The 223217-nt window shown below is 41.1% G+C and overlaps 5 protein-coding genes across 8 annotated transcripts; 3 read left to right on the top strand and 2 right to left on the bottom strand.

The window, feature by feature from the left end:
* Positions 1–8379: 8379 nt before the first annotated feature.
* LOC140132515 (cytochrome P450 2J4-like) lies at positions 8380–45363 on the bottom strand. Of its 3 annotated transcripts, none has more exons than XM_072151407.1 (9): positions 45004–45363; positions 34757–34919; positions 32694–32843; positions 31406–31566; positions 16978–17154; positions 16346–16487; positions 15605–15789; positions 15297–15438; positions 8380–9023 (listed from the first exon to the last, which is right to left on the bottom strand). In XM_072151407.1, exons 1-9 carry the CDS (start codon positions 45172–45174, stop codon positions 8842–8844), a joined length of 1473 nt encoding a protein of 490 aa, XP_072007508.1. In that variant the 5' UTR covers positions 45175–45363; the 3' UTR covers positions 8380–8841. The 3 variants fall into 3 exon arrangements, with proteins under 3 accessions (XP_072007508.1, XP_072007524.1, XP_072007517.1); XM_072151423.1 differs by lacking the exon at positions 45004–45363 and adding an exon at positions 33138–33368 and having other exon boundaries at positions 34757–34871; XM_072151416.1 differs by lacking the exon at positions 16978–17154.
* A 357-nt stretch (positions 45364–45720) lies between these two features.
* Positions 45721–200263, top strand: PGM5 (phosphoglucomutase 5). Of its 2 annotated transcripts, XM_072151397.1 has the most exons (12): positions 45721–45824; positions 50611–50751; positions 140995–141157; positions 143020–143166; positions 147986–148111; positions 148810–149000; positions 151961–152115; positions 163469–163584; positions 166096–166231; positions 170951–171134; positions 187532–187666; positions 200008–200263. In XM_072151397.1, the coding sequence occupies exons 2-12, from the start codon at positions 50725–50727 to the stop codon at positions 200095–200097; spliced, it is 1470 nt and encodes a 489-aa protein (XP_072007498.1). In that variant the 5' UTR covers positions 45721–45824; positions 50611–50724; the 3' UTR covers positions 200098–200263. The 2 variants fall into 2 exon arrangements, with proteins under 2 accessions (XP_072007498.1, XP_072007487.1); XM_072151386.1 differs by lacking the exons at positions 45721–45824; positions 50611–50751 and adding an exon at positions 117190–117844.
* Positions 53853–55466, top strand: LOC140084603 (uncharacterized). Its single transcript, XM_072126469.1, has 3 exons — positions 53853–54049; positions 54138–54291; positions 54409–55466. The coding sequence occupies exons 1-3, from the start codon at positions 53860–53862 to the stop codon at positions 54998–55000; spliced, it is 936 nt and encodes a 311-aa protein (XP_071982570.1). The 5' UTR covers positions 53853–53859; the 3' UTR covers positions 55001–55466.
* Positions 77196–78518, top strand: LOC140084445 (forkhead box protein D5-B-like). Its single transcript, XM_072126457.1, has one exon. The coding sequence runs from the start codon at positions 77332–77334 to the stop codon at positions 78349–78351; it is 1020 nt and encodes a 339-aa protein (XP_071982558.1). The 5' UTR covers positions 77196–77331; the 3' UTR covers positions 78352–78518.
* A 7542-nt stretch (positions 200264–207805) lies between the features above and the next one.
* Positions 207806–209497, bottom strand: TMEM252 (transmembrane protein 252). Its single transcript, XM_072126444.1, has 2 exons — positions 209217–209497; positions 207806–208616 (listed from the first exon to the last, which is right to left on the bottom strand). Exons 1-2 carry the CDS (start codon positions 209495–209497, stop codon positions 208340–208342), a joined length of 558 nt encoding a protein of 185 aa, XP_071982545.1. The 3' UTR covers positions 207806–208339.
* Positions 209498–223217: the final 13720 nt, after the last annotated feature.

The raw sequence follows: 223217 nt of genomic DNA, 5'->3' as shown, positions 1-223217 counted from the left end.
CACAGGTTTCAATTATGCCATGGAGCTCTTAAGTTACCTGCACATGAACATGTGTGGTCTGTGGAAACGGTCCCTTGTTCTGGTTAAATCCTATGGATGGAGCACAGTGCAGTAGACGACATTATGATGCAAGATGGGAATTATGATGCAAGGTCTCCCTGTCTGCTGCCAGAAAAGCAGTATAAAACTGTTAGTGTTGGTGCTGCTGCTCAGCCAACAGACATGGACTTTTTGCATTGTATTTCTGGAAGGACTCCCGTCCACTGCTCTGTTTGTGGGATCTGACTAGCACACTGGTCTGTTTCCATGGACCAAGCACTTCTTACGCAGGCAGCCTTAGGCTTGTTGCACTCAACACGTGTGCAGTATGTGCCGCACGGGCTGCACACAGTTCAGTGGATGAGAGTCCCTGCATTGTATAGAAATATAATGCAGGAGCTTCCACTCTGTAATAGTTAATACAGTTCCAGTGCGGGTGTTTATCCGGCAGAGGGAACGTCCTTGTATTATATTTCTATATAATGCAGGGACTCCAATCCACTGCACTGTGTGCAACCACACAGCACGTATACACAAGCTGCACACAATCATGTGTAACAGGCCTTACTCTTTATAAAAGTTAAATTATTATTTCCCTGATTTGCTTTATGTTTTATTTTGGTCTGTTTGTTTTAATTGTATTTTCAATGTTTTGTATATAGTTATTGGGAAAATGAAAAGAAAAGTTGACTATTAATTAAAATAAAGCTTCAGGCCTTTGATGGTATTGTGATTTACTGTGTTTTATTCTGTGTACTATGAGGTTCAAGCTCAGTTTACCAATATTTAAAAAGATAAATTCATGGACACACTACAATATAAAATCTCCATTATAACGTTCATGAGTACAAAAGTTCAATAGTTTAAAGGCCTACGCTATTTGGAATATAGAGATGAACTTTGTAGCGAGTGAGATTTTGTTGTAGATTTTAAGGTGTTTGTTGGACTTTAACCTTGACCCACTCCAGCTCAGTTCATTTGCAACAGTACTGGGCATTGCTGTTATTGCGGATGAAAACCAGATTCATTTTAGCCATTTCCTCTGTTCTATTTTTGTTCCCTTTTAAATTCATATAGACACATAACACTTCTCATTTTCTTTTCTACTTGAATGTAACACAAGGGCAGGAGGTAGATATTTGGATTCAAAAGTAGAGAATGTAATTTTTTTTTTTGGGGGGGGGGGATACTTTTTTTTTTTAAACAAATTTTTATTTTATTTTCTGACCAACTCTCCCTCAAAAAAAGCCACTACCCCTCAAAGAAAAAACTCACCCTGTCCCTTCCCCCTCCTACCATCGTTGTCTGCTTCAGATCATACCTGACAAATAAGATTTTTCATTCACAAAAAGTTCCTCTTCTCTCGTTTATTGATTACACTACTTCCTTAAATTTTATTAAACTTTATCAGTTTTATTAAACTTCTGAAAATTACTCACATTGCAGTGAATTTACAGTTTTTATCCAAATCCCCATAGTAAGAACTTCTTGGTTTTTTTTTTTTTTTTTTGTGATAACACAAAATATGTATCATCTGCTATACTTGGATCTCTGCTGATACATTTTTGCCAACCTATTAGAAGAGTAAAATCTCTATGTAATATCATAAATTGGATAGATGTGGGTTGGGATAGTTATTTATACACTTAATATCCGCCAAATATCTGGGACCGATCTTCCTCCTGCAAGGATCCAATTTCAGGGGACCATTTATCTTCATAGGTGCCAACCCTATTAAGCTTTAAAAAAGCTATACTTTTTTGTTGTAACAGTATAGATTTTTGACACTTTTTTTTTTTTTTTCTTCTTGATGCCAGTAACAATCTAAAGATTGGAAGTTCTTGATTTTCATGCCTGATTAAAGTTTTAATGGCATACGACAATTGTATATATCCACAATGATTATTGTTTAGGCCATATAGCTCTTTCAACTCAAACATTAATATTTTACCATTCCTGATAATGGAGTAATTTTCTATTACACATATGATCTATCCAAGGTTTATAATTGATGTTTGATATTTTACATGTGTAACCTATAAATGCTGTATTTCTGTCTGGAACAAACTACACTCTACAGTAACTTCTCATATACATTTATCTGTAGATTTGATTCATCTATTTTATGCAAACATGCTGTAATGGGAGTATTTCTCTTTTGCAGCAAGTAGTTAACTTGTGAAGCGATATAGTACAGCCTAATATCTGGTACAGACTACTCCCTCCCCCCTTATCACTAGGTAATTTCAGTATATCCATTTTTATCCTACCTAGGCCTGGCCAGACTAAATCACATAACAAACTCTCCACTATTCTGAAATATCTAACTGAGATACATAGGTGCTGCAGATAACACATAAATAAGCATTGGCAGCAGAAGCCTTTTACATAAGGGCAACATGTCCCATTATGTTGAGATTATTTGGAAAAAAATTCTTATTTTAGTAGTTAACTTCCCAATTAATGGAATAATATTTAACTTCACAAACTAACTTTCTTTGATAAATTATACACCTAAATAGCATCAGCGTAGAGTGAATTATTTTGAACTATTTCACCCTGACAAAATCCTTCTATTTCTACATCCTATCGAACCTGGCAGGAATGGGACCTATATAGATCCTCAATACCGTACAAAACACTCCATCATAGTATTTATGTAATGGGTTAAATTCCCTTCCCTTAATATTGATTGTATAATATTTTGTATTTTTAGCTGCATTTGCCATGGTTCTACTTCTGACACTAGCTTAACAAAATTTTAGGCCCAGCTTGTAATTTAACTAAATCTATATAGAAAAGTTTGTAATTTAACCATTCTTCTCTATTGATTAGTGATCACATGGATCACTAATATATTCCTGTTTATTTTGTCTGACATTGTTCTCAAACTGTACCAAATTTTTATTAGAATTTCTTTTGTAATGTATCATAGATTCCTTGTAAATGCCCCAAATGAAGTCCTTAGTGACTTCCCAACATGAAACCTGCATGTTGAATCGTTGTTGAACAAAAGGAATTTGTTATAAAAAAAAAATTATATATTGGTCCCAATAAAGCCAACCATGTAGGCCTTATTCTAAATGTTAAATTATTATAAGCGATCTAACCCACTTATATTAGATTCTCATATCAAACCTGGAAAACACCTTGTGCCTCAAAAATAAGAATATTATTTTACCTGACTATAAATGCTCCCAAACCTCATACAAATTAAATTCATGCAGCAAGTTAGCCAATGTATAATTCTTGTGTATTGTACCCTATTGTGTAAAAAATCTCTTTGCTCTTCTATACAGCGATACGCCGACATCGGCTCAGTGTCCCTGCGCTGTCCATCACAGGGATAGTGACGGCAGCCGCATGATGACATTCTACTATGTGTGCCGGTATCAGCACACACTATGATGTCGGCGTGCAGCAGAAGGAGAGTACAATTTCTTTTTTTCCCTATAGACATTATATTAGGGGCAGGGGCTGCAGGCTATATACTGGAAATGCTGTGACCAATGCATTCCCCACCCTCGGCTTTTACTGGAGTCAATAGGTTTTTCCAGTTTGTGTTAAAATTAGGATTCCCGGCTTATACTCGGGTCTGTTTATACTAGAGTATATATGGTATTTATAATTGAAGCACCTCTTGAGAATGATTTATGTATGTCCCTGACAGACAGACAGCCACCTTGCCTCCTGGACTAGAGGGGTTTCGTCCCATCCCCCGGTTCACGATTGGCTGGTGAATTCAGAAAAGTGTAAATCACGGCTATTACCGATCTCCGTAACCACAGACATGGTGATCCAGGCAAGATGGCGGCTGTCCCTGACGGCCGACATCTTGCCTTGTGGTACAGAGGGATTACGCCGCCCCCCTTCCCGTCCACGAACGCTGCTATTGTTGGCTGGACGATGCGACCAGCCAATAGCAGCAGTATACGTCACCAGGGGGCAGGCGGGGTTAACACAGGATGATGATCAGTGCTGTCTAGGACACCACCGATCATCATTGTTACGAGGCATGTCTGGTGGCATTTACCACCTCCCATAGACATCTGATTGACCAATCTGATTTCAAATGGGAAGTTCAAACTAGTGATAATTGTTCTGCATGTTCCATTCTAGTGTGAGACAGGGGGGGGTGATATACACCGTTTTGCATGCTGTGTTGCTGGATCCTCTAGAATTGCTGGCTGGCACCATTCTGGGCTTTACCAGTGTGATCCTCAATTGCTGCTGCGACTGCTAAAGTAAGAGCTCACTTCTGTGTGATCCCTAATTTCCCTATCCCTTCCTTCCACTCTTCCCTGTGTGCATCCTGCGACGTCAAGCACATGTGCTAATTTTCTTTGACTTTTTTTCCCCTGCACCACCTCAGTGGTTGCATCCTGTACACAGGACACTGATCAGTGACTTGCATCACAATTCTTACATTTTTGCATTACAACGATAATGCACAATGTCCACCTCAAAGCGACCCATCATTTCACAGTCTTTATAAAATTAGGCCAATCCTCGACTAGTTTGGCACAAAGTTTGTCGAGGCATACACCTCTTTACAAAACATCTTTGTAGACTAGGCAGGTTTGGAATCAAAATGTACAATTGGTGTGGGAGTACCACAGAGAACACCCACAGATTTAGGGTTTGAGGGGAAAAGACACCAGAATTAGCCCTCCAGAATGCCCCCTGTCCTAGGAGTAACTGGAAAGCTTGTGTGGGATCTGGTGCACCCACATCTGGATAAAGGTTATCACCTCTGCGTGGTCAACTTTCACACCAGCATTCCACTTTTCCAATCCCTAAGCTCTAGAGGTACTGTAGCGTGCGGCACTGTAAGCAAAAGCCAGAGAGGTCTCACTGGATCCCGTGTTAGGCAAATGGGGTTCATTTACTGAGGGCCCGAATTGCGTTTTTCCAACAGGTTATCAGAATATTTCTGATTTGCGCCGATTTTCCCTGAATTGCCCCGGGATTTTGGCGCACACGATCGGATTGTGGTGCATCGGCGCCGGCATGCACGTGACTGAAATCGGGGGGCGTGGCCGTAAAAAAAAAAACCGACGGATTTGGAAAAACTGCCGCATTAAAAAAAAAAAAAAAAAAGTGTCGCTTTACAAGCGCTTACCTGCACCCAGCGTAGGACGGTGAAGTTCAGTGCACTCCGACGGGCTTCAGCGCAGCAACAACACCTAGTGGACATCGGGGGAACTACCTTAGTGAATCCCGGCCGGAGCCGAATCCTCCGCAGAGTACACGCCGATGGATCGCGAATGGACCTGGTAAGTAAATCTGCCCCAATGTTGGTAAAGTATAAGGACAAAAGGGATGTCCTTGTTCTGACCACCATTCATGGGTACTCCAGCACCCTCACCCCTGTACAGGGTACCACCAACACTGCCCACAAGCTAGACTGCATACTGGCTTACAATAAATACATTGGTGGGGTTGATATGTCAGCTCAATTGCTGAAGCCATACACTGCCCTATGGAAAACACGGATATGGTATAAAAAGCTGGCATTTTACAGATGACACTGCACAACTCTTACATGCGGTTCCAATGTGCAGACCATGCTGTATCATTCCTTTATTTTCAAGAGGTGGTGATTAAAGGCAATATTTGAACAGGAAGGACAGAGCCCCAGTACCCCTGGATTACATGTACCCAGTATTGTGCCAGGGCAACATTTTCCCAGTGAAGTGCCCCAGACTGAATCTAAAGGAAAGATGCAGAGTCTGTCCCAAAAGAGGGGTTAGGAAGGACACTATATACCACTTTGAGACCTGGCCTCTGCATGAAGGAGTGTTTCAGGATATACCGTGCAACTCCCGAGTACTAAAATTTTAATAATTCCAAAATTTATTGCAATTTCTATCTTGGGCATCCATAGCACATATTTGGCACATTACCTGTAGGATCAAAATGCTCACTACACCACACCAAATATTACAACTTGCTAAATTCTTCAAGGGGTGTACTTTCCAAAATTGGGGTCACTTTTTAGGTTCTACTCTGTTTTCTAGCACTAGGGCTCTCCAAATGCATCCTGACACATGTAAAAGGATTTCTGGGTTCTAAAAGACAAACACCACTTTTTCAAATTTTCACCTTTTTCCTTTGTGGGGTCTAATTGGATCATACACCTTTAGGCGCACATAGTACACCTTGCTTCATTCTGCAACGTGTGTACTTTCCAAAATGGTGTCACTTGTTGGGGTTCCCCTTTCACTTATTTTTCTCTCATGAAACACTCAAAGTGTTAACAAAATTTTCAAAAGGTTGGTTTGAATATTTTGAGGGGTACAGTTTCAAAATGGCATAATTTGTGGGGGGAGTTCTATCGTAAAAGTCCATAAAAAGTTACTTCTAACCAACATGATCCCTCCAAAAAATAGGAGGCTAATGACGTTAGGTGCGATTTTTCAGATTTTCACAAAAATTGTCAAAACCTAACATCCTAAAAAAAAAAAAAAAAAATCTTTGAAATATGATGCCAAGTTAAAGCAGATATATGGAAAATGTTAGTTATTAAGTTATTTTGGGGATATGACCAACATTCCAAAAAGTGTAAAATTTTGAATTAAAAAAAAAACTTCATTTTTTTTCATAAATAAATACAAAACATATTGCCTACATTTCTCCACTAAGGCTACATGCACACTGCCGTGTGCCCGCCGCACCGTAGCATGGCAGCACGGGGAGAGGAGGAGGAGGTGAGCGCATCTCACCCCTGCCCCTCTCCATAGCGATATATGGCCGTGGCGCTGTAATACAGGAAAAGATATGACATGTCCTATCTTTTCCCGGGATACGGAGCGGTACGGTGCCGCACGTGTGAAGTGTATGGGGGGACGTATATCGTACTGTAGTGTGAATGTAGCCTAACATGCAGTACAATGTGTCCCCCCCCCAAAAAAAATAAATAAATCTCAAAATCAACTGGATATATTAAAGCGTTCCAAAGTTATTACCACATAAACGGACACGTCAGATTGTTTAAAAAAAGGGCTGTGTCAGCAAGGTTCAAAATGGCCAAGTCGTTAACGGGTTAAACTCCGCGTCCCAAGTACACAGAATTGGTTGCATTTGGTAGAGTCTAAAGCGATGGAAAGGGGGAGACCCTGGAGTCATGCCAGCAGTGCGTTAAATGGTCCACCATTGTGGGTAGTACGAGATGGCTTGCACCGAAGTCACAGAAGCAGCTGTAACCTTCTCCTCCTCAGCAGACCTTGAAAATCCCATATTTGCCATGTACTAGGTAGCTTAGCTGACACCGATGGCCGTGACACAGGTTGCAAAGTGCACCCCTGCAGGATGTTGTGGACATAGATCAACATTCATAGGTACAGGATGTAAATACCGATAATTCTTTACACCTAATGGTTGCAGGGACTATACTGTAGGTTCAGGTAGAAATTTTAACCAGTCAGTGCCAATTCACTTGGGACTTTACATTACATTTTTCTGCAAACTTTTTCCCAGATATCCACTTCTGGATTCTAAACATGTACCAGGCACAACACAGGAAGATTTTCATGGCAAACTGCCGAAATTGTGGAAAAAAGTTGAAAATAAGAACCCCCCCAAAAAAAATTAAATAAAATGATAAAAGGTCTCCTAATGTGTGATAGCAATAATGCTGTGTTCACATGTGTTGTTTTGGGATGTAATTTAAAGGCTTCAGCTGTTGAGTTCAGCGATTTGCTGCAGCTGCGCACGTAATTTTTTAAAATTTGTTGTTTCCCTGAGGGTCCGGTCACACGTCGCGTTTACTGCATGCGTTTAAAGACGCATTGGAATAGCTGAAGAGTCATATGCCTAATTAAACAGCTGTTTACACTTGCGTTAAAGCATGCGTTAACATTGCGATAACAAACGCATGTGTTTACTGCAATGTTAACAGTTGCGCTTTGTAAACACAAGTGTTAACAGCAGTTTAATTAGGAAAATCACTCTTCAGCTATTCCAATGCGTTTTTAAACGCATGCAGTAAACGTGACGTGTGTCAGCACCCTCAGCCCAAGATATGGGTTCTATTCAGTAAGCAGTCTAGGACAGGTTGATTAATTCATCCGGGGTTTCCTCAGAGTTGGCAGCCCCAAGAAACAAACAGTGCATAATTTCTAAGGGGGGTGCATTTAATGGCTGAAGGTCCAGTATAACTACTCTTTTGTTACATTCTAGAGCTTGAACACACACACACACATATTACATTCTTAAAGCTAGAGCGCATCTTTTCACTACATTCATAAAGGAAAAAAATGAAAAAAAATTGACTCCTTATTAAGAGGACACCAACATATTACATACATAAGGTAAAACAGACAACAAATCATAAAAATGAACTATTTGAAATGTTTATTGGGTAATGTATCAAAATAGATAAAATTAAGATCACAAAAATAAACCTCACTAGGCTTGTATAGCCTTTCTAGCTGCTACAAGTATAGTAGTATATTAAAGTGCTACAGAAAAAAAAACAAAAAAAAAAAACAACAAGAAACATTATTCCAAGAGGCCCTTAGAGGTCATATATACACATACATTTTTCTATGCTTTTATTCAAAATATATAATATAAGGTAGAATAGACAAATATTCTCAGAGTAAGTGCTTGTGAGCAGGGTGTTCATATGACTTTTGTAATGTCTTATTTTGTTTCTGCATATGCCCCATGGTCTGTAAAGGGGCTGCAGAATATGGTAGGGTTATGTAAAGATTTTTATTATATTACACAATATCCTCGGCCATAGCCAACAGTGGCATTTCAAGTAGAATATTTAAGTGTAAAGATTTCTACTGTAACCTATAATCGTGGTATGGCACAAATCTTAAAAGGGTGTGGCTGTAAGGTCAGTTTATATCTATATTGTGTGTTTACTTCAGTCTCTCCTTCTGGCAGACGAAAGCTGAAAGATTGCATCAGGGTGCTGAAGAAAATAAAGAGCTGAAAGCGAGCAAGTTGCTCTCCTAGACATACTCGGGAACCTGGATGAAGGAGAAATGAAAGGGAGTCCTTAATTACAATCTGACAAACTATTATATGGATCCAGTTGCTAAACTAGTTTACAACCTGAAAATTGGTGGCCTAAAAAGTCTAACTTTATAGAATATAAGTGACACAACTTACCCAAGCTGGATCGGTGTAGACACAAGTGGTTCACCTTTGCCTACATACATATACTACATATAAGCATATTTTATGTAATAGAATGAGACTTTGAAGAAGGTTAACACGATACAAAAAGTAGTAACTTGATATACTTCATATGACCATTTTTATGGTAGAGCATGTAAAACTCCCTCATCTACCTAAGGGTGATGCCACACATGGCGTTCTGAAACTGTTTTTTGGTCCGTTTTTAAGCACTCCGTTAAAAACGCATGCGTTTGACAGGTTTTCCGAATTTGTGCAATAAAAAAAACGGACAAAAACTGATGCGTTTTTAAAATATGGATGCGTTTTTTAATGAATGCGTTTAGCGGATTGCTTAAAAACGGACCAAAAACGGTGTCAAAACTCCAAGTGTGTCATCACCCTCACTCGCCTGCTTAGTAACTGAAGCATGTGATAAAATTTATGATTTACATCAAATGTTCAAAAGGAAAAGTGCTTCTGGAGTCTCAATATTTCCTCCAAACAGATTTTAAATTCACTTCAGAAGTCTATACAGGTGGTCCCCTACTTAAGAAAACCTGACCGCTAGTTACAAATGGACCTCTGGATGTTGGGAATTTAATGTACTTTAGCCCTAGGCTTCAATGATCAGCTGTAACAGTTGTAGAAGATGTCTGTAATGAAGATTTATTGGTAATCCTGGTTCTTATGACAACCCAACATTTTTAAAATCCAATTGTCACAAAGACCAAAAAAAAAATTCTGTCTGGTGTTACAAGACACTAGAGCTGCAGAGCAGGGACCAGGAGGTGGGATCAGCTCCTGCTGCCTCCAGACGTCTCCTGCTATATTCTGTAGCAGAGATGTGTGGAGGTAGCTCCACCATTGGCTCAGGGGAACTAGGCAAAGTTAAGTAGCAATGTTTTTGTTTTAACACCCCGGAACAGAGGGCTACAATATGAGGTGAGTGGATGGGGCCACTATATAAGAGGAATGAAGGAGAACACTATGGATATAATTTAAGTTGCATTTGGGGGCAATTGTATGGGTCCTTAGGGGAGTTGGTCACAGGAAGGAAACAGTATCATAGTATCATAGTATATAAGGCTGGAAGGAGACGCAAGTCCATCAAGTCCAACCTTCAAGAATTAAATAAATGTTTTATCCCCATAACCCGTGATATTTTTTCTCTCCAGAAAGTCATCCAGGCCTCTCTTGAACATGTACATAGAGTCGGCCATAACAACCTCCTGCGGCAGAGAGTTCCATAGTCTCACTGCTCTTACAGTAAAGAACCTTTGTCTATGGTGATGGTAGAATCGCCTCTCCTCTAGGCGTAGAGGATGCCCCCTTGTCCTGGTCACAGGCCTAGGTATAAAAAGATCTTTGGAGAGATCCTTGTACTGTCCGTTCAGGTATTTGTACATTGTAATGAGGTCTCCCCTCAGTCGTCTTTTTTCTAAACTGAATAATCCCAAATTTTGTAATCTGTCAGTGTATTCTAGTCCCCCCATTCCCCTAATAATCCTGGTTGCTCTCCTCTGCACCCGTTCCAGCTCTACTATATCCTTTTTATATACTGGTGCCCAAAACTGTACACAATATTCCATGTGTGGTCTGACCAGGGATTTGTATAAGGGCAGAACTATGTCTTTATCATGAGAATCTATTCCTCTCTTGATACATCCCATTATTTTATTTGCTTTAGCAGCAGCCGCCTGGCTCTGGTCACTAAAATTAAGTTTACCATCCACCAATACCCCCAAGTCCTTTTCAGCTTCAGTTTTACTAAGTAATTGACCGTTTAGAACATAATTATACTTTTTGTTTCCATGGCCCAAGTGCATAACTTTACATTTATCTACATTAAACCTCATCAACCATTTCTCTGCCCATCCCTCAAGCTTCCACAAATCCCTCTGTAATGCTAAACTATCGACCTCAGTATTTATTACTTTACACAGCTTAGTATCATCTGCAAATATTGAAACTTGACTGTGTAAACCCACTACAAGGTCATTAATAAAAATATTAAAAAGAAGTGGCCCCAATACTGACCCCTGTGGCACTCCACTGGTAACATCAACCCAATCTGAGAATGTGCCATTAATGACCACCCTCTGTTTTCTATCACTAAGCCAATTACTTACCCAGATACACAGATTTTCTCCTATTCCCAGCAGTCTCATTTTATATACCAACCTTTCATGTGGCACGGTGTCAAATGCCTTTGAAAAGTCCAGATATACAACATCCACAGCATCCCCCAGATCCAGTCTTGAACTTACCTCCTCGTAGAAACCAATCAGATTAGTCTGACAGGACCGATCTCTCATAAACCCATGCTGATGCTGGGTTATAAGGTTGTGCACAGTGAGATACTCCAGGATAGCATCTCTAATAAACCCCTCAAATATTTTCCCCACCACAGCAGTTAGACTCACGGGTCTGTAGTTTCCAGGATCGCTATTTGATCCTTTTTTGTATATTGGTACCACATTTGCTATGCGCCATTCCTGTGGAACATAACCAGTCCTCAGTGAATCTTCAAATATTAAAAATAACGGTCTGTCTATCACCGTACATAATTCATGCAGAACCCGGGGGTGTATGCCATCTGGCCCAGGTGATTTATCTATCTTAGTGGTTGCGAGGCGGCGCCGTACCTCTTCCTGGGTTAAACTGTTGACATTATAAAAAGAATTTACATTATTCCTCATTGTGTCTTCCACCAGGGGATTTTCCTGGGTAAAGACAGTTGAGAAGACGACATTCAGTAGATTGGCCCTTTCCTCATCTCCTTCCACCATGACCCCCATGTTATTTCTAAGGGGACCCACGCTCTCTGTTTTTAGTTTCTTATCATTTATATACTTGAAAAATAATTTGGGATTATTTTTGCTCTCCCTGGCAATATTTCTTTCAGTCTCTATTTTTGCGGCCTTTATCTGTTTTTTACAGGATTTATTTTTCTCTCTATAATCCTGTAATGCCTCATCGCTACCTTCACGTTTTAGCACCTTAAACGCCTTATCTTTCTCCCTTATTGCTTTCCTTACAAGACTAGTTAGCCACATAGGCTTTTTCTTGTTCCTTTTATGCTTTTTCCCATAAGGTATGTGTTTCTCACAGGACTTTTTCAGAATATATGAGAAAAAGTCCCATTTTTGGGGGGGGCTTTTGTCTTTGAGAGCATTATCCCAGTCTATGCCTTTAAGGTCTTCCCTTAGTTGATGAAAATTTGCCCTCCTGAAGTTTAGAGTGTTGGTTGCCCCTTCACTAACGTGCTTAGTAAAGCGTAATACAAAATCAATGATATTATGATCACTATTCCCCAGGTTCCCCCCAACCTGTAGTTTTGATACCCTATCAGGTCTGTTGGTAAGGATAAGGTCCAGCAGTGCCCCCCCTCTTGTTGGCTCCAGGACTAGTTGCGACAGGTAATTGTCTTTTGTTGTTGACAAGAACCTGCTACCTTTGAAGGACCTGCAGGTTTCTGCCCCCCAGTCAATATCTGGGTAATTGAAGTCCCCCATGATAAGTACTTCACCATGCTTTGAAGCCGCATCCATTTCACTTATCAGCATTTCCTCTGCTGCCTCCATTATATTTGGAGCCTTATAACAAACCCCTAGTAATATTTTATTTTTATTTTTCCCTCCTCTTATCTCCACCCATAGGGACTCCACATTTGCGTTACTGATGTCATCTTGCAAGACGGGCTTGAGGCAAGAGTTCACATATAAACAAACCCCTCCCCCTTTTTTATTTATACGATCCCTTCTAAAAAGACTATAACCATCTATAGTAACAGCCCAGTCGTAGCTACTGTCCAGCCATGTCTCGCTGATACCCACTATATCATATTTCCGTTCCAACATCAAGAGTTCCAGTTCCTCCATTTTGTTTGTGAGGCTTCTGGCATTTGTGTACATACACTTTATATGGTTTTCCCTGTCCGTATTCCTTTTGTCCTTATTCCCCAATCTCATTCCAGCCCCCCTTCCTCCCCCATGGACTATGGCTCTTCCCAGCTCTCTATGTACACCGTCTATTTGCCCTGCACAAGTGTAGTTGCCCTCCCCCCAGGTCTCTAGTTTAAACACTCCTCCAACCTTCTGGCCATTTTTTCCCCTAAAACAGCAGCCCCCTCCCCATTGAGGTGAAGCCCATCCCTACTGTAGAGCCTGTAGCCCACAGAAAAGTCAGCCCAGTTCTCCATGAACCCAAACCCCTCCTTCCTACACCAACTTTTGAGCCACTTATTTACCTCCTTGATCTCCCGCTGCCTTTCTGGTGTGGCACGTGGTACAGGCAGTATTTCGGAGAAAATTACCTTTGAGGTCCTTGCCCTGAGCTTATGGCCTAAATCTCTGAAATCATTTTTAAGGACCTTCCACCTACCTGTTACTTTGTCATTAGTGCCAATGTGGACCATGACCGCTGGTTCCTCACCAACCCCTCCCAGTAATCCATCAACCCGATCCGCAACATGCCGAACCCGAGCACCCGGCAAACAACACACTGTTCGGTATGCACGGTCTTTGTGACAGATTGCCCTGTGTGTTCCCCTAATAATCGAATCTCCCACTACCAGCACCTGTCTGACATTGCCTGTGCTCCCATTACCCTTCTTACTGGAGCAGACATTCCCCTGGTTGCTAGCGGCCACATCTTTCTGCAGCATTGCTACCCCAGAGCTGATATCCCCCTCATCCGCCAGCCTGGCAAACTTATTGGGGTGCACCAGATCAGGACTAGACTCTCTACAACTCTTCCCTCTACCCCGCCTTCTACATGTTACCCAACTAGCTGCCCCCTCACTCTGCACCTCCATACTTCCCTCCCCACAACCATCTTCCCCAGAGAGTTTGTGCTCCAGGAGCAGCAAACTTCGTTCCATATTATCAATTGCCCGTAGCCTTGAAACCTGCTCATTTAGATCCAGAATCTGGGCTTCCAGATGAGCAATTTTCACACACCCCACACAGCAGTATTCCCCCTCGAACGGCTGTTCAAGGAAAGCATACATGGCACAGGATGTACACCGTGTAGCAATTCCACTTATGGAGTCCATTATTCTAATGGGGATTACAATAGAAATATGCACAGAAAGAAGAATTTACAGTCAAAGTAACACAGAACACAGAAGTTACCTGCTAAAGCCCCTCAAACTTAAGTCCCTTAAACGTAAGTCACACTTAAGACACTGCACACACTTCGGATCAATGCACACTCGCCGCCAAGCTCATACACTCGCTTTGCTAATGCTTTTTTATAAAAGTTATCTGCCACAAAAATCTGCAGAGCTCACTGCACAAGATCTGGCTGCAAACCAAAACCCTCTGGCTGCAAACCCCCCTGCCCCTGCGTAGTAGAATATGTTTAGGGATGAGACAAGGGGCTGGAGAAAAGGGAAGGGCTTTTTATCCCCCTTTCCCCATCCTAAAAGTTGGGAGGAATGGCAATAAAGGTATAAAAAGGAGGCCAAAATGTAACTACTTATGACCTGGATAACATGTCACTTCATAATTCAGCTCTTTAATGATACTTGTTGTGCCATTTTAACTTTTTAGCCCAATAAATTCTAATTCACCCCAAACTCCAACACTTGTGCCAAAATGAACCCACATTTGCAAAGTGGAGCCACTAATAAATCTCATGAGCAAAGAGGCCTACCCAATGATAAATGCAGATGACACCTTTGACATTGGGGAAGAAATCACCAGCAGTAATCCAGACTATAAAATAGAAAGTCTGAGCTGCAAACTCTGGCTGGAATAGGGCTAGATTTGAATTTGGGACTGCCATAGGGGAGATTTATCATAAGGGTCTGAGCAGAAATGTTCCAGTCAATCAGTACTAAGCTTCCATTTTCCCACAGCTGTTTATAAGGTTAAAGCTGAGCTCTGGTTGGTTTCCATGGGGAACTAGAACAGTTTTAACTCTGATCCACAGGGGGAAATTTATCAGAAGTGTCAGTGTGCAAGCTGCCTGTCTAAGCACGCAGAAATTCATCTCTATGGGGTCACGCACACAGCCGAACTGAAATAACGGAGAGCACCCTGACATAAGTAACGCTTCTGTACAAGGACCCAAATTTGCTTGGAAACTACACACCGAATGTTAAGAACTAGTCTTACCCGCAGAGAAGGGCATGAAAGCTTCATTCATCAAGAAATTTCCCCCACGGTCTAAGAAATTCTGAGGGTTGAACTGTTTGGGAGTTTTCCAGTACTTTGGATCGTATAGCACGGAATGCAAATTGGCCAGAACCATTGTGTGCTTATGAGAGACATATACAAAACAAAAATGAGTAAAATTTATGAAACCTGTTTGAGAAATGACAGCATCAGCTGCAAGTACTATGCAATGCATGGTCTATATTAAACATACAGGCGCTGATGTGGCCCTTATTCCGTCCAGTCTCACTTTTTATCACACTCCTTACCTTCTGCAAGAAGTAGTTACGAACTTTAAGATCTTTTATGCAAGTTCTTGGTATTCCCACAGCGGATATGTTCCCAAAACGTAGAATCTCATGAATGACAGCATTAGTGTAAGGAAGACGCTTTCTGTCTTCATAATAGAGTGGATTTCCATCAAGTACAGTATCCAGTTCTTTCTGTACCTTTTCTACAGATAAACAAAATTAAAGCTGAAGAAGCTCCTCCAGTGGTGTAATACAGTTCATAATCAGACTCTTCAAGGAACACATTTACAAGACAATAAAAATTGGCAACCATTTTGTAAGGCAAACCGCCTCTTTCCGTGCCATGCTGCCATGTGGTCATTGTAGAGGAGTCACATGACTGTCACATATGCTTCAGCTTATCTGCTTTAATTCGGTTTCCTGGCTAAAAGGAGGGTTTTGACTGTTTTTTTTTTAAATTTCAGATAAAAAAAATAAATAAATATATATATATAATCACATTAAGTGAGTCTACTATTAGTTTACACCAAACATTCATATAGGTAGTCTTCAGTAGCAGCCAGTGATGTAAGTAAAGGCTGCAGTGTTCGTTTTCATTAGTAATTTATCTGTAAAATGCAACATGTTCCAGGGGTAGGGGCTTTATTATTTCGATACTGCAACACAGTATATAGTATAATTGAGGAGGCTATAAAGCCATTCAGCCAGAGGAGACTTCGCACAACTTCTGTGCTTGGTTAGTTAACTTGCTCTACTCACCTTGTATGTGAGGGTAAGCCACCATGTACAAAAGACCCCACAACATGGAGACACCTGTGGTTTCTATCCCAGCTCCAAAGAAGTCAATGATCACTGCCATCAGATTTTCCTCATCAAATGTGGAGTCAGTTTCATTTCTGCACTACAAACGATAGTTCCAATTTAGTACCATATACAATAGTATTATAATTCTACCCAACATTGATTTAGTTATTCAACAGCTGATAACTTGAGTGAGAAAAAGGATTTTTTTTTTTTTTATTCACCATCGTGGCTCCATTCTCCCCCTTCTTAATAAAATGAGTTTCACTGTAAATTTCCTGCTGAACTCCTTCTTGCTTTATGATCACGCACAAACAATATGCAGTGGAGAGTAGTGCATCATATAACCTAGGTCCCATTCAGCTTAGAGACAATTTTGCATTTAAAAAAAAAAAAAAAGTAACTTCTACTTGTAATTTCAGACTGCAAGTGACATAATAACCAAAAACAGTGCTATTGATGTGCTCACACTTGGACTGGAGGACTGCAAACTAAAACTTTTATCTGTGAATGATATATATTTGACTATATGTATATTCTATGTGCAAGTGGTCACGTCAAACAAGTATTTCTCATATAAAAATAATTACTTTTTTTATCTGAGCCAGGTAATGGTCAATGACATCTTGAGGTTCTCCTGAGGATATATTTTCCTTGTGAATTTTAATCTCATTTTTTGCATATTCATTCAAATAGTTCATGTGCCGAAAGGCAGTTTGATGTGGGCCAGGTATACGCTTCATTAGCCAAGGAAAAGCATCATATATCTAGGGAAATGGAATTCCAAAAGTGTTCAGGTTCATGAGAAACATTTTTCAATTTAAAGTGCTACCCTAAGACTAGGTACAGGACAACAGTGAAGGCCCATTTACAGTACATGGGTTGATCAGGAAAAATGTTTTTCAATTATAGCTTAAAGTAAGCTTTCTCCTAGTCAGTTAACAAGTGAGAAAGCCTGGTGCTTGTGGTTTGAAGCACATTTTCTTGTGTGCTAGATTAGGGTTAAAAAGACTGTAAAGTTTCTGAATTAAAATGCCAATAAAATGCTACAGAAACAACTTGTGTGGCCCCCAGCGTAAGGCCTTATGCACACGACTGCTATGGGAGCCTTGATCTGGCCAGTCTCAATGCAAATTATGGCACGTCCTATATTTTCCAATTATACAGTGACGGCCACTTGGCTTTCTATGGAGAGGGAAGGGGTGAGGCATTTGCAATGGGTCTAAGGGCAGTTTCTCACAGCTCTATTGAAACACACCATAGTCTAAAAGGTCAATCAAAAAACTTTGCATAAATAAATATAGCAAATCAGACGAATGTGTATCATTTTCTACTCTGTTACAGAATAGCTACACCTGCTAGTGGCATTGCTTTTCAACTAGCGTTGCGCTGGCTCTTTAAATCTGCGAGTGCCGGCGCACATGTCCCTGCTCCCTAGGGCCAGCTGGTACGGGAGCAGGAACAAGTCACTCGTAACAAGGCGCTGCCATGGAGAGGGGCACAGATGTACTACATGTGGCTATTGGGTGAGCTGAAAAAATTCTTTTTCCTTCTGTTTTGTCTTGCCGCATATTTTTTTCGTGCTCCCCGTTTATAACAAGAGTTTGACATTACTTCAACATAAGTTTAATTAAACATATTCCAATTTTAACTTTAGCCACCGAAAATATTGTGTTACAAATATATCATACTTACTTTACGGAGACTTACCTCATTGATTTAAAATGTCTCAAACCACCAATTCTGAAAATAGAACGTTAGCATATTTGGAAGCTTGCAATCAGGAACGTCTGAACAAGGCGAAACAATTATTTTCTACTAACAGAAGTCTAGAAACTATGGACAGACCCTTAAAAAATATTATGTATGATCTAGAAAAAAAAACTATGACTTCTCATTTAAAAGTGTGGTGGGACTGTCACTTTGACAAAATACTTAGAAAGTGAAATGATCCTAAGGGGGTTACGAATACTAAAATTAAATACAAACACCTATAATGATAATTTCACCACTGAATGGCACAGAATTTTGTCAGACTGTTCCCTAAAACTGATTGCGCTAATTATTAAAGAAGAGGAAACCAAACTCAGTGATTATAACACTGAAGAATCTGGAGGATTCCATTACCAAAACTAAAAAAAAAAAAAAAAAAACTAAATTTGACAGAGATCTAAGATTACCAACAAAATAAGGTATACACATGGAAATCTATTCTAAGAAATAAAACAACAAGAACTCAAACTGTCAGCAAGTTCAACAGATGTGTATACAGACATCTCAGATTCAGAAACTTCTGGACAACCTAAAAATGTGTCAATGTGACAATGGGAAATGCAAAAAAACGCAACTGAAGGTCAGGCAGAAAACACAAACAAAAACCATTTTAAAAAAGCCAAGAGGAACAAATAACTGCCTCAAATTTAGAAGAAAACACCCATCAGAATTACTTGGTCATCAATTTATCTGCATGCACGCTTACAACAGCGCAAATGGAAGTGTTATCTAAACGTCTTAACTTCATTCCTTCAACTGATATGAAATTGTATCGAACTATAAAGGATGTCAATAAGTTCGTCCGGCTCCAAACCATTAAGAAACATTTTTTCAACAGGACAAAGATAATTCTATTATTTTTTCCAAAATTTCTTTAATATACGTGGCACGACATCTTTTTCAGAGATATCGGATTTCAAAGATCAAGTTTCCACTATGCAGTTATTAGATGTACAAACTGTTCCCACGCAATTAGAAGAAAATAATGTCAACTTATCTGATATCATACGAGTACCAAATCCCAATTATTATCCCATTCACTCGAGGGCTCCCATCATGGATAAATTCCTGTTTACCCCCCTGCATGCTTCCCCACCAATAAAGGACGCTTTTCATGCTTTTGGAACCGGTGAGTGCCGTCATCTTTCTCTATGTTTATGTATGGATAAATTCCAAATGTTGGTCAAAAAAAGAGCTAGCAGAGCTACATGAAAATTCCACAACAATTATCAAAAACAACAATATATCGCCAAGGGAATCGAAAGCTATCAAAGATCTCAAAAACAATCCATACATTACCATCAGACAGTCGGACAAGGGCGGCTCTATCCTCGTTCTGGACAATGATTTATATGCCCAGGAATGTAAAAAGTTGTTGCATGACAAAGAAGTTTATATACCGTTGAAATCGCATCCAACATCTAATATTGCAGCCAGATTGTCAAATTTATTATCAGAAGGTAGCTCTCTAGGTATATTCAATGACAAAATTAAAGATACATTTGTCCCTAAATTTCCTAATACAGCTATTTTCTATGCCCTGCCCAAGTATCATAACGAAGTCTTTCCTCCACCTATGCGTCCCATCATATCGGGATCTGGTTCTCTTTTGGAATTCACATCCACGTGGCTAGACATCATACTTCAACCATTCGTCACCCGAACACCAGCTTTTATTAAAGATTCTTTTGAAGTTCTCAAAATTATGGATTCTGTTGTTTGGAAAACCAATTTTTACTGGGTAACATGCAATGTGGTTTCATTATATACTTGATATTCTATGGCTTGGCTAAGTGGTGAGGAATACATCTTGATAAGTACAGTTTTTTTTCCCCAAAAACACTAATCTCATATATTTTGGATGTGTTCTTATTTCTACTAACTAATAATTACTTTTCCTTTGATCGTGAATTTTTTTTTTTTTTTTTTTTTTTTTTTTTACAAAAACAGGGTTGCCCTATGGGTTCTAGGTTTTCACCTTCTTGAGCCAATTTATTTAGGTCATGGTTTGAAGGTCATGGTCCTCATCTGCTTTAATATCCCAATGATTGGCTGACAGGGGATACAATAAAACTCACATAAAACGCACGAAAGATCACTTACAACACAAAACCAGAGCTCAGTTATTATATACTGACCGTACCTCTGTCAAAACACATGAACAAAAACGATAACACAACTAATCAAGTCACTTTTTCTACAGACTTCACATGTCAATACAATCAAGTGGTACAAATCATAAAGAAACACCTTTCAATTCTGCACCAGGATCCTATCCTGTCTGACATACTTAAAACCGGCTGTCGTTTCTCAGCTAGAAACGCAGCCACACTAGGTGATTTGTTATCTCCTAAGCTATTCAACTCTACCCATTCAAAACATACCTGGCTTACCAATAGAGGTAGCTTCAAATGTGCCTCCACACGTTGCTCCACATGCAAATATACAAATAAACAATAAACAAATATAGTCTCTTCTTTGTCTACTAACACCAACTATAAAACTATGATTAAGAGCAGGGTCGGACTGGGGGGCCTAGTGCCCACCAGTAAAGTTGATTCTGGGGGCCCACCTACTGAGGAAATATTGCATGTACAATATAAGGCTGCGAAAATTCCCTTAACGACTTGTGATATACTAGTACGTCAACCAATCAGATATGGCGATTCGTTTTGTAAACAGCTATTTTCTGCTCTCAGACACTTTTGACAGATCTCCGCTGATGTGAACGCAGACTAAGGCCTCAGGCATGCGACAATTTTTACAATATAGGCCCCAAACAGAGAAACTTCCAAAGGAACTGAACGCTCACGCGTGTCTCATGGTTAGGTGAGACACGGTGCAAGCACTGCGTTCATGCAAAATAAACCTACGGTGCCACAACTAGCTTGTGGCTCACAAATATGTTTGTGTGCATGGGGTCTAATGTCAGGTTCACAAGCTACACTTGAATAGTGTATTGAAATGCATTTCAAAACACAATTCAAGTGCAACCTCCAAATATGGCATATAGCTAATAACGTAAACCTAAAAGTCAAAATCACCCCCCAATTCCTAGAATTGATATGCATATAATTAAACAGTAAAAATGAAACATGTTAGGTAATGCTGAGTTTGAAAATGTCTGATCTATCAAAATATAATGCCATTTTTTGCATTCATGAAATGTAAATTCAATAAAAAGTGATCAAAAGGCTGTACAGTGATAAAAATTGTAGCACTTAAAAAGTCCCCCCCAAAAAATGACACCACCCACAGCTACGACCCAAAGTATAAAGTAGACATGTTATTTGGGGCGCACAGTGAAAGCCGTAAAATCCAAGCCCACAAGAAAATGTTGCAAATGCATTTTTTCATTAAATACCGTCTAACTTACTACTAATTTTTTTCATATTAAATACAGTCATTATCACATGCAATTTGTTACACAGAAAACAAGCCCTCACTCAGCTCTGCACATGGAAAAAAAAAGGGCCTGAGTGGGAAGGGGTTAATTATACACTATACAGTGGCATAACAAGACACCAGTGAGCCCTGATGTGACCTTTGGATTGGGGCCCCCATACATCTAAAATTGCGCTGCCTCCCCCTCACGAACAACATGTCCAGCAGTGGCCTCCCCTCACTAATAACATGTCTAGTGGCAGTCTCCACTTAATAACATGTCCATTGACAGTCTCCTTGTGGTGTCCCATGCAGTAGCAGGGGTATAGACATGTCTGTGCGCTATCCCAGTGCATACTGTATAATGTCACACAGTGTGCGCGGCCAGAGCGCACACACATACATCTGCGCATGTATATACATATCATAGTCTATGTACTATAAATGCATACAGGACACACACTGGACACACTATATACACCCTATATATACATTAACATGCATAGTATACATAATACAGCACACAATACACCTATAGCAGTGATGGCAAACCTTTGAGTGTCCAAACTACAACCAAAACCCACTTGTATGTCGCAAAGTACCAACATGACAATTTAAGCATTAACTTATTGTTCCCTGCTGTATCTCAGGTTTCAATCGTATTGGTGTCCTGAGTTCACCAATACAATAGAAAGATGGAGAGACTTGGATTTTAGCTTCCCTACAGGGTGCCCTGAAGAGGAAAAATCAGGAGACCAAGAGCAGGAGCTCAAATGACAATCCATCTCTATCCATCTCTCGCTCCTCCTGTAGTCCTGGCAGCCAAGGATGTTGCTTTAAAATAGCGCTGAGCATGGCACATCCTGGTCTGTCTTGGACCGCAGGTGAAAGCCTTGAGTCGTATCTGGCAAACTATGTGCTGGTGTGAAAGCTTGGGGGCCCACAGAAAGGGCACTGAGTGCCACCTCTGGCACCTGTGCCATAGGTTCGCCACCACTGACCTATAGTATACACAGAGCAGACATAAATACATACAGTAGATCATACTATATACAGGACAGCAGCAGAAGAGGAGGAGAATCAAAGCAGCAGCAGGCACAGTCATTACGAGGTCATTACATATTCACTACTCACCTCCTCCTCCACAAGCTCTGTCCCCGCATCTCTATCACTTCCTGGTCTGGGAGCCTGGGAGGGGGAGGAGCAGGGGGGGAAACTCTGGCAGCTGCAGTACAAGTGCTGGGGAAAGTGACTGCGATCTTCAGGATGAAGATGCACATCACCAAACGGTCCACAGCAGCTGTAGGACGGGAGCAGAGTGACAGGTGCCAGGGCCCACCGGGGATTTCCCCGGTACCCCGGCAGGCCAGTCCGAGCCTGATTAAGAGCATGTTATTGCTTGAAACGCATCAGTTTTTTTCTGTTTTGGTACCTTTTTTTAAATGTTTTTACTAAAGATTAGAGATGAGCGAACATACTCGTCCAAGCTTGATGCTCGTTCGAGCATTAGCGTACTCGAAACTGCTCGTTGCTCGGACGAATACTACGCCCGCTCGAGAAAATGGCATCTCCCGCCATTTTGCTTTTTGGCGGCCAGAAACAGAGCCAATCACAAGCCAGGAGACTCTGCACTCCACCCAGCATGACGTGGTACCCTTACACGTCGATAGCAGTGGTTGGCTGGCCAGATCAGGTGACCCTGGAATAGACTAGCCCCTGCCCGCGCTGCTCGGATCATTCTGTGTCTGGATGCCGCTAGTCAGGGAAAGCGTTAGGGTGTTCTATTAGAATAGTGTTAGGCAGGAGTGATTCTACAAGAACCCAACAGCCCTTCTTAGGGCTACAATAACGTTATACATTTTTTTTTTAAATTTGCTTGTGGCTGGGCTTGCTGGCACTAGTAGTGCAGCTAGTACCATATTGTGAGGAATTTGCAGGGGGACTTGCTACCGTTGTGTTTAGCTCTTAGTGACACACATATCCACCTCAAACACCAAAGTGGGAAAATTTATTAGGGGTTTGATTAGAATTAGGCAGAGTCTGCTGATTTTTGTTTTTTTACCTTTATTTCATTTTATAGTTCAAACTCATCTTGAAAAGCAGTGTGCTTTCAGCGTAGGCTACAAAATAGCCATAGGAGAACCCCAACGGCTTACGTAGGCCTACAATAGCGTTATATTTTCCTTTTTTTTGTTTGCTTGTGGCTGGGCTTGCTGGCATTAGTAGTGCAGCTAGCACCATATTGTGAGGAATTTGCTGGGAGACCTGCGACAGTTGTGTTTAGCTCTTAGTGACACGCATATCCACCTCAAACACCGAAGTGGGACAATTTATTAGGGGTTTGATTAGAATTAGGCAGAGTCTGCTGATATTTTTTTTTTACCTTTATTTCATTTTATAGCTCAAAGTCATCAGGCACAGCACAAAATACAGTTGTGTGATGTCAGTGTAGGTTAGAAACTAGCCATAGCAATAGGATAGCATCGTTTTGTAAAAAAAAAAAAAATTAAAAGTTTAACTTTAATTTGGAAAATGTTTAACCCGAGGGCTAGGGGTAGAGGACGAGGGCGTGGACGTGGGCGTCCAACTACTGCAGGGGTCAGAGGCCGTGGTCCTGGGCGGGGTGAGACACCACCTGCTGATGAGGGAGCAGGGGAACGCCGAGGAGCTACACTCCCTAGGTTCATCATGTCTCAAGTTACTGGGACTCGTAGTAGAGCACTGTTTAGGCCAGAACAGTGCGAAGAGGTGATGTCGTGGATTGCGGACAATGCTTCTAGCCATTTGTCCACCAGTCAGTCTTCCACGCAGTCCACCCATGTCACCGAAATCAGCACTCCTCCACCTCAGCCTCCTTCCCCCCAGTCTGCCCCCTCCCAGCAAAATTTGGCATTTGAACCGGCATACTCTGAGGAACTGTTTTCTGGACCCTTCCCACAGTCACAAACCACTTGTCCGGTTGCTGATGAGCAATTTTCCGATGCCCAGGTTTTCCACCAGTCGCAGTCTGTGGGTGATGATGACATTATTGACGTAGTGGAAGAAGTGTGTAAAGAGGTGTTGGACGATGAGGAGACACGGTTGTCAGACAGTGGTGAAGTTGTTGTCAGGGCAGGAAGTCCGAGGGGGGAGCAGACTGAGGGATCGGAGGATGATGAGGTGACAGACCCAAGCTGGGTTGATAGGCCGGGTGAACACAGTGCTTCTGAGACGGAGGCGAGTCCTATAGCAAAACAGGTTGGAAGAGGCAGTGGTGGGGCCAGATGGAGAGGCAGGGCCAGAGCTGGTGCATCAGCGCCAAAATGTTGCCCGTAGTCAAGCTCCCGTGGCGAGGGCTAGATTTTCAGAAGTCTGGAGGTTCTTTAAAGAAACACCGGATGACCGACGGACTGTGGTGTGCCACATTTGCCAAACCAGGATCAGCAGGGGTTCCACCACTACTAGCTTAACTACCACCAGTATGCGCAGGCATATGAATGCTAAACACCCCACTCAGTGGCACCAAGCCCGTTCACCTCCGACCGTGCACACCACTGCTCCTTCCCCTGTGTCATCTGCTAGTCAGCCCCCTGCCCAGGACTACGGCCCAAACACCTCCCGTGCGAAAACCCCATCTTCGCCTCCACGATCCTCCACCAGCGTTCAGCTCTCCATACCCCAGACGCTGGAGCGCAAAAGGAAGTATAGCGCAACCCACCCACACGCCCAAGCCCTCAACGTCCACATCTCCAAGTTGCTCAGCCTGGACATGCTGCCCTATAGGCTGGTAGAGACCGAGGCCTTTCGAAACCTCATGGCGGCGGCTGCCCCTCGGTATTCGGTCCCCAGCCGCCACTACTTTTCCCGATGTGCCGTGCACAAGCACGTGTCAGAGAACATCATCCGTGCCCTGACCAACGCCGTTTCTGACAAGTTCCACCTGACCACGGACACGTGGACGAGTGCTGCCGGGCAGGGCCACTGTATATCGCTGATGGCACATTGGGTTAACTTGGTGGAGGCTGGGACCGAGTCTGACCCTGGGGCTGCTCATATACTGCCGACGCCGAGGATTGCGGGGCCTACCTCTGTCCAGGTCTCAAAGGCCTACTATGCCTCCTCCTCCTCCTCCCACCCCTCCTCCACCTCCGAATTACCATCCGTGGGCATGGCGCCATCAGTCGGCAGCTCTAGGCACAGCAGTAGTGCCATTGCTAAGCGACAGCAGGCGGTGCTCAAACTGCTGAGCCTAGGCGATAAAAGGCACACCGCCCAAGAGCTATTACAGGGCATCACGGCGCAGACTGATCTGTGGCTGGCACCGCTGAACCTCAAGCCAGGCATGGTTGTGTGTGACAACGGCCGTAACCTGGTGGCGGCTCTGCAACTCAGCAGACTGACACATGTGCCATGCCTGGCCCATGTGTTAAATCTCATAGTTCAGCGTTTCCTCAAGACATACCCCAATCTGTCTGATTTGCTCTCACGAAGGTGCGCTGCATCTGTGCGCATTTCAGGAAGTCCAGCACAGATGCTGCCACTCTCAGGGCAGCGCAGCGCCGCCTCCAACTGCCCGCTCACCGACTGTTGTGCGACGTGCCCACGAGGTGGAATTCAACATTAACCATGTTATCCAGAGTTTACCAGCAGCGCAGAGCGATTGTAGACTGCCACATGTCAACTTCCACTAGAACTGGTAGTCAGGTCAGTCAGCTTCCTCAAGTCTACAATGAGGAGTGGACGTGGATGTCTGATATCTGTCAGGTGCTGAGTAACTTTGAGGAGTCAACACAGATGGTCAGTGGCGATGCCGCCATCATCAGCCTCACCATCCCGCTGCTTGGCCTGTTGAAAAACTCTGGTCAGCATGAAGTCAGAAGCTTTGCGCTCGTCACAAGAGACGGGGGAAGAAGATTCCCTTGTTGATAGCCAAAGCACCCTCAGGTCTGTTTCTCAGCGCATATCGGAGGAGGTGGAGGAGGATGAGGAGGAAGAGGAGGAGAATGTTGGCGAGACAGAAGAGGGGACCATTGTTCAGTCCTTCACTGTTCAGCGTGTATGGGCAGAAGAGGAGGAGGAAATGGGCAGTCAGGCCAGTGAGGGGAGTGAATTCTTGCGCGTTGGGACTCTGGCACATATGGCAGATTTCATGCTAGGCTGCCTATCCCGTGACCCTCGCGTTCAAAGAATTTATTCCAGCACCGATTACTGGGTATTCACTCTCCTGGACCCACGGTACAAGCAAAATCTTTCCACTCATCCCTGGAGAGGAAACAGTATTTCTCTTCTGACAGCGCTAGCGGCAGAGGGCGTACTTCTGCGGGACAAGTAGCAAGGGAGAGTAGGCGAGCAGGCAGCTTTTCCAGCACTGGCAGGGGTACGCTTTACAAGGCCTTTGCCAGTTTTATGTCACCCCAGCAAGACACTGTCACCTGTCCCCAGTCTCGGCAGAGTAGGGCTGATCTTTACAGAAAGATGGTGAGGGAGTACGTAGCTGACCATACCATCGTCCTAAATGATCACACAGCTCCCTACAACTACTGGGTTTCAAAGCTTGACATGTGGCACGAACTGGCGCTGTACGCCTTGGAGGTTCTTGCCTGCCCTGCCGCTAGCGTGTTGTCCGAGCGGGTTTTCAGTGCAGCTGGTGGCATCACCGATAAGCGTACACGCCTGTCGACTGACAGCGCTGACAGGCTGACGCTTATCAAGATGAATAAAGCCTGGATTTCTCTGGATTTTCATTCTCCACCAGGTGAAAGAAGCTCAACCTGAATGATGTATGCACTCCTCCTCCTCCTCATTTTCCTCCTTCTCCTCCTCTTTGTACACTAAAGCATAGGAAACTGGCTATTTTTTGCCAGGGCCAACTGGCTCTAGCTATAGTACTCTATGTATTTCATTTTTCTGGAGGGCCACCTACCCGGTCCTCTGTTTTAAGCAATTTTTGGGAGTGCCACATACAGGCACTCAATCTATTCAATTTTTCTGGAGGGCCACCTACCTGCTCCTCTGGTTTGAAAACTTTTTTGGACTGCCACATACAGGCACTATCCAAATTAAATTGTCTCCATAGCAGCCTCCACATGTCGTCTTTTTAGCTGGCTCCACATGTCGTCTCCATTGCTACCTCCACACGTCGTCTCCATTGCTACCTCCACACGTCGTCTCCATTGCTACCTCCACACGTCGTCTCCATTGCTACCTCCATTGCAAACTTTTATCATTTACCAATATTATTTCAGCGCTTCTTGCGCATTTGTTTACATTCCCCTCACCCGCCATATCCTAAACTTATAAGAACGCTACTACACTTGATCTTATACAAAAGGTTCTTAGAAGTGCTGTTTGGGGAGTAGCCTAGAGACAGGGGCTTGGATTGGCGAAAGCTCGCCTGGCAGCGGAGCGCCAGCTCCATCTCAAGATCCAACTAACATAGTTTTAACTGCAGCACCTTTAATCTACTACTAGTTCACTGCCTCCATACATCGTCCCCTTATCAAACGAGCTGTGTCAGGCAGAATTTTCAGGTGTTTCACCACATACATAGTGGAACGCGGCCCATCTGTCGCCGCCATGCTGGAGACCTGAAGTTGCAATCATAGCAGCGCAATATGGATGCCCCATACTGTCGCTCTTAATCATGGAACCATTTCCGTAAAAACAATTAAAAATAGAACCACTATGCTATTCCATTATTCCTAGGTGAAATATTCAAACGACCCGCCCCGATTTGAAAATTATAATTTTTTCAAAGTAAACGCTTCTGGCCCCAGGCCCATTTTGGGTGGGGAGGAGCCGAGAGACAGGGGCTTGGACAGGCGAAAGCTCGCCTGGCAGTGGACCGCCAGCTCCATCCCAAGATTAGGCAGCCTCAGAGGCATCCATGCATGCTGCCCCTGCGGTTTCCTGTCCATTTTGCCTCCACCAATGTCTCATTTCAACTCTCTATACCCCAGACGCTGGAGTACGAGAGGATATACAGCACATCATCCCCTTATCAAACGAGCTGTGTCAGGCAGAATTTTCAGGTGTTTCACCAGATACATAGTGGAACTCGGCCCATCTGTCGCCGCCATGCTGGAGACCTGAAGTTGCAATCGTAGCAGCGCAATATGAATGCCCCATACTGTCGCTCTTAATCATGGAAGTTGTCTCCATGGCTGCCTCCACATGTCGTCCCCTTATCAAAAGAGCTGTGTCAGGCTCATTTTTCGGGTGTTTCACCAGATACGTTATGGATCTTGGTCACTATGTCGCCACCATGCTGTGTTATCGACTAAATATACCGTCAACCTTTTGTTCACATAGGAAATCATTTCACCTCCTTTGGTGAAACCGGAGTCCATTTAGGGTATGTCGCCATGAGACTCTCTAGCCTGCCACTGCTGCCGCTGCCTCTGCATGCCGTCCCCTATAGTGTCAGGGTCAATTATTGGATGCTTTAGATGCTATCTTGCCTCATTCGGTCACTATGTCATGGCCATTCTGTTGCCCATATTTTTGGCATAATGGTGCGATTAAGCAGCCTCAGAGGCATCCATGCATGCTGCCCCTGCTGTTTCCTGTCCATTTCCGTGGTGTTTCCATCCTTTTCTGAGGTTCCCAGGTGTTTGGCCAAGCTTCCCTGTGCAGAGCCTTGGTCCCCTTGAAAAATGCTCGAGTCTCCCATTGACTTCAATGGGGCTCGTTATTCGAGACGAGCACTCGAGCATCGGGAAAAGTTCGAATAACGAGTAACGAGTACCCGTGCATTTTAGTGCTCGCTCATCTTTACTAAAGATGAAATAAACGTGAAGTTTTACTCTACCTTCGCTTGAATTTATGCCTGCCTGGTTGCTGGATTCACAGTTTCCCTTGCCACAGATGTGCCTGTGTTCCGAGACATGGATCGCAGGGGCACCTGTGACATTAGCCCTGTATGTGAAGATCTTGAGGAATTTAAGCAGTACTGGTTATAAGCAGGGGCAGACTGGAAATTTAAAGTGGGGGGAAAAAAAACCCAAACAAACCCTGTAACAGTGGCCCCATTCTTCAGGCAGGGTCAAAACAAGTGGGTGTGATCACGTGTTGTGGGTGGAGTTACTAAACATAGTTACACAAACGTAAAAAAAAAAAAAAAAAAAAAACACACTACAATACCCTTTCCGATAACTACTATAGTACTGCCCCCTATGTACAAGAATACTTCTACGCCATATAACACCACCAGCCAGTCCCTTGTATATAGCCACCCAGTACAAACTCAGAGACCATCTGCATTCTTTAGTAAACAGAGTGGAGGGGCTAGAGGTGGCCCATGACACAGCAACCTACTTGGCCCAGTTGCAGATCAAACTTATGCTCTGCGAGACATGAATCGCCACATCGAAGACTTCGACAAACCGTGGCAGGCACAATAATATCAGAGTGATATGAGGACAATGCATTTCCCTAGCCACTGCCATAAAAGGCTGATAGAATACAACAAGAAACTCAGCTGACATCCAAACTTAGAATATTAGAGATTGAATTGGCAACCTCCCCCTCAACGAGTAGTGGAGACAAGGGCCAAACAAAAAAAAAAAAAAAAAAAAAAAAAAAAAAAAAAGAGTTAGTAGTTTTCCCATGCAAAACTGTGCTACTATACTCAAAACACTGGTGGAAAATAGAAAAAAAAAATTTAACTCACCTTCTGACGCTCCCCCCCACTGCTTGATCCAGTCCGGCCAGCGGTGTTTCTCATGAAACATGAGAGTTCATGTTTTTTTTATTTGTATTTTATCTGGAGTAGAGGGGTGGTATACAGGGGGGGGGGGGGGGGCTGGCAACTAGTTATAGTTGTAGTTCTATTCTTGTACATAGAGGGTAGTATTATAGTAGTTACATTCTTGTTTATCGGAGCAGCCATTGAATATATATATTATATATATATATATTAGTATTAAGTTGTGTTCTCAAAAAAAAAAAAAAAAAAAAAGAAAAATAATATATATATCTTTATTCCTGTACAAGGGGGGGGGGGCAGTATGAGTCTCTTTCTCTGTGATGTACATGTTGATTTAGACCATCTATAAACAGTTTGTATGGAGTTTAGTAACTCCACCCACATCACATGGCCACGCCTACTTGTTTTGACCCCCACCCACTACTTTAGCAGTTTTTTTCCAGGGCCACTTTAAATTCCCAGTCCACCCCTGGAACCCACCCGGGGTCAAGCAGTACCCCCTAGACCATAGCGTTTATCTTTTGAAGATTCTCCCCGATACCTTAAGCAAGCACCCAGCTAGGCTACTATTACACCTCCTTACAGCCGTAAAATGCCTAATTTCAACAAAGTGTAAACAAGCAGCCCCCCCTCCCCTGTCTCAAACAGATTACTGCACTAGGATACATGACGTTCACACAATGACTTGACAGGTTTATGTTTTTGGAAAACCAATAAAAATACAGTTAAAATAATAAACCATGTACTCACCTTTCCGACACTCCCCTGCAGCTCCGCTACTCGATGTAGTCTGGCCAGAAGTGACAGCTCCGTGCAAGCCAGTGGTTCAAAGACTATGATGTCAGCCGCTTGCCGATGTCTGTGTGACGGCGGTGTGCAGCGGTCACTGGCAGACGGACTGCATCAGCGGAGCTGCGGGGGAGTGTCAGAAAGAGGACTGCATGGGTTTTTAAAAATTTTTGACCGGCCCCAAATCGGCCCACCAGGATTTTCCCTGGTGGGTCCTATGGCCAGTCTGTCCCTGGTTATAAGAAATGAAATTATTGCAGTATTTATCAAGCTGTCTAAGCCACCATGATATATCACACATATGGTACTAAAAGCTCCCGCCTGCTGAATCCTCACAATTGTCACAGAAATAAAATCTGAACATCAACCACTCTACAAGGACTTACCCTAGCCCAGGGTGAACTTAGGTTTTCAGTGATATAGTGATTACTCCGGATCAGTTCTTGAAATGTATCATCATCAATAGGAAAACGATGTCCATAAACCACAGCAGAGATTATGTTTGACACAGCATGTTCAAGTATAAATATTGGATCAAATGCTTCTCCTAAATTATATATAAAACACACACACACACATTATAGAGATGATCAAAGATAAATGAATGATATTTTAAGTAAGTTATGTTCTCTGGTTCCTTACAGTATATACATTTATTACATTCCCTGTACACCAGGGATAATAGCAATATGCAGATCTGAAATTGAACACTGTAGATTTTGTGGAGGGTGGATCCATATCTTGGAGGGATATTCATGGTTTTCGGCCTATGTCCCACAGTCCTGGGTGGCTAGGAGAATGCCCTCTCCCCTGCATTGTTCCGTCTCTTCCTGGGGCTGTAAATTAGAGCTGCAGAGCAGTCAAATCATCAGGGCCAGGAGGAGCCCCTGTTACCTCCATACATGCAGCTTCTCCTCGGCATATGAGGAGGTACATCCTCCCCGCCCCCTCCCAGAGTCACAGTCAGAGCCTGGGAGAGAAAGTTGCAGGAGAATATGGGAAGGTAAGTAACAGAGGGTTATATTTGCTTATTGTCCACATGAAAAGGTGATCGGGAGTGCAACAGATGCCCTAGTCCACCCTCCTCCCTGCCTGCTGACATTTGATAGAGTGCCAGGAGGACCAATACGCTCTCACCCAATCCAACTTCTCTACATCGCAGGATTACACCAGTCTGACTATCGTTGCAATATCACATACGAGGGGCTGAAATGATGAGCAGGAGAGGACACATGACTGATCAGAAGAGAATAAACATTACTAGTGTGGCTTTCATGTTATGCCCATATCCGAATACTTTACTAGCCATCCTTGTTTGGCCCTAGGATAGTATAACAGACTTGGGGCCTCAAACACCCTTGTAAGACTATTTACTGCTCAATATTAATATCACCTATTAGGAAAGGTTACCCTCTTCATTGTCCTAGTACGCAATAAAACCATGGTTTCAAAACAAGTACCATATATACTCAAATATAAGTCGACCCAAGTATAAACCGAGGACCCTAATTTTACCACAAAAACTTGGGTTATACTCAAGTAAAAAAAATATAGGTTTTACCAAGTTTGGGTTTTCAGCACATTTTTTGTGCTAAAAAACTAGGCTTATACTCGAGTATAAATGGTAAGTAATGGTAAAACCTAAAAGAATTCAATCCATGTTAGTTGGCCAACCTCTCTCAGCTGTAAATTGTTCCACCATACACCTAGCTTCTTCTTGAATCTGTGATTCCAGTACACTTTTTCCCAATCCAAGCTTTCTTAAGGTCATCAGCCCAAAACGTCTCTGTTGCTTCCACGTGTGTCCGTTGGCCATAACGATACCTACATAGTAATGCAAAAGATATATTTTCACATAAAAGCAAATTTAATCATAAAATTAATATAAAATATTTCCAACGAGTCTTAAAGATGCTTAACATTTGCTCTCCTACACAATCTTACAGAATCACTACTAAGGTTCTTTAGCAAGCCAATCTCTCAAACTTAAAGGGAACCTGTCACCAGAGGGCTATTTTTCACAGGTGACAGGTTCACAATAGACACTAATGTAGACTGCAGACATTTTTTTTTAAGAACTGTTTCTTTGTTGAAGAAATATGCCATCTAAAACTTTACCTTGCTTCATGCCAGCATATACTGCCAAGTTCCAGGGGAAGAGGGTGCATTTCATAATCTTACGTGCGCTTCCTAGTTAGGATATGTCCTTTCCTCAGCGGCCCGCAAATCAATATTTCACCAACCTCCTCTCACATCCCCCCTCTTCATCCCTCCGCTCCTGATGTTAGCTCATCGCGCAAGCAAACCCTATGTTCCCTTCTCACAGTGCAAGTGTTACCTCCTCACTGCCTGGTAACAAAGCGTAGGGAGATATAGCATTTTCTGGAGCTATGGGGTTTGCATAATCCCTCCCCCCCCCCCTCAATTTCACCAAATTTGAAATCTTTTCTAGCTTCCCAGTTTGTTATAGAGAAATCTCCAAATAATGGAAAAATTATGGCTTTTTGGAAGGTGTGTAGTAAAATTAAAAAAGTACTAAGTCTAAGGGTTCATTTATTAAAGGAAACCTACCATCTCGGATCTACCAAGACCCTGCCTTTTGCATTGCATTTCTAAATGCAGTGCAGACGCCAAGTGTGAATGCAGCCTATTTTTTTTTTTTAAACTCACGATATTGATGACTTCTCCTTGCGTTGATTATCACTAGAGGTTTTAAAGGAAACCTACCATCCCTTAATATGTAGGTTCAGTGGCAGGTTCCTCTAATAAATGCCATCGCAGTCCTTTTAGGGCTAATCTTTCACTGCCCGATAAGTTTGGAAATGTTTGCCCCAATATGCAAATTAGTGAAAGAGGCCTCTTTAGCTGCACGCGCTCATCCGTGCTTGAGCTAGCGGCTACAAAAGCTGGTTTCTGAGGCCAGAGCTACTGCTAGCTCCACTTCAGAGCAGAGTATGCGCAGCTGCCGGCTCTGCATAGAGAGGGTACACAGCTACCAGGAGCGGTGCTCTGAAGATTTGTGTGGGAGGATCAAAAGAGGCTACTGGAACGTGTAGTAGCCGCTTTGTGTAGCTTCAGCTCCTGCTACTCCATGCCCCAGTAGCCTCTTTCACTAATTTGCATATTAGGGCAATAAACATTTCCAAACTTATCGGGCAGTGAAAGATTAGCCCTAAAAGGACTGCGATGGCATTTATTAGAGGAACCTGCCACTGAATCTACATATTAAGGGATGGTAGGTTTCCTTTAAAACCGCTAGTGATAATCAACGCAAGGAGAAGTAATCAATATCGTGAGTTTAAAAAAAAAAAAAAAATAGGCTGCATTCACACTTGGCGTCTGCACTGCATTTAGAAACGCAATGCAAAAGGCAGGGTCTTGGCTCAATTACATATACGTTTCCAGAGAGATGCATGCAACTGGTAGCAAGCAACACATGTTTTGCATGTTAACACAGCAAAACACTGGACGAATGGTAACAATCACTTGCTTTTCAGTTGAAACGCATATGTGTTTGGACCAAGCCCCTCAAAGTTATGGCTGTGTTACGGATTGTGTTTCTAAACTGGAATATGACAACCCAACATAAAAATGTATCAGATAGCTTTTCCACTGGATACTCAGGTCCATGTGTACTAAACAGTCTTAATTGAAGATGCATGGCACCTTAGAACAGACAAGCTCTGTAAAGTGTTTCTATGTTGCCCTTTTACTGGTTTTGAAGCGATTAACATTACCTTTTCCTCCAATAAGGTCCTTTAAAAAACTGGCCACTGGGCGGCCAGACAGCACCTCAGAATGAGAGATTATACCATCTTTTACAGCTTTATACCCATTCAGCACCACAAGGGGAGTCTCCCCAAGCCAAACTGTATAGATGTTCCCATAGGTTTCAGCCAACTGCAAGGAATAATGAAATTGTTACTTTCTAACAGAAAACAAAAGATATTTAACCATTTAATACCAGAGTCCTTTTCTGTTATTTGTTTTTGTTTTTTTTATTCCATTCCATTTTTTTATTAATTAAATTAACTTTAAATATAAATGACCCCCACTGACTAGTAAAAGTAGTCTTGGACTTTGCGCCTCTAATTTTTGGCTTGTTTCATCTTATTAGATTATATAATTTTGAATTTGTGTTTGTCCCTCCCAACTTTTGAGTCTTACACTACCCATACTATTCCACTGCCTACTCCAGGACTGGAGTTTATATGCACAAAAGATTGCACGCTTTCACTGCATTCGTGCATATGTTAATATCTGGATTTTAAGATTTAGGTATACTAGGCTCAACCCTGAAAGGAAAAAAAAGTTGGATGGGTGTGTGAAAAACTGGTAATTTTTTGTGCAAATATTCAAAATGTTACACCCGTTGTGGGTACTGCACCACAATATTCTACAGACGTGCTAACTGTAAAAGTACAGCTAGCACACACATTCCCACAATTTTCTACGGGCTAATGCACCAAGCAGATTGCGGGCCCAGGCCATCTTTTTGAAGGTGGTGTGCACTGCAAACAATGGACCCTGGGACAGTTTTTTTGCGTCCCATATAAAGCTATGTGCCCTGTGCATGTAGCCTTAGATGGTTCCCAAGTTATCACTATTTCCTTAAATTTTTCCTGGAAGCTTCAGTAGAACCTGCACCAGTTTTGTGCATTTTGTTTGCGTTTAATGCATGCTGTTTTAAACACCGCACAACAGCTGAAGATGATATTTGCCCAATTACATTGTTGTCAACATTGCATTTACAAAACGCATGTGTTAACGCGACCAAACGTTAACACATACACTACATATTTACAAAACATTACAGTTTTGTAAACACAATGTTGACAACAATGTAAATAGGAAAAATCTCTTCAGCTGTTGTGATGCATTTGTAAACAAAGACTGAGGGCACGTTCCGCTACCGTTGCGTTCAGAAATCGACACGAGCGCGCAGGGGACGGGGCTCGGGATGATCGCATATGTGTTTCCAGAGAAACGCATGCGATCGGGTTATCAATCACATGCTTTTCCTGGGAAACGCATATGCGATCGGCCTGAGCCCCGCCCCCTGTGCGCCCCAAGGTTGCTGTCACACAGTGCATTCTTGGACAGTTTGTGGCCCGTTTTTAACCCCTTAGTGACCACCCAAGGACGGCACGGGACCCCCATGCAGGGAAGAGCAGTGCAACAGCTGGGACCCTGCTCTAACAGTCTATCGCTGTTAACCCCTTCGATCCCATGGTCAGGGAGGGAGACAGTCCCTCTCCTCCTGGGACTGAGTGCAGTCTTCAGTGCCGAGCAGTCAGGGACCTAATGAAGGCATCTGCCTGCTCGACACTTTTTATGCACTGCAATACATGTTTATTTCAGTGCATTAGTATGAACTAGTGATCACATAAAAACAAAAAATGAAAATTCATAAAAATGTCCCCTAACTCATAAAACCATAATAATAAAAAAAAAAAAATTAGACCCCCCCCCCCCCAAAAAAAAAGCCCCCACACAACATGTTAGGCATCACCGCGTCCCAAAATGACCAACCTATATAGATAGAAAAACGGTTATTCGTGGTGGTGAACCGCATAACGGAAAAATGCGCTCAAATGTCAGAATCAAAACTTTTGTGCCATTTCGCAACACATAAAAATATAATAAAAAGTGATCTAAAAGTTGCACAGCCCCCAAAATGTTAACAACAAAAAAAAAGTCTGCTCATCCTGGAAAATAAAATGACACCTTAGCCAACTCCGTGCTCCTAAGTATGAAAAAGTTACTGGAGTCAGAATGTGGTAAAGGTAATAAATTATATTTTGGTACACAAGTTTAATTTTTGGTAAAATCTATTAACATCTAATAAAACCTATATAAAAATGGTATCCCTGTGATTTTCCGGAACCAAGGAATATATTAGAGATGCCATTTGGAATGTACAGTGCCAGATGTGAAAACAGAGCCCACAAGAAAATGGCGCAAATGAGGTTTCTTGCAACTTTTACCGCATTTTGAAATATAAAATACCGTCACTATGAAGTACAATTTTGAAGTACAGAAAATAAGATAAAATCATAAAGCTCTGTACATGGAAAAATAAACAAGTTATTGGGTTTTGAAAGTAGTTAAAATGGAAAAAGCCCATCAGTTGCAGGGGGTTAAACTGCCCCCGATAAGACATGATAAAAAATTCTCTGAGATAAGGGTTTGTGGTACCCGAGGTCACGTTCACACATGGCATTTTGGTAATGTTTGGAAGTGCAATCCAAAGGCTCCACTCGTGATCACCGCAACATGCGATCGCAGGTGGAGCCTATGAATTGCGTTTCAAAGTGCAACCAAAATGCCACGTGGTAACTATGCACCAGGGGCTCCACAAACACGTCTTGCCACCTGAAACTATTCTTTTTTTGAATCAAATCTTTTATTGGTTTTTTAAAACATTTTATACATAACCACAACTTCCCATTTCCCCCTCCCACCCTCTGACACATATACCCTCCCCCCAACCCTTACCCTTCCGGTGCACTTGCATAGTGGTAGTGGTATTACAGGAGTTCAATAAAATATGGATACATAGCTAATAAATACACAGCAAAATATCATATTTCCAACAGTACAAATGCTCTACATGAATGCTGATAGGGGATGACGCCTCAAGTGTATCGAGGGGAGTCCCGGCGAATCCAGCCAGGGGCCCCAAATGCGTTCGAATTTTGTATTTGCTTTACGTTTACAATAAACAGTCTTTTCCAACCTTATAATGTTGTTCAGTTTTTTAACATATGCCTCCAGTCTTGGTGCACAGGGACGAAGCCAGTACATAGCAATAAGCTTCCTTGCTTGATATAGCATTCTACTGATACCTACAGTTACTCCATCCTCCAAGTCATCCTGTCCCAACAGACCTAGCAGGCAAACTACCGGGGATGCCGTCAGTGTCACTCCATACACTTGTAATCAGCCTTAATACTTCTCCCCAAAATCTTTTGAGTTTTCTACAATCCCACAGCATATGAAGTATGTGTGCGCCCTCCATACCACATCTGGGACACGAGTCCACTTCACGCAAACCAACCCTACATAGCCAGTGAGGAGTACGGTATACCCTGTGCAATAAATATAATTGAGAGAGCCGGTGAGCCTCACATAGAGATAATGAGGGGACGATGGAAAGTGCCTCAGTCCACTGATCATCTGTCAAAGGTCCTACATCTTCTTCCCATTTTTCTCTAATGGTAAGGGGATTCTGTGTATGCTGGGCCTCCAACAGTATACTATACACCCTAGATATATATCCTTTCGTGCCATCTGTAGCCAGTATATCCTCAGTCAGTTCATGTGTTACTATATGTATGGTCTCAACCCTATTTTGAGTTTCTAAGGCATGCCTTAGCTGTAGGTACTGATAAAAGGAATCGTGTGTAAGATGAAATTCCTCCCTCAATTGATCAAAACTTTTGAGAGCACCCTCCAGATACAGCTGATGTATCCCGTGTATGCCTTTACTCTCCCACCTCTGAAAGCCCTCTAGTTGTATTACTTCTTGTAGATCAGGGTTTTGCCACAGTGGTGTGAACCGCGTAAAACCGTTCATTCTGAGTATACTCTTAATTTTCTGCCATAGTTTACGTATTAATGTCACAGTGTATATACGGTCAGGTGGTCTACCCTGTGCTCCCAGTTCTAGCAAGTATAACGGAGGTCTACCACCGCCATGGTATCTCAGTAGTTTTTCAGAAGAAGATCTAGCGTTTGTTAGACTCCAACCTTTCAGGTGTTGAAGTTGCGCCGCTAGGAAATATAACCACGGGTTTGGGACCGCTAGCCCCCCTTGGTCTTTAGCTCTTTGTAGGGTTTCTAAGCTAATCCTGGCCGATTTCTTACCCCAAATAAGTGTTCTGAATAATCTTTGTATTTTATTGAAGATTCCAGTTGGAATCCACACAGGGGAGTTGTGGAGAGCATATAAAAATTGAGGCATAAGCACCATTTTACAAAGATTAGTCCGTCCTATTGCAGATAGGGGGAGGCGACACCACGTGTCCACCTTGGATGTCGCTCTCACAAGCAGAGGGTCTATATTAAGTGTTACATATTCTAACACCCTAGGCGAGATCCAGATGCCTAGGTATTTAAAAGTAACGACCGATTGAATTTGGTGCAAGTCTAGGTTGGGTGGGATGGGGTCTAATGGCATCAGTACCGACTTGTGCCAATTTGTTAGACCAGAGTAGCGGCCAAAATCATTCAACAGAGCCATGATTGGGCCCAGAGAGCGCTCCACGTCTCCTACAAACAGCAGCATATCATCTGCGTAAAGGGCGATGCGTTCCTCCAATGTTCCATAGCTAAATTCCTGTATGTCTGGAGAAGACCTAACAAGGCAGGCCAAGGGCTCTATAGCCAGGGCAAATAGGAACGGGGACAATGGGCACCCCTGTCTAGTACCCCTGTGAAGTGCAAAAGACTCAGACAAAAGCCCATTCGCCCTTATTTGTGCTCTGGGTGAGCCATATAGCATCCGTACCCATTTAATATACTTGGGCCCAAATCCCATTTTCCTCATGATCGCCCACAAGAAAGGCCATTCACTGTCAAATGCCTTAGCGGCATCCAGCGATAAAATTGCTCTGCTCCCTTCTCCCTCTTGCTGTAGTTGCAGGTTCAAAAATAGTCTCCTAAGATTAATAGATGTTGACTTGCCTGGCATAAAACCAGTCTGATCTCCATGAATCAGTGTCAGTATTACCCTGACCAACCTGTTTGCCAGTACTTTAGCTATCAATTTCACATCATTGCACAACAGTGATATTGGTCTATATGCATCTGGTAACAGCAGGTCTTTGCCAGGTTTTGGTATAACCACGATAATGGCATCGCTCATGGAGCCAGGTAATTCACCCATTCTTTCGGCAATTTTAATTACCTCTAGAAATTCTGGTAGTAGTAAGGAGCTATAGGTTTTAAAGACCTCACCAGGTAAGCCATCCGCCCCTGGAGCTTTTTCATTCTGCACTGTTTTAAGGGCCTCCTCTAATTCTTCTAGATTAATCGGGGCCTCTAACATCTGTCTCTGTTCTCTGGAGAGTGCGGGCATATTGATTGGATCCAGAAAGTTCTCGATATCTTCTGGTGTATCCCTAAGTCTAGAGGAGTAGGTGTCCTCATAGAATCCCCGGAACACCTCTAGAATGTCTTGGTCTGAAGTAACTATTTCCCCATTTGCCGAGGTCAGTGAACGCACCCTGTTAGACTCTTTCTGTGCTCTTATTACCGAGGCTAATAGCTTGCCTGTACCCTCCCCTCCTTCAAAGTATTTCTGTTGGACGAAAAACTTCTTAGCCTCAGCTGTTGCCATTACATGAGACTTAAGAAGGTCTTGGGCTTCTATCCAGTTTGCCTTAGCTTCCTCCGTTCCAGTGTCTACAAAGCATCGTTCAGTGTCTTGTACCCTCGTTTGTAGCACCTGTGTATATGACTTCTGTTTGGAATTGTGAGCGATAATGCCTTTATTAAAGCAGTCTCTGATGAGTGATTTTAATGTGTCCCACACTATCAGTCTGGAGGTGGTGCCAATGTTAAATCTTAAAAATTCCTTTATTTCCCCAGGTATCCTATCTGTCGGTCGCAGAATCGGTATCCAGAAGGGGTTAAGCTTCCAGAGGCGCTGTCCCCCCCCAGTGTCTGCAGCCATTTTAAGCGTAACCAACACTGGGGAGTGGTCAGACACACTTCTAGGAGCATATTCCACCCCTGCCACCATGTTCAGCATTCTATCGTTCCCAATTGCCAGATCAATGCGGGACAGGGAGTTGTGGGAGCTCGAATAACATGAATATCTTCGTGTCGTGGGGAATTTATGCCTCCAAATATCCGTCAGTCCCACCTCAGCCAGAACCTTAGCCAAGGAAGTGTCAGGACTATTAGCAGGAATGTTACCTCTATGATGTCTGTCATAGTATGGGTTAATGTAGTTATTGAAATCCCCTACCAAAAGTACAGGGATAGCTGGGAATTCCATAGCCACGGATATAATTTTATTCAATATAGTTGAGGAGTAGGGCGGGGGTATATATACTGCTACTAGTAATATTTCCCTTGTATAATACATCTGAGAGCAATAAAGCGCTGTCTGGGTCAATACTACAGCTTAAATACTGGAAAGGTATCGCTCTGTGTACCAGTATGCTCACTCCTCTAGCATGTGAAGAGTAAGTAGAATGATACGCAGTTCCTATCCAGGATCGACCCAAGCTAGCTATATTAGTGTCTGCAAAGTGGGTTTCAGATAAGCAGTATCAGCCTGCAGTAATTTGCCTAGGGCTGTAACTACCGCATACCTTTTAACGGAATCGCCCAATCCCCTGACATTCCAGGCTACTATATTAATCTTAGTCGCCATTGTATGAGAGGTCTAAAAATAAAATTGCTATGCACCTGATAATACTCTGCAAATACCCGGTTAGGAACCAACATACAACAAACAAACATAAAACCACGCGCCGTAGGCGCAACCTTGGGGAAAAAAAGTAGCTGCGGCCTGCAGTTTGCCTGCTCGCAACATAATGCAGTAGTGAGAAAAATCATTACAATGTAAGATAAAGTCACTGGTAGAGTGTGACCCGCTATTCAACTTTAACTATGAACAGTTTGCACCCTGCAATTACTTTTTAGAACTCAAACATGTGTATACTTGCAGCTCCCGGGTCAGTGTCCAGTTTGGCAGACAGTCTATTCACGCTGAGGGCTACGCCGTCGCAGTTCGTTGTCGTGAGCATCCAGCCAGGATGTAGCTTCTTCCGGTGAAGTGAAAAAATGCGTAGCTTGCAGCGCCACCACTCTCAGCTTTGCTAGGTAAAACAGAATATGGTAGATTATATTGGCGCAAGCGCTGTTTCACCCCCATAAATGTGGCCCTTTGCTTTTGAACCTCAGCTGAGAAATCGGGGAAGATTGAGATCCGGTTTCCATCAATGCGCAGATTTTGCTTCTCTCTCGCCTTTCTCAGGATGATATCTCTATCCTTGTAATGTAGAATGCGTATGAGCACCGGTCTCGGGGCATTGCCTGGTGGCAGGGGTCTGGATGGGACCCTGTGAGCACGTTCCACAGCAAACAGCAGAGTCAGGGTTTCTTTGCCAAAAACAGATAAAAGCCACTGCTCAAAGAATTCACTCGGGTTTCTGCCTTCCACCTTCTCCGGTACCCCGATGAGGCGCACATTATTACGCCGTAGCCTGTTTTCCATATCATCTTGTTTAGCTAGCAGGGCAGGTATGGAAGTATGCATACGTGAAACATCCCTCTTGACTGGCGGGAACTGGTCTTCCACTTCTCCTACCCTGCCTTCTAGGGCCCCCATTCTCTCTGAGACCTTTTGCATGTCATGACGTATAATATTAAGGTCTTCCTTCACACCACCCACTAGCATTGTGAGTGAGGAAATAGCATTATTACAATTATGCACAGCAGACAGTACCTCATAGAGAGTTGGTTCAGAGCCTGTGGCAGCAGGATGTGGGGAGGCAGTTGCCTGCTCTTGCAGCACACGCTGTCCACGTGGTGGTCTTGGGGTGTCTGGTGCCCTGGACCTCGTTGCGGCCGCCATGTTGGATTGCGGGGTCGGCAGAGACGGCCAGTCCTCACTCCTCTGATCTCCCCCCGAGGATTCCGGCTGCGGATCGCAGGCAGCCCGTGGGCAAACTTCTGAAGACGGGCCGCCACCTCTGCAGGATCGATGGCCGCACGACCCGCATGCTGATCGCTGCCGGTCTGTTCTCCCGGCGCCTCCCACGCCTTCTTTTTGTTCCCCCCGCCGGCCATGGAGGATCGTGGGGCTCTCCGGGCGTGAGTTCCTCGCTACCGAGCACTATAATTAGCAGGGTGCCGGATAATGTAAGGATGTGTAGCGGGAGCTCAGCCAGCGTGCGACCGCTCACATCCTCCGCTAAGCCACGCCCCCACCTGAAACTATTCTACTCTACAAAAGCTCAATGGCTCCTTCCATTCCGCGCCCCGTCATGTGCCCAGACAGTGGGTTACATCCACATGTGGGGTGTCCTCTTACTTGGAAAAAAATCCCAATATATTCCTAGATACATTTTCTACTTATATTCAGTTTGTGGGAATAGTAGTGAATTCCAAATAAAACCTTCATTGTGTTTGAATGTCTGTAAATACACAAAGGATTAACAAGCTTTCTACCTGCTGTTTTGAATAGTTTGAGGGGTGAAGTTACTAGAATGTGGTGATATGTGTGTGTGTGGCGGGGGTTCTATTAACAGAACTTCCAAAACCCCTTTAGAAATAATATGGTCCTTAGAATCAATTCAATTATTTTAAAATTTTCTTGAAAAAGTGAGAGAATGCTGTTTTATTACGATTCTAGAAAGATCAGAAATCAAACAAAAGGACACTTATAAAATGACACCAACACAAAGCTGAGATATGGTAAACAGCTGGGACCCTGCTCTAACAGTCTGTATCGCTGTTAACCCCTTTCGATCCCGTGGTCAGGGAGGCAGACAGTCCCTCTCCTCCAGGGACTGACTGCCGTCTTCAGTGCCGATCAGCCAGGGACCTAATGAAGGCATCTGCCTGCTCAACACTTTTAATGCACTGCAATACATGTTTATTGCAGTGCATTAGTATGAACTAGTGATCACATAAAAACAAAAAAATTAAAAATAAAATTCATAAAAATGTCCCCTAAAACAAAAAAAAAATTAGAACCCCCCCCCCCAAAAAAAGCCTCCTCACAACATGTTAGGTATCACTGCGTCCCAAAGTGTCCAACCTATATATAGATAGAAAAACGGTTATTCCTGGTGGTGGACGTGTTTGTGGAGCCCCTGGGGCCTAGTTCCCACGTAGCATTTTGGTTGCACTTTGAAACGCAATTCAAAGGCTCCAACTGCGATCGCATGGTTGCGGTGATCACGAGTGGAGCCTTTGGGTGAAGACACATATGGCGTTTTTGGGCCGTTTTTACTAAGTGCGTTTTCAGATCGTTAAAAACGCATGCATTAAAAAACGCATCCATTTTTTAAAAACGCATGCGTTTTTTGATAATGCATTCGTTTTTGTCCATTTTTCATTGCGCAATTTCGGAAAAACCGACAAAAACGGATGCGTTTTCAAAAAACGCATGCGGTTTTTAAAAACGGATGCGTTTTTTAACGCATGCGTTTTTAAGTATCTGAAAACGCACTTAGTAAAAACGGCCCAAAAACGCCATGTGTGTCTTCACCCTTTGGTTTACACTTCCAAACATTACCAAAATGCCACGTATGAACGTGACCTCAGGTACCACAAACCCTTATCTCAAAGAATTTGTAAACTTTTTATCATGTTAGTTAGTAACCAATTTGGGTAGGAAGACTAGCAGTTTGAAAACATTTTGAAGTTTAAAAATAGCTAATTTTTTTCAGAAGGTTTTCCAAATTCACCTTTTTTTCATAAATTATTGGTCCGTTTTTTAAGCATTAGTTTTCAGTCAGTTTTTAAAATGCATCAGATTTTTACCGTTTACCATACACTTTAATATATAAACATGTTCAAAGCAGCCAAATGCATAGTAAACGGTAAAAACGCATTCAATGAAGAGTTATAGAATTTTCTAATATACTTCTTACTTTCAATTCCTCAGTTTTCCTAGATCTGCTTGCTGGCCTTCTATAAGAACCTTATTGTTTACTTCCAGTGGATAGAAATCTGTTCATGTGATGTGATGGACATGCAGGTGCACAAGCCGTTTGTATCACACAGCTCTGATTATGCTCTGTAATATAACAAGTCATGCACCTGCGTGTCCATCACAAGACCACGGAAAGATTTCTATCCACTGGAAGTTAAACATAGAAGGTCAGCAAGCAGAGATATAGAAAACTAAGGAATGGATACAGAAAGTATATTGGAAAATTGTACAACTTTTCATCACAAACAACAACATCAACCCACGAATACAGCATAAATGGACTTACTGAGAAAATGGACTTACTTTTGTAAGAGTGTCTGGATGAAGTTTGAAGCTCAGTGTCCAAAGGTTACCAATGAAAGGGAATGGAACAGGCCCTGGTGGAAGATTTCTCGTGGCCCATATTACTTTTAGATATTTAATGGTAATAAGGCAGCTGAGCAGCAGTAATAACAGCACAGAGAAACTTAACATGACCAGAATAAGCTTACAATTTGCTGAGTGATCCAATGATGTTTGTTTGGGTGTTGCATTATCAAAGTCAGCTCAAGCCATAATATATCTACTTTTAGTCCATCCCACATTTTCCTTCTTTGTTAATGAGTAACCCTTTCTAGACCCATCAACTTGTGCTTATTACTATGCAACTGAGACTACATTCACACATCTCATCTGTCCAGGCCAGGCCGCATTCACACATGGCATTGTGTCTCATATTTTGTTGCATTTGCCTCGTCAAAAATGCAACAAAAAATACAGCACAACGCTGCATGTGAATTCTGCATCTGCGTTTTGGCCAAACCCCCTCTCACTTGTGTTTTGGATGCCTGTTAAAAACGCAATGAAAACGGCACATGGGAAACTGCCCTCAGTTTCAAAATGCAATCGAAACAGGGAGGAGCTTGACCTGGGCGCATACGTGTTTCAACTGAAATGTATGCAATCTGTAATGAGTGCCAGATGTTTTACATTAAACAATGCAAAACAACAGTATCTCATTAGTAATTGCATGCATTCTGGCCAAGACCCTCCCCATTCTAAATGGATTGCAACGCAATCCAGACACAGCGCTTGAACACAGCCTGATGGTGTGGTCACACATGCTGTTAGCGCAAGCGTTTATGGTAAGCAGAAACCGGTGTCTTGCATTTAAACAATACAAGATAGCAATCGAATGCGATTTCGTGAAAACGGAAATGTGATCAGGCCATGTGCTAGCATTGGTTTTTCAGATGCAATTTTCAAGTCAATAGCGGATCATAATGGGTGAGAACATATCACTGAGGGCGCATTCCCACATGGCGTTTTTGAAAGTCGGAGGGGGTCTGCCTGAAACGCATGCGTTTCCACATTTCATTGCAAACGCATATGTGTTTTGGCCAAACCCCCTCACACTTTCATTTTGAATGCGTTTAAAAATGTAACGAAAATGGCACGTGGGAAGGCACCCTGAGGGTCTTAGAGTGATAACACACGTGGCGTTTTTAGGGCGTTTTTGGGTCGTTTTTAGTCAGTTTTCAGATCGTAAAAAATGCATGCGTTAAAAAATAGGTTTGACCAATTATCTTAATCCAAACTGGTCAGAAACGCATGCGTTTTTCAACGATCTGAAAACACACTAATTAAAAACGGCCTAAAAACGCCACGTGTGTCTTCACCCTTAGTGCATGCGCATTCACACAATGCGCTTTGTTTCCTTTTTCAATGTGTTAGGCCGCGGTCACATGTACCGCTAGACGTCCGTTCATAACGCGACGCTAGCGCACAGGGGGAGGTCCTCGGCCCCAACGCACATGCGTTTCCAGAGAAACGCATGCGATCGGCTTAACAATCGCATGCGTTTCCCTGGAAACGCATGTGCGTTCGGGCCGAGGACCTCCCCCTGTGCGCTAGCGTCGCGTTATGACGGACGCCTAGCGGTACGTGTGACCGCGGCCTTACACGCATGCGTTTATCTTTCATGTCATAGATTCAAGCAGGTTCTTTGTAATTATTTTATATGGGTTATCCGTGTCCTTGTACAATTGATGTGTTTTGTTGTTGTCGATGCGCCTCCAACGCAGCAGAAAGTCTAATTGTATTTGTGTTTAAGAATTAAAGACGGATGGATGCGTTTTGTATATTTCTTTTCAAAGTGTGTGTTTTGCTTTATTTCCAAGATGCTTACTTCTCATGGCTCGTGCGTCTAAACACCGCAAAGCTACTATGGACTGTGTTTATTATATTTTCTGCGATTTTACCTCACAACAATACATCATCTCTCTTGGTGACGGAGCAGTGAAGAGGAAACCTCTGAATTTGGATGCCTACCATTTAATATCTTTGGTTAGTATTTTTTTTTGGACTTTTGCCAAATTTGTAAATGATAAATAAGTTTTTTTATAGTATCCAAAGAAGAAGGCAACAGACAGACCTGAGAAAGCGCAAAATGGTCCGTCGTTTGTGGCGTGCCCGGCTCCTCTCTTGTGTATCCCGCTGGCTGCATTAAAGACTGTATATTTTTGGTGAGTGACCGGCCTTCTCTTGCCTTCTTCTTTGGATATTATATTCCTTGCTGCATTTCCATCAGAGTGCACCACCTAACAGCTATCTTCTGTCTTTTTCTAAGTTTTTTTTAATAGATTTAGTGTGTTACATGGAAGTTATTTATGAGGTGCTGAAAAATGTGTGATTTATGCTGGGGTGGATTTATCCAAATGTGGGCTTTAGGCTTTCCTGTCATTGAGACCATTAGTCCACCTTCATGTATTGCTACTTTGCACAATGTGTCAAATTTCTAAAAGGTGTTTTTTATTTTTTCCACTTTTTAGGTGGTTATGTTTTTTGGATATTTGTTAAGCTTCTTGTATTTTTGTCCTTTGTTTTAATTTATTAAAAAGTTTATAAACATGTACTATGTGCAATTTTAAAGGGGATTATACATTTTGTGTTTGATTTATTAATACTGCCACACATTCTCTATTGCGGTTATTGTAGACGAATTTATGGTGGACGTATATAAGGGTGTCAACTATCAGCCGGAAACACGTCCCCTATATTCGTCTATAGTTTCTGTGTTCAGTATGGTGAGCACAACGTGTTTTTTCCAAGTAACAGCATGCTCTGTTGCAAGAAAGGCTTTGCTACTTGATTTCATATTGACAGTGGATTGACTAAAAGTGCTTGTCTGATTCCCTCTCTTTTTTTTTCCCACTACAGGGGCTGGGCAGGCTGTATGCTACAGGGGCTGGGCAGGCTGTATGCTACAGGGGCTGGGCAGGCTATATGCTACAGGGGCTGGACAGGCTATATGCTACAGGGGCTGGGCAGGCTATACGGCACAGGGGCTGGGCAGGCTGTTTGCTACAGGGGCTGGGCATATTATATAGTACAGGGGGCTGGCAGACTATATACTGGGACCAATGCATTTCCCGTCCACGGCTTATACTCAAGTCAATAGGTTTTCCCAGTTTTTTGTGTTGAAATTAGGGGTCTCGGCTTATACTCGGGTCGGCTTATACTCGAGTATATATGGTAACTTGGGGGGTTGAAAGTGTTTCCAATAAAGTTAAATTCAAATTTTATGATAACATTTTTCCAAAATATAGCATGTAAAAACTTACATCAGAGGTATATCTGGAAGAATATTCCCCATGGTATGTTTCCCTGAATGGTAGTCAGTCACTCAGGACATGATTTTCTTGTAAATTTGTTTGCAGAAGTCCATTCCGCCTGCATTCAAAATCTACCTTTATGTCTTGCATGCATTCGTTTTTAACAAAAATTGTGGGGTTTTTTTGCGTAGCAAGCACCATGACGTATTACCTTTTAAAGACTATTTTTGGACCATGAATTCACATGATTTTTTTTTTTTTAAATGTGACTTTGATAGAAAGGATGGACAAGGGGGAACTGTACAGTTGTACAGGAGCACAAAGGTGGGGACTGAGAGCTCATGAATGAGAAGCACAAACAGGTTTGGTGCTGATTCAGATAAAGCATCCAAAATAATCAAAAGGAAAAGCAAAGCTGTGATATTAAACAGAGGATTACATCATGGTGCAAGACAAACAATAAGATTGTATTGCAAATGCTCCTTTAACCCCATAGCGCAATAAGACGTACCTGTACGTTTTATTGCGCATGGGGTAGTATGAAGAGGGTTCACGGGCTGAGCCCTCTTCATACACGCCGGGTGCTTGCTTCACAATGAAGCAAGCACCCGTCGCTAACACCCGTGATCGGTGCTTGTACCGATCGCGGGTGTTAGCAAAGCTGCCGGCGGCATTAACGAGCCGGCGGCACGTGGGCGCCGCCATCTTGGCTCCGATCGTCGCTCCCCGTGACGTCATCCGGGAGCGGCGATCCATTGCCGTGACAGCCTCGGATCACACAATGATCCGAGGCTATCATGTTTTAGGCCATCTATTACAATGTGCGATCTGCACATTGTAATAGATGGTGTGCAAAATCCCCATATACTGCTATACTGTAGTATGGCAGTATATGGTAGGATCAATCAGACAACCTAGGGTTAAAGTACCCTAGGGAGTCTGAAAAATAGTAAAAAATTTAAATAAAAAAAAATAAAAAATAAAAAATTATATTAAAAAAACCTAAAAATTCAAATCCCCCCCCTTCCCTAGAACTGATATAAATATAAATAAACAGTAAAAATCATAAACACATTAGGTATAGCCGCGTCCAAAAATGCCCGATCTATCAAAATATTAGATTTTGAAAAATATAAAAAATTCTATAAAAAGTGATCAAAAGGTCGTACAATTCTAAAAATAACAGCATTGAAAACGTCATCAAAAGTCGCAAAAAAAATGACAGCACCCACAGCTCCATACACCAAAGTATGAAAAAGTTATTAGCCCAAGAAGACAGCAAAATGAAGAATTTTTTTTTTTGTACAGGAGGTTTTAATTTTTGTAAATGTATGAAAACATTATAAAACCTATACAAATTTGGTGTCCATGTGATCGTATTGACCCAATGAATAAATTAGACATGTCATTTGGAGCGCACAGTGAAAGACGTAAAATCCACGCCCACAAGAAAACGGCGCAAATGCGTTTTTTCACCATTTTCACTGCATTCAGAATTTTTTTCCCGCTTCCCAGTATATGGCATAGACCAGTGGTGGCGAACCTATGGCATGGGTGCCAGAGGCGGCACTCAGAGCCCTTTCTGTGGGCACTCGGGCCATCGCCCCAGCACACCAGACAGAACTCAAAGAATCTTCCTGTAGTTGCAAGCCACTTAAAAAATGCTGCTTTCAGACATATTTTGATGCTTGCTTGTCTATTTAGAACTATAGGAAGAGGGAGAATGAGTAGACAAGGCCGAATTATATTTGGAGGACCTCCTGCTGGCCCCCTGATTCTCGGTGTACAGAGGGACACTGGAAAGAAGCTAAAATGATGAAAATTTTCCATCTTTCTACTGTGTTGCTGTCCTCAGGCCAATCTGATTGAAAGTTGTTGATGAACAGGGAGTAATAACTTACTGATTTAATTTTTGGTTGGCACCTCACAATAAATAAGGGGGGTTTGGGTTGCAGTTTGGGCACTCGGTCGCTAAAAAGTTTGCCATCACTGGCATAGACAATTAAATGCCATCACTATGAAGTGCAATTTGTTACGCAGAAAACAAGCCATCACACAGCTCTCTACATGGAAAAATAAAAAAGTTATAGATTTTTGAAGGTGGGGTGTGAAAAATAAAGACGCAAAAGCGAAAAAGGGCCTGGTCTTTAAGGGGTTAATAATTTTTTTTTTTTTTTTAAATGAAAGAAAGACCTACCGAAGAACCGAATTAAGTATTTGTATTTATTTAAAAAATGTACATACATATTGCATTTTAATATGCACTTTTGATGCCAAAATAAACTAACACAAAGTTTAACCTTTCAACATCCTACAGAACTCAAGGAAACATCTCTTCAGAACCGACACCAGAAATCCTGGACAGTGACAATAATGATGATAGAGAGTGAAGTTGTACACGTGATGCAAAGAGTTAGCGCACCTGATATGTATGATGGATTCGGAACAGTGGTTGCAGGTCAGGGTGCGTTCACACGTTGCAGTTAAAACTGCATCGCAATCAGCTTTGAGGTGGTTTTAGGTGCAGTTTTGTCAATTGAACAGGTGAAAGACATGAACTGAATGACGTTTGTGGAGCAGGTTTCCCCTTAAAAATCAAATTCACTCGTTCAGTTCATGTCTTTCACCTGTTCAATTGACAAAACTGCACCTAAAACCACCTCAAAGCTGATTGCGATGCAGTTTTAACTGCAACGTGTGAACGCACCCTAAGTGCCGAAAACTCCCCGAATCCAAAAGGGATACATTTAGGGTGCGGTCACACGTTGCGTCACGCTTGCGTTTACCGCAAGCGATATTTTGTTTTGCTAGGGACGCAGCCGAGACCTACTAATTGAAGTCTATGTGACTTCATATGCATGTGCAGTCGTTGCTTTCTTCAAATCTGTGTGCGGTTAATAAGTAGTGGTGGAGAGATATATCGGACAACGGATGCGTTTACCGCTTGCGTCCATGTCTGTGCGTAGCGAAAGTGTTGCGCAATGTGTCTGGATCGTGTGGAGCGTGTGTTCTCGCGACATTTGGGAAAGGCGCCAAAGTACCTCAGCAGTTCACCCGCCCTTTTGTGTGTTGCGCACTCCGGACAGCAGTTGCAGCCGCGCGGGAGTGGTGTAAGGAGACTGCGGCCTATCAGCGCCCGAACATGGATGTGTCGAAGCTTATTGGTCTTGTAAGTATTGTCAGTAATGTGATTTTTGGCCTTCATTATGTGTCTGTGTCTTTTCAGAATTAAAGTTTACTGTTATGATACAGTGTACAAATGTGTCTGCTAGTGTTATCTGCAAAGTAGCTGATGTTGTGTAATAGTTACAGTCATTTCTTTTTTTGTCCAGTAATATGAATGTATTTTTTTTTTAATTTTTATGAAAATGCTAGTGTGCTTAAATGATGTGTGAGATTAATTTTTTTTTTTTTTTTTTAACACCCCCCCCCCCTTTTAAAAAGGTGAAAAAAAATGTGGAATGCATGTTTGGGAATGAATTTTTTTCCCCATCTTTACTGATGACCGCAATAGCTGCCTCAACAGCAATATGTATATAGAGTTTACAATACATGCACAATAAATTTAAATATTGGGGCAGATTTATCAAGCAGTCTGGAAGTCGAAATATTTCCAATTGCCCATGGCAACCAATCACAGTGCAGCTTTAATTTTACCAGTGCTAATGATTATTTTAAAGGGGAGCTGTGATTGGTTACTATGGGTAGCTGGAAATATTCTGTCTTTCAGACTGCTTCATAAATCTGCCCCATTATTTTGGGTCGACAATCGGGCAGACCACATGATCCATTCACCCATTATGGACGCAGGTTGAAATTGCTATCAATTTCCACTGGGTCTGTGTATTTGAGTGTTTATTGCCTTTTCTAACAGTTCTTTTGATTTGGGGGGTGGGGGGAATTTTTGCTTTCTAGACATTTTCCGTTATAAAATTTTTTAATCAAATTTCTTCAACAATCTTGAGTTCAATAATCCTAGAAGGTGAGACGGTACGGACAATATACTGCAATACTACTGTATTACATTATATTAAATTTCGCAAAACTATACTGTACAATGACACACAGCCTCAATGTAATGAATATGCAAAAGTCATTCAGCCTCCGTTCACATGAAGACCCAAGGCTAGCATGGCAACTGATTGTCGCACCCCTTATGATTTTCGGGGGCCAGCGAGTGCGTGTAAGATTGTGGCTCAAAAGCGTCGACATGCTTTTAGTTCATCCAAAAAAATTGTAAACTCCAGAAAATGCTGCAACCATACAATGTGGGTATTAGGTGTGGATTTTTTCTGCAATATGCAGCGAAACCAATCTCTGTAGGAAGAGGGTGCAGCCAAGCATTGTCGAAAACATATCTAATGTCTATATTTTTAAAAATATATATATATAAAAAATGGGTATATTGGTCCGCAATTTTGCACATTATTGCGATATTTTTGGATGTGCCCCAAAAACACCCTGGATTATGGTGCTCGTGATTTCATTGTGGCGCATCACCACTGTCATGCATGCAACACCAATTGGGGGCTGTTGCCGACGGACAACCCCCCGGGTTGTGACAATACACAAACTGTTTTGAATTAAAAAAAAAAAAAAAAAAAAAATTAGAAGTACCAGGAAGAAGCTGTTGAACGGAGACAGAACTCAGCGCAGAATAAACAGGCATGACTGAATGTCGGCTGAACCAAACCCTCATAGGACTAGGCATCGCAGGATTGCGTCTGGATCGGGTAAGTATATCATCATCTGTCTCCGTTTCTTTTTAAAACTGTTTTCGGGACAACTCCTTTTTTAGTGTATAAATAATGTATTGGATGCATAATGTGGCAATGTTTTTACATGTGTTAATACATTTAATAAAGTTAAAAAATAAAAAAATTTATCAAACCATTAAAGGGAAACTACCACCTCCAATAGACCTATATAGGTAGATCGGGTGGTAGGTTGATCAATGGGACGTGAGGATTGCCCTTTTTAAGGGCTAATCCTCCCATCCCAACACTGTTTTGGGAACTTGTATCTTTTTTTTATTTTTTATTTTAATTATGCGGCTACTGGGGCGTTGGGTAGCCGCATTTGAGGTTGGACAAGGCGGCTACTCCACGCCCCGGTAGCCCATTTTTCACCTCCTACTCGCCATCTTCGGTGCACAGCAGCTCGTAGCTGCGCGCCCTCGTCCGACGATCCTGCAGTCTGCGCATGTGCACAACAAACTGCAGGATCGTCGGACAAGGGCGCGCAGGATTGAAGATGGTGAGTAGGAGGAGAAAATAACGGAGCAAGGAGTAGCCGCCTCGAGTAACCTCATATGCGGCTACTCCACGACCCAATAGCCGCTTAATAAAATTACCATAAACCTTTGGTAAAAGTTCCAAGCAAAAGTGCAGGGACGTGAGGATTAGCCCTTAAAAGGGCTATCCTTACTTCCCATTGATCCACCTACCACCCCATCTACCTATATAGGTAGATTTGTTGTCGTACGTTTCCTTTAACCATTAGGTATTCACTGCGTATTTTGGGGGGAATGCTGTTATTATTTTGTTTTCACATAAATTCGACAATTATGCACAGAAGCAATACGTACAATTTTGACGTTAAAAGTGCCTTGCAGGTCAAAGCCAGGCCCCAACTTTGGGACAAAACATATAAGGATTATTCTGACAATCAAAAGAGAGAAAATCTTTGGCATGAAATATGTCTGGAGATGGATAGTAGATGGGCTTCACTCCCATCGCGTGAAAAATGGAGGCAAGGTTTGTACATTTGCTAAATTTGTAAATTTACCTATGTGTGTTCATGAAATACATTAACTTCAACCTTTATACTTTTTTTAAATTTTAGAAGAGGAATTGCGCAAAAGATGGCGTTCTTGTAGAGACCGCTTCCGGAAAGATCTCGCAATTAAGGAAAAAAGTGGCTCTTCTCCCACCAACAGGAGGCCGTATCAACATTTCGACGAATTAATGTTCCTTGCACCAACACGGAGCCTGCGATCGTAAGCATATACTTTTCTGTTTCAACCAATATTTTACTTTCATGGATTGATACTGCATTTTACATTAATATTTGAAAATTTAAGGCTGTATATTAATAAGTTGCATATTTTTTCCAGCACGCAAGGCAATTTTGTGGACGAAGACTCCAACCAGACGCGTGAAGCTGACATGGAAGATGAGTCGTTGCCAATGTCCCAAGGAATGGATCAAGATAATGTCACATTTGAAGAGGAAATGTTGTCTCCAGTGGTTGCAGAATCTCCCCCGCCTGTGCCTGATGAAAGTCTCCCGATTGCGGGACGTACTCGCGCAGTTCGACGCAGAAATACTCAGCCGACAACTGCAAATGTGTCGGCAATTGAGATTGAAGCAGTAAACTTACTGCGCAAGGTGGGTTCTGAAGATCTATATGATGGTTTTGGCCATCTTGTGGCCGGCCAATGTCGTAATTTGCCAACTGAAAAGCAAAGCACCTTCATGACATTTGTCGTTGGCATAGCTGAAATATTTGCTAACACACCAATTTTGCCTGGTGCAGATATCATCTTAAAACGCTTACGCAATGCACTTGCTGCACCACCACCCCAACTGCTTCCCCAAATTCTGCAACAAGCTGCTCCTGGCCGTAGACCCACATTTAGTGCAACTGCTTTACAACAGCCTGTACACTTGCCACGACCACCTGTACCCGTCTACAACCCACCATAATTCCAGCCTGTCCAAAATCCATCTTACCTTGCATTACTTAATGCGGAGCTACCCCCTTGGGAGCCAAATGCACCCTTGCACGTGCGGCCAAATTTGGCCCAAGCACAGCAGTTGGAAGAAAATCTGCCCAGCGGTAGCCAGCTTGGACGAGATTTTCATGGTGGTAATTAAGTTTCATCACTTTTTTTTTGTTTTAAACAATAAACAATGTGTTCTTTCCACAACGATAGCAGCCTTGTTTTTGAAAGATTCAAATTGATCTTTCTAAGTTCAGAATTTTCATTTTACAAAGGAACATGCACTTGCGTTTTCCAAGTTTATGGCCAATGCACCAAAATTGCAACGTTTTTTTTCTAATATAGCAAAAAAGTTGCATGGTAAACATACTACATCATCTCCTTTAAAATAGTAATATTGCAGAAAACATGCAATATTCCTTTCTATTTGAAAGCAAATACAGGCTTGTTGAGTTATTTTAAATGAAAAATATGTGAGGTATGTAACTGGTTTGTTTACAATTAATTTTATGTAACAAATAAATAAATATTAAAAAAAAAAAAGGTTTTTTGAAAATGTTAAAATCTGTTCAATATGCCAAAGTAACAACGTCTTTTTGTTTGAAATGGGAGTAATGGACGTTTTTTTTTTTTTTAAAAGCTTTTGAGTAACTATTGCATACATTATTTTAAAGACATTTAAACAATTTAATTTAATAATATATAAGTAAAGGAACAATTGCCGCACACTGTAAGATTTGTCAAGATTTTTTTGCCTGTTATGCCACTATAATGCCATTCACAATTGCAATGCTCCGAACACATGAACGTTTTTATAAAACATTGTTACTTTGCTTTTTAAAAAGTTTCTGCAGCAACTTAGTGTGCTAAGGTACAACATTTATAGCTGATTATTAACTTTACAGTCCTGCAATATACAAATTTTTTTGCCTTTTCCATAACAAAGATGTGGCATTGTTTATCCTTCCACGTTGCAAATAGAGTCATGTCACATATTTGCATACAATAGTGGCCCTGGCTAGTAATTTTTTTCAAAAATGAAAAATATACCTACTGGAAAAACATTTAAAATGTCCACATATTAGAATGGGGAAAACTTAAACTTTACAAACTGTCAGTAGCATTCACCATTGGGAGTTCACAGCCAAGGTATTTGCATCAAAGTATAAAAGCACGCTGCCACAATTTCACATGTTAAGCGCAGCAAAACTGAAATGTAATTCTAAAGTAAATTTACGTTTGTTTGGCTGCGCTGCACACATGAAATGAAATCAGCAAGCGCTTTGAGAGTGATTTGACAAATGGCCAGAACATTTTTATGTTTGGATATCTTGTTTTTATGGTATAAATGAAACCCTTTTTGAAAAAATTTAAAAGATAACAAAAATTGATACATATACCTTGGCTACTGAACTACATTTCATTTCCATCTTCTTGACCCAAAGAAGAAAGATGGCAATGTGTAAAATAACATGCAACGAGTTTGTAAACCAAACAAAAAATGCTTCAATTTACATTTGTAAGTAATATGTCAAAACCATAAATGCTATAGGCAACCGCTTGCAAGCCAACAATTTTTTTTTGGTAACAATCCCTTTGCAATAGTTCACTCAATCGCTTTTAATCAAAAAACCACAGCACAAATGTCTTAATGAATACAGAGCGTTGCAAACAAATCACAGTCAATTTGTTGACAGTTTGGCTAAAATTATTTCAAATATTAAAAAAAAAAAAAAAGAGAAAATGTCATGGACAACATAATGTCTAAAAGACATCATTGAAAGCAAGAAAAATTTCAGAGGCTCAATGTTTGGTTGCACCTTTAGCTGAAGATAAGCCAAAGGATGCTTGCCATAAAATTAATAATTACGTTTTGTTGCAATCACAAATTTTTACAACAAACAACTTTAGCAAAACTGTGACAATAATTTTGTGATTGACGTCAAAACCCTAAAGCAAATGTATACTTTGTATCAGGAAATTTATGAAAAAATTTGAAAAAAATCTTGCTTGTTTATTGTGTTTTGATAGTATTAAAAAAAAATGCATAACCAATATCAGTGTCTTTCCTTTTTGAACAACAAACAAGTTAATGCTGAAATATTTTGTGATTTCAGGAATAAAGTTTTATTGCGAACATTTTTTAAAATATCAAAAATTTGTATTAAAAACAAATAATAGATATTTTAATTGTAATATCAAATTATAAATTTCAAAAAGGCGTGCAGGTAAGTCATATTCCAATCAAATTTCAAATACCGTATATACTCGAGTATATTCCGACCCGAGTATAAGCCGAAACCCCTATTTTAAACACAAAAAACTAGGAAAACCTATTGCCTCGAGGGTGAAGCCGAGGGTGGGAAATGCATTGGTGCAGCCTCCCAGTATATAGTCTGCCAGCCCCTGTAGCATACAGCCTGCTCAACCCCTGTAGCATACAGCCTGCCCGGCCCCTGTTGTACGAAAAAAAAAAAAAATGTACTCAACTTTCCGACGTCCACCATAGGTCCTCTTCTGTCTCAGACTGTCCCAGACAGAAGAGGACCTACAGGTGATGTCTTAAATTTTTTTTATTTTTTTTTAATAAAAAAAATACAATTTTGGAAAGTCTGTTAGATTCAAAACATATTGAACATGGGCATACAGATTATTTACACGTGACACATGACATGTGCAGGACTAATAAAACTATAATCCAATTAATTTCAAAAGAATTGCTAGCTGGTTAGGTTGGTCATGGCAGCGTTTGTTTTGCTGACCCTTTTTAAAATACTTGTCATATTTCAATGTCTACATGTTTGTGAAAAATCGGATACCTTTTTTTCAAGATTGTGAAAACTTTAGTAACAAATGAGGCAGACAGAAGGAATTAACCCAGCTACTAGGCTAGCATTGTTATTACGCAAGTCAAAAGGCATTTAACCATTTTTTTAGATTTCGACTTCCTATGGCTTGTGTTACTTATTTTGGTCAATGTTATAGTCCGAGAGGCTAAATTTTCAATAGGAGTGCATCACAATATGGAGATTATCTTCTTTACGGATTTTGCACTAACATGTCTCATTTTGTCTGGACAAGATGCAGTTATGTATAGCTCTACATGATTTTCATGAGGCACCAACATGTACAGTGATTTTTGTCTCATCCAAAATGCAGCCATTTTGGGCTCAAAAAAAATAACTACAACTTTTTTAATTCTGCGTTTCGAAACAGCATTAATATTTATGGTAAAAACAAAATAGTATTCACATAGTATTCATCAAGTAAAGTCATTGTTTGAGCTATAGAATATTGCCAACAATATGTTTTTTACCCCTGTTCCAAAAAAAACAAAAAATAGAAATGCAATGCGATTAATTATGGAGTAGATTTTATTTTCAAATGTCTATTTATTCCAAATTTTTTTACAAACATTTTGTCACTCATTTTTATTGTTCGAAAAATTATTGACTATCATGCATCTTTTGGAATAAAATAATTTTCTTACAAATAAAACAAAAACAAATTCAATGCTACATTCCTCGAACACTACACAGTTAAAAAGATGCAACCAAACTGATTAATTTTACTTTTCAATATAAGTAGTCAATGCATTTTGCATTAAATGCAAAAAAAAAAAAAGGAAATTTATAAGCATAAAGTAATGAGCTCAAGTTTTTTAAAAAAATTCATTGTATAACATATACATATTGTTTTTCACACCAGTGGCAATTTACATTAAAAATGATAAAAAAAAAAAAGAGCAAAGGCAAGTAGCAGCAATAGTGCTAATTTAGGACATGTGTACACAGTTCTGAATGTTTAATTCTTTAGAATTGTTATTTCCAAACTTAAATTTTTAAAATTTGCAAATTAATTTAGGGCATGACTGTATTGCCAGTTAACACCACCTTGGGGGCTATTAAAAAATTTAGCAAGCTCATCCCTCACTCTCCAACCAGAAATTGCTCGACAATTGCATAGTGCAATTGTATTTTGGCCAACATTCCCATCATAGTGCCGGAGTTGGTCGCGATGATTAATTTTGTGAGAAAAATTGTGTAGAACACAACATGTTTTTACAACCAAATCAACAGTTTCTACACTTAGACACATAGCTGTGCGAAGTACCCGCCACTGGCTGGTTAAGATGCCGAATGCACACTCAACTACTTTGCGGGCGCGTCCAAGTCTAGTATTATACAATCGTTTTTCCATTGTAAGTCCTCGTTGACAAAACGGTCTTTGCAAATGAGGATTTAGGGCAAATGCTTCATCCCCTACAAAAAAATGAGGAAGGCAGATGTTAGTTCCCGGAAGAGGTGCCGGGGCTGGCAGATTGGCATGTCTTTCAAAAATGTGTTTTGATAAAAAGCTGCTCTCGAGCACACGCGAGTCGTTAGTGCTCCCATAAGCACCAACCTCAATACAAATGAAGTTGCTATCACTATCTGCAATAGCCAAAAGCACTATTGAAAAATATTTCTTGTAATTGAAATATTGTGAGCCAGAATTTGGTGGTTGGATAACACGCACATGTTTGCCGTCCACTGCGCCCAGACAATTTGGGAAAGCCGTTTTTTCAAAGAATCCATGTGCTATTTCCTCCCATTGCACAAGGGAAGGTGCAGGCATGACGAAAGGTACCATCTTCCCCCAAATTGCCTTGCAGGTATCTTTCACAATTCCACATATGGTGCACCGACCAATCAAATATTGAAGGTGTAGCGATGAATATTTCTCGCCTGAAGCAAGGAATCTGTTAAAAAAGGTTTGATAAATTTTAAAACTACAATCACAATCAATAAGAGCACAATTGGGTGAAGTCGTTCAAAATTATAAAACCAATACATAGTGGAAGATTTTTTTACCCGTCGTATTTGCAATACAGCAGCGCATTCTCGGCGGTGGAGTTGGGTCCGTCCGGAATTCATTAAGGCAGTTCCTCCGACGTTCAACAGGTGGCGCAGCTGCCATGAATATCATCGGAACGCACTTGAAAACACCGAGCCGGGCTGAGTGAAGGTAAGTGCAAGCTCCCCGACTCAGCTTTGCTTTTTAAATGTGGTGGTTTATCCAAATCCAGGGGGTTTGTATTTGACCCCATCCCCCTTTTTTTGACACGTGCATGCCAGCAGCCATGCACCACAATCCTATTGCATTGGCAAAAAACATGGGGCAATGTAGGTAAAATGGCCCCAAATAGCAAAATTACTGGTAACACGTTGGGATAATACTAATTGGGTCCTTAGTAAATGACCCCCATTTAGTTTATTTATTTGTGGAAATAGAAAACCCAAAAACGCCGAAAAAATTGAAAAAAAGGCCATTTTACATACACAAATAATTGAGAGAGTCGGACTCATCGGACTATAAGGCGCAGGGTGGCGGGCGTGGTGGAGGCCTGGGGGCGGAGCGTAGACCCGACGGGACGCAGCGACGCGGGGAAGGTAAGTGGGGAAGGTAAGGGGGAGGTGGAGGAGGGCAGCGGACCATACTTACATAGGTCCCCGCTACCAGAGACAACAGATCTCCATCGAGAACTGCAGACCACGCGGCAGAAGTTTTTCGTGCCGCGTGGTCTGCAGTTCCCGCTGGAGATCTGCTGTCTCCAGGAGCGGCGACCTATGTAAGTATGGTGCGCTGCCCTCATATAGGGCGATCCGGACTATAAGGCGCACTTTGAATTTTCATGGAAATCCAAGGCTTTTAGGTGCGCCTTATAGTCCAGAAAATACTTGAAAAATGTTTATCTAAATGTAGCTATTAAAAAACATTATTAGGTTTGCCACCTTATTGGAAATTATGTCTTTATATTTAATAAATTGAAATGTAAATTTTAAAATTATTAAATTAATATATACTCACCGCAAACTTACAAGTAAACGCTCCTCTGGTGATATTGCGCGTCTCATTACAGTGTCAGAATATGTAATTTCAGTTCTGCAAATCTCCAGTAAAATATCAAATTGTTCAACAGTTAGGCGGCAGTAGGCTTTGAATTTTTCAGGATACCTGTATTTGTTAAATTTTGTTAAAATTGCACATTTGTTGAAAAATTATTTTTTTTATCTTTTAACTATACATCTCTATTCTTTAATTTTTATTCAAGCAACATTGATTGAATTGACAATGGAAAAGCAATTTCAGAAACCCAAATTGTCATTTTTGGATCATTTATTTTAACCACAAAGCAAAATATGGCCATTGGATCCTTTAACAACACAAATTGGCAAAAATCATTTTTGTGGATGTACTAAATGTATTTTTAAGAAAGTCAAGACATGCAAGACAATTGTAATTTTCATACATCCACAAAAAATTTTTAATCCAAAATCTTTAAAATTCCAACGTGACTCTTTAAAAAATGACCATAGTATAAGCAGCAATGAAAACCAAGGAAAGTTCAGGCTCGCTCACCATCAGGTGCTCAATCCAAAGAGAGTCTCCACTCTTGTAGCATATAGTACGAAAAAAAGGGTAGATCGGCACTCACTGGGAACATTCAAATTCATCAGCAATTTTATTCATCTGTAGTTAGGACAATATACACATCACGGCAAATACAAAGATAAGGTGCTCTACACAGGTTACATCTTACGCGTTTCAGACCATTAGGTCCCTAGTTATTGATCTACCATTTTTTTAAAACCATAGTCTAAGCTACACCAAATATGTTGAAACAACAACAAGTTGAAAGTTAAAAAAAAAAAAGGTAAAGAATTTCACAATACAATGCATTGTTCACAACTGAAAATTATATTGACAGGATATTGGCTAACAGGCCCCCCTAAATGCAGTCTGCTATCACCCTGTGGTATATTACATGCAATTCTCCTGTAGAATGCAGTCTGCCCGCCTCCATGTAGTATCCAGTTTGCCAAGCTTCCCAAATTATTGATGCAGCTGACCCCCTGTCCTAGTAGAATGTTTGGCTGCCCCTTTCTATGCATAATTCCACACCTTGTATAAAGTTTATTGCATTTTTTTTTTAATTTTTTTAATAAATGCTTACAACATTAACAATTGCCTGAAGGCGTCTAGGTCTAAAAACAATGTAATGTTAATGTGAAATTGGTGCAAGTGTCTTATTGTTGAAAATCGATAGTTTGTTGGATTTACTTAACTTTGGGTTTCAGATTTTAACATATTAAAGTTAATTGGCAACATTGAAAAAATTGATGTGGACAAAAATGCATCAAAATATCCATAAATTCAATTTAAAGGGTTAAACCCCCAGTTTTGAATTACGAGCTAAAGATTCGTATCAACCATCTCCTGTCGATATATCTTTCATTCACCTGTATATTTATCAGTTTCCTATAATCGGCACATTTTTTTATTTCAGAAGGTGTGTATCAAATTTAATTTAACTTTGTATCTCTCTGCTAGTGTTTATATTTCTCATATCCAACTCCTTTTTATTGACGTTGGTTGTTAGTTATAATTCTCTGATATTATTCAAATTTATCTTCTATCCTTAAAATTCCAAATCCTAATTCATTTCGATAGCTAACACATATTAAACCGGACTGTAATGTTATTTGAAGAACTGTCCATGTCTCCATGGGAATCACAACCTATTCTAAGCACCTCTATTTTTTGGCGTGTGATAGAAGATCGGAGGACCGGGAGGGGGGGGGGGAAACTATGCAAACACAGTGAGAACATTCAAAAAGTTTGTGGAATTTGCCAAGCGCGCCATGGATCTTTTGCAAACACATGATCCACCGTGCTGGCCATCATTTGCACCATAACCGTTGTATCTGCTTTAAAATTGTGCTATATGACATTTTGAATTAACACACTACAGTGAGATTACGGCAGACTGTCAATGGTCACAAAATACTTTATTTTTTGGACGCAAATAAGATTTTTATGCATGGCTCTTTGTATAGAACCAGCATAGGCTGGCATCATTGTGTGGGAAGAATGTCTGACCATCAAGATCCCTTTTAAGGACAGCACCATGCAACGGAGCCATTGTTGGAACCTCATAGTTTTGAAGAGGACCTTTCTTTCAGGAAGTTTATCAAAATATTGAATTTAACCCCTTATCACCGACACTAGTTTTCAGCTCAATGACCAGACTCGATTTTTCAAATCTGACATGTCTCACGATAATTGGTTATAACTTCGGAACGCTTTAACATATCCTGGTGATTTTGAGAATGTTTTCTCGTGACACATTGTACTTCATGTTAGTTATAAAATTTAAGTGATAAGTTTTGCGTTTCGTTCTGAAAAAAAGTGAAAATTTGGCAAAAGTTTGTAAAAATTCTTCATTTTCCAAGTTTGAAATGTTCTGGTTTCCAGACAGGAAGTAAAACTACCCAAAAAGTTTGATAATTAACATTTACAGAATATCTGCTTTATGTTGGGATGATATTTTATGCTTCCGGTCATTTTTCTAGGATGTTATGAGGTGCAGAACTTTAGGTGCGATTTTTCTTATTTTCATGAAAATTGCCATAACTCACATTTTGAGGGACAACTCGGCTTTCAGGTGACTTTGAGAGGCCTAAATAATAGTAAAACCTCATAAATTACCCCACTATAGAAACTTCACCCCTCAACGTATGTAAAACAACTTCTATTAAGTCCATTAACCCTTTAAGTGTTTCACATGGGTTAAAAAATATGGACCTGCGATTTAGAAACTATGGAATTTTTTGGGAAATACATTCATTTAGGCCAAAACTGACATTTTCAGAATAAATTAAATGATGAAACGCACTGCAACGCTTGATGCCCAATTCCTCCCGAGTGTACTGATACCACATATGTGGTGGTAAACTTCTGTACGGGCGCACAGCCGAGTATAGAATGAATGGAGGCGCCGTCCACAGCAGATTTGTATTGTCACATTGTACGACCTATAAATTTTTATTTTTTTTGGTAATGCGATCATATGAGGGCTTATTTTTTATGGGATGAGATACAATGTATAAATAATTTATTTTGGGAGTCTAAAGCTTATTCATGAGATTTTATTAACTATTTCAAGGGGGACACAAACAAAATCATCAATTTTTATTTTGGATTGTGAGCATTTCTCCCCCCCCCCCCGCTCACCGTAACGTAAAAATAATATTTTATCTTTATTCTCTGGTTCACTACGATTGCGGTGATACCTCATTTATATAGTTTTTCTTATTTTGCTCAATTTTCCTGAGCAAAACCAATATTGGAGAAAATCGCATTGTTTTTACTATTGACAACTTTTCAGGGCCATAACTTCTGTATTTTTCTGTTGTCAGATCTGGTTGAGGGCTTATTTTTTGCGAAAACAGTTGTTCTTTTCAGTCGTATCATATTAGGTACCGTAACTTTTTTTGATCACTTTTTAGAACATTTTTTGTGATGGTGTTTGATGAAAAATTGTATATTATGGGAAGTTTTTCGAGTTTTTTTTTTACGTAGTTCACCGAGCGGGTTCAATATTGATTTAGATATATTGTACAGATTAATACGGACGCGGTGATACCTCACTTATATAGTTTTTCTTATTTTGCTCAATTTTCCTGAGCAAAACCAATATTGGAGAAAATCGCATTGTTTTTACTATTGACAACTTTTCAGGGCCATAACTTCTGTATTTTTCTGTTGTCAGATCTGGTTGAGGGCTTATTTTTTGCGAAAACAGTTGTTCTTTTCAGTCGTATCATATTAGGTACCGTAACTTTTTTTGATCACTTTTTAGAACATTTTTTGTGATGGTGTTTGATGAAAAATTGTATATTATGGGAAGTTTTTCGAGTTTTTTTTTTACGTAGTTCACCGAGCGGGTTCAATATTGATTTAGATTTATTGTACAGATTAATACGGACGCGGTGATACCAAATATGTACGTGTTTTGTGTTTTATATACTTTATTTGCATTTTATGTGTTACTGGGGAGATTATGGGACTTTTATTTTATTTATTTATTTAATTATATTATAAAAAGATAAAAAAATTTTTTTTTTACTTTTTTACATTTTTTACTTTTTGGCTTGAATAAGCGATCATCCGATCGCTTATTCAAGCCTTTACACTGCAATACACTTGTATTGCAGTGTATAGTGAAAGTAACTGAGCATGCTGCGCATGCTCAGTTACTTACAGCCGGGTCCTGCCAGGAAGGCAGGACCCGGTGAGAAGAGGAGCCGACAGCCCCGGGTCACTCGTCGGGACCCGGGGCAGCGGCAGGAGGGATCGGATCCCCCGGTAAGCACACCGGGGGGTCCGATCCACGGGGGACACACTTGCACGCCGCGGTCATGCTTGACCGCGGCGTGCAAGGGGTTAAACACCCGGGATCGGAGTTTTTCCGATCCCGGGTGTTAGTGCCGGGTCTGGGCTGTGATATCACAGCCCGACACCGGCACCAGCGAGACCCGGTGTCCCGAAAACTTCTTCTGATGCGCCGCCGTAGAAAGGCGTCGCATCAGAAGAAGTACCCTTAATGACCGCCGTAAAAACCCGATAGGGCGGTCATTAAGGGGTTAAAGACCTATTTATTGTGCCAGCATAATTGTTGAGCTTTACTTCTTTGCTTCAAGTTGAGTCCACAGGATATCATATTGTACTGTTGTCAAACCCATAAGAAAAGCAAAATGCAATTTTTCGAAAAATTTGAATGTGTTTTTCCCTATCAAACTTAATGATTGCACGGCAAGCATAGACCAACTAACTTTTTATCATAATTTTTCATTAGCCATGCATGTATATGGAAATGTAATGTATTTTGCTTGCAAACTTTACAAAGTACAAGACATACGTGAAAGTGACATTTTCAAACTTTCAATACAGTACTTAATAGGCAAAAATATTGAAAAAACCATACCGGCGCAACTGTACATACAATTTGACAAAATGTCCATGTATGTCTTTTGCTTCAATAATCGGATGGATCCATAGACGTCTGTAACAGCATGCTCTATCATTTGCCTTTTTGTAACAAACATTTAAAAAAAAAACAAAAACATTATTTTCAAAACAGGGTCATTTGGTTGAGTAATAAGTTTGTTAAATTTATTAAATACAGTAAAAAAAATGTAATAAACAAAAACCAAATAGATATAGCTGAATAACAAATGTAATTTTTCTTTTAAATTACGGTGAAATATCTTGAAATGTTTACAATTATACATGATGTAACCGGACAATGTGCGTAGTTGTTCGATTTGGAATCTTGTTATATTGTTTTTTTTGGTTTCTTTTTTATTTATGTCACCCTTGCTTTTTAATCTCCATAGGTTGTTCTTGAATTTGATGCATGCTAATTTCAATTTTTTTTTTTTTTTTTGTTTTTAATACAAATTTTGGAGAGAAAAAACGAAATTGCACATTGAGATCAATTCTTTACATTATAATATATAATATTGCAGTGCAGTCTGAAAATGGTTTATACTAACAATGTATGCAAAATATCACCCTGTTGCCTATCAAAATATTTTAGTGTAGCATTATGTCCAAATACATTCTTGTGGCAGTATAGTGATTTTACAGTGCTGTGGTTATAATGTGCCATAAAAATAGGCACTATGTGCAAGTTTTGGGATGAAAGAAATGATCAGTTTTATACCAAAATGCAAAAACGGACAAATTTTTGAACAAATTTGGGAAAAGTATAACATACGAACGTAGCACAGTGTTTCGAAAATGAAGTAACAGATTTTCAGGAGCTAATTAATATACACTGTGTGTGTGTTTACAGTTGCAAAAGTGGTACACTATAGTAGTTTGCCTATACATATTTGAGTTGAAACAAAAAATTGCTGTAAAAATAAAAAAGAATAGTCCAAAGAGTTTTGATGCTTAGAAACTTACAATATTAGATAATGGAGTAGTCATTCAGCACATAACAAACTGCAAACCGGATCTAAAATTCTAAGGCTTGGTTTTTTAAAAAACATAAGTGTATATTCACAAAGAAGTACATAACAATAACGCATGTAATGTTTCTCCAGGATTAACTTACCAAAAAACTTACACAAACAATGCCTAAATGTTTCAAAGATACATCTCTAGCAATGCTTACCTTCAAAAGGCGTCTTCTCTTAGCAGCCATGGCTATAACAATGGCAAGGGCTGCTGCGACAAGTGTCGACCGTGTGTGTCTGCGACATGCCATTGACAAAGTAAGAACAAAATGTTTGCACACAAAAGTGTCACAAACAGAACAGGGATTTGGATTCTATGAACGGTGCAGAAACAGCAACACCTCCAAGAGTAAAATAGAAATGGCCACTGCATAGATATCTGCGTCTGGAGTTACTTATTGGTCAGCAAGTAATCTGAAGCTAATAGCAGCTGTTTGTGGTTTTTGAAAATTGGAAACGCATGGTAGTGAGTTTACCGCATGCGTTTAAAAACGCAATCGTGACGCAACGTGTGACCGCACCCTTATATAATTTGTTATGATAATTGCAGAATATTTAGCAAAAACAACTATTTTGCCAATTCTAGATTCTTGAACGTAAAATTTGAATAGCTCTCTATGCACCAATTCCAAATGCAGGGCCACGGTAAAGCAGACCCATCACACACAGACAGCCTACAGCATCAGCAACCACAGCAACTGTTACACAGCACCATACTGTTCCCGCACAAGTACAACCGCAGGCCTATGACCCAGATTCAAACCCATCTTACCTAGGAATGTTGAATGCTGATCTAAGTTCATGGGAGACTGATGTGCAAACACACGATTTTCAAACTGTCACACCACTAACCGTATCAACTTTGGCCCATCTTCATCATCAAGTTGGAGCCATGATCCCTCAACTAAAAAATAACTTGCTTTGTTCAGGTAGGCTATCTTTTTTTTTCCCCATTTGATTTGTATGAATATACAGTTTATCCAAGAAATGTGGTGTTTTTTCAAAGTAAAAGTTTACAATTCTACTATTGTATCTGGAATCCTAGATTTTGGGTTGTGTTCAAGCAGCTTTTCAAAATTCAACATGTTTTGGATAAATTTACCATTTCATAAACAATTTTAAAATCAAAGTTGATATTACCGCTTGGTAATCCTATATTGGACAATACATTTTTATATTTTGATTATTCTTAAAGAGGTATTCCAGGAATCCGCATAATTTATATACAAATGGGTCCTTAGAATAAAGGCTTATATGTAATTAGTTGTCATTTAAAATTTTGTTCCCCTTAGCAGAAAATTGCTGCTGACATACACTGTAATGAAGACTGCTACTGGCCCTTTAATCAGTCCGTTAATTACTGACACGCAGAGGAGACACAGGACAGAAGATGGCCGCTGGTCACAAGTCCACATCACAAGTCCTGTAACTGCCTGGGCAGGTCATGTGATTATCACTAGGATTGGCTGTAGTCGGTTGGTTGCAGTCCATCCAGTATGGCCAGTGTTGTGGTGATGGCAGTTACACATCATTACTATGGTAACAGAGCAAGAAAACCTGTTAGATCATCACTGGGAGCAGAGCATAAGAGGGAGGAGGAGTTACTGAGAACTAAAGGATCTTGGGACTTGCAGTTACCAGTGGTGGCCATCTTGGTGATAACTCCACCCACATACTTTAGAGAGGCCATAAAATTTTATAATCATAAAATCAAACTATTAAAGCTCCATTTTGTGATTAATGACATTTAGTTTTCTAACATTCTTTTATTTATAGAATCGTGAGTTTTTGTATCAGACGTTCATATTCCCAGAATACCCCTTTAAGGAGAATAAAAGAGAATATTTTTTAAAAATTTAAGTCTGTACAGGATGTGGATACGACTATGCAGCTATGCATCCATTTGTATTTTTTTTGTATTTTTCAGACTATTTAAAAAATTTGCACTATTTAAAGTCTCATTTGACATAGAAAATAAAGGACTTTATGGTTTGAGTTTGTTGCATACTCAGTCCCTTAATAGAATTGTCCTTCTGCATCCGAAGTGGCTGGACACTTGCCCTTTTAAACTGTTCTTTGAAGAATATGGTAATCTGTTTCAGATGTCAAAATTTTAGACATTACTAATTTGCCACAAAATCCAAAAATTCATCATTATTCATATAATCTTTATTGCTTTATTTAGTAAAACAAAAAAATATAAAAACATGAAAATTATATATTTTATTGATATATAAAATTAAAAAATATTTTCACAATGAGGATTACACATAAAAATATGGAGAACGCAGCATATTTTGACCAAGCAATCCACATTTTCCACATTAACACAAATCCACGAAATATGCACCACCGATTACTCATTATCCCAAAAGCACATCAATAAGCTTCCGTGCATGGGATAATTTATTGTTTTGAATTAGTCCTCTAATACAAAATGAACGCAACAAATGAGCAGAAAGGCCAAAAGCCTCATCACCAATAAAAACTGGAAGCATAAATGTATTAGTAAATTGGGAGGTACTATTAATTACTTTTTATTAATCCATTTAACTATTTATTGTAAATCTGTGTAATGTATATTTATGTGTACCTGTGCCTCTCCTTTTGTTGTATGGTGTATGTATTTTTTTATGTGAGTTTATATATGTTATATCTCTGTTAAATTAGTGTATTGTGGATGTGACACTTTAAGTTCCCGTTTGGGATAATAAAGTATTATTATTATTATTATTATTAGTGCCCGGGAGTTGTTTGGGGATAGGTAGATTAATGTGATTTTCCAAAGTCATTAGTGCTCCCATACGAATCAGTCTCTGTTGCTATAAAATTTGCATCCACCACTGCAACTGAAAAATATTTTTAATAATTAAAAAACTGGGAGCTCGAATTGGGCGGCTGGATAACACGGATATGTTTCCCATAAATAGAACCTATACAATTTGGAAAATCAGTTTTCAATAGGAAATTTGGGGAAATTTATTCAGAGACATCAACATTTGGAAAGGGCATGACTAAAGGCTAAATGTTTGTTCCAAATTACAGACATATAGGGGCAGATTTATCAAGCTGTCTAAAAGTCAGAATATTCTAATCACAGCTCCCCTTTAACCCCTTCCCGCCGCAGCCCTTTTTCGTTTTTGCATTTTCATTTTTCACTCCCCACCTTCAAAAATCTATAACTTTTTTATTTTTCCATGTACAGAGCTGTGTGATGACTTGTTTTCTGCATAACAAATTGCATTTGAAAAAGGCAATATTTAATATTCTATGCCGTGTACTGGGAAGCAGGAAAAAAATTCCAAATGCAGTGAAATTGGTTTTCTTGTTGGCTTGGATTTTACGGATTTCACTGTGCGACCCCGAATAATGTGTCTACTTTATTCTTTGGGTCGGTACGATTATGGAGACACCAAATTTGTAACGGTTTTATAATGTTTTCATACATTTGCAAAAATTAAAACCTCCTGTACAAAAAAATGTATCTTCTGGCGCTAATAACTTTTTCATACTTTTGTGTACGGAGCTGTGGGTGGTGTCTTTTTTTGCCACTTTTGATGATGTTTTCAGTGCTATCATTTTTAGGACTGCACAACCTTTTGATCAATTTTTATAGAATTTTTAAAAATGGAAAAAAGTGCCATTTTCTATTATATTTTGATAGATCAGGCATTTTAGGACACGGCGATACCTAATGTGTTTATGATTTTTACTGTTTATTTATATGAGTTCTAGGGAATTACTATTTTTCAGACTCCCTAGGGTACTTTAACCCTAGGTTGTCTGATCTATCTTCTCATCTTACTACAGTATGGCAGTATTTGGGGATTTTCCTTCTCATTCATTACAATGTGTTGATTGCACATTGTAATGAAAGGGTTAAAACAAGACAGCCTCGGGTCTTTGGAAGATAGATCGCAGCTCCCCAATGACGTCACGAGGAGCAACAATCCCTTGGCAAGATGGCAACATCCATGTGCTGCCATTTTTTGGAGCCGCTGGCAGCTTTGCCCTCTCCATGCACCTGCACCCAGCATGTGACGTACTGTTACGTCACATGTCGGTAAGAGGTTAAAATATTCATGAGCACTGGTAAAATGAAATCTGAGCTGTAATATTCTGACTTTTAGACAGCTTGATAAATCTGCCCCATAGTATATATCTGACTTACAGTAGGACTAATGATGTGTAGGACTAATGATAAATCTCCCCCTGTGTGTGTATAATCATACCATTTATTTAGCTAATATTCCTGTACAATTCTGCCTTCAGTGCCACAGCAATGTCATGCAAAGCTGCAGCCCCCTGCAAGGAGAACACTCTGATCAAATGTGTGAAAACAGATCCTGTTCTCAGCAATGTCAAAAGTCACAAGCTGGGGCTAATGTTCTCATCATCAATGTGGCATTTCACAGAATAGCACCTGCACCTTTGCAATGCTTGAAACTTATGTCACAGAGGTCTTTCTTATGGAAAGTCTGCAGGAAGGACCCACAAGGATTGCTAACACTAAGGGGTTGCTACTTCACACTACAGGAAGGGGGCAGTCCTAGTGGACATTGGGAAATTAACTTTCTTTTGAATAAGAAAGCTCTGTGTACTCTGCGCCTTACCCCTTTGTGGCTCGTATTATCTTTTAAAAGGATAACAAAGCTTTTCCCAAAGAAAACAAACCCAGAGGACAACAACACTTTATGTTATGACCGCAGTATACTCTGTTTATTCTAACAATACATTTGCTGATTGACTGAAGATGCAATTACAAAAAAATCGTAGTAGTTCTTGTATTAGGCTGACTATAAACAACACAATATAATATAGATGACAAATTTTCAATCGGAAAAATCTTGTACTCAAACAGTGCTTGATTTTTTTATTAAGTGCAAAATTTCATCCCATCAAACTAAAGAATACATATTATGAAGCTTGAAAGCCTCAATCTGTAGATTTAGCATCAAAAATTCACAATAATGTAATGAACAGTATTAGCATATGGGGGTTTGCAAATTCCCATTCACGCTTGAAAGGAAAAGTTAGTACAAACTTTTTTGCTATGTTAAATATTGGAAAACCCATCATATTGTGACATACAACATCATAAGAGGAACAGTCGCAAAAATCTAACACACAACTTTTTCTGGATAAGCTTCAAGGGAATTTGTCAATTACACATATATTGTCTGATTATATTGAGAAAAACTGTTGTATTGGTTACTAAATGAAAAAAAAAATTGGACAAATGACAGATGTGACCAGGGCCCTTTAAATAGTTTATAAGGTAAGTAATATGCTACATCAATTCAGCATGCAGGTCTATTTCTATCTTCCTATTAGTAAAAACATACAGTACGAGGGTCGTTCTGCGTGTGCAAGAGCCCATAGAAGTAAATGGGGACATGTGCTAACTGCTAAAAAAAAATGTGAGCACACAGCCCCATATCACATTCATGTGCATGAGCCCTAAGACCTAAAATATTGTTCAATTATATTTTATTTTTTAAAAATGCATATTTTAACTTTATCTAGTAAGAATAAGATGTCAGTCTGTTTGGTGGCAGTATTGTATCCATATCCATTTTTTTTTTCAATTCTATAGAATTAGTTCAATAGGTTTTCTTAAACCCCCCCTCCCCACCCTCCCCCCCCAAAAAAAAATAAGAAGGCAAGTCGCCTAGTTTCAGGGTGTCATCGCTGAAATATAACTGACTGAAGGTTCACACTACCATCATGATTTCCGTCTATTTACCTCTGTTACAAATAGATAATGGATAATAAATAAACGGGAATGCAATTAAACATAACGGATGACAGTGTCCGTTACAGTAACAGACACTTTACTTTCACTTTCAATAAATTGATCAATAGCGACTCTATCTAATCTATCTATCCCTCATAGATGTCATCTATAGATGTCTCATTTCTTCCTACCTATTGATCTCGCTTTTGTATCTATCATCTAAAAAAGGAAAAGTTCAGAGGAGCACTGCATGCATGTGGGTGCAAATCTTTATGTCCCCTGGGTGGAAGATATTAATACATACTTTCAGGAATAAGCAGCACTGCAAAATAGTCCAAAAAATGAGGGTGTCTTTATTCCATGTGCCGGTGGCGCAGCACCATTTTCAAGCATCAAGTATCTATCTACCTATTGATCTCTCATTTCTGTCTACCTACCTATCTTTCTCTCTGTACCTCACATTTATCTATAATCTATTTATCAACTATTTTTTATCTATATATTAACTATTTCATTCTATTTATATCAGTCTATTTCTTCATCTTAAAAAAAACAACTGTAAAAACTGACACTTTCTATCCATCCCCATTGACTTCAATGTAAAAGATAACTTAATGACATCTGCTATGGTCAGTTAGGCATCATCCATTTCAAACAGAAAAAAAGTACTTCAAGCTCCGTCATTTTTTCCATTCAGAAACGGAAGAATAACAGATGACTGACTGTTTGCATTGATTTCAATGGGATTTATAATGGATGCATTCAATTTCCGTCTTTTAATTTTTTAAGCTGAAGCTAGAAATGGAAATCTGAACAGTAGCGTGAACTTAGCCAAACACAGATGTCATAAATTTTTTTCGTCAAAACCACAGACTTTTATTGTCATCTATGAAATGCAAATGTAAAAAATAGGACCAGAGAAAAAAAAATGTGAAAAAGCACATTGAAAATAAAAGGTCAGTATGAACTAAATACAACATTTATAATAAGTGAAGAATTTGTTTATTATCACAGCGCAGCATTTCAAAAAATTCATGAGCACATATTGAAGTCTATAGCTACAGATTAAGTAAACTTCTGGCCCAGGTTTTCCCCTAAGGCTGCATTCACATGAACGTGTGCCTACCCCACACGTCATGCAGGCTGGAGAGGAGCAGAGGTGAGTGCTTCTCACCCATCCCCTCTCCATAGAAAATAGATTTGCACAGCTGTTCTTACAGCCAAAGGTAGAGCAGGCTCTATCTTTTTGCGGCCATTGTACTTTATGGTGAGCACACGTTGTGCTCACCATTCCGAGCACGTGTGCCATAGATGCCTAAAGGGGCGTATATACGGACAAATATGCATCCCTCATACATTCATGTGAATTCAGCCTTACTTTGCTGCATTCTCTTTCCCAGCACCTCTCTGCCAAATTATGTTTATGGAACTTCACCATCGGGGGCATTCATTATTGACTTCTTTTTCCCTTGCTGTGCCTGTTGCACCATATTTATGAAGTGTCTGTGCCTCAATATTGGTGCGTTGGTGCACAAATAGTTTTTTTTTGGGTGCTGCTTGTGAATCCGACACATCTAGTTTTCAAACACATTTTTGGGCAAAATTTTTGGCGCAAAATTAGACCGGCAGAAAGCTGGTCTATGGTTGTTTATTTCACCTTCATATATGTGGAGACAGTTCTAACCCCTTTTTGGTCCTGAGCCACTTCATTAACCCCTTGCACCACATCCCAGTAAAAATATAGAACAAAGCGTGCGCCAGAAACAAGGACCCGGCGCCAAAATTGATAAATATCCCACATTATTTTTTGCTATTATTGCCCAAAGATTAGGACTCATCATAAGCAATTTTCAGCATCTACATTGCTCTCTTCAACATTGCTAGCAATCGTATTTTCTTTAATTTGACAATCACTCAGTTGGACTAATTTAAAAAGAAACAATTATCCTATCAGCATGTTTTTTCAGTGAAAACATTAAGGCCACATTAAGTGGGGTAATTGATTTTTGACATGCCTGAAACTAAATCTAAGTGGATTTCTGATGCAGATCCTTTGGTAAACAAAAGTCAGTTTCGCCTTTGTACAACTACAAAGTACAACTACAAGTACAAGTACAACTGTATACTAGGTGCCCATGACTGAGCTGATCAGTTTTCATGGTCAAGTTGCATCCCTGTGACATCTGTCTTTCAAGCATCCTCACAAACTACAGTCTCTGAGTAATCCGTGAAAAACGGGTCCAGACTAGGCCATTCTATGCTTTCTATGGCTAAGTTCACATTACCATTCAAACCTTAGTTCCTTACCTCTGTTAAAAAGTAAATAACAGAGGTTTAATGTGTCAATAAAAAATCCCATTTACATCAATGTAAGTTTTATATAATCCATTATGTTCATTTTAGGCATCCATCATGCATGTGTTTTTTAGAAGGAAAAAATTAACAGTGGCTGCATAGTTTTCTTCTGAAAAAAAAAACCACATGGATAACGGATACTTTCCTAATTGACCATGATATAATGACATAAAAATTACATTGATGTAAATGGGATTTTTAACTGACACCTCCATTCCTTACCTTTTATTTAACGGAGGTAAGGAACGAAGGTTTGAACAGTAGTGTGAACTTAGCCTAACATACTAAATTTCTTCTAAAATAACAGATGTGGGCACTTATCTGGTAAACAATACTGGATATAGTGCAGTCCCTTCTCTTGTCTGTTAAAAAATTTACTAAAAAAATTGACTAATTGACAAACAGACATTTTTGTCTGAACATTATTCACATAATTGTCATAAAGTAGAAGATCATTGCATTAAATATAAACTGTCAATTTTGCTTTCTGATGTATTTGGTACAATGATAAATGATTAATATTGTGGGAATCCACAGTACTAAATATACTGCTTATAGGACCACAGTAAAATAGTGTGTAGAACATCCCATAGTCTAGCTATGGACTAACATGGGGACTTTATGCTTTCTCAGTCTAGATACAGCTATATGTTACACTGGCAGTCATGTATCAGGTTGGGTAACTGCACGGGCAATTGGGCAATAAGGTTCATACAGCATTTTCCCATTAATAGAAGGAGATCAGCTGTAATTGAGATCAGCATGAGCCCCATGCAGATTGCTATGTGCAGGAATGAGGGGCTTTTCAGTTGTTATTGCTCTGTGCCCATGAAAGCCCCCCCTGTGGTGATCAGTAAACTGCAGCTGCTGAGCCATTTCCTCCACTGTCTTCATATGCAGAGCTGACAATCTAATGTTCTCCTATTACAGGTTGCAGGTGGGTGTCCTCTCATTCATTGCACCATTTTCATTGTCAAAACCACTTGCGGACATCAGAGGTTTCCACACATCAGGGTAATGGCAGGCGTGGTCTGCATCTAGTGTTCTCATGTAAAGTGACTGCTCCATTCATCTCTATACACTTCATGCCCTATGCATCCAATCGTAATGTATACAATAGACTACACTTCCCCTGTGTGGGAACCCTGTGCTGTTCCAAATCTACATCATTCTATGTTGTAGTTCTTTAAGATTTGTTCATGGTTACAAATGCAGATTCTTTTATAATGGCAAAAAAGATGCAAGGATATAAAGATTGATTGTGGTTTCTAGGTTCAGGAGATGGAAATAATCATCAAATAGTTACTTGAAGATAAATCTGCCCTCTCATACAGAATAGAGAGAAAATTCTGTATTTTATTAAGTAAGAAAGTAAAGCAAACCAATTAATAACCAAAACAGAAATAAGCAGAACGTAGATAGTTGATACAAAGGGACATAAGATAGAGAATATATAAGTACTATATAAATAGACATACACCAATATAAATATGAGATAGATAGACAAATATGTGTTACATAGATAAATAGAGAAGAGACAGATACATTTGATATAGATTATAGATAATTATCGGATTGATAGTGATCAGATAGATAGATAAATAGATTTGAAATAAACATGGAATAAATATACAGATAGAGATGAAAGCGCTGATATTTCACTAATAATTAAAAGGCATTTATCTTATTTCTTTACCCATTTGTTTATAAAACTTTTATATTTATGTAAAATAATTATTAGAAATGTTGCTGACACATTATGCTATAATAAGTTGTGTGAATATAGGAGTGTAATATGTAACATGGGATTAAGCTAATAGATACATAATCAATTAAATAATTTTGTTATTAAAAATGCCAATCATAAATCACTTTATTCCCTTATACACACCTATAAACACGGTTTGCAATTAATTTTGCAGTCAATGATATCGAATAGATCCACGGTATGTGAAATGGTTACAATCTGAAGATTCAGTTCAGACTACACGGAAAAGAGTAAACAGACTGGACAAACATTGATCCCCAATGCTGGGCTTAACAAACCATTGCATGTGTTGTAAATAATGAAAGTTGCAATAGTCTATTGATGTGCACAGCAAGTGTTAATTCTCCACCTCAGGACCACAGTGTATAGATATAGCCCCTCCTTCCAGGTGCAGGACCCTCTCAGAAAGGCTTATCTGGCAGATTATCTCCAATTCAAGTGCAGATGACTACCTGACAGAGCTCAGTGACTTCAGGGAAGGTCCTAGACTTTAAAGAGGAGGGGGAGAAAAGGGACTTGAATCACTCAGCCCCTTGCCACTTTCAGGACAACACTGGACAAGGGGTCTTACAGAGAACCAGAGATACTAAGTTTCACTTGTGGCAATGAGCCTCTGCCAAGACACTGTGGATGCTCAGCAGTTCTTCTCCAGAATGCAAGAAGAGGAGGATGAAATTGATATTTTGGGAGATGATGACAGCTGTGACTTTCTTCAGAGTAGATCCTCAGACTCAGATGTTGGGGAGATGTCACCTACCAAGCCCTGCTGCCTGGAGTCAGAGAGCGACTCATCTGGAGAAAGCGAGACCAAAGTCACCACCATAAACGCTGGAGGAAAATCCAAGAGGACCCTGGTAAAACCTCCATACTCTTACATAGCTCTGATCACAATGGCTATTCTGCAGAGCCCCCACAAGAAACTAACCCTCAGCGGAATATGTGACTTCATCAGCAACAAATTCCCATATTACAAGGACAAGTTCCCAGCTTGGCAGAACTCCATCAGGCACAACTTGTCTCTCAATGACTGTTTTATCAAGATCCCCAGGGAACCGGGTAACCCTGGCAAGGGCAACTACTGGACCCTGGACCCAGCCTCAGAAGACATGTTTGACAATGGGAGCTTTCTCAGGAGGAGGAAAAGGTTTAAAAGACATCACAACGAGTTCTTAAAAGACAGCTTGATGGTCTATCCACCTCTGCACTACTACAGGTCCTACAGACCTATTCAGCCTCAAACCTTCGTTCAACCAAACGCGCTGGCACCAGTACCCATAACCGAAAGATTAATAATCCCTGGACCTCATCAGATTCCCTATCAGGATGTTATTAGAGGGAAACTTTCCAGCAATATCCAAGGACTGAACACAGAGATAAAGCCTCAGGTTCTGGGGGGTCAACAAAGTAGCCCTCCAAACAAGTGCTCCTTCAGCATAGAAAATATTATGAAAAAACCTGAACCCGAGGTGTCTGTGCCAAACTTTCCCCAGCCATGGAACTACAACCAGTTCACACAACGACCTGCCACTATGCTTCCAGCACTCCTGAATATCAATGCAGGACCAGTTGTGGCCTCCTATGGGACTAGACAGTACTGTCACATGCGATTTCCTGGGGGTTTCTAGGACTGTAATGGACCAGAATTATATAAAAACTTGAGCAATTACTTGTTGGAGTAGATAGTTTACAGTCTTGGGTCTTGACTGTAATATATACTGTATCTAACTGTACACATTACATGCTGTGGAAGGGAATGGCTGTGATGTCTTGAAGCTCTGAGCAGAGATTGAGAATTGGGTGTTTATTTAATTGTGCAGTTTTTCCTCTTTGTTTGTAAGATGTAAATATTTAAGATAATATATTATTTATTGTCATTGATATTTGTGTTATCTCCATATGGAATAAAAGAAAATGAAAAGTAAAATTGAAGGTGTATATTATTTTTACAATCTCACTGCCACACAAAGTAATCGGATGCTATGATGTAATCTTCATCTGAAATTATAGGACATAATGGTAAACATACTATAAAAGCAATTACAGTATATAAAACTATATACATTTTTGTTATCTCAGAATAAAATTATTCAGAAATGTAATTTCAGATAAAATAAAGCTGCTGCGATATTAAGAGATGTGGCACTCAGAATCACTGCGCTTAAAACGAAAAATAAAACAACAAATAAATATAATTGTATATTTACACTCAGAATGTCAGCACTCAGGACTAGAATCACTGCGCTTAAAACGAGAATTAAAACTACAACAAATAAATACATTTATACATTTACACCAGATAGTAATATTAACGGAGATAACAAATGAAGATATTTTATATAAGGGGGAAAAAGATAAAGAATTATTTAATGTGCAGGTGAAACACATAAAAAGAGGCCGACACGCCTTATCGACTTAGTACATATATATAGTAGTTGCAATTAATAATAATAATTAATAATAATGTTTATTTAAACTAATATATCCATTTATTGATACATATAGACATACACACACACATATATATATAAAACAAATCATTGATCTCTCTCTCTCTCTCTCTCTCTCTATATATATATACTCTATTTAATTTATCTAACATGTGCAGTAATGGAATGATGGAATGATAGATAGTTTGCATAAACTACATTTAAGAGAAAGATATGTGTATACTATCTGTTTCAGTGTCTACTTCAAAGAGCAGCCTCAGTATATGCAGTAAACTGTATAATATCAGTCTGGCCACTGTAAATGAATGGATACATATTATTAATAATTACATAACAACAGATACATAGAGCTATAAGAAGTAACACATGTGCTACACACGGTCAGGGTGAAAGGAAGCATGTGAATAACTTTAAAGGGAGATGATGCAGGGGCATATCAGCAATCTTCATTCTTTACCGTCATCATCACGATTCATAGAAGCAATGAATAAATATGCAGTAAGACAAGGCAAGAGGGCATGGAGTGGTACCTGTGTCATCTACCTATTTCACTTCCCAGTTCTGTCTCATAAAGCGTTAGATTATTCCAAGCCAATTGTTGGGAGTCGCTTGGAATGATTTTTATATTTTATTGAGATAATATTATTTGTGGAGGGTCGGGGGTTGGGGGGAATATTCACACATGGTGTAGGAAGGGTGGGGGGATTAGGAGGCAATGCTGCACTGAAAACCATTGTGAGGTTTTCTTCTATCTATCTATCTATCTATCTATCTATCTATCTATCTATCCACAGTATCTCTGTAATATACTGTATGTATCCCATCTCTCCTCTATTAGCTATTTTTTTTATTTTTCTGCCTATCTATCTTGAAACATATCCCGCTTTAAATTAAAATATTTTATTTCTCCTTTATTTCACAAACTGTATATGCTGTTATGTGTTTTTCCAGAACCATAGCTCGCAGTGGTCTTTCCAACTTTTCATTTCTCTGTTCATCTTGGCTTGCTAATTATTTGGCTCTAGCATATTGATAAATTGGCTGAATTATTTCAATATTTGACACAAATCAAATTTCAAAAGGAAAGAGTTAGAAATGTGTCGGAATATTGAACTCCAAATCAGCCATTCCCCCTTTCCTTCACAGAATGAAACTCGATGAGCTAACTGCAGATATCACTAGCACTATAAAGTTATGAATATCATGCAAGGGAAGAAAAACTAAATGCAAATTAGCTTTTAGTAAATTACTATAGATTAACTGTAAAGTTGCAATAATGCACCAAAAACACCAAATAAACTTAAGTGTGCAGGCAGCCTTTATATATGGTGTCTGTGATTGTTGCTAAAATACCAAGAGCACCCCTGCAACCAATCATATAGAGCATGTTTGCTGACACTGTATCTCTGTTCTCCAAATTTGACAACATGTAAATAATGTTGATTTGCATATTTGTTTAATGATTAGTAAAGTGATCGCTAGTAGTCTAGGTAGCAACCCTGGACAACACGTAACAATTTATACTGTTTATTATGGTATAGGGCCCTCTAGTGGTAAAAGAATATACTTCAGCACTACAGTATCTCTCTTTTATAGATACTTTGACTTTCTCCTAGCCTCTGTTTAAGATAAGTGCAGCTTCATGGGACTTATACAAAGGTCCCATGGACCATAGTTTGCGTCCCCTGTGTCATTGGTGTGTGTGAATGCCACTCACGTGCCAATTGAAGATTGTCCAAGTTGCAAAATAGGGCATTAATAAGACCTGCTCTGCTTGGGCATTATTCAATCAAAAACTGGCACAACATAAGCAGTTTTCGGCAATGACAATTTTTATAGGTAGCCCATATGTGACAAAACTCATTACTGTATATTTGTTTGGTCATTTGTTTGGCTGGGATGAGTAAAACTAAAAAAGGAAAAACTAGGGCTGGCTTCCCACGAACATGCTCGGTCCATGGAAACTGCTGTTCAGCCAGCAAGGAGGGTCTCCTTGCATAATATTTCTCTGTGGTGCTTAGTCTGTGAGATATAACCAGCACATAAAATTCCACGGACGAGTAGTTTGTGTGCAGCCAGCCTAACAATGGTAAAGGATGGAGTCCCTGGGTAGAAATGAGAGAGAAACTGGAGGAAGTATTAGTGCCTATTACAGATAAAACTTAAAGAAAATCTATCATCAAAATCACTCATGATACAGCGAAACTTATTCATAGATCCAGGCACCGGGACAGTGGTAATCTTCTTATATCTGTTATCCCTAACCTCTTTCCTTCTAAAATAAAGGTTTCAATTTATGCTAATGAGCACAAGTAGCTCTAGGGCAGTGATGGCGAACCTTTTAGAGCCTGAGTGCCCAAACTTCAACCAAAAGCCACTTATTTATTGCAAAGTGCCAGCACAGCAATTTAAGCAGTAATTTATTTCTTCTTGTTCTTTGATAACTTTCAGTCATTCAGCCTCCTAAGGACACCAATGCAGTTGAAAGGAGGAGGGCAAATTCGCCTATCATTGTAGGAAGATTCTGCAGGAAGATTCTTTGAGTCCTGTCTGGTGAACTTCATGCTGGGGTGATTGCCTGGGTGCCCACAGAGAGGGCTCCGAGTGCCGCCTCTGGCACCAGTGCCATAGGTTCGCCACCACTGCTCTAGGGTGTGTTTCTAGAACCCCTCAGTGATGTCTTTTCACTGATTGTTACAATGAGCACATCTGCACATCCGCCTGCTGACAGATTACTAAGGCTGAGGGAGGAGGGAGAGAGCACGTAGAGGCTAAGACATGCTCTGCTCATTGTAACAGCCTGTCAAACTACAGCCTCCGGGGGCTCTAGAAACAACCCCAGAGCCTCTCAGGTTCATTAGCATAATGATATAAATTATTTAAAAGGAAGGAAGCCATGTATATTATATAATACAATATAAGAAGATTACCACCGCCCCTCTAAGTCAGTGGTGGCGAACCTATGGCACGGGTGCCAGAGGTGGCACTCCAAGCTCTCTTTATGGGCACCCTCGCCATCACCCCAGCACAGAAATCGCCAGACAGGACTTAAGGCCTCTTGCAGTCCCAGGCAGCCCAGGACCCTAGAAGGAAGCTACAATGATAATGCAAAATTCCTCTCCTTCTTTCTACTATATTGGTGTCCTTAGGTGCCAATACAATTTAAACCTGTGAAAGAGCAGGGAGTCATATGTTACTGCTTAAATTGTCGCATTGGCACGTTGCTAAAAATATGTGGGTTTTGTTTGTAGTCAATCAATGCTTGCATTTTGTCACAATTTGATGGTTTTTGTTTGTCCACCCGTCTCTTGATGATTGACCACAAGTTCTCAATGGGATTAAGATCTGGGGAGTTTCCAGGCCATGGACCCAAAATCAAAATGTTTTGTTCCCCGAGCCATTTAGTTATCACCTTTGCTTTAAGCCAAGGTGCTCCATTATGCTGGAAAAGGCATTGTTGATAACCAAACTGCTCTTGGATGGTTGGGAGAAGTTGCTCTTGGAGGAGATTCTGGTACCATTCTTTATTCATGGATGTGTTTTTAGGCAAGACTGTGAGAGAGCCGATTCCCTTGGCTGAGAAGCAACCCCACACATGAATGGTTGCAGGATGCTTTACAGTTGTTGGCATGAGACAAGACTGGTGGTATCGATCACCTTGTCTTATCCGAACAAGCTGTTTTCCAGATGTTCCGAACTATCAGAAAGGGGATTCATCAGAGAAAATGACTTTACCCCAGTCCTCAGCAGTCCACTCCCTGTACCTTTTGCAGAATATCAGTCTTTCCCTGATGTTTTTTCTGGAGAGAAGTGGCTTCTTTGCTGGTCTCCTTGACACCAGGCATTGCTCCAAGAGTCTCCGCCTCACAGTGCGTGCAGATGCACTCACACCTGCCTGCTGCCATTCCTGAGCAAGCTCTGTACTGCTGGTAGCCCGATCACGATGCTGAAACACTTTTAAGAGACGATACTGGCGCTTGCTGGTCCTTCTTGGGCGCCCTGGAGCCTTTTTGACAACAATTAAACCTCTCTCCTTGAATTCCTTGTTGATGCAATAGATTGTTGACGGAGGTGCAATCTTTCTAGCTGCGATACTTTTCCCTGTCAGGCCAGTTTTGCAGTGCAATGATGACTGCACGAGTTTCTTTAGAGATAACCATGGTTAACAGAAGAGAAACAATGATGGCAATCACCAGCCTCCTTTTAAAGTGTCCCGTGGTGTGATTCTTACTTAATCATGACAGATCTCCAACCCTGTCCTCATCAACACCCACACCTGTGTTACTGGAGCAATCACTGAAACCATGTTAGCTGCTCCTTTTAAGGCAGCCCTGCAATGAAGTTGTAATGTGTTTTGGGGAAAAAGTTAATTTTCTAGGCAAATATTGACTTTGCAATTAATTGCTGTTAATTTAAAAAAAAAAAAAAAGATTTTATTTTGCATGTTTTTTAAGATTTTTGTACAAATACAATAAACAAAAACTGGATAACAAGAGTACTGGCTGTTGCTTGTTGCCGTTGTTTCAGCAGTTTCCATGTCACAACATGATTGAATTTACTTTCATTAGATTTGATATGACACCCTGATCATTGGCCATGCCACATGTGTCACAACCAAAGTTGTCATGTAGGCTGGGGTGGATTTGGAATTTATGGAAAAACACTGCAAGTTATGCCTGGAATGCCCTAATGTACAGATCATATCCAATTTGCAGTGTAGGAAGCAACAGTCTGCCTACAACTTAATCTATATCAACACATCTTGCCATCTCACGCCTCTTTGGTTCTGAAATTGTATTTTTTTTTAAACTAGACCAGAAGCATCAGCTTAATCTCACAATTTTATGGGCCCCTTGATCCCTAAGCCATGCAATAGCATGGGATGTATTATGGGTTACATTTATCTCAGATTTGTATGTTGCCCTAGGCCAGTGGTGGCGAACCTATGGCACAGGTGCCAGAGGTGGCACTCAGAGCCATTTCTGTGGGCACTCAGACCATCACTTCAGGACACCATATATGACCAAATCCTGCAGTCCCAGGCAACTTAAAAGATAATGTTTTAAAGCGACATTTCATCGGCTGTTTGTAACTGCGGGAAAAGTGAGAGGCTGTTGACAGAACTGCAATGTCTTTGGAGGTCATCCTGCTGGACCCACCATTCTCATTCTACAGAGAGATCCCAGAGAGAAGCTACAATGAGAGTCTGCATTTGCCCTTCTTTCAACTGTATTGGTGGCTTCAGGGGGTTGATACGATTGAAAATTGAGGAAGAACAGGTAGCAATAAGTTACTGTATAAAATGCCATGTTGGCACTTCACAGTAAATAAGTGGATTTTGGATGTAGCTTGGGCACTCGGTCTGTAAAAGGTTCGCCATCACTGCCCTAGGCTGTAATTTAGTTCGTAAAATAAGCAAGTAGTGTCATTTTCAGAAACTGCCACTAGGTGGCTCTGTCTTTATAGTAATACAAAAAAATGTGGATATGATCATAATGAAATACAGGGTTCTATGCTAATTTTCTACATATAAAAGTTATATTTGTTCAATAATTTTAAATCTGGAATATATGAACTTGACATGCCTTACAATTTTTGTCCTCTGCTATAACTGTTGCTTTGCTATTATGTGTATCCGACCTCTGATAACTTACTTGAACTTCTCTTGCTTCTGGATATTTCCTCACCTCCATCTTGGTTTTGATCTGGTTCTGCCTGCTTGTGTGTCTTCTCTGTTGTTTGTCCCTCTGTGTTTTGTCATCTTTCCTGCACACCCGTTAAGTGTAGGGATTCTTGACCATAAGTTCTTGACCATTAAAGGGGTTATCTGGGTGTTAAAAATTACTTAGGGCCGGGCTGGGCTATTTAAAAATAATAAACATGTACTTGCTTCCTCCGGCGCCGCCGATGTCCCGCACCGCGGTCCATTTAATCTGTGCCCCTGTTTGTTTACAGGGGCACAGAAGCCACACACAGGGAACTTCCGGTCCGTAATGTGGCCGGCTCCCCCCATCCGTCCCTATCTCTCAGCGCTGTAAGCGCTGGGAGATGGTGTCGGATGGGAGCTTCCGGCCGGCCCTGTGCGTCCCTGTAATCAAACCGGCGCACAGACGAAGTAAGTAGATGGTTTTTATTTTGTTTAAATAGCCCACCCCAGCCCGGCCCTCAGTCATTTTTAACACCCGGATAACCCCTTTTAAGATTTGCGAGGCTTCTTAGGTTGGTGAAGTAAGGCCCTGCATCCCATTTTCTGCTGAGACTGTTTCGATGCATTTGTCCATTCATTCGTCCTTCAATAATATGAAGTATGAAGTACCCTATGCAGAAGAACAGCCTCACACCATGATGTTACCACCCCTCGGCATCACTGTTGGTGTTATAATTTTGGGGTGATATGCAGTGCATTCTGGCCGGTTTATGGTGAAATTATGTTCTTTCCACTTTCAGATTATGACCCCAACAGTGTTCCAGGAAGCTTGTGTAGTTTGGCAATTCTTTTTATTAGGAAGTACTGCATAAAACGTCAAAGGGGCAGATATATTTAAATAATATAATTAATTTGGATTAGTACTCTGTATATTATATTATACAATAATATTATTAAGTCAGATAATTTATTTGTTATAATGAATTTACTGCATATATTTTTATTTATTATTTACTTGTAACAGTGTACTTTATTTTTGGGGGTCTGTATAATTTATTCAGTGGGTATAATGTATATTTTGTGTATTTTGGTGCATGATAATAAACGGCAATGTCATTTGTATGGGGGACGCATGATATTTTCCTATATGGGGCCCCACATTTCGTTATGGGAACTCTGGTGTCAATGGTCAAGGAGAAATCCACATTAGAAGCTGCTGTCAGCAATTATAAAGGCATCTAATAGGTTAGACAGTTTCATGTCACAATTACCAAAGCATTAACATGTACAAAAATAACTGCATGGATACATTAAACCTTCAAATCTACATTTTTGGATTTCAGATGCTATAGATATCTTGTAACGTCACATTATAAGCATGCTAAATTAAGCTGTGTAAGACATGCATACTAAAAGCCGCAGGTTGATAGATGGTGCCAAGCTATAAAGGCTGTCATTCATGACTCATCCCAGTAAGCCTAGGCTTAAACTGACTGTCTGTACCTCTAATACTGGTGCCAAGGAGGGCACCCTCTTACATGTTCCTCCAATTACACGAGCAATGCCTATGAATGTTGCTTTGCTGGATGACCTATCACACTGCATTTAACATTATACAAAAGGTTCGTAACCAGCTTTAGTCAAGTACACACAAGGCTATAGCAAAATGTAACTATGTTGTAAAATGTAACTTTCCTAACCACACTTTTAGTCTACAAATCAGTCACATTGCATGTTTCATATTTTTAATTTGTGTTCAATTTCATTTGAAACGTCATTCAAATCTCTGCAATTTTTTCTGTAAGTGACCAATGCAAGAGCCCAGAAGGGGGTCAGACCTTTCCTTTACCTTTGGCCTTCTGTATGGTAATACTGTAGCTAAATTCTAGGATGGTGTATGGAGTGAGGCACAAACAGTAGGTAAACGAAAAAGAATAAATAGAATTATACAGGACTACAATGATATACAATCTTACTCCCCTATGCTTATACTCCACTCCTGCCACCCTACTGCTTTTGTTTTATACTAGTAAATTATCAAAATGGGTTTGATGATTTTTCCCAAACTCTTAACGCATGATAAGGAAACTGGTGTTTTACACAAGGCAATGATCTTACTGTTATTGATGCAAAAATTAGATGACAAGCTTGCTGGTTAAGAGAACTTCTTGCAGGGACAGTAATAGAACACAGTCCTTGTATAAAACACAGCCACTGTAGGACACAATCTATTGTGCAAAAATTCACTTTAACTGAAGAATACCCACATAGCTGTTGTCCACAATTATATACTGATTAATGTTGTATGTAGAAAATTGTTGAAAAGGGAAGAAGCACCTAATAACAGGCAGGATTACAATTACAACATTGATAACTGGAGAGAGTAAAATGTGTTACCACTATCAGTTTATCAATAAAAAGAACGGGTGTCAAGATCTGTCTTAAGGTAGGTGATTAAAGCATAACAGCATCTTCTAGAAACCTTAAAACTTGTACAGCATAGCATCTGGCAATAATAACAGGGAATAAAAACAGTGCATTAAACATTTTCTAACAGGGATGGCACTATATTAAGTCATATCCTGCATTGAGCTGAGTTTTTAAAGTTATCAATAAAGAATAAAAAAACATATCTCCATGAACTAGCACATTCATTAAATTTGTATTTACACCTTCTTGTAATTCATGTACAGAGTATTTATGCAGTGTTTATTTACATTTCCAGACTACAGTTCCCATGAAGCTTTGCACAGCAGGCTCTATATAGTCACCACCACCTACCCCTCCTTCTCAGCCCTTGTAGTGCAGCCCAACCAATAAAGAGATGCCAGAAAAAGCATTGTATAGTACAGCACTCCTGTTGCCAGTCCTCCCTCCTTTTTGATTTCCCTCTACATCAGCATGAGCTGTCCATCTTAGTTTATACAGTTGATAAAAGACACGTGTCCATCGAGTTCAACCAAGAAAGGGAAAGGATTGGATGAGGAAGAGATTTATGGTAAAAAATTCTATATAACATAACTATCAATGTTATTTAGGTGCAAAAAGGCAGACCCTTCTTAAAGCTCTCTGCTGTCCCAGCTATGAACAGCACCTGAGGCAGGCTATTCCACAAATTGACAGTTCTCATAGTAAAAAAGCCCTGTCGTCGCTGGTGTTTAAACCTTGATTTCTCCAGACGGAGACAGTGCCCCTCGTCTATTGATTGGATTTAATCTGGAACAACTTTCCACCATATTTTTGTAAGGACCATTCATATATGTATATAAATTAATCATATCCCCTCATAGTCGTCTCTTTTCCAGACAAAAACAACTATGTTTATTTAATCTTTCCTCATAACTAAGACCCTCCATACCCCTTATCATTTTTGTGGCTCTTCGTTGAACCCTCTCCGGCTCCAGGGCATCCTTTTTATGGACCGGAGCGCAGAACTGGACAGCATATTCCAAGTGAGGCTGAACCAATGCCTTGTACAGTCGTAATATTACATCCCTATCCCGAGAGTGCATACCACTTTTAATACATGACAAGATCCTACTAGCTTTAGAGGCAGCTGATTGACATTATATGCTGTTATTCAATGTATGATCAACTAATACCTCCAGGTCCTTCTCAACAGGGGACTCTCCCAGATTTTCTCCCCCAAGGACATATTTTGCCTGTGGATTATTAGCCCCTAGGTGCATAACCTTACATTTATCAACATTGAACCTCATTGGCTAAGTGGATGACCAAACATTTGTCACGGGTGCTCCCGCATCCGTGCACCCCCGTTTGCCCCCGCTGCAGGCCGGTCGCTGAACTCACCTCTCCCGGCTCCTGCTCTTCCCCGGACTGCCGTGCGCGCGCGTCCCCGCCTCCTAGGGCGCGCGCGCGGCTCCTGACGAAAATTTAAAGGGCCAGCGCACCGCTAATTGGTGCACTGGCTGAACCTCACCTTTAAGAATCCTGCCTCTTCCTGTGTCCCCTGCCGGATCTTTGTGCCTCATAGCCTTAGAGAAAGCTTCCTAGCGATTATTCCTGCGTTCCTGTGTATTCCTGCGTTCCCGTGTATTCCTGTGTGTTCCCGCTCCTGTGTTACCCGAGTTCCTCCGTGTTGCTGTGTTCCCGTTCCCACCTGCCTGGACCTCCTGTTGCTGACCCCGGATTTGGACCTGACGTTGCACCTCTGCCGCCTGCCCTGACCCTGTGCCTGGACCTGTCTACGAGATTGTCATCCGCTAAGGTACCTCGACCTCGGCTGCCACCGTGGGCTAGTCACACCTGGGAACGACCTAGTGGTATCCTGCCGCAGCAAGTCCAACCCGCTTTGCGGCGGGCTCTGGTGAATACCAGGTGCCGCTAGGCTCCGGTTCCGGGTGTTGGCTAGTTACATCTCCCGCGGTGGTCCAGAGGATCCACTGATCCTAACAGTAAGATCCGGCCATGGATCCCGCCGAGGTTCCGCTTCCCATTCGACCAAACTTTGCCGCCATAGTGGTCCAGCAATCCCGGGAGATTGCCGCTCAACGTGAACAGCTGGATCAAGTCACCACCATGCTGCAACAGCTGCTAGCCGCCCAGCAACAGCAACAGGTTCCCGTGTCTGCTCCCGTGGCTCCTGCAACCCCGGTCTGCCTTCCTGTTGCTGAACCACGACTACGGCTGTCTATGCCCAGCAAATTTGACGGAGACCCCAAACAGTGCAGGGGTTTTATTACTCAATGCTCCCTACAAATAGAACTTATGCCTTCGCAATTTATCACGGAGCGTTCCAAGGTGGCATTTTTCGTCAGTCTTCTCTCTGGGAAGGCCCTGGCCTAGGCCACTCCTCTTTGGGACAGAGGCGACCCGGTCACGACTACTCTTGCGGCTTTTCTGGCGGAGTTTCGGGCCGTTTTTGAGGAACCAGCACGGGCTTCTTCTGCCGAGACTGCGTTGTTGAATCTGCGCCAAGGCAACTCATCTGTGGGAGAGTATGCTGTTCAGTTCCGCACCCTGGCCTCTGAACTTGCCTGGAACGATGCAGCTCTCATCGCCACCTTTAAGAAAGGACTCTCGCCGCAGGTCAAAGATGCGCTGGCGGCTCGGGATCTACCGTCAACTCTGGGTGGTCTCATCACACTGGCCACTCGGATAGATGTCCGGTTTAAGGAACGCGCCGAGGAACTTCGCTCTGAGCATCCTCAAGCTCAGGTAAGACGTTTTCCTCGCCTCGCACCTGCCTTCCAAAGACCGCTCCAGCCTCCGCCTGTATCGTCTGCTAAGGAACCCATGCAGGTGGACAGAATCCGGCTCTCTCTACAAAAGCGTTCCAGAAGACGACAGGAGAACCTTTGTCTGTATTGTGCCAGTCCAGGGCACTTCATTGGGACTTGTCCTGTTCGTCCCCCACGTCCGGGAAACGCCAGCACCTAGGGCTCTTGGGAGAAGCGTCCCTAGGTGTGTGCCAAGCTTCTCCACGTCTGATTATTCCTGTGCTCCTCAGCGTAGACAACGGCACCCAGATTCAAGTTTCTGCTTTCCTGGATTCAGGCTCTACAGCAAACTTTATGGACGCAGCCCTGGTCTCCCGGCATCACTTCCCAGTGGTTCGTCTTGAGAAACCATTGTCCATTGCCTCAGTCAGTGGCCAGATTCTTTCCGTGCCCATCTGGTTTCGCACGGAACCCCTGCTTCTGCAAGTTGGAGCCTTGCATAAAGAAAGACTTTCTTTTTTTGTACTGCCCCAAAGCACTTCCACCCTCCTGTTGGGTCTCCTCTGGTTGCAGCAACATGCCCCTATGCTGGACTGGTCCTCTGGGGAGATTCTCCGTTGGGGCCCGGCTTGTTCTTCTCATTGTATGGATGTCCCTTGTCCGCTCCCTGTCGTGACTTCCACCTTGTCTCCCAAGCCCCTGGAGGGGCTCCCCGCTCCATACGTCCCTATGATTGCCCCATCGACTTGCTGCCCGGCTCTTCTCCTCTACGGGGTCGGGTGTACCCGCTCTCGGTACCCGAAACAGCCGCCATGTCTGAATATATTAAGGAAAATCTGCAAAGAGGTTTCATACGTAAATCCTCCTCTCCAGCTGGCGCAGGTTTCTTTTTTGTCACCAAGAAAGATGGCTCTCTTCGCCCCTGTATAGACTATCGCGGTCTTAACAAAGTCACCGTTAAGAATCGCTACCCCTTGCCGCTGATCACGGAGTTGTTTGATCGTCTACGGGGCGCGAGAGTCTTTACCAAGTTGGATCTTCGTGGTGCCTACAATCTTATTCGCATCAGGAAGGGTGACGAGTGGAAGACTGCCTTTAACACCCGTGATGGGCATTTTGAATATTTAGTTATGCCCTTTGGACTTTGCAATGCACCAGCCGTTTTCCAGGAATTCGTTAATGATATCTTCAGGGACTTATTGTACAGCTGTGTTGTGGTTTATCTGGATGACATCCTCGTGTTTTCTGCTGATCTCGAGTCCCATCAGTCCCATGTACGGCAAGTGCTCGGTCGCCTCAGGACTAATCATCTCTATGCCAAACTGGAAAAATGCCACTTTCATCAAAGGAGCCTTCCATTCCTTGGCTACATTATTTCCGACAGAGGCCTGCAGATGGATCCTGCTAAACTATCTGCAGTTCTTCAGTGGCCACGCCCAGTGGGACTGCGTGCTATCCAAAGATTCCTGGGCTTCGCCAATTATTATAGGCAATTCATTCCACATTTTTCTTCCCTGGTAGCTCCACTGGTGGCGCTAACAAAGAAAGGTGTCAATTCTCGTCTCTGGCCCCCTGCGGCTGAGGAGGCCTTCACGAGATTAAAGACGGCGTTTTCCTCTGCATCTGTTCTTACCAGACCTGATACCGAGAAGCCATTCTTTCTGGAAGTCGATGCCTCTTCCGTAGGAGCTGGAGCGGTTCTTACCCAGAAGGGGCCTAGGGGCCGAACTCTCTCCTGTGGCTTCTTCTCCAAAACATTTTCCTCCGCAGAGAGAAATTATTCTATAGGGGATCGTGAGCTTCTGGCTATCAAGCTTGCCTTGGAGGAATGGCGTCATCTGCTGGAGGGAGCTCGATTTCCAGTCAGCATTTTCACGGACCACAAGAACCTCCAGTACCTGCAGACAGCTCAACGGTTGAACCCACGTCAAGCCCGGTGGTCCCTATTCTTTTCCCGTTTTGACTTCCAGATCCATTTTTGCCCAGCCGAGAAAAACATCAAGGCTGACGCCCTGTCACGTGCTTCCGATGTTATGGGGGAGGACTATGCTCCGAGACACATCATTCCTCCAGAGCGGCTTGTGCTGGCAGCGCCGGTGGACCTTCGGCAATTACCTCCCGGCAAGACTTATGTACGACCTGGACTTCGAAAGAGCATCCTGACCTGGGGACATTCTTCTCGAGTGGCTGGGCACCCTGGGGTGCAGCGCTCTGTGGCCCTGATTTCCCGTTTCTATTGGTGGCCTGATTTGGTCAAGGACGTTCGGGATTTTGTGCGGTCTTGTGCCTCTTGTGCTCGCAATAAGCCCTCACGACAAAAACCAGCTGGTCTTCTGTTGCTGTTACCCGTGCCTATCTGCCCGTGGTCTCACGTGGCTATGGACTTTATTACTGATCTGCCGCCATCATCTGGCAATACCGTTATCTGGATGGTAACAGACCGCTTCTCTAAGATGTCCCATTTTGTCCCTCTACCAGGTTTGCCTTCAGCCCCACGTCTTGCCAGTCTCTTCTTCCAGCACATCTTCCGGCTTCATGGCCTTCCCCGGCACATCGTTTCTGATCGAGGTGTTCAGTTCGTGTCCAAGTTCTGGAGATCTCTGTGCAATCAGCTGCAAGTGAAATTGGACTTTTCCTCTGCCTATCATCCTCAGTCCAACGGCCAAGTAGAGAGGGTGAATCAGACTTTTGGATGCTATCTCCGCCACTTTGTGTCCGCTCGTCAGGATGACTGGGCTTCTCTTTTACCATGGGCGGAGTTTTCCTACAATTCCCTGGACTCCACTTCTGCTGGTTCTGCTCCCTTCTTTATTAATTACGGACTGCACCCACGGCCTCCTCTTCCGTTACCGTGGAGGACTTGGTACAGGATCTAAAAGCCATCTGGGAACAAGTCCGTACCTCATTGCTCCAAACCTCTGCCAAGACCAAGCATCAAGCGGACAAGAAACGTCGGCCTTTTCCTGTCTTAGCTCCTGGTGACAGGGTCTGGTTATCCTCAAGGTACGTCCGACTGAAGATCCCTGGCTACAAATTGGGACCCCGGTTCTTGGGTCCATTTGAAATCCTCAGTCGCATCAACCCGGTAGCCTACAAATTGCGTCTGCCTCCTAGCATGCGCATACCCAACTCCTTCCACGTTTCCCTCCTCAAGCCAGTCATCTTAAACCGCTTCACCCAACAAGTTCCTCTCCCTCCGGCCCCACAAGCGGACTCTACTGATGTCTTCGAGGTGAAGGAGATCCTGGATACTAAGACAGTGAGAGGTAGGAGGTTGTTTCTGGTAGACTGGAAGGGATTTGGTCCTGAGGAGAGATCTTGGGAGCCAGAGGATAACATCTTGGACAAGAGCCTGCTCCAACGTTTTCTCAGGCCCAAGAAGAGAGGGAGGCCGAAGGGGGGGGGGGGGTACTGTCACGGGTGCTCCCGCGATCCCTGTCTCGGATCGCGGGCCCATCCGTGCACCCCCGTTTGCCCCCGCTGCAGGCCGGTCGCTGATCTCACCTCTCCCGGCTCCTGCTCTTCCCCGGACTGCCGTGTGCGCGCGTCCCCGCCTCCTAGGGCGCGCGCGCGGCTCCTGCCGAAAATTTAAAGGGCTAGCGCACCGCTAATTGGTGCACTGGCTGAACCTCACCTTTAAGAATCCTGCCTCTTCCTGTGTCCCCTGCCGGATCTTTGTGCCTCGTAGCCTTAGAGAAAGCTTCCTAGCGATTATTCCTGTGTCCTGTGTTACCCGAGTTCCTCCGTGTTGCTGTGTTCCCGTTCCCACCTGCCTGGACCTCCTGTTGCTGACCCCGGATTTGGACCTGACGTTGCACCTCTGCCGCCTGCCCTGACCCTGTGCCTGGACCTGTCTACGAGATTGTCATCCGCTAAGGTACCTCGACCTCGGCTGCCACCGTGGGCTAGTCACACCTGGGAACGACCTAGTGGTATCCTGCCGCAGCAAGTCCAACCCGCTTTGCGGCGGGCTCTGGTGAATACCAGGTGCCGCTAGGCTCCGGTTCCGGGTGTTGGCTAGTTACATCTCCCGCGGTGGTCCAGAGGATCCACTGATCCTAACAACATTCAGTTTGTCCAAGTCATCTTGCAGCCTATGAACACCCTCCATAGACTGTATTACACTACACAGCTTGGTGTCATCTGCAAAAATAGACACAGTGCTATTAATTCCTACCTCTATATCAGGGATGGCGAACCTCTTATTGACCGGGTGCCCAAACTACAATAAAAACACAATTATTCATTGCAAAATGCCAGCACGACAATTTAAGTAGTTATTTATTGCTACCTGTTCTACCACAACTTTCAATCATATCGGCCTCTAGAGGACAACAAAACAGTTGAAAGAAGAAGGGCAAATTTGGACAAATGTTGTAGCATCTCGTTATGGTCCCTCTGTACAGGAAGAAGCCTAAAGTACAGGAGGAGCTCTAAAGATAATCCTCCCCTTTGCACATGTTCTACCTCTTCCTGCAGTCCCAGGCAATCAAGAATGTGTTGCTTTAAAATATCACTGAGAGCAACATTTATTGAGTCGCCTGGGACTGCAGTATGATTCTTTGAGTTCTATGTAGAGTGCTATATTGATGGCCCGTTTCCCCAAAAAGAGGGCACCGAGTGCCACCTCTGGCACCCGTGTCATAGGTTCGCCACCACTGCTCTATATCATTAATAAATATATTAAATAGTAGTGGGCCAAGCACAGAACCCTGGGGTAAACAACTCATAACTGGTGACCATTCAGAGTAGGAATCACTGACCACAACTCTCTGGATACGATCCTTCAGCCAGTTTTCAATCCAATTGCAAATTATTCCTGCCAAACCAACAGACCTTATTTTACCCATCAGGCGTCTATGAGGGACAGTGTCAAATGCCTTTGCAAAGTCCAAGAATACAATATCCACAGCAGCTCCTCCATCCAGGCACCTGCTCACCTCTTCATAGAAGCAGATCAGGTTAGTTTGACAACTTCTATTCTTAACAAAGACCAAAATAAACATAAAGCGAGGGGTGTGGGCATAAAGTCTCTATCACATGAGCCCCCTGCTATTTACACATAGTACAACCACTCCCCTTGATAAAGCTACTTGTGAAACACGTGTCGGGGTGTACAGCGTGTGCCTGCCTGACTGGTATAGGTAATTATGTTTCAGTGCTAACTCCATATGAGGTACTATGTATCCCCTTATTGGTTGGGATTTCTGTGTAAGGCTCAGAGTGTTATTTTGTCCTATATACCGGATTTGATTCTCCCAATTGTTTTATGATTGTGTGTTTATTTTGGCACCCTCTGTTTTTATACTTTTATTGCTACTTTTGTATTGCCATTTATGTGCTTATTCAATAAAAACTATCTGTCTGGCATTTATCTGAATCAGTCTTTTTGAAGCGTTCAACACTTTGGTTGAACTTCTATTCTTAGTAAACCCATGCTGGCTGTCACTTATTATACTATTTGATGTTACATTCACCAGCATATAGTCTTTTACTAACCCTTCCAATATTTCCCCACAATGGAAGTTAAGCTTACAGGCCTGTAATTGCCTGGCAAAATTCTACAGCCTTTTTTAAACATAGGCACAACATTTGCCTTGCGCCAGTCACTTGGCACCACACCAGTCATTACGGAATCCCTGAAGATTTTAGCCAACAGTACAGCACTTGTCTATAGATTAAGCAAGGGGACTACCAAAGCCATAGTTAAGGATTTTGTTCCCTCCTTTTCTGCAGATAGAATACACATCAAATGGCTATGACCATAACCAAGGGCAATTTCATGTGCCCCTCCATCATATGCATATCAAGCTTATTGTGCAGGAGCACTCCCCCCTCCCGCTGTTTGAGAGTACAGTAGGCAGAGAAGGATGAAAGTTTCAAAGACATAGGGGTGAGGGGGGTTGACACATGCTCCTGCAGAGTCTAAGAGCCTGTGCAACTACAGCAGGAGTCCAGACCCCTGTGGCTCATTAGCATAATTTTAAAAGTTGATTTTAAAAGGAAGGAAGCCATGGATAGCAAATATAAGAGATTAATACAGTCACATCTATGAGTAAATGTTCCTGGTTTATCATGATAGATTTTGATGGTTGGTTTCTTTAACTTGATAGTTTATGATTAAATGTGCTACACTTAAAATCTTCTCTCCTTGATATATACTATACCTTTAAGTACCTTAAGAAATTGAGGACCTTGATAAAAATAGGCTGCTATTCTTTGATAATTCTGAAATGGTGCACTGGATTTCTGCTTTGAACCTAGGTTATCTATTTTATCGGCACTAGGAGCTGCTTACTAAAGTAAGCAGCTCCTAGTGCTCGATCAAACGCCAGAGTGTTAGAGTGATAGCGTTACCGGAAAGAATGTAATTGTCGGACAGCTCGCAAAGATGTCCGACGTATTCATGAGGGGGCAGGGTTGGGGCGTGGCTAGGGGCGGTGACTGCCGCCTAGCGCGTGGCATTCACTGCCGGCCTATGGAGCTAGTGGGGGCGGTCCGGGGAAGAGGCAGCACCTCGGACCGCCCCCTCATGAATACATCGGACAGCTTTGCAAGCTGTCCGATGATTACACTGTACCCCGCCGCAGTGTTTGATAGTGTTACCGGAGGTTTCCGGGAACGCTATCACTATAACACTGCGGCGTTTGATCAAGCACTAGGAGCTTCTTACTCTAGTAAGCAGCTCCTAGTGCCGAAAATTTAGGTGACAGGTCCTCTAAAGGTTGGCAAAAATCTGCAAGTACGCTTCAGTCCCCACAAGTTTTGCTTAGGTTTCAAATTTGCAGACATTGCAGAAAATATTTGCCCAAATAAGGAGCATGCATTTTTCAAAAGAAAATAATCCCATAGATGCATCAGAAATGCTCAAAACAGCCAGGAGTAAATTGCAAAGATCCCTCTACCATAAAGTACTGTAAAATGACAATATGATGACACCACAGAATTACATTTTATGAAATGATGGTGCTTGTATCTAATCTGTAGTATCTGGGCTCCAGCAAAAATTTTTACATGGCCATATTTAGTTCCTGCAGACAAAATTTCAGCATTCAAGTCTCTTTTACACACCAACCCTTTTTTTTTAACATTTTTTCCAGTTTTGGTTTTACTTACAGGAACTCACATCTGTACATTATCACTGCAGCATCAACAGATGGGTATAACTGAAGGTATTTTTATGTGTTTGTCACTTTATATCCTGAAACATAGATTTCTAAGCCTAGGGCCTTAAATCATTACGTTTGGAACCTCTGACAACATTCACTCTCACTTGGCATTTAAACTCTTTGCCAACCTGGAGAAAGCATTACAGAATTTTGCCAACATTAAACATTATCATTTACATGCAAATACAAAATAACAAGCATTTACAGGATATTTCTGCTAAGAATGGTATAATGTGTTTTCTGCAGAACTGTCCATGATGTACTTGTCTCTTAATCTGAAGATTAGATTGGACATGAGATAAATTGTTGAGCAAAATAGCCTAATAATCTGTTCTCTGGTCTCAATAACAGACTAGGGTAAATCTGCTAGCAAAAAGTTTTTGTGCGCTGTTCTAATGCCATATAGGGAAGTGTAAGCCATTTCACATTACACAGTGTCCTTCTCTAATATATCAGCAACTGCAGGCATGTTCATTTCTTGGCAGCAGCCAATGTTCTCTCAAACAGGATGAGTGTTTGTCACATTCTTCGCAGAGATATACAATGAAGATTGAATGCCGTGCAACTGTAGAGAAACAGAAAAAGGTGTTGGCAGAAAATAGGCGTTAATATTTCCTAATAAACCCCACTTTACACTTTTGAACACAACACTGCCTTAAAAAAACCTTGTAGGGATTGTGTTATTAGAAAATGAACCATATTTTTTAATATATTTATTTATGTTAAACTTATTTTGTAGGATTTTTATGCTCGTCTGCTTCATTTTAACAAGCTATTTCTACAATAGGCTATCAAATTGTATCCTGCCAAAGGCACCTTAGGGGCCCACTAACACCCCTGGAACCAATTGCAACTGCACTCTTTGTATTCCCTCAAATTATGCCCCATGGATCCTAGAATCTGCATTAGTTTAAAACAATGAAGCCCCTTTGCTTTCATTTAATTGAGGTTACAATACTCATCCTGATCCTTTTCAACCCCTGTCTATTCAGATTTTATGAGGCAATGTCACTTTTTATTTATTTATTCTATTACTTCTCTGGAATTGGGGGTTGTTTTTGTGAAACATCCCTATCTCCACTCATATTCTGGTGCAGCCAGATACTAGTATGCTGCTGTGTCAGACCGTCAACGAACCGGTCACTATTCTGAGAGCTGCAACCTGTTGATCATCTCTATAACAAAGTCAATGGTTCCTTGTAGGGTTCATGAAACCATTGTATCCCTTAGACTTCCCTTCCCTGCTTTTCAAGACTGTACCTTCTTCAACTATAGTATTGTCAATTTATAAATATTTCGGTCATATTAACTTTCCAGTTATTGCCCTAAAGCAAAAAATTTCTAATACTGGAAATTGGCCAGCTTCTGCTGTGCAGGTTTCCATGGCTCTGGTTTTCCTTTTGTCAATATCCTCATTGGCTTTTTCCTTAGAGGGCAATGTGTTTTCAACAGGATTACAGTAAAGGGGTATTCTGGGAATATTAACATCGGATACAAAAAAACTTATTGTCATTAATCTCAAAATGGATCTTAAATAATTTGCTTCTATGATTTACAAAATTTTATGGGCTTCCTAAAATAGACAGAGTTATCTCTAAGATGGCCACCACAGGATACTACAACTTTCATGAACCCTCAGTTCTCAGTAACAGCTCAACCCTCTCATGTTCTGCTACCAGTGATGATCTACCATAGTAATGATGTGTATAACTGCTATCACTGCACACTGCCCCACTGAGAGGGTGTCTACTCACAACACTGGACATACTGCATATGTCACATACTTCCCTGGTGTACCATGCACCAGGGTGTGATAAATCCTCCCCCATATCAGTATGACCTCCCATGTGCTGATGTCTGCTTTCTGCCACAAACAGCGCCACACCTGGCTACAGTTTATGCTGAGCTGCAATACCATGTATCACCTGTTTATGGAAGGAAGCAGACATGTTTTTCAAATCAGAGACAACCCCTTTCAATCCAAAAACAAGCAAAGTTAAAAAAAAAAAAAATTACCTGACCAACATACAGTGCTACTTATAAGGCACTCGATGAATCCCTTGTAAATCCATCCCTTCTGTCCCAACCGCCTCCTAAAATGCAGTCCCATGTAAATGCATCCCTCCAGCTTTCTAAATGCAGCGCCATGTAACTACATTCCTCCAGCCCCTAACATGCAGCCCCATGTCAATACACCCCTCTTGTCCCATTAGTTCCAATTAATGGCATTACTATTGTCCAAACCCCTGCGTACCCAGTCCTGTCCTACCTCATGCACCTTCACTTTTCTCCTCCATGAGCTGACCCCTCAGCACAGCTATCTGAGATTTTTCTGCTCCTTGATGATGACTCTGGCTCCTAATCGTAATAGGTCCTGCCCCCTCAAAGACATTCAAACCCACTGCAAGCCACTGACTACAGCCAACCACCAGTGATGATCACATGATCTGCCCAGGCAGGTGCAGAGCATGTTATGTGGACTTGTGACCAGCAGCCATTTTCTGTTCTTTAATTCTTCATTGTGGTGTATTTTAAAAAACAACTAATTACACTGACTTAGATTTTAATCACTTATTTGAATATTAATAATGATTATTCCTGGAATAACCCTTTAAGATCAGATTTTTTTCAACAATACATAGGAAAAACACATTGGCCCACATTTAAAAAAGCCCCATCCAGAAAATCAACTTTGAAGTGAAGTGTAAATTGGTTTTATGTAGTCAAGGAGGAGGAGAGTTTAACACTGAAGTCAAGCTTTCCCTGCCTTAAAACACCCCCTTCACTGTAATTATGGTCCTACATCCGGGGACATCACTTATTAAATCTCCTGAAGTCCGATGCACATGGGAGCAGGTGCTTAGAGGCAGGGAGAACTGGACTTCAGCGTTAAACTCTCTGCCTCCCTGACTTTATACAACCAATTAACATCTTACTTCAAAGTTGATTTTCTGGATGATGCCTCCACACCAGGCCATAAAAGAAACATCATCTAGAAGCTGCACAGTTGCTTGGCAACATGCTGGTAGTGGTTAATTAGGCAATTTCTGATGACATACTGGGCACCTCTAATCTGAAAGTGAGAATAATTGTTGATTGGTTGCTCTTTCTATGTCCTTTTGATTTATTATATTTCTATTCAGAGGAACATGCACATACTGTATTCTAGTTGCTGTAAATAATTCTCCAGAAGTTCTTCCAAGATGCCGTGCTTATAGAGCTCTTTTTGTAATTTGTTATTGCTGCCAAAAGGTTTGCCTTTGCCTCTTGTACTCATGTTGCTCATTTTCACCCATTAGCAAAGTACCTCTGGGTCTATCCCAGCACTTGCCTGTTCAAACCCAACATTGGCTGACCAGTGATCTTGAGGACTTAATCATCAATCCTGTTTGAGGTTTAATATGTGTGGTTTCTGTATAATGCCTAAAATTGGTTTATTATTATCTACAGGGAAATGGTCAGAAGAAAAGGATAAAACAGGTATTTTATTAGAACCTATGTTGATGCTTATTTGGTTAATTATTCTGGATTGCTTCTCTGGGCTCAGTTCATCCACAACAACCACATCTCTGGTAAATCTTTGATCTGACCTGCCAAATCTCCAGAAGTTTGCTTGTGCTTTTGCAACATCCCCCACCAGGCCCTAGCCTTTTCTTGGGGCCTGGAGACAGCTGGGGCCCGCAGTACCTGAGTGGCTGGCGGTTGCAGCCTAAGCACGCTAGTGTCACGGTGCTTGGTATGGGGAACCGAAGGGCTGTCCTACAGCCTGGCAGGTCTCCAGCAGGGTGGTGTTGGCAAGAAATGATGAGGGAGAGGCTGCTATAGCGGTTCTCCCTGGGGCAACCCTTTGGGATCTGGAGTATGAGTCTCTGTGTGGTGGACAGGGTGCCCGTGATGGTGACAGCCGTAGTAGCAGGGACCAGACGGAGGCAGACGTTGAACAAAAATAACTTACAGTTCTTCATTGGAACCGACAGGAACAGTAGCAACGTGCCTTGACAAATGGTAGAATGCTGGAGATGCAGTTGGAGGGAGCCACAGGATGGATCATCAGCCTGGATGCAAAGGGCTAGGGTAGGATGATATCCCTTTCTCTCACTGACTAACTCACTACACTCTTCAGGCAGGGAGCTTAGCTCTCCTGCTCTGGTCTGGTGTGCTGGCTGCACTGACTCTTCAGAGTCTGACTGAGCTCTTCCTCAGCTAACTCCACTCTCCTCTGAGAGAGAACTGACCTCTAGAAGTTTCCTGACCAGGGGTTTTGTTACTTCCACTGGTCAGTGTGGTTGCTACTCCTCCAATTACATCTCAGCTCACAGATACAAGGTGTAACACATGTGATTGGCTGACACATATTACATCACATAAAACAATTAACTCCTGCCTTACCAGGCAGACTCTATCGCTGCAGTGCTCATCTGTGTTATGTAGTTGTTATGTAGTGACATGCTGTGGGGTTGATCAGACCCTTCACAGGCTGCAAGCTACATGGTGGGAAGTATTCGCAACAACCCCTCTGCCTTGCATCGGCGAAGGTGTTGCACTTTGTGAATGGCTGGTAACGTTTAGAAACTTACCACCAATCACCTTCCTAAAAAAACTTGGAACCTGGCTCAGTACATAGCAGCAGGCTCGGACTGGGCCACCGGGAAGCCGGGAAAACCCCCGATGGGCCCTAACAGCTTATGGTCCCGCCCCCTTATTATCATATGCCTAGCACTGATGCAGTGCTATCGGCATATATCCATGTCAGCCAGCCTGCTCTCCGTGGTCTGGACGGCTCCTGGGACTGAGAGAGGCTGAGAGCAGGCAGAGACAGTGACCCCAGCAGGACAGTCACTGATTACAGCCTCTGCCTCGGGAGTGCAGGGGATCAGCACATTCAGCTGCAGAGTCTCATCTTCCCATAATGCTGGGGCAGTGAGAGAAGCTGTGAGCATGTTACACACCTCACTGCCCAGTGCAGGGGAAGATGAGACTCCGGGCTCTGCTCCAGCCGGCAAGCGATGAAAGGGTTAATGCCCTGCTTCCACAGCACCCATAACTGCGGGCTAAAGTCTTCCCAGCCCTGGAGCTGCTCCTGACAGGCAACTGCACTCACCAATCAGAAGGGGCCTGGTGTTTCAGCACAGCCCGCCCTCAGCACGTCCCTCCTAACCCTGTTGTGCGCGGCGGAGGGACCTCCATGAGGAAGAGAAAGCTGCAAACCTGTACACAGGCCTCCTGCACCCAGCATTAGGTATGTACAGTGCACTACAATTCATATTAGTAATTACACATCTTAGAACTACAACTCCCAGCAGCTGAAAGAACTGCTGAGAGTTGTAGTTCTTCAGCCCAGTCTAATTTTCTACATCTTTACTTTAACCCCTTCTTTTCCATGTGCCTCCCTCCTCTGCAGATTGTCTAAGGCTACATTCACACGAACGTGTGCGGGCACATGGCGCAGGGGAGAGGAGGAAGGGGTGAGCGCTGCTTGCCCCTCTCCTTAGAGAAATATGGGGCACGGGAGAGGAGGAAGGGGTGAATGCTGCTTGCCCCCCTCCATAGAGAAACATTACGAGGGTTCCTTAATATGGGGAAAGATAGGACATGTCCTATCTTTTCCCTGGGTACCAAGTTGTACTCTGCACATGTGCTGCACTGTACCTCTCTGTGCGCCTATTGCCAGCCTACGGGGGCGTATATACAGCTGCAAGCTTGGGGCCAGACCCCCAACGGTCGTGTAAATGTAGCCTTCAATGCATATTTTCCATCATTTCAACAAATACTTGAATAAAAAGCAAATAAAATGATGTACATTACACAAAATGTTATAAATACAAACGTTACTTTGTCCCACAATTGATATAAAATACTTTTTTATTGTTTAGAAGTGACTGATCGCACTGACCAATAAAAGAAAGGGAAAGTGTCTTATGAAGAATTTAAAATGGCGCTGATGTTAAATGACACCTGTGTAGCATTCATAGTTTTTATATTGCCACAGACTTCTATGGGAATGCAAGTGTCAGGCCCCTTCCACACTTGCGTTGCAGATCACGTCAGAGTCTGATCAGGGTGCGATCAGGGTTTGGTCAGTGAAAAACGCACATTTTTCATCAGAGTGCAATCAGTTTTCAGTCAGAGTTTGTTCAGTGTCTCAGTTTTTCACGCGCGTTTTCAATGCAATTTCAATGCGTTTTTCACGTGCAGATAATGGGTGTGAAAAGGACTCAGGACTGAGCTCTATCTTTTCTATGGCAATTGATGCGTGAAAAACGCATTGCACTTGCATTGGACTTGCAAGTGTCTCAGAGTGCAATGCGTTTTTGATGCGTCTGCATAGACTTGTATGGTGCGTTTTTCACACGCGTGACTTGCAAAGGTAGAGCATGCCGAGATTTAAACACGCGTTAAAAAAAACGCGCTTGTGTGCGTGAAAACGAATGCAAGTGTGAAAAAGCCCATTGATTACAATGGGTCAGTGTGCAATACAAGTTCTGCGTGTCAAAAGCACCAACAGAAAACGTGCATGGAAAACGCAAGTGTGAAAGGGGCCTCAATGTAAAGGATTCCCACATGGCTATGGCCGGGCAGTCACACGTCAGCAGCTAGAGAGAAGAAGGGACAAGCGCTGCTCACCTCTCCTTTCTCCATAGAGAATAGCACCGCACAGTCATTCTTACAGACAAAGTTAGAACATGTTCTATCTTTTTTTGCCGCCTTGGCTCAACGCTCAGGCACCATAGATGACTACGGGGGACATATATGTTCATGTGAATGTAGCCTTAATAATAGATCCAGGCACTGAGAAGAAGTGGTAATCTTCTTCTTTTATTTATTTGTGGCCTTGTTCCTACTAAAATCAATGTTTAAAATTATGCTAATGACCCAGAAGTGCTTCTGGGGTGTTACCCAAGCCCTTCTGTGCTGCAGCTTCACATGCAGTTGCACTGTCCCATCCTCCCTCTCTGATCAAGCACTTTCTTCTCCCTCTGCCTGATGTAATCTCACTGCATCTCACTTTCACAATGCAACAGCCTTTGAATCTGCAGCACAGAGAGGCTCTGGTGACAACCAGAAGGACTCCTGAGGGTCATTAGCAATTTTAAAAGTGGATTTAAGAAAGAAGGAGGCCATGGATAAGAAATTTAAGAAGATTACCACAGTCACAGTGCCTGGATCTATGAGAAATGTTCCTGATGGATGTATCATGATGGATTTTATAATCATATATAGCGCCATCCTATTCCGTAGCTTTTTAGAAATCATACAGGACATATGTCCCAAGGTTAACATCTGCAAAGAATTTGTATGTTCTCTCTGTGTTTGTGTGGGTTTCCTCCGGGTCCTCCGGTTTCCTCCCACACTCCAAAACTTACTGGTAGGATGATTAGATTGTGAGCCCCATTGGGGATAGGAACCAATTTGGTAAACTCTGTGCAGCGCTGCGTAATCTGTGTGCACAAGAGCTTACAGTCTATGAGGATGATGGTGTGACACAAGAGCTTACAGCCTATGAGGATGAGGGGGTGACACAAGAGCTTACAGTCTATGAGGATGAGGGGGTGACACAAGAGCTTACAGTCTATGAGGATGAGGAGGTGACACGAGAGCTTACAGTCTATGAGGATGAGGGGGTGACACAAGAGCTTACAGTCTATGAGGATGAGGGGGTGACACAAGAGCTTACAGTCTAAGAGGATGAGGAGGTGACCCAAGAGCTTACAGTCTATAAGGATGAGGAGGTGACACAAGAGCTTACAGTCTATGAGGATGAGGGGTGACACAAGAGCTTACAGTCTATGAGGATGAGGAGGTGACACAAGAGCTTACAGTCTATGAGGATGAGAAGGTGACACAAGAGCTTACAGTCTATGAGGATGAGGAGGTGACACAAGAGCTTACAGCCAAAAATAGCACCATATTTGATCATGGTTTTTACAAGTATTGCAGCTCAGACATAGAAATGAATGGAGCTTGGTTGCAATACCAAGTACAACCTATGGTCAGGTTTGTCACTGTTTTCAGAAGAAAGTAGACATATTTTTCAGCCCACGGACAACCCCTTTATCCACCAAATGCCATGTTTGGTGCTAAATAATAGGAACGCTCACTTTGCAATACTGTGGAGGCCAAGACAGTTGTATTTGTAAGATATCCTATAATTCACACGTCCATTTAGCAGAAGGCGGGCCCCCAGAATCAATTTCACTGGTGGGCCCTTGGCCCCCCAGTCCGACCCTGCATAGCAGACCCATATTTTTTCCAAAAGGGGAAAGTAAAAGAATGTCATTTTCTCAAAAAATCTTATTATTATTTCTCTATTCTGTGACAGAATTTTGTAGTGTTTATGGCATTTATAGTGATTTCAGTCTAAAGTGTTATACAAGGTGGTTAATCTGATCTGATCTGGTGGCTGACTAGATACAGGTAGTAAAATCTCTATAATTTTCTTGTATATATGTTAGTAATTTGCCTGTATATAGAAGAAAGAATCAGCTGACAAATGAAACTTGCCAGATTAGCAGACCCGCTAAATGCTGAAACTTGGTGCATATGACCCCTTTCAGCTAACTGTACATCTGTTTAATAAAATCAGAGATCAAGAGCAAGGTCTTTTGTTTAGCTATGGATTACTTTACTGTAGTACTTTCTGTATGTATGTTGAACACTTTTTGCTTTTTTCAAAGGCTTGTTATGACGTGCCCTTCTAGTGACACGTGCAGTGAAATTGTGTACATTATATACAGTTAGGGCCAGACACAAGTTTTGTTATTTTAGCTGTTTACAAAAACATGTTCAGAAATACAATTATATAATATATATATAATATGGGCTGAAAGTGCACACTCCCAGCTGCAATATGAGAGTTTCCACATCCAAATCGCAGAAAGGGTTTAGAAATCATAGCTCTGTAATGCATAGCCTCCTCTTTTTCAAGGGACCAAAAGTAATTGGACAATGGACTCTAAGGGCTGCAATTAACTCTGAAGGTGTCTCCCTCATTAACCTGTAATCAATGAAGTAGTTAAAAGGTCTGGGGTTGATTCCAGGTGTGTGGTTTTGCATTTGGAAGCTGTTGCTGTGACCAGACAACATGCGGTCAAAGGAACTCTCAATCTAGGTGAAGCAGAACATCCTGAGGCTGAAAAAAAGAAAAAATCCATCAGAGAGATAGCAGACATGCTTGGAGTAGCAAAATCAACAGTCGGGTACATTCTGAGAAAAAAGGAATTGACTGGTGAGCTTGGGAACTCAAAAAGGCCTGTGCGTCCACGGATGACAACAGTGGTGGATGATCGCCGCATACTTTCTTTGGTGAAGAAGAACCCGTTCACAACATCAACTGAAGTCCAGAACACTCTCAGTGAAGTAGGTGTATCTGTCTCTAAGTCAACAGTAAAGAGAATTATCAAGAAGACTTGGCACTCCTTATTTGCGTTTTGAAAAATCAGTGAATTTTATTTCACAAGAAAATTAGTGTGGCAATCCAATTTAAACATGCAACGTTTCGGTCTACATACAGACCTTCGTCAGGCACGGATTGCATGGTATATGTTGAAAAAATGAATAGATTTGCGTCACTGTGGCCGCTATGGCGCTGGAAGAGAGATGGCGGAAGCGTCCGCTCTGGAGGAAAGTAAATACAAAGGGTTCACATCTAGATGCAAACCATTCATCAATTCCAAAAAATAGACAGGCCAGAGTTAAATTTGCCGAAAAACACCTCAAGAAGCCAGCTCAGTTCTGGAAAAGTATTCTATGGACAGATGAGACAAAGATCAACCTGTACCAGAATGATGGGAAGAAAAAAGTTTGGAGAGGAAAGGAAACGGCACATGATCCGAGGCACATCCTCTGTAAAACATGGTGGAGGCAACGTGATGGCATGGGCATGCATGGCTTTTAATGGCACTGGGTCACTTGTGTTTATTGATGACATAACAGCAGAAGAGTAGCCGGATGAATTCTGAAGTGTACCGGGATATACTTTCAGCCCAGATTCAGCCAAATGCTGCAAAGTTGATCGGACAGTGCAAAAAAGTGGAACATTCTGCAATGGCCAAGTCAATCACCAGATCTTAACCCAATTGAGCATGCATTTCACTTGCTCAAATCCAGACTTAAGACGGAAAGACCCACAAACATGCAAGACCTGAAGGCTGCAGCTGTAAAGGCCTGGCAAAGCATAAAGAAGCGTTTGGTGATGTCCATGGGTTCCAGACTTAAGGCAGTGATTGCCTCCAAAGGATTCGCAACAAAATATTGAAAATAAAAATATTTTGTTTGGGTTATGTTTATTTGTCCAATTACTTTTGAGCTCCTAAAATGTGGAGTGTTTGTAAAGAAATGTGTACAATTCCTACATTTCAGATATTTTTGTTCAACCCTTCAAATTAAATGTTACAATCTGCACTTGAATTCTATTGTAGGTTTCATTTCAAATCCAATGTGGTGGCATGCAGAGCCCAACTCGCGAAAATTGTGTCACTGTCCAAATATTTCTGGCCCTAACTGTAGTTGACTTAGCTTATTGCATAAATGTTGTACTAATATATTCAGTTAATCTTGTAGATCATCTGTGTCATTGTGTTGTAAAACTGTAATTTATATGCAAACTTCTTTACGTAGTGGGCTGTCGTTGATATTTGCAGAACCATTTTCATTTTTGAATGGCTCAATATTCGGGGTATCATAGTAGATTATCCTGAAAAAAGACCCAACTCCTTTAATTCATGCAAAACAACATAAGAATGATATCAGTTAGCCCATAGTTGGAAAGAAATTCAGTCACAATAAATCCTTGGATTAATGACCCATTTTAAGAATCTAATTCCTAAAACATGCACTATTTTTCCTTTTAAGAAAGTTATGCCACCTTCACTTTTTCAACCATCACACAATCCCTGTTTATGACGATGGTGAAAGCATCTTTCTTTTGGTAAAGAGGGTGTTCCCTTGTCATCATTACAGGGCTAGTTGTAAAAAGATCATTAGAAACATCTCTGAACTGTCTATTCAAGTAGTTGTAAATAGATCGCCTCATAAACTGTTTTCAATTGTCTTCATCCCTGAGTTTGTTAACGAGTCTTTGTATTCTAATCCAGCTGTTTCACTACCTTCTTTGCACTGTAGTTCAGCTACATTTTCTCCTCTCTATGTTGATTACTAATCCTTCCTTGTTGATTACATTGCAGAGATTAGTATCATCTGCAAGTACCTCTCATCTCTGATCTGTCTAATCTCTCTTTCTATTTGTCAGATACAAGTGAATGTTCTGACGCTAAATGAAAGTGTATATAAACCTTGTACCCTGATAATCTAACCACATTGTCAGCACGCTGCATCTCATAGCAAAGGGGAATCATGCAGTGTCTGCTTAGTGAGTTCCTGCCCACACTCTGGGATTTTACACTAACCATCACTGACTGATATGAGCTATAACAGCAATAAAACTGAGTAAAATTGTAAAGTAAGGGGTTAAAAATGATTGTTTGATTGTTATTGTGTAAACATCACTAAGGGATTAAAATTTGAGAATTTTCAGCAAAACCCTTTAAGAAACCCCTCAAATATTTTTCCCATAAGAGAGTTCACAATTCGATAGTTTCCAGGCTTACATGTTGACCATTTTGGATATTGGCACCATATTGCCGCGTTGAACATACCTGTGCATAAAGAATATTAAAATATTATAAATTAGGGTCTGTAACATTTCACAGATATTTATATCATCAAACCATGTATAATCTTCTTATATTTGTTTTTTAATGGCCTCCTTCCTTTTTAAATCAATTTTTAAAATTATGCCAATGTGTCTGAAGGACTCTGGATGGTGTTACTAGATCCCCTCTGTGCTGTAGATTCCCAGGCTCTTACAGTGTGCAAGGACCCACTGTGTGAGATTACAGCAAGCACAGGAAAGGAGGAAGTGCTGAGGGAGCAAGAGGGTCAGACATTGTAACAGTCTGTATACTGTCCTCTTACACGTTAGCACGGTGTGTAATCTGACATGTAGCTAAACCTCCCTGTCTTCTTAAGAAAAGACTGTAGAAAAACTGTAAATCTTCTCTTTATTGATAGCAGACAGGAAAAGGTGAAACTATAAGATGAATAACAGTGATATTCAGAATACATCAAATGATATGGTACATGGAATACAAATCTGTCATTCACAACAACATGAGGTAATACATCACTCATACTAAGCATACAAACATGTCAACATATACATGGATAATGTGCTCACCAACTATGCTGGAACAGGCTGATTGTAATGAACTTGAGGTACAAACAAGTTATGTGAAGTGGCTCCTCACACTGTCAGATATGAGGAAAGATGGCTGCTGTTATTACAGACTACAGTAATAAGCAATCCCACAATGCCTCAGGAGATTTCCCATAATGCTTAGAAGATTTCCCATAGTGCATTGAAAACTACAAACTAGGAAATGTGCTAAACCACCAGTAGATGGCGCTGTTACCAGCCTTACACTGCAGACGGAAACCTAAGCAGCTGGATTTCTGCAGAGGACAGAACAGTCTGTGAAGCTTAAGCACAGAGGGGCTCTGGTAATATCTCCCAGAGCCCTTGCGGTTTATTAGGTTATGAGGCATAAGTATTAGTATAATTTAAAAAACTTGATGTTAAAATGAAGGAGTCAATGGATAACAAATATAAGAAGATTACCACAGTCACAGTGCCTGCATCTATGAGTAAGTGACCCTGGTTGATCATTCTAGACTTTTATGGTAGATTTCATTTGAGTGTCGGCTCTACTGTTCAGCCAGCAGGACTCGTGTTCACTGCACTGTACTTGGTCCATGGGATCTGACCAGCAAACATTCCATGGACCAAGCACATTCATGTCCAGGGGACCTAAGAGTTATCTTTCTATGTGGGATACAACATGGTCATTGCGATGGCTGGATAGAGTTCATACTATAAAGATGGTGTCCTTCACACAGTTTCTGTATTTATTTGGAGCACTACCACTAACTGTCCCACTGCAAATATTTATGGTGTTTCAATTGGGCAATACCTTTTAATGATAATCTTGGGTAAACAGTTTGATATGAATGAATCCATTTCTGATATCCACTAATGTCATGTACTAACAAATTATAGTATGATGAAGCATGAAGAGGTGAGTGTAGTATATTTCCTCTTGTATTGTAAAGGATACTGGTGAGCATTTATTATTAGCTTTACGGGCATGTTTTTTATTTTTGTGGTTTGCGACATGTGTGCCGTATATATGATAAGTCAGTGCCATAATGTAGCTTCTTTTCCGACACTTGGGTCTTTTTATTTTGTTGCTCAATTTGGGCGCAGTACTTCAGTGCTGACAATTTTCCTGCACTTCTTATTTCCCAGCACTTTTCGGGGGAATTTTTGGATCATGATTATACCAACTAAAAGCATGTCTACCAACTTCTAAACCCCTTTATGAATGAGGTTTGGTGCCACAATATAACATTACAGTGCAAATCACTGCTAAAATTGGGAAATTTTCTCACTGGGAAAGTGGGTATTTAGGAAGAACAAAGACTAGCTAAAATATGATTTGTGTGAGAATGGATACATTTTTATATATACACAGGGGCGTAACAACAGCCGTAGCTGCTGCTTCGGGACCAGCGTAGCACAGGGGCCCGCAATGAACTGCGGAACCAAAATTTATGTTATGATACCCCAGACTGAAAGCCCACCTTACCCCCCACTGACAGAACATTTGCCCGCCCTCAAACCCACTCCATGGTAGAGTTCACCGTCCCTCACCCCGTCAGATGGCACAGCCAAACTGCCCTGCCACCCACAGCAAGTGGGACGTTTTTTTGATGAATCACCTTTTTCAAGCTTGAGAAAGTGATTCATCATCAAGACGTAGCACTTGGAATAAAGACTTAACATGGTTCTAACATTTTGGAGTGCTGCCTGCTTTTCCATTTGATAATATATATCTGTATATATGTATCTGTTTTATGTGTGTTTTGTATATAGCGTGTATGTCAGGCGTGAGGGGGGAAAGACAACCAGACAGTGAGCCCTGAGGCTGAACCCCCCCCACTGTCCCTACCTACTTGCCTCAAGACAGCTCTAGCAACTGCGGACAACCTCGGTGGCGGTCCCTATACTATGTAAGTGACACACGTAACAGGACAAGACAGACAACACAATAAGGGGTAGTCGACAAGCCAGAATCAAAACCAGAAGAATCGCAGTACAAAGTCAGTAGGCAAAAAACGGTAGTCAAAGTCAGGCAGAGGTTCGGCAACGATAACAGAAGGTACAAAGAGGTCACAGGGAAATATGGGGAGCTGGGATATCCAGGTAAGAACTAGACAATAGCCAGCACGCAATTGAGCCACTAGCTGCCTTATAAGTGAAGCTGGAGAGACAGACAAGAAGCTGATAGGACTAGTGCTGATTGGAGCTGAAATCACCTGCATCAGTCCAGCAAAGACCAGGTAACTCATTAACTGCTGGACCATAGTCATCGGGTGTGTCCAGATTCCAGAGGCACAATTCACATTGCACATTACTGTCAGAACTTGCTGCACCACCGCAATCGGGCGTGTCAAAACCCCTGAGACACAATTCACACTGAACGGTTCTGACAGTACCCCCCCTCTTATGAGGGGCCTCAGGACCCTTAATCGTTGAACCAGGCTTAGAAGGATTATGTAAATGGTACCGCTGGACCAGACGGGGCGCATGCATGTCTTTAGCAGAGACCCATGTGCGCTCCTCCGGTCCGAAACCCTTCCAGTGGACCAGATACTGTAAGGAGTCCTGTACCCAGCGGGAATTCAAAATTTTCTCCACCTCATACTCCAATTCCCCCTGGACGATGAGTGGAGCCGGAGGAGGTGAAGGCAACACCGGTGGCACATATCTTTTAAGAAGAGACTTATGAAACACAGGATGGATACGAAGAGCATTGGGTAGTTTCAACCTAAAGGTTACCGGATTAATGATTTCCACAATGGTATAAGGTCCAATATATTTGGGTGCCAGTTTCCCTGACTGCACCCTAAGTTTCAGATTTTTAGCTGAAAGCCAGACCTTCTCACCTAGTACATATTGCTGGCCAGATATACGTCTTTTATTAGCATGTCTTTGATAAGACTCTTGGGCTTTTACCAAGTTCTGATGAGCTTGGGCCCAAACTGTGCACAGTTTAGAGAAAATGGCCTCGGCTGAGGGATTAATAGATTCTGCAGAATGAACAGACGAGTACCTGGGGTTAAAACCATAATTACAGAAGAATGGTGACATCTTAATAGCACGTTGTTCATGATTGTTTATAGCAAACTCTGCTAGAGAAATGAAGTCTTTCCACTTATTCTGAGTATCAGCCACAAAACATCTTAGAAATTGCTCTAACGATTGATTGGTCCTCTCTGTCTGTCCATTAGTCTGAGGATGGAATGCAGACGAGAAGGACAGAGAGATACCTAATTTGCCACAGAACTCTCTCCAAAACCTAGCCACAAACTGGACACCCCTGTCGGAAACAACATTCTCAGGCACCCCATGAAGACGTAGAATATGATTAATAAAAAGTGTGGCGAGTGTGCGAGCGTTAGGCAGTTTACGTAGTGGAATGAGATGACACATCTTAGAAAATCTATCCACCACTACCCAAATGACTGTCTTACCCTTAGATAGTGGCAAGTCGGTAATAAAATCCATAGAAAGATGCGTCCAAGGTCTCGTAGGGACCGGTAGAGGATGTAACAGACCCTCGGGTGGCCTACGAGGGACCTTGGACCTAGCACAAACCTCACAAGCTTCGACAAAAGCCTTGACATCTCGAGCCCAAGATGGCCACCAGTAATGGCGTGAGAGCAGATACTTAGTACCTGCCACACCTGGATGACCAGACAAAACTGAACTATGAATCTCTTCAAGAACTCGGAGTCGAAGGTTAGGCGGTACATACAACAAAGAGTCTGGAGTGTTATGAGGTGCTTGACCCCGAGATTCTGCAATCAGGGTCACCAAGTCAGGTTGCAAAATAGACACTACTACCCCGGGTCTTAAAACAGTATCAGATTGAGTTCTGGGGGAACTTTCTAAATCAAAGCTACGAGACAAGGCGTCAGCCTTGATATTACGGGAACCAGGTCGGTAAGTGACTTCAAAATCGAATCTGGTAAAAAACAAAGCCCATCGGGCTTGACGTGGCGAGAGACGTTTAGCATTGTCTAGGTAAACCAGATTCTTATGATCAGTGAGTACCACCACCTTATGTTTGGCACCTTCAAGGAAATGCCTCCATTCATCAAATGCCAACTTGATGGCCAATAGTTCTCTATTACCGATATCATAGTTACATTCAGCTTGAGAGAACTTCTTTGAGAAGAACGCAATAGGTCGCAGGTTAGTAAGAGTGTCCGATCCTTGGGACAACACCGCTCCTACCCCTACCTCTGATGCGTCCACCTCCACAATAAATGGACGTTCAAAATTAGGTTGAGTCAGTACTGGGGCCTCTGAAAAACACTTACGGAGCTTGTCAAATGCTCGGATAGCCTCATGAGACCAGTTGACAAGATCTGCCCCCTTCCTGGTGAGATCAGTAAGTGGTTTGGCTATAACAGAAAACCCCTTAATAAATTTCCTATAATAATTAGCGAACCCCAGAAATCTTTGTAAGGCCTTCAAATTATTGGGACGTTCCCACTTTTCGATGGCCACCACCTTAAGGGGATCCATACGGAAGGAATTAGGGGTGACGTAGTAACCCAAAAAAGAGACCTCCTGGATACCAAACTGACATTTAGACAACTTAGCAAACAGACTGTTTTGTCTAAGCAGTTCCATCACTACACGAACATGTTTTATGTGTGAAGCCCAGTCGGGAGAAAAAATCAAAATGTCATCTAAGTAGACCACAAGAAAACGACCTAGATGCTGACGAAATATATCATTCACAAAATGTTGAAAGACCGCCGGGGCATTGCATAAACCGAAAGGCATCACTAGATATTCAAAATGACCCTCTGGTGTATTGAAAGCGGTCTTCCATTCATCACCCTCTCTGATTCTAATCAAATTGTAAGCCCCTCGCAAGTCTATCTTGGAAAACCATTTGGCCCCCACAATTTGGTTAAATAAGTCAGGAATCAGGGGTAGAGGGTGTTGATTCTTAACAGTGATTCTGTTAAGTTGTCGATAATCTATACAGGGTCGTAATCCCCCATCCTTCTTTCCCACAAAAAAGAACCCTGCTCCCAATGGGGAGGAAGATGGGCGAATGTGACCCTTCTGGAGACTTTCCTTAATATACTCCCGCATAGCCTCCCTTTCTGGACAAGACAAGTTAAAAATACGACCTCGAGGAAACTTGGCACCGGGAATTAATTCAATGGCACAGTCGTATGATCTGTGTGGCGGCAACCCGTCCACAGCTTTTTCATCAAATACATCTGCATAATCGGACAAAAAACTCGGAATACCCTCTTCCATGGAAGAGCACCCAGCAAAAGAAACCACCTCACAATGGGAGTCACATTCAGTACCCCATTTTACCAGTTCCCGGTTTGCCCAATTAAAAACAGGATTGTGCTTCTCCAACCAAGGCAAACCTAAGATCACATCAGACGACAGGTTATGCAGACACAAAAACTTCATACGTTCCACATGAACTGCCCCCACCTTAACCTCAAGACAGGGAGTGATGTAACGTATATCCCCCTGAGCAAAGGGGGCTGAGTCTGCTCCTGTGACATTAACAGGAGATTGGAGCAGAAGGGGACACACCTCTAGACCGGAAAAGAACATAGGGTTAACAAAATTAGCAGAAGACCCCGAGTCAATCTGAGCATAACCAGAGATGTTTCTCCCTCCCAAAGACAATGAAATAGGCAATAATAACTTATTCTTATTGGTGAAGGTTACCTGTTCGCCTGAGTGACCCCCTCGATAGTCACTCAGGCGTAGAAGTTTTCCGGCGGTGGTCCAGGAAGGGATGGACATTGCCGGACTCGATGTCCTGCTTTCCCACAGTAGAAACATAAGTTGTTCAACACACGATATGCACGTCTGGTCTTGGCATCAGTAGAATCCACTTGCATAGGTTCCTCTGATGGGGGTATAGCAGGAGGGGAAGGACTAGGGTTGGTAACACGAACAGGTGAAGGTCTAAAGGCGTCTGATGTACCTCTCTCCTTTAGCCTGTCTCTCAAGCGTCTGTCAACTCGGATAGCTAATGTCATGCTATCCTCAAGGGAACTAGGAGTGGGATAAGCTACCAACAGATCCTTCAACCGATCATTCAGTCCGACACGAAACTGAAATCGGAGTGCCGAGTCATTCCAAGTGGAGGGACCACTCCACTGCCTAAACTCCGAGCAATATTCCTCCACAGGACGTCTACCCTGCCTCAGACCTGTCAAGTGACGTTCAGCATTAGCTGCACTATCCGGGTCATCATACAGTAGCCCTAGGGCCTGAAAAAACCCATCCACCGTCTGCAACTCAGGAGAACTAGGAGGTAACGAGAAAGCCCATTCCTGTGGTGACCCCTGGAGTAGAGACATAACTATGCCCACCTTCTGGACCTCATCCCCAGAAGAGCGGGGGCGCAATCTAAAAAACAATTTACACCCCTCCCGAAATGCACAGAATCTCTTTCTATCCCCACTGAACTTATCTGGGAGTTGCACAGGTGGCTCAGGTGGTGCTGGGGAAGCCATGGTAAACTGACGTGGGGCCGTCTCCTGCTCATGAAGCCGAACAGCTAGTTCCTGCACCATGGTGTTGATTTGCTGCATCTGTTCCACAATATTTGTCAACGCAGTTGTGCTGTCCATGACAGCGACAGTATATTAGGCTGGCTATTCTGTCAGGCGTGAGGGGGGAAAGACAACCAGACAGTGAGCCCTGAGGCTGAACCCCCCCCACTGTCCCTACCTACTTGCCTCAAGACAGCTCTAGCAACTGCGGACAACCTCGGTGGCGGTCCCTATACTATGTAAGTGACACACGTAACAGGACAAGACAGACAACACAATAAGGGGTAGTCGACAAGCCAGAATCAAAACCAGAAGAATCGCAGTACAAAGTCAGTAGGCAAAAAACGGTAGTCAAAGTCAGGCAGAGGTTCGGCAACGATAACAGAAGGTACAAAGAGGTCACAGGGAAATATGGGGAGCTGGGATATCCAGGTAAGAACTAGACAATAGCCAGCACGCAATTGAGCCACTAGCTGCCTTATAAGTGAAGCTGGAGAGACAGACAAGAAGCTGATAGGACTAGTGCTGATTGGAGCTGAAATCACCTGCATCAGTCCAGCAAAGACCAGGTAACTCATTAACTGCTGGACCATAGTCATCGGGTGTGTCCAGATTCCAGAGGCACAATTCACATTGCACATTACTGTCAGAACTTGCTGCACCACCGCAATCGGGCGTGTCAAAACCCCTGAGACACAATTCACACTGAACGGTTCTGACAGTGTATGTGTATGTATATGCAGTATATGGGTGTATATACTTTATGTATGTGTGCATATGCTGTGTGTGTGTATATGCTCTATATACTGCATGTATGTATGTGTGTATTTGCTGTGTATGTGTGTATATGCTTTATATACTGTCTGTGTTTATGCTGTATGTATACACAGCATGTGTGTATATGGTATGTTTATACAACCCATTTGAATGTATGTGTATATATGGTAAGTGTATACTGTATGTATACGTATATGATATATATTTTAAATTGGAAACTGAACTTCAGTGGAGTTTAATTTGCTCAATGCACTGGTATCATGGGTCCACAATCTCAACCATTCTGCAGTGTGTAATGTGACAGGACTTGATCCCCTTGAACAAATGTTAGAGCACACAAAACAGCATCTAGTTACACAGCCAAAGGACAACAATTCTCAGCGTCTTTTTTTCACTGGGCTATTTTTGGCGGAGGCTTCTGTTGATTGCAAAGGTTTAGCCCTGCCAGTTTTTTGGCAACCCCCTGTCCTTGTTCAAAGACTTCCATTTGTTATGCATTGTCCAGGCACATGAGTCATGGGAGGGAGGGAGAGTGACCTGCAGGATAAGGCAGTGACTGTACTGGGTTACAGTAGTGCCAGAAGCTCACCACATATAGTGATTCTCTCCTGCTATATAGGGGTAATACTGTGCAGCTCAGGGAGAGTGACTAACACACAAATTCACTCTCAGCATTTCCACGCACACACACACACTGACAGGAGGAAACACTTGACAGCCTTGAAGACTGAGATTTCCAGGACTATCAGGAGTTCAGAGGAAATAAATTGCTGAAGTGGAATCTCGGCCAGGGAGGAGCTCATCGACCCCCCCCTTCTCTTGGGATCCCCTTTTATCCTGACATTCAGCTTGTTTTCCTCATCTCAAGTGCAAAGAAGAACTGAAGTAAGGTTGGAAGGAAGACAAGCATGGAGGTGAACCCCATCCCTGTTGTAACAGTTCAGACTGTCCCTTATGATGATCAGAAACCTGGGAGTAATGGATTTAGGAAGCCGACAGCTGTGTTTGAAAGCAAGAAGAACTATCTGCAGAACTTTATCCAGAGTGTGTTGTCCTCTATTGATCTGCGAGACCGCCAGGGATGTACCATGGTGGTTGGCAGTGATGGCAGGTACTTCAGCAAGACAGCCACCGAGGTCATTGTACAGATGGCAGCTGCCAATGGGGTAAGGCAGGCTTTGCTCTGTAACAGATATATGGTTGAATACTAAATTATCATAACCGAATTATTATATGTCTATTCGTACGTAGTACATTAGAGGATTGCATATAATTTTGCTCCATGTAATATATACAAAAACTTCTCAATAAATTAGAATATCAGCTGAAAGTTCTTTTTTTTCAGTCATTCAATTCAAAACGTGAAACTCATATATTGTATAGTGTCACTACAAATAGAGTGAGCTTTTTCAAGTGTTTATGTTAATGTTGATGATTTTGGGTTACAGAAAATTAGAATATTGTATTAGACCAACTGCATAAAAGCTTCTGAACACAGAAATGTTGCTCTAATGAAAAGTATGGCATGGAGGAAATCAGCTGATGGCATTGCGGAGGTGTTATGGAAGCCCAGGTTGCTTTGATAGCAGCTTTCAGCTTGTCTGCATTGTTGGGCTTGGGGTTTCTCATTGATTTTCTGTGAGGTCAGGTGAGTTTGCTGGGCAATCGGGCACAGTGATACTATGGCATTAAATCAGCATTAAATCAGGTATTGGTACTTTTGCCAATGTAGACAGGTGCCAAGTCCTGCTGGAAAATAAAAATTCCATCTTCAAAAGCTTGTTGGCAGAGGGAAGCATGAAATGCTCTTAACCAGCAGATGAGATGGCTCCCCAAATCATCACTGATTGTGGAAACTTCAGACTAGACCTTAAGCAGCTTGAATTGTGCCTCTCCACTCTTCCTCCAGACTCTGGGACCTTAATTTCCAAATGAAATGCAAAAGACGGACCCCTCTGCCCACTGTGACCTTTGGTGAAGCTCATAGAATGCTTTACTATCGTCCCAGCTGTAAGGTGTCTGTTATGAAGCTTTATTGATAATCATTGGTCCCCTTACAGCAAAAAATTTTGAAACTACAATTGTCACTGGGGCAAAAAAAAAAAAAAATTCTCGAACTATAATTATAAAGTATACATTTTTCGACTTACATACAAATTCAACTTAAGAACAAACGTATGGAACTTATTATATATGTAACCCGGTGGACTGCCTGTATGTAACTATTTATGACTAAGGCCAGATATGGCTGATGATTGATGGAAAAGATCACCAGACAAATAATGGTTTCAAACCTGCCTTCGCAGGTTGTATCTGCAATGCATTTTAAGAGTGTTTGCAGCTTTAACACATTAAATCAACACATGCGCATGTGATCAAAAATAAATGTCTCACAAGAAACACATTAGTTTGATCAATTCTACAACGTTTGCACTTGGAGAATTGATTGCATGCATGGGTTTCTAGTACAAGACATGTGTTATAAATACGCAACACATTGCTAAGGCCAAAGACATCTATCCCAAACCTTGTGCTGACTACGTTCAATGACGACAACAGGATATAAGCGTCACAGTTCCCAGCTGAACAGCAGTGCTGAACTGTAACAATGATTGGCGCTGCTATTTCGTACTATAGTTTGGCACTGTGTTCAGTCCATGAAACCTGGTGTGTCTGGGATTCTCAAACTTTCAGCCGTCATATGTCTCTGGCCTAACACAATTTGTGAATACAGCTAATGATCACGACCTAGATGATTCTCCCAGCTAATTTGCAGCAGTTTAGCACTGGATAATACAAAATCGACTCCTACGTACAATGTTGTGGCTATGTGTATCCATCCTACAAGGCGGGTAGGAGAGACATATTTCTTTCTGTTCTTCTAGGTAGAGAAAGAGAGATACAGGACAGGTAGTGACATCTACTCCTTTCTCTCAGTACTACCTTAATTACAACCTACTCTGTTCTTTTAAATTGAACCACCATCTTACATCAATACTACCACCTAAAATCCAGACATTGTAGGTCCCCTCTTACCACCGTCATGTTCCCCCTTTGCCCATGGATCCGGAGTTGTCATTCTGTGCAATACTAATTGCTGTGTGAGTGGGTGTTTGACCTGGAGTACTCCATCCAATATCCCAATATGACTGGTCCTCCGGGCAGCAGCCTTGTAACCAGAGCAAGGGTGGCCTTAACCTGCTATCCTCAGTGACTCAAGAAGAAGAAGCCTTGAGTGGTGGTTGACTTTTAAGAACTCAACCACCATTCATGGACCCCCAGCAACTCTGAGACTAAATAGGCTGCAACAATACCATTAGATGCTAACCCTTTAGGGGATGCAGGGTGAACCCCTTGATCATGCCTCACCTCCATTTACAACAGGGGTATACCACAGGAACAGCATATTACAACTATGCCTCTTCTGTATATACTGTACCTACATAGTCACTGACTAGTACTAGTACTCTTATTCTGTGCTTCATGGCCTAGTATTACAACCTACTACTACTCCTGTGTATATGGATTTCCCTTAGAGGAAATGGGGGCCCACCTTTGCAACCTTTACCCACCACTGAGTTAAAATGGAATGATCACCCATTTCACCCATTGATCTCTCCATTGCAAAACTTTACAGTTGATAACATACAGTCAGGACAGCAATCCAATACTCACCCAATACGGACCCAGGCTTGTCCATCAGAGCCAGCTCTATCCTGTACCCCATTAACTTCAATAAGACTTCTGTAGAAGCTTACAAGATTCTGAAGTCCCAATGGCATGGAGCAGGTCAGGAGGACTTGCAAACCCCTTTCTGCTAATGGTGATGAAATATGTAATAGAGGGGGCATTGTATATATCTAATAAAGGGAGCATAGTATATAATATAGCCCATATAGCTATAGAATGGGCACAATATAATCCGATAAAGGAAGCACATTTGTAGTTATTTCAGCGACACAGAATAGAAATGATATATTATGTATATTAAGCTGCCTTTCTGAAAATTCATTGTTTTGAATTCTTTAGTTTTCTCCCTGTTCAGCGCAGTGCAGCACTCCCTTCCTGCAGGAGTGATGCCTTAGTGTTATACAGAGTATGATCAATGATATGTATACAGATACATCATCACTAGAGATGAGTGAGCACTAAAATGGAATAGCATAGCGGTTCTATTTTTTATTTGTTTTGGAAATGGTTCCATGATTAAGAGCGACAGTATGGGGCATCCATATTGCGCTGCTATGATTGAAACTTCAGGTCTCCAGGATGGCGGCGACAGATGGGCCGAGTTCCATTATGTATCTAGTGAAACACCTGAAAATTCTGCCTGACACATCTCGTTTGATAAGGGGACGATGTATGGAGGCAGTAAGGTAGTAGTAGATTAAAGGTGCTGCAGTTAAAACTATGTTAGTTGGATCTTGGGATGGAGCTTTCGCCTGTCCAAGGCCCTGTCTCTCAGCTCCTCCCCACCCAAAATGGGCCTGCGGGCCAGAAGCGTTTACTTTGAAAAAATTATAATTTACAAACAGCACTTCTAAGAACCTTTTGTATCAAGATCAAGTGTAGTACTGTTCTTATAAGTAATTGGCCTGGTTATGGCAGGGGAGGGGAACGTAAACAGATGCGCAAGTAGCGCTGAGTAATTTGGAGATGTGGACAATGAGGGCTTGGGCGTGTGGGTGGGTTGCACTGTATTTCCTCTTGCGCTCCAGCATCTGGGGTATAGAGAGCTGGACGCTGCGCATGGAGACATTGGTGAACGCTGTGGAGGATCATGGAGGATTGTGGAGGCGAAGGTGTGGTTTTCGCCCAGGAGGTGTTTGTGCCATGGTCCTGGGCAGGGGGCTGACTAGCAGAGGCAGCAAATGACACAGGGGAAGGAGCATTGGTGGACATGGCCGGAGGTGAATGGCCTTGGTTCCATTGAGTGGGGTGTTTAGCATTCATATGCCTGCACATACTGGTGGTGGTTAAGCTAGTAGTGGTGGAACCCCTGCTGATCCTGGTGTGGCACAGGCTGCACACCACAGTCCGTCCATCATCCGGTGTTTCTGTAAAGAACCTCCAGACTTCAGAAAATCTAGCCCTCGCCACGGAAGCTTCACTATGTGAAACATTTGGCGCTGATGCACCAGCTCTGGCCCTGCCTCTCCGTCTGGCCCCACCACTGCCTCTTCCAACCTGTTCTCGTATAGGACTCGCCTCCGTTTCACAAGCACTGTGTTCACCCGGCATATCAACCCAGCTTGGGTCTGTCACCTCATCATCCTCCGATCCCTCAGTCTGCTCCCCCCTCGGACTTCCTGCTCTGACAACAACTTCACCACTGTCTAACAACCTTGTCTCCTCATCGTCCAATACCTCTTTACACACTTCTTCCATTACGTCAAGAAAGTCATCATGACCCACAGACTGCGACTGGTGGAAAACCTGGGCATCGGGAAAGAGTATGCTGGTTCAAATGCCAAATTTTCCGGGGAGGGGGCAGACTGGGGGGAAGGAGGTTGAGGTGGAGGAACTGGAGGAGTGCTCACTTGGGAAATATGGGTGGACTGCGTGGAAGACTAGTTGGTGGACAGATGGCTAGATGCATTGTCCGCAATCCACGACATCACCTGTTCGCACTGTTCTGGCCTCAACAGTGCTCTAACACGAGTCCCAGTATCTTGAGACATGAAGCTAGGGAGTGTAGCTCTGCGGCGTTCCCCTGCTCCCTCATCAGCAGGTGGTGTCTCACCCAGCCCAGGACCACGGCCTCTGACCCCTGCAGTAGTTGGATGCCCACACCCTTGTCCTCTACCCCTAGCCCTCAGGTTCAACATTTTCAAAATTAAAGTCTGTTATATAGACGAAACAGAAATATAAACTGTAAATTTTTTTTGTGTTTTTTTGTGTTTTTTAATTTTTTTACAGAACAAAACGTGCAGGAGAAATCACACAGCAACCACAGAAGATGATTGTTATGGCTAGTTTCTAACCTACACTGACAGCACACAACAGGATTTTGTGCTGTGCCTGTGACTTTCAGTTTTGAAAAAAAAAAAAAAAATCGGCAGACTGTGCCTAATTCAACCCCTAATAAATTGTCCCACTTAGGTGTTTGAGATGGATATGTGTGTCACTAAGAGCTAAATAGAACGTTCGCAAGTCTCCCTGCAAATTTGTCACAATATGGTACTAGCTGCACTACTAGTGCCAGCAAGCCCAGCCACAAGCAAATAAAAAAAAATTAAAATATAACGCTATTGTAGCCCTAAGAAGGGCTGTTGGGTTCTTGTAGAATCACTCCTGCCTAACAGTAATATACTAGAACACCCTAACCCTGAGCAGCAGCAGTTCTCTCCCTAATGGCATCCAGACAGAGAATGATCCGAGCAGCGCGGGCAGGGGCTAGTATATTCCAGGGTCACCTGATCCGGCCAGCCAACCACTGCTATCGACATGTAAGTGTACCACGTGATGCTGGGTGTCGTGCAGAGTCTCCTGGCTTGTGATTGGCTCTGTTTCTGGCCTCCAAAAATCTAAACGCCGCAAGATGACATTTTCTCGAGCGGGCGAAATACTCGTCCGAGTACCGAGCAGTTGTGAGTATGCTAATGCTCAAACGAGCATCAAGCACATATGCATATCTAATAGAAAGAAACACAATATATATATCTAATAAAGGGAGGATGGTATTTAATAGAAATGCACATTACATACCTAATAATAGGGGGCACAGTATCTATGTATATTTATAATAGGGGGCACAGTATTAATTGAAAGGGGGGATTGCATGTATTCATTCATTATGAGTGTACTGTATACATGTAAATTAGTGGGCTCTGTACATATGCAAAATAATTTGGGATACTGTATATACTGTATGTATATAGAGACCTGAAATTTGTCCTGGTTTCTGTATGAAACTCGATTCTGGTACTGTATTTATGTATTGGACTCCATACTGGTGCTGTATTTATGTACTAAGCTTTGTTCTGGGGAAGTTTATACATGTATCTCTATTATAATACTTCATGACATGTACAATATTATAATTTGAAAGACACTGTGCATTTTAAATAAAGGAGGGTGACTGTATATGTTAGAATTCATTTGTGGGGAGCAATGTATTAGCTAACTTAGTGGGATAGTGCGGCATACACTATAACCCATACATAAATGCATGTCTCTAATATTTTTCAATTAGTGAGGGGTTTGTTTATGCAAAAATTCGGTGCTTGTTGTACATATTTTAATGCCCTGGGAGAAGGGAAGACATTCTTTTGATATTTGCCCTGTACAGGGCAAATAGAGAGGCAGAGAGGCAGCAAATATTATGCATATATGCCAACATTTTTACACAATTTCATGCCATTAAATAAAAGGATGTTCAAAGTTATACTAGACAGGGTTAAACTACATCAGATTTAGCATTATTTATCAGACAGTTTGATAAATTTTGATGCAATTTAAGACTGTCAAGTCTATCTACTTTGAAACACTTTTGATAAATCTGCCCTAGTATCCTCGGTAAATTCAAAGTCCTAGGATCCTCTAGAGCAGTGATGGTGAACCTTTTATAGACAGAGTGCCCAAACTACAACCAAAATCCACTTTTTTACTCTGAAGTGCCAACATGGCATTTTAAGCAGTAACTTATTGCAACGTGTTCTTCCACATCTTTCAATTGTATCGGCCACCTAATGCCACTAATACATTTGGAAGAAAGACGGCAAATAGCTTCTCTCCAGAATCTCTCTGTACAGGAAGAATGGTGGGTCTAGCAGAATGACCTCCAAAGATAATGCAGTTCTGTAAACACCTTCTTACTTTTCCCGCAGATCCAAACTGGCAATGAAGTGTTGCTTTAAAATAGCGCTGAGAGCAGCTTTTCTTAAGTTGCCTGCGACTGCAGAAAGATTTGGTGGATTTGGTTTTATTTGGTGAACTCTGTCCTGATGGCCTGAGTGCCCACAGAAAGGGCTCTGAGTGCCACCTCTGGCACCTGTGCCATAGGTTCGCCACCACTGCTCTAGAGAAAGCAACACTTTGCTCTGACATTCTTATGTGGAATAAGCGGTTTCATATTTTATTGATGTCTTCTTGTAACTAGGCACAAGAGACTGAAACCTGTGGGAATATGTTGCCAAAAGCAGGATGCTTTAAAATTTCCCAGACCAAGCTTCCCAAAAGAATTAAAGTATCACATGTGGGGGAACTTTAGATACTATTTCCCCATAGCTTGCATAGTATTTGACACTTAACGTAAGAACCACATATTAGTTTAATTGTACCCTTCTCCCTCAAATACAATTTATCTGGCACCTTGCCCTTCAGACCAACACAGCATGGTCCTCACTTCTAAACCGGCTGCATAAAGCAATGCATTATGCAAGATACTCATTGCATTTTTCTATTGAGCACTGTAAAAATGATGTTGCATAAAATTTTGTGGAATTTTGTACAGAGAAAAAATGCTGTAGTATTTGGCAATGAGCTATACTCTTTATTAAAGGGGTGTATTTTCATTTTAAAAGGACAGATCCACAGCAGGACACTAAAGCACATTGCCATAACCCAGCAATGTAAGCATGAATATTGCAGGCTCAAATACACATCACTGCATATCTGCAGTCTAAAGATGCCCAAAGAGGGTACATGACTGTTGTGGTAAATGCATGAATATTGCCACTTATTTACAGACATTTCCTAATATTTAAACAATATCACACAATAGTACAGAAGTGCAGCCTGGTGAAAAGTGGCAATTCACATGTGTTTAACTTAACAAGCATGTGTTGTATATGGGCAAAGCAAGGTTTTAATGGGAAGCTACAATGTTGTCGTCTTGAACACCCTAACAGATATTTGTGTCAGAGAAAACTTATTGTGGAGGAAGTAAATTTTGTATATATGGCAGAAACACAGTGCTGCACTGATTCTGGATGAAAAGCAGTCCTCTACTCACGTACAATTTCATTTGAAATGAACCTTAAAGGGGTATTCCCACGAAGACAAGTTTCTTAAATGTACTCAGGATAACAAAACAACGCATTTGGGCAGATTTATCAAGCTACCTGAAAGTCAAAATATGGTCGTGGTGTACACAATTTCGGTTGCCCCTAGACCTGACCCTGTATCTTCTAACTTTAAGGTCGGCAGCCAACTTGTCTGCATATGCTGCAATCATGTTTTTCCAACAACCACAACTATAACATCTACATCCACACAACAAACGTTTAAAATACACAATTACATTAATTGCAATAGTACTTTTGTGGTGTACTATATCACATACACCAAATGTAATGTGCAATATATGGGGTGTACAACATGTCCATTAAAGGTACAAATCAGACTTCATCTCTCCGATGCCAACAACCCGTCGGCACTTAATATTTCTATGGCCTCGAAACATTTCCAATCGATACATAAAGGTGACTGTTCACATGCTGCGGTTACAGCAATAGAAAAAGTTAGAAAACCTATATGCGGTGGGGATCACAGACAGAGACTTATGAATAGAGAAAGTTTTGGGATTTTCACATTACAAACGAGATTTCCACTGGGCTTAAATAAAAGACATGACATTATCTACCATTATCTGAGTAATTCCATTATTTGTCAAACATTCCACCTATCTGGTTCTCCAATGTCTATGCACTATTTGAACTCACACTCCAGCTATATGTATGATGTTATATGTATATATCTGAAGTTAGCACCTACTATGCAATTTTTAACTGTGTTATGTCCCCTTTAAATGTGATCACATGACTGCAACAGCGGGCTATTTAAAAATCACCTGTTCATGTTTCACGCTATGCCATGACTTAGATTTTTCCATAAAATGCGTAAAGGCATTAATGCTGTGTATTTCTGTGTCTCCAACATGTTCGATTGCAAGATAATCTTTTAACTTTTTGAAATAAAGTTTGACGTTTTACTCTGGATCGTTGTGCAAGCTGGACTTTAGTGTGCATTCTCCCTATATATAAACCTGTACCCTGATAATCTAACCACGGTGTCAGCACATAGCACAGAGTGTCTGTTTAGAGACTCTGGAAATTTACAATGATAGGAGCTAAAACAGCAATAAAAGTCAAATTGTAAAGTAAGGAGTTACAAATCATCTTTATTGTGTAAACAGCACTAGGGGATTGAAATCTGAGAATCTTCTTTCATGTGCAAACCCCTTTAAAGGACATTTACTCATAGTAGATAGTCCAAACATACTTGCTTGTTCTTTACTCTAGGGCAGTGGTGGCAAACCTATGGCACAGGTGCCAGAGGAGGCACTGTATGGGCACTGAGGCCATCACCCCAGGGCAGGGTTCGCCAGACAGGACTCAAGGCCTCTTGCAGCCCCAGGCAGCCCAGGACCCTAGAAAGAAGCTACAATGATAATCCAAACTTCCTCTCCTTCTTTCTACTGTATTGGTGTCCTCAGGTGCCTATATAATTTAAACCTGTGAAAGAACAGGGAGTAATAAGTTACTGCTTACATTATTGCATTGGCACTTTGCAAAAAATATGTGGGTTTTAGTTGTAGTTTGGCCACTAGGTGTCTAAAAGGTTTGCCATCACTGCTTCTAAAGGGTGGCAATGTCTTTCTCATGTCGAGGAACAGGTGCATTTGTCTAAAAAAAAGTCTTTATATAAATTTGCAGATGAACCGCTTGCCCTCTGTCTTTGTCTCTGGACTGCCTCTTGGCTCCAGCATCTGATTATTTATGCACACCTCCTGGTCTCTATACTTTACAACCTGGTTCCGCCCGTCACTCAGGCAGGCAGCCAGTGACAGGGCTAGGCTTCAAAAGTGGGTACGTGCATAAATAATCAGATGGTGGAAATAAGGGGTGCTTCAGAGATGTTGCCTGAGCGCCTGCGCATATTTTTATAAAGACATTTTGTAGACGAATCCGGATGTTCCGAAAGATGAAAAAGAAATTGCCATACTCTAAAGTAAAGAATGAGCAAGTAAGCTTGTACTGCCTACAATCAATAAATCTGAATGAGGATGTTCTTCAACTTTGAAAGTTCTGCAGAAACATGACCATATGGCTCAATGCTTTCTCAGGTTGCAAACTTCTGATCCATGGCCTGGTGTTTGCAGCCTGTGTGTTTTCTGCATGTTAGGTCCTACATTGATGACCACAATAATGAATTTGTTTGTGTGCTATCCGTTGAAGTAACACAAGGACAAAAACAGCATTCATGTGCTTGGGGCCTAAAAGAAGCATAAGAAAAATGTTTCTTATGAAGGGAGCCGTAATAAAAATAATGTATTTGGGCAGTGATGGCAAACCTTTTAGAGAGCAAGTGCCAAATATAAATTATTTATCACAAATTGCCAAACTGGCAACTTAAACAGTAAGTTGTTGGTCCCTGCTGAGCACACCAATACAGTAGAAAGAAGGTGGAGAAATTCAACGTAGCATTGTAGCTTCCCTCCAGGGTCCCCTGAACAGGAAGAATTGTGGTGCCACACCTTCTCTCTCCTCCTGTAGCCAAAAAACTGTGTGTCTGTAAATCAGTGTCGCTGTAAAACTGAACACGGCGAACATGGCACATCCTGGGCTGCAACGGACTACAGGAGGAAGCTTCCAGAAACTCTGTGTGTGACAACCTGGGCGCCCATAGAGAGAGCTCCGAGTGTCACCTATGACACGGGTGCCAAAGGTGGTATTTGGAGCCCTCTCTCTGGGTACCCAGGCTGTCACACACCAGCACAGAGTTCTCCACCATGTATTAGGGAATGATTATTCATACAATTCCTGAGTATATTACTGGAGATTCACCAGAGAAGAATGTATAGATATCAGCGGTATGAATTTCTTCTATAACTTATTGCACAAGATGATTAATATCTGCTAGAAAGTGACCACTAAGAGTGACACATGCAGAGGTGATTTCACTTCAATGACAGTGAAATAGCCAGCTGTCACGGGATTGAACTATTGTCATGTCATGACCAACCCAAATTTGTAACACTTAAAAACACTGTAAAACAGTAAAATACATTACCAATGATTAAGGTATATAGCTTACTTCTGTATCAGCTCATCTCCCAAAAAATGACACCTAATACAGCGGTGTATGCCAAAGTATGAAAAAAATATGGGTCTCAGAATGTGTTTATACAGCAACATTTTTATATACATAAGATTTAAATTTTCTGAAATGTATTCAAACATAATAAAACCTATTTAAATTTGGTATCATGGCAGCATAGGCACATGCTAGACCACAAGACTGAGGGTGGGGGCACAAGTGGTGCTTAACACATGCGTTTTAAAACAGAATGCAACAGCTGAATATAAATTTGCCTTATTAAATTGCTGTTAACATTTGCATTTACAAAGAGCAACAGTTAATGCTTGTGTTAACACACACAGTAACATCTCATTTAGGATTGCGTTTTGTAAATGCAATTGTTAACTGTAATTTAATTAGGCAAATCTTTCTTTAGCTGTGGCATTGCGTTTTAAAATGCATGTGTTAAACGGCACATGTGACTGCTACCTTGGACAGGAACTAGGGGTGGATTTGCCTCTATGAGCCAATCAGTGTAAACTAGAGGAAGTAGAAGCCTGAAAACGTAGATCAACATACTGTGTATAGCTTGTGAGGTGATCAGACCTGTGTCTAGAGAGAGAGAAATTCAGCCATATATCATCCATCTGCAAACTGCACTTTTGTAGTGTTGTGGGTCAGGAACAGAAATAGGAGGAGAATTAGGTCTAATAAGTAGAAGAGTTTGGTAATTGTATCAGGTTGGACTGGCCCACAGGTGAACAGGTGGATCCACCGGTGGGCCCCTGAGTTAGGTGGGCCCCCAGACTCTGCATTAGTAGTGCTAGACAAGGTAATTTGTACATATATTTAGCATAAAGCATCTCAACTATCTTATGTATTTATATAACTATATTAATAGATTATGTAACAAACTTCTAGCTGCCCAAGATCAGATTTTACTGGTGGGCCCAAAGTATTCCAGTCCGACAATAGGTTCTATATAGGGCGTTTTGCTAGGAACGGTTGGAGTAAGGAACAAGAGCTGCCTATCAGGACATGGAAGAGCTACTACTTGTATCCCATCCTAGAAAAGCTGTGTCTAACAAAGCCTACATGGTACTTTCATCATTTACATTTCTAGTTTTTTTTTACCAGTGCCAGGCTGGCAACATGGAAATCACTTGCATTTAGAGTTTATTTACTGTTTTATCCTAGAGTTTAGGTAGGGGGCATAGGCAAGGGGAAATAAAAAAAATCTTGAAAAAGTCTAGAGGGGGTCACATACCAATTTCAAGGAAAATTGGAGCAACATTAGCTGGTCAAATTTTATGCAGACCTTAACTCCTTCCCGCCACAGCCCGTTTTCGTTTTTTGCATTTTAAGTTTTTACTCTCCACATTCAAAAATCTGTAACTTTTTTTTATTTTTCCATGTACAGAGCTGTGTGATGGCTTATTTTCTGCGTAACAAATTACACTTCAAAATGGTGGTATTTAATATTTAATAAATTCCAAATGCAGTGAAATTGTTAAAAAAACGCATTTGTGCCGTATTCTTGTGGGCTTGGATTTTACGGATTTCACTGTGCGCCCCAAATGACATGTCTACTTTATTCTTTGGGTTGGTACGATTACAGGGATACCAAATTTGTATAGGTTTTATAATGTTTTCATACATTTAAAAAAATTAAAACCTCCTGTACAAAAATTTTTTGGGGGATTTTGCCATCTTCTGGCACTAATAACTTTTTCATACTTTAGTGTATGGAGCTGTGGGTGGTGTCATTTTTTGCTGATTTTGCTGATATTTACAATGTTATCATTTTTAGGACTGTATGACCTTTTGATCACTTTTTATAGAATTTTTAAATTTTTTTAAATGGCAAAAAAGTGCCATTTTCGACTTTGGGCGCAATTTTCCGCTACGGGGTTAAACACAGTGAAAAAACGTTATCTTATTTTGATAGATTGGGCATTTTTGGACGCGGCAATACCTAATGTGCTTATGATTTTTACTGTTTATTTATATTTATATAAGTTCTAGGGAAAGGGGGGTGATTTGAATTTTTAGGTTTTTTTATTATAATTTTTTTTTTTAAACTTTTTTTTTATTTTTACTATTTTTCAGACTCCCTAGGGTACTTTAACCCTAGGGTGTATGTATGATCCTATCATATACTGCCATACTTCAGTATGGCAGTATATGGGCATTTTACTACTCATACTACACTCACCGGCCACTTTATTAGGTACACCTGTCCAACTGCTCGTTAACACTTAATTTCTAATTAGCCAATCACATGGCGGCAACTCAGTGCATTCAGGCATGTAGACATGGTCAAGACAATCTCCTGCAGTTCAAACCGAGCATCAGTATGGGGAAGAAAGGTGATTTGAGTGCCTTTGAACGTGGCATGGTTGTTGGTGCCAGAAGGGCTGGTATGACTATTTCAGAAACTGCTGATATACTGGGATTTTCACGCACAACCATCTCTAGGGTTTACAGAGAATGGTCCGAAAAGGAAAAAACATCCAGTGAGCGGCAGTTCTGTGGGCGGAAATGCCTTGTTGATGCCAGAGGTCAGAGGAGAATGGGCAGACTGGTTCGAGCTGATAGAAAGGCAACAGTGACTCAAATCGCCACCCGTTACAACCAAGGTAGGCAGAAGAGCATCTCTGAACGCACAGTACGTCGAACTTTGAGGCAGATGGGCTACAGCAGCAGAAGACCACACCGGGTGCCACTCCTTTCAGCTAAGAACAGGAAACTGAGGCTACAATTTGCACAAGCTCATTGAAATTGGACAGTAGAAGATTGGAAAAACGTTGCCTGGTCTGATGAGTCTCGATTTCTGCTGCGACATTCGGATGGTAGGGTCAGAATTTGGCGTCAACAACATGAAAGCATGGATCCATCCTGCCTTGTATCAACGGTTCAGGCTGGTGGTGTCATGGTGTGGAATATTTTGACAATGAGTTCACTGTACTCAAATGGCCTCCACAGTCACCAGATCTCAATCCAATAGAGCATCTTTGGGATGTGGTGGAATGGGAGATTCGCATCATGGATGTGCAGCCGACAAATCTGCGGCAACTGTGTGATGCCATCATGTCAATATGGACCAAAATCTCTGAGGAATGCTTCCAGCACCTTGTTGAATCTATGCCACGAAGAATTGAGGCAGTTCTGAAGGCAAAAGGGGGTCCAACCCGTTACTAGCATGGTGTACCTAATAAAGTGGCCGGTGAGTGTATGTGCTATAAAAAAAGGAGTATAAAAAAAAAAACTCTGACCGGAGCTCCCAATGATTCCAATACGGCTGTTCAAAATTCCTTCAAAGATCTTCAATTATATTCTACCGATGAGGAAAGTTTTGCAACAAGATGTAGGTCACTTTTTAGAACGTCCTTAAGGTGCAGTTTTCTCCTTAAACTCACTCAGCAGTGTGGTAGCAAAAATGGTATCCCTCAAGGCAGAACCATGGGGGAAAGGAGGAACAACTACTACAGAGAGTGGAGATATATAAAAGTTTTTTTATTTCAACCAATGATAATCATAAAAACAAACAAAAAAACATATAGACATAGTACATACGGTGCGGTAAGACACAAGGAAAGAACGGCATACAGAGCCCAAGACAATGTAGAAACATAGAACTGTACGTTGTTGTACAGAGCCTAGGTGGACCGTGTATGGTGGGGAAACCTCTGGAGTATTAGGCTACACAGAATTAGCATAACAAATCATATAACACCAGTGTGTGGGTCTGCCCTGGAGTAACACTAGTCCTTACCAATTGAAGATGGAAATAGGGTGTTCTACTGGCTGGGATGACTGCCTGCCCCGACGCGCGTTTCGGCTCGGGATAGAGCCTTCGTCGTGTTATGCTAATTCTGTGTAGCCTAATACTCCAGAGGTTTCCCCACCATACACGGTCCACCTAGGCTCTGTACAACAACGTACAGTTCTATGTTTCTACATTGTCTTGGGCTCTGTATGCCGTTCTTTCCTTGTGTCTTACCGGTTCTGCCTTGAGGGATACCATTTATGCATATTTTGTCTGAGGACTCTAGCCTCATGCGTAGATTACACGAGGGGGGCCACTTTGGCCATGATTAAAAGGATCTAGTATTATGTATCATTGATCATTCCTTGGTCCCTATCCCCTCCCTCTGATCTTTCTTTTTGGAACAAAATTGGTAGCAAAAACTAAAAGAGAAGGTAGGCACCAAATCGCATAGTACGTTCTTAAAACCTTGGATTTTATTCTTAAAACTTATACTCACAAGAGTATGTTTAAAATGCGCATAAAACAGTATACAAAACGGGACGCCAGCTCCACTCACTCGCCCGACCCTGGGTTTCGCTGTTCTCAGCTTCTTCCAGGGCGTGTGCAGAAAACTGCACCTTAAGGACGTTCTGCATAGTGACCTACATCTTGTTGCAAAACTTTCCTCATCGGTAGAATATAATTGAAGATCTTTGAAGGAATTTTGAACAGCCGTATTGGAATCATTGGGAGCTCCGGTCAGAGCAATATGCAGCAAAGACTTACCGGCTATGGAGAGGGCTCGGCCCGCGAGCCCTCTCCATGTACCGGGACCCGACATGTGACGTACTATTACTTCACATGTCGGTAAGGGGTTAATCAAATCTTATGAAAAATTTAGCTAATCAAATCTTCGATGATTAAATTCAGAATTACTTTAAATGATGGCAACTATTTAATGAGTTTAATGAGTCTTATTCTGAACACAACCACATGTAAGGGGGTGTTCACACTTATGCAACCACATTATTTTAGTTTTGTCACTTTTATTTTTTCCAACAAAAACCTGGCAATTTAACAAGGATTTGTTGACTTTTTATAGCCACTGTATAACATGGGTGTCACCTAATTTTCTTGCTACTTTATCCATCCATTAGCAAATACTTGCTCTGATAATATCCATATTAACTATTCAAATACTGATCTAGATGAAACTTACTGAGTTTACACATTATACTGTTAATAGACTGCCTTAGATATTCAAGTGGTTGTCCAGTTTCAGGAAGTGAATACAATTGTTTGTTTAGGATAAATTTTCCAATTTTTCAAGAACTCTGTTTGCTGTTACTCAATAGGAAGCTTTAAAGTTTACTAAATCGGAAAATTGTAAAAGTTGTCTTTATGCAAATAATCATTTTTATTTGCAGAAAGTGGACAATGCCTTTAAGTACTAAAAGATAGCGCACGCCAGGACAGTGATAATACAAGAAAATGTATCCACTTTAAAGGACATTGTCACCAGCTGGGGCGTAACTAGCAGCATAGCAGCAATAGCTGCTGTTACAAGTGCCGTGGAGGCATGGCGGCCAAGGCAGTCCAGTACACAACATCCTGAAACAATTTAGCAGGAGGAAGTTTTGTGCCCCTGTGTTAAAAAAAACAGGAGGATCAACCCGGAAGCAGGGTTCCCCCTGCTAAAAGGGCCCCCTGACATGGTACTATGCTGGCATAGATGTAACAGTATAGTCACCATATATCCTGAATGTACATACTATACTGAGCTCAGGAGAGGCCCTTGTTGGAATTTTGGAATATCATTGTATTTGCTGCTAAGTTACTTCATGAGAAAACATCCTGGAACTATGGGCAGGATGTAATTGACTCAGACTCAGGGGAAATGTAGTTTAGTTCCTGCCCACTTAACTGCTGCTGCAGAATTTTATACAAGTAGCTTCAAAATAGAAAAATTCTGTAATCTTGAAAAAAAGAGTCAAAATCACAATATTCATTATTATTTTTTGTGAAACAATCATGACACAATTAGGATGAATAGCAAATGTGAAAATACTTAAAAAAATTTAAATAGTCCATAACTTTCCAACAAACTTAAATTAACAGTACAGGATCAAAACAAATTTTGAAAGTTATTTTTTTCAGAGCAAGCAGCTTTTTTAGGCTACCTCTGCTGTCCTGGGCCTAAAACAATAGATTTGCAGTCAGTTTTTTTGCCATCTGTGTGTAATCAAGCCATATGTAAAAAATGGGGCAGATTTACTTACCCGGCCCATTCGCGATCCAGCGGCGCGTTCTCTGCACAGGATTCGGGTCCGGCCGGGATTTATGAAGGTAGTTCCTCCGCCGTCCACCAGGTGGCGCTGCTGCGCTGAAAATCATCTCAACGCGCCGGAATGCACCACCTCGGACCAGGTGAAGGTAAGCGCTTCCCAAGCGACACTTTTTCGGTTTTTAAATGCGGCGGTTTTTCCGAATACGTCGGGTTTTCGTTCGGCCACACCCCCCGATTTCCGTCGTGCGCATGCCGGCGCCGATGCGCCACAATCCGATCGTGTGCGCCACAATCCCGGGGCAATTCAGGTACAATCGGCGCAAATATTCGGGTAACACGTCGGGAAAACGCGAATCGGGCCCTTAGTAAATGACCCCCAATGTGTGCATATTCATCTGTTTTTGCTAATCCACAAGAAAAACGGAAGGAGGGCAAATTGGGTCACAATCTTGTACCAACCTCATGGATACATCAGGCAATTGATCTGCCAAATGGACTGCATGCGGTTGATACCTTTCACGCCATGTGATCCATGAGGTATCCATATTTTTCATGATCCATGTGCATGAATTCATTGAAATTCATGTGTCATTGTGCCATCCACCAAAAAAAGCATACAACACCTACAAAAACATTAGAAGGAATTCATTAAGACTAGCATTTAGGCTCCAGCTTTTTAGTGGATATTGTTGCAAGCTCTGCCAGGTTGAACCTGTAGATCAGAACTGGTGAAATCTTCTACTATTTTCTCACACAGAGAGCGCTGGCCGGCCCGTGCGCACAGGCTGTCGGAATGGTGAGTAGTCAGTTTATACTAAATAGGCAATATATAGGCAGGCAATATATACTAAAGAGTGGGCTGGCTATATACTTTAAGGGGCTTGCAGGCTATATACTACAGGGGGGGTGGGAGGCTATATACTACAGGGGGCTGGCAGACTATATACTACAGGGGGCTGGCAGGCTATATACTACAGGGGGCTGGCAGGCTATATACTACAGGGGGATGGCAGGCTACATACTACAGGGGCTGGCTGGCTATATACTACAGGGGCTGGCTATATACTACAGGGAGCTGGCAGGCTATAAACTACAGCAGGCTGTCTATATACTAGAGGGGCAGCCAGGCTATATACTACAGGGGACTGGCAAGCTATATACTACAGGGGGCTGGCTGGCTATATACTACAGGGGTCTGGCAGGCTATATACTACAGGGGGCTTGTAGGCTATACACAACCCAAAAGAGAGCCGAAGAAAACATCAATAGATAAATAAAATAAACAATGTATTTTATTAAAGTGACAATGCACACATTACAAAAACATGTATTATGGGAACAGAAATGGGGGGGAAACAATTTAGCCCCTGATGGAAATTGGGGCAACCATCGAAAACATAAGCGCCCTAAAGAAACCCCAGAACCTAATGTAAAAAGAACTAGTTCTGCAGACTACACAGTCTGATAGGTGGTAGTAAATGGTGCAAATGGGAGTGTAAGAAAGAGGATATCTCCTCAATGCAGTCCTATGTGAAGTGGGGACCGGGGGTACCAACCGGCTCCCACCATACACACACTCATTTATTGCTTACCCGTAAGCATGATGATAGGTTCTATGGGGGATCCTAGGAGGCCAATAAACATACACCCCCTTGTAGGCTATATACTGGGAGATTGTGACCAATGCATTTCCCACCCTTGGCTTATACTCAAGTCAGTAGGTTTTCACAGTTTTTGGTGGTAAAACTAGGTACCTCGGCTTATGCTCGGGTCGGCTTATACTCGAGTATATACGGTACATACAAATTCAACTTAAGAACAAACCTTTGAAACCTATGTTGTACATAACCCGGGGACTGCCTGTATATTCTCCCTGCCCGCTCTCCATCCTGACACATCTATAGTGGCGTGCAGGTTTGAGAATGACAGAAACTGGCAGGGATGGTGAGACTCATGTGGTTTTGCTGCCAGAAGACTGGTGGAGAAGCCATAATGAATATCCCACAAATATCAAATCAGTAGAAGAATAAATACGGGGCACAGTTAAGTGTGTGGACCGATCAGCATCATGCAGCAAGTGAAATGGAGGGGTAGGGAAAAAGCAGCACTCACGCAGGTTGTGCTCAACTTCACACAACAACAAGGTAGATCCAAGAAAACCAAGTGGCACTCACCAGTTCAAGTGAGCAGACTTTCTTTATTCATGTATAGTGTACACAGGGAGTCACGCAGAGCCGCAAAGCCAACGGGACGTTTCACGCCGTTTGGCGCTTTCTCAAGGCAGTGAATATCCCCCAAAGTTTGTGTCCGTGAGGGGTAGTGCTACCTGCACATGACAGTTATAAAAATAATCCTTGAAAAATTAACATTGACGTTCATTTTGGATCCATAACAGATATGTGGCATCCACTTTTTAATGCATTAGTTTAAAAAACTGATGATTTCAATGGACAGCACTTGGATACTATGAAAGTGCTGTTCTTTTTTTTTTCAACTGATACATTTGGGCATATTTACTTACCTGGTCCCTGCGCGATCCCCCATCCGAAATGTCCGCTGGAATGCACATCTGCCACGATTCAAGAAAAGCGCATGCCCAATTTCCTGCTTGTGTTGCTTCCCCAATCAGGTCCGCCGGAGTTCACCATCTTCTTCCCATCTTCCTCCCGATGGTCCGCCCCGCCAATGCGCCAAAAGCGCAATGCGCCTAGTAAATAACCCCCATTGACATTTGAAAGTCTTGTATGTTATTTGTTTTTTTGCCATAAGTTAGATGCAAATTAGAGGCATAGAGCAATAATGACTTATAGACCTTGAATTCAACTTAGAGCTACTTGGATAGAGGTTTTTTAAGTGTCTCCTTAAGGCTACTTTCACACGAACGTATGGGGGACATATATATACGGCTGATGTATATACGGTGTATATACTGTACGTCCCCCATACACTTCTATGGCCTCACAGCGCTGTATGGGAGCGGTACCGTTCCGAAGCCTGTAGAAAGATAGGACATGTCCTATCTTTCTCCGGAATACAGCGCCGTGCGCTGTGTATTCCTATGGGGAGGGGCGGGGGTGAGCAGCGCTCATCCCCTGCTCCTCTCCCGGCGCCGATGTATGCCAGCCGTACTACGGTACAGTGGGCATACATTGTGTGAATGTTGCCTTACTGTATGTTTACTTGTGGCTTTCGAACTACATTTCTTCCGTTTATCCAGGCCAATTTAAGAGCTGGCACGTCTAGCTGACAGCTGTGGCTGAGAGGTGAATATTTGCCATACATGGCAGGCTTTGCACAGCTTTCATAGTTTATTATGAGTAAAGGGAAGGAAATAGTGGGTTTGCAGTGGAGTCCAGTGCAGTCTCCCAGGGATGCACATCTCGAGTGGATGTGTACAGGGAAGGTTTCATTTGGCAGCTGCGGATATGTAACCACAACAATGCAAAGCTATTAAGCACAGCACAAAGCAGCTGTTCAATTGAAACAACAACCATAAAAGGTTAAAATATAGATTTTCTTATTGATGCTACTGTAATAACTATGGCTTTTGTGCTTTTATGTGTGTTGATATAGCTGGTTAAGTTTTGTGTTAGTGGTTTCTATACAATGAAATATTGTAACCTTTCACTCCTTATTGAACCTGATTATGACCTCAGCCTTCTTCTTGGATCTCACTACTGTATTTTAACTTTGTCACTGTGTACCTGTCTCTGAACTCTGGGATACTCCTCATTTTACTCCTTTCTCATCTCCTGGCATGTTGCATCCTGACTGCTACCTGGTGACATCTCTTGACTTTTTTATTTTATTATGTACTAGGATATAGGTATTGGAGCGCAAATGTTTATTTCTTTTTGTATTAGTTAAAGGAAATCTACCATCATAATCAAGAATGATAAACCAGGGGCACTAACTCAGTTAGATCAGAGACTGTGATTGTGGTAATATTCTTATATTTTTATATTTGAAGGAAGTTAAATTTTAGAGCAATAAACTGGGAGCACTTATTGACCATGGTATAAGCCTATGGTGGGAAATTTAGCTGCTTCTCTTTAACAAAATGTCCAGCAGCTTCCATTCATTAATGAAATGTATGGCAGCAGCGTCCCCTCATTAATGAGTTATCCAACTACAGCTTCCCTTCATTAAGGAAAGGTCCAGCAGTCTGTGGGGGAGCATTAGGTGGGTTGCACGATGAGGAGGGTGTGATATTTGTTGGGGCCATTTACTGTGTGTATTTCTCAGTTACTGGTATTTCGAGGAGAACTTTCCATCTAGCACTACTACTTTATTTATTAGAGACAGCATCTAGGGGACCAAGATATAGGGGACAATGAAGAACATAAGATGTCTGTGTGGTAAACACCACAGGAATGACACATGGCAGGAAGTGGAGACATGGGGATGTTGGACCTATTGGAGAAGATAGGGAACAACTACAATCCAAGGACACATCACATGTAGCCACTTGATGGAATAGGTCGGGGTTTCCCCTCTGTTGTCTCTTGCTGGATATACCGTAAGTAGGTTTGTTATTGGTGCAACTACATGTTAGCAGGGTTATGTACAGGAATGGACACTACTGGTACTGGTACTGTGGTACATATGTATTTGGGGCCTTATTCTGGATCTTTTATGACCCAAGGAATGTCCCTGGCCACAGGCATAAGGAATAAGACCGCTTCTGTAACTACACCTGCCAATCTTGCTGGACATTGTGTGAGATGCTACCACCCAGATGACCTTGCTTTAAATTGCTTTGGATTGTGTATTATGCCATGCTGTGTTGTACCTCCAGGAACAGTGCCTCTGTAAATATTGAAAAGATGAAATATTGGAAATATCTTGTAAGTGCTGCTTAGTATTTACAAAATGAAACATTCCCAGTTTGTCTTCTATCCTGTCCTAAATCAAAGATGTCGAGTAACAGCCTGTCAACTAATCTCAGACACATATGGCATTGTTGGCTAGGATTTGTGATTCAAAGTATAAAAAGTGTATTAATTACGTGTGCTGAACATAACTGGCTCAATCATACCAAGTTTAGATTCTGTTACCAAGAACAACAAACAATAATACTGTAAGAGTAAGACCCAATTACTTAACACTTACCTTTTTTTTTCAACACAATTTCAGAAATCATTGGTTCCTTTTCTGGGCATTATGTTATTTGTGATCTCTGAAGCTTTCTGACTGAGTTTACAGTACACTTGCAGCTGGCAAAAGGAGACATTGCTCACTAGCCCCTCTTTATAGAGCTTTTATATAATAGTCCCCCTTTCCTCATCATAGGGGACATTCATCATTGGTTTTTCTTCACTTTTTTGGCTTTAAAAAAGTCTCATTGTGTTGTTTGCTAATTTTTTGGGAGTAAAAAAGTCACAGGGGGCTATTTTAGCCAGTTGAGTATAGAAGCACTAACAATCTTATGACTTACAACAAGTTGCATAAAACGTTGCAAAGTCACCTATAGTGCCATAATATTAAAACCTAATATTGTGTATATTTTCCTGGTGCCACCAAAACAGCTGTGACCCATTGGGGGGAAATTAAATACATCCATTTAAATTGGCAGTCTTAAAATTGTACCAAGAGGCTCCACCTTCTAAGTAGATCTGGATGAGATCTCCGCCAGTTCAGACCTGTTTAGCTATACCACATGTTTTTTGGTGGAGACTTTACGAAATGTGGTGCGTATGGGGCTTTATAAGTGCCAAAAAACATGTGTCATTATAAGTGGTTATAACTTTTAGATACCGGTAATTTTTAGATGTCTTCTCATTGTACTTGAAGTTAGTTATAAAAAATTGTGTGTTAAAGGTTGTTATATGTTGGAGACTTATATTTTCACAAGAGTCATTTTTAGGGATAAATTCAGTTAAAATTTTTAAACCCCCATTTTAGAAACTGTACCATTTAAAACATTCAAAACAGCTTTTAGGAAGTTTTTAAGCTTTTCTGTTTTTCACAGGAGTTAAAATAATTAGAAGTGAAAAATATATATTTTATAATCATAATGTAAGTGTAGTGAAAGTTAATTTGACTTAGTAAATTCTAACTTATTGTTTAACACATGACACATGATATACATATATTGAACTGCAATATGTTTTATGAGAAATGATTTGATTGAGCCTGGTACCAAATAGGCCAATATAAAATACATTCTAAAGTGCTTGAAAGTATTAGTGTACTATTATGCATTTATTAATTCAAACTTTAACTATTTCTCTTTCTGTTCCTGTTGCCTGTAGATTGGCCGCTTGGTGATTGGCCAGAATGGATTGCTGTCTACTCCTGCGGTCTCCTGCATAATAAGAAAAATTAAGGCAATTGGCGGCATTGTTCTTACAGCTAGTCACAATCCTGGTGGACCTGGTGGAGATTTTGGAATCAAGTTTAATGTTGCCAACGGAGGTAAAAGGGTTAATATTTTTTCATAAATAAAATCTATGTAAGAAAAGAGGGTAAGAGGTTATATTTTTCTATTTGCTAGTTAAAAATATAAAGAACAGGTTGTCTGGGATTAGAAAAAGTTTATATATGGCTTGGGTGTAACAATAAACCTTTTATATTTACCTCACTTCATGCTCCTGTTCTCCTGCGACAACGGACCTTTCTTCCTGCCTCTGTATGTGTGTAGAGGTCGGTGGTGATGCCATATCAAAAAGTGCACGAGACTGGCTGCAGTGGCGCCCACACTAACAAAGGCCAGCAATAACGGCCGTCGCCGGAGAACAGGTGCTCGGAAAGAGGTAAGTATAGGAGAATACACCCCCCAGCCATATATAAACTTTTTTTCTAATCCTGCACAACTACTTTAATGTCTTGGTTGTACCAATAGGAAAAAGCTATTTTTGTGATATATTATAAAAAATGTATTCAAACATGTGACCTTCAGAATTTCTGTTTGAATAATTTGTTTCTTGTTGGTAATGGTTACAGACCTTAGTGTTCATGTTGCTGACAATATCAACATGTGCACTTCTACAGTGTCCATTTTAGGACAAAAGCCAAAAGTCAGGGTCAAGGATCATATAATGGTATATTTTCTATAGTAAGTAAGGTGTAAACATACACCATTTATGTGCAGTTGCCTCTAGATACTCGGCTGTCTTGGCTGTGTGTTGTCCAGTACAGTGTAAAGTTCATACAACTTAAACTACTGTTTGCCTGTGTGTGATGACTATAGTGGGGCAGTAGAACATACCGTACACAGAATTAACAAACGCAGTGTCCCTAGAAGGTGGCTACGCTGTCTAAGTTTCTGGACTGCCCATTTTGCCACCAAAATGAGAGTGTTTCATAGCTGAGATGATGCCAATTTGGAAATGAACGTCCCTGGGAAGAAAACTATTTCCCACAGATTATTATTTCCCACATTATGTTGCACATGACCAATGATGAATACTTTATTGCTACTCTGTTTGTCCCTTCATGACATTGTCTGTAGTGCACTTATAAGAAACCAATGTCCCTCAGACTGTTGTGGTCCTTCGACTCCATACATGCCCTGACATAACTGTAGTGCTGTAGTGTCCTGGCTGCTGGTTTAGAGCATAGATATAATTATAATTCATATAATAGAAGGCCTAAATAATAGTAACAATATCAGAGCCTTTTAAGAAAAAAAAGTTTGCTGTCACAGGCATGGGTGCTCCTGCGACCCATATCCCGGGGTTGCCTTGGCTGCCACTGCGGACAAAGTTGTGTCTGTGTAACGACCTGGTGGTACCACTCCGCAACAAGTCCAACCTGCTTTGCGGCGGGCTCCGGTAAAAACCAGGTACCACTTAGACTCCGGTCCCAGGTGTCGGCTTACATCATCGTCCGCAGTGGTCTAGTGGGTCCACTACCCCTGGTGCCTGACATTTGCTATTATTGATATTTTCTCAGTGTGACAGTTTTGATACATAAGGCACTTTGTACATGAAACATTTAAGAGTGATATTAAAAATATGTAGGGACTTTTCAATTTCTTATTTCTAATATTTTCCCAGGACCACGATTTTGACATGTGATTTTAATTATGTTGCTCATTGAATATTCATCAGTCAAATATTAGGCAGGCACCACATACCTGCAATTTTATAAATCTCCACATATTTTTCCTTAAAAAATTCTTTATGTGTTTCATCCAAATATTGTTGACTGCACCCAGTGCTTCCAATCCATTGACTTAAACTGTCCTAATGCCCTCTATTAGTTGATAAATCTATGCTTTGACATGTTTGTTTTAGGTTCACTTCTATTTTTACTTAAATTTTATTCTGTTTTAGGTCCTGCTCTCGATGCAGTTACAGATAAGATTTATCAGATCAGTAAAACTATTGAGGAATATGCTATTTGTCCAGACCTTAGGATTGACCTATCAAGAGTTGGGAGACAGGAATTTGACTTGGAGAATAAGTTCAAGCCATTTAGAGGTAATGAGGATTTGATTTATTGTTGGACCTCTTCAAGGCAGCTGACAAAAGTACACATGTACATTTTAGCATTTAGTATGTGGGGTGGGAAAAAATAATTTGCAGAAATCTCTATCATGAACATTTGAATATATTGTGCCAATAAGCTGTATGCCAAACAAGAGCTGTAATGCCTGACATATGTTTCTTACGGTACCAGCCATACATATCCAAAATAAAGTGCTAGCTACATATGCCATAGATGCCTTATAAAATGCTTTCCATATACACTCACCGGCCACTTTATTAGGTACACCATGCTAGTAATGGGTTGGACCCACTTTTGCCTTCAGAACTGCCTCAATTCTTCGTGGCATAGATTCAAAAAGGTGCTGGAAGCATTCCTCAGAGATTTTGGTCCATATTGACATGATGGCATCACACAGTTGCCGCAGATTTGTTGGCTGCACATCCATGATGCGAATCTCCCGTTCCACCACATCCCAAAGATGCTCTATTGGATTGAGATCTGGTGACTGTAGAGGCCATTTGAGTACAGTGAACTCATTGTCATGTTCAAGAAACCAGTCTGAGATGATTCCAGCTTTATGACATGGCGCATTATCCTGCTGAAAGTAGCCATCAGATGTTGGGTACATTGTGGTCATAAAGGGATGGACATGGCCAGCAACAATACTCAGGTAGGCTGTGGCGTTGCAACGATGCTCAATTGGTACCAAGGGGCCCAAAGAGTGCCAAGAAAATATTCCCCACACCATGACACCACCACCACCAGCCTGAACCGTTGATACAAGGCAGGATGGATCCATGCTTTCATGTTGTTGACGCCAAATTCTGACCCTACCATCCGATTGTCGCAGCAGAAATCGAGAATCATCAGACCAGGCAACGTTTTTCCAATCTTCTACTGTCCAATTTCAATGAGCTTGTGCAAATTGTAGCCTCAGTTTCCTGTTCTTAGCTGAAAGGAGTGGCACCCGGTGTGGTCTTCTGCTGCTGTAGCCCATCTGCCTCAAAGTTCGACATACTGTGAATTCAGAGATGCTCTTCTGCCTACCTTGGTTGTAACGGGTGGCGATTTGAGTCACTGTTGCTTTTCAGCTCGAACCAGTCTGTCCATTATCCTCTGACCTCTGGCATCAACAAGGCATTTCCGCCCACAGAACTGCCGCTCACTGGATGTTTTTTCTTTTTAGGACCATTTTCTGTAAACCCTAGAGATGGTTGTGCGTGAAAATCCCAGTAGATCAGCAGTTTCTGAAATACTCAGACCAGCCCTTCTGGCACCAACAACCATGCCACGTTCAAAGGCACTCAAATCACCTTTCTTCCCCATACTGATGCTCAGTTTGAACTGCAGGAGATTGTCTTGACCATGTCTACATGCCTAAATGCACTGTGATTGGCTGATTAGAAATTAAGTGTTAACGAGCAGTTGGACAGGTGTACCTAATAAAGTGGCCGGTGAGTTTATATCCTTTGGAGTGTGAGCTACACATGCCACTGTAATGTGCCAGACATATGTGCATCTGTGATGCCAACCACAATTCCCTTATTTTCAGATAATTCTGGACTGTAAAAGAAGCAGGTAAAAAAATTATTTTTCTACGATAATATTTTCTGTTATTTGAATATTTGTACTTTTACTCCCTGTCCTTTCATTAAAGGCTTTTTAAGGATAAAATTGTACCTCCAAATGGAATAATGTACTTAAAAGTGGCTGAGTAGGCAGCACTTCTGCCTTGCAGCGTTGGGGTCCTGGGTCAACATCTGTTTGTATGAGTTTGTATGTTCTCTCTGTGTTTACGTGGGTTTCCTCCGGGTACTCCGGTTTCCTCCCACACACCAAAAACATACTGTTAGTTTGTTTAGATTGTGAGCCCCATGGAGACAGGGACCAATTTGTCATGCTTTGTGCAGCGCTGCATAATCTGTGTGCGCTATATAAATAAATAAAGAATTATTAAAAAGCAGGCAGATAATCCACAATACTGTCATACAAAAACAATCTAGTTGCACCTTGGGGCATACCTAGAAATGAAGTGGCTGCATAGTAAAAGTCAGTTTGAAATGGTTGATGCATTTCGAGGGTCACATTGCCCTTAGACTTAGCAACTACAAATTACGTACTGGTCTTACATTCCTTCACAGCTCAGCCTGTTATTAGGTTGATTCCCAAGTGAAAAGTCAGTGGTTTGTGCAAATTGCATGATGTGAAGGACGGCTGGAATAATCTGAAAAAAGGTTGGACATCCTGGCAAAACATAAGTGGCTCATCACAAGGTCTATCAGTTCTGGTTGGACAAACATGTCAGTGGAGGTCGCTTGAATGCTGTTTAATAGTTGGACCACAGACCCAAAAACGGTGAAGAAACCTAATTTTCAATACATCAATACGTCATAAGAAGCGTCAGCTAGAGCTTTCAGAAAAGTATGAAAAGTGGACAGTAGAATATTGGAAATGGGTGATGTGGAGCAATGAGCTGTAACTCAATAGACTAGACTCTGATGCAAACATGTGCAAACATTACTGGAAGAAACAAGAGGAAAGGGGGCTGATGGACTGTGAAAATTTGAAGCACACGTATGGGTGAAGAAGCCGACTGATTAGGCCTGGATTATAGGGAGGTTCCTCACCAGTGACCAGGAGGAGGGGGCCCCCACCATCCTGCCTACCCCAACTCTTGACACATAATCACCAGTATAAGTGTGCTGGGAACACTGATACTTCCTACTTTCATAAAGTACAGGGATTCATAATCTCTTTCCTATCTCCTGGTCTGACGGGAGTGACCAGGCAGGGTCACATGGCGGAGGGGCAAGGCTATGTGGGTGGAGGGATGTTACCTTGTATATACTAACTATACATATATACATGACTATAATATCTCTGTAGTGTATATTAACGCTGTACTGTGACATCAGTGTATGCATTAACCCTGTACTGTGTAATCATTGCATGTATTATTTCTGTACCGTGTATTATTCCTGTACTGTGACATCACTCTATTTATTCCCTCTGTATTGTGATATCAATTGTGTGTATTATCTCTGTTCTGTGTATTATCCCCTGTACTGTGACATTCCTGTATGTTTTGACACTGTATTGTGACATCAATGTGTAAGATCCCCCATCGGACCTAGTTTTTCTTCTGGTGACTGGGGCATTCTATGGTCATGGTGCTTGCTATTGGGATCAGAGCAAGGGCCTGGCAGGTCCATAGCCGGTGGTGTGTGCAAGAAAAGTGAAGAGAGGGACTGATGGAATGAGTTTCTCCATGGGGCAACCGCTGAGGTGTATATAAGAATCCCTAGGTGATCAAGGATGAGGAGCCCGTGATGGTCATCCTGGGATCACACAGAGGCACGTTGTGCAAATCAACTTGTGCAATGAACAGAAGACGACACCCGAACATCAGCAGCAGGCTCAGCAGTGTGGAAAGCTGGTAGGAGGTAGCTGGTCCACAGGAAGGGTTGATCACAGCTTAGTAGTAACTTCTGGTAAAGTCCGATAGTGGCCCTCTGCTCTGGGGCTTAGTCTTGTGACTTGCCCAAGATATCAGGCAGCTGGCCCGAGACACCCTTGAATCTAATTGAGAGAATGCCCAGAAGAATTTAGCCAGTGTCGAAGCCAAAGGTGGATTTACAAAATACTAACAACATGGTCAAAATTAAACATTAACAATGCAGTCACATGACAGGAATCAGCATAACTAAGCATTTGCAATATAGTTGCATTTCAAAGTTATGTATAAAATAACCAAGATTATTGTCACAATGGTAGTCTCACATTTAAAGCTGTAGTGGATGGTGAGATATGGAATCTAATGTTCAAAATATTTACAGACACCCACTCATAAATTTCTATACACCTTTCCCTGCTACACAGACCCTACTCATGAATCTATATGCACCTCCCCTACTATAGAGAGCCCCAATCTTTCATTTATATGCAGCATGCTTCTCCTCCTTGAATGTGGACAGTAACTAAATAATAAAATGCATTTCCCTGCCAACGATCCCATGCCACACTGAGGACTGTCTACTCATCCAAGCTCTTTTGCCTTGGCTCTAGTAGAAGGATGTTGACAGTGCAATTACATCATTGCAATGCTTGTATCAAAGAAATTATACACAGAAAGGATTCTCTCCTGTACTATAGTCCAAATCAATGGTATCTACTTCATTCGCTCAATTACAGTAAACTGGTCTTTGATAGTTACTTTGATAGTAAGTTGAAATCATTTATGTTATATTTTGTAACCTTTAAAGATAGTTTCCTAAATGTTCAACCTTCTACGATTAAAAGCTTTATAAACAATGCATTTGCATTCACAAACTAAGACAACTGTCTATGGAGCTGTGTAATGGATCTGTGTCAGGGCTCACTCTCACAAACGTAATTGGAACCGCTATGTGGCCACACCATTTGGTGCCTGGTTATGGTGCCGTGAGCACACTTTGCCGAACCACACCGTGACCATGCATAGCAAAATATAGGACATGCCCTATATTTCACCGTGTTACGGCACTGACCCTGCGCTGCTATGGAAAATCCCTTTAAGCAACTTGCAACAAACATTCCAGTTCAAGTTGCCTTGAAAGTTATAGTTCTAATGTTTAAAAAGGTGTTTTACCTCATCTAAAATAATGTCATAATAAATATAAATAATATAGAACTGTGTTCCTTTACAATCCTTACCCTCAGCCCCTTCCCTTGTTTTCCATAGCTGAACTTGATGGACATTTTTCAACTGTTCTAACTATGTAGCTATGTACCAATGTTAAATATTTTTTTTTCCTTTGGATTGCTTTTTAGTTGAAGTAGTGGATTCTGTTGATGTTTACTTCAATTTACTCCGGACAATTTTTGACTTTAATTCAATTAAGAGCTTGCTTACTGGTCCCAATCAGCTGAAAATAAGGATTGATGCTATGAATGGAGGTAAGGAAAAGGCTGTTATGCATACTGAATAATGGAAAATATAGGAGAGAGTTTAGAATATAGAAGTAAGAATAAACATTTAAAATACAGATTACTTGTAGAGGGAAGTAACACAGATCAGGGATTTTAGTAGAAAGTAAATAGAGTAAATTTTAGGTTTGAACCTGTTTAGATATACAGTTAAATGGGTTAAATAAACTACAATCTGTGGGGAAACCTGAAAGTAAAGTATGAAATTGTTTTGCAATTCTTCATATAAAGAAAGGTGAAACTGTATAATAACAGTAATATAAAAAGTAAATAATAATAACAATGGAAAATATTCAATTATATAGCGCCAACATATTCCATGTACATTATTAAACCCCTACCAAATCTTAAGCACAAAATCATTAAATAGCTATATGTAATATTTAGATAACAGATATCCCAAGCTTTATTAACTCAAATATATAAAATTAAGAATCGATTCACTTGACCTTTAGAAAGAAAATGCCCGTGGTATGACAATCTTTTGCAATCCAGTAAGTATTGAATCAGGGCTTACGTAAATTGTATTATAAAAATAACAGGCCCTGTTAACTGAATGGAATTTAATTCTAACATATTACAAGTGTAAAGTCTTTGTTCTGACCTTTGGAATACATTGCCTTGTGCTGTTTTGGTAAAAAATATACATGGTATCATCTTTTTTCTAGTGATGGGTCCTTATGTTCGAAAAATACTCTGTGATGAGTTAGGAGCACCTGCCAATTCTGCAGTTAATTGTGTTCCCCTGGAAGACTTTGGTGGTCAGTATCCTGACCCCAACTTAACATATGCCAGTGGTCTCCTGGAGGTTATGAAAGGAGGGGAACATGGCTTTGGAGCTGCATTTGATGCTGACGGAGTAAGTATTTCAGGTATTTTAAGCATGCTGTCTGTTGCATGGGAGCTATTTGCTACTCAGAGACTTTTGAGGAATTGTATTTTGTGATATAACTGCCAAAAATATTATCAGAGCCTGGATAAAATACATTTAATAGTTAAAAAAATGTCTGAAATCATTATTCTGCTTTTTAATAGTAGTTGGTGTAAACAAAACAGTTAATGTTCTTTCTAAATTGCATAATTAATCCCCATAGTGATGCGGCCTGAAAATGCTCTAGTCACCATTTTTAGCTTTTTAGCATTTTGTTTAAGGGCAATAACTTATTTTTTTGCATACTACCGTAACACATTTTGGAGTGTATTTTTTCAAGACACATAGATCTAGTTAAAATGTAACAAAAGTTTTAACTTATATTTTTTATTTGTATTTGGGGTTAAAAGTGGAGAAAAGTATTTTTTTGTAAAGTTTAGTACATATTTTTTTTAATTTTCAAATTTACTCAAAATGAACATTATTAATGAGTTTCCTACTTTGTTTCGGTCATTTTGATATGTAATATGTACAGTCTCAAGCAAACAGGACAACAATGGCGGTGTTTTTTGTAATGTAGTGGGCTGTGAGTTATGTCCTGTCACACCTACCTGTCCTATGAGATGTAAATAAACGAAGAGTACTTGGGTGAGTGCCGCTTGTTTTTTCTATTTTTTCTACTTTTTGAAGACGCTGGCTTCAGCAGCTGAGCACCACCACGTGATACTGCTGAAACCCGGTAGATGTTATAAGTGTCATTGCCAACTTGCTACAGCACACAGTCCGGTAGTGCCGACGCACCCTTTGGATAGTGTGAACACTGTCCTATATAGACTCTTTTGTGTATCTTATAAATCATACATCTTTTCTAACAATGCAGCTTAGATATAGTGGCTCTTTTTTATGTATGGTAGATGCCTATAACATGAAAATTTACAGAGCCTAAGCTTTATGTATGGTAGACACCTTTAAATGGTTTTTGTATACCGGCTGTGATTACACTCCAGTTATATCATGTGGTCATCTCTGAATGTATTGCGATTGAAGTACTGTATAAGCAGAATACTGTAACTCTTGCAGACTTCTTTATAACCTTAGTTGCTTTCTTATATATTAAAATAGTACTACTTCTCAATTTAAAAGATTGATAATCTCCTCATGGGAGTGGGAGAAATGGCAGTTTGTGTAATAAATCTCATGCACACGACTGTTGTTTTTGGCCGTGAGCTAGCTTCTCAAACTGAGGCTTTCTCACATCCTAGTTGTCTACTACTGGGCTCATTCAAAGCACCGTGCATGCACTGTGTAGCACTGTGCACCACCGTATCGGGAAACGTGCTGATAGCCCACACCACAAAAGATAGGGACATTGGCGGGACATTGACAGAAGCACAACATGAGTCGATGCGCAGGGAGGCAACTTGGAGTGTAAAATAGCCTTAGCTCACAGAGGCTATTACATACAAGACATGATGCGATTTGCACATTGTAATAGATGATGCGGAAAATCCCCATGTAGTATCCCCACTGTAGTATGGCAGTACATGTGGTCTCCTACTTAAGGACACCCGACTTACAGGCGACCCCTAGTTAAAGACGGACCCCTCTTCCTCCTATGACCTCTGGTGAAGCTCTCTGGCTGCTTTTCTACAGTCCCAGGCTGCAATGATCAGCTGTAAGGTGTCTGTAATAAAGGTTTATTGATAATCCTTGGTCCCTTTACAACAAAAAAATGTGTCCAGAATTACAATGATAAAATATACAGTTTCGACTTACATACAAATTCAACTTAAGAACAAACCTATGGACCCTATCTTGTACATAACCCGGGGACCGCCTGTATATGGTAGGATAAAACAGAAAACCTAGGGTTAAATTACCCTAGGGGGTCTGAAAAATAGTAAAAATAAAAAAAAGTTACCCCCATTACCCTAGAACTGATATAGGAATGAATAAACAAGTTAAATCATAAACATGTTAGTTATCACCAAGTCCCAAAATCTCTGTTCTGTCAAAATATAGAAACAATTATTCCCAACGTTTAAACTGTAATGGAAAATAGCGCACAAATGTCCAAAACACCACTTTTTAGCCATATTTTGCATTTTACATTGTGCAACATATAAAAATGTTTACAAAAAATGATCAAAAAGGCGCAGAGTCCTCAAAATAGTAGCAATAAGTAACACTATACCAGAAATATGACAACGTCATTGGTGTCAGAAGATGGTGAAAAAAATTTTTTACACAAGGTTTACATTTTTTAAAATGTATTAAAACACAATAAATCCCTGTGACCTTACCGAGCCAAAGAATAAAGTAGACATGTTATTTCAAGCCTGCTGTGAAACCAAGGCCACAAGAAAATGGTGGAAATGCTTTGGAAAAATGTTCCTGCTTTCCAGTATGAGGCATGAAATAATAAATACCAGTGAAATTTGTTACGCAGAAATAAGCCCTCATGCAGCTTTGTACAGGGAACAATAAAAAAAATAAAGATCTTTTGAAAGTGGGGCTAGAAAATGAACAAAAAGGCTGCATCCTTAAGGGTTTAAAACACATTTTCTATATATGAAGGCATAACAAAAGTAGCATATGGATACTGATGACATGGGAAATCTACCTCTGGATCTACTAAGTTTGTATGTTCTCTCCGTGTTTGCGTGGGTTTCCTCCGGGTACTCCGGTTTCCTCCCACACTTCAAAACATACTGTTAGGTTGTTTAGATTGTGAGCCCCATGGGGACAGGGACTGATTTGACATGCTTGTGCAGCGCTGCGTAATCTGTGTGCGCTATATAAATAAAGAATTATTATTATTACTAAGCTACGGTAAGTAGTTTCCACAAGGTAGATTTACTGTAAAGGTGTGACGTGTTAGAATTTCTATTTAGCATAACCAATTTATCATTTAGCTTAATTAAATTAAACATCTGCATTTGTTTCAGGACAGGTACATGATTTTAGGACAAAATGGCTTTTTTGTGAATCCTTCTGATTCCTTAGCGATTATTGCAGCCAACCTCTCCTGTGTGCCTTACTTTCGACAAATGGGTGTGCGAGGTTTTGGGAGAAGTATGCCTACAAGTACAGCTATAGACAAGTAAGTATCTGAGGAGTTGTTTTATTATATTTTTATACTTTATTTCTATTGGACCAAGATGGAGATGAATTGAATGAAACTATATATGTGTGAATGGAAAGATGAAATATGCAAGTACTGTAAATACAATATTTTGAGAAAAAGAAAAACTTTTATTATTGGCCACCTATAGCTTGGATGCAATGTGTGATACAATTGGGCTTGGAGGCATACAAGTTATGCATCAAATCCTGCAACACATTAACCCACAGATTTTGCAGCCGGGCCTATGTAACCTGCATGTTTTTGCTGCCAAAGTTTGGGTGTTGCTGGTCCGATAAATGTTCAATTAATAATAAATCTGGTGGTTGGGCTGGCAAAGGAAATGTTGGAATTTGAAAGAGACCAACAAATGCTTCCGAGGCCTCCATGCTCAAATTTGACATTTCTAAGATGCCAAAGAGAACCTGGATTTATCGCTAAAGACAATAGAGTTCCAGACCCCAGCAGTTCAGATTTTTGTTCATGACACCACTGCAAATAAATACTACAATGGCTGGATGTCAAAGTGGTCAATAGCAGAACATGCAAAGCATGTGATCCGGCTTCAAGACAAAACATTCCACCGTTGTTCTCTTAAAAATTCCAAAGCGGTAGCGGTTTTACCCGAAACGCGTAGGAAATTCTTCTCGACTTATGTGTTGACTCCGTACATGTATGCTTTTATGCTGAGATGAAAATAAACTTTTGGAATTTTTAAGAGAACAACGGTGGAATGTTTTGTCTTGAAGCCGGATCACATGTTTTGCTGGTTAATTGACTTCATCCTAGCTGGAGGAACCGTGCTCGACTAATCCACCCGGGATTAATATCACTCCAGGTGAGCTGGCTTACAACTTCTATTGAATAGCAGAACATGTATTGACCTTAGAGACACCAAATTTCCTTCTTAGCACTGGAAAACGGTCTGGGCAGAGAGAGGAGTTTGAAATGACAGTGTCACTTGTGTCTGGATGGTGAAAAAATAAATAATTGGAACTACTCATGCTTTAGGCAAAATCAATCTCTGTTGATGATCAGGGCCACCTGAAGCCTGTATGCTATGTGTGCATGCTTTTATGTAATCATTGCTCTCAATAACTCCTTACATCTAGGTCAGCATGGCCTACATGGTAGACAATGGGGGAGAGGCAAATAGAATGGCTCCTCCTTCACCCCATCCAGTAGTAATATATCAGGTTATTTTTTAGTTCATGCATTTTCTTTGCAGTGTCTGAACCCCTTGATGATATCTGGTGAAGTAATGATATTTTAAGTGTCAAGTTCTGCCTTGTAGCAGGTATTTGCTCCCCTGATTCTGCCCAGCTTCTTACTGGAGATGGGGCCTGAGGCAAGAGGCTCAACTCGCCTCATGGCTGGTTAACCGCTGAAGCAGGGTCACTGTTAACTACAATTGCTTTTGTCTATTACTAGTTACTAGCAGTAGCTAACTGCAGCACTGGCATTTTTTCATAAAGAAGTCTTAATAGTCAAGGTTTTTCTGAATTCAAAGTTGTTTCCATACAACTGAGGATAAAGACATTGGAAAATATTTTGCATGCAGGCCTGACCATGACACATTTTGGATGCAGCACGAATCTTATATAAAGTTAGCAAGATTTTAACTTCTAGATCCTCCTGTGTTGGAACGGACCACTTTCCCTAGAGAATTATGATTCAGTTTTCCATTACGTTAGTGGACAGTGAGCTATGAATAGTTGAGTTAAAAATAGATAGAGTAAAAAGTAATTGTTAAATAATTGCAAACATGTCTTTTATATTTGGCAATCTTAAAATACAGACCCACAGATATTTTACTTCTATTTCACTTCTATACAACAATGGAAGTTTAAGTTACTATAATTAGCATGACTGCCACCTATCTTAACACAGATACTATATCACCATACATCAGTTTTGCAGTGTATTAGATTGAACAAGCAATTAGATGAGCACTTGTTCAAGTCCCACAGTGGGACAGTAAAAAAAGTGATGTAAATTTTTGCAAATAGAATAAAAGAAATGATAAAAGTCCCCTAAATACCCCATTTATTATAAAACTCCCACATATAATATTAAAAATCACCACGCAATCCGAACATGTATGGTATTGCCACGTCCGTACAATAAACCTGTACAATAAAATAAATTATTATCTGTATGTTGGATAACGTATTAGGATTTTTGCGCCTCCAACCAGACAAAAAAGCAATCAAAAGTTATGAAAAGTTATCAGTTACACCACAATATTTCCAATAAAAAGTACAACATATTCTGCAAAAAATAAGCCCTAACACAGCTCAATCAACAAAAAAAATCAAAATGTTACACCTCTTAAGAGACAGCAATGTAAAAGCAAGTGATTTTTCTCTTGAAATGTGTTTTTATTCTGCATAATTATTCAAACATAAATGGGATATCTCCGTAGTCGTACTGATCCATAGAACATATATACCATGATATCTATGCTTAGACGGTAATAAATGTAATAAATGGGTTATAGCCAATCCCCAAAAAAGTATTACTATACTCCTTGAGGGGTTTAGTTTTCAAATGGGGCCACTTTTTCCGGGGGTTTCTCTTGTCCTGGTATGTTATAGGCTGAGCAAATGCCACATAGCACCTGAAATTTGTTTCAGGAAAAAAGTGTGATGGCGCTCCTTCCCTTCTGCACTCAGTTATGGATCCATAAAGTGGTTAACATCCACATGTGGGGTATTGCCAGACCTGTGAGAAACTGCACAACAAAATCCAAGATGTCATTTCATCCTGCATGAACATATTAATTTTAGAGCTAAGTAAACATTTTATTGTCAAAGTTTGAAAATTCTGTATAGAACCTCCATTTCAATGCTTAAACGGTTAACAAGCTTGACAATGGCTGTTTTAAATAGTTTGAGGGGTGCACTTTAAAAAATGTGGTACTTTGTGGGGAGTTTCTCATAAATAGAACTTTTAAAACCCCTATAAGTATGAAAAAAACCTCTAAAATAATTGAGTTAAAATTTTTGTGAAAATCTGGAAAATTGCTGATTGATTTGTACGCCTCCTAACATCCTAATACAAGAAAATAATTATAACTATCTGTATGATGAGCATAACATTTAGAAATCAGGAGATTCGCTAACTATTCACAATTTTCAACAGAGATAAAAAAAAAATTGGTTGGGGCTAAAATTATAAAATATACAGTTCAGATTTACATACAAATTCAACTTGAGAACAAACCTACAGAACCTATCATATATGTAACCAGGGGACTGCCTGTATTGTTTTCTGAACTAGTCATTCATTTTTTTTCTGGAAGGAAAACTTCCTCACTTACAGATGTAGCAGTTATTCTTACATGACATGCTATTCGCTGCAATTGTACATCTGTACAAGAGATAAAACTTAGGTGCGACTTAGATTTATGTCTATATGCACATACAAATATTCACCAGAATGAAAGGCCAAAAATGTTCAATATCTTTATGTCAGCAAACATAGAAGATATAATATAGGGTCTAAATAGTAGAGTTATAATAGGGGGGTTGTAATAAGGAGTTATTAGCTGTACAACTGCACATCTCCTCACTTTAATAGATAAATAGATGACCCTACCCCCATAAGAACATCAGAATACATAACCTCTTTTATTTGTACAGGGCACATAACACAAGTTCCATAACCCAATTGGCTCACTTGAACCAGTGCAGGATGGAGAGGAGGTAACCAGAATCATAGACTGTAAGCTCTTGCCAGCAGGGCCCTCACTCCATTAGTTCCATATGACTTCTATTATTATTATTACTACTACCATATTATTATTATTAATATAACACCACAATTATTGGGGCATATCATATGTTGTTCCTTGCAATCCCATAACATGAAATACAATGGAGCAATGGCCGCATTTCCATCAGGTTTTCCAGCGTTTTCAGGGATTACGATGCTGGGACAGGTATTTGGAAGGGGATTTTGGTGCAAGTGATCGGATTTTGGCGCAATCACGTCATCTTTCATGTGACAGAAATCGGGGGCGGGCCGTTGGACGATCCGACTGATTCGGACAAACCGCGGAATTTAACTTAAAAATTGTGCCGCATCCAATGCATTTACATAAACTGGGAAGAAGATGGTGAACTCCGGCGGACCCGATCAGGGAAGCGACTCATTTAGGAAATTGGCCGGACGATCTTATTGAATCGCGACAGAGTGCATTATCGTTGGTCAATGCACTTCGGGTGAACTCTGTAGGATAGGTAAGTAAATGTGCCCAATGTTCTTTGTATAACAATTTGTAATATAGTATACTTGTAGGGAACAGATCTAGATTTACTGCATGTCTTGCATGTTTTTGTGTTAGTTACGTAAGTTATAGTGCTCTCCACTTAATACATCAATAATCACCTTCTGCTACTAATACTCTGCACCATATAAGGGACAATTGTTATTTAGTCTTGTGAATCATGATTCCATTAAAGGTAAAAAAGCAAGAGAACTATTAGAGCAAATCTCATTTATAGCTTTTGGAAGCAGAGGGTTCATGGATAAGTAAAATACATTTGACATAAGGAAATTAATGGACTGATAGAATGATATACATGCATATACAAAGCATGAGGATGTATACAGAAAATCTGGATAGAAGTTGCTGCTGCATTCTCTCATTTCTTGGCTTTTCAAACAATAAGTTTTGGCTTGTGATGGATTTATAGTGATAGTTAAATAGCAACTTACAGGTATTTCTGTTTGGGCACAAATTGGTTCAATTTAGGTTTGACGGAAGGGGTGTAGATTTTAGAATTTATTTACGGTAAGTGAAATCTACCATCAAAATCAAGCAAGGATAAACTCAGACCCAAGCACAATGACTGCGAAAATATTCTTATATTTGTTATCCATAGCCTCCTTGTTGTAGCTACACCGGCTGTTAGTGTCAAGAATCACTTCTCCCTCCCACTGTGTTCTTACTGCTCAATGTTGCTGAGATTACAGGAGGTGCTTTACAGAGGGGCTAGGGTAGCACCTCAAGCATAATTTTGAGTTTAGAAGGAAGGAGGTCATGAATAACAAATATAAAAAGATTACCACAGTCACAGTGCCTGCAGCTATGAGTAATGTCGCTAGATTATCATGATGAATTTTGATGGTAAATTTCCTTTAATTTATAGCTGTGTAATAAACATATTATGGATATTTTAAAGATACCTGCAAAGGATAGAAGGTAAAAGTTTATTAGGCTAAAGTTTGGGAAGGCATCTAAACCAGAGGGAGTTACACTGAGGTACTAAAGTTTGCAGCCAGTTTTTTTAAAAATCTGACAAGTGCCTCTTAGTGCCATAATAACTTTTTAACAGTTTTACTTATGTTACTGATTTTGAGATTCTCATGACACATTGTAGTTTATATTAGTAGTATAATTTTGCTGATTGGTCGGGTATTTGGGGGGTAAAAATGTAATAATTTAGGAAAAATTTGAAGAAAACTTTTGCCATTTGTATTTCCACAATTTTTTTTTACTTTTCGCTATTTTTTACGAATTTTAGAAGATTTATAGTTATATAGTAGCAAGTTCTCACGCATGCACTACTACCACCTCCACACTCCGCTTGCACTACTACATCCTCTGCATATGGCTTACACTACTACCTCCTCCACACATGTGTGCACTACTACTACTTCTACTAACACAACGCATTTACAAGTGCGGTTGGCGGGAAGGGAAAACAGACTTTGGGGGGCATAACGCTAGGAAAAACGGACGGTGGTGGGAATAACACAAAAAAAAACAGATGATTTGGTTATAATAGTGATTGTGTAACAGGACCTACAGGACAGATCACATGTATCTCTCCAACACCACAAAATACAGAATGATGGCGTTGGAGAGCGGCGGATCTGTCCAGACTTACATAGATCAGTCATGACAGTAAGGCACTGTACCTTAATTACAGATGTTTTCTGATATGCAAATTAACTTTTCTGACTCATTTCTGGTGTTTGTGACTCTTTTCTCTCTCACCCTAGCAGTGAACCAGGCCCCATTATTCTGACTGACAGCTGTGTCTCTTCAAATCCCTGCTCTGTCTCCTTGTACTTAGGGACTGTTTACTAATATTCAACTACAGACATATGAAGTTCAATGTGTAGAATGGAAATATTGGGGCAGATTTACTTACCCACTCCTATCGCGATTCCCGCGGTGCGTTGTCCGGCGAGGATTCAGAGCTGCCGCGATTCACTAAGGTTGTGCGTTCAATTTCCTTCATGTGTTGCTTCCCTGCTAAGATCTGCTGGAGTTCACCACCTTCTTCCTGGTGCATGTAAGTGCTTCATCTTGCGACACAATTTCGTTTTTAAATTCCGCGGTTTGTCCTAATCGGGTTTTCCGACGGCATGCCCCCTGATTTCTGTCGCATGCATGCCGGTGCACCACAATCCGATCCTATGCGCCAAAAACCTGCAATTCGGCACAAAAAGGAAATATTCTGGAAACCCAACAGAATCGCGGTCTGCAGACTCTTAGTTAATGAGCCCCATTGGGGCAGATTGGGGTCCATTCGCCAGGCAGCGGCACGTTCTCCGTTGAGGATTCGGGTCTTCTGGCGATTCACTAAGGTCGTGCGCCCGATGTCTACCAGGTGTTGCTGCTGCGCTGAAGTCCGCCAGAGTTCGCTGGAGTTCACCGTCCTATCTTGGGTGCAGGTAAGTGCGTGTCAAGCGACACATTTTTTTTAAATTTTGAGGTTTTTCCGAATCCATCGGGTTTTCTGACGGCCACACCCCCCGATTTCCGTTGCTTGTTACATTCATGACATGTGACCAGTGACATCATTGTTGTCCTTTAGCCTTCTAAGAATAGCAAACTGTACACCATGTATGTGACATCACAGCAGCCTGCATGGAGGATGGAAAGGAGTAGAAGTCCATGGAGACAGCTGTGACTTCACGTGGTCAGATACATGCCTGGGGTACAGTGCTAATCTGCCAGTCTGAAGATATTAGAAGGTCTTGTATAATCATACTTCCATAACCTCTAAACTTGAAGGATGTGGCTGAATACAGAGCACTTTGGTTCACTGGTGTGAGAGATCTTTTCTGCACAGCCCCTTCCTTCTCCTGCAGCAGGCTTCTAACTTTAATATTAAAGCACTTACTCATAGCAATGGAGAGGGGCTGTGATATTTTCAGTGAAGGCATAATACACATCTGTGCTCTAGAGTTCTCCAAATTCAGCTACAATCCTGGAGTATACCTTACATAGCTCTACAGGGCTGCTACCTAATACTGTCTGCAACCCAGAAGTGCGGACATATTTCCTTTAAACACATCAGATTCTTTTTTTGGTCAGATAAGCAATTTTCTGCCCTCCATGAGCATGCATGTATTGTATATTGAGGAGAAGAGTTTGGAAGACTGGTAACTAATGATGTATAGGAACAGTTTTATGGGTCCATGTACATTGTACATTGTTAGAAGATGGCTTTATTTGATTATTTGAGCTCGTAGTCTTTAACTTAATCTGGCTCAAACAGGCAGGAAGGAAGTTTTTAAAATGAAAGGAAATCGTCTTTTATTTCCACATGTGGATTTATTTATTAAAATCTTCTTGTGGGAATGAGGTGTGGCAGGCTGGGGAATTACAATATTTATAAAGTACAGCAACGGCTTCTACGGCAAGTACGGCTTCTATTTAGTTCAAAGAAAAATTCCTTAATCTATTCACTTAAATACGAGATAAAGTCCTCTGTTTGTTGTCATTTGGAAATCTGAAGTAGTAGATTAAGGCAGTTTGTAATTGTGATCCTTAAGCCAAAAGCTAAAGTAAATGCTTTCCAAACAAAATAAAGAAATGAGCTAGGGCAAGAAAATATACATTTTTCATTTTCATTTTTTACCAATAGCAATATGAATCAGACTTCAACCCAATGTTACAGTAATTTTTCAATATAAGTACACTAATCAAGTAATATCTTTGAAAATAGTGCAAAATAATTTCTAACTGATGGGATACAATAAGATGACATGAGAAGTATTAGTATGTAGCAAAATTTTAGGAGTCAGGGATAGTGGAACCACTGAACCACAGACAATGACATAAGCCGACACCTGGGAGCAGAGCCTAAGTGACACCCAGGTTTCACCAGAGCTGTATACCACCAGGTATGACTTTGCCCTTGGTGGTGGCCATGGCAAGGTACAGAATCGTAATGCTGAAACTGAGTCGTGGACGGGCTGCGGTACAGGATCAGATTCAGGTACAAGGCAGAAGGTCAGGGCTGGCAGCAGAGGAGCGAAGTCAGGAACGGAATAGGGGTCCCAACAGGAAATCCCTATAAACGCACAGGACATAGGGAAACAAGCTTTCTCTAGGGCACAAGACACAAAAATCCGGAAGGGGTCAAAGGAAGGGGCTGGCTACTTATCAGGTCACGCAGCCTGCAGCACCAATTAGCGGCACGCTGGCCCTTTAAGTCTCGCAGAGCTGGCGCACACGCGAACTGGAAGGCGGGGACGCGCATGCTGGACTGCAGGAAACACCACTCGATGGTGGAGAAGTGGCTGGCGTGGAGGGCAGGGGCACCAGTGACACAAACTCTTGTAGTAAAATATCTAGAAGTAATGGGCTGAGACTTTGGACACTCTGACACTGATCACTGGGGGATAATGAATTATAATATGTTATATACTTGCGTCCATCAGTAGAGGAATCTGATTGCTGCTCCGTCCAGAATCCATGGCATGTGAAACACCTGCAGTGGGGAAATAAAGTATTATTATGTTCTCCCACCTAAAAAGATAAGCGAGGCCTATAATTGACATCATAGGTAGATTCTCATAAGAGACAAAATGAGAAAACAAATCCAGAAAATCACATTGATTTTTTAAAGAATTTATTTGCAAATTATAGTGGAAATTAGGTATTTGTTATATATCCTTTGTTGGCAATGACCGAGGTCAAAGCTTTTTTGTAAGTCTTCACAAGGTTGGCACACACTGTTGCTGTTATGCTGGCCCATTCCACCAAACAGATCTCATCTAGAGCAGTGAGATTTTCTATTGGGTTAAGATCTGGAGACTCCACAACCTTGAAATGCTATTTATAAAGCCACTGCTTCATTGCCCTGATGGTGTGCTTGAGATCATTATCATGCTGAAAGACCCAGCCACGTTTCATCTCCAATGCCCTTGCTGATGGATGGAGGTTTTTACTCAAAATCTCACCATAAAGTGCCCCATTCTTTCTTTCATGTACACAGATCAGTTGTCCTGGTCCCTTTGCAGAGAAGCCCCTCGTCATGATGTTGCCCCCCATGCTACCCAGTAGGTCTGGTGTTTTTTGGATGCAACTCAGCATTCATTCTCCTCCACGAAGAGGAAAAGAGTTGTGTTTCTACGTAACAGTTCTACTTTGGTTTCATCTAAACATATGGCATTTACCCAGTACTCTTCTGACAAACTTCAGATGGGCCCGGATATGTACTGGCTTAAGCAGGGGAACACGTCTGGCACTGCAAGATCTGAGTCACTGGCGGCATAGTGTATTACTGATGGTAGCCTTTGTTACGCTGGTCCCAGCTTTCTGCAGGTCACTCACTAGGTCTTCCTGTGTGGTTCTGGGATTTTTGCTCACGGTTCTTGTGATTATTTTAGCCCTAAGGGGTGAGATCTTGCGTGCAGTCCCTGATTGAGGGAGATTATCAGTGGTCTTGTATGTTATCCATTCTCTAATTATTGCTCCCATAGTTGATTTCCTCACACCAAGGTGATTGCCTATTGCAGATTCAGTCATCCCAGCTTAGTGCAGGTAGACAGCTCTTTGGTCTTCACCATAGTGGAGTTTGGAGTGCGACTGAGGTTGTGGACAGCTGTCTTTTAGGATAAGATAATCCTTTATTAGTCCCACAGTGGGGAAATTCACAGCATTACAGCAGCAGAGAGGGTACAGAGAGTGAAGCACAAACTATGACAACAATAATATTAGGGATAAATGAACAAAAAGAAAAGGGGGATAAAAAGACAGAAAAAGAGACAAGCAATGATCGGCAGTTTGATGTTCAGTCTGTAGATGGGACTTGCAGGGACTGGTTAGGTGGGGGGCGCAGGTTACTTCTGTTTGGGCCTTGTTTGTTGAACAGCCTGATGGCAGCGGGGAGGAATGACTTATGATAACACATTTGGGGTGAAGCAGTTGGTCACTGAAGGTGTTCCCCAATGCCACCACAGTGTCATGCAAGGGATGGGAGCTATTCTCCAGAATAGACTTCAACTTACACAGTGTCCTCCTCTCAGCTACCACCTGCACTGTTTCAAGAGGACCCCACAGGACAGAACTGGCTTTCCTAATCAGTTTGTCCAGTCTGCTCCTCTCCCTAGCTGAGATGCTGCTACACCAGACTACACCAAAGAAGATGGCTGATGCCACTACAGAGTTGAAGAAGGTCTTAAGAAGAGCCCCCCGCACTCCGAATGCCCTCAGCCTCCTCAGCAGGTGTAGCCGGCTCTGACCCCTCCTGTGAAGTGCGTTTATGTTTTCTGCCCACTCCAGTTTATTGTTGAGGAGGACACCCAAGTAGTTATAGGACTTCACTGCCTCAATGTCTGTCCCATGGATAATCACCGGTTGAGAAGGAGGACTGTGCTTATGAAAGTCCACCACCATCTCCTTGGTCTTCCCAGCATTAATCCTAAGGTGGTGTTATACTGATAACAAGCTCAAACAGGAGCCCTTACTATAGGTAATGAGTGGAGGACAGAGGAGCCTCTTATAGAAGAACTTACAGATCTGTGAGAGCCAGAAATCTTTCTTGTTTGTAGGAGACCAAATACTTACTTCCACCATCATTTGTAAATAAATCCTTAAAAATCAGACAGAGTAATTTTCTGGGTTTTTTTCTCACATTTTGTCTATCATAGTTGAGGTTCTACCTATGATGTCAATTACAGGCCTCGCTCATCTTTTTAGGTGGGAGAACTTGCACAATTGGTGGCTAACTAAATCCTTTTTTTCTCACTGTACCTGTGTTTGAAATACTTGAGGGGCAAGTAAAGGGGATGCTGTTGCCTCTAGTGCCAACCACTGTTTTTAATGTACCCATGTTACAAAAGCAAATTACATGTTCAGAAAAACAATATTCAGATATCCAGTTCCTGATGTTAAGAACTTAAATATTATGTGCATGTGGTTATTGTGCAGTGCAACATCTAATACAGTAATCTCTTCTCTCCAGGTTGCAATAAGCTTATAGGGTACTTGGTTATACTTCCTACTGACAAACTAAGTACTGGAATGCTGATATGCCTGTATGTTAAAAAGAATGTGTAATTTGTGTCCCTTGTGTTTCAGGGTTGCTAAAGCAATGAAGGTCCCTGTGTATGAAACTCCAACTGGCTGGAAATATTTTGCAAACTTAATGGATTCTGGACGCTGTTCATTGTGTGGAGAGGAAAGTTTTGGCACAGGTAATCAACAATATTCCTTTATTATTATTTAGAAGCTTGATGCAGGCTACTACCTTGGCTTTGGTCAACTTCTATTACAGAGATGAAGAGAAGAACAAATAATGCTACACAGAATCTACGTCAAAGATAAAAAGGTATTAATAAGTAAGTGGCACAAGCAAAACTGGCAAAAGATATAGAATAATAGTTAATGGTTTTCTGCTTCACTATTGTGTAGCTGCTTGCCTTGTCTATGTACAAATGAAAAACCTTTCTGTAACACGTACAGTTCCCTAAATCAATATAAGAGACGACGGCGCAAAAGAAACAAGGTGGTAAGGTCCAAAATACACCACTGAAAAAGTCTAAAACTATATGAATGTTCTTATGCTTCTACGTCTACCTCTTTCTAGTTACTTATTGTTAAACATAACAATTCATTTCTTGTCAAATCTTTCCCTTTTGTGGATGGCACGTTCAAAGGCCAAGAAAAACAATCACAGTAAACATAACCATGTGTTGAATTATGAGAAAATAAAAGAAAGACTAATTACAGGAAGTTGATTTTAAATGTTCACTGTGGTTTCACGGTTTTAAACCCTATTCCATATCGATAGCAATAACTTGGTGATAAAAACAGAATAGTCACAAACATGAAGATCTGTAATCTGTTAATGTGATTCAGCCACATGCCTGTAAAACAAGGAATAGAACTATTTTTATAGCATCAGATTTTTGTGTTGGCCTGTAAATAAAAGCAATTCTTCTCCTATAAAAGGGCAGACAGTTTTGAAACAATCTTAAACAGAGTTTCCCAGAACGTTTCTTTGGCAGAGTATCTTGGAGCTGAATTCATGTTTTCTAAAACCCTTCCATTTCTGTAGAAGTGCATGGAGAATGTCGGAGATGTACGACTTGTGATGCAACGTGCCAACTTGAGAGCTGAGAGAGGCCTGGGAGCAGTTGTGATTTCATCTGTCAGTCTGCTCATCTTATACAGTTGTGTCTCTAAATTCCAGAAATGTTTGGGTTTTGAGTTGTCTTTGTTGCCTGCACATATTCCATAGGGTCATTAATTTAGGAGTTGACACCTTGCCATCTTTCCAGTGAGTTTTGTTCAATGTTTTTTCACTGGATATTTGTGCACAGGCTCTGACTGGCCAACAGGTGAAGAGCTGAATCCACCAATGGCTGGTTGGCGCCCCAGGCCTTGCATTAGTTATGCAGACCCCTCACAGCATACAAATATAATTCAGCATACAGCATGTAACCCACCCTATACTAATATGGGTAGATTATCTAGCAATCTCCCCAGTTTATTTTTAGATACTGTAGATGTTTTGCATACCTTAGATGACATATAAATATAATAACTAGACAACCAGTATCCTTCCTCCTTGGGCCTTTTCAATCACACATAGGAGCTCAGTCACATTGTAGCATCTTTCTACTGCCTGAGGCCTGCTACTTTATGGGCATCTATTCTTTGGTCACAGAGCTAAGAGGGCCTAAGTTACCTCTAAAGGCAGGCAGCAGATTACTTAGAGGGCTTCTAGAACTGTAATAGTCCAATGTGAGGGCTACAAAGCAAGATGGGTCAGCTATGTGTTAGGAATTTGTGAATGGATATCAAGTAATATTTGCATTGAGCTTTACAGTGGTGAGCCCCATGAAAAGATATTACTGGTGGGCCCTCTGCACTCCAGTCTGACACTAGGCAATACTATCAGAGAATAGATCAGTAAAATTCTATTAACAATGAAATCATCATATTTACTGAGAGAATTACATTTAACCTGGCATACATGGTTAATTAAGTTTTATAGAATAATAAATAAGTTATGGGTCCAATAGCAAACCTTTAAATGCACTTCCTACCCCAAAGATTTACCACATCCAAATGGAATTTATGACGATGGAACCCCTGCTGGATACATGCGTGTGACCACAACAGTTGTGGTGCATTGTGTGCATTTTTACAATACTGTGGCATCATTGTTTCATTATCACTGTACCGTGATATAGTTGGATATATTATTACTGTGTACAATACCCTGCTCCTACCTTAAGAGATAACTTACTATTATTACCCCAATGATTGTCATGTTACACCCACATGACATGACAATTAAAGCACTCTGCGTCCCTGGTACCGTACCATAAAAATTGTCAACAAAAAACTATTTCACTGAAAATTTAACCAATGAGTTCGCAGCCATTACTGCACATTATCAACCATAAAATCTGTAGATGTAAAATTATGGGTTTTTATACACTGTATGAATACTTGTGTATTGGGTAAAGAAAATAATTAAATAGATCTTTATATGTCCTGTACCGAAAAAGGTATGTCTTGGAAACTTTTGATTTGTTGGGGCCTTGAGCAAGACATCCCTCAATTACTAGCTAGCAGATGCAACCATTCTCATAAAGACACCATCAACTTTTAACTTGTCTAGCTTCTTTGAAAATGGAAAACTATTACAGGGAAGAATGATGACATTTAGTACACAATCACTTTTCTTCTTCTAGGTTCAGATCATCTCAGAGAAAAGGATGGCCTTTGGGCTGTGTTAGTCTGGCTTTCAATTATGGCTGCTCGTAAGCAGGGTGTAGAAGAGATTGTTCAAGATCACTGGACAAAGTTTGGAAGGCACTATTACTGCAGGTAACCTCTTCTCATCAATGTCAGGGCACAGCCAATCAACTCCATTCTGACCACCCTCTGAGCAAGGAGTTGAATATCAGATGTAGGCTACGCCAAATTTAGACTGTCACAAGGCCAATGCCAGACAATGACATAGATTGAATAACTTGAGCCAGTTTTTCCTTTTACCACTTGTCTTGTTTTAGCCCTATTGTTGTAAGTATGGTCTATAAAGGACAAAGTGCTGCATTATTTGGCACAAAGGGCCTAGGTGCCAATAAAGGCCACTTTTATGCATGAAATGTGAAATGCTCTATGGTAGAGTTATGGATTCTTTAGGAATGGAAAGTCACTATTATGTTGAAACGTAGTTTTAAGGAATTTTAGTCCTGACTAGTCTATTGATACACCAAGTGTTTGTAGGGAAAATATGTTGTTCTCAATAACATGGTTAGATGAAACAAAAGGTATGAGAGCCCTGCTCACAAGAGCTTACAGTCTTTGAGATATTGGGTGACATGTATCTTTGTATTGTTTTTTTTTGGTATAATTGAGACTTTTGGTAGCCTTTTTGTATCTCATGTATGTTCATGTCTTTTTTTGTTGTGAAAAAAGAAAAAATGTGAAAAAATGTCTTTTTTCTTGTGTTTAGTTTTTCCTTTGTTTAGACTTTTTGTTGAAAATGTCTCAAATCTACTTGGACACAAGCCATATGAGAGGGTTATCCACAGGAATGGACACTACTTTCAATTTTGGATTTGAGGCCCGCATTTTTAAGCACTCTAGTCACACCCCAGGGAGGTGACAACATATCAGGGTGTGGTCACACGTTTGAATACATTGCAGAAAAGCATGCGTTTTACATTTTACTATGTGATAGGTTGGCTTGAAAGTGTTTTTCTTCATTGCTGGTGTTAGCGCCTGTTTCAACATTTTCACAGCCGCTTACTCTTCCAATGAAGGAAAAATGCTTTGTAACTAGCCAATTGATTAAGAGTAAGTCAATAGAATGTGAATACATACATTTTTTTTAAGGTAGCAGCCTAAACTTTTAATATCCAGCAGGTTTAAGTTGCAAAAATTGAAACATTTAAAGCATATAAAAAAGGGCCATATCCTGCCATACACGGTATAAATGCCCTTGTATGGCAAGTAGCTATGCAGCTGTACTTCAATAGTGCAATGAACCAGGTGTAGCAAAAATAGAGAAAAGAAATTATTCTTTCGGCAAATGTCACACAAAACATCTGAAAAATAAAGATACATAAGGCATACTGCACAAAGTGATGTACTTGAGAAAAAGACAGCAAAAGTAAGAACTATAAAATGAAAGAACAAGTCAGAACTATAAAATTCTCCATTTCATATATAGTAACAGATATTTCTAATGTTTCTGGTAAACCTACAAAATAAGCAATATCTGAAAGTTTAGTTGGTATCTTTAAACAAGGACACAAACAGAAATATTAGAATAATCATATCATCAGAAGACAATAGTGGATGTAGAACTGTGACTAATCTTGTTCCTAAAAAATGTGACCACTTCAGAACTTCTTAGCTGTATGACAAATGTATATCTAATTGATACTCTTATGGGTATTAAGAGATTTAATTTGTCAGTTAATCATATTAATAATTCTATAAAGAAGAGGTGATAACTCACTATTCATCTATTTATTGAATGTATGATTTCTATTGAAGGTTCTTTTAATTAATTTGCTTTATTGTACAGCAGGTTGTTAAATGAAGGAAATCAGTACAAACCATATAAGTGATCCGATTTGCACCGATTTCCCCTGAATTGCCCCAGGATTTTGGCGCAAGCAATCGGATTGTGGCGCATCGGCGCTGGCATGCACGCGACGGAAATCGGGGGCGTGAATCCCGGCCGGACCCGAATCCACCGCAGAGAACGCGCCGCTGGATCGCCAATGGACTGGGTGCCTTGTCTTTAAAAACGTGAGGGCTATGTCCCCAAATGCAGAGATGCGGCTTCTGTCTATGGGCAGTTGGATGACCTAATTGATATTACAGGCATTCTCTGTACTGTCTGTATGGACACAGCGGCTGCTATAGGGCCCACAGTACAAAGGGCCCGGGATGGACGGTGAAAACAAATCAATGCCATTCTCCTGGACCCTTCGCCCACTGCAGACAGCAACACCTGCTGAACTGGCCCACCTGCACACCTCCACTGTGCTTGCCTGAAGAACTGTCCATCTTCCGGCACAGCCGTATACACTCCTACCCACCAGCCAAAAGCCTGCCTTTCCCCCCACCTGACGGAACAGACACCGAGCCTCCCCCAACCCCACCCAATGGCACAGTTCACTGCCCTGAACTACAAGAGACGTTGCAGCCCCCCCCCGCCCAATGGCACTACCACACACCTCAACCCCCAAAATGTCTCAATCGCCCGCCCCTCCACTCCGCCCAATGGCTGTATAAGTGTATATGGTATGAGTGTATTTGTTGTATATGTGTGTATATGCTATATATACTGCGTGTATGTCTGTATATGCTGTATATACTGTATGTATGTTTGTATATGCTATATATACTGCATGTATGTTTGTATTTGCTGTATGTATACGCAGTATATGTATGTATGCTGTATGTTTATATAGTATGTGTGTTGATTTGTAAAGCCCTGCAGAATTTGTTGGTGCTAAATAAATTATTATAATTATTATAATATTATTTTAATATAATTATTATTGTTACAATAGTTATTATTATTAATAGATTATTCTTTTTTTATATGCCGTATATACTGTATGTAAGTGTGTATATGCTGTACAGGCGGTCCCCTACTTTAGAACACTCGACTTACATACGACCCATAGTTACAAACGGACCTCTGGATATTGGTAATTTATTGTACTTTAGTCCTAGTCTACAATGATCAGCTGTAACAGTTATCACAGGTGTCTGTAATTACGCTTTAATGTTAATATTGATTCTAATGACAACCCAACATTTTTAAAATCCAATTGTCACAAAGACCAAAAAAGTTCTGGCTGGGATTACAATGATAAAATATACAGTTCCGACTTACATACAAACTCAACTTAAGAACAAACCTACAGACCCTATCTTGTATGTAACCCGGGGACTGCCTGTATTTATACGCTGTATGTGTGTATGTATATGCTGTATGTATATGCAGTATGTGGGTATATAGTGTGTTTATACTGAATGTATGTGTATATATGGTGAGTGCATACTGTATGTATAAATTTATGATATATATAGTATGGGGAACATTTAGTAAGGGTTGTGTGCCAGTTTTCTGTTGGACTTTGTTCTTTCTAGTGCAAACTGCTTGCACAAGTGTTTAAGAAGTGCCTGCGCCACATTTGTGCTGCACTATTCTTCACCTAACACAAATTTCAGCACTGAAGGAGGCATTTAGATGCTCAGTCAGACCGTGCACCATATTTATCATGCAAAGTTCAACAGAAATGTGTCGCACGCCCTATGTTAAAGGTATACCATGAAAAAAGTGGTACACTATGTCGGGGCACTGCAGAAGGCACCAGATTCATGCAGAACTTGCACTAGAAATCATGTATCTGGTGCACCCTGCACTCTTGCAAACAGTTTACACTGTTCTTAGTAAATGTGCCCTTATATGTATGGATATAATGGGGCACATTCATTAAGGGTCCATGGACCGCATTTCCGTCGGGTTTCCCGACGATTTCCGTTTTGCGCAGCACTTAACAGCGGTTTTTGTCACACGCTATCGGTTGTGTGGCAATCGTGCCAGCTTTCACGCAACACAAACCGGGAGGGGGCCGCCGGACGATTCAACGGATTTTGACAAACCGCAGGATTTAACATTGAAATTGTGTAACATTCAAAAGAAGACTCAGGCTGAGAGGATGGTGGAAGTGTCATTTTAGGTGCCTATATTTTGGGTTATATAGCAGATAGAACCATGCTTCTCAACTTTCAAATCACATCTGGCTTGTGGTTCTATGAGCAACAGGTTCTAGGAAATACAGATAACTAGATAATTTGATCTTTATCTTCTGCTTGTATTTGCCTTGCAAGTCCTTAGCTGTTGTATCTCTGGTTGTTTAGATCACAAAACCACAAGCCTGATGCTGTATGAAAGATAAAAGTATGTTCGTTAATTTGATACCCAAACCATTACTGATTACTGATATAGTGGGTTCTAGCTTGCATAGAACACAATATAGGCATATAAAGTGGAGCTCCCCTTGCAGCCTATGCGCCTGACTTCCCACTGAACAAAGATGACAGTTTTCTGTTAATATTCACATGACTAGACCTTGAGATTTCAAGGTAAATGGGTGAGATTTACTAGTTTAGTGGAATAAAAGTAGGTGACAGGTTCCCTTTAAATGATTAGCAGAACACATCATTGGATCCTTTGCTTATCTACAGAAGAGAAATAAATTGTATCAAATATGATGATATGTCTTTCTGTTGTCCCATTGACTATTTATTTTTGTATAACTAAAACCAGAAAAAATTAAATGAGTGACTGAAGCAGAAACAGAAATGATCAATGGTTGTATTCTATTCTTGTTATATGTAACAAGATGTCATTTAAAAACAATGATTTGTTGCAAAGTTTGGTATAGAATCAATTATGTAAAAAAATTAATCAATGAGTGTTTCTCTACTCTTTGGAGTTTATATGTGTGCTCCTTTTTCTTTGCAGTATTTAGACATACAACATTGTCATTGGTCTGTATTCTTTTACAGATTTGACTATGATGGCCTTGAACCCAGAACAGCTTTCTTCATTATGAAGGATCTGGAGTCTACAATAACTGAAAAGACATTTACTAGTCAGCAGTTTGCAGTTGGAAGCCACATGTACAGTGTGGAGAAAACAGATAGTTTTGAATATGTGGACCCTGTAGATGGGACTGTGACAAAGAAGCAGGTAGGAGAATAATGATGGCTTATTAGCTTTTCAACCAAATACAAGTTATGTTGCAGAATCTATGGCATTTGTACCTCTTGTACTTGTCAGCTCTCCTGAGATGTCTGTTTTGGTATGTAATTTTATTATAAATTAAATAACAATTCTATCTTGAAAACAATTTTGTGTTTAACTGCAGAGGGACCAACAGTTGGTTGACCTCTTCAGGGTGCATGGGGGCATTACAACAGCACATCTAAGCTGTTAAAGGAAATCTACCATCAAAATCAAGCATGGATCAACCATGGACACTTACTCATTGAACCAGGAACCCAGACTTTGGCTATCCTCTTTTAATTATCCATGGCTTCTTTCTTTCTAAAATCAGCCTTTAAAATTATGCTACTGAGCTAGGGCACTGGGCAGACATCACCTGAGCCCCTCTGTGCTGCAGCTGCACCGTGAGGAGCACTTCCCACTTTGTGAGATTACAGCAGGCAGAGAGAAGTAGGAAGTACTGACCAGGAGCATGGGGTAGGATGAGATAGTAAAAATGTCCCTGGTTTATTATGCTTGATTGTGATGGTAGATTTTCTTTAAGGATGTGCCTCATATTTGTAGCCGAAATCTGTTCAAAGTAGAATAGGGTTCAATTTTAATGCTTTTTGGAAATTTTGTGCCATATGAAAAAATGTACTTTAAATACAGTTTAACCCCTTCCATCACCCTGAAGTAACTATACGTCATAGGGTGTGGGTAGTTCAAACACCTTGAAGTAGAGTTACGTCATGGTGATCGCGCGGGTTTAAAAGCTGAGCCTTATTTAATATAGTGTTTTTATTAGGGTACACGTAACAAGTTCTGGGTGGATGACTTGCTGAAAACTGCACTGACACGCAAAGCGGATTGTTATTGTCCCTTATGCACATGCCATTGTATTTTAAACATGATTTCACAGTATAATGAACCAAAATCTGACACCCTGGCCAATATTTATCTATAGTGAGGCGAACTGCACTAAGTGCAGTTTGCATCATGAATGTGCAGGGTGTGCCAGATTATTGAATACTGGCATATCCAGTTAAACTGATCTGGGTCCTTTCATCAATATTTGGCACTATTAGATGCACTTTTGGCCCTTTTAGACATAACAAGCTCAACCTAAATAACTTCAACTTACTTGATAAGTTGGCATGGGTACATGTCTCCTCAGGAAAATAGGGATTTGTCTGCCCCAAAGCCTGAATATTTCTATCGAACTCTGTCCTAGACAGCTAGATGCACCTAGGGTATCACCCAGTGTTAGTCAACCTAGTATAGTCTGGTTATTTTCAGACTGTCTAGTTTGTACTCTTTGGAGGGAATTCATTAAGAATTGGGTTCTGCGCCCATATCCACTAAGAGGCTCCGGCCTCTTGGTGAATATGAGCGCAAACTCCGCCAGTTCCCATCCTTAGATCAAATCAGAACTGGCGGAGTTTGTTGCTATAGTCTCCACTGGTTTTCCCCACCCACCTGGTCTCCACCTCGACAAGCCCATAGTAGCCGTGCGGGTCATACGCCAGTGTGCATGTGGCTTAAAACTGTAAAAATTTATATTTGAAGTTAGGTAGTAAATACAGCATATATACGGAAGCTAACAGCAGTAAATGGTTTTCGCATGCCAGTCAAGCCCATTTAATAGAAGTGTCTAACATGCCTTTAAGGTGTCTCCTTGTGATGTATTCTCAGCTGTGCTCTTCAAGCCTTCCATCCTTTAGGAATATATCAGCTGTCACATCTCTTTTGTGCAGCGCCTGTCTGTGTGTGGGCAGGGATATAAATACTTCACTTGTCCAAAAGGTCATGCCAGTATTAAACATATCCTGCAGTTTCTAACCTTCCTTTAACACAGCACTGACAAATGAAACTGATTGAAATTAGTGATTTATATTTTAATTTTACTTGTACATCTCAAGGTAGTAACTTATTTTGAGGAAAGGGCATTTGATAGAAATGTATTCCCTAAGTCAACTGTCTTTAAAGGATATCTACTATCTGATATACTGATGGTAGACTTTCTTTTACCGTGTTAATTAAATCCTGTAACAGCGATTTTGAAAAAATATGCTAATGAGCTGGAAGTGTTCTGAGCACTGAAGCCTGAACCCCCCTCTCATTAGCATATTTTATAATAGTCTCTTTTTGTCAAAATTGCAACATCCCCCACCGAGACCTAGCCTTTTCTTGTGGTCTGGAGGCAGCCAGGGCGCAGAATACTGGAGTGGCTGGCTAGTGCGGCCTTGGGCACGCTGTGGTCACAGTGCTTGGTATGGGGACCGGAGGACTGAGCTACAGCCTAGCAGGTCTCCAGCAGGTGATGTGTGCAAGAAATATGGAGGGAGAGGCTGATGCAGTGGTTTCTCCCTGGGGCAATCCCTGAGGTTTCTGTGGTTTCTGTCTGAGCCCGTGGTGGTAAGCAGCCGTGTCCAAGGATCAGATGAAGGCAACGTTGGGCAAATCAACTTACAGTTCTTTACTGACCAGAAGGCAACGGCCAAACAATTAACAGCGGATTCTCAAGCCTGAAGAGTCATGGAAAGCCGGTCCACAGGAAGGTTACACGCAGCCTGGTAGTAGATTCATGCTGGGCTGGTAGAGATGGAACTGAGTTCGGGTGGTGGTCTTAAGTCTGTGCTTAAGTCTCCGGACTTGTCATGGGTACTAGGTGATGGCCTGAGACACCTGTATTTCTTGGAATTAGGACAGTGGCTGTGGCAGACAGACCATGGGGTCTGGTCCTGTCTGCAGACACTATGCTCAGGAAAGACCATGTGCTTCTGCCCACCAGGGGTTAACATACTCCCTGGTCAGGTGGTAGCACCTCTCCAATCACCTTCCAGCTTGTATTAAAAGAATATCATTTTATGAAGTGTTTGCGCCACTTTTGTACTGTGGTTGTATTTTGTCCTAAAGGGGTGTGTTGCTAGTTTTCACCACATTTATTGCAGCAGTTCAACACTATTCTTTCACAGCATCATGAAGGAAAGTGCAACAGGAGAAAAAAAGTGTGTGTCACATCCTGAAAACAGACCAGATTAATTTAGAATGTGCAACACTATTAAATAAGTGCAGGCAAACTGCTCTAAGGCAGATTACACCAGTTTTCACATATTCAGGCCATTAAACTTAGAATTAAGTATAAAAAGGATTTCTGCTTCACACTATAAATAGTGAGTTGCACAGGTACTCTGGAGAGGGTCCCAATGCCTTAAGGCATAAGAATTTTGTAAACTCCCGTCACACTGTTGTGTTGCAAACTAGGTTTTTAAAGATTTTATGCAAACATTCAAAGTTGTGACGTTTTGGTCAGACAATTGACCTTCATCAGACTCAGTGTGTAAGAATGTATAAGAAAAGAAGGTTTGCGTGTAGCAAAGTGGAGCTGGGTAAAGAGAATTGTGGTAGGTACTGCTTGTGGAGTACAGCGCTTATTTGGCCATATAACCAGTGCCCCAATAGAGTAAGCTGACAGTGATTATTGACAGTTCTAGAAAATGGACCTGAACAGGAAGGACTATATAAACATGCATGCTAGGAATGGCTAAGCGTATACGATTCTTTAAGTAGTAAAGCAACATGGGGGCATTTATTATCGACTTTCAATCGGAAAACTGGCAGACTATTTTTCCGTCTCGTTTTGTGCCACAATTTTTGGCGCACAGTTAGAGCAGCAAAAGCTTGTCCAGGGAGTTCTATTTCACTTTCATGAATGGGGAGACATTTCTAAACCTATTGTTTTGCGCACCAAATCATTAATCACTTGCACAACAAACTTACATACCCCTGAAAATGATAGAACACTTCCTGCGCCACCCTGCACCCAGATTAATAAACACCGTACCTTCCTATATTTTTTTGTCTGTAATAGATTGCTTTTTTAATTTTCATCTATGAAGTTCTTATTGAATGGCAACAATTGTGTTTTGCACATGGGAGTGCATTTATTTAATCCTAACACTCCTAGCAACGGTGGGAATTTCCACAATGTGACGTGCCAAGAAAAACAGCTGCTGTCAAGAGAAAATGAAACCTCCACCAATAGTGTTTCAGAGGCCTTCAGAATTTCACATGGTGGGCAGCATTCCATGATGTTTCTAGCAATGTGCAGAAAGTGGTACCATATAGTTAATTGATATTTATTAAATTAAACAGTTATCTATAACTTGCTATGACTAGGTTAACAGAAAGAAGCGGAAAATGGTTACAAAGTGTGTGTGTCACTTTGTACGACCTGTCCAGGACTTCATTACACTGAAAAAGCATTTGTATGAATGGGCTCCCCTAATATATTACCTCATTTTTATCTCTGACAGTCTGATTGTGGGGACACCCAGCAATAGGGAGGATGGGAGGCCTCAAGTCTCTTAAACTGCTTTAGACATTTATATAAGTAGCAAAACTACTCTAAGATGTTACTATACTGTCTCATATATAGGCACAATTATCTCCGCGAGGTAGGAACCACAGTCAATACAGCATGGGGCACATTTACTAAGAATGTGGGAAACTAAACTAAAAGTTCTCTGCCTGTGTATAATGCTGGGTGCGCCAGATTTATTAAGAACGTGCGCCAGAAATCATGAATCTGTCGCTTCCCTGTACTGGACCAACAGAGCTCACCAACTTTTTTGTGGTGCATCTTTATCATAGGGCGTGCAATGCTGTTAAATCTGGCACGGTGGCTACTGGAGCTGCACCACAAAACGGTTGCGTGCAACACATTTGTGATGCAGACACTTCTTAAATACCTGTGCAAGCAGTCTAAACATAAAAAAACATGCAAAGTCTGACAGAAAACTGCCGCAAAGCCCTTAGTAAATGTGCCCCCATATCTTTTTTCATCTTAAAGGACACCTGTCATCAGGTCTGTGTCACTAGTCCTGTCACCACTACCTGTTGGAGCAGCTCACAAGGATCCATCCCAGGCTTTATCTAGTTATTTCATACATTAATCATTGTAAAATCATCTATTCTTTATCATATAAATGAGGCTGCTTATGTCTGTGTGTAATGTATAGTAAAGCATGGCTAGTGTGTGCTGCATCTGCTGACATGCTGCATCCTCCTAATATACAGGTGAGAGACACAGACATCAGCTACACATAAATCTGACATGTTCTGCTGTAACATGGCTGCCTGGAGCTGCTGTATCTCTCCTAAACACACACACACACACATGCACACACAGGCTGCAGGGGGCGTGGCCACCAGCACCAGGAAGCACATCATTATACAGGCTGTCAGTCAAGCACTGGGGGTGTGGTTGTGCCTCCCACTCATGAATAGAGTGGACAGCTTGAATATGCTAATGACTCATTGGACATTTCACAGGTCATTTGCATACAGCTTTAGGACCTCATTGCTTAGGTTTACAGGCATGTAGAGGGACAATGAAGGAATAGAGGCAATGCTCTCTAATGGCAGTTTATGAAAATATATTTAGTTTAGGGGGGTTATTTTGCATGACGGGTTCTCTTTAAGGAAGATCATCTATATAAAAAACTTAGAAGTCTGACACTCCTTAAAAATGAGCTATTCCAGGAAGATGCAGGAGTCCTGCATTCCTTGAGCTCAGGCGCTTCAGAGCATTCCGCTTCCATCTCTGCCCCTTAGTTTCCAATGCCTTCAGCAGCTGATTGTGCCCCCACCAATCTGATGGGCATTCCTGAGGTCAATGCTGGCCTGTTGATGCTGTCAGAAACCTGACAAAAACCTGATTTTTAGGGGTTAAGTTTTGGGAACCTAGCCTATCTATTAGGCAGTCAATACCTGTAACTAGAGTGGTTGAAAAACTAGACGGAGTTCTCACAAATGTTGAACTTAACTGTCCCTAGAAGGATTGTCACCGCAGCAGAGGAGAGAGATACATTCTAGCAGCACCATTGCCATGCTATTCCTTATGAACATTCTAGTCATTTAGGTGTGTTTTAGTTGCAAGATTGATTTTCTGTTTGTATTATATCCCTTTGCCATTTCGTCCAAATTAGCATTATATTATTTCATACTATGTCTTCATATGTCTATTCGCTTGAGACGTTAGCTCAATAATAAAACTTAAAATTTCAATTATCATTTTTTAAAATTTTTGTTTAGGCACCCAGCTAGATATATTAACTCCTCTCTTTGATCTTCATTCTGTCGGTGACAAGGACAGATGTCTCCTGACACATTCCAGTTCTGCTCTTCCCTGCCCAGAGGATTTAGCTGAACTATACTGCACATCCACAGGCAGGCACTGGTGCTGATTTTATGTTCAAATAATACTTAACTCACAGGCCGATATTCATTAGTAAACTGATTTTTTTCTCAGTTGGGCATTTTAGCTTTTTAGTCATTCATAAGCTGAGAAGCCCATTGACAGTTAATGTGGCTGTTTGTCAATAAACTTAACTTGAAAAGAACTAAGCAAATTAAAGAGGAATTCTCATCTGGGTATTTACATTTAATTTAATCCATCTGCCATATACAAACATTTCTTCAAATGGATATTATTAGAAATATGTTTCTGTATGAAGATAATGGGGGTGATTTACTAAGGGCCCAATTCGCATTTTCCCAACGTGTTACCCGAATATTTCCAATTTGCGGCAATTTTTCCTGAATTGGCCTGGGATTTTGGTGCACGCGATCGGATTGTGGCGCATCGGCGCCGGCATGCACGCGAAGCAAATTGGGGGGCGTGGCTGTAAAAAAAACCCGACGGATTCGGAAAAACCGCCACATTTTAAAAATAAAAAAGTGTCGCTCGACACGCACTTACCTTCACTCACGATAGGACGGTGAACTTCAGTGCATTCCGATGGTCTTCAGCACAGCAGCGACACCTGATGGACGTCGGAGGAACTGCCTTAGTGAATCCCGTCCGCACCCGTAAGTGAATCTGCCCCAATGTCCCTTAAATAAAGCCATGCTGTCCCTTTAAATTGAAATAGTTGTCCTTGTTAGTCTGGAAGTTACTGCACGTCCCACAGACGTCCTGTGGTAAAGAACATGAAATGCAGGTGGTGTAGCAGGGCTCAATGTTGACCAACGCTGCCAGAATACAGGGGTGATCGTATCCATGGACTGCTATCCAACGACAGCATGGCTACATTTATGGGAAATTATCTTCACACAGGTAAAAATTTTTTCATAACATCTAGTTCAAGTAATGTATGTACAGTATATGGTAGATTAATTCAATTAAATGTGAATACCCAGAAAGGAATACCCCTTTAAGGATGCATTCAGGCACATGAACATGCTTGGTCAACAGGATCCATGTTCCGGTAAGATTAAACAGACTGAGTACGGTGCAGTGGATGAGAGTTCTTGCATCATAGTGATATATATGGTAATCCAATGATTCTTTCTGCCAGCCATACAGCAGCACCAACACAGTTGGTACAATGTGGGTGGTGCTGTATGCCAGCAGACAGGGAATCCCTGCATCATATTTCACTATGATGTAATGAATTCCATCCACTGCACTATGCTTGGTCTATTGTATCTGGCCAGAACACCAGTCTGTGCAGGCAGCCTTTCACAGCCACCCTAATATGGTACTTATGCTTTACCTATTGTATATTTGCTAATATATGAATATGTAGGAAATGTATATTTTTCTTTTTAGAAGTTATTTTCTAATATGATTATGTTCCAGAGCTGAAACAACATAGTTTATCTTTGGTCTGCAGTGGTCTTTTTTATACAGCACTGTGCTTTACATATTTCACAAGCTGTTTCTGTACTTCGACCTTGGCCGCCACTGCAGACAAGTCACACCTGAGGAACGACCTGGTGGTACCACGCTGCAGCTTGTCTAGTCCGCCTTGCGGCGGGCTTTGGAGAAAACCGGGTACCATTTAGACTCCGGTCCCAAGTAGCGGCTTGTGTCATCGTCTGCAGTGGTCCAGAGGATCCACACCTACAAGCCTGACAGTAAGATCCGGCCATGGATCCCGCAGAGGTTCCATCTCCCAGCAAGCCAGACCTCGCTACCATTGTGATCCACCAGTCCCGGCAGATTGCGGTACAGCGTGATCAGCTGGAACACGTCACCGCCATGCTGCAGCAACTACTAGCTAACCAGCATCAGCAACAGATTCCTGAGGCTGTCCCTGCAGTTTCTATTGCTCCGGCTTGTTTTCCCGCTGCGGAACTAAGGCCACGGCTGTCCATGCCTAGCAAGTACGATGGCGACTCCAAGATGTGCAGGAGCTTTATTAATCAGTGCTCCCTGCACATAGAACTTATGCTGTCCCAGTTCATCATGGAGCGATCTAAGGTGGCCTTCATAATCGGCCTTCTCTCCAGGAAAGCCCTGGCCTGGGCTACTCCCCTTTGGGACAGAAATGACCCAGTTACGGCTTCTTTTGTGGCCTTTTTGTCTGAATTCCGCTCCGTGTTCGAAGAACCGGCCCGGGCCTCCTCAACCGAGTCTGCTTTGCTGGATTTACGTCAGGGGAATTCCTCCGTGGGAGAGTATGCAGTCCAGTTCCGCACTCTGGCTCCGGAACTTTCTTGGAACAACGCGCCCCTGTCCGCAGCTTTTCAAAAGTGTCTCGCCTCTCATGTAAAGGACGCTCTGGCCGCTCGTGATCTGCCATCTACTCTGAGTCGTCTCATCACCTTGGCTACCCAGATGGTCGTACGATTTAGGGAGCATGCTGAGGAGTCACGCCTCGAGCAACCTCAAGTTAGTCCTCGACGACTGCCTCGCCTGGCCTTCCAAAGGCCACTCCAGCCTCTGGTCGTACCTTCTGCATAGGAGACTATGGAGGTGGACAGAGCTAGACTCTCTTACCAGGAACGCATCAGAAGACGCCAGGGCAACCTTTTCCTTTATTGTGCCAGTCCGGAGCACTTCATCAGGTCTTGTCCTATCCGTCCCCAGCGTCCGGGAAATGCCAGCACCTACAGTTCTTGGGAGAAGCGTCCCTAGGTGTCAGCAAAGCTTTTCCATGCCTGATGATTCCGGTGCTTCTCAGCATTGGCGCCAGCCCCCAGATCCAAGTCTCCGCTTTCTTGGACTCCGGTTCTGCAGGGAATTTCGTGGATGCCGCTCTGGTCTCCCGGCATCGCATCCCAGTGGTTCGCCTCAAGAAGCTGTTGGTCATCTCCTCTGTAAGTGGCCAAATGCTCTCTGACTTGGTCCTGTATCGCACCAAGCCTCTGTTCTTGCAGGTTGGAGTGCTGCACAAGGAGAGACTGTCCTTTTATGTGCTACCTCGGTCCACGTCCTCTATCCTCTTGGGTCTACCATGGCTGCAGCTCCATTCACCTGTTCTCAACTGAATGACAGGGGAGATCCTTCATTGGGGTCCAGAGTGCCGGTCCCGCTGTATGGTGGCGTCTTTACCTGTATTGGCCTCCTCCGTGTCTACGAAGCCTTTGGAAGGTTTACCAACGTGCTACTAGGACTTCTCTGACGTGTTCTCTAAAAAGCAGGCTGAGACTTTGCCACCGCATTGACCTTACGATTGCCCTATTGAGTTGTTGCCGGTTACCCCTCCTCCCCAAGGTTGGGTGTATCCATTCTCCGTTCCTGAGACCATAGCCATGTCGGAGTATATCCAGGAGAACTTGCAAAGAGGTTTCATACGGAAGTCCTCCTCTCCTGCGGGCACAGGATTCTTCTTTGTTACCAAGAAGGACGGCTCCTTGCGTCCTTGTATTGATTATCGTGGACTTAATAAGATCGCGGTTAAAAACCGCTACCCTCTGCCACTGATTACAGAACTGTTTGACCGCCTGCGCGGTTCCAAGATTTTCTCTAAGCTGGACCTTTGCGGGGCCTACAATCTCATTTGTATCCGCAAGGGAGACGAATGGAAGACAGCATTTAACACCCGAGATGGTCATTTCGAGTACCTTGTGATGCCATTTGGACTGTGCAACGCTCCAGCTGTCTTCCAAGAGTTTGTCAATGACATCTTCAGAGACCTTCTGTATACGTGTGTAGTGGTCTACCTAGATGACATCTTGGTGTTCTCTCCAGACCTCAAGACCCATCAGTCTCACGTACAGCAAGTCCTTGGCCGCCTTCGAGCTAATCGTCTCTACGCCAAGCTCGAGAAGTGTCTCTTCCATCAACGGAGTCTACCTTTTCTTGGCTACATCATTTCCGACAAAGGTCTCCAGATGGATCCTACCAAATTATCTGCCATCTGCAGTGGCCACGCCCAAAGGGCCTTCGCGCTATTCAGAGGTTCCTGGGCTTCGCAAACTACTACCGACAGTTTATTCCACATTTTTCAACTCTAGTCGCTCCCATCGTGGCACTCACCAGGAAGGGCGCTAATCCACGCCTTTGGCCTCGAGCAGCTGAAGAAGCCTTTGCAAAGTTGGAGTCCGCCTTTGCCATAGCTCCGGTCCTCTCTAGACCCGATACGGAGAAGCCTTTTATCCTGGAGGTGGACGCATCTTCTGTCGGTGCAGGGGCTGTGCTTACCCAGAAGGGGCCCAGGGGTCGAACACTCATGTGTGGCTTCTTTTCCAAACTTGCCCTGGAAGAATGGTGATATCTTTTGGAGGGGGCTCGTTTTCCCGTCTGTGTTTACACAGATCATAAGAACCTTTCGTACCTCCAGATAGCCCAACGTCTTAACCCCAGGCAAGCCCGTTGGTCACTATTCTTCTTCCGCTTCAACTTGATGATCCACTTCCAACCTGCAGAGAAGAATATCAGGGCTGATACCCTATCCCGTGCCTCAGATGTTGTTGGAGAAGAGCCGGTTCCTCAGAATATCATCTCTCCGGAACAGTTGGTTGCAGCCGCTCCTGTGGATCTTCGGCAGCTTCCCCCTGGCAAGACGTATGTCCGACCTGCTCTGTGGAAGAGGATTTTGTTTTGGGACATTGGTCAAAGATGTTCAGGACTTTGTGGGATCCTGCACCTCCTGTGCTCGTAATAAGCCTTCTCGTCTAAAACCGGCTGGTCTCTTACTTCCGTTGCCAATACCCAGTCGCCTGTGGTCACACATAGCTATGGACTTTGTCACGGATCTTCCATCCGTCATCTGGGTGGTGACAGCCCGGTTTTCGAAGATGTCTCATTTCGTCCCTCTTCCAGGTCTACATGGTCTCCCTCTGCACATGGTCTCTGTTCGTGGAGTTCAGTATGTTTCCCACTTCTGGCGCTCTCTCTGCAGCCAACTGCAGGTAAAGTTGGATTTCTCTTTAGCTTACCACCCTCAGTCCAATGGACAAGTGGTGAGGGTTAACCAGACTCTGGGCTGCTACCTTCGCCATTTCGTCTCTGCCCGTCAGGACGACTGGTCCACTTTGTTTCCCTGGGCAGAGCTCTCATACAACTCTCTGGATTCAGAATCTGCTGGTGCAGCTCCATTCTTTGTTGTCTATGGAAGAATTCCCACCACTCCCTCTCTCAGTTCACTCTGATGTTCCTGCGGTGGAGGAAATGGTGCAGGACCTCAGTTCTGTCTGGAGAAAGACTCGTCTATCTCTACTTCGGGCGTCTGCTCACACCAAAATCCAGGCCGACAAGAGACTCAGACCTCCTCCCATCTTCTCTCCTGGGGACAAGGTCTGGTTATCTTCTAGGTACATCCGGCTGAAGATACCCGGGTACAAGCTCGGTCCACGATTCTTGGGTCCTTTCGAGGTCCTAGCCCGTATTAATCCGGTATCCTACAAGTTGCGCCTTCCTCCCACCATGCGCATCCCGAACTCCTTCCATGTCTCCCTGCTCAAGCCTGTCATCCTAAACCGCTTCTCCCGGCAAGTACCTCCTCCCACCCCTGTGGCTGACTCCACGACACCTATGAGGTAAAGGACATCCTTAATATGAAGACGGTAAGGGGGAAGCGGTTCTTCTTAGTCGACTGGAAGGGGTTCGGTCCGGAAGAGAGGTCATGGGAGCCGGAGGACAATATCCTGGACCGTGATCTTCTGCAGAGATTTCTCCAACCCAAGAAGAGGGGGAGGCTGAAGGGGGGGTACTGTCACGGGTGGTCCCGCGTCTCATAGCGGCAGTGCTTCTCACCTCTCCCCGCTCCCGAGTCCCGGCCTCGCTCCGTGTGCGCGCGTCCCCGTGTCTTAGGGCGCGCGTGCAGCAGCCTTAGAAAATTTAAAGGGCCAGCCCGCCATTAATTGGCGCTGGCTATTTCCCACGAGGCTATTTATATCTGTCTCTCCCATCTCACCCTGCCGGATCTTTGTGCCTCACAGCCTGAGAGAAAGCTATTCTGCGATTTGCCTGCGATTCCTGTGTCTCCTGCGTTCCTGAGTCCCTCCATGTTCCAGTGTTCCTGAGTCCCTCCGTGTTCCTGTGTATACCTGTGTTCCTCCGTGCTGCTGTCCTGTGTGCTGTGTTCCCGTACCCTTTTGCTTGGACCTCCTGTTGCTGACCCCGGACCGGACTCTGACATTGCATCTCTGCTGTCTGCCCTGATCTTGTGCCTGGACTTCGACCACGAGATTGTCTGCTGTTTCTGTACTTCGACCTTGACCGCCACTGCAGACAAGTCACGCCTGAGGAACGACCTGGTGGTACCACGCCGCAGCTTGTCTAACCCGCCTTGCGACGGTCTCTGGTGAAAGCCGGGTCCCAGGTAGTGGCTTGTGTCATCGTCTGCAGTGGTCCAGATGATCCACACCTACAAGCCTGACACAAATACAATATTAAATTGCTGATAAAACAATTAATTTAGGTAATGTCTCTTCTGAGTTATGGAATCGTTACAACACAAGAAGGCTATTACAGGTAGTCCCCGGTTTACGTACAAGATACGTATATTTTATAACAATTTTATAATATTTTATATTATAACCTGGTTAATAGATGTAGAGAGAATCTAATCCAAACAACATTCATTTTATGATAGGATCTCTGGTTTTGGGAAAGACTGGTTTTATTGCCCAAGCAACCTGGTCTGGAATGGAGGAATGTCAGAGGGGAGGGGTGCCCACCTCCCGTAAATTTTGAGATGTTAAGGGTGTCACGGTGGCTGAGTGAGTAGCACTTCTGCCTTGCAGCGCTGTGGTCCTGGGTTCGAATCCCACCCTGATCAACATCTGCAAAGAGTTTGTATGTTCTCTCCGTGTTTCCCACACTCCAAAAACATACTGTAAGGTTGTTTAGATTGTGAGCCCCATGGGGACAGGGACCAATTTGACTTGCTTTGCGCTGCATAATCTGTGTGCGCTATATAAATGAAAAATTATTATTATATTTCACATACTGAATAATGCAAATAGTACTATGACTGTTACTGTACAGTAGTACTATATGATGCTATGCTGTTAATGAAAATAGTACTAAGTAAGGTAACACTGTATGATACAAATAGTATTTAGACTGATGCTGCACTATAGCAGCCCGAGTAGCAACCTGCAGTTTTTAAAAAGTCCCCTAAAAAGATTTCCACCTGTCCAGCAGCCTCCACTCCCTACCTAAGTGCCCTGAAAAGGACAAGCGTTCATTTTTACTGTTTGTGCCTGACTGACCTTATCTCGATCATCTCGATCATCTCGATCATCTGTGCAATGGCGCTGAAAAATGTGACCATTCCTCTTTTACAGCAGGGTCACATGTCCTACCTGGCCAATCACAGCCATGCCAATAGAGGGCATAGCTTTGGTTGTTAGGGGACTAAACACTGGTTGATTGGCTGCTCAGCAGTTAATCAGCTTGCCATGTTTTCCCAAGCATGAACCCAAAGCCGGCTTCAGGATCATGGGTACTGAACCCTCCACATTCTGTATGGACCTGGACTTTGCAATTCAGGTCTGCTCTTTACTAGTCATAGTTAGATAATATTTTAGCCCAGTATATTTCTATTACTTAGTCCTATAGATGTCTTTGGACCTCATTTACTTTAAGGCGATATTGTGCATTTATACCATATGCCAGGATTCCATTGTGCATTCAATATTGTATAGATTGTATTGTACAGGTAAAACCAGCATTGATTTTAGTGCTTGGCAAGTGATTTTACATATGGCATCCCCATGTCGTCGTAATTTACTAAACAGAAATTATTATTTTTGGATTGAAAGATGGCCTTTCCTCTAAATCATCAATGATCAATGAGGGTCCGACAGTGAGCTCTTTTACTTATCAGCTGTGAATCACAGTGTAAAACATGGCGCAGAGCCTTGGCTTTTAAAAGACACAAATGGAAAAACTGCATTATTACATGTGAATATAGCTTAATAGGTTTACATACTGTTATGCAAGGTAACTTATTACATTCAGTGATATAATTTCAGTTGTTCACTAAGTTATATAGAAAGGACACAGCACCATCTAGTGGCTATTATTTTAGCGACCACTACTGATCTACACTCACCGGCCACTTTATTAGGTACACCTGTCCAACTGCTAGTTAACACTTAATTTCTAATCAGCCAATCACATGGCGGCAACTCAGTGCATTTAGGCATGTAGACAAGGTCATGACAATCTCCTGCAGTTCAAACCGAGCATCAGTACGGGGAAGAAAAGTGATTTGAGTGCCTTTGAACGTGGCATGGTTGTTGGTGCCAGAAGGGCTGGTCTGAGTATTTCAGAAACTGCTGATCTACTGGGATTTTCACGCACAACCATCTCTAGGGTTTACAGAGAATGGTCCAAAAAAGAAAAAACATCCAGTGAGCGGCAGTTCTGTGGGCGGAAATGCCTTGTTGATGCCAGAGGTCAGAGGAGAATAGGCAGACTGGTTCGAGCTAATAGAAAGGCAACAGTGACTCAAATCGCCACCCGTTACAACCAAGGTAGGCAGAAGAGCATCTCTGAATGCACAGTACGTCGAACTTTGAGGCAGATGGGCTACAGCAGCAGAAGACCACACCGGGTGCCACTCCTTTCAGCTAAGAACAGGAAACTGAGGCTACAATTTGCACAAGCTCATTGAAATTGGAGAGTAGAAGATTGGAAAAACGTTGCCTGGTCTGATGAGAATTTGGCATCAACAACATGAAAGCATGGATCCATCCTGCCTTGTATCAACGGTTCAGGCTGATGGTGGTGGTTTCATGGTGTGGGGAATATTTTCTTGGCACTCTTTGGGCCCCTTGGTACCAATTGAACATCGTTGCAACAGCCTACCTGAGTATTGTTGTTGACCATGTCCATCCCTTTATGACCACAATGTACCCAACATCTGATGGCTACTTTCAGCAGGATAATGCGCCATGTCATAAAGCTGGAATCATCTCAGACTGGTTTCTTGAACATGACAATGAGGTCACTGTACTCAAATGGCCTCCACAGTCACCAGATCTAAATCAAATAGAGCATCTTTGGGATGTGGTAGAACGGGAGATTCGCATCTTGGATGTGCAGCCGACAAATCTGCGGCAACTGTGTGATGCCATCATGTCAATATGGACCAAAATCTCTGAGGAATGCTTCCAGCACCTTTTTGAATCTATGCCACGAAGAATTGAGGCAGTTCTGAAGGCAAAAGGGGGTCCAACCCGTTACTAGCATGGTGTACATTATAAAGTGACCGGTGAGTGTATGTGTTACAAGCATCTGCTTTAGTATTGTGTTGTAAAGGAATACAGAGAGTATAAATGGCCTCATTTAGCACTGTCACCACAAATGGGAACGAGAGTTTGTTATGCATCAGGGAATGAATCACTGCGCTGATAACTTTAAAGGCAGTTGCTGTTGTTCAAACAGGTGATAAATAAAGTCCTAATAAAGTGCTTCAAAGAGCCACCATAGTCCTTAGTGAACCTCAATTAAATGCTAATTTCAGGATGGCAATAGAGCTAAGTGGTTGTTGTATGAGTGGCTGTTATTTGTCTAATGCTCTTTTGTGAACAGTAGGACACTTTTATTGAGTGTTGAATGTACCAAAGATTTTTTTTTTTCTGTCTTTAACAGTTGCAAAATAAAATCTTCCTCCATCAACCATCTAACAATTCCAATTTCATACAACCTATCCAGAAAATGCCAGATACCAAGCTCCAGGTTTCTCTACTGTCCCACTGTCTTGGGTTAGGCTAGGTCTACGGCCTGTGGAGCCATAGTATGTGTAGAACTAGGTTGGCACTTGGTAAGATAGGACATCTGAGTTGGAGAGTGATATGATTTATTTTTTATTACTTTTATTTCTTTAAATTTTGTTAATGAAATAATAAAAACTTTCATAGTGACACAGAAAGTAAAAGGGAATTTATATATGCAAAATAGTGATTGAAGGTATTTCAGTGTCTGTTTCCTGAATAGATCATCCAGGCACAACCAAATTCTGATATAGAGTTGATTTTCATTGACACATCTCTGCAACAAATTTGCCAAGTGTGAATATGCCCTATAGTTACGCAGAGCAGCAAGCCCTTTGTATGATTGTATTAACCTTTACAATTCCTTGTTATATGAATGTGATCAAAATCAACATGCATATCTTTTATTTTCCTAGGGACTCAGGATTATTTTTGCCGATGGATCAAGAATTATTTTTAGACTCAGTGCCTCAGGTTATGTGGGAACAACTCTAAGAATTTACGCAGAATGCTATGAAAAGGATCCAAGCAAACACAATAAAGAGCCCCAGGTAAATTCTTCTTTTTTCCCTGAAAACTGTGAAGGCAAATTTGATGGAGCATTACCTTTGACATGCAAGGTAGTTCAAGGTTGGGTACACATATTGCAGGATTGATGCAAAATGTCTACAGAGATTTCAAGCACAACAGGGTTCAGCCAAAAACAACTGGGTTCTTCTTAGCTTGCAGCCACAAGAAGCCTGCAGTAAATAATTTTATATTATGGGTATAGTAAACATCCTATCTATTATAAGTGGTTTAACAATATCCCAGTGGGCCCCAGCGCGAACTTAGAATTGGGGCCCCATATACCTAACTTCTCTCTGCTTAGGATGAGTTCTTCCGAGTCACCAGCCTCCGAAATCGCAGGTTAACAGCAGCTCAGATTAGAGACCAGGTCACTGTCACACAGAGCTCTAGCAGCAGACACATCTGTTTAGAGGAGACTGTGTGCAGCAGCCTTCATGGTAAAATTGGTGCTAGAAGACCACTGCTAAGGACAGGCAACAAGCAGAAGAGACTCTTTTGGGGTAAAGAACACAAGGAATAGACATTAGACCACTGGAAATCTGTGCTTTGGTCTAATGAGTCCAAATTTGAGACCCCAAACACCCCTCCAGACTGTATTAGGGCTATTTGACCTAGAAGGTGCATGATAGGGTGCTATGCCAGATGACATGGCCTCCACCAGACCTGAACCCAATCGAGATGGTTTGGAGTGAGCAGGACCACAGAGTGAAGTCAAAAGGAATAACAGGTGCTAAGCATTGCTGGGAACTCCTTCAAGACTGTTGGAAGACCATTTCAGGTGACTACCTCTTGAAGCTTATCAAGAGAATGCCAAGAGTGTGCAAAGCAGTAATCAAAGCAAAAGGTGGCTACTAGAACCTAGAATGTAAGACATATTTTCAGTTGTTTCAGACTGTATTGTGAAGTATATAATTCCACATGTGTTAATTCATATTTTCGATGCCTTTAGTGTGAATCTACAATTACTATAAGTTTATAAAATAAAATGAAAATTCTCAAGAGTCTCATTAGGAATGTGATACACAAATCATTAATCTGGCACACACTGTACCCCACACAGACAAACTGCACATAGTACAAACTGCACTGTTCTTAGTAAATGCTCCCCATTGCATTTACATTGCGTTAACATCACATTGATTTTAACCATGTTTATGTAAAAGTAATGTAAACACAATGTTTATACCACATTTACTTAAACGCTATGTAAATGCTCCGTGCCAGACAGGGGGTTTGCCAGCGTGTGGCGTTCCTGTCCCCACATCGGCACACTCTCTGAAGCCAACGAGAACATGAAAATTCATGTTTATTTCAACACCAGGTAGGCCCTGCAATAGAAATAAATGCTGCGCAGCCCCCGTCGGATACATCAAGAGGCTGGAGCCTTGACGGGTCTATCATAAGGTGGGGCTCGTAAAAGTCCCCCCTAATGTAAACACAAGGGTCCCCATTTACCAAGCAAACTGCACCAAGCTTAGATTGCTTAGATTGGAGTCAGTTAGATTTCTCACTTTACTTATCAGAGTTAAATGCTGAAAAGAATATTAAAAATTAAGTCAGCTAAAGATCCGGTCACAGTCACATCCCTGCGACACGGTTGTTACACCCTGTCCATTATGCTACAAATGTAAATTTAAATGTAAATGCATATAAGCAAACAGCGATTCTGCGGTGGCTAACTCATTTCATGTGTTCCTGGCTTAAGGGGTTTTTCCCTGAAATTCCCTATCCATCGCAATTTTTAATATTCAATATTTGCAGATGATACTAAGCTGTGTAAAGTAATAAATACTGAGGTCGATAGTTTAGCATTACAGAGGGATTTGTGGAAGCTTGAGGAGTGGGCAGAGAAATGGTTGATGAGATTTAATGTAGATAAATGTAAAGTTTTGCACTGGGGCCATGGAAACAAAAAGTATAATTATGTTCTAAACGGTCAATTACTTGGTAAAACTGGAGCTGAAAAGGACTTGGGGGTATTGGTGGATGGTAAACTTAATTTTAGTGACCAGAGCCAGGCGGCTGCTGCTAAAGCAAATAAAATTATGGATGTATCAAGAGAGGAATAGATTCTCATGATAAAGACATAGTTTTGCCCTTATACAAATCGCTGGTCAGACCACACATGGAATATTGTGTACAGTTTTGGGCACCAGTGTATAAAAAGGATATAGTAGAGCTGGAACGGGTGCAGAGGAGAGCAACCAGGATTATTAGGGGAATGGGGGGATTAGAATACAATGACAGATTACAAAATTTGGGATTATTCAGTTTAGAAAAAAGACGACTGAGGGGAGACCTCATTACAATGTACAAATACCTGAACGGACAGTACAAGGATCTCTCCTGTGACCAGGACAAGGGGGCATCCTCTATGCCTAGAGGAGAGGCGATTTTACCATCAACATAGACAAAGGTTCTTTACTGTAAGATCAGTGAGACTATGGAACTCTCTGCCGCAGGAGGTTGTTATGGCGGACTCTATGTACATGTTCAAGAGAGGCCTGGATGCCTTTCTGGAGAGCAAAAATATCACAGGTTATGGGGATAAAACATTTATTTAATTCTTAAAGGTTGGACTTGATGGACTTGCGTCTTTTTCCAGCCTTATATACTATGATACTATGATCCCACCCAATTGTGAGAAAAGGAGTTGCTCAAGTGTCCAAAGTCATTGATGTGTTGGTACATGTGTAATAACTACTAATTTGCTTCTATGAGACTGGTGAAGATCGAGAAGTACAGTCTAATAAGTAATCCTCTTAAAATAGGTTCCACAATAGTTTTTTAAACATCATGTCTTGTGGAACCTTGCAGAATATGCAATTCCATAAATGGTTGAATATGAATACCAAAGTAAAAGAAAATAATTGGATTAGAAACAAAAGTTACAACAAAGTACTCAGATGCAATGTATATACCCTGTTTCAACTAAAATAGGACATCCCTCGAAAATAAGACCTAGTACAATTTTGTTCAAGCTTGGAAATATAAGGCCTCCCCTGAAAATAAGACCTAGCGGCAGTCATTTCTACAGCTCCCCCTAACCATACATTAGTATTAGTAGACCCTTGTGACAAGGGTGAAGGATTCATGGGATAAAATCACTGACTGTTGTGCTGCAAACACGATACAAGCAGCTACCCAGACAAGAAGCGCTCATTTAAGGAAAGTGCTATTGGTAAATGTGAGAGATTGGGGCCAATGATCCCAGTAGAAATGGAGTCACAAGAAATACAGCATGAAAGTTTGGAGAGTTATAATGATGTTAGAGAATTTTTTTGGTTCAACAATAAATGTGAATTCTTGTTCATTTGTTCACGGAAAAATATGACATCCCCTGAAAATAAGGCCTAGTGCCTCTTTAGGTGCAAAAATTAATATCACTGTCTTATTTTCGGGGAAACACTGTATCTATCTTGGGGGCTTCAATTGTTTTGTTCTGTAATAAGAGCCTTTGATAGGCTCAAAAATACAGAAACAACTCATGGTTGCCCCTCCTATGAGGTTTTGTTCATAATTGAATTGAGACAATAAAACTTTAATAGCTGTGATAAGTGGCAGAACTGAATGCAACTGTTATTTGAACCGTCCACTGTATAGTATATCTGCCACATGCCATGTATGGAGAAGGCCCCTGCCCAACACTATGGCATCATAGTACAAAGTCAAATAAAAAACACAAAGTCCACTCCGAGAGCAAATGCATAGGGTTGGCACAGTCCACAGACAGCAATGTCTTGCAGGACAGTTAAAATTGGAGGCACAATGAACTTGGCACACAGCTACAGTCCACACAGCCTGTGGTGCTCAGCAGAAGATCCAGGTAAAAGATCATGTAGTAGAAAAAAAAATGCGGCACTCACCGGCTTCTTTGTGGAACAACAGCCACAACAGGATTATAAAATGTAATGCCCTTGTACCCCTAGGTCTTTATAACCGCACACTCAAATGGTACACTATAGGTCTGTTGATGCCATGCAATTTAGCAAAATATCATTAACTGTCCAACAACTTAGAGCCATAATATCTATTGTCACAGTTGTATAATACAAGTCTTCAGACAAGTCTTAATAAATGTGCCACACATCAATTCAGGTGCAAATTAACTTTTCATTGCTGTTTCCTAAAAATTTGAAAGAAGTAACGGAGCTAACAAATGCTGCTATTTCCTTGATGAGGACGTGTGACAAATTACACAATGTCCCTTGGCTGTAATTGAATACAGCTCTCACAGAAATTATGAGAATGTTTTGTACGTGAACACAATAGACACATGGGAACATCCTTGAGTAATTGTTACAACTGACGCCACTTATGGAATCATTAGGACAACACAGTTATTCATTAAGGAGAACAGATGCCATGTTGAATCAATGATTTCTAGAGGTCATGAAAGCAGGATGTTTGACCTTCAATGGGCACATGCCAATCTTAATTCACATTTCAATAATAACTATTGAGCCGCTGAGAATGAAAGAACACAAAAAGGACTGATAAATCTAGTATCTCTAGGAACAGAATTATAGCTAAAGTACAGAAAGGCTATCTTTTAGTTATCTACAAAAATAATATATGCGATATAAGCAACATAGTAGTGAACTTGTGGACTGTGCACTGAACTAAAGGAACATGATTTCCTCTTTCTGATAGTATCAGTTTTGTCTTACTGATGTAAATGAATTTGAAATACTAGAAGTTTGTTTAGAAGTAACTGCTTAAAAGCAGTATTTGCATATAGGCTCATCCAGGGTCAGGATGAGGCATTTTGGTGCCCTAGGCAGATGATTTGCTCAAAATGCAGCCAAATTAGATCCAGTGCCATTGGGAAAAATAAAAATGCCCCCCCCCCCCATTAAAAATAATAAGAAAGAAATCTAAGTGGCCAACTGCTATGGAAACATCTACAATAAGACCTCCCAGCTGTATACATGGCATAAAATAGAAAAATATGTCCGTTCAGTGGAAATTGCTGTGATGCCTATACCAAAAAAATAAACCTGCAAAGAATGTAGCAAACACATAAATATATTCCAGCAATGAATATACCAAGCACCGATAAAAATATCCTGCACTTCTATTTATTTACTACACACATCAATATATACCAGCATTACATGTCCTGCACATCTGCTCTGTACTTAGGCACAGACATCACTTAATGTTAGGCTGCAGCTGTCTCCCATTCTTCTACTTCCTGTAGTCTCCTCATTGTTGTCATTCCTTCTCCATCAGGTAGAGAATGCCTTGGAAACTTCTCCCAGTTATGACTTCTCAAAGTCAATATAATGTCTCCTAGATAACAGCTAAGTGCCCCCTGCATATACAGATAATACACTGCGACCCATTAATATATTATAATATATACTTCCATACAATTTAATTAATTTTATTTTTATTAATCCGGTAGCCCCAGCACACTTCCCCAGTATATAGGTAGTCCATGCCCTCAGTATATAGCCAGCCAGTATATAACCAGCACATGACCCCAGTAAATAGCCAGCTCCATAGTATATAGCCAGCCAGTCCTCTGCCCCCCAGTATATGGCCAGCCCCCAGTAGTATATAGCCAGCCAGTCTCCAGTAGTATATAGCTAGGTATCCAGCCCCCAGTAATATATAGCTAGTCAGCCAGCCCCCAGTAGTATAAAGCCAGCCCCATAGTACATAGCCAGCCCCCAGTAGTATATAGCCAACCCCATAATATATAGCCAGCCACCAGTAGTATATGGCTAGTCAACCAGCCCCCAGTAGTATATAGCCAGGCCCATCGTATATAGCCAGCCCCCAGTAGTTTATATCCAGCCTCATAGTATATAGCCAGCCCCCAGTAGAATATAGCCAAACTCATATTATATAGCCAGCCTGCCACTATAGTATATAGCCAGCCTGACCCTCTTTGTAGTATATAGCCAGCCTGCCCCCCTGTAGTATGTAGCCAACCTGCTCCTCCATGTAGTATATAGCCAGCCTTCCCCCTGTAGTATATATACAGCCTGCCCCCTGTATTATATAGCCAGCCTTCACCGCTGTAGTATATAGTCAGCCTGCCCCCCTATAGTGTATAGCCAGCCTGCCCCCAGGTATATAGCCAGCCCTCAGTAGTATATAGCCAGCCACCAGTACAATATAGCTATTCAGCCAGCCCCTAGTAGTATATAGCCAGCCCCATATTATACAACCAGTCCCCAGTAGTATATACCCAGCCTCATAGTATATAACCAGCCCCCAGTGGTAAATAGCCAGCCCCATAGTATATAGCCAGCCTGCCCCCTCCTTTTAGTACAAAGCATGTCCCTGCTTCCCTTCTGCGCCTCTCTTTCTCCCATACAACAAGTAACGTGAACATGTGGGGTGTCTCCTTACTCAGGAGAAATTGCATAACAAATTTTAAGATGGGTCTTCTCTTTTTATCCTTTGCAAATATGTAAATGTCACCTCCATTTTGTGATTTTAATTTGAAGATTTCTAAGGGTTAACAAACTTCTGAAAAGCTGTTTCTGTTGCATGCAAGCCGATGCACCAAAATCTGATTGCGTGCAACTCAATCCCCAGAGCGATGCGGCGCAAAACGGAAATAGTTGGGAAACTCGACGAATATGCACTCTGCGGACCCTTAATAAATGATCCCCATTGGGTTTTTCAAAAATTATATATTTCAGAGCTCATTAAAAACAATAATAATCCTTGACATCAAAATAAATTATCCTGACATTTCAAAAATTATGAAAACAACAAAAAGCAGACATACGGGAAATGTTATTTAGTAACTAATAATGGCATATATTTTAAAAAAAATCATCATTTTAGAAAAATGTTTCTTAAATAAATGCAAAACTAAGTTACCATTAACCCCTTAAGGCTCTTTCGGCCCTTTTTTGTGTTTGTGTTTTCATTTTTCACTCTCTACCTTGAAAAATCTATAACGTTTTTATTTTTCCATGTAAAGAGCTGTGTGAGCTTAGTGACAGTATTTAATATTCCATGCCCTGTACTTGGAAGCGGTAAAAAAATTCCAAACGCATTTGCACCGTTTTCTTGTGGGCTTGGATTTTACAGCTTTCACTGTGCGCCCAAATGACATTATTCTGTGGGTCAGTACGATCACGGGGATACCAAATTTGGATAGGTTTTATAATGTTTTCATACATTTGCAAAAATTAAAACCCCCTGTACAATGTACAATGATTATTACTGTTTATTTATATGACTTCTAGGGAAAGGGGGGTGATTAGAATTTTTTTTTATATATTTTTCAGACCCCTTAGAATACTTTAACCCTACTTTGTCTGATCGATCCTACAATATACTTCCATACTACAGTATGGGGATTTTCCTCCTCATTCATCGTATATTGTATTGAATAGGTTAAAACGAGACAGCCTCTGGTCTTCGGAAGTCACCAGGCCCAGATGAGTTACCAGATATTTTATTTGTGAATTTGAAGAATTTGTGAAAGTGAGAGTGTCAGTTACCAATATTCGGAAGGTACTGACTGTGTTGGATAAGTTGTGTGTGCAGCCCCCAACAGCAGGTATAAGGGCATTGCTAGTGCAAGATGCAGAAAAAACATTCTATAATATCCTCTGGAGGTGTCTGGACCAGACCCTAGATCATTTTGGTTTGAGGATTGCTTTTAGGAAGCTAATAGAATCACTCTACTCCTCTCCTCGAGTGGCAGTTTACTATCAGGGGCATATATCTCCTTTTATTATGCTACAAAGAGGAACAAGACAGGGCTGCCCTCTATTGCCCTTATTGTTTGACCTGGCCATTAAACCTGCTTTGGATATCCTAAGGTTTTAAGTAGGCCCAGCTACTGTAACAACAGCATGTCAATGTGGGCCATTGACTGGAGTATAAGCATAGGGTAAGAAATGCAGCAGCTACTTTTTAATAAATTGTCCAGCAGGTGCCCCTCACTATTGAAATGTCCACAACGGAGCCCCCCTTTAATGAAATATCCACAGCAGAGCCCCCAATTAATGTAAAGTCTGCAGCAGAGCCCCCCTTTAATTAAATGATCACAGCAGATCCCCCTTTAATGAAATGTCCACAGCAAAACCCCCTTAAAAAATAAACAACACCATACTTACCTCCGGCTTCTTCTTACCGTGGCTCCCTTTCTTTCCTGCAGGCGCGCACACACTATGATGCCACATGGCTGCAACACTGTGTGATGTTATAGTCTGAGTGAGCGGGCAGGGAAGAAGACGGAGCTGTAGGTAGAAGCAGCCAACAATAAGTATTAGTTTAAATTCTTTGGCTGTGGCCTGGGACTGGGTGTTCTACGGCCTGGTCTTGGGTCACAGCCAGGTGTTGTTTTACAGCACTGCCCCAAGATGCCGCCTCCCTGTTATCCAGCATGGGGTGCCACCCAAAGCAACTTTCTCAAGTCGCCTCACAGTTGGTGTGCCCCTGGGCAAGGGAAGATTGGTATTTTTTATCACTGACACGAGATACTGTTTTTGTAACATGTTTATTTTCATTTATCGCGACTCAAACTGTAAATACATGAATGCATTTTTATGTACCTCCTTTGGCAAATTTTAAAAAAATCACTTTGGTAAGTTATAGTGTTCAAAAGTTATAACAATATAAAACGAAAAATGTCAGATTACAAAAAATGGGTCTGAACCCTAAACTATAAACTGGGGTTAACATGTGTTAGACTTTAGCTACTGTGCAATATTCTAAACATTCCATACTATTGGGTTGACCACTTTAATTACAAAAAGTAAGAAGAAGGTCATCTGAATGGTAGAGATATATACAGTACAATGGAACTTTGGAATCATTCACTAGCACATGTTGTATCTTTGTTTTGCTTTTCTATGATGTGAAGAAGTTAATTACTTAACAGCATACCATAGGTTTTCAGTAATAATCTCACAAACTTACAGAAGATACACATCTTTATTGGTACAGCCTTGCATTAAATTAGTTTTCAATGAGATATGAATCGTAGCAGAAGCTGTATATGACTTGACTTGCAAAGTACAGACGTGATACAGCGTGTGTCAACAATATACATATTCATATTATGTTCTAAAGTGTTTCAACAAAAATTGGGACCTTATGAAATTCTAAGGTGTAACTGGAGGTAGAACTGGAGGTGGCAGTGTTATATGTAAAGTTAGCTATGGACTCACAAACACTTAATTAAACCCCAAATGAAAATTGAAATGAGTTGGCTAACAAAGCGCTAACACTTGTCTAGTTAACAAATATTCTTTTATTAAATAATAAATAACTCAGCCCCCACAAAGAGTTCCTGTCTGCTTGCTTGGTCCACCCTAAACAGTTGACAATTACTGGGCAAATGACACTGTCGCTCACAGGCACCTGATGGGTAAAATAAGATCTAGTGGTTTGGCAGGAACCATTTGCGATTGTATTGAAAACTGTATTGTATCCAGAGAGTTGTGGTCAATGATTCCTACTCAGAACAGCCACCAGTTGCCACCAGTGGTGTACCCCAGGCTCCAGTGCTTGGCCCATTACTATTTCATTTATTTATTAATGATATAATAGTACATATTTATAGCACTGTGTCTTTTCTTGAAGATGACACCAAGCTGTGTAGTGTAATACAGTCTATGGAGGATGTTCATAGGCTGCAGGATGACTTGGACAAGCTGAGTGTTTGGTCATCCACTTGGCAAATGAGGTTCAATGTGGATAAATGGAAGGTTATGCATCTGGGGGCTATTAATCCAAACGAAAAATATGTCCTTGGGGGAGTAAATCTGGGAGAGTCCCTCGTTGAGAAGGACCTTGGTGTACCTTTTTACATCTAAATAACATTGACGGTTATGTCCATAGTTTCCCCTAAATTCCTTCATCTTCCAATCACTTCCCTTCCTTGGTTGAACCTGATGGACATGTGTCTTTTTTCAACCATATAAACTATGTAATTATGTAACTCTCACAGGGTAAACAGCAGGTCAAGCAAAACTAAAATCGGCATTGGACTCAATAAGATTCCACACTTTGATTCACTTTCTAAACACAGTCAAAGCGGTACGTGTGACAGTACCTTCAAACAAACATCAGTGTTAAGGACAAGTGATCACAAAAGTATGTAGAAAAGCAAGCTACCCATAGCTTGTGAAAAAGAGTTTTCTGAAGCTTGCACCTGTAGGAAATGTACAGAAGGTTGACCTTTCCTGCAGTGAAACATTGGTTAAATAATAAATTCCATGTTATTCCTGGAGGACTGACTGCTGAGGAAATGGATGATTTCTTTTGTAAATGTATCCTCTGAAAATTAAAGTTCTGTAATAAGTTACTACTGTAAAAAATAAAGATAATAAGGAACAATCAGACACAAGTGACCCTGTATTTGTTTGAGACATGATTCTTTTCTATTTATTCTATAAAACTGTGGAGAGCTTCATCTTCCAAAAATTGCTGTGTTTTAACTCTACAGGCTAACCTGGATAAAATGGGAAACAATGGTCAATGTTGTCAAATGTAATGCTTTATATTTTGCATCAAACATGAAACATTCTAGGTATATCTTGGATAGGTCTCTATTTGGTGCTACAGTACAGAAGGATTTGGGAGTAATTATTGGTAGTGACTTGAATTATAGCATACAATGGCAATCTTTTGCATCAAAACTCAATAAACTATTATCCAGTTTTAGAAAAAGCATAGTTTCTGGAGAAGTTCACCTCTCTCATGTTCATAAAAGACACTAGAGAGCTATATAAATATCAAAGAAGGGCACCAAATTATTGCATGATATGGAAGGTCTAAAGCAGGGGTGTACAATATGGTCCGGGGGCCATATTGTCATACTGCTCATCTTTAAGGGGTTGCACCCGTAAGCAGCACCCTAGATGTGCCTACAAAAACAGTAGATCATCAGTAGATCCGATGCTTTGAACACAGATTAATGTTCCATTCCCACAGGAGAATCGGAGAGACCTGTTTATGTCATTCCTGGGGTTCCAACCATCAGACCCCCAGCAATCATAGACTTACCCCCTATTCCTGTTAATTGAAAAACATAGGAAAGAATATTATTAACAAAATAAACTAGACTTTTCTCCACAAACATTCTTAGATGGAGGATAGAGATCAGGACTGGATGGATGGACAAATTTTAAAAAGGGAAAGGGGAATCAGAGATGAAATGAAAAGGGATATAAAGGACAAAATTGACATATTGTCATACTGCTCATCTTTAAGGGGTTGCACCCGTAAGCAGCACCCTAGATGTGCCTACAAAAACAGTAGATCATCTGTCTTTTTATCTATCTCCTATAATTTGTCTATTTCCTATATATATATATATATATATATATATATATATATATATATATATACATATATATATATATATATATATATATATATATATGTTTATCTAACCATTTATCTATCTAGCTTTATGTCTATCTTTTTATTTTCTATCTATCTATCTATCTATCTATCTATCTATCTATCTATCATTTTTATCTATTATCTATCCATCTATCAATTGATCTATCTCTCTTCTGTTGTATCTCTCTCTCTCTCTCTCTCATATCTATCTATCATCTATCTAGCTATCTATCTATATACATTATATTTATGCATCTATTCAGTAAGCAGTCTTACTGAATGTGACAGTTCATAAAAAAGCCCTGGTGCTAGAGTGGGAGTGGAATGCCTTACTAGACATAGGTTACATTGTTTTTGTATGTAGACAAGACGTTAGTTATAGAAAATGAGGCTTTGGTAAAGTAGACACTAACATGTTAGCATCTACAAATGACACTGATGTGTAAGAGAATTCACTGGTTACAATAAAATAAAAATTATATGTTAGGGAAAATGATCACGGCTACTTAGTAGCTTCTGATGGTGTTGGTGATGTAGTTCATGTATTCACACATTCAGTTTTTTTTCATTACTATTATTTGGTTTAGTTTTAGAATGTGGTTAATTAAAGGGGATATCTGGTCACAGTAAATTTTCCCCTATCAACAGGATAAGGTATAACTTGATAATTGATGGTGGTCTTAGTTGTGGAGAACAAGGAACAGATTAAAAGAACAGGAGTCATTTGTACCCCCAAATACAAAATATTAGCTGGTCAATATTCCATCCCGCTGTTCTGTTCTCTGCTTGACCTGTCATTCTATTAAATTGTGTGTCATGATCCATTAGGCTACCACAACTGGAACCCCCACAAATTACAAAGTAACCAAGTAGATAGGATATAACATTTTGTGACTGCAGAACCCCTTTAAAAAAGGGAAGCAAGACTTTTTAATCTTATTAAGCAATTACAAAACTTTCTCCTGTTCTTCTTCTCTCATTTCCATAGGCGGTGCTGGGTCCACTCATAGCCATAGCTTTAAAGCTATCCCAAATACATGAACGGACCGGACGTAAAGGACCCACGGTTATCACCTGAATCTTCCCTTCAAAAACTACAATGGGCCAAAGAGTGTGTAAAAGAGCAATTTATCAGTTTTTCAGTTATTGCCTTTATCTTGCTGTATATGTTTCAAGGTGATGTTTTTGTGTTTAACACTGTTCGAGGTTGATTAAAAAACTAAAGTTTGGCATTTTATCTCATACATCAGCATTAGTTATGGTTTAAATGGAAATTCCATATGGCAGTAACATTTATTTTGTCCATTGTAATTCTCCATGCAGACAGTAAGAGTGATTGTACTTTATAATGTTGTGAACACAATGGTTGCTTTTAAAACTTTGGTAGCTTAAAACTTTATAAATCTGTGCTTTCAATTTATGCAAACACCAAATTGGTGTACCCGGCACACAGCACAGCTGGAATACATGGCACAGCTGGATTTGGTGTCCCCGCCACACAACACAGCTGGAATTGGTGGACCCGGCACACAGCACAGCCGGATTTTGTGGATCCAGCACACCGCACAGCTGGAATGGAAGTTGCCTGGCACACCACACTAATTTTTTTTGTCCGACTGAGAACCGGAATACTCCCTAATTTGTGTTGCATGGTGCCGAGTGCAGCTGCGCCACAAAACGGTCACGTGCGACACATTTGTGGTACAAACACTTCTTAAATACCTGTACACGCAGTTTACAATAGAAAGAACATGCCAAGTCTGTCAGAAAACTTGGCGCAAAGCCCTTAGTAAATGTGCCCCATTATTTTTGATGGGACAACCCATTTAATGTCAATGTTTAGTCTTGTTCACGGGGCCACGACAGATCCATTTTAAAACAGGCCTTAGCCGATCCTGATGGATCTCATTGACTTGTAATGGTGGCCATCATGTCTACATTAGATTCATTAGATACATTACATTAGTGATTGATGGCAAAAATATTATTTCAGAATAAGATGTCATTACCTTAAACAGCATCAGAACCCAACTCATGAAGAGTAGAAAGAATTTTCAATGTGAACGGAGCTTAAAGGATTTTTTTTTCGGACCAGGGACTGATAGCTTCAATTTTCCATTTCTGTTCCATTACTCAAAGATTAGAGGATAACTTCAAATTAACCCAAAAAGTTTGGTGGAAACTAGACATTTGTGTACATAATAATGATATTCCTTCTCAGTCTTCTCCATATTAGATAGATGTACAGCAGTGACATTTTTTTAGCCTCTATGACATTTTGTGGATCCGGCACACCGCACAGCTGGAATGGAAGTTGCCTGGCACACCACACTGGAAAAGATGTCATGAAAGATGGCATATTTCAGAACTTGGTCTACTTTGGTCTTTGTAACACAGAGAGTGTTATGAATGTATTAGGTGACAGCTATCAAATAAGTAGCAGCCATAAATTGACAAGTTTACAGGGTCATCATTACTGTTTCTATTTGCACAAGATGCTATTGACCAAGTGTGTGCCCTGCATATAAAAACAGGTTGGTTTACCATTGATGGTAAAATAAGAAAAGTGTCAGTGTATCACTTTACATATAGTCAGTGTGTGATGAAATAAGGTTTTGCTTTAGACAGCAGTACTTGTATTTGAGTAGTTAAGGCAGCCAGATATTACACAGTATTACACAGCAGTAAAGGCTGCTTGATATTTAAAAAGTATAGAATTGCATATTTATTTTAGATATAGCATACGGCTTGCAACAGATTAGGGGCCACCTGTTTATTTTCTTGATGAAGATGATGTTGTTCTTCTTGATATACTTTCCTCATGAACAGCCCATTTTACCAATTTAGGATACCCACTGGATTGTGTTCAGCTTCCACCACGTGAAAACGCCTTGCTAGGAGGGCGCGGATCCTCACTTCACCTGAGAACTGCTGTGCATCCACCGAGGCATGGTGCTGGTTAAAAACCTTTTCTTTATTCACAGCATTTTTAAAAGTGGACATATACATTGAAATTATCCAACGCGTTTCAGATGCTGGCTGCATCCTTAACCATGATTAAGGACACGTCTGAGACAGTGATCTATCATTCCCACAGAAGTGAATGAAGTATATGCACAAAGGTCTCATAGAACCCTGTTCTTATGATTTCTTAGTTGGACCCGCAGTGCTAAGAGGCTTGCCCCTGATCTGTATAAGGAAATAGGGTTAGGGTTAGCCCCTGCTGAATATTTTTTAGTCCAACGCATAATTATAAGCAGTTTCTATATTTACACATATATCTGTGTTTTTCTCAATAAATGTGCTGAGGTGAGGACACATATGCTTAGTGTTAACTCTCTCTCTCTGCTCCTTGAAGATGCTGAGCAAGTGTGAATGCAGTAATATAATATATCAATTGCCGGTCATTTGTACTGACTCCAAACCATTAGTCCCATCCACACCCAAGGAAACAGAGAAAGAATCAAGAATCTTTTACGAAGGTAGACACAGAAACAGCGAGTGTTTACGTAAATGTAAAATAAAAAAGTTGTGAGAATGGACTGGATTTAAAGATACACAATGGGGTATTTTTACTAAGAATGTAGGAAACTGCACTAAAAGTGCTCTGTCTGTGTACAATGCTGGGTGCGCCAGATTCATTAAGAACGTGCACCAGAAATCATGAATCTGGCACTTCCCTGCACTGGCTTGACAGAGTTCACTAATTTTTTTTGTCCGACTGAGAACAGGAATACTCCCTAATTTGTGTTGCATGGTGCTGAGTGCAGCTGCGCCACAAAACGGTCACGTGCGACACATTTGTGGTACAAACACTTCTTAAATACCTGTACAAGCAGTTTACAACAGAAAGAACATGCCAAGTCTGTCAGAAAACTGGCACAAATCCCTTAGTAAATGTGCCCCATTATTTTTGATGGAAAACCCATTTAATGTCAATGTTTAGTCTTGTTCACAGGGCCATGACAGATCCATTTTAAAACAGGCCTTAGCCGATCCTTATGGATCTCATTGACTTGTAATGGTGGCCATCATGTCTACATTAGATTCATTAGATACATTACATTAGTGATTGATGGCAGAAGTATTATTGCAGAATAAGATGTCATTACCTTAAACGGCATCAGAACCCAACTCATGAAGAGTAGAAAGAATTTTCAATGTGAACAGAGCTTAAAGGATTTTTTTTCGGACCAGGGACTGACAGCTTCAATTTTCCATTTCTGTTCTATTACTCAAAGATTATAGGATAACTTCAAATTAACCCAAGAAGTTTGATGGAAACTAGACCTTTGTGTACATAATAATGGTATTCCTTCTCAGTCTTTTCCATATTAGATAGATGTACAGCAGTGAAATTTTTTTAGCCTCTATGACATTTTCTTCATTATCTGAGAACCTCTGTAAAAGGCACTAAAGTTACTTTAAAAGTCATGGACCGGAGAAATAGAAATTGAGAGAACAATTTCGAACTGCAATTGAAATAAGGCCCCTTGGAAGCTGGTCACCACTATTTAGTTTACTATGGGATTTTATTTCTTAAATATAAATCTGTGATATGTCCTTATATAAGGGTAAGTAGGTAAGCTTGTATGCAGTAAATTGCAATATAACAGACACAGAGGAACAGTTTTTGTTTATATTATATAATGTCCTTTCAATGTGCCAAATTACAGTAACACAAGTCTTCAATGTATGAGGCAATTTCATTTTGTATGTCACTGAGTGTTTTATTCTATCTATAGGAAGCAGTATACTATTGTATTGTTTGGCACAACTTATTGGTGCATCTTCAAGTATGGAATCTGCACCCCACTCAGTATTGATGCCCAATATATGCTCTTCTATATACGCTCTTCTCTTCACAGTACTCTACGTGTTATCTAGGGGTTATCAAGATGGATTTTGTGCTTCAGGGTTATACCTTTTACAACTGTTCTCCCTGCAGTTAATGTAATTTAGATAATAACTGTACATAGAGTAAGAGTCATTCATTTCCTGCAATGCTTTTTAACACTGATATTGTGTCAATAAAATCAAATGCAAGACGTGTGTGTCCCATTTATTAACAGTAATGAAGGGAAATAACAATATGTTATGTGAAGAAATTATATAAATTTACAGTAAATTTACATTAATAGTGGGTAGAATATCTGAATTTTCTAAATCACTACTTATAAGTGTCATTGTATCCATTATATATGTATACACTCTTAGTGTATGCCCTGCTTTATATATAAAATGTACCTGTTATGCATCCAATTTCATCACTCAGATCTGTAAATAGATCAGATGCTTTGAACACAGATTAATGTTCCATTCCCACAGGAGAATCGGAGAGACCTGTTTATGTCATTCCTGGGGTTCCAACCATCAGACCCCCAGCTATCATAGACTTACCCCCTATTCCTGTTACCGTATATACTCGAGTATAAGCTGAGTTTTTCAGCACAAAAAATGTGCTGAAAAACACTAACTTGGCTTATACTCGAGTCAAAAAGCTAAAAAAAAAAAGACTAAAAAAAAAATCTAAACTCACCTTTTCAGCAGCCGCGCGAGTCTCCTACGCGATCGTATTGTGTGTGCCGGCAGCCGGCTGACGTCAGAGCTGCGCGCTGCACGGACCTGGCGCCACAGCCAGAGGGATCGCATAGAAGACTCGCGAGGGCGCCGAAAAGGTGAGTTTAAATTTTTTATTTTTTTAAATTAACTGTCTGGCCCCATAACGGGCCGGGGACCCGGCTCCATAACGGGCTGGGGACCCGGCTCCATAACGGGCCGGGGACCCGGCTCCATAACGGGCCGGGGACCCGGCTCCATAACGGGTCGGGGATCCGGCTCTTTAAGAGGGCACTGGGGCTGGTGGCTAAATACTTGGCCAGGGGCTGACAGGCTACAAATTGGGGCAAGGGGTTAAAGGCTACAAATTGGGGCAGGGGGTTAAAGGCTACAAATTGGGGCAGGGGCTGACAGGCTACATATTGGGTCAGGGGCTGACAGGCTGCATATTGGGGCAGGGGTTGACAGGCTTCATATTGGGGGCAGGGGCTGACAGGCTATATATAGGGGGGCAAGGGATGACAGGCTATATATTGGGGCAGGGGCTGGCAGACTATACTGGGGCAGCGGCCAGCAGGCTATGTACTACTGGGGGCTGGCTGGCAGCTATATACTATAGGGGGCTGCTGTCTATATACTACTGGGGGCTTGGTGGCTATATACTGGGGGGGGGCTGTGACCAATGCATTTCCCACCCTCAGCTTATACTCGAGTCAATAGGTTTTCCCAGTTTTTTGTGGTAAAATTAGGGGCCTCGGCTTATACTCGAGTATATACGATAATTGAAAAACATAGGAAAGAATATTATTAACAAAATAAACTAGACTTTTCTCTACAAACATTCTTAGATGGAGGATAGAGATCAGGACTGGATGGATGGACAAATTTTAAAAAGGGAAAGGGGAATCAGAGATGAAATGAAAAGGGATATAAAGAACAAAAGAGAACATGTATAAAATATTACTACTTTGGTCTTTAAACACACATAAAATCTGTAAAAATGAAAAAAAAACTGATAAATGCAATATGAAAGGTGGATGGCTAAAGAATAAAACTAAACATCTTCAGGAATACAAATACCTTAAATGAAGTTTGTCATTGGGAATAAAAAAAAACACCTAGATCAGCTTCTTTTGTATATTGAAAGCTAAAAACCTATTTAAGCAGGTCTATTTTCTTTGATCAGTATTATTGTAAATGCTTTTCGACAAATTTAAATGTATATCTACAAGTGGTAATAGTTAAACCAAATCAAGTAAATGTCTTGTTTTAGCAACATACTGGCAAGTATCCATGTTGGAGGCTTGATAGTGGATTTTGAAAAAGATTTGTCATGGATTTTATGGCAGAAAAGCTATGTTAAATATGCACTAAAATGTGCTTTCCCAAGACAAATGTGGTGCCCATTTTCAAAAAGGACTCTAGGGAGGGTCATTTATATTTGACATTTCTCTTATATTTGTAACTTTTTCTTCTCTCTGCACTAACAGCTGGGATTGCGATACTCACACACGATTCTGGCTGTGTAACCCTATAAGCAGGTTGACATCCTCTGTGTACGGCCAACAAAAGAAAGCTAAAAACCCTAAACCAGAATTAAGGATTTTCTTATCCCCACCAAGAAAGAAATTAAGAAAATATCATCAATTAGCTACTATTGATTTTTGGGCCAAAATCAGTGTATTCTCCAAAGAAATTACAAATTGTAAATTCCACCTCCATTTTGTTGTAACCCCTGTAAAACACCTTAAGGGCTAACAAACTTCTTAAAGTTTGTTTCTCATACATTGAAGGGTGTAGTTTCTATAATGGGGTAATTTATGGGTTATTACTTGAAAAACTGAGCAGGTGTCTGTTTGTGATTTTCATAAAAATGTGAGAAATTGCACCCACAATTTTAAGCAATTAATTAAATAATTAAGCACAATTAACAACCTTAAAAAATGAGAGGATGCATAAAAAAACATGCCAACATAAAGCAAATATTCCAGAAATTTTAGTTATGAAGTTATTTGGGGGCTATGACTATCTGCCTGATGAGCAAAAGATTTTTTAATTTTTTAAAATTGAGAATTTTTAAAGATTTTTCCAAATTTAATTTTTTTTCATAATTAAAAGCAAAAGATATCATCCAAATTTTTCTACTAGTTTGAAGTACAATGCGTGATGAGAAAACAATATCAAAACTAACTGGACATGTTAAAGCAATTGAAGATTATAACCACTTAAAGTGAGTGACACAGGGCAGATTTAAAAAAAAAGGGCTTGTCCCAAAAGCCCTAAAGTAGCTTGGTCCTTTAGGGGTTAAAGTTTTTAAACATTTTTGTGCTTAAATGCAACATGAAAGTGAATGTTATATTCTGAGTCAAAATATAAGTAAACCATTTTATATTGTTTATATTTATCTGCTGTGGATTTGCAGAGGGTACAAATGAAAGCCACAAAACTGCCCTGGAGTTTCAGAGAGTACAAAGAACCACGGAGAACCACAAAATTAATAAAGGGAATTGAGGTTTAGATTTAGTCTTGAGAAAAAAATGACGGAACATGATTTATTTATATAAATATATCAATGGCATATAGAAGTAGTATGATAAAACCTCATTCGTGTGAAGACAGGAAGAGGATTCAATCTTTCCAACTGGATAGAAAAAATGTCTCCAGAGGTGAAAAAGTTTCTTTGCTGTAATCTGTAGGATAGCCTTCCTCTGGTCACAACAGAAGGTTTCAAAATGGGCTCAGGTCTTCCTACAGTAAATTAATCATGGATGATGTGTCATCATGTAGAATTCTTGTTTCCCATACCCCTTCTAATTCCATGGCCATGTTTTCTGCTATAAACATGGGTTGTTAGATCTGATGCTTACTGATGCTGCCGGACGTAATGAATAAGCCACATTGCCACTGAAAGGTTATTAATGAAATTAAATATTTATTTATACGAACAAAAGGAAAACAAAACAAGAAAACATTAAAAATTCAGTAAAAAAAACCTGCAGTCATACACAACATGCACTGCATGTCATTGTGTGGCTGTCAGCTTGCAACACTTCATACTGTATTTTCATTTAACAACAGGTAGAGGGTACATTTCTGGCAAATGTCTGGCAAATATCGATAACACTTTCATATGGCATAAGATGTCATTTTACATGTGACTTTTTATCCACAGTGGTCACTTGCCTGGTCACTTGTCTTGGATAATGTAGATTTCTTACAAAAATCTACTTCTGACAATCCTAGCATCGAAGTTTTACATGTTCACATTTGTTTAGACTGAATATAAAAAATACTGATAGAAATTTGGTTTTCGCCATTCTCTGTTCTATGGCATAAAAATGTCAGTGTAGCTGTATTTCCTTGACCATTACAGCAGGCTTCAGATGTATAAGGCCCATACACTTATGTTAGTTGAACAATCTCTATTGTTTGCATAGACTTTACCCATCACTCCATTCATTATCTCCTTTCCTAGGCAACACATAAACGTCTCTCAAAACACCTGGAACTTGTCTCAACCAATGGCCAACACATAAACTCTGCAGATTTATAAGTGCCATATAGGTCATGTGACTATGGCACGCCGGTATGCTTTGCTGTTTCCCCTGACTGGTGTAGCACCACTACTGTATTAGCGCACTGTACTAGCAGTGATATCTGACAACACCAATCATTCTTTTTCCATTCCGGAACTCTCTACTTTTCAGTTGTCAGCTGTACAATGTTGACTGTGAATTCACACATATTAGTTTATGTATTACTCAGTCATTTGTCTCCACATGATTAGTACCTTCAGCCTCTTCTGAACCTTCTGAGCTGACTATTGACTCAGAGGTGGATGCTTGTACAGAAACTTCATAAGAAGGAGGAGGTTCTTCATTTATATAGGTTTCATCCACAATTTCCATGGCAGTCGCAGTGTACAGAGGAGGGGGGATGTTGAAGCTTCTTGTGTCTATATTGATGTGACAGGTGGGGTTAGAATTTTGAGCGATGTCGTGTATCACACTGTCATAGGATGGAGGGTAATAATCAGGCCTGAAAAGACAAGATAAAACAGGTTCTCATTATTTGGTCTTCTATTTATCTTACAGGAACAAATGGGGAAACAAACAATTTTCTATGCATTAGAAATGTAATTTTATGCCTGTCACCTATCATCCTTTTTTATGCTGCAAACCTTGGATCGAGTGTATCAGATGGTTTTAGATTCGCTAGCTGGTACTAATGTTTTTCTTGTAAACCCTAGTGACTTGACTTACTACTAGATCAGTTCAACATGACTGTCTACTTATACGACTTTCTTCATAGATTAGTCATATGATGAAAGTGCTGAGTGCAAATAAATATGAATTGGTGTTTATTATAGGAAATCTACCTTCTAGTTATGTAAAATAAACTTTCCCTTTCTTGCTTTCACTGGAAAAAACTTCTAATATGTTCACATTTAAACTATCATGTGTTCTTTTGATATATATATATATATATATATATATATATATATATATATATATATATATCTCCAAATAGCATCCACTATATATTAAAGTGTAATTGCAATTGTGATTACAGTATCAAAACTACACACAGGTAAAAATAAAAGGACAATTTAGAACAGTTTAAAACTTAGCTACATACCTGTCTACAGTCTCAATATGGACTTGTTGTTGGCTATGAATTCTCCTAATTACATTTTGGAATAGACTTTTGTGGTTAGCCTCATGATATGTGCTCCAAAAAATCCCGATCAGGAGAAGAACAAATCCTAAAGGCATTACAGTATATGCCACAATAGTCTCACTTTGACAATTACAAGAGTAACTTGAGGACACATAGAAGGCTCCCAGGCACACCAGAGAAAAGCCAGCAATTAGGAGTGAGAATCGGAGCACTGTGTACACACTATTCTTCATCTTCATGACTGCAGACTGTGAGTGGCAGCTAAGAAAGTCTACAGAGCACTACTACTCAGTGGTTTTATATGTGAGTAGCAAAACTGCCCTTTGGACAATCATTGATATAGTCATACACATGACATTCATTAACCATGGGGTGGTACAGTAGTATTACATGTAATATCCACTGAGGTTAGCTTTTAATCACATCATAGGCAAATATCCTGTATTTCATTCTTACACAACTGCTTGTTTTGACGCAGAGGAGAGACTGTGTGCCACATGGATTTTTCTTTATGAAAGAACATTCAAGAACTTTCAAAAGCAAAAAGCAATTTTTCTACACCATAAGCCAAGGCATAGCTTTAGGGGCTGCCGAAGCACCTGAACGCTGGTAATTGAGGGTGCCCACATAACCAGTAATGTAAATGGTACTGATGGTAGGTCCCTGTTACGGATTTTACATGGTGGCACAATAGCATCAATATCTCTGACCATGAACATGCATACTTTTGGTTATTCTAACACATATAGATATGTTACCCAAAGAACCTACATTTTTTCTTGGTTTCTTTGGCTTCTTCTCATCATTCTTTACTAGCTTTCTTGCAAACTCACACTCCCAAAAAAACTGTGTCTTGTGCAGCAAGTATGAAGATTAACCATTCACCACAAAGCACAAGGTCTTTCAAACATGTAGATGTAATTGCAGACAAGATATGATAAAATAACTTATGCCAGAAGGATATGGCTTTGTTTTTGTCTGTGAAGATGAGATATCACTAATCACAGTTACTCTTTGACATTTAAGTAGGGAAAAAACACTAAATCATCATTCCACTGTAGGAGAATGTTCCAAGCATTGCGTAAGTATGTAAGGAAACTGCATTACTGAACACGTCTATGCAGCCATAAAATAGGAATTGTTCAGAAGTTTACTGTTAAAGGTCAAGCTTCTAGAATATACAAACATTGACATTTATTCCTTGTGGTATTTACTTAAAGGGGTTTTGTCATTTACATTCAACTTTACATTAATCTGCCATATGTAAATATACATTTCTTTATTTAGATGTTATTAAAAAATTTTTTACCTGTGTGAAGATAATTTCTCATTAATGTAGTCATATGGTCCCTTAGAAACAAGACTATGTCCATGGATACGACCACCTCTGCTGGAGTGATTGCACAAAGAAACAAAAAGTTTCTTTATATAAAAAATGTCCAGTCGTCCCACAGCCGTCCTGTAGTAATGAACGCTAAAGCTAGATGGTCAGGCAGGGCTCAATAGTGCATGTCTGGCCACCGCTGTCAGATTGCTGGGTGGTCGTATCCGAGGAAGCTATCTTGCTGCTAAGGGACAAAATGGTTACAATTATTATCTTCACACAGGAACTTCATTTTTAATAACATCCAATTGAAGAAATGTTTACATATGGCAAATGAATTCAATTAAATATGAAAGCCCAGATGGGAATACCCCTTTTAAGGAAATCTATCATCAAAATCAAGCATGATAAACCAGGAATACTTACTCATAGATCAAGGCACTATGCCTGTGGTAATCTTTTTATATTTGTTATCCAATAACTGCTTCTTTATAAAATCAACTTTTAAAATCATGCTAATGAACGCTCTGGTGAGCATTACTGGAGGCCCCCATGCTGTAGTTTCACAGGCTGTTATACAGTGCAGGAGAACTTCCTCCCTTCCACATTTTGAAATCGCAGCATGCATAAGGAGGGGGGAGGGTTAAACATGCTCCTGCACAGTGTAAAAGCCTGTGAAGCTATAGCATGAAGGGGCTCTGGTAACATGCCCCCGTAGCACTCTGGATCATTAGCATACTTTAAAAACTTGATTTAAGAAGAAAGGAAACCATGGATAACCAATATAAGATTTACACAGTCACAGTATCTGGATCTATGCGTAAGTGTCCCTGGTTGATTTTGATAATAGACTTCCTTTAAATAACAGAATATATAGATTTTTTGGAGACGGTTAATGGAGCTTTACTGTCATCCCATTCTTAATAACAATATCTATGTTCTCTTTATTCTCAAAAGTGTTTAATGAGGTTGTCTTTTCAGGCTTGATTATTACCCTCCATCCTATGACAGTGTGATACACAACATCACTCAAAATTCTTACCCCACCTGTCACATCAGTATAGACACAAGAAGCTTCAACATCCCCCCTCCTCTGTACACTGCGACTGCCATGGAAATTGTGGATGAAATCTATATAAATGAAGAACCTCCTCCTTCTTATGAAGTTTCTGTACAAGCATCCACCTCTGAGTCAATAGTCAACTCAGAAGGTTCAAAATAGGCTGAAGGTGATAATCATGTGGAGACAAATGACTGAGTAATACATAAACTAATATGTGTAAATTCACAGTCAACATTGTACAGTTGACAACTGAAAAGTACTGGAACGGAGAAGGAATGATTGGTGTTGTCAGATATCACTGCTAGTACAGTGCGCTAGTACAGTAGTGGTGCTACACCAGTCAGGGGAAACAGCAAAGCATACCGGCGTGCCATAGTCACATGACCTATATGGCACTTATAAATCTGCAGCGTTTACGTATTGGCCATTAGTTCAGACACATTCCAGGTGAATCCAATGTTTTGGTTTGAGAGACATTTATATGTTGCCTAGGAAAGGAGGCTATGAATGGAGTGATGGGTAATGGGTACGCAAACAATAGAGATTGGTCAACTAATATAATTGTAAGGGCCAAGGTCGGGGATTCCATCCATAAATCCAAATGAGGATAAATACAATTTTTTAACACAGTGCTGGATTGTCTTCATTCTCTTTTGGATTTATGTATGGGGTCCTGGTCTAGCCAGTGTTTCAGTCTTGCACTGTGATGCGACTTCTCCCTTGAGCACATGGATCACAACAATGGAGGAGAGGGGTAAGCTGTAACGGTTTTTACCTCCAAATGGATTAGTGTTAAGGTCAAGGCTCTTAGTGGGGACTGTCTATTCCCTGGATCTCCAAAAATATTAAAAGATGTGCCTAGGCACAAAAACTCCAGCACTTCATATGAACAGCTTAATAGTAAAAAATGTAAAACTCCTCCTGATTGCCACTGGCAATTCCGTCTCTGCTATATAATCTGTCGGCTCCCAGCATTCCTCGCCAGATCTTCTCCTAGGACCTTCCAGGGTTTCCAGACCTAGCTTCCTAAAGCTGCTCCCAAAGAAGAGAAAGCCTTCTTATGTGCCAGCATTCCTACGCTTCCTGTGTCTTCAAGGGTTTCTGTGTCTCCAGCGTTCCTGTGTCTCCAACGTTCCTGTGTCAGTCCGCCTCCTTGTTCCTGCTGTGCCTTCCAGGGTTCCAGTCCAGCGGTGTCTTTAGTCCGTGCCAGTGTTACCAGTGTTCCTTCGTGTTCCTGTGTTACCAGTGTTCCTCCGTGTCCCTGCTGTCTTCCCAGGCTCGGACTGTTTCCTGCATATCCTTTACCTTGGCTGCCACCTTGGCTGCCACCGCGGGCCTCATACCATCCCCTGTGGTGGTCCAGAGGGCCACAGCACAAAGGGGCTTTGGAAACACCCCCAGAGTCATACAGGATCATTAGCATAATTGTACAAGTGGATATTAGAAGGAAGGAGGTCAGGGATAACCCAAATAAAAAGATTACACAGTCACGTTGCCTGGATCTTTGAGTAAGTGTCCCTGGTTTATCATGCTTGATTTTAGATTATTAGATGGTAGATTTCCTTTAAATATTTTGTGGCCTGCATTATTATATATTGGTTGATCTATGGTTTTGTATTATTTATTTATTCTGAGATGGTATTTTGGTTCCACTATAGTATTTAATACTGCTGGGGAGTTTTTTGCGAAGTCAAACCTTTCATGTACACTTGTAAAATTATCAATATAATGTATGTGTTATAATCCCTATAAGTTGGGTACTTGAATACACAAAATATTCTTTTTTTCCGATGTATTCAACTGTAGTGTCATATCTAAATTGGTAAATGTGATAATTGAATATAAAGCAAAGCAAACAAAAAAATTGATGGGCATTGTGTTAAAGCCAACTCCAGAGTCAATGAGTAAAACCTTTAATAAATCGGAAGCTGGGCACACATTCAACAAGATGTTCCACATGACAGTTCAATGTGACATTTTATTGCACAATAATTGTAGGCTGCGTCCGGTTGTTAAAAGTTCACAGGATGTTTATTGTCCATTGCAGGAAAAAAATAACATCTTTTCATTAAACATTTTGACCATTCTGGAATTTTATATTACACTGCTCGTTTATGGTCATAACTTGATGATTGCACATGATTGTATTTGGGTAATGAGTCATTCAGGGTATGAGAGCCATAGCTAAACCCCTTGTTACTGAAATCACTACCATTACATTTTCTTTATACATTTTTGGCCTCAAAAACTGCTAAAAAATGTCCCTGTCGCCCATTTAGAAGAATTAAAGTCGGAGCCAGACAGTTCTTTTTTCATCCCACTTTTTGGAACTAAGGTGATGAAAGTATTTGAGAGAGTCCTTGGGCACATTTATCAAAAACAATGCAAACTGTAGTATGTGCAGTCTGCCTGTGAAGTGTGAAGAGAGTGCGAGATTAAGGAATTGTGCCACCTGTGTGAAGTTGGCGCTCCCTGCACTGTTCCAACTTTTTTTTTGGTGCACCTTATGGGGCGTGTGACACCCTTCTGTTGGCCATGATAAATGTGGCGCATGGTCCGACTGTGCACTGGAACACCTCTTTATGTGCAGAAATTTGTGTTGCATCGGGTATAGTGCAGCCGTGATGCAAATGAGTTGCATGCCACACATCAGGCCCGGCGCCAGCACCCGGCCAACCCGGGCAAGTGCCGGGGCCCCGGGGTACTGGAGGGGCCCACTCGGGCCCCCGGATCAATTGTACCAGTGTCGTTATAAGAAACTGGTACAATTGATCACCATCCGGATCTATTTCTGCCTCTATGCTGCGCTGGTCGGGAGCGCAGCATAGAGGCAGAATCTGAAACTCACCTGTCCCGGTTCCCACGATGCAGCGCTCCGCAGGGTATGCGACGGCTCTGAAGCCGGCGCACATGATGACGTCATCAGATCACGTGTGCCGGCTTCAGAGCCGGCGCGTACGGGAGGCCCAGGCCGAAGACAGCTGCAGGCGCTGCTCCGGGGGAACCAGGAAAGGTAAATTCTTTTGTTCTTTTTTCTTTCCCGGAGGGTGGGGGGGTTCAGTGTGTCTGCAGGGAGAGGGGGGAGGGAGGGAGGGAGGGGGTCAGTGTGTCTGCAGGGAGAGGGGGGAGGGAGGGTGGAGGTTATTGTGTCATCAGGGAGAGGGGGGAGGGAGGTTGGGGGTCATTGTGTCATCAAGGAAGAGGGGGGAGGGAGGTTGGGGGTCATTGTGTCATCAAGGAAGAGGGGGGAGGGAGGGTGGGGGTCAGTGTGTCATCAGGGAGAGGGGGGAGGGAGGGAGGGGGTCAGTGTGTCATCAGGGAGAGGGGGGAGGGAGGTTGGGGGTCATTGTGTCATCATGGAAGAGGGGGAAGGGAGGGGGTCAGTGTGTCATCAGGTAGAGGGGGGAGGGAGGGAGTCATTGTGTCCGGAGGTGGGGGTCAGTGTGTCCGCAGGGGGAGAGGGGGTTCAGCGTGTCCGCAGGGGGTTGAGGGGGTCAGTGTGTCCGCAGGTGGAAGGGGGGCAGTCAGTGTGTCCGCAGGGGAGGGGGGGCAGTGTGGCCACTGGAGGGCGGCCCACGGAGGGGCCCACTAAGGCGTTGTCGCCCAGGGGCCCACTAAAACCTGGAGCCGGCCCTGCCACACATACTGTATGTGGTGTAGACACTTCTTAAATACATGTGCAAGCTGTTTGCGCATAAAAGAACATGCAAAGTCCGTAAACTGGCGCTGGGTATTAAGTAAATGTAGCTCCATGTATATTATACTGAATGCCACTCTACATTAAGAGTGCATATATAGTTTTGGTATGAGATTGTAGGATACCGTATATGCTGCTCAATTTAATATTACTACTTCTCATTGCTCTAGTAAAGCATAGTATAGCATGTGAACATAACTCTATGTTGGACTTTGTATTACATGCTTTTTAATATAATGAAATAAAGCAGACAAATAAAGCCTAATTTTGGTATGTGAAAAAAATTATTTAGGGAAAGTGTTTCATATTTGATGATAAGGTATCAGTGAAGCTGTACAGAAGTAAAATATTAACTTAAAATTGTGATCTAAGTGTAGTTATAAACCGTTCAGCTAGATAAGCTTATGTGCTATTGCATAAATAGAGATACACAGTATTAATGGTTCTCCTAGATAAAAAGCAGCTCATCTGGAATAGCCACCTGCAGCATATGGAACTTTTAGCAATGTCGTAGATACTGGGGCCTCACATAAGGAGAGGTAATGAAGCAAACCACAATTGTTTCCTATTATCATGCTCACCAACATTGCTTGGGCACCTCATGACTGAATATACTAAGTTGTGGCACTGATATAGAATCCCATCATGTGATCCTCTGTCCTTGCATAAGATGAATATACACAATATGTGATGATAAAATAACAATGTTAGATACAATGTTTAATAAAATGTTTAATATTATTTTTTTATTATTATATTTATTTATTTTTTTGTTATTGCATTTTATTAAACATTGCTATTTTATCATCACACATTGGGGCACACTTACTTAACCGATTCATGCGTGTTCACCGAGGTGCGTTGTCCGGCGAGGATGAAGTTTGCCGCGATTCAACAAGATTGTGCGCTCGAGATCCTGCATGTGTCGTCCCGCTGAGGTCCTCCGGAGTTCACCTTCTTCTTCCCGGTGTATGTGAGTGCATGTCTTGCGACACATTTTGAATTTAAAACCCCGCGCTTAGTCTGAATTAGTCGGGTTGTCCGACGGCCACCCCCCATTTGTGTCGCTTGAAATTCAGAGCGCTTGTGGGATACTATATCAGTGCCACAACTTAGTATATTCAGCCATTTTAGCAATGTGTAATGCACAAAGCCTAAGGCAGCAGGAAGGTTGCCTGAGAACAGATATTCAGTGAAGCAGCCTCCTTATGTAATTTTGATGCCTGCCACAATCATGGTAAAACAGGCAGTCAGTAATCTTAAATTCCAATCCAGGAAATTTTCAGCTCCTTGGCTTAACACGTCAGATGCGGAAATCGACAGCAGAGAGCAGAAACCTCATAGAAGAAAGTTTATATGTGATGTGTAAGGGATAATAAATATATGAGGTATGTGAGCATAAATTATCACAACCCCTAAAAGTGTCACTTTAGCCCTCTATTACTATTCCCCTTCTTAAAAATCCTTATATCAGCAATAAACAATGTCAGCAGTGTGAGGGGGCCCCAGCATCTGACCTGACACACTAAAGAATGGAGGATGTGCGCCACATATTATGCACATTGTACAAAATAATATGTATATAACAGGGCACATCATCCACAGTACACAGCTGAGCCGACAGCTCAGATTGAAAATTTCGGGGGAGAGGGAGGGGACAGCAGAATGACAGGACTAGAGATCTCTCATCTCTAATTCCTTTTGTGTACCTCCCTGATGTGGTCAGCATCTACTGGGACAGATCTGTGTACATTTATAAATGTACATATGAATGCATAATTATGTGCACATAAGTGAATACATGTGTATTCATCTTCAAATAACATCACCTACGTGTTGGTTGAAAAAATAACTATCTATTTTTGGAAGCATGTTTGACGTTTCTTTGGTAAATTTGTAAGGCAGAACTTCATAGCCAACCAGTAATTTAACAAGAAGTTAGCGGTACACGTCAAGATTGTTGAACAATTATTGACCTTTTCACAATATGGTTAACAATTCGGATGTCCAGGAAAGGAAACATAGGAATCATTAACTGATGAGTTTACTATTTTAGTTCTTGTGATGTTCTCAAGTTCATGGTTGCAGAGTTTTGGGATAGTTGGTTAGTTAACATTTCCCTTCATTAGGTTTGCTATGCTCGCTCTGAGTTGTCTTGTTACAGATGTCCCATACTAGTCTTGCATTGGCTGTGTGGCTATATTGTTTTGTTCCTACTTTGGCACCAGGGCCATTTTAACACATTGCGAAGAGCAAAGGTTACAGGGTGACCCCCACCCATTATTCCTACAGTTATACCATATATACAGTATACAAGTAGTAGTAGTTTGCTATAGTCCCCAATTATACGGGGTAAAAGTAGCCATAAAGTGCATCATTGTATATATACATCATATATAAGGTAGGGGAGGAGGAGCACAATATTGTGTTGATGAATGTGGCATACAGTAGGACTTGTAATACTATGCAGGGTCCCTATATACAGGAATAGTAGTGTAGTGTGAACTGGAACTTAGCTGTGATGAAGTTTCATTTTTATCATATCGTAAATACTATGAGTAGCTATAAGGAACTATATGCAACCTATTTCATTGCTACTTCTGTGTGTCAGTAATTTGCTCTAAAGCAAATTTAACATATATATGTTATATATACCACAAAAGTAACATTCAGTGTAACATATAGTATGAAGGTATAAACCATTGCTTACATCAATAATGTAGAGATTTATCAGCAAGTTAGTTTCTCATTAACATGTTAGAGAAACACTTAATAAAAAGTGTCACTGAACTTAAGGTCATACACATGATATTTATTAGGGGTTGTGTTTTCATTACCAAGAGGTAGAGAACTGTATACAGAGGATGACATATTATAAACCATTGGAATACAAATAATGAAAGTCACTTGTGGCAGTTAGGTTTATTACAGTGTAAGTGGACACAAGAGTTATAATTCTTTGAACTTATATCAATTTTTTTCAATATATCTTTTTTCATACTATGGATTATTAATTTTGTATATAACAAGAAAGATTTATCAAGATTGGAGCTTCTTTCTAAGATGAGTATAATTCATTAAAATGTATGCGCCCATACTCTATCAGGGATTTCTAATTGCTGCCCTCTCAAAATATAGTGGTTCAAACACCTATTAGAGACCCTAAAAAAGTAAGAAAAAAAGTAAAAAATAAAAAAAAAAATTCCAATGACCACTTTCTCTAGAACCCACATAACAAACGAAATGATAAATATGTTAGGTTTATCTACATCCTAATATGTCTGGTGTGTTAAAATATAAAAATAATAATTAGATTTTGATAGAGAGGCATATTGGGATCTGGATAAACCTAACATGTTTATGATTATGAACTCCATAACAGAAAAAAAGTTCTCAAAATGGTATAGATGAAAACTTCAGCTTGATCCACAAAAAATGACACCTTATACAGCTCCTTATGCTAAAGTGGAAAAAAATAGTTTCTGAAAATAGCAACATTAAGAAATATTTTTTACAAAAGATTTAAATTTTTTTAAATGATTAAAATGTAACAAAGATATATAAATCTGGTATATTTGTGACCATAGTGGCCCGTAAAACAAATGAGATGTGTCATATGGACCACCTTGGGAAAGCTCTAAAATGAAAGCCTGTAAGAAAAAGCTGGAAGTTTTTTCTATGTTGGACAGACAAATTTCAAAAGAACATAAATACATAAAGGAGCTATGATGGTGTGTCCTACCCAGGGATTGGCTGCATTTAAAGAATCTAGGAAAGGGGTGAACATCACAGTCTATACTAGAACCCTGGGATTGGGAGAAACGCAGAATTCCTAATGAAAACATGAGAGCATGGCTATGTTTGGTGTCCAAAGGTTCATGTGGCACTAGTATCACCAGCCTAAAAAAGCCGACAAACTCCACATAAATGTAGCAGCTGATGTGGAAAATATAGGCCACGCCCACTTGCGCCAAAAAAGACGGACGAGTTGGGATAGTCAGAAAAATCTGTTCTTTCTGGCACAAACACGTTATAAATGATCCGTAACACTTTTGCACCAAAAAAAGAGTGTATGTATTGGTCACCCACACCAGGGGATCAATGGCTTTTGCACCCACAGGAAGCTGTGCTGCTTTGGACTTTTCTTTTTATATGCATCTATATGTATAAATACAGGCATAAATACAGTACATATAAGTCCACTTAGGTGATCAAAGCAGCCACTTTTAAGTTTGGAGTGCTGGCCTATTTTTGATTATTATATATTTAGTGGAGCTAACTAGCACCTACAGTAAGCAGGGGTGAACCAAGCCTGTCTACTGCCTGAGGTTGAGCCATAGAAAGATGCCCCTTCCCCATTTATGTAATATATACAGTGTAGAAAATAGATACAGCGTGTCGCCATGTAGTATAAAATAGATACAGCGTGCCGCCATGTAGCATAAAATAGATACAGCGTGCCGCCATGTAATATAAAATGCATACAGTGTGCCGCCATGTAATATAAAATGCATACAGCATGTCGCCATGTAATATAAAATGCATGCAGCATGCCTCCATGTAATTTAAAATGCATACAGCGTGCCGCCATGTAGTATACAATGCATACAGCGTGCCGCCATGTAGTATAAAATGCATACAGCGTGCCGCCATGTAGTATAAAATGCATATAGCGTGCCGCCATGTAGTATAAAATAGATAAAGCATGCCGCCATGTAGTATCAAATAGATACAGCATGCCGCCATGTAATATAAAATGCATACAGCATGCCGCCATGTAATATAAAATGCATACAGCGTGCCGCCATGTAATATAAAATGCATACAGCACGCCTTCATGTAATTTAAAATGCATACAGCGTGCCGCCATGTAGTATACAATGCATACAGCGTGCCGCCATGTAGTATAAAATGCATTCAGCATGCCGCCATGTAGTATAAAATGCATACAGCGGGCCACCATGTAGTATAAAATAGTTACAGCGTGCCGCCATGTAATATAAAATGCATACAGTGTGCCGCCATGTAATATAAAATGCATACAGCGTGCCGCCATGTAATATAAAATGCATACAGCATGCCTCCATGTAGTTTAAAATGCATACAGCGTGCCGCCATGTAGCATACAATGCATACAGTGTGCCGCCATGTAGTATAAAATGCATCCAGCGTGCCGCCATGTAGTATAAAATGCATATAGCGTGCCGCCATGTAGTATAAAATAGATAAAGCATGCCGCCATGTAGTATAAAATAGATACAGCATGCTGCCATGTAATATAAAATGCATACAGCATGCCGCCATGTAATATAAAATGCATACAGCGTGCCGCCATGTAATATAAAATGCATACAGCATGCCTCCATGTAATTTAAAATGCATACAGCGTGCCGCCATGTAGTATACAATGCATACAGCGTGCCGCCATGTAGTATAAAATGCATACAGCATGCCACCATGTAGTATAAAATGCATACAGCGTGCCACCATGTAGTATAAAATGCATACAGCATGCCGCTATGTAGTATAAAATGCATACAGCGTGCCAGCATGTAGTATAGAATTTATAACTTTTAAAATGAAGAATTTTTGGAAATTTTTAAACTTGTTTGAATATGTGATGAGAAAACAATCTCAAAATTCCCTGGATATGTTAAAGTGTTCTAAAGCTATAACCACTTATAGTGAAACAGGGCAGATTTAAACAATGGTTTATAACAAAAGGGACAGTGTTTAAAAACAAAGGGGTTATCATACAAAAGGTAACATAAACAGACATAAACATATAATACAAAAATAACAGTTGGATAAAATAAAAAGGGATAAGATACAGAACATAAAGCGTATTAGTAAAGTTATCCAGACAGCATATTGGTAATTGCACAACCGGAAGCATGTGATAAGTAACATGCTTGTGACATCACTCCAGGTCCTATTTTCTTGTACTTTCTTACAGCCCCTCCCAACATGCCTCCTCTCTTCTCCACCTCTCCTATATGGTTTACCATGGTAACCAGAAAGCATGACAAAAGGAGAGTATCCTGATGGGACAAGGTAAAACCTCTGCTAGCTGCTAAACACCTGTTCATAGCTAATTAGAGTGAATTACAAAATTGCTTATTTTTGCTAAGTGTAGAGTTCGGTAAAAGCTTTTATACTTTACATTTGTTCTTTAACCCCTTAAGGACGGAGGGTTTTTCGCCTCATTTCTCGCTCTCCAACTTCAAAAATCCATAACTTTTTCATTTTTCCGTGTACAGACCTGTGTGAGGGCTTATTTTGTGCGTAACAAATTTTACTTTCCCGTAATGTTATTTATTTTAACATGCCATGTACTGCAAAGCTGAAAAAAAATTCCAAATGTGGAAAAATTGAAAAAAAAACGCACGTGCGTCACGTTCTTGTGGGCTCAGTTTTTACGACTTTCACTCTTCGCTCCAAATAACACGCCTACTTTATTCTTTGGTTCGGTGCGATCGCGGTGATACCAAATTTATACAGGTTTTATTGTGTTTTAATACATTTTCAAAAATTAAACAAATGTGTACAAAAAAGAAAAAAATTTTTTTTGCCATCTTCTGACGCTAATAACTTTTTCATACTTTGGCGCACGGAGATGTGTGAGGGGTCATTTTTTGCGAAATGAGGCGACGTTTTCATTGCTACCATTTTGAGGTCTGTGCGACATTTTGATCATTTTTTATTTCATTTTTTATGTTATGTAAAAAGGTGTAAAAGTCGCATTTCGGACATTTGGGCGCCATTTCCCGCCTCGGAGGTCACCGCCGGCCATAACCGTTTTTATATTTTGATAGATCGGGCATTTTGGGACGCGGCGATACCTAATATGTCTGTGATTTTTACTGTTTGTTATGTTTTATATCCGTTCTAGGGAAAGGGGGGTGATTTGAACTTTTAATATTTTATTAATTTTTTTTATTTTTTAAACTTTTTTTTTTCTTTTTTTTTTCACTATCTTTTAGACCATCTAGGGTACATTAACCCTAGATAGTCAGATCGCTGCTACCATATACTGCAATACTTCTGTATTGCAATATATGGCATTTTTGCAGCACATTCATTACAATGAGCCACTGGCTCATTGTAACGAATATGCAGCTGCCAGATAGCCTCGTGTCAAAAGAAGACACGAGGCTACCATGGCAACTGATCGCCGCCCCCCGATGACGTTCGGGGGCGTGGCGATCGAAAAAAAGATGGCGGCGCCCACGCGCCGCCGTCTTTTAAACGCCGCCGGCGACTTTGCCGGCGGCGTTTAGGGGGTTAATAGCCGCGATCGGTGCAAGCACCGACCGCGGTTATTAGCGGTGGGGGTTTTGTGCAAAATGCAAAAACCCCCACCTTTGTATGAAGAGGACTCAGCCCGTGAGCCCTCTTCATACATCCCTTATACCTCTGCGCCGTAGAGCTACGGCGCAGAGCGTTAAGGGGTTAATAAATTACGTGACGTTATAAATCCAGCGCCTGGAGAAGCAGAAATATATGATCACTCCATCCACTAGGGATCCTCACAAGAATGACAATTTTCTATCTGCAAACTTCCATCTAAGTATCACTACAAAATACCCTATAGCCTCCCCCCCTCTTCCTGTGATGACAAGATGGAGGCTGTATGCTAATTGCATTTTACTCTGAGTTTATGACAACCTTTATGACTAAAAAATCTTTAAATTATGATATCTTGTCATGTGGGCATCCTCCAAACTTGGTCTTACTTCCATCTTGTCCCTTATAATGTCCAGCGCACATACATACTAATCATGAGGATATCAATATTAATATTTTGAGAGTTATTTAATTGCTCACTTTTGGTGTGGTATCATCCCTTGGCATTTGACACAGTAACAGCAAAGA

Source organism: Engystomops pustulosus, chromosome 1 (genome assembly GCF_040894005.1).
Source record: "Engystomops pustulosus chromosome 1, aEngPut4.maternal, whole genome shotgun sequence".
In the NCBI taxonomy this organism is placed as follows: Eukaryota; Metazoa; Chordata; class Amphibia; order Anura; family Leptodactylidae; genus Engystomops; species Engystomops pustulosus.
The sequence above is the reverse complement of the archived record's forward strand: the minus strand, read 5'-3'. Positions and strand labels throughout refer to the sequence as shown.

Bases quoted from the DNA above. Each gene is read 5' to 3' on its own strand.
- LOC140132515 (XM_072151407.1), bottom strand. From the start codon at position 45,174: ATGTTAAGTTTCTCTGTGCTGTTATTACTGCTGCTCAGCTGCCTTATT. The intron at 31,567-32,693 runs GTTGGCCAACTA...TATATAATTTAG, and splicing joins ACAATTTACAGCTGAGAGAG to GAGAAGCATTTGATCCAATA. The intron at 16,488-16,977 runs GTAATTATTTTT...TATCGTTTGTAG, and splicing joins ACCTGGCTCAGATAAAAAAA to TGCAGAAATGAAACTGACTC.
- TMEM252 (XM_072126444.1), bottom strand. From the start codon at position 209,497: ATGAAGATGAAGAATAGTGTGTACACAGTGCTCCGATTCTCACTCCTA. The intron at 208,617-209,216 runs GTATGTAGCTAA...TTGTCTTTTCAG, and splicing joins CATATTGAGACTGTAGACAG to GCCTGATTATTACCCTCCAT.
- PGM5 (XM_072151386.1), top strand. From the start codon at position 117,587: ATGGAGGTGAACCCCATCCCTGTTGTAACAGTTCAGACTGTCCCTTAT. The intron at 117,845-140,994 runs GTAAGGCAGGCT...TGTTGCCTGTAG, and splicing joins AGATGGCAGCTGCCAATGGG to ATTGGCCGCTTGGTGATTGG. The intron at 166,232-170,950 runs GTAACCTCTTCT...ATTCTTTTACAG, and splicing joins GGAAGGCACTATTACTGCAG to ATTTGACTATGATGGCCTTG.
- LOC140084603 (XM_072126469.1), top strand. From the start codon at position 53,860: ATGCACAGAAGCAATACGTACAATTTTGACGTTAAAAGTGCCTTGCAG. The intron at 54,050-54,137 runs GTTTGTACATTT...TTTAAATTTTAG, and splicing joins GCGTGAAAAATGGAGGCAAG to AAGAGGAATTGCGCAAAAGA. The intron at 54,292-54,408 runs GTAAGCATATAC...TATTTTTTCCAG, and splicing joins CCAACACGGAGCCTGCGATC to CACGCAAGGCAATTTTGTGG.
- LOC140084445 (XM_072126457.1), top strand. From the start codon at position 77,332: ATGAGCCTCTGCCAAGACACTGTGGATGCTCAGCAGTTCTTCTCCAGA.